The sequence below is a fragment of the Drosophila willistoni genome, chromosome 3R, assembly GCF_018902025.1.
Source record: "Drosophila willistoni isolate 14030-0811.24 chromosome 3R, UCI_dwil_1.1, whole genome shotgun sequence".
Taxonomy (NCBI): domain Eukaryota; kingdom Metazoa; phylum Arthropoda; class Insecta; order Diptera; family Drosophilidae; genus Drosophila; species Drosophila willistoni.
This window is the reverse complement of record NC_061086.1, coordinates 6,781,390-7,069,747: the sequence shown is the minus strand read 5'-3', so window position 1 is coordinate 7,069,747 and position 288,358 is coordinate 6,781,390. Positions and strand designations below refer to the sequence as shown.

Here is a 288,358-nt window from a genome sequence, read left to right as displayed (position 1 = left end):
ATATTTGATATTATTTGTGTGCTAGATTTATATAAATTTTGCAGGCGAACTATTTAAATAGTTTATAGGCTGTATTTGTGTAGTTCTTTTGCATACACATATTTAGGTAAATTGCATAAATTTCATTTTTCATTGCACAAAACTCAAAATGTGGAATGCAAACAGGAGAAATGCAAAGGCAAGGCCAACACATACATGGGAAGCATGTAGGTATACAGAAAAGAAATGAAACCAAAAAGAGCCAACATAAGTCCAGGCCATATGTAAATGTGACAGCCCGCATGGGCGATACAATATATGCATATCGGTGGGAGTATGTAGCGAAGGGGACTCTCGAAAAGGCGATAGGGATGGGGGGAGTTGGGGGCTTCTTATGTGGAGTGTGAAATCAGTGCGTGTTGAGTGAGGGGAGGCTTGGGGATTGAGAATTGTAGTTAAGGCCAAAGTAGGCGACGCTTGCTTGGTTTATGAGCCCATAAACAAAAGCCAGAGAGTACGAGCACGAGGACATTCACTGGGGAGTCCTGTCACAGGACGTTGAGGATGTTCTTCAATTAAATTTCCACATATATTCAACAAGGCAAACTGCACGCATTGAGCAAAATTCATGGCAAACTAGGTTTATTTCAGGTGAAATTCATTTCTAGAACTTAAATTAAATTTATTAACTTCATGGCAAACGAAAGACTAGGCAGGGGACTGAGTCTCAAAATGCATGCATAAGTCAAGAGGTTGCACTAATCAAAAACATAAATTCACATAAAAATATCAAGGAGACAACGATATAGATGCACACATACACATACACACTTAAATAAATGTCCTTGCCGAAAGCTGAAGTTGAAGGTTTATGAGCTGCAGTACAAAAATGGAAATTGTCTTTCAGGTACAGCTTTAGCTCATTGCTGCTGTCGTTGCTTTTGTGGTTGTTTGTTGTTGTTGGTAAAAGCGCAGATAGCTTGGTACTTAGGCCTAGGACAAGTACCAGGACTGCCACTCCTCGGTCTCCGTTAGTGTGTGTGTGTGAGTGTGTATGCGTGTGTGTTTACATATAATAAGGATAACAACACTAAATGGCTGCTTATGCATGCAAGAGCCAGGAGGACACCCACTCGCCCTCACAAAAATTGAGTGCATACTTCGCCCTTCAGACTTCTTCTCCTTCTCTTTCTGGCCAGAAGTGCAGCCAATTTTACTCGTAGACACTAGTACTGAGACTAAGACTGGGACTGGGACAGGGACACTTTAGCCAAGCGCAACGCCACTTTATGGCTCATTTCCTAAGTGGCATGCACTAGTCGATGTTACTTGGTCCTGGAACTAGGCTTCTAAGAGAGGTCTAGGCCAAGGATAAATAGTTATTGCAGGCACCTCACATCAGACTTAACGAGAAAAGCAAGTGGTACTGGAACACAGGATATTAGTGTACCTCGAGGCAAAATCTTAGTTTCTATATCTAGCCATAGCTTTTAATGCGCCTAGTTCTTAAGGGAAAATACGGAAACTAGACATGTTTAAACTGTTTTATAGCCCTCATAACTCGCTGTCAGTCATGTGGTTTGAATATGGAATATGGTTTGAGTTCAATCTTTGCCCTAAACAAACTAGTGTCATATCTTATCTTGTTATCTTACATTTTAAACTGCCTGACAGACCAATTATACACACATGACCCTGTCCCATGTTCATCTCATTGCCACATTTATCGCTATTTAGGATCTGCAATTGTATTTTCTAGTTTTTTTTTTTTGGCAACATTCCGGTTGCATTGGCCATGAAAATGAGGCAAAGTACGGACCGTTTAGTTCGGTCATTGCGTGTGATTCTAAACCATTGCCTGCGGTCTGACATCTAGGAACAACTCTCTGTCTCTCTCTCTCTCTCACTCGGTCTTATTTTGTATGTGCATTGTTGGCTCGTGTCATATGAGACCGTTGCGCAATTGACAGTCAAACGGTCGTTGGGTCGTTGTTTCAATCCGGCTAATAGCCAAACGGCCATAGCAATTGGATTCCCCCCCCTCTACCCACTGGCGACACAAACATTCGTTATAAATTGGCCGTTCTTGTTTCAAACGCAAGCAGCACATTGCGCAATTCAATTGCATTTTTGAATTGGCTGACAATGCTGAGTGATAGCAGGCCAAAAGGAGAGAAAGCACAAGGAGCGAGTATTGAAGGATTGCCATTCTTTAACAACCCTTTAGACCAACATTTTTGGCGCATATTACAAAGCTTAACCGCAACCCAAAATATTTGCGCAAATAGATACTTTAGTATGAATAAAATTGAAATGGTTAAAACGTTTTAACCCATACAACGAATGATTTACTATTAAGTATGGCAAAGTCTCTTTAACTTTACTTTTATTTTATTTTCACATATGCATGTTTAACTTTAACAACAAGCTACAAACATACGTATTCCTTTTTATTTTCATTTGTTTTTTTCTCATATTATTGGTTTGTTCAGGAGTGGACTATGAGTTAAAAAAAACGTCGTGAAAGTTTGAAATAGTTTGTTTAAACTATAAAACTATTAAACATTTTGTTATAAGGTAAATTATTGATTTTTATACACATATATACTAAAAGATGCCTATCTGGATCTTTTATAGATAAACTGTGCTCTAATTAAATTCCGTAAGGTTTGTTTGCATTTTTGTTTTTCTTATTGAGTGTTCTTCTACTCACATACAAAACTTAGGCGTTCAAAGACACTTTTTAGAGACTGTTAGTAATTCATGCCTTAATTCCAGCCCTGATTTTGTTACTGGTTCAATATAAAGCACCTCAAGATTTACTATTAAACCAAACCGCTACCGCAGCGATATTCATCACTATTTCATTATGGCCTTGAGGGGTTTTCAACCATTTTCTTCTTTGCTATTCAGGATGATGCCACAGCCCTTTCCACCATTATGGCCACACCACACTCCCCAAGCCATCGAATATCCATCCGACAAGCAAGTGAACCATGGACTGAATTGGACATTGTTTAAATTGCTGCGGTTCGCGTACGTTGAATATTTTCGTCTCTTTGTTTATTCTGCGCTTTATTTCGATCTCTTTTTACTTCTTTTTGTTGGATTGTTACTGTTGTTGTTGTTGATTTTATTGCTCAACGTTGTACATGGTTGTGGGTCGATTTTTGATACCCATTCTCTTGAACAGGGAAAATCTGACAGAGTGAGAGAGAGGCAGAAAGGATAGTCAGAGGTCAGCAGGAGAGTAAAACTTAATGTAATTGAATTCATTTATGGTTTTGTTTGTCGTTTTTTCCACATTCGCGTTGTTTTCTCTTTTTCTCTCTTTATCGGATAGCTACTTTTTTCACACACAAAAACTGCCAAGAATGTCGGCTGGCTGTTAATAAATATTTCATTCATTTGCCAAGCTCATGCCAAAAAAGGATTCCTTATAGTGGGACGGCCTTTGTTTTGTCCTTTTTTGCCTTTTGTGCTTTAATTAAAAATATGCACAGGCAAGGGCAGATTGTCTACCCCAGGCCATGGTCCAACAAAAACAGCAACAACAATAACAACAACTATAGCAGCAACAAAATATGAAAGCACTCAACTAAATACAAAACTAACATCGATAGTCCTTGCCATGCCTTTTCTTCCTTTTTGTGCCACAAATTCGACTTAGCTAGTCCTTTTTTTTGGTAGGACAGCAAAAAGGATATTGGGTTATTAGTAAATATGCTTTTATATATATGAAAGATTTATGTTGGGGACAAACACACACACACAGACACAGATAGGACGAATGGCCTGCAAGTATGCAACATATTTCATAATAATCGCCTCTAGGCAACAATGAGTGTCAGTGCCACACTTTGGCTACCTGTACGCCCAATGGAGACGGGAAGCATTTTGGCAAAGTTATCCCTTTTAAAAGCTCAAAAGAAAACCCTAAACCTTAGTCCGCTCATGTGGCTAATAAAATAATTGAAATTCTCTAAGCATGAAAAGGCAGTTCACTCATGCTTCCTTTGACTATCCAAATTTCCCGCACCACTCCCTAAACAAATTGCCCAAATGCCCAAAAACTCAAATTCTTCTTCTGCTTGTGTCAATTTTGCGCCAATTTTCTTAAATTTATCATACTTTTTCGCCAAGTATTTTGTTTAAAATCAATTTTAGCTTATAAATTTCTGATGAAATTTAATAGAATTTCTCTTTGTAAACTTTCACTTGCTTTTATTTTGATGTTTTTTCTCTCTGTCTCTCTCTTCTGTTAGTGTAGCTGAGAAAACTTTCTTAGATTTTCAATTTCAATAATCAAATTTGTTTTTGCAATTTTATGCCAAGTTGAGCAGCAACTTGCCATCGCTCTTATACATTTGAATTCTACATGTTTTATTTGCATTGGCATAAGCATGGGCAAGTCCAGAAACGGGAAACTTACCCAGATACACATACATGAGAAAATACAAATCAAACCGCTCGTTTTACTTTTGTGAAAATAGTGCAAATTGGATTTCTGCAAACCAATTTGATTCCCAAAAGATTTTTCTTCATTTGAAAAAAAAAAGAAAAAATTAATATAATAGTTAAATTTCTGAATTTGAATTCATAATTAATCTTAATAAAGCTTGCCTATTCAGATAGTAAACCAAGTTAATCTCAAATGTACAAAGTTGTCAAATGTAACTTTTATGCTTAAATGTTGTGTATATCTGATCTGTGACACAGGAAAAAGAATTGAACAGTTTCTGCTCTATAATTAGTTTGCAAAATTAAATGAATAGTGTGTGCAGAGCACATGTGATTGGCCTCATAGATACATATATGTAGGTAAATATATAAGTGGTCTGCTATATGTATAACATATGCCGACAGCAGGTTATAAAGCACCTGCAATATTCCTTGACCCCCTCTGTAATTTTCCTAGCGCGTCGTAACTCATGTTGGCAGCACTTATCACAGACTCGAGTCGAGTCGAGTCGAGTCGGCTGGCGGCACTTGCACGGCAAATAGAGCGTCATTAATTTAACTAAAATAGTCACGGCATGGCAGTTGCTGTTGTCTTGGCATCTCCTTCTGGTCGTTGCTGTAGCAGCAGTAGTAGCTCAGCTTTCGCTCCAGCTCCTAAATGCAATCATTTTAACCTGTACCTTTTTCTGCTGGTACACGGAACCTTGAAGGGAGTTTGCCAGCTGGTTATAAATGTGCAACAACTATACGGCGACAAGTAAAGAGCATGAAAAATTATACATCAAGTGACAACGACAACGACAACCTAGACGAGGACAACGACGACGAATGTCATTTTACTAGTCGTACTTTCCCATTATAATGAAAAAGAAAAAGGGAAAATGGGGGTGGGGAAAAAAAAGGTCAACTAGTCTTCGATGCCGTTTGCGCAGCATCAATAAATAAATATGACGCAGCGGAAATGTATTTAGTTTTGAAACGGAAATGCCTATGCCTGAATGGATTTGCTTTAGCTTTTTCATAAGTTTATGTATGTATACCAGAGGCGCATCTAGGGTTGAAATATTTGCGGGATGAATTAGGTTAGGTTGAAAAATTGTTCCCGCAACATTCGCTATTCAAATATGGTACAAATTTTATATTATTTATTGATATAATACTGCATTTGGTATATAGATGTACATAAATCTTAAGCCTTCCCAAGTTAAAATTTACCCCTCCTAGAGCCACATTCTGCTACATTTTGGGTTAGCTAAAATAGATAAAAAAGTAATTCGAAACTATGAGCAAGCTGCAAAATGTTTTACTTGGGGAATGCTGATTGCTAAAAAAAATTCAATATCTAATATGTGGAATCTATATCAAACTTGGAAAATTATTTGCTTAGAAATGCAAAGTGAATTTCGTTTCATATTCCAAATCAATGTTACTTAAAGCTTTCTGTTTGTTCAGGTTTTCTTGCTTATACTTTTGTACAAAAAAATCAACCTCAATTTGGCAAATCTCATCAAACTGTTGCCCCACAAAAACAGGAAAAAATTTCAAATTGCAATTTGCCTCTAGCCCATAAAAGTATGCTACATTTAATTTGAACGCCGACTTTTATATGCATGCCCGAACAAGCGACCGTGCGCTTAACCCACAACTAAACATACACACACACGGGCAGACAGACAGAATCAGAAACCGCACATATGTATATACACTCCCACAAATCGTTAGCTAATTTTGTTCGCATTTAAATGGAAAGAAAATAAAAGCGGCATGGGAATCAAACATATGAGAGAAAATTGAATTTATCAACTGCTGACAGAAGGAAAAAGAATATGTAAAGAGCTTTCCACATCGAAACCGTCACAATTTGGCTTTTGTCATAACAATTATGAGTATCATAAGAAATTAATTTCAATTTTCTTGAGAATTTCTTAACAATAACATTTTTGGGGTAAATGTGTAGTTATCATAATAGCAATAACGATAATAATTGTCATAATGCAAAAGGGGCCAGGCAAAGTTAATTTTCCTTTTTCTGGTCATACATAATTTGGCAAGCTGTTTGCGTACTTGCATTATGTAATATATATATATGTAGATATATACACACACATATACATCCACTTCTGATATCGAACAAAATAAACAATAAAATTCAGCCACAAATAAATTATGCCCTTGAGCTGGATGACAACGAAGAAGTCCCAAAAATTGTGACCAAATGCCTGATTCAATGTATGAGCGTGAGTGTGTGTGTGTGCGTGTATTAAACTGATGACAATCAGATACACAAATACAATTACAAATGCTCAAACAGACACACACACACACGCACAACAAAGACATACATATACTCATACGAATAAGCTGGCCAAATAGTGAACAAGAGCCAAAGGCAGAGAGCAAGGACCAAAGCCAGAACAGACAACAAGACTGTGCAAATATTTTAGCAACGACTGAAACAAAGACATATTACTATCACACACACACACACACATACACATACAAATACAGACAGACTTACAGGATACCAATGTCCTGTGTGTGTGCATATATATATATATAAGTATATATGTATATGTATATATGTATCTATCAATATATGTATGTGTGAGTGTGTCCAAATTGAATTTGATTTATTGAAATTTGATATTTTCCGTGATACGAGTGCTGCAAATCAAGCAAACATGAACGAGACACACACAGGAACAATCAACATTGGCAGGCGTAGCAGGGGCGCAAAAGGAGCAGAAGGAGAATTGACAAAGTTGGAGTCAACTGATGGGAATGTAGCATGAGAAGAACTTGGCACACATTTGCCAATTGTCTTTGCTCTCTCTCTCTATCGTTCTCTCTTCAGTCGTTGTGTGTGTGTGTGTATATATGTTAAGAAAATAGTTTGTCTAAACAAAATGCCGGAATAAATTCCCAAACAAAACCAACAAAAAATACTGGGAATTGATGAAAGTTTGTTAGCGTCTGATGGCAAATTTAGAGCATCTGATATAAGTGAACAAATGATATAAGCAAATAATAATTTTTTTATTTTGGAATTTAAATTGACAAGTTTAATTTAAATCGATTTATAAATTGGTCTTTTATTATATCTTTCTTATAATATTTCTCTACTAAAATATAAAGCAAATTGTCTTGCTTACCTTTGAGAAATCGTCGAGGAAATGGCAAATTTAACACAGACAATTCGTACTACATTTCGCACGTACTAGGTGAAGACAAAAGGTTGATGGCCAAATCAAATCAAAGATATTTCTTAGAGAGAGACATAGGGAAAAGTACGAGATTAAGAGAAAGTGTATGGTGTAATGGGCGGGTGACATTAGAGCATTAGAGTCGGGGGTGGGTTAGCAAAAACATGTGACGCCATGCTGTTCAGATTGCACTCAAGCACAGCAGCTACAATATTTATTACTTTTGATTATGTTCAAAGTCAACTTTATCAATTTTACAACAGTTAGCCAATAAACCACAACAACCGACAACAGGAAGTTGTTGTTGCTATTTGCTAATGGTGGTTTGGGTGGTTGCTTCTCCTCTGACATAGTGGAATAGAATGGGCAATAATGGTATTGGCGGTATGAGTGTATAATTTGTGTGTTGTTGTTGCAGTATATAAATTCTAAATGGACAATGAATGTCAAATAAAATAAATTAGAAATGACAATAAATGAGCAAATGCCAGGGGAGAGACAATGTGGTTTTCGAATTCGATTTTAGTTTCAAACATCAATAGATAGACAGAAACCGACTGACTTTAATTGGCTGTAGAAAACTACTACTAGAGCTTTTTCGCCTTAAAGAGAAAGTGACAGAGCTGGGGGAAAATGGTACTGCGGAACAGTTGCCACACGGCAATTGGACAACAAACACAACTGCTGCAACTTTTGCATATTTGTTGCAACGAGTGTCGTAATTTATGCAATGATTTTTTGCTGTTATTGCCCCAGGAGTTAAAACAACACAAAGCACATGAGCGGCAGGCAGGCAACATACCGTAAACTGTGACTACAGTGGCAACAATATGCAAAATCTATACTACAAATAAAATGTGAAATAAACTCCTTGTCTAGATATATATTAGAGACAATTTGACTCTTCGTTGCTTGTTTCCAGACCTAAATATGTATGTGTGGGAATAAAATTTGTTCAGATCATTTATCTACAAGTTGTTGGCTTAATTTTCTTAGTTATGCAGTCACTTTTATACCACAGTCCCCGCAATCAAAATGCATTCAAAATGTTCTGAACACAAACTTTTGTTTTTGCTAGCTCAAAAATTGCGTAGCAAGCCAGCATGATTCCACGCCCAACACCCACACATACACACCCAATCCCACACCTATGCAGCTACAGTCAGAGGGAATAACTGAACTGAATAGCACGTGCAATTCCTGGTGGCTTTTGTCGTTCCAGTTACCAATTTGCTTTCGATAGGTTGACCAGTCTGCTGCTTAGGCTGCTTATTAGACATCACATCTCTGGTACAAATGCTGCCTGCCAATATGCAAAACGCAATATTCAACTGCAGTCTAGCCACCGGTTGGGTGCATCCCTTACCAATGCCTATACCTCTGCCTGCTTTGGCTCTCCTATCAACCATGTCAATGACAATATCAGACTCCTATTTCAGGTCACGCCCACGGCTATCTAGCGATTTGTCTGTTCGTTAACCAATTCATTTGTCAGGACATCTCATGGTAAAAGTTCGAATTGAAGGGGGAGAACACCGATGCGAAGGGCCATGGTCTATAGGGAATTGTTTGGGATGTCGAGCTTATGACACAATTGAAATTGTGTAACAGTTGCAATTGATCAACCAGACTCGGTTATTCCCATTTTTTCATAGGCATTGCAAGAGATGGTTAAAACTGTTGAACAACCCTCTCAATAGCTGATGGACCAAACATTTGAAACATCAAGATGTCAAATTTTCTGCACATACATAAATACAATACTTTGGAAATTTTTTGTTCGATAGTGGAAGCCATACCATAAAAAGAAGCTTATATATCACTTAGATGACCACAAACACCCTATAAATATTGCATTAACTTTAGCAAATTTGGCTTATTTTTTATCAAAATCAATAAAAAATATTTTCTTTATTCTGCATTTTGCAAGTTGCCAAGTTGCTTGCGTAAGCTGAAACTCAAGACACGCCCCATTTGTGCCTTCTTTTAGCCTTGTTGGTCCAGTGGCCCATATGCAATCGTGCGATATTTGGTGGCTTCTTGGTCACTTTATGACTGCATGGGGAGCCATAATTTATGAATGAATTCATGAATGTCGAAGTTTCCTCTTACATAAAACTCAAATCAGCCTTGAGTGAAGGCAAAAAAGAAGAAGGAGCAGAGGCAACGAGCAGAAGATTTGGTCACTTGAACCCAGCCACCCCAAGGACTTGGCAAATTTAGTTTTTGATTATTTCGATGTCCATTAATGGGACGGCAGCAGCTCTCCCTTGAGTGTACTGAGGTGTTGATGGGCATCCTTGCGGTAGATTTTGGTTCATGTTCATTTTGCATAGTTTCATTGCGTGAGCAATCAACTTGAAGAGGTGTGAAATGTGGTAAATTAGTAAAATAAATTACACACACATACAGTGAGACACACAGAGAAACCTACTTATGGACACAAGCAGTTACACATACCTATGTGTATATATGTACATACATATGTATGTGTATATAGATTGGGGTCCAATGCAGCAGCTACTCAGTTTAGGGACCAAGCACCTAATTATGTAGCTTATGTTATTATTAGTTTTGAAATTTGTCCATGTGTGCTTGGAATATTGAGCTATGAATTTTAATGAATTACTAAAATGAATTTCAACCCTCATTCCACCACGCCCTTCTACATTTTGCACGTACAATTAGTTGGGGGTGTACTAAGCCATAATTCAAATGTTTATTCACACATTTTGATATCATTAATGCGCATAATTAGTTTCTTCTGGCATGTGAAACAGAGAGAGAGAAAGAGAGAGCGAGAGGCAGGGAGAGTGAACTATTTGGCACAACAAATATATAATTTTCAGTCAAACCAATTGAATTCGGTAACCAAAAATAAAAATAAATCGAAAAATAGCATCAGTTTCATTCAATTTTGAATTCAATGACTGCCAAACCTCGCTTGAACCGAGCCAAAAAGGAAACCATATTGAACATGCATGCGTCTATAGACGTGTCTCTGTATGTGTGTATGTGTCCACACATGCTTGACTGAGCATGCGAATCAACATTATAACGTTACGTATACGCAATGTGCAACGGTATCTCATTGCATTCCGTTATAGTAAATGGCACGGCAAGTGTGCAACACAATAATTGCGCGCATAGAAATGTTGCAGCAGGCCCCATTCCTGTAACTGGCTTCTTCTTGCAAAACTGGCAGTCAGCTGCACATCCCCATCATCATCATTTTTGCGTGGCCCTTTTGTTTGTTTGCCTTGCCGACTTCTTCGATGAATGTGCACCGATATTTTTGCCAGTAGCAACTGAAATGTATTTATTTAAATTGCTCGGCACGCAAATGTCTTGCAATTTCCACATGGCAAACAGACACATGTTGGCTGCACGTGTATATGCCACCAAGTCGAACCCAAAGACGAAGTCAGTTCAATCATATTGCCGGGTATACACTCACACATGTACACAAATACACATACGTATGTATATACATATTTACTGTGTGCAGAGACAGAAAAATGGCAGCCAGGGCAAAATGCAAATAATTTTCAAGCCAAGCAGTCAGCTAGAAAAAAAAACTAAGAAAAAAAAGAAAACAAGCGCATAAAAATGGAATAAAGACGAAGCGAATAGACTCTAAACGAATTGAAAAGAATATATATTTTTAAGATTCTTTGAATATTTAAAAAAAGAAACTCCAAAATAAATTCTCTTCTCTTTAAATCGTTTTTAAATCAATAAGCTAAAAGTAGGCAATCGATTAAGATTAAAACGTAGACAAGGCTATATGTCATAGGAACTCTTTTGCTTAAAGATTAAGAATAAAATAATCCAGTTCTAAACTCTTCCCCAGCTGATCCCAGTTTGCTACAGTTAATGGACTTGTTCGAATTGTATTTCGAATATCAGACAGTAGTAAGCATTATTGCAAACATCATCGATAACAGAATCGATTACTTGGCCCACAGTTTGAGCAGCATTGGTGTGGTATGAGTTTGTGTGTGGGCCCTCAGGCCAAGCTCTGACATCAATTTTTTTTGCTCTTTTTTTTTTGTTCTGTAATATTTGCAAGACTACGAATTGAATCGAACTTCTGATAGACAAACAGGCGATATGCTGACAAAGGACAATGGACGATGAGTCTGCATAGGACAGTATGAGAGCAGTGCTGAAGGAGGAGAAGGAGGTATGAACATGGACTTGGACGTGGATGTGGACGCAGACGTGTGTAGAACAACTCGTTACTGTCAGCAGCTGCCAATGTAAACACAAGTGGCCAGCCGCAAAAAAATAGAAGAAAATGCCTGGGCAAGAAGTTTTCAACTAAAGTGAAAAGCGCAGCACATCAAAGACAGTTATGGAAGGGGGAGGTCCAAAGAGCGGTAGATAACTGTAAAGAGCAGCTCCTCAAAGTCCTTGGCCGACGATTGGCGATTGGCGCGGAAATCAATTGCTGTTTTGACAGCAACACGGAAATTGGTTTAATGAAGCAAAAATATCTAAAGCCCCAGCTGACAAAGCTAACAAGCCAAAGGATAAGGCTAGCCGGCAGCTAATTAGAGTCCAGCACAGATTCGCTCTGATCAAAAGACTGTTTGATTTATGATGGCAGGCAAAGAAATTAGCAGGCAACGAGGCCAAAGAGAATGAGAGAAGAATAAAAAAAAAAAGAAAATTATGGCAAATGGGATAAAACTTTGTCGTAAATGTGAAAATTATGCGCGGCGAACTAAGAAACTAATTTAAAATGCAGGCGGAAAATTCTAAGAAATAATTTCAGTAGGTAACCGTAAGGTTGTTCCAAAAAGTAATACCAAGAGTCAAAGTAAGAATACCAAAAATCGATATATTCCCAATAATGTGTCTACAAATGATGAGCACTAACCAATTATTTTAAAGTGTGAATGAAATTGGATACATTTTCTTAAGGGTAACCTCATTTCCGGAATGACCACTAAATGACACTGACCAATAAAAATGTGAAGGAAATTGGTCAAAGAAAAAAGGTACTTTACCTACAAGTAGCCATAGACAGAGACGCTGTAAGAAAGATAGAGCCAGAGAGAGTAGGATGGAGAAAGTGGCACCGCCCCAAAAAGTATGTTCATTACTTAAACTAATTACATTTTAAATTAACATTACCGAGCCGGATGAACTGACTGCGGCAGTAAAAGGCTCATAAAGGCAAAAAAAGATTGTGAAAAACAGTAGAGGGTGACGAGCTGGAGGGCCGATGGGTTAGGAGCGACATTAGAGTTGGTGTTGAAGTTCTCATGGTCATATGTATGCTCGGCACGCAGAGCAGAAATGGCCAACGGACGTCACTCAGGCGGCGACAGTCGAAATGTATTGAAGTCATTACGAATATGGCCACAAGACGTGGGTGTAGTCCAACTGCCCTCTCACAACCTCCAACAGACCCGAAGCCACCATCTCAGCCAAGCACCAGCCAGAGGGTAATGACAGAAATTATGTAATAAAAAGTTACAATTTACGATTGCAATTGGTAGAAAGAGAGGGCAAAGGGCGGCAACGTGACCCAGACAAAAGCATAACGGAAGGAGTAGACGGAGGCGGAGTATATACGGAGGAGTTGTGGAATTGGTGGCCAATGCTACAGGTGCGAGAGGTCTCGAAGGATACGAGTAGGTGCCACAGCCAGACAACGTACAATGAACCGTCATAGATAAAAGACATAACAATGATGCCAAGGCAGATGTGCAGAAAAAAAGACCAAGACCGAGGAGACCAGCGCACAAGTACCACAGCCAGGACGAAGCACATTTGCACCTGCCCAGGCAAAATAAGTTATAAAACCTAAGACAAAGCCAAATGGCAAGGAACGCAGTGCACACGGAATAAAAAAGCAAAAAACAAAAAAAAATGTAAAGAAAATTACAAACTGGCAATAAATTCAAAACTAAAACAAGGCTCAGATCCAGACAGACGGCGCTTGAGCCAGAGAATGGAGCTAACCAAGCATATAAGTGGCAGTGGTTTGGGCATATGATAAACACACTTGGACCAGAACCAGACTTGGAGGAGTTTACACCGGTGTTGGCGTTGTCGTTGCCAGACACTAATAAAGGTGTCATTCCAAAGTGTGGCAACAGTGAGAGGGACACAGACAATGGCGACGGGAAGCCCTGGCAAAGGGGGGATGAAACTTTCAATGGGTCTGCAACTGGGTGGATAGGAGGCGAAACGTGATTGCAAATTGTAACCGCCAATGGGCCGTAAATTGAAACGTGACTAAGGCAGATAATAAAATGCATAAAATCAGAATACTGACGGCAATGGCAATGCCATAGCCAATGCCATAGCTGCTAGCGATGGGCCCAAACACGAGTGCAGACACGTGAAATGAGGGCTCCTCATGAGGGTTTGCCTGGTTGTTTTCAGTAGTTTTACCCTCATTCCTTTTTCTACTTTTCCTTTTTTTTTTTTTTGTATTTGTCATTAAACGTTGGTCGATCACACAAAATGCCAGCGAATGAGAATTCTAGCTCAAAGAAAATTGCAAATTTCTCATTTAGAATTTACTCTTTTCATTACTCTCTCTACATTTGAGGTTGATTCAATTTGTATACTGTATGCCAATATCCATAGCTGTTTTGCCTGTAATATGAAGTAAATTTAAAAGTAAGCAATGGCCAATTGGATTAGGATTGCTTTCTTAATGTATCTGCAATAAATTTGGTAAATTTTGATTCTCTAGATTCTTTAAACTCAGACATATTTTGCTGATATCTTTATGTAGTTAGTTTTACTTACCCAATCGAGCATACCTTGAAATAAGGATTCTGTTAATCGAATATTTAATAAACTTAAAGGGTTCCATATTATTTTCTATATAAAATGAAGTGGAAATAAAAATGTTTCTTTGCCCTTTTATTTGTATTTTAAAGCTTGTTAAATGATTATTTTATTTTCGTTGTTCTGCTTTGTTCTGCCACAAATGAGCACAGCGAAGTTTTAATTAATTCCATACCAAAAACAAGCAAAAGCCACAGGCAAACAAGCCAACATATACAAGGCTCAAAAGCACAAGCAATAAGGGAACAAGAGCCAAATAGGGAGACGGTTGAAAATGTCCTAAAATACATATAAAAGCAACTGAATTATTGGCACTCATACACACACACACACACACGTACACGAAAGTCTGTTGAACCTGGTCGAGGTTCTGGCCTGGGCTGTCATTGTCATTGTTGGTTCGTTGCCATGCTAAATATGTCATGTATAAGCGCTGGAAAAAGATAAAAAGAAAGTAGAAACTTTGGAATGCAAAAGGGAAAAAAAGTAAGGGGGATATTGAGAGGATGATTAACTTAAAATGTAAATGCTCAAAACACAAGAAAGCATTTAGTTGTATTTTTCAATCGTTGCAATCGTTGCGATCTTCCATTATTTCAAATGCATTTCGAAAAGTTATGCTAAAATGCGGTTTAGAAATATTAAGCCGGAAACGTAAAATTCTTTACTCATAGAAAAAGAAGAACAACACGTTAAAGTGCAAAAATATAGGAAACGAATAAAGTAAATAAAAATTTAGAGAAAAAGGACGGAAAGCAACAAGGAAAGTTTATAAACATTTTAAGTGCAGCCTGAAAGAAGCGAACAAAAGACATGCCACAATGGTGATGGCAAGGTGAATTGGAAAACCAAACCGAAACAAACCGAACCGTGGCAATGGCAATGGGTGCAATGAAACTGAAATCTCACACAAATAAATGCAATCAAAGGCAAAGAACTGTAACAGGATGCGGGGCTAACAAAGCAAAACGGATGCGGAAATGGCAACTGGCTGCCTCAAGTAGTTTTACGTCTCGAGAGGAAAAAGCTGAAAGTGAAAGCAATTGAAAGGGACTCGAGAGTATGAGGAATGGAGTAGAATTGAAATGAATTCGCATAAAGGTAGATTTTGGCTAATTGAAAATGCCAAAGGTAATTTCTAGCTAACAAAGTGAAATTACTTCTCCGATTTCTCTAAATTATTTGGCAAATATTAGCATAAGTTCTCAATTTTTTGACTTCCTATTTGCACTCTTACACTTTTAATTACTCAAACAGAATCTCAGTGTAGCAAACTACCGATTAGATTTTTCACCCACCTCCTACCCCCCACATATATACACACACTTGGCCATAAACACACTTCACTTGACATTAAGCATACGCCCTGACGGTCTGTTTGGAAAATTTCTCTTGCATTTTACTCTCATGTCACAGTCACTTAACCTTTAAGCAAATCAAATGACGACAGAGTAATTTACTCGAAACCCGGACAAATGTAAGGCGGATGGTTGAAAGTTGCTTCAACAGCTTCCAGGCATAAGAGTGACAAATATTTTGCGCATGTGTTGGGCCTTAGGGTCTCTCTCTTCCCCCACCCTCCGTATTACTCCTTCCTTCTGGCAAAAGTTGAAAATTAAAATTAAATGTTCAAATATTTGCTTTTACGCCACTTTGACTCTGAGTTTGAAGACCCTACCCACCATATTGGGTATGAGAATTTTAAGGGATGGAGGAGGGGTGAAAAGTGTTAAATTGCCGCTTTCAGCAAAATGTCGATTGATACAAACGCACCAAAGGTCGACAGTGATGACTCTCTGTGTATGAGTGTGTTTGTATGTGTGCTGGCACTACTAATGAAAGCCATGAGTGCTCCTCCTTCCACCAATGCTGCTGATATTTTTTTGCCCTTCAACCACTTTACTCGCCATTTAACCGATGATTGGATCACAGCAGGCCCCCCAGCCTAGAGAGTGACTCGAAAAACGGGTGAGGGTCGGCATTGGCGGACAAGAAACGGGCTACAGGGTCTGCCCCTCAGGACGATATGGAATTCATGTGAAATGGCACAGCGGGCAGGCAAAAAAAAAATAAAAATCGGCATAATCTTTGCAATGAAACTTTTAATACTCTATAAAATAACAAGTGCAGTGCTTGAAACATCAACAGCTATTAAAAAGTAATTTAAAACTGATATAAACTTTTAGTCTTAGTTTAAACTGAAATACACAGATATATCTTAAGAGTAATTAGAACTAGCATAACTTATCTTATGTCTTTCAAAGTTATTGTTCTGATGGTTCGGCTATATACTTTCAAATTCCTCCGCTTAAGCATGGATTGATTTCCATTTCACAGCTCTGGAGTACTACCGAATATCGTGTTCCTAAATTGAGTAGATTGTCATAGTTACCATGCAGTTGATTATAGGGTAAAAAATGGCATTGGCAAATGAGTGTAAAAAATGGCCATTAAAATATCCACAGTTGATGTAGCTGAGGCCTATCAGAGGGTAACATATTCAATAGCTTTTCAAAAGTATGCTTAACTACGGTGCCAATAACAACAGCAACAACATCAGCTCTAGTACCAACAGCACAAAAAAAAAGGCAGGCGTCAAAAATGAGTAGGGGCAAAAGGAATAACGCAGAGAAAGAAAATGAAAAAAAAAAATCATGAAAATCATATGAGAGAACCCATCACCCACAAACACAAACATACACACGCAAACATTTGCATGTCAAGACCTTCACTTCCATCATCCTGGGCCCCTTTCTGCGCCAGCCATCCCGTTTGAATTAAAAACGACCATGAATAAATTTTAACAGCGCTTGTGTGTTAAAGTATTTAATGCTTAAAGGCTCAGCGAATCGTCCGGCCGTGCGCCTTAAGCCATGCCACATGTTGAAGCAAGCTGGGTTGCGCACATGTGCCCGATCTCCGCCACTGCCACCATTTTCAGAGCACTTTCGAAAGGAATCTGAATTTGAGTTTGAGAAGTGGATGAAGATGAGTGAGTGAATGAGTGTGGGCACTTGTCACTTCGACAACGCATCGCTAAGGCGTTGTCAACGAACATTTTCTTCTTTTGTCGCCATTCTCTTGGTTTTGGTTCTGGTTTGGGTGACTTGTTTTCTGTTTGCCTTAGTTCTTAGTGATTAAGCACATAATTGGATTTATTTCTGGGCCCTTAACATATGTAACGCTTTTTGTGTGGAAAACTTTCTTATGGGTATTAGAAAATATCTCTATATATATTGGCATAGATACAAAGCGAAGGATGTTTGATAAATTGCTTGAAATGATTACAGTTTTTGTGTGTAGTAAATTTCTTTAAGCTATATGCATTATGATTCTCTCATCATATGTATAAAAAAAGAAAAAGAAAACGCAACTTCAGTTAATCATTTTAATTGAACAAAATTTCTATTCGATATTCAGAGTAATGAAAAAACTAAACGATACCACAACTTATGGTTTTCACGCATATTACTCTTAAAACTCACCATGTAGCCATATTAATATGTAAGTGGATAGCTTTTAAGATGCTGCAATAAGGATTTGTGGTGTTTGAGCGTTAATTGCCTTGCGGTTCACTGTATCCTAAAGCGGATTTGTGATAAACAATGATATACGGTTGAAACTTTTAAATTCATCAATTATCAATGAATTTGTTCAAAAACCTAGACAGATGTAACTAACTATAAACGCTTAACCCTTTTCTCAAAAAAAAAAAAAAGAAAGGAAAAAAATACTGAAGGACATTTGTAAGCTCTTTAAAGGCATTGTCATTTTGGGTATGTCGGTGTGTGGTGTGTTAATGCCCTTTATCCAGTGGTCAGCAGCAGCCAAATACAAAATACAAAAAAAGGGGAGCCTTTGACAGCTGTGAGGCTTAGTCGAGGCTTAAACAAAATGCCTGATTGACTCAATTTTATGTTGGCTCACCCAGATGATGCTGCTGTCGCTAGTGCTAAATGATATGTATATTTACACATTTTATAATTTGCCATGTCAGGGTGCATTATAAATTATTCAATTTAGTTAATACAAAATCAATTCGCATAAACTCAAGTATAAAAAATCATTATATTATCATCGTTATAATAAACTCTGCCTGCCAGACATCTTTCTGATCTGTATGTGTGTGTGTGTGTGTGAGTGGGTGTGTGTGAGTGGGTGTGCAGGATTCTGTGTATTATACAATAAACATCATCATTAAATATAATTGCATGCTACAGTTACACAGTGTGTTAAAAGCGTACCCTGCCATTGTGGTTGTGGTAATTGGGTGGTCATTGAGTGGGTGGTACAAACAAAAAACAAAACCCCAATCGCGTTTGTTATGCAAACGCTCATTAAAATGTTTGCCACGTTACGCATACGCATTGTTGGCCCCACCCAAAAAATTCAATCTACTACCGCATAGCTCTTTATGTCTGTATGTTCTGTTTCACAGTGGCTCCCTCAAATCGGCTTCGTAGAGGCTTTTCGAGTTTCATTTTTCATTATTCTTAACCATGCTGAAATCGATAAAGTGAGGGAAACCCAAAAAACCATAATTTTTGGAAACATTGTTGTACATACGTTTCATTAACGAAGCTTTCAACAATTCATCCAATTATTTTCCATCGTTGCTTTTAATGGAATATTTGTGAAATTATGCAATTTGAGATTTTATTTTGGCAACATTATGTTTAGAGTTATAATCCCAATTCATTGACTTCTCATAGCTTTCATTATTGCCAAAGATTTTATTTTGGACATGAGAAGAACAAACTTGTTTTTGACAAATAAGAAAAATGTTTCTCCATCAAAATTACCTTTCGTCAGCATATAGATACGATTGATTAATGTTTGTTTTTCCTCACAATCTTGGATGACTTAATAAATAAAGTTGCATTCTTATTTCTCTCTTTCGTCTAATTTTGACTTAAACAAACACTGTTTTTGGTTTCAATCTAGATTTTTGCATGCAATTGACTAATTTTATTAATATCATAGAAAAGAAGATTGAACTTCTGCTGATGTTAATTAAAATTTGAACAATGTTATAAATTTAAACACAGTTGTTGAAGCGAAGCCAATCATGCAATTTTGTTTACTCCAATGGCCATTCGTTATCGGTTGCTATAAAATAAAATTGCCTTTTTATCTGTAAATAATTAAAAATTGTTTAGTATTTGCCATCGACAATGAGGTCATTTTGGTAATGTATACGTATATATACGTCATTTAACATGGTCCTAATATTATATTTTCTTTTATTTCTTTCATTTTCATAATAACAATTTGTTGCCTTTTTTACATTACATATTTGGCAGGTCAGGGCCAAGCAAATCACAAAAGTGTTGAGATTTCTTTTTCAGTTGAGTTGAATCGTTATTGTCCTCGCAATCCTGCTATCCTGAATATTTAAAGAATTTCTTAATTGTTAAATATAAGAATTGCAAAGGGCAAAGCTACCCATGCTCATTGTTGTGGGTCACCAATTAATAATTCAACTTGCTGTTGCCCCTCTCCCTCTTGTCTATGTGTGTTTATATATATTTTAGTTTAAAAAACAATTTCCCAACAAACGACAGCCAAGTTTTGACCGAGTTGCCTAGAACAACAAGGCAGCGCATACACACACTCACACACGCACACCACCCAGCATGTGGCAGAAAGTATACGCCAGCAAACCAAAAAAAAAAAAAAAACAAAAAAAAACGATGAAAACCTCCCAACAAAAAAACGAAACAGTAGATGAAGCATAAGCAACAGAACGCAACGCGAAAAGCGAAAAAAACGAGAGAAATAATAAAAAGAAATTGGACAATAAAATACAACAATTTATGGCGTACAGCAATCCTTTTTGGTGGCACTCTTTACGGTTGCATGGTGAAGCAGGGGAGGCACGAAGGCACAGAGGCGCCAAAAGTTGTGGACATGCCGGGCCAAGGCGTAGCACATTGTTTGTGGCGGTTGGAATGGGCGTGGCCATGCTATATCAAATGCCGGACCGTCATTGGAAACTAAACGAAAATGTTTAGTATGATTTCGTTTCACCCCTTTTTTTGCCTAGTCCTTTTTGTTGTTATATTTATTTATTATTGCCAAGGTTTTGGCGCTCAAGAACATTGCTAGCTGGTTTCTTTATGCTCTTTGGTGAAAAAGATTTCAAGTGGAAAGCGATTTTCAAATGACATCAAATGGTAGAAAGTCAAGTGAATATTTGACATTTGTGAGAAGGAAAGAAAATATTTTTATAATTTATATATAGATGTATGTATTGCCGATCGCATTAGAGTCTTTGATTTCGATTTTCAATAACATATCACACACATACTCTGCCCCACTTCCAATGTCTTTTTTTGTTAAAGTCTCTTATTTTAGACTTCGACTTTTCCTTTTTCTCTCTCTATGCTTTTTATGGCTTTTATTAGTTGACGTTGGTAAGTGATGGCTGGCTGGCTGGTAACAAATGTTGAACAAAAGTTGTTGCCGCTGCCAGTTTCATTTCGACTGCCAGCTGAAATGATTTAAGTGTGCCGCACGTTTTCAGAAACACCAACTCGTCCCTCCTAACCACCATTCAGCCAATCCCTCGAGCGGTTTCGTTTGGTCCAAGGACATTTTCTAGCAATGAAAAAACGAACAGAAACTTTATTTCATTTAATTGAAATTTTATGTAAAACATATATTTCGTTTGATGCATAGTTTTTTTTTGGTTTCTGGTACTTCTTGTTGGATGAAAATAAATGAAAAAGTGAAATATTTGCAAATTTTTACGAGCATTTGAGTTATGTGGTTTTTCGGGCTAACTGCTTGACCTTCGCTCCAAAATGAGATAAATTTCATGATTTTTCAATGTTTGAACTTTTAGCCGCAGAGCAGAGCGAACATAAATTACGTGACTTTTATCTCTGTCTCTCTGCAATTCTCTTTGCCTCTCTATCTCTCTGTCCCTATCAACCACCCACTCCCTAGTGGAGGGGAGAAGGGAAAATAAAATGCATTGGAGATAAACAAACTGGAAATCCCTTTTATTTTAACAAATTGACAGGCAAAATCCGAACGCAAAAAAAAAAAAACAGGAAAGTAAAAACAGGATGTGCACAAGCAGCATATATGTCTGTATCCTTATGTATGTTTCTCTGCGTGTGTTGTATGTGTGTATTTGCGTGTACAACGTACATATGTAACTAAGCTGAAGTGTTTGTTGTCGTGTGAGTGAGCCTGTGTCTTTCGAGTGCAATCAGACAAACCTAACACAGACCCAATGAATGAAAGCAAATATTTTAAATGAAAGTGAGAAATTAGGATATCCGTAAAACGTTCAAATAATTACAATATTGCCAAGGAAACTGAAAAAAGGAGAATAAATTTACCAAGAACCCAATTAAATAAAAATGTAAACCATATTCAGAGTTCTAAGAACTGAAAGCCAGGTAAAAAGGTTCTTATTGAAAAGTTAATGTAAATTATACTAACTTTGAGTTAAATATATTTAAAGTGGATAAAGAATAAATAGATCGACCAGTTTATGACCTTATTACTGAATAACTCAGTATGACAAAAAAACACGTTTTTTGTGAGAAAATCTTGTAAATTTTTAGGTATATCTTGAAATCGGAGATTCAACATTCATAATTTTTTTAGAAACATGGTAATAGGTATAAAAATGAAAGCTTCCATTTTATGAATCTTACAATGAAAACTGATCCGATAGTTGTATATTGTAGGTGCTTTCAAAAGGCAATGCCTTAGTCATTTCCAATGTAAACGAAAAAATCTGGTTTGCTCATGTGTCCTTGAAATTAATTCATTTTTTAATTGGTTTCGTAACCTCTGCTGACACTTACTTGCATATCCTTTTTTGGTGGCTCAACTGTATTCAATTTACATACAATTGGTTTGGAATTTTTTGCTGGTATTTATTTGTATTTTTATTTTGTTTTTTTTTTCTTTCTTATTTTCATTTACACATATGAATTAAACTGTTTCCAATTTAAGTTTTATGCACAAAACACTTAATTGAGTTTACGAATTTTCCTTTTTCTGTATTCATAATATCCGTTCACAATTTGCATAGAAATATTTACATGGTATGACACTTTCGTGTCTCAAATTTTTTTAATATCGATTTTTCCTATTTGCGATCCATTGAGATTTATGTGTAATTTATAATTTACGTTTACAGTTTGTATTCCTTTGCTGTTTTATTTTACTTTTCGGTTGTCCATTTATTTATAGCTTTGTGTTTGTCTCAATCTCAATCAACTATTAAATTAGTTTAGTATAGTAATTGTAGTAATAATAGTTGCAATAATAATATACACATAGTTATTTGTAATTTTTAATTTTAGTTTTGATCACATGTGTTGTTGTTTTTTTTTCTTCTGTATTTTCTTTGTTGTTTCGGCTGTATGCCTTGTGTGTGTGTGTGTTTTAAACAAAAAGAGTTAATTATTTATTTAGTTACCTTTTTTTTTTGTTTGTGGTATTATGAACTCCATTTATCGGGACTAAATTAAAAAATATATTCACTATATTTGTATATGTATATATATTTATATATATATATATAGAAATATTTTTTAGTATGTGTAGTTAACTATTTTATATGTATGTATATATGCATATGTATTTCTCAATATTTCCATTGAAATTTTAATTATTTTCTTCTTTTTTTCGGTTTATCTTTTGTTGTTGTGAACTTATGCGCAATTTTGGCGGGTTTGACTTTTGTTTGTTTTTTATATTATGTATATATTTTGTTCATAGTTTTATAATAATCATACTTCCATTTGAATTATTAAAGCCAAAAGAAATAAACCAATGAGATAAACTATGGCCAGTCATGGAATTAATTATTTTTTTTTAACTTGCCTAATTAAATGTTTAATGTTAATGAACTAATTAAATGAACAATTCGTTTTCGCTATTTTTTTTCAAGGTTGGTTTGTTTAATAACCAAATTAAAAAAGCGTTAACTGCTTTAACAATATGGTAATTAAACTTTATTTTTAATTTCCCAAATCACATTGAATTGTGAGTGAAATGATGTGAAGATACATAAGTGGATAATATTTTAATGCAATTTAGTACGTAGGAACGCAATACCCTACATTATTAGACTCAAATCTATTGACTGCAACAAAAAACACTTTCGATATTCGGAAAGGTTTTTATAGAAAGAATGAAATGTTTGGTAAGTTATATATCCATTATAATTTGTTTCTTTTACACATGACCAGTGAATAGTTTAGGGAGAATTGTACTGGACTATTGATGCCGATTACGAGAATATATACTTTATAGTGTCTTTAGTACTTTCTCAAACAAACATAGAGCGTTATCTTGGCCGTCATAAAAATCAATGAGCTTTAAATTTATTTGTAGTGAAGTCGAAAGACCAAAAAATCTCATTTGTTTCATTAATCAACTGTAACATTTTACTATTATGTTATTCTTTATTAACTTTTTCATAGAAAAAATAAATATTTAATGAAATATTTGTAGCTTTTTTTAAGATTTCTGTTGAATAAGTATTCACCATCTAACCTTAATTTTTGTTCTTCTTTGCTATTTGAATAAATTTTTATTTTTCATGGTTTTCTTTTTTTGTTGTGCGCTATTTACTTGATTTGTTTTTTACCTTTGTTGCTTTGAAGTGTCCTTACTTACATCTAAGGATAAAAATAAACATGACAATGATATTTATACAATGTGGATATCTCAGCTATGGTTACAAAGTCTATCTGCATGTGTTAGTGTCTGAGATTGTGATTGTGAGAGATAGAAAGAGAACGAGAGAGAGTGAGAGAGAAGAATGGGCGGATATGGGAGAGAATGGCTGGTTGCCACTTTGTATTTGTTTATGTGCAATGTTCCAGTTGCTCACAAAGTTGCCCCATGGCAGATGCTACGTGAAAACTAAGTCTGAGGCCAACAGACAAACAAACAAATCAAAACAAAAACCGAAAAAAAAATACAAATAAAAAAAGAAAAACTTGCAAATATTGTGAAATAGTTGTAACTTTGTCAATTAACCTACAATGAGTAGACTTTCACTTTAGAACTTTTAAGCCTGGCACATACATACAAGTAGATCGGTATATTTTTTGGATGAATTTTAATGAACTTTACATATAAGGAATTTATCACGTTCTTGGTCCTTGATAGCGACAATAAGATCTGCCCATAATGTCCTCTGGTGAAATTGACTGGTCAATGGGTTGAACACGCAACAGTTCCAGTTGATCGCGCACCTGTAACAATATAGACAAGAAGGAAAACGGAAAAGTTAAAAGCCATTCTTGCATAGCTGCAACACAGGAAATTGCTCCAAATTGTTCAAAATTGATTGCTTTGAGTGAAGTATGAAAATTGCCATATAAGGAAAACTTGTACAAATCCTAAATTGCCAAAGTTTTCATTTTGCTTTCTAGAAAATTGCTTCAAAATGATTGTAATGAAAGTTTTGTGTTATTAGTTTGCCTCTGATGAGATTTATATGCAAATATTAATTATACATTCAAGCTGAAACTTTTCGCGATTCATTTTGATTTAGCTGCTTGGCAAAAAAGTTTGTACCGAGTGATTGCTTGCACGATGAAAATTACAACCTAAATGAAAATCGATGATGATAATGATTCTTTGTGTAATAATAATTCATAGGAAATCACAAAAGACAGGTGGCTGGAATCTTTTTGACTTAAAAAATTTGTCAACATTTACACGTAATGTAAAAACATATTCATCGCGAAATTATAAATATTAAAATGCTATACATAAATATTAATTTTTGTTTAAACTTTCTATAATTTTTGGCGGCCGTTTTAATTAAGAAGATGTTGATAAAGACTAACTAAGCTAATTATACGCCTTTATAGTTGCACGAATGGATTAGCTACGTAATGGACTTTAGCCATTCTGAATATTTGCCTGTTTTTGACCTATAAGTTGTTGGAGAGAGCAAATTTAAAATTAGGAGTTAGTTTGCCTTCATTATTTTTACACCCTTCCATGTGGGCTATTATAAAGGTACACATGTATGTATGTACATATATGAATATTATATGTTTACTTATGTATGTATACATATATATATATGAGAATAATAAAATATTTATGTGGATTTAAGGCATAGCAAAAACATGGCACAACTCAAAGTTTGCAGCTTATTTTTAGAGAAAAAAAGGGGGAAAAAAATGTTGTTTTGCTTTCAACACCAAACACCTTTTGAGTGGGTCCCGAAAGGGAGGAGCCGAAGAAGACGAAGTTCGTGAGGGGACTATTTCCTGGTTTTGCCTTTTGCACATATAACAATCGAAATTACGTCTTTCTTTATAGTGCGCCCTCACCATCGCCCTCTGTGGCAGCAACACAATAAAACGTCAGCTTTTTGGTCTCAGTCATTGCACTTTTATTCCCGCATTTTTTTCTTTCCCTCTCTCTCTCTTTTTGTGTGTCCGCCTCTGCTTTGTACTGTTTGCCTCTTGGCTAGACTCAATCCGGCCTTCACACAAAGACCAAACTGAGCTTTATGGTCACATTTCAGCGAAAGAAATAGTTGAAAGCAAAAATGGAATGTTAAAGAGCTGTGATAGTTTTTCATGCACAACCCCAAGCACAAAGCCAAATCAATTGTAAAGAAGGTCAGTCAACACCCACACAAATCCACATACACACACACACACACACACACAGAGGGGGAGAGTACGCACACTAATACGCATGGGTTTGTGGCAAAAAGATATTTAAATGAATTTGTCTCGCACAAATTGCTGCCATTTGTCCATCGCCAATGCCGACGCCGCCACTTGGGCTATGTGTCGTGCCAAATGCCGTTCTTTGCTCGCATTATATATAAAGGGCTAAAATAAAAGATACATTTACACAAACACAAGAGCCCAAAGAGTGGGAAAATGGTGATTGTGATGACGGGGGAGGAGAAGCAGAGAAAGAGTCGAGTGCCCTGCTTTTGTGTAGATAAAAACTGGCGTCAAGAAAATTATCATGTTCATGGGCCATGGACTGCTGCTGTTGCTCTTGCCTTTGCCTTGCCTTTGCCTTTGCCATAGCCAAAGCCATTGTTGTTGTTTGTTAGTGGAGCTGAAGCTGATGCTATCCCCCACACCCCCAACAACTGGTCCACCCACCAATTTGTGGTCGTTGTTGTTGCTGTTGCCACCCGAAACGCTTTCAAAAAAGGACGGCGCCTTAGTATATTGTGTGTACAAAGTTGTTGTTGGCCTTAGTTGTTCTGACAATCATTTTCATCGCATTGTAATGAAATCAAATGGTAAATTATTGAAAGGCATTGACCAAACTGAACCCACATCGAATAATTTTCAAAATGGGAAGTCGCAAAGTTTTCCAAATTTTTTTTTTGGATCTATTAGGCCCAAAATGTAATCAATGTTTTTTTATTATTTGCTCTTAAATAGAATGACAGTTTTAACAGCAAAGTTAGTGAATATCAATTATAATTATCATTATGGGATGAAAACATTTAAGCTGCTTTTATATTTGTCTTCGTAAAAGTTTGTGTGTTTCTTAAACCGTTTTGAAAACTTTTCATCAAAGCAGTGCAAACTGGGAAGAATTTGTTTTCAAGAACAGTTCTCCGATTTAGCTAGCAATTCATGTCCAGCTTAAAAGGGTATTATATGTACATAAGTATATATGTATATACATTCATACATATGTATGTCTGAGTGTGCTAGTGTACAAGATGGCAATCATTAAAATGGCCTTTTGCCTAATTTCTATGACTGGCTTAATTATCACAGCGACACACACACACATACAAGCCACACAAAACACACAACATAAGTCCCATGGGGTAGACCCCAGTCTTCTTGTGCTTTTTGGAGGTAAACCAAAAAATAAGGACATTTGAGTGTCTAATAATTGAACATTTGACCCTGGCTATGTTGTTATTATTTAATTACATTACGAGCTTTAGATGTAATATATTTGATTTGGAATAATACAAGTTGAACGACCTCTATAGCCACAGAGGGTGCTTGCTTTCAAAGCCTCTTCTCGCTGCGGACTCAATAGAAACAAAAGGCAACATTTTTAATTACGATTTCTTTTTTTCCTTTCCTTCACACAAAAGTATTATAATAAAATGCTTAATGAGCATTATGGTTCAGTAAAGGAAAATACAGAGTACTACAAATATATATACATACACAAGTATATCGTATATTATCTGTTTGCTGAGTGCAAAACGCAATAAAAATTGCGCACAGTTTTAATCAGCCGCCGCCCGAGCAAAAACATTTTTTGCCCCTTCTGATGTGAAAATGCTTATTGTAATCGCACAGTATCTTTTTCTTTTTTCCAGTTTATATATATGACTATATATAGAATAAAGTGAACTAAAACTAATTACAGCACTAGAGAGAAAGGGAGAATATGATTAAAGTTTTTTATGTGTCTGGTTTTCTCTCAGTCAGCGAGCGACAAGCGTTAAATTAAAACAAAAAAAAAAAAAAATTATACCGCATCTCCTTCTCTCGCACTCTGGTTTTTAACTCGTGGGGGTTTTTATAATGAGAAAGATCCATAAAATGTAAGGGGGCCACAAGCCGGCATCCATGTGGATTGGGTAGGAAAAAGGGCATTTGATTTATATTTGTTAAAAATTGCTTTCAAACTGCTGCAAAGCAATTTAGGTTTTATGAATCCAATATGGAATGACCATATTATTGCCATATTGTCCCCCAATTCTTATAATATACACAAAAAAAACACATAAAATCGTACAAGTTTTAGCATGAACATATGAGTAAATTTGTATCTATCTAAATTTGAAATATTATGTAAATACTTAAATCAATTGATCTTTTTTAAATATATGGGAAGCTAACAACTTTTACCCTTTTTGAATTTATTGTATTTTTGAGAACTGAAAATATTACGTTTTGCTTTATCCAGCATTTAATGAAGTAGATTTAAAAAATTTTAAACTACATTGTCGCAGAAAATACTACTTTATTTATATTTAAGCTATATTACCGAAAAATAGCATTACCGTTCATGAATCTAGTATATAAGTCAATTATCATTTTTGTTGTAAAAAGAGATGGTCACTCTATATAAAAAACGATGGCGAAGAAAAACGTGCCTAAAAGAATAAAACAATAAAGCTCTCTAAAAAATATATAATAATAAAAAAAACCACGGCCAATTCCACAACATAAAATTGGTCCTTCGAGCCGGATCATTAACGCGCATAATACAGTCCACAATAGTTAATAAAAATGTGGAGTTGGCCTAAAGTGGTAGAAAAGAAATTGGAGGCGTTGAAGTCGCAAGAATTGCGCGATGTTCATTTCGCCATATATACAAAATTTGTTAGAGATAATTTCGTAAAGCGCGAACTACGAAAATTCAAGGGTTTACCTTACGATTCCAAAAAGAGGCTGGAACACATCGACTGCATCTCGAAAGAGCTGGGCGCAAACGCTTTGCAACGAGTATGCCAATTTGCCGCAAAAAGGGATAGACTGTACCGAGATGGCCTCAAAAATTTATGACGCCATTTCGTACGAAACTTCTGGCAAATCAAGCGGGAACGTCATACAAGCATCAAACGCGAACCAGTCCGAGAACCAGTTTGAAAACATGAACCAGTTGGAAGTATTAAGGGGAATAGAAGCCATCGATGTAGAAAACGTGGAACTTCAAGACGAAATCTCAAAAAAGGAAATATTGATGCTTGGTGTAAAAAGACAGCTAAGCAAAGCCCAAACTGGGGGCGCTTCTGCTGACGTCATCGAAGAGCATGAATATGAAATACAACAGCTGTCATTAGAGGTGAAAGTTCTGAATGCACGCGCGGAAGCTTTGGTGAGCAAAAAACATACTTTGAACACTACTGTAGCACTGATTCGTTCGTCTACCTCCTCCCAAAAATCTGTCATGTCTGATGGAGACCACCCGACAAATGAATCGCTATCGATCTCCAACGGCGACAACAACATACAAAGCACTGTAATCACCATGTTAGCCAGACGAAGCTTAGGCAATAAAAATCTGGAATTTGACGGTTCCTCTCATTTGGCTTGGCGACATTTTAAGACGCAGTTCATAAAATCAGGGAGCGAGTGTCAGTATTCTGGAGAAGAGGATGTATATCGTCTCGATAAGTCACTGAAAGGGGCAGCGCGTAAGAAGGTTGACATTTTGTTAATGTCGGCCAAGGAGCCATCAAAAATTCTAGCCATTTTGGACAACATATACGGAGCTCCAGAAAATGTGGCGTTCGAACTGATGGCAAAAGCACAGGACATAAAATATGTAAAGGAAATTTGAGATTTTCACGAGTTCAACTGCTCTGTTCAAAATATCAATTCAGCGCTGGAGTTTGTACAATGCAAGTTCATCGATACACAAAAGTTGCTTGCAACCCTAATTGAGCGGCTAGATGAAAGTTTTCTTCGAGAATGGGGATCATTTTTAACCGCTCGAAAATTAAGAGCTGCAGAATGTAATTTTGAAATATTTGCTGAATGGACGCAGGAGCAGTCGAGATTGTATCATGATATATGTTTTTATAAGAAGATAATTACAATCAATAACGTAGATAATGAAGCACAAAAGAAGTTCGGATCACAAATTCAATCACAAAAGGTTACACAAACTCGTTCAACCAGCAAGTGTTTTATTTGTGATGAGGACAAGCATTCCCTTGATAAATGTAGTAAATTCAGAAAAGCAGAAGTGAAGAAACGGTGGGATTACGCAAGCACAAGTAACGCCTGCTTCACATGTCTAAAATTTCATAAGGGTCAATGCAATAATCGTGAGCAATGCAAGATCGACAACTGTGAACGATATCATCATCGCTTACTACATAAGGCAAAACAGCCTCATCTACAATCCTTGCCGCAAGCTTTTAGCGGATGCATTCAAGAAGTCCAAGAAGCAGCAATTCTTAAAATGTTACCAGTTATATTACGTGGTCCAACTGGTGAAAAAGAAATTCTGGCTTTTCTCGACGATGGGAGCACAACAACAATGTTGGATATTAATGTAGCACGTGAGGTCGGAATAATTGGGAAACCTGAACCGTATTGCTTTGGATGGACTGAAGGAATCTCTAGATATGATGAAACTTCAGAAATCGCAGATATTGCTATTCCTGGCGATAGCAAAATTCAGAAGCTTCAAAATATACGTCTTATCAAGGATTTGAATTTACCAACTCAACGAATCGATTACGAAGCTATACAGAAAGAATTTCCATATACAAAAATGGCAAAATTGAACTCGATTCGGAATGTTCAGCCTCATCTCCTCATTGGACAACGACATGCAACACTCCTTACAACTCAAACCATACTAAATGTAGATCCAAAGGGTCCGATTATGGCAAAAACCAAGCTCGGATGGGTCATACACGGTCCGATAAAAGCAAAAGTAAGAGAAGAAGACTTTGTATGCTGCCACATCGAGGATGAACATCTGGGCGATATGCTTAAAAACCAATTTAGCATAGAAGGATTTGGTTTCTGTAAACCAGCAACGGACAAAACTAAATCAACAGAAGAAAAATTGGCTATTAGCAAGATATCCTCATCTATAATAAGAGTAAATGGAACTCCCCGATAGTCGCCAAATGGCAGAACAAAGACTAAAATGTTTAGAAAGAAAGCTGAACAGAAACAGCGAACTAGCGCGAGCATACCAAAAGGAAGTGGAGAAGCTACTCAAGAATGGTTATGCAAAAATAGTCACTAATGTCAACTTGGTTAAGTCCCCAAAACTGTGGTTCCTGCCACATTTTGCAGTAATTAATCCCAAGAAACCGGGAAAAGTTCGAGTAGTGTTCGACGCAGCAGCTATTTGTAATGGCACTTTCTTAAACGAAAATCTACTAACTGGGCCGGATTGGCTTTCATCAATCGTAGGCGTGCTAATAAGATTTAGATTAAACACAATAGCCTTTGCTGCAGATATTAAAGAAATGTTCAACCAGGTAAAAATCGCCAAGGAAGATGCAGTCTCACAATGCTTTTTATGGAGAAACATGAATACCCAAATACCACCAACAGTCTACCAGATGACGTCAATGATATTCGGAGCAACCTCCTCACCATTTATAGCACAATTTGTAAAAAACCACAATGCAGCGATACATAAAAATGAGGCACCAGAAGCAGCTCAAGCCATCATTGAAAACCATTACGTCGACGACTATCTGGATTCAAAAGCAACAGTTCGCGAAGCTGTTGAGATAATTCATGCAGTAATTAAAATACACGCAGCGGGACATTTTCAAATTCGAAATTTTATTTGTAACAATCATGATGTCTTACAGGGAGTACCCGAAGATCTACGTGGTCCGTTAACACGGATTCGATTGGGCGAAAAAGGAGACATATCTCAAAAGGTTCTCGCCATGATTTGGGACGCACAAAAAGACATATTTATTTTCTCAACAACTACAATGCACAGCATAAGCGAGGATATACTGAATGGAACAAGGATGCCTACAAAAAGAAAGGTGCTTGCAGCAGTCAACTCAATATATGATCCCTTGGGAATGGTGACTCCAGTAACAATAAAAGGTCGGATCTTGATGCGTAGTATTTGGGAACTTGGCATTGGATGGGATGATGTGATTAAAGGCGACCCTGTCAAAAAGTGGCAAGAGTGGTTAAACGATCTGAAAAGACTACATGATGTTAGTATACCAAGATGTTACTCCCAATATTTATCTATTGCTACGAAAGTCGAACTACACGTTTTTTGCGACGCTAGCAGTAAAGCATACGCTGCAGCAGCATATATTCGAGTAAGTTACAAGGATGCAGAAGCCGCAACAAAATATGACGTCATGCTTATAGCATCTCGGGCTCGAGTTTCACCTTTGAAACATGTTACCATTCCAAAACTTGAAACATTGGCAGCTGTGATGGGACGTAGACTGGCGGAAACTATTGAAAACGAAATGCATCTAAAATTTGATAAAAGGTTTTTCTGGACAGACTCCCTAACAGTGATTTCATGGATAAACAGTAACGAAAGGCTGCAAGTTTTCGTAGCCAACAGAATAAGCGAAATACAGTGAAACCTCGATATAACGAATCTGAGGGGGATCGCAAAATTATTCGTTATATCTATTGATTCGCTATAGGTACTGAAATGTAAAACCTTAGTCCTTTCAAGGGACTTAACAAAAAATTCGTTATATTGGGTTTTTCGTTATAACGAAGTTCGTTATATCGAGGTTTCACTGTATGCGAAAAGTCCAAGAGGGCAGAATGGAACTGGGTTCCAACCATGGAAAACATTGCTGACATCATAACAAGAGATTCGCCAATAAAAGTTGCCACAGACAGATGGCAACAAGGTCCAGCCTTTCTTGGTCTGGATAAAAAGATGCGGCCACAGCCAAAATTAAAGGCACCAACCGAACCAGGGCTTATGATGCTGGTTCACCAAGATGACCACCCATTTAAAATACTGGAAAATAGAATTTCGAAGTTCACAAAACTGGTAAGAGCCACAGCATGGGTCAAAAGATTTATAGAAAATGTGAAAGCGAAACGTTGTAAGATGGAACTCCGTCGGGGCGATATCGTCGTGGAGGAGTATAATTGGTCTCTATCAAAATGGTATCTCCATGTCCAAGCGGAATGCTTTCACAATGACATAATCTATGCTAAGACTGGCAAGATCACAGGGGGTTTACGCCTCACTAAATATTGTCTTTCTATGAGTGAAGATGAAATTCTACGTATAAACAGCCGAATAATACGTGCAGAAGGCGTCGTCGCGACAAGTCCTATTGTGTTGGATGGAGATCAAGTATTCACAAAGTTGATGGTACAACATTTTCACAACGAAGTGCAGCATACCGGAATACAAGTCGTCGTACATAAATTCAAGTCGCAATATTGGATGCCGAAGATGAATACCAAGATCAAAAGAATTATCAACGAATGTATGTGGTGTAGACGACGCAAAGCCAAACCGGTTAAAGCGCAAATGGGTATATTACCCAAGGAGACGTTCTCTACATTTCAAAAACCATTCACATCCGTTGGCATGGATTATTTCGGCCCGTTCTATACGAAAGATGGTCGGGGCTCCAGCGGCAGATACAATAAATGTCTGCGAAAGCGATTTGGCGTTCTCTTTACATGCTTAACATCTAGAGCAATACATGCGGAAATCGCACACTCTTTGACTACAGACTCGTGCATTTTGGCAATCCGTCGCATGATGGCAAGGCGAGGCGAAATTAAAACATTATGGTCCGATAATGGTACTAATCTTAAAGGCGCTTCAAGAGAACTAACAGAAGCTCTAGAGGAAATAGATATACAAGCAGCGCGCGGAGAACTAACACAAAAGGGAATCGAATGGAAATTTATACCAGCAAACTCACCAAATTTTGGAGGTTGCTGGGAAAGGCTAATTGGATGCTTTAAAAGAACATTAGAGGCCGTACTATCCGTCGAAAGTAATCCCACTGACGAAGTGCTGCAAACTCTCTTTTGTGAAGCGGAACATTTGGTAAATAGTCGACCGTATATTCTCGAATCGGATGATCCAGATGACGGCTTAGGATTATGCCCCAATGATATAATCATACAACAAAGTGGATCTATTGAAGCACCATGCAAAATTAACGGATCCAGTGAAAAGAAGACATGGAGGATGACGCAAATGTTAGTGGAAGCATTCTGGAGACGATTCATTAAGGAATATATCCCAAGTTTAGTTAACCGATCGAAATGGGAAAAGAATTGCGACAACCTGAAAGAGGGTGAACTCGTCGTAGTAAAATGCATGACACCAAGAGGTGAATGGCCAATTGGAATAGTACTCAAAACACACCCAGGAGAAGATGGAATTGTGAGAGTAGCAGACATAAAAACAACCAAAAACACTTATCGTCGGCCAGTAAGAAACCTATGCAGATTAGGACTGGAATCCCGCGACATAAAGGATCGTGCTGAAGACTTGGTTCAACACTAGGGGGCGGAAATATGTCGCAGAAAATACTACTTTATTTATATTTAAGCTATATTACCGAAAAATACCATTACCGTTCATGAATCTAGTATATAAGTCAATTATCATTTTTGTTGTAAAAAGAGATGGTCACTCTATATAAAAAACGATGGCGAAGAAAAACGTGCCTAAAAGAATAAAACAATAAAGCTCTCTAAAAAATATATAATAATAAAAAAAACCACGGCCAATTCCACAACATACATTACGGAAGATCTATGAATGGGGTAATATTGTTCACTTTATAATTGTTTGTATTCTGTATGAAAATGAACATTTTCATCTACTATTGTCTCCCTAAAACTTAAACCCATAAATCTAATGAAAACTAGTCTAGGCTATTTCTGCTGCTCTTAAAAAGAAATTCTGGACAAGAAATGGTGATGTGTCAGTAATTCTGTAACTGAGACATATTGTTAATTTGATGTCTGTTAAAGAAAATTCAAGAGTTAATAGTCAATATATGCAGATCCTTTACGGTAAATGAAAACTCTCACTTTCAGTTTGTTGATATTTGAAGTGCTATTCAGCTCTTTAGTAACTATCTGGCATCGTTTACACTGAACTGCAAAACAAATCCACTTTGAAGTCGGGCATATCTCGAATAGTCATTCAAGTACCATTCAATGGAATAAACACTATAGAAAGTAGCTTCGGCTGAATACTCGTTCAGTATTGATTTAAATTGAATGCAGCTTGAGATTGTGAAGGGCAAAAGAAAACAGAAATAGAAACAGAAAACAGTTGAAATCTGGTCAGAGTCATGTGGCAAGTCTCTGAGAAACCTACAGACCAGTCCAAGTCCTGAGCCAAGCCCAAGCTCATGCGGACAGCAAACAAGCTGACCACATCCGCAAACAAACGGCTGCTTGGTTATGCTGCCTGGCTAGTTGTTTGCCTCATGCTCGTGTATAAATATCGGAATAACCATTTGAAAATCCTTTTAAAATTATTTCGCAACTTGCGTCTTTTCGACGCAAAAGCCAAGGAGACTGGCAGTGTCCTGGCAAGTATGTGCAAATTCCATTGCAAAGCCACATTATTCCTTTTATCCTTTGAAAGGAATTCTCGGCAACTGCAATAACAAGCAAGATGGAGAGGATGCAAGCAGCCAAACTGCAAGCTGTATGGCAAACGCGAGTGGGGGGGTTGAATATTTTGAGAACTGCACTGGGACTGGACTGCACTTTAATCCCGAATCCTCGACAGGTATGCGCCTAAAAACACAGAATGCAATGCCAAAAATTTGTGTCAGAAGAAAAACTGTTTAGTTTTTCCTTCTCTTTGAAACAGTGAGATATTTTTTGTTTTGTTTAATTTTCCATTTCTTGTATGTCTGCTCACTTACCGCTTCGACTTCCTTGAACACACGTATTAGGTTCTTGCCAGCTAACTTAGCAATATCCTCCTCCGACCATTTATCAGACTCAAGCAATGTGGCAAAAAGATGAGGATATTTCGAAACATCCTCCAGTCCCTTGGGTACTCTAAAAATAGCAGAAATGAAATACAACAAAAATTGTTGTAGTAGTAGAAGAAAATGTTAAAGCCCAAAAGGCATTATTAAATACGTACAAGTTTACACCGTCATAGCCAGCCCCAATGCCAACATGATCGATGCCAGCGACCTCGCGTATATGGTTGATATGAGCTGTGAATCAAATTTCAAGGATTAATTGAGTTTGCCGAAGGAATTCTCGTTTGATACCCATACACATACCTACAACGTCGCGCAATGTTGCCTGGCCAGAGCAGCTGACAAAATGTGGATAAAATGCCACCATTACCAGACCTCCGTTAATGGCCTGCATGAGAAAGAAAGAGTGGAAATAATGATTAATCGCCTTGGCCTTAATAGACTCTCCACTAGCTTTGAGCACTTACTATACGCTGCAGGACATGATCGGGCACATTGCGCGAACTATTACAAATGGCATGAGCCGAAGAGTGGGAAAAGATAAGAGGCGCCCTTGATGCAGCTAAAGCATCCAGCATTGTGGGCACCGAAACATGGGATAGATCCACAATCATGCCCAAACGATTCATTTCCTTAACCACTAACTGAAGAGAAAAAAATTAAATACAGATGACTTATAGTAATTCAACTAAAACCAATTTAAAGTTAAAAATTGGACTTCTCCATCATATATCAAAATGTCAAATTCAGAAGCAAAGAAGAAATTGATATAAATGTTTCACATTATTTCCTTCTGTTAGCAAATGTTTTTGCTGATAGAAAACTAATTTCTTACCTTGCCAAATGTGGAGAGGCCACCTATGTGTGGATATTTGCCTGGTTCGTCAACTTTGCAGCAGTCCGCCCTGTTTAGACAACGACCAGAAAAAGTTCATACCATAGTCAAAGTGAAAATGCTGGTTCCACTTTCAATTACTTACCAGGGTGTATTGCAGGTGTGTGTAAGTGTTAGATATCTGGCCCCCAACTGATAAAACATGCGTAAAACGCTTAGACTCGTCCCAATGGCATGACCACCCTCCACTCCAATCAGGCTGGCTATTTTGCCAGTCCGGTGTGTTTGCTCTATGCCCGTTGCCGTCGTGACCAGAGCCATGTGATGCGGATAGAGTTGTACGAGGCGACGTATTAAATCGATTTGTTCTAATGTCAGCTGCACCGCATCCAGATGCTGAGATGAGCATGGGGCATATGCCGACCAAAATTGTGCCGACACCATGCCCTCCTTCAGACGCCGCAGATCCGTGTGACTCCAGGCACTTGTCGACCATGGAGCCAATTCGCGTAGGTCGCCACCAAAATGAAAGTCTTTCAGTTGATTCTTGAGAAACTTGCGTATGTTCCATGGTAGATCGTTGTGGCCGTCGATAAGAGGTACCTCCTTGAGAACATTTCTCACCCGCTCCATGCGATAGTCGAAATCGTCGCCGCTGGCTGAGCATTTCAATATGGGCAGTACCAGCGGAAAGTAAATGAAGGTCAAACAATTTAGGCCACAAAGCACGAAGCCCTTTGGCAGCTTCCGCGATTTCATTGCCCCCAAGAGCTAAAAGCAGAGCACAAATGGCGGCGCAGCTTTCACATTGATATAGTTCCTTTTCGTTCGGGCTAAAAAACAGAGTCAACAAAAGAGAAATATAGATATGGCTAAACGGTAAGGAACAAGAGAACGAAGAGCAAAAAGTAAGTGTTAGAAAACGAATCTGTGTGCTATTGCATGTGAGGGCATTGGCGTGATTGAGCCATTGAAAGTTGTTGGGCAAACAAATGCCATAAATATAAACCACCAGCTCCTCCCGTTATCCAACACAAATCTCTCCTCTGGTACTTCCCTCTAAACGGCAAACATGAATAAAAACTTTTCATATTTATTTCAGAGCCAACTTCAAATCGAAATCGTACACAAAATGCATAAAATGCACAATAAAAATGCAAAATTATTTATTGCAATTTTTTTTCTTTCTAGTTCTTCTGGTGGATCACAAAACCCAAAATACGATAAGAAAAATAAAAGTCATCGACTTTCCCCAGCGAGTTCAAAATGAATAGCTGAGCCAGAAAGAGATAGAGAAGGAAAAGTCAGTTTCTTCTTCTTGGGGCGACATAAAGTTTTTTACCCCTGCAACTGCAGGTAGACTTTACCAAAAACAAGGATGAGGAAAGGACATGCTAAATGTTCCAAAACAGAAATTGAAGTGAAAGTACCGCATATATATAAGCTAGCCACAGTTTCTGCGTAAGTGTATGTGTGTGTGTGTGTGTGGGAGGGTGTCACAAAAGTCAAATTAAAGTTTTTTCCAACTTCAAAACGAATGCAAAGAAAAAAAGAAACGAAAACTGAAACTAAACGAAACTACTTTAATAGTTTTCAATGCATAAGTCGGTCTCAAAGTAAAAGTAATGCCAAAACTGAGGCAAAACAAAATGGAAATTATGGCAAAACTACGAATGGGACATCAAAATGTAACTTGGAATACATTTTTAACCCCTCTGAAACAGAAACTGAATGCTATGGAATGTAAAATATATTAATAAAATTATTACAACACGTAAGATAGAAGGTAAATCCATTAAAAATTTGTTTACAATTGAACAACTTTTCTTGTTTTGTGCACTATACAAAGTTCTATATTTTGGAATACGCGAATTTCAAAAGAAGATATTGAACAAAGGAAAAAATGTGTATACCAACTTAAATACAAATTTTAGCGTTACAAATGTAAAGTTTTACCATATTTATGAGTCAGTGGTTGACTTGTCAAATGTTTAATTAATGGACTATTACTGTTAAAGTTTAAGAACTAAAATATAATAATTTCTAATTTTGAAGAATTCTTGATCAATAAAGTTATGAGGTTCTGTGAAAACCTAAAACACACATTGAGCCAAAATATACAACTGCATAAAATAGCTTATTTAAGTTTATGTTAACTACAATTCTTTTCTGTTATATATGTATGTATGTGTTGTTAAATATTTTCCATTGCGATTTTGTATGAATGTTTGTAGCAAGCTTTGCTCAAACTTCATATGCCAACTGTTGTTAGCTCTGACTATATGACCCACAGTGGAATGTGAATTTGTATGTGAATGTGAATAAGAACTGGGATGGATGGACCGAGGGGGCGAGGGGCTGGGATAAGGACGTTGGATGTGGCATGAGGTTGATTTTCATGCTCTGATGCTTGCGAACAAAATGAAAGCATTCTTGCACACTGGAAGTACAAGTTGGACGATATCTTATCTGCTCTGTTTGCTACTGTATTTCTGTTTCTGTTTTACGCAATTTTATACTACACATTTTACTTTTTCATTCTTTGCTTCTTTGGTATTTTTTTTTATTTCAGTTTTTGGGTGCTTGCGTTTGTGTCCTCAATTCGTTTTGTGTCGTAGGGGCAGAGAGAGACAGAGAGAGAGAGAGAGAGAGAGTGAGAGGCTTTTTTTCTCTTCTTTTGCATAATCTTTAAGTTTCTGTGCAAACAAGAAATTATGCAAAAATCAACAAGGACGAGCTGGAGGAAATGACAACATTGACAAGGGCAACGCGCTTCGAATTTGTGACATGCAAAACGTGACACAAACGCAACGCACGAATTATTAATACAGAGAAAGAGACAAGAAAAACAGCAACAGCAGCAATAGAAGAGGCTAAATGAGGCCCTGTTGGGTTAACAACAACATCAACAACAACAGGAGCAGAAACCACAACACGAAAAAGGCAAAAAACAAAAAAAAAACAACCAAATGGGCCAAAAGGATGGCAAACAACAAGCGCCTGTGAAATCGAAAACGTTTGGCGCTTCATTTAACATTTATGGGTAAAGGAAACCTCTCAAAAAGCCGGCAAAAGACAAAAACGAAGAGAATGAACAAACATTGGTTCTTTAATTAATTTAACAAAGCCTCCAATATGGTGACCAGGCCCAGTGTTACCAAAAGCGAAATATTTGGCTGACCCTTAGAATAAATCCATATATTTCAAGGTTGAAGAAAATATTTTTGATCTTGTTGTATGTAACAATATTTAAATAGTTAGATAATTCAAATTAATAGAAAAAAATTAAATCAAATAAATTAATTAATAAAGACTTAAGAAGGCGATGGAATCATTTTTATACCCTGCAGAGGGTATTATAACATTGGTCAGATGTTTGTAACGCACAGAAGGAGTCGCTTCCGACCCCATAAAGTACATATTCTTGATCGGCATGAGAAGCTGAGTCGATATAGCCATGTCCGTCTGTCCGTCCGTGCGTATGCGTTTTACTCAGCCATCTTAAAAGCTATCGGGCTGAAATTTTTCTGTGCTTTTTATTATATGTATGGAGCATTTCAAGTATGAAAATGATCCCGATCGGACCACTATATCATAAAGCTCTAGAAGAAACATTTTCATAAAAATTGGAGTATCCCCATGAAATTTAGTACTATGATAGTATTGGATATAAAACCTCAGATTCCAAAATAAATAGAACACAAGTTACAGTCAATATAAATCGGTTGAATCGATGCCGGCAGCGCTGCTTGCTGCCTACTACATCATCATCAAATCAACCTCGCACATGAACACACAGACGCAACCCTACATGAACTGTATGTGTATGCGTGCCGTGCTTTGCTTAGGCAATAAGGGAAGAAGATGAAAAATTTCAGTCAAAAGAGTAATAATTTGAATGTTTTGTTTGTGTATTGATGAATTGAGTTGCAGGGAAAGAAATTTCAAAATGTAAAAATATTATTGCCAATGACTGCAAGGGTATATAAACTTCTGCATAGCCGAAGTTAGTTTCTTTGATATTTGTTAGTAATTTGAATATTTCCTCAAATAAGAATACATAGCAGAGACAATGTTGAAATTCCCTATTTTCATTATATTTATCGTTTCGTCTCTACTTAAGCGATTGGATATTTATTTTTGATTGTTTTACATCTCTAAGCTTTTTAATCCGTTTGAAACTAGTACTTCTGCATAGAATTTAAGAAAAATATATACATATTTCATATATTAGATAGAAATTTGTTGAGAATATTCCAAATATGTCATTAAACTGTAAGAGGAAGATTAAATTTCGCCCAAACATACGAGAGCAAGTTAATAAATTTTCTTGCTTGCCAACTGGCAAGTGAACAGCAGCTCGCTCACATACAGACACACACACACGCGTCCTCGGAGTGAGGAACAAGAATAACAAAAAATAAAATAAAAGGGAAGGAAGGGACATGAAGCGAAGGAAGAACAGAAATGGGCGCAAGGATAACTGCGTAACGGCGCGTTGCCCCGTTTGAGTGGCATATATGGGCGGTAGCGGACGCGAAAGGAGACAAAGAATGGGAATACGTACATTTATTGCAACATGAAACATTATTTTGCATGGCCTCAAAAATAAGAGACCAACCAAAAGTGGGATGACAAAAGGGCTGGTGGATGGCACAGAAGGAAAATGAAAACCGGATCGCGCGTTGGAAAATTGCAGTACGAAGGAAATGCGACGACGTTCTCGTCGCAGTTGCAACATTCCCATGCAAAGTAGCTTGGAGACGAGGAAAATAAATAAAAATGCTTTTCTTTTCCTACATTAGCGCACCATTTAAGGAAGTCTAAAACCCCTTGCCCCTCAACCGAAACCCTTTCCTCCGTCGTCAATTCCCTGTAATATAGAACACCCCGCTGGGTTTTTCTGTCGAGTTTGTCGTCTTTCATTTCCATTTTCTCCAACTCCAAAAAAAGAGGAAACGTGCCGTAAACTACAGCCAGACAATCAAAATGCATTCATGTGCGCTTACTTTACGTTATTTATAATCAACTCAGCCCCATTCCAGGAGCGTCACGCCCACATGGCCGCATCCTACGCTTTTGCTATTTCTCTCTCTCTTTCCATTCATGTTGCCAGTGAAACATTCATTCAGTGCTAAATTCCATTCAATAGCAAATTGTAGCCAAACAGACACAGAAATTGCCACGCATTGAGTAAAGAGCTTTAGGTTCTGGCTCAGGATCCTTGAGTATGCTATACTTTCGTAAAGAGAGCCTTAAATTATGCCACTCGAAGAGCTTAAAGAATTTTATTTTTTCCAAAGTCATCAGAGTTATGCCACTGCATTCAAGTATAAGCAATTTTGTCAACTTAAATGTACAAATGTTATTACTTTGAAAGAGTCATTATGAATAAGTTTAAAGCTATTAAAGAATCTAACAAAAACATTTTTAAAATGGTTAATTGCCTTCGAAGCTTAGTAAAGTGATGAAATTCTGATAAACTTTATATTCACTCTAGTTCAAGTAATAGATATCTAGCATCAACACAACATTCCCCGTTTCAAAAAGGGATCATTTGTGTATGCGAATAAAATGGGTATATTAGTAGGAAATTTCGCAAATGATGTCTATTCCAATTCTTCCAAGTATTTATCATCTTAAAATCTAATCAATTTGTTTCTCTACCAAAAAAAAAAACCATTTGTTCATTTCCAATTTGGGGACCTATGTAAAAATCATTGGTTCTTATTTTCTTTCTTTTGTTGGGACCAATTTCAATAAAAATGGGAAATCATAATGAAAAAAATTTGAAAGTTTTCATATGGCATAAATTAATTGAATGGAAACCTAACCAAATACACACCCACATACACAAGCACACAAAAAAGGGACACACATGCTGAATAAAATATTCCTTAAATTTTTTTCTTCTTGTTTTCGCTCTCTTTTGCTTTTTACGAAACAAACTCAAACAAAATACATGGATTTATGTTTTTGCTGCTATTGCTATTGTTGCTGTTATTGTTGCTGCTCTTGTTGTTGTTTTGTTGGTCATAAACAAGAGAAAAACCTGAAACACAAAAGTGTAACAAATACAAATACAAACACAAATGCATAAATATATGTATGTATATAACTATATAGTATATAGTATGCTATAATAAGAGACGGGCCGGACGAGAACGAGAGCAACAGCAAGGACGCGGCTAAGGCCTAAAGGCATGCGTGTGCGTAAGTACGGGCCAAAGGGTCATAAGAATGAATTGAAATTATTTTACAACAGAAACATTTTCATTTTTCTGCCATTTTTTGTTTGATTTGTTTTAGGTTTTTTTTTTTTGTATTATTTTTGTTTTTTGCTCTTTCGGTTCTTGTTTTATATACCCATATTTGTGGTATCCATAATTTATGCTCGAATCACAGGAGTTCAAACATTAAAATTTTTCTTTTCGGGAAAATGAAGGAAATTGTTTTTTTTGCCACACAACAACAAGGGAAATGAACTTATTATTTGAAACGGCTTATGTATATAACAACGTAATTTGGATGAAGAAACCTGGCTCCAATCACTTATAACAAAATCTGACAAACAAATCAGCTCTTAAATAATGTACATCCTTATGACATTTTTTTTTCGGTAACTATAGAACTCTTGAGCAAATAAGCAGAGCTCAAATATAGTCAATACTTGCTCAAAATAAAGTCAAGTCTAATAAAATAAACAGCCTTTTTTCAACCAAAGAAAAAATCTTACTTGAAAGCTAAATTCTGATATTATTACATTATTTCATCAATTAATAGACGTAATTGCAACAATTCTCATGAATCAGTTTACAATTTTCTAAGTATCTGAACCTTAAATTGTAGAATCAATTCAAATCTTAAGTGTTTCATTCAAAAAGTAATTGGTAAATCAAACAATCTGCAATATTTTCCTTAAACCTTTCTCCATGCCAACAAAATTAAAGTCAACCAGAATTGCCCAAAGCTTATTCATTGACCAAAGACTTGACCGACACACTCATAAACACTTGGCTCTGGTAAAACAAAAATAAAACCATACCAAAAAACCCAAAAAGCAACAACGTAACAAGCATTTTCAAAAATTCCTTAAAACAAAAGTAGAGCTGGATGGATGCAGAGGAGGGTCGTAGTCTGGGTGTGTGGGCAAAGGGACAGAGAAAGTTCAAAGCAAATTGTTGCGGAAGGCAAAAATCAACATTATCATCAGCAGTCAGGATCAGGATACGCAGACTCATTCCCATTCTCATTTTTGGGCAAATGCAGACTAAAACACACCCACACGTACATACATATACATATACAATGGCATTGTGGCAGGACACACACTGCTCTGTTTGTCGGTGGAGGGTGAATAGAGGCACTGGAGGGACTGGGAGTGGAGTCAGAGGAGTACAATGTCGCCTACTGCATATTAATGAAGTGAGGAAAACAGAGAACGAGGAGCCGAGAAGCAAAAATACTCATCAATTTCTCAATATTACGACTTGCGGCTGTCGAACACAAAAGAAAAAAACAAAAAAAAAAATACAAAAATCTGCATAAAGGAGCCGACATTCACAGTTCTATACATTTTGTCTTTGCTTCTGCTTACCAAAATCGGTTGAAGTATTTAACATTCTTTTGTTCATCAATAAAAACTTTTAATAGTTTGCCCACAATTTAAATACATTTTTCTACACTTTTCTTTTATAATTTCATGCTGTAATTTTCTGCACTTATTCTTATTCACTTAATTCACATAGCTTTGTATTTTCTGTATATTTTTCAATATTATTCCTTTATTTGCACTCAAGCCGCTTACGTATACGTAACGAAATCTTGGTGTGCGTGACAATTGTGAGTGTGTCACGATTCGCTTGAACGCGGAATTTAAGTGTAACGCAACACGTGTGAGAGGGCTATGAGAATCGCTTGGGCCTCTTCTACTTTGGCACACACAACTGAACCGGCCGACGCACGAAATCAAACTGAAACTAAAGCAGTCAGTGGGCCAAACGAGTAACGCGAATTTCGAGCATTATGCACAGTACGAAGGCCAACAAAGCAAAAAACCCGAACGAATCCTTGCGCCGAACAAAGGACTAACTAAGAGTAAATTGTCCTAGGGCTGCTGCGTTAGATAAGCATTGAAACATGAACTATTTTTAGAGATTTGCCTATTGCTACTTAAAACTTAAAGGATGAAATCATAGGAAAATGAAAAATTACAATAAGATTTTCAGTATTTTATCTAAAATAATAAAACAGCTAAAACGCACTTATAAGAGAGAACCAGATATCTCTTTCATTTCAAAATAGTGGGAAATTCTTACAATTCAACATCAGCTGTTTGATGTGTTCGTGTTTGTGTGTGTGTGTGTGTTTGTGTTGGGGTTGAGTCCTTTAACATTGCAGGAGGTCAGGCATGCTGTGAAGTCTTTTAAGACCGCGTGTTGTCGTAGTTGTTGTAGTTTCATTGACCGTTCGTATCTAAAACGGGTCGTTTACTCTCACCTAGCCGTTTAACAATTTGCTGTGTGGAACTAATACAATTTCTTAAAAAAAAGATTTGATTAACAAAAATTATATTGTAAATAAATATTATGTAATTATTTATTTTGTTTAAATATCTTAATAAAGTATATTGGCGGATTTCAATTGGTTTATTTGTTACATAAAGGATACTGAATACAAAGTCACCCATCGACTGCTAGACACCTTTCCTAGGTAATATCTATGTATCCATAATCGTTAAATCATCTTTAGATCAAAATTCAAATTGCCCGATAATAAATTTATAAAAAAACAATATAGATATATTACATATATATAATATAGAAAGTTATTTTAATTTTGTGGATTATATATATACATATACAACAGTAAACTATTCTTTGCTCTATAGGGAACACTAGGCAAATATTATGAAAAATAAATTTACTACTCCAAGTTAATATATGTGATGTAATTGTACAAGCTTTTATAAGTAACAGTCAAATAAATTCAGTTTCAACAATGATCAATTTACATTTGTAAACCCCCATAAAGTCAAAGATTCAAAAAAAGATACCGTAAACAAATATTACATTCTTTAAATACAGATTTATTTTATTCAAGCAATTAATAGAAAAATAAAAATTTTAGTTTATTTTATATTCTTAATTAATTCATAATTCTTAATTTTATTAGTTGCGGTAGACTTAGAACCAATTAACAAATCTTTTAAACAAGAAAAAACTTATATATTTGGTTTAAGAAGTATTTTTCAATATATGTATTCGAAAATTCTATATCAAGTTGATTTCAAATATTCAAAAAGCTTTCCGCCAATTGAAAAAGTTTTCGGTTATAACATTTTTCCACTCGGGGTTCGGGCCACGACTAAAAAGCTTTGAACATCGAGCTTTAAGATACCGCACATTTGTTTTTGGCATTCTTTTTGACACTTTAGGCCCTTTTGTGCAACAAGTTTATCAACACCGAAGACAACACCGGGACTGCAAACGACCTCTAAACAACCTTTTGACGTTTGGTTTCGGCTATCTTGGAATTTCACGTCGACGCCGACGCTCTGAAAAATAAAAGCGTTCTATATATTTTGCTCCAGTGCAGCAGCAGCAGCAGAGCCAGCCAGTAGCCAAACAGCTAAGGAAAATTTGCAAAAACCAAATTATCTAAATTCAGTTTCCAGTTCGGTGAGTGGGTGGACAGCAAAATAATAAGTGATAAAAAAAATCTAAATTGCAATCTCGTAATGCAGTTGTAACAAAACGCAGTGTTAACTATATATTTCTTCTTCATTCAGTTTGGTTTCGTAATCGTTGCTAGAGAAGAAAAACAAAAGTATTACAAAATAGAAAGCTTCAATAGATGGGTGTTTGTGTGTGTGTGTGACTTTCATTAACCACTGGAAATTTTTCAATATATGTATATACGTATATATACATATTTTGTGCGTTTTAAATAAAACAATAATTTATGACTTATTATAGAACTTTTAGTGCTTCCCTTTTCCAATTATCGCCAGAATGTTGTTGACCTCTGCCCCAAAAAAAAAGAGCTGGGCACGTCCATGGGTTGCATTCACTGATAAGGGGGAAACCTCAGGCTATCGTATAACACTTGAGCACTTGAAAGTAGTTTCTACTACCGGCTCAACCGGCTGGTTACCCCTTGCTTATGTCCCATTCCCATGTCTCGGCAGTAATCTGTCGTTTCTCTGCTTATTGGCAAAGTTTCAACTGCAATTTGCGTTTTTTTTTGGTTTTTTTTTATAAATAGTTGAAGAAAATGCTAAATGCCATATATACTTGCATGTAGAAATGTATATATGTAGATACAATATATTGCCGTATGTATTAGTTTTGAGTCTTTTCCGCTTTTCTGTTCACACTTTCGTTTAGTTTTCAATTAGCTACGTCACAGTTTTTAAAAGTTTGTTGACGTTTCTCTTTATCTCGTTCTCGTTCTCGTTTCTCTCTCTCTCTCTTTCTCTTTCTCTCTCTGACTATCTCTCGATTTGATCACCTTACCTGGTGGTATACTGCAGCTTTAGGGGTTGCTTATCATATGGTGAAGCAAACCATTTTCGTTTTTGAAGGTGAATCTTAGGTAGCTACATATTGTATATGTTATATTTTTGTTTTATTGATTATTAAAAAGTAAGAGATTCATTATCAGGTGATAAGAGATTGGCTCAAAAACAACATTCTTCAACTTGAGAGCTCATTAACTTATCCAAAATTTCCATTTTGCGTTAGAGAGAGAGTCATAAATATTCAATGGGGTCATACAAAGAAGGACAAATACCAAGAGCAAATAAGGTATTTCAGGAAACGCAAAAGAATAAATTACCTTCCAGTAAAAACTTCGTTGCGTAATAAACTGCGCTTTAAAGGTTGAAGTGTGCAGTTTTATATATATACATATCTATATAATAATATAAAGTGATACCACTATTACTTCTACATGAATACAGCCTAAAATAACACGCCCTAAAATCGATTTTTTCAATATTTTTCAATGGTTTAAAACGTATTCAATATTAGTAGAAATAATGCAATCAAGTAAAGCATTTAATTGATCCGACTCACATATACTTCTTAACTTTCACCGTTTATCAGCTGTTTTCAAGCATAGCCATCGATACACGTAATTCCTCAGATCCCTCATTGATTTAGTTCTAGAACCTGCTCAAATACACGCGCTTGACGTCAAAAAGCTGCATGAAATTTACATCAGCAGAGTATGAAATTATTAAAAGCGAGTCTCTTTTGACCTATGAGGAGGCCGGACCTAAGACTGGACTTTGATATTGATTTAATTTGAAATGAGGAAAAAAATATTGAATATATTTCATTGGGGGGCTCGTTGCCTAGTTGTTATGTCTAGTTTATAATGAAGGTTAAATTTGGAAATGAAAATGTCACCCCGTCTAACTTGTTTGTATTTTTAAAATGTTTTTTTGTTTTTCTATTTCTTTTTGGTGCGGTTTTATCAGCTTGTATACTTCAGCTCTACATATACAAGCATACATATATGTATGTATGAATACTATATAGAACCGACATGTGTCTATTTTATTTTTATATTTGTCTTTCTTGATAGCAACGCATTTGTTTTTTTCCTATATACGTCGCCTTATTTCGGGAAACATTTCAGTCTTCAATTGGTTGCCGGCCCGTTTAGGTGTGTGTGTGTTATATATACATAAGTGATAGATACTTTACTTTCAGATACCTTAAGTGAAAATTAACACAAACTTATCATAAATTGTGACAAAATTGAACGATTTCTAATGTCTATATTGTTCCAAGGTGTTGCGGGCGTTATCAAGTTCCAGAAATTTGTAGATACATTTCAATGTCAAACAAGTCAAAAAAAGGAGACCCCCCACCAGCATCAGTATTAGTTTTTTTTTCTGGTATCTACGTATATATGTATATATATTTTGCTCTATTTCCTTCCCTTTCTCTCTCTCTCTTTCATTTATCACACGCGCCGCACAAAATTTCAAATGTTTCACAAGATTTCTAATAGCAACATGGCTTGGCAACATGTTGCCTGACCTTGTTCAATGTCATCGACAATAATGAAATCTTTGACACATGCGCTTAACGCACGCCTACAACATATAAAAGTGAAAGTGGCTACGTCACGAGTATGAGGTATATCAGACAGAGTTAGATATATACAGACATACATTTCCACTTCCCCTCCATGTAACCTTTCCATGACGAGTAGGTCTCTGATTACATCAGCCCAGTCTTAGTCTCAGTCATCTTTATGAGTAGACATTCGTGACTTTGTTCAGTTGTTAAAAATTCCCCATCGAGGTTAGTTGGTCGGCGGCAAATTCATTGAGCAACATTGTGATAAGCTTATAGAAATAATAGTGAAATTGGATGAAATAATCCAGAAATAGTGAAATAAATCAAAGTGATTCATATAGTTTTTTCAATTGAACATTATAATCAGTGGTTTTTAATATTAATTCGGTGTTTTGTTTAAATTTGTTTAATGATAAAAGGAAAAAAAAAACATTTTAGCAACATTTTCTGTACGCACACCCAATGTTGCGAGAGCAAATTCATGCTCTCAGTGCGTGTACTCCTCACGCCCTCTCAGCGTGAATGGGCTCTCTCTCCCTCATGGCATCAGCTGTTTGCTACACTAGGCAACAAGAATTAGATTTTGACAAAAATTTTTTTCAAAGATAAGAGCTGAGTTTTCAAGGTTTTTGTTTTCATTTCATACAGAATGCTCAAAGTTTGAATTTGTAATCAATTAAATTTCTACATTGAATTTTTTTCTACAACAAAACACTAGTTTTTTCAAATTTGTCTCTTGTAATAACCAAGGAAGGTTCTTCAAAATTCTTTGTGCTAAACACATTATGATTTCGTTTAGAGTATTTACAAATTCGCAACGCCGTTTAATAACTTGTAATTTTCATTCTGGTTCCTCTTTTCAAAATCAACAACCACAACTTTCACAACAAACAAAACAATTTCTGGCGTCAAAATGCTGCCATCCTCTGCAGAACTACACTCGAATCTCAAACATGACTACCTACTTCAACTACCCCAGCAAGGAGCTGCAGGATGAGCTTAGAGGCATTGCCCAGGCTATTGTCGCCCCCGGCAAGGGTATTCTCGCCGCCGATGAGTCTGTCTCGACCATGGGCAAGCGTCTGCAGGACATTGGTGTGGAGAACACCGAAGACAACCGTCGCGCCTACCGTCAGCTGTTGTTCAGCACTGATCCTAAGATCTCTGAGAACATCTCTGGTGTGATTCTGTTCCACGAGACTCTGTACCAGAAGACCGATGATGGTACCCCCTTCGTTGAGGTGCTGAAGAAGAAGGGCATCATCCCCGGCATCAAGGTCGACAAGGGTGTTGTCCCATTGTTCGGCTCTGAGGATGAGGTTACCACCCAGGGTCTTGATGATTTGGCCGCCCGTTGCGCCCAATACAAGAAGGACGGTTGCGATTTCGCCAAGTGGCGTTGCGTTCTGAAGATCGGCAAGAACACCCCATCATACCAGTCGATCTTGGAGAACGCCAATGTTTTGGCTCGCTATGCTTCCATCTGCCAGTCGCAGCGTATTGTCCCAATTGTGGAGCCAGAGGTCTTGCCCGATGGTGAACACGATCTGGATCGTGCCCAGAAGGTCACCGAGACGGTGCTGGCTGCCGTCTACAAGGCCCTCAGCGACCACCATGTCTACCTGGAGGGTACTCTGCTGAAGCCCAACATGGTCACTGCCGGTCAGTCCGCCAAGAAGAACACACCCGAGGAGATTGCCTTGGCCACCGTTCAGGCTTTGCGTCGCACTGTCCCAGCTGCCGTAACTGGTAAAAAATAAAATATTGATAAATAGCTAATTCCTGCGACTCTTAACCGATTGTTATCCCCTCTACAGGTGTTACCTTCCTGTCTGGCGGTCAGTCCGAGGAGGAGGCCACCGTCAACTTGAGCGCCATCAACAATGTTCCTTTGGGCAAGCCATGGGCTCTGACCTTCTCTTACGGTCGTGCTCTGCAAGCTTCCGTGCTCCGTGCCTGGGGGGGCAAGAAGGAGAACATTGGCGCTGGCCAGTCCGAGCTCCTTAAGCGCGCTAAGGTAAGTTCTCAACTTAAGCTTGGATTGGTTTAAAGGTAGACTAAGTAATATAAGTTCTGGGTGCAAGCATTCGATGGTGATCAAGTAATTACAAGTATTCCAATTATCCTATGTCCCATTTCCATACCTGTTTAATCCCATTTCCCAAAATTTCATTTATTTAACTCATTTTACCTCATCCCAGGCAAATGGAGCAGCCAGTTATGGCTGTTACGAGGCTGGTTCTGTCAAAGGTGCCGCAGCCGCCGATACTTTGCATGTTGATGATCATAAATATTAAACAATTGGCAAACATATTCTAACAATCATGGCATATAAGAAATTATAGTATTTTTATAACAAACGACAACAAAAAAGCTTAACATTAATAATTAATTCATGTCAAAAAGCATTTTAGCATTTGGTTTTGACAAAAATAAGAAAATTCGTCATACCTAATTAGCCTAATTAGGAAAAGAATCCAAATTTGTAGTTAATGTAGCAGGAAATTCAATATAAATTTATAGACCACAAATGAAATTTTGAAACGTACCAATATCAGTTTCATTTATGTACATATCTAGTTTGGTTTGATTTATTTCTTAGAGTTTTCATTGCTATTTCGTTTAATTTGAGACTTTGGCATAAAACTGCATAATGAAATTAGCAAAACATTTTTATTTTCGTTTCAATTATTATAACCTGTATTTTATTGAGAGTATTATACATGAACAGGATTCCATTGTCTGATACTTTTAATATTGTAACTTAACTTAATCTGCATGCTTTTTATTTACATTGCTAGTTTTATTTATTTTAACAAGGCTTCTAATAAATGTATAGAGTTTTCAATGCATTTCTCATATACTATATATATATAAACTATAACATGGTTTAAGGCTTTTATTTATTGTCATACTCATTGAATTTATGCACGTTTGTTATTTATAACTTTTATTCTTTTTGTTAAATAAGCACGCCTGTTTTTTTAATTTAAATTAATCCCAAAAAAACAACTCCCGCTTCCTTTTCTATTTTCCCCCACCACAACCAACCACCAAACACCAAAAACACCAAACAAACCAATCAAATGCAAACACAGGCCAACGGTCTAGCTTGCCAAGGCAAATATGTGGCCGGTTCGATACCCTCGTTTGCAGCGAATGCCAGCCTCTTTGTTGCCCAGCACAAATACTAAACCCAAAGCGCACACCAATGGACAGACAGCGCCCAGCACTTTGCTTTTAATTTTTGATTTATTTATATATATTAGTTTATATCTATACATTCACTTTACATGTTTTTGTAATACATACATTATGTGACATTCCGCAAAAGAAAAAAAGAAAGGAAGAGAAACCAAGACAATTCGTAAACAAAATTGAAATATTTTCATTATTGAGAGAAATAAATTATGTATCTTTATGTAATTTTTAAGTTTTTATGACTTTATTGTGGCTCAACAACTGTAGAGCTTACAGTTTAAAATTCTGTTGCCAAGGTTTTTGATAGAGTTTTAAATCTTTAATTTAATATGGCTGCACTCCGACACTCACACACACACACACACACGCATCGGGATACATCCACTCACACATGTAGTGGACCATCAATTAGGGTCCAACTCTGGCAGCGCCTTTGATGCCTGTTTCAGTGCAATTACATATAATCGAATAAACTTTTCCCTCAAAGAACTTGTAAAATTTAATTTTGCGCAAAAAGTTCTACCACCTTCCCCAATTTCCTCGTCCAGTTTGCTTCCTTTTTTCCATGTGTGTGTGTGTGTGTGTGTGTGTGTGTGTGTGCGTGCTGTGCACGAAAAGTTTTTATTTTGGGGAAATATTGCCGCAGGTAATGTCAGAAAAACGTGTGGGCTAAAAATCTGAGAATCAGTAAGTGAGTTTATGGTTGAGCAATTTATGCAACAAAAAGTTACAAAAGAATGCCTAACAAGTTGGCAAGAGTTTAAAGCTCACACAAAATAAATAATAAAACAAAAATACAGCTTATACATCATAATACCAAATTTTAAATTCATGAACAAGAGTTGTACAAATATGCGGGCGGCTAATGGAAATATTCAACATATTTAATGGACAGCAATCAATAAATCAATTAAATATTTAAAAAGTGGATGTTTTTCATATTTGATAGTTTGATAGTTTACCCACTATGAGATTTAGATTAAAAATTTAAGAGTTTATATATTTTTTATTATTTATCATTCACTCATATACCTCTATATTATGCAATATTCTATTCTCAGGCTAACGGTGATGCTTCCGTGGGCAAATATGTTGCCGGCAGCGCTGGTGCCGGTTCCGGCTCTCTGTTCGTGGCCAACCACGCCTACTAAGAAGTCAACTTGCATCCACAGCAGCAGCTAATAATTATAAATAAAGCAAAATTGTTTTTTGGCAAAAACATAAAAATATGAATAATAATGAAAGAACAATTATGAATTATTATGTTTATTGAGACGCAAATTTACTTTTAGTTATTAAGCACAAATCCTTAAACAAAAACGCAAATGTTGAAATGTTATGCAATTTCTATATTATGATTATTGAATATTATTATTATTATTATGATTATGTAAAGTTTCAATGTTTTCGAGCACAGTCGTAAATCGTTAAATGCAACAACAAAAACAACAAGAACAGCAGCAAGAACATTAAATCTCTTGAGCATTGAGAAGTGCATATGAATTTTCTTACAAACGTTTGTATAAAAAACAAAACAATATTTAATGAAAAACGTTTTCTTCTTTTTTTATAATTATTATTATTACAAATTTATATTTATTATTATAAGTATAAGTGAAAAACAAATGACGCAAATAAACAAACACAATACAGAAACAAATAATTAGAAACTTACTAAACCTGATATACATATACATACATTGATATTGTTGTTATTGCTAAAATGAAAAACCAAAAAAGAAAAACATTTAAAAAGTAAAAACAAAAAAAAAACAAACAAAAGATACACCAACGAGATATCGGTGTGACTGCAAAACTCCACAGTGTTTACGAAACTGTGCGCTGCAATCTGCAGTTTATTATTCTCAATGCAAACACATAACTAATGCCCACATATACAAACTGATTGATACATGTATATTCACAAATACATATTTACAGATACCTAATCCAATACTACTATTAACTTATGTCTTACTCGGCAAACAGAGCAAATTATTTATACATTTCTGCATATCGTTGTTAATTGAAATGAAACATTTAGAGGCAAAAACAATTAGCTATTTATTTATAAGAGAGTTTTTTGATATTCTCATCAAACAAATCAAATCAATAACAATAACAAGCAAGTGACAAACAAAATGTAAGCGGAGACATTACCATTACATTTCAATATTTATTTTCCAAATCCAAATCAGACAACAACTACAATAGCGTCAACCAAGGGGAAACGGTAACCAACAAGTTTCCTTCCAAAATATACAAGAAATAAAACAACAACAAGAAAAATACGGGTGTTGAACGAACATCATTCAATAAAACCAAAAAAAAAGAACCTTAAGAGCAAATATTTGAAAACTGTTGTTTTATTTTGGCAGCTCAAAATTACTGCATATATGCAGGCGTAAGTTACAGTTTGAAAGTAATTGACGATTGAATCATCTTCAGATTAATGGAACACATGGAAAAGTTATTGAATTAACACTGTTACAATAATGTCACCTCCTGACGCTTTTTGCAAGGAATCAATGTAGAATCTTATTTAATACCTATTCTTACCTGGTTGAATACCAATTGTAATGGTTAACCAGTGAATAATTATGGTTAGTAAGTCAATGATAATTATCTGTGTATTTGGTAAGGCAAGTTTTGTTTTTCTCTCCGTTTGTAAATTAATTGTTAATAATATACTCTTTCAGCAAATTATTTTTATTAAGAGACTCCATAAGGTTTTGACTGAATATACCTCATAAAACGCGATTTTTGGTTTTTAACAGTCTTTCAGCTAGTGAGTGATATGAGTATGATCTATCTTTGGTTAAAAAAAAATATGACTCAACTCGCCGTTTTTCATTGCCATTTTTCTAACACTTTGAAATTTCCCTGATCGAATGCTATATTGGTAAAAGCAAATATAGACATTTGATAATAATTCTTGACACATGTCTCCATTTCATAAGATATTTCAGAAATTTTTAGTTTGACTTTGTCGCCATGACATCGCACGCTTCCTCATCAATTTAAAATTTAATTTTAATGAAATATTTGCACTTTACTTCATTGAATTTGCTCACTGTCTGTCGTCGTCATATCGCATTTATTTAAACATTTAGATAAGTAAGATTCATATTGGGTGACTTGATGATGAGAGGGTGAGCAAGTCCCAGCCCTATGACGATATTTGTATTTGTATTGTATTTCATGGCGTGCGCTGACATTTCAGCCAAGCAAGTTCAGGACCACACAATAGCCAAGTGAATAAAGCCCTCAACTTGAACGGGCAGAGGGACAAACAAATGAAGCAGACAAACAAACAATTACAGACAAAAAAAAGTAAAAGGCGAGAAAGAGATTTTTGATTGCATTTTTCTTGGTCTCTTCTTTTTCGGCGTATTTCATGCAATTTTAATTTACAATTTCCTTGCCTGTAAATGCAAATGTAAACAGGGAATACGCTACATGTGCATACATATTTATATACAGAAAACCTATACATACCAACCTAAATAAATAAGTGAGTATATTTGTAATCTGTGCAATGATCTTTTCGAGTTCCCATATGAGTTCTGTCTTTGAACCAAATAAATATTAACAACGAGTCCAAATATGTAGACAATAGCTAGACAATGGGAAAAATCAATTCGATTGAGGGGAATAAATATATAAATTTCACTACACACGAAAAAAAAGGTTTTTCAAAGACCAAGCGATGGCAGTTAAAGCCAAAATTGGTAAACTCCTGAAGTGCGTTCTTCGTTTGAATAACATTTTTGATTTATTAATTTATTTCACTAACTAATTTATTTCACTAACTAGGAATTTAAATTCTATTAGTTATTTTAACAATCTAAAAATCTCAAAAATCACGCAGTTCTTAACTTTTTCAATCGTAGTAAGGTATAAGGCAATTTCTTTCTTTAAATTGTGATCGGTCGGCTAGACTTAGACTAAATACTAAAAGATTAGTCATTACTAATCAGATCAGAATGAACATTAAATTTTGCTCTGTGTATTAATATACTGCATTTTTACGGAAATTGAATATAAATTTATGAGCCATTGTTATATAATTACGTTCGTTGTTGTATAATTTGGCCTGGCCAATGGACAATGAAAAACATTTACAATCAGCATAAAATTTTAAATCACGTACAATTTTACTGATGTTGGAGGTGAGTTCGTCCATCTGTTTAGATCTATATCTGTGGTCTATAAGAATTTTGCACTTTTATATTCTGATATTATTTTTTATAAGAAAAAATGTATATTTTATTGGATTTTTAAAGTGCTTACAACTTGGATACAAATGGCAACAAAGCCATTAAAGCTAAGTAAATAAGTTAAACAACTCTTGCAATTTTGACATAAGAAATTCATACATATTCGAAAGATTTAAATTATCAAACACCAGTAAGCAGTAACAATTTTGAAAAAAGTGTTAAACCTTCTCTGCTAGGAACTGTTTAATATTTGGTCAGCTGACATCAAAGAAGAAAATTGTGTGTGTGTGTGTGTGTGTGTGTGTGGATATTTGGATTTTCGTACTATCACCTCCACACACACTATACACGAGGTATGTATACGTATCCTTTGGCATGAAACATTTCCGTCCTCATAGCCGTTGCCTTTGCTATCTGGTGCTTGCCCTCATCATCATTGTTAGCTCTCTTTGTGATGGTGCCTGGGACAAAGATTGTCCACAAAAGTGGAATTAATTGTATTTGCATAGCATGTAAACACCATCACGTTGCCGGCAGGATCTCTGGCTGCCATTTGCAAACGTTACTAAGCTCGCTGGCTAGCTGGCTGGAGGGCGTGCTGACTGGATGACTGGATGGCTGCACCTTTCGATGTCATTGTATCCTTAGGCTTCCTGCTGGGCGATTCTATTGTGCGGGCGTGTACGTTTTGCCCTGGCACGTTGCTGATTACGCTCAGAATGACGACGTCTACAACGACGACATAAATATCAGCTGCATGTCATGTGGCGTCGTCAAAGAAGAGGAAGTGGAAGTCGAGCCACACAAAATGTTGCGCCATCAACGTGTTGAGGCGGAAATTGACTCGCCGTGAGTTGGAAGATGATGAACGAAGAATGAGCAGCTAGCAATTCGCTTGGCGAAAATCAAGGTGGGGGTTCTCAACTAAGTATATACACTGCAGTTGATTGAGCTTTGCATAATTTAAGCCACATCGCAGCGACTCTGGCTTCCAGCCGATTTCAAGTCATCAGTTAAACGTTTTGGCCAAAACGAATCGATGGAAAATCATTTCAGACTTTTAATCCCATACCTTCTTGGTTGAGAGTTTCTCTGCCTTCCACTTACTCAGTCTTGCTTGCCAGTCACAATCCTCCTTTGATTACTTTTTCAAGGCAATGTTACGTGACGTGGCTTTATCATTAGGACAATTGCATTGTAGCACCAGTGCATTGCCAACTGTAATTGCAAATTGCTTTCAGTCTTCAAACATTTCCCCCTTGTTTTTTGTCTGTCTGTCTATCTCTCAATCCCTCTCATGTGTGTGTTTGCGTGTGTACGAGCAGTTTCTAATTAGCAACAAACGCCACTCGGGGGCCCAATAACCAACCAAAATGCGTGACACCGCCAACGCAGCAAAAATAGCAAAATGAGAATGTGGTTGTTTGACAGCACCAGAAGAACTATTGGATGGACAACTGGGTGGATCCACCCATTATCCAGTATGGCACAAGTATACAAAATGCATCAGACTTAACCTCTAAGCTATACAGTGGTTCAATTTTAACAATTTGCAAATGTGAATACCCTTTTTATACACCGTAGTGTAATCATAAAGGTGACCTGTTCTTTTGGGACTCTTTTTGGGTTTTTAATCGCCTTTAGCACTCTGTAGTACAACAGAGATACATTCTTTGCTATATGGGATTTTATGTATATTGAATTTACCAATAAGTGTTTCTTAAGAAAATCTTATTTTAATTTCCATTAAAAGTATTTTTAACTTAAAGAATCACAGCGAAAAGTCCTGCCCCATTTCGCACATGTGTGTGAGTGCTTGTGTCTGTGCATTTTGGGGAGCCATGTGCGTTGCTTTGGTTGTTAGTAGTTGTCGTTCCCTTGTGTCGTCGCTATGGCGGCCAATGTGAAGGTCGATCGATCCGTTTTTCCTTATTCAACTCTGTTTTTCTCTTTCTGCTTCCATAGAAGACCGATTCTCCTTCTCGTTGCCGCTTGCTGCGGCTGGGCAATTTATGTTCATTGAGTTGATGTTGATTTGTGCGCCGCGGCATGATTTTTTAATGGAATGTAATTTGATTTTTGGGGGAAGAGAAATGAGAAGGAAGTAGAGAAATAGAACAAAAGAGAGAGAGAGAGACAGAGGGAGAGAGAAAAAGCGAGAGGGGACAGAGTTCGGTAAGAATTGCAGACTGGCAGAAAAGCGTGCACTCAATTGCATTGGCTATATGCCAGGCAACAACACCAACAGCAACAGCAACAGCAACAACAATAACAGCCACCACAACCAAACGCCACAAATTATTGGCATGCACTCGCATCAATTACTCGTGCATTGCTTCTGTCTGCCCGGGCGTATGCGTAATGTGTTCAATGCATTTCAAACTGCGACAATTTGAATTTCAAATTATGCGGGCGCTGAATCCAATGCTAATACTTAAAACTTTCCTATCAGAATCAACCAATTTGAACAATATTCAGTTCATTGAACACTGATGACTTTGCCTGTATGGGGATTAGCCAGTGTCAACAAATGTAACCGTTTTTTTCACAGATTCATTTATCTTTAATTTTTTTTGCTCTCATTTTAGTGACCATAATTGACAGAGCAAATGAATCGGTGTATTGTATGTATGTATGTATGTACATAGTAGTTCTCGTGGGAGACCGGTCCCAATTGTGTTTCACATTATGCGATACTCGTGCTGGCACGTAAATGGAGCCGCAAAGGCCGTCCATCCGTCTGTCTTACTGCAGCAGCTGATTGAGATTGGAATGGAAATTGAATTGCAAAACCGAAAACGATGAAACAGAGCGGTGCGGGGTGAATGAACCACCGGTTTGTGTGTGCGCTTCCGAGAAATGCTCTTATTACTTAAGCGCTAAACTAGAGACGACTTTCACTGTGCAATTTCTCCTAGAACTTTCCCAACGCCTTGACATTTGCTTGCCTCTACAATTAAGATGCCTTTGAATTGCAATCTGAGTGTGAATTGCTAAATGTGAATCTGAATCTAAGTATCGCGTGAGTTTTTGCAGCTGTCATGATTGCATAATGCCCGGGAGTTGGCAATGTTGTTGCTGTTGTCGCGACTGCTGCTGCTGCCGCTGTGTTACTTTCAAATTGCGCTCACGTAATTATATACACAAATATTTTCTAATGAGCAATGCAATGAATACCCATTTAATTGAAATCGGGGCGTGTCTTTGAGAAGTGGGTAAATGTGTTAAAAAGGAGAAGGCGGAGCTGATGTAAAAACCTTTTCCCATCTCATAAACGAGTAATGAGATTTTTGCCTTCCTGTAAAGTATGGGAAATCACTTAGTAGAATGTGCAGAATGGAAAGTATTATAATTATAATTTGAATTAAGTTTACATAATATAGAAAGGCAATAATACAAATTCAGCGACAAATTTTTTGGTTTGTTTTATATCAGTAATGGTTTCAGAAGGTCAAGGTCTGCTTCGAAGATTATGCAATCTGACGTTAAAATAGACTATGAATTATTCAGATCTGCGACACAGTTAGGTTAGTCCCGAGTGTAAATAATTTGTTTAATGTAATTTAAAAATGTTCTAAATTCTCTTTGAGAAAAAGCTGATGATCTTAATTCCAAAGTACTCAGTTAGTCCACTAACTATTATAGATTTAAAAGAAGAGTCGTAACTCTATCACTTGTGAAATAAAAACAGACATTAAACAAGGCGTTTAGAAATCGGTATAACACATGAAATACAAATGCGTTTTCCAGCAGAGAGAGAGAAAAAGTTAGAGCTCTTATCTCCTTTAAAAATCAAATACGTCATCAAGAAACAAATAAGTAATAATTTGAAAATACTTTGTTTTTAACACATTTTAAAAATAGACAACATTCGATGATGCCCAAGTCAGCATGCAAAACAAATACGTTGACCTACATGGCGTATACATAATATTTGGGGCATTACATATAAATCAAAAGCCTCAACATCAACATCAGCGAATATGTAAAGCCAAATGAGATTTAATATTAACTCGAATAAGCTGCAGTCAAAAAGGAAGCTACATCATGTCCTTTGTCAGGAAGCTGACAATGTCTATATATATGTAGGTATTACAACTTTTTGGCATAATTATTATGATTATTTTTTAGCAGAAAGAAGCGGAGTAAACGAATGGCAGCTTAAATCCAGTGCGAATTGTTGCTTACTTTTACAATTAAAGTTTTTGCCAATACAGGGCAGACAAAAGCGCTTCCTTCAATTAGATTTTCCATTTCAGATATACATACATATACTCCCAAAGACACAGGAAAAGACCGAGATGGCTATGGAAAGTGTTGAATTTTCCTTGCACATTTTTTGAAACTCTCTATCCCTGCCTCTTTTGCACAGCCTTACTCGGTGACTGTGGGGATTATGCTTTCAGGCACTTGAAATGTGTCTCGCGCTCAGATGATTTTTGAAATTAATTGAAATTGTTTGTTGTTGGGATAAGGCAGACTGAAGCCGGATAAGGCCGTTCAATCTGCAGGCTGACGTCAATTAAATGCGTAGTTTGAAAAGCACTGATGAACAATTTTTGTACGTTTTTTTCGTTTTGTGAAATGGCAGCTTAAATTCTTTTGATGATGAGTTTCTTACTCTCTTTTCCCTTTACAATTTTTGTTTTTTCTTTTTGGGCAAATGAATGCCTGAAATGAGAAGACTCCGACATTGGAAAAGTTTCAAAAAAATAAAACAACAAAAAGTTTGAGCAATTTTACGGATAGTTAGTTGGCTTTTAAAATTACTTGAGAGACCAAAAAGAAAGGAATAGGAAAAAACAAGTTCAAGATTAGGTAAATTGGAAAATTAAACTGAAAGTGCAATAACAATGATAAACTAATCGTAAATTTTGTATGAATGAATGAAAATTTAATTTAAGTTCAACGTTTAAATTATCATCAAGTTCTTTTTAAGTTACCCAATTCTGTCCGTCCGCCTGGATCAACGCAATCTCCTCCTAGACCATTAGAGCTGCAGAGTTGAAATTTTGAATATAGGCTTGTACATATATACTGCAGGGGTTGTGTATCTCGGATTCAGTCGGATCGGACCACTATATTATATAGCTTCCATACAAACGCCAAAGTCAGGAACAGTGACTTTTCTCAATAACTTCGTTATTTTCCGAGCTGTTGTCTTGAAATTTAATATTAGAGAGTTTATTACGCCTACCGTGTTATTACTGTGCTAAATTTGATCAAGATCGGGTAACTATATCATATAGCTACGTTTTTCCACTTTGATGGCTATAGGTAAGGAAAGAGTTACCAAAAAAGTTGCAGGGGTGTACAAACTTTGACGCGGTCGAAGTTAGCCCCGGACCTCTGGTTTATATTTTATTCCATTTTTTTTTTAACTTAATACAACATGACTGGCTCAATGTGGGATGCAAACTGTGATTTATTCAATATTAGATATATACATACATAATAACGTTAGATGATTTCTGTCACCCTCAACATGGTTATCCAGGCATCACGTCAGCATCTGCATTTGCTTTTGTTTCTCTTGCTGTTCCCAGGCTTTTAGCGTCGACATTTCAATTGAAATAAATGCATAGACATTTGCGTAGACATGAAAAGAACTATAAGCATATAGACAGACAGACGCAGACGTACTTTGCCTCGCTGCACTTTATACTTTCCCCCTTTTTTTCAAACCGATTCCCTACCCACCGACCTCAGCACAAATAGTGAGTATACTTAACTCGCCTTCCGTTGCCTCCGACTGAGTAAATCTATGTATAAGTGTATCTGTGTTTGTGTGCGTACGCTAAACACAATTACATAAATAAAATCACTTGCAAAACACGTGAAAATCACCAAGAACTAAAGGCGAGGCATTTCCGCTCGAAAGCGAAAAGTTTTCATTTTAGTTTTCATTGCCATTGTCAATGGACAGTTTTGCAGTCATTGTTCGCATTGCCTTCAAGCCATACATTGAACTTTTGACTCACTAACTCACTGGCCGATTGCCAGTTTATACAACTTTTATTTTTGATTGATGTGCCTTATTTATTTCATTTAATTTCATTATATTGGATTCCATTGCATTTTACATAAAACAATAATAAAATTGCAAGCGCGTTAAGCTCTGACTGCGAAATCAATCAGACGCATAAATTTCATTCCAAGTAAATTCCAAACTGTCGACGTTTAACAAATTCAAACAAGTCTCAAGTATTTGACACAATCGAATACCGTTTCAGAAAAATGGTGAGAAGAGTACTAACTGGAATGGCATCGGAAAGTAAGAGGGGGGGATGTTGCCATTCACTGGCATAGATTTCTCATTTTTCAATCGAACCTTACTGGCATTATTACTTAGCATCTATTGTATTAAGCGGAATGCATTTCCATTTCAATAGAGCTTTATAAATAGAATTTAGCTTTGTGTTAGTGGCACAACAGACGAGACTGCCAATGTCTATAGAATAAAGAACAAGTATCCATTTTATTTATCTATCACCTGCCAACTATCAATATGACTTGATTCTAACGGCTGACTTGGTGTGAGAAGAATCTCATCAAAAAGGAGGGAGTCACTTATACATATTGAATTACAAAAATAAAAAGGATTTGACTTAACCAAAACTGAGAAGGTTACTTGTGTACATTTCTGCCACCCAAGTGAGTATAATATTATAAGACAATCGATATCCATTAGCCTACATCATTCATAGTTTCTTTTATCTCTTACTCTCAGATTTATCACAACCAAACAAAACAAAAAATACAAAAAAGTTTTGTTTAGATATGTTTTCCAATATACAATTGGTTATGCAACAGAATATACTTATAACATCTGGGAAAACTCCGTATTAAATTAAAACGGTAATTTCTAGAATTATCAATTGCCATTTTTACATCTTTCTCCTCCTTCTACTACTGTCATGACTTTTTTTAGCCATGCGGAAATTGTTTCGCGCTGTAAATAAGTTTCAGTTTGTTACCCCAAAAAAAGTTTGCTCTTTAAGTCAATGATTAAATATGAGAAGAAAATTTGGGCCATGCAGGAAGGAAACAGCAAAATGAAGTAAAAACTTTGGCCAAGCAAAACAAACAAAAAAGAAAAAGGGCAACATTAATGGCATTTACAATTCAGTTAGCGGCTAAAGCAATATTAATGTTGGAGAACAAAATGGGCAACTCATTTGTTAATTATACCTGGACATGGCTATAAATACTTTAAAAGTTACTTTTCAAAGTTTTTCTAATGGAAAAATATAAATATTGAATAGTCTTGTGTCTACAAATTCTCTCTTTTGTCTCTTTAGTTCGATCACTTAGCTTCTCTTATAACGCTTTTGTTTTCTCATTCTCTCTTTTAGTCTCTTATACAATATTATGCAATTTTCAATTACTTAGCCAAACCTTTTCGCTTTGGTGACTTGCAAATGAAATTTTTTTTCATTGACGTGACAATTTTGCATTCTTAATATTAATTGCCATTGTCCATTGTGGCCAACTCATGGGTAAAAGTAAAGTGAATTTATTCTATTTTTAATAACCAAATGGCTGATAGGCGTGTACCTGCTCTATCAAGGACACTCACCTAAGGTCAGCCTGAAATGACTTTCATTGCTACTATATTTAATTTATTTTCTCCATTAAGTTTCCACTTTCGGACTGTGTCATTATCTTCAAATAAGTTGGCTGACTCAACTTATTTCCCCTTTTGCCTTCTGTCCGCTCGAATGATCGAAAACAAACTTGTCAATTGATTGACAAAAGCTAGAATCGGCAAATAAACATAGAAACGTAAATAAATACAAGTTAAATAATTAATATTACTGCACAAAGACTCTGGTTATTGGTATTCTTCATCATCAATTTCTGGGAATATACCGTTCACGTCACACCCTTGGGCCAAAATAGTTTACAGTCAATGCAAATTTAACACGTGCTGCACTTATGTAACTTCTTTTTTTATTTTTAAATAAATTGCCAAAGTAAATGTGCAGCTGTTTGTTTTTATGCCAAGAGAATGGCAGAGAGCAAGTTCAGCATGTCCAAGTGGACCTCAAGTGACTCTCAAACTGTCAACCAGTACCAATACCAAATTTGGATGCCGCCCGCAGCTGGTTTAGCTCTGGTTGGGCAAGAGCAGAAAAGCATGACATCAGCCATGTCAGACCAGCAGCCAGGCAAACCAAGTCTGTCATCAGAGTCTCTTGGCTGTAGAGAAAGAAAGCAGTTTATCCATATAATTCACCATTGCGCCCTACACAAGTGAAGCATAAATTCAGTTGGGTTTATTTGTTTCTATTAGCCAAACAAAAGTGGCAAACTTATGCCAAATGAAATGTGAAATGGTATCAAATGAAACTTTCTAAATTAGAATTTATTACAGTCAGTATTATCCAAGTGTAGGAGCGACAATGCCAGAAAAGTTAAAATACTAAATCTGGCAGGGAAAAGTGTACATATGTATGTATATGATAATACAAATTTAAAAGGTAAAAACAAAAACATCCGGGATCAAAGAATCTTTTACTTCTCATTTAAATTTAAAGAAATAAATAAAATAAATAGACTAAAATATAAGACAAAGACAAAAAGCCTTTTATAAGCCTTAATACGATTATATTAAAATGTATTCTCATATTCATATAATATATTTGTATATCTGCAAATAAATGTACTATACAAATACCCTGCATATATATTTTAGGGTATTTTTCATTCTTGTTAACTGAATCTAAGACGAATTCTAAATGACACATTTCTTTGATTTTTATTTTCACTATGCCGCCAGTTTGGCTAATAACCGAAATAAAAACCCATAGCATGGCAAATTTGTCGTGCGGAAACTTACACAAACAAACAAGGCACACTGGCAAAACAAAAGTGAGAAAGAGAGAGTGGAATAAGAAAAAAGAATAAAAACAAACGAAAAATGGTTAAGAAATCAATAAAATTCTAGTGGCATTTGTTGCCAATGCCAAAAGTCAAAAGAACTATAAATGTCATAAATAAATAAATAAAAACCAGTAGCAGTAGGTTGTATGTATGTTAGGGTGGAAAAAAAAACAAATTAAAACTCACAAAAAAACAAAACAAAAAAGAATGTAGTGCAGAATTTATTTGCAATTTCTATGTTCGATTTAGTCCACGAGCGGCAAAATTAAATTTTTTGGCAAGTGCTAAAATTTCAAATGCTTGTGAATGAAATAAATGGCAAATACTGCAAAGAATGAGAACCAAGTTCAAGCTCAAGGCGAAAAGTGACGAGCAGTTTGACAACAATTGCACAATATCAGACAAATGCACAGACAGACTGAGAGAGAGCGAGAGAGACAAAGAGACAGAGAGAGGCGAACAGACAGTCCTAGCGATTGGCAGATTGCAAATCAGTTGCAGGTGTAGGTGTTGTAAAAAAAGAAAACAAATGTCAATTAGCAACTTATTTTAAAACCAATGCGTCGAAAAATAGATATAAGACTCAAACCATACTCATTGCAAATTCAATTCTTTTCAGGCACACATTTATATGTCCATTAGGTAATGTCAAGTCATACTTGCAAGATTCTCTTTTGTCTTTGTTTGAACGTTGCATCTGTGAACCACACACACGTACACACTGCGTATGCGCAATAAATAAAAGCCATGCTAAAAGTAGTGACACCGTCAGATATCAAGATTTAGAGGCCCCACCCAATCCCAGTCTACCCCAAAGACACAGACTTACACTCTGTTCTCTGTCCTGTGTGTGCGAGAATTCGTTTGCTCAACTTTCATAAATTACGCATTCGCCGTGTTGTTTGATCTCCAAACGACGATGATGTTGATGGCGATGATGATGATGAATGGTGGGGCAATTAGCAATTTGTAAGCCTTTTAATGTGAATTAATTTGTCAGTGAGTTACTAATAATGCTTAGTCATGAGGCAACCATTTTTTTTTTTTTTTTTATTATTATTTTACTATATTTCCATGAGAATTGCTCACACTGTTGTAAAAATGGGAAACTAAAAATTGTTGCCAAAAAGATTAGTTAAATGAATTTTTATGTCATGTTAAAAATTATATATAAAGCCATTTAATGATATAGGCACACAAAGACGGATTCAAATGGAAAATTGCAAATGTGAAAAATTAAATTCAAACAAACACAAAATATAAAACTAAAATCCGCCTTGTATGTTACTCATTTATTAAATAATAATTTATATTTATTATTCTTTTGATCTTTTATTCACTTAATTATATTCTCACAAAATCTATGGCAATCTAAACACCTTATAAATATTTTTATATGAGCCCATTGGGTTTTTAATTGCTTTGCAAATCTTCATTTCATTTAATGTTCCACAATTCTTTCATAGGCACTTAAAGAGTTCTTCATGGGCACGCCAAAGTTCCTTAAACTAAAGAGTTCTTGTCGACTAGATTTCGGGTCTGAGTTTGGATGGGTAGCTGGATTTGATTAAATGCCCCCCTGTATTCTATATACATTGGATTTTCATACTAGTATAGCTAGCAATAAAGAGAAATTGCATGCCTGTGTTAATGATTTAATTAGAACTTTTGTATCTCGACAGTTTCAAAAACAAGATCATGTCAAATCGTAGGGGTAAATTTAGTTGACAAATTGGCCAAGTGAGATGGCTATATGGTAGAATCTTTAGTCTGCTTGCTACCGTTTCGCACGGTTGCCCATGAATCTTTCGGTTATTTGGCAATTTTAAAAATAACATACGATTTTTTTTGGTTTTATATTGTAAAATCTGTTTTTGTCTTTATCGTTTTCGGTTTTACTGCTTGGCTGCCTGCTCAGCTCTACATTGTTTAATTTAATTTGTACTTTTTGTTTTTGTCTGTTTTATTTTTGGGGCTGGTCGTTGTGTTGTTTCGGTTGGTTTTTGGTTTTTCTTTTTTGTTCGATTCTTTGCACTTTGTCACTGTTATTTCTGTTCCCTTTGTGGGGGTTGGGGGCGGGGGTACAATGTTCAGTCAATGGAATAAAATCGGCACGCCCAGATAACAAAATTAATTGTGACAAGCAACCAACTTTTCATAGGCAATTATGATCAAGAGTTCAAAGTTCTTGGTGTAAAGCAAATCATCGTTCAGATTCGTTGCTCTTTATTCTTTCTACAGTCGCCGCCAATTTGTCTGGCTTCAAACTGAATATTAAACTTTAACTGGTTATAAGCAAGAAACTTTGCCTTAGGCAAATGTCCGTTTGTTGAATTTTATTTTTAGTAACCACAAAAAGCAACTATGCAAAAACCGATGAATGGCATTATATTTAAATATAAATATTTATGTTTTTCTGGGCGATTTATTTTACTCACAGACGTGCATAAGCATATACACACACACACAGACACACGCAAACATGTTTGCCAATAAACTGAGGGCTGGGCATGTTTCTGGAGAAACAAAAGGTGCAAAATGCTAGATAAATGGAAGATTTCCAACACCTGTTTGGAAAATTTGTTGTATACCCTTTATAAAATTGATACTTAAATCGGGGGCAGCACTTTGTAATGCAAAATAAAGGGACACTATATATTATATATGTATGTATGCATATATTTACATATTTTTTAGCTGACCAATTATGTTACAGCTTTCGGAAAAAAACTTTAATAAAAAGAAATAATGTTTGCCTCATTTCATTTGAAACATTGTTTTATAGAATTCGTGTTCTTGACCTCTGATTATTACCAAGAGCCAAAGCAATAACCTCTTCTATTAAATACCACTGGCAACTAGTCAAACTTGAAATTTAGCATAATACATTTTTCCTTCCTTCAAAAAAATGTTCATAATGTTTGTAGACTGGCGGCGCCTAAATATTATTTCTATTGATTAAATCTTTTTATTTCTCTTACTTAAATCTAAAATTCGCAAGGGTATACAATAGTTGGGTGTTTTTCTTGTTTAGATTTTCTTATTTGTATTGACGACCACTGGAATTCTGAACTCTTTACGAAAACAAATGAAATAAAGAATGTCCAGTCTGTTTATTGGCCTTGTTAAGTGTTAGCTTATAGATAGAATAAAGACAACTATCAGCTGATGGTGCTAATGAGTAGAAAACTCGCCACTTCGGGGCTTAAGTTATTTTCGCAAAACAGATTTACTGCATAAGCAAGTATTGATACCAGATTGCTTTTTATCGGCCATATCAAGTGGAAGCCTTAGTCAGATACAACTATCAGCTAATGGTGTTATAAAACTCATCACTTTGCTTGGCGCAATAAAAGGAAATGAAGAAAAAAAAAATCAAATTAGGTTTTTTTTCGTTTTTGAACCACATTTACATATTCAATGTATGCAAAATCATGTTTTTATTTACCACAAACTACGAGAAGCAAGGCTTTTTGGTCAAAACTATCGACAACTTTGCCATCTTCTTAATCATTCGATATGAAAATGCAAATTGAAATTAAAAACTAAATGAAACCCAAAAACCGGATCAACTAACAAAACACATTCACACAACAAACTCACAGTATAAACTGGGCACGTAAATGTGGAAAAACATTCATTAGCTGGGGGTTCGTATTGTAGGGCCCAGTCGGAACCTATTGAATAGGTTATTTATATCACCCCCAAATGGCACATGTGAAATAAAATAATTTTGGCATTTATTGTGCCCTAGCTGCCGTGAGGGCTCCGCACGCGTCCACGTCCGCATTCGCGTCAATTTTTTTCCCCTATCGCTGTGTTTTTTTCTCGGACTACGCAGCGCTTCATTTGGCATGCCAATCAGCTACCGTTGCCACAGTCAGTACCGCATTTATTGGCAGCTCAATTCCCTACTCACAACAGACCAAGAGCCTGGGAAAGCGGGAAGTCAAATGAAGACCAAAGTGTTGAACAGAAACAGAGCATTTGATGGAAGCGGAAGTTGACTGTTCGCTCTCCGCTTTTGGGAGGCTTTTTGGGGGCTCACGCTTTTTGGCATTCTGCACGACATCAGAGAAACATATGAGATGCGACTCTCTATTGTTCAGAAATGAAGCATTCATACATATATGAAGCACATATGTATTTTTTTTGCTGCAATAATGCATGGCTCGTGTTTGGATCTGATACCTTTTTTGCATTTGTAATGCGATTGTCGGTGCAAAATAAAAGATTGGAGATGAGAGGTGAAGAAACAGATGTGAATATATGTATGTGTGGGAGACAAAACAAGTGAGGAAGTTATTTGTAAGCGGCTTGAATACCATGACACATCAAAAATGCAATAAATAACAATAATTACCAGAAATGAACATTAAATTGACTAAGAAATTTACAATAGGTAAGGTATGAAGATCAACTCGATTTGAACTCTGGTGAAAGATAAGATATTTAAGGCTTCGATTTGTCTGCGTATCCAATATTACCTTTCTTAACATCCCTAAAGATAGTCTATACCATTTAATACTGCTTGACCACCGTTATGAGTAAAAGAAAGTACTTTTCCTTTGACTGTGTCTTTGTAGATAAACATCGCAATCATCTTTTAAATATAGATATAATGCACTTTGAGGCTCTTTTCGTACGTTTAAATGTTTCCATGAATTGACTTAAATATGATTAAGTGCCTAAAGCTTTAAATGTCTATGTATAGATTTGTCATCACAAAATGATATCTTCAAAGCTATTAACGTTAATGTTGTACATTAAAGACTTTGACTTAATTTGCGTTTTGCCCTTTACCCAGTTTTATTTTTTTTTTTTTTTTTTGACTTTGCCGTTTTGCTAAATGAGAATGTTGGTAGTTTTACATAAAGTAAGCGAAACGCAGACGAGATAACATTATTTTAAGCTAAAATCCGCTATGGCCAATTAGATGGCTCTCACGCCAAAGTCGACTACAGTCCAATGTGGTCAAGACCGCTTGCCGCCAGGCACGACAGGGGCAGACCCTCCAGCAAAAGCTGAATGAATATGAAATGGCTATCGTCAAAAGCGCACAGTCATTAACGAAAAGGTGCAAAGTCTAAATGCGGTGGACGTAGTAAGATAGGTAGTTAGCTCAGATGTTTGCTTGTGAGGTCATCAATGCTGCATTTCCAGGTGCTCGTACACTGAACTTTTTAACTGCTATGAAATCATCTCATAAATCTTTTGACTATTCTTAAACAGAGGAGCAAAACAAACTCGAGCTGGTAATTAAAACTTGAAACATTTGTTTAAATTGAAATTTATGTTCTGGTCGCAATTAAATGCTATTTTTTCTGACCAAAAATGAAAACACAAATCTCTGTCTGACGCCCACCTGTTTTGCCAAGATCTGATTGTGAGCCAAGAATAGAAATAAAAGCAAACAAGAAAACACATCTTAAACTAAGAAGCAAAAAATATGTCGCTCAACTCTTTCGACCGGGTCAAAGGTCTTACTCTTGGTCTTGGTCTTTGTGGCTTCTGGATTAAATTGACCCTCATCGGGCCATTGTCGCCGGAAGTTGCTGTCTGCATTTGGAGAAAGAGAGGCGCCTTCTTCCAAATTCTTGCCAATTGTTTAAACTTTCATGCAGAAACAAACAAACAAGCAAATTTAAAAACAACAACACTAACGTTGAGCGATTTAAAAGTGTTGCCAAAATGTATTTGCCTCCCACACGGTTGTGTACACTGAACACAACACAAAATGCTTTGTCATTTTAATGAGGCGATTGCTATCGTTCAACCTAATAAAACATAATAAAAACTGAAACTAATTCGGAACAGTCCAAAATCTCAGCCCACCCCGAAATCGATGTGCTCATGCAGATGCAATCTCCACTGGCTGGAAAACCCACAATCAGCCATTCCATATGAATAATGGAAAAATTTTGAAAGGAAAAAAATTATAACAACAAATGTTTGGTTTCGCTGTGAATACGCTTTTTCATACACATATTAATTCAAAACAAGAAATTTTATTGTTATTATTTATTTTTGTTTTGATTTGGGTTTTTCATCTGGCTCGTTGACCTAGAGGTTAAAACACAGTGGAACAAAAATTGTATGATACCACACAACTTAAACAACATAAAGTTTATTTTCAAGGCATGACTCAGAGCTTAAGAACTGGAAATTTATATGGATAATCTTAAATTAGTTAGTACAACTTTTCCTTTTTTATGTTAAGTCCACTAACTTTAGTAGTCAATCATCGTCATCGTCAATTTCAAATCGTACAATCAACATGTTCATCTATAGACAAATTAGTTAAAAATTACTGACTGTTTTTAGTCATTCCCTAACCACGGTGCATTTTTATAGTTATGATTGCTCAAGTGGTCATGGGTCATTTCAAATCGTTGTCCATACAGGGCACAATCATTTTTCTTTTTTGTTTTGTTGCTATAAGTATTTTCTCATTTTTCACGTTTTGTTTGGCTTTAGGTTTTTTTCAGCTTTCTTTTTGTATAGTATAAACAAAAAAAGCAGCGTCAATTAGAAGCAAACAAAAAAACCAAAAATAATATCCAAAAATCTACCGTTTAACATAAATAAAAGAAACAGACAGCAAAGCGGAAAAACTCCAACGAGGCGTGGTAAAATTGGGCAAATTGAAAAAAATAAATTCATAATTATTTGAAAAAGAATTTTAAGAGGCAAATTCTGTCAGACACATTGACAGCGTTATTCACAATTAGGCATTAATCAAATTGGCGGAAATATCCATCAGTGAGAATGATAGAGAAGCAACAACACATTATTACTCATACGCCACATTTGCCACAGCTTGCCACAGTTCGCAGTGGAAGCAGCAGCAGAACTACCTGAGGTTGAATTGAAGCCGAGCAGCTGAGTGTGGCACGTGTCGTGCGCTTAACCACAAAATGTTGCATGTTTTTACCCAACCACTGCAGCAGTAAATTCAATTGCCGCCACATGACAATGCAATAAAACAACGGCCTCTGGAGTCAAATGTGCAACCACACGCAAACAGCTGACTGAATGGGTAATGGGTCGAGTTTGGGACATGCATTTCGGTTGTCGTTCAGCCTTGACTTTGCGATTCAGGTTTTTTGTTATTTCTTTTTTCTTGTGTTTTTCTTTATTTCATTTACTCGTTCACATTTACGAATTCAATTCAAACGATGTGAAAAACAGTGGAAACCACATCGATTACATTGGCATCGCTGTGGCTTGGTTGTCTCTGGTTGGCGTTTCAATTTGGAATGTGTCATATGTGTTCATTTGTTCATATCCTCGTGTGCGTCGGTGTCACTTTCCAAACAATATCATCCCACTGAGCTGCAGTGTTTGCAATTTGATTGGCATAGAGAAGGGTCAGAAAGTGTGGGACCATGCATAATTGCCGTCGGTTTTCATTTCCGCAAGCCGTTTGTAACATTCTTCACTGGGATCATCATCGCCTTTGTCTTTTAATATGATCGAGTTATCCTTTTACCCTGTTTGGCAAAATATACTTCTACATTACAATTATATAAAATATTCACAATTTTTTTATTAAAAAATAAAAAATGTGTTATCTAAGAAAGTTTTGTCAATAAATTCGCATTTACTCTCTGGCGTAAATCAGATTTTCATCTTCAAAATACCCGAATTTGTGCTGCTTTAGTTTAAGTTTTCGTTAGGAAAGAGTTTTTAGGAAGCAGCTGCTGAAGCTGACGTTGACGACGCTTGGCAGGCGAAAAATTCCATGAAGCATAAAGCAAAAACCCGGCAAAGGGAAAGCCCCAGTTCTATTTTCATTGTGTGAATGCACGAACGAGGCAAAAGGACGATGGGAGAATGCAGAGGCATCTGGTAGCCCTGTGGCTGGCGGTTAACCCTAAGTGTTGTCGTCCCCCCGCATCTCTCTCTTCACGTTCTCTTTGTCTCTGTCACTTTTGCAGAGTAGAAACTTTGTAATTTTCAACAGCACCGAGTGACTTGTTTAGTCTTTTCGCCTTACCACATGTGTTCCACCGAACAGCTGCATGCACTTGCAGCAACATCAAGCTTAAATGGTACAGCTTTAAATGCTTCTAAAGAAAACGACCTACAAGTTCATATAATACAAAGACAGCGAAGATCGAATTTAAGTTGAACCAATTAAAATCCAATCAAAGCAGAAAATATCAAGGCTTTCATTCTCATTTTAACTGACTAGAGAAAAATTTTAAAGTGGAAATAAAGTATTGCATAATTTAAAAAATCCGAACCAATTAATTACCTATGCATATTATGGACCCGCTCGACACTTTGGACCATCAGTTGGATAAGAACTTAAACAAATAATATTAATACGATAATTCCATACTCCATAAAAAGCTCTTTTTGTTTTCCAATTTTAAATGATTATAAAATATTTTTTATTTAACGATAATTAATTACAAGCACAACATGTACTTTGCATGCAAAATGTACTCAAAGTTGTTTCATTTATACATATTTGTTTTTTTAGTCAATTGTTTTGACGTTTTTTTTTTTGTTTACTCGTCAAAGGCATACAACGCTTTAGTGACGAGCTTAATCATTTGTGTGAATTGCCTGATAAAGCGATATTGATCTCGTTTATATGTATAACATGTTTTCTTTTAGGGCCATATTATGTTGTTCTATCTGGTTATTATTATTTTTTTTCTTTTTATTTTTGGTTTAGCTGCTGCTTTTTCACGTAGCTTTGAGCTGGACTAATATTTGCTTAGCTGTGTTCAAGTTTTGAGATCTGCTCACTTTTGTGCAAACAACCAAATCAAACAACAGTTTGAGAGTCACAACATATTGTTAAACCTCTCAGTTCACAGAGCACCCCCTTCACCAACCGCCCCTCCTACACACATACAATAGCAATCGACATTTTCTGTTTGGTGTTTTCTTTTTCCATTTTGCTTCTTTTTTTGTGGTTTCTTCTGGTTGGCCCAGGGCCAAAAAGTGCAGGAAAAGCGCAGTCAACTGTAGGCAATAACCTCAACTGTCAACAAGGGAAAAGGAGAAAGCGAGCAACCAAGAAAAAAAACTGACACCGGGGTAGAGAGGGAGGAGAGAAAGAGCAAAGCATGTTTCAACCTAGCGGCTAAACTGTTATAAATTCAATATTATTTCAAAAGCAACCAAGATTTTGTTTATAAACCCTTTGCCTCTGACCCACTTGGCTGCCACCACCATCGGCTAGCCCCTTTCGTCTCACCGACCTGCTCTGGTTAATAAATATTTGAGCGTATGGGTAAAAATGTATAACCATGCGGAAATAAATTGTTAGTTGTGGTTTGCTTTTAAAAACAGAAATGGCTGACGACACAAGTTGATGGCTAAATTTAACTGAATTCTCTGAACTAATGCACCAACAAAATTTCGCCAGATGGCAATGCAAAAAGGTTGACAGCAACAAATTGCATTCAAATTCAATTTGGGACTTGGTCAAAACAAAGAAAAGCTAACTTTGTACTATTTAATTTTTGTGGCCAATGAATTTTAAATTGGAATAGTTTGACCTTGCACAATATTTCAACAAGTTCAGGAAGTACTTTTAAATTGTTTCCCTCCCCCCCATGCACATACTTATCTCTAAATAGCCTATAATTATTAAATTTAATAACTTTATAGCAATTCGTTCTCAAAAGTTATAAATCATTTAACCAGAAGAACGTTCTTTTTAAAATTCGCTGAAATATTATCTACAGTTCATATTAAACCTCTTTTCGTTTGGTTTACAAGAAATCTATTTATTTATTGGTTATAAATATTATTGGAGTAAACTTCCTTTCCAACATAAATTTCGGCAAAATACCTTTAATTTATTTATTTATTTTTCCAATTCTGTGAATCATTTGGTAAATCTTTACATTAACATTAGTGTTTTTCTTCGAACTTGCCTGCTCCCCTTCAGTACACAGGCCAGTGATTTCTACGAAATCTGATGGATACGTTTTGAATAGTTTATATATAATAGAAGAGCATGCCATGAAATTATTAAAAAAAGCTTTTCAAAGACCACTTTAATTTCATGATGATTTTGTGCCCTGAAAATCAAATAAAATAATAATAATAATTTTATCTAAGCTGAGAGCAGACAGCAATTGATAAACAGATTGGGTAGAAAAAACATTACAAAGTTCTCCCAACAAACAACTTTTTAACTTTTTGTTGGGGTTGGTGCTGGTTGATTTTGTATTTTTGTTGTTTTTTTTTTTTTTTTGCTTTTGCTTGCTCTGCAACAATATTTTGAAACGTGTCATGGAATATTCCGTGAGGGAAATGAAACAAACTCCTGTCTCCAGTCTTTAGTGAGGAGGATGAGTTAAAAGCTGACAAGCAACTAACAAACCACTTCATGCCTCTTGCCTTGGCCTCTGTCTGCACGAGTTCAAATATTGTCAGGCTGATTGGCCCCAACTTTTGCATATACAGTACTAATACACACACATAAATGGAGACATAGGTAGAAAGCTACTATAGAATATACGTATATATGTGGGGATCTGTGCATTGGTTTGCTTCTATTTCAGCTGTGACGTCAGTTGAATAAACATCAGACAGTCGGACGGGAGCTTGAGAACACTGCTGGCCCTGCTACTAGCTGGTTAACAACAACTGTCAACGCGATAAGTAGGTATAAGGCAGGCAGGCAGGCTGCCAGGCTGGCGGCATATTTATGAGGCTATTTGTACGAGAAATCTCTACCATAGTACATACAGAACACATAAAAAGGCAAATCCCTAAGCTGCGTGAGAACGCTAATACTGATGGCCCGGTTGAGGCAAGGCGCAGTGAGAGGCAGTGAGAGTGAAAGATCTTTCCAAAAACTTTGAAATACATTTTTCATAGGTAGTTTAGAGATGAATTTCGAGAAAAACAAAATTGTGGAGTCAGGCTAGTCGGGTAATTGCCATTTGTTTAAGGGCAAATATATTAAATCATGTTGATGGTTTGTTGATAAGCCCAGGCCCAGGAGCTAAAACTGTTATCAGTTGTTCAGTAAGCCATATATTTGCATATTATATAAATATGTACATACATATATACTTTGAAAATGGCCTGACCGACTGAGTTGCCGCCATCCGCAACCCCATCCGCATCCCCTATCCGCATTATCTCAATATCTGCAATTCAATTTTACTCGTGTTTTTCGTGCGAATAACAAAACACTTAACATGAAAACACATATATCGATATATCTGTCTATGTACATACAAGCACATATTGGAATATATATCAGGTTGATTATACATTATATATGGTATTGTGGGTAGTCTTCACTCAAGGGTGCAGCAGAGTCAATGCACTCTTTTGCTCACCTCAAGTTCACTTGCAAATCGATCATTTAGATTTATGATAGATTGCTGATCCAAGCCTCAACTTCCGTGAGGTTCATTGACATGTTTCTGTTTTGAGAGATTTTTACTATTATGATTGGGAAAACTAGGTGCCTCTACGTGTGTGTCAGACTTGTGGTTTAAAAATTGATTTCCTCTTGCCTAATCGACCAATTTGTTTAAAATGACAGCCAGCCAAGAAGGCGATGTCTCGTCCACCCACATTCACATTTTAAGATTCTTCTCTTTTCTTTTCAGATACATATAATAGATTTCAAACAACAAAATATATATGTATATGCATTCAAACGTCGCGTCGGTCAGACAGGTAGACCAACCGTCAAACTGTCCAAATTCGTTTTCAGTATATAAATTTAATTTTATTTCGAAATCTGTGCCAAGCATTCAAATGCTGTTCTAATGACATTTGCCATTCAATTTGCCCGACCTCTCTATCTCAATCATTTGGTTTTCTGTATCTGTTTTAATATTCTTTAAATTTGTATTTAATTATGCAGAAATTTGAAATTAATGTCGTCGTATTTGACACCACGGAAGCAAGTTGACATTTAAGGCAAATGTGAAAAAACAAACAGCAAAAGTCAAACACACTGGAAATAAAATATGAATATAAAATGGATTGTGTTAACTAATAGCGGGTTTATTTTTAGCCAATGAAATTTATAGTATTTCTTTTGTTAACTCATTTATTTATCATATACTTGTGTATTGAAAATACAACAATGAATAAACTCTAATGCATGATAGTTCCAGTTCTTTTCATTTGTGAAACCATTAAAAAATTATTCTTGATTTAAAACCTGCAAATTATTCATTAACTAAGTTACTTGCTCCCATTAAGAATCTATAGACAATAACTGTGCAATTGTTGCATATTTTATAAGTTACATTTTTAATTAAGAATGCATATTTTGCTGTGATCATGTCGGCCTAATAATTAATCGATGTATTGCTATTTTATTCCATGCCTCCAAGGTTCACTTAAAATAGAGAAATAATTCTTTCGAGTTCTTTAAAATAAATGTATATGATTGTGAATTTAAATATTTATTGTCTTCCGTCCAGACCGTCTGTCTGGCCTTCAAAAACTTTGAGATATCGGCAACTATTATACCAAATATAGAAGAGTATATAATATGTGAATGTTGCAAAAAGAAATTGAGTTTTTTACTTTGAAGGTAAGGTATACCAAAGTCGACCCGAAGTCTTGCCTATTTTATTTGTTAATCGATTTGAACAGATGTTTATTAGACAAAAGTACAATCGTTTACAAGGTATCGCCGCACAAAGAATAAATGACATATGGGCTAAAAGTTCTCCATTTTTGCTGATTAAACAGTATGCAATACACCTTTAAATACAGGCCTAGAGCAATAACAAACTTTTTCAGACCTGCTCTAACATACATATAATTCTTAAACTTCGGACATCCGACTCTTGGCTTAGAGTTTTCACCATTTCCACACTCATTTGGCCTTAATCTTTTCCACCGTAAAAAGATCAAACGAAGCCGTGCTCCTGCAGCAGTAACGCTCCTTGGAGTTGGCTACCATTTTAGTCCATGGTACGCACAATTTTCCACAAAACTTTTCCCCATCTCTCACAAAAAGAAAAAAAAACTCCACTTATAAAATATACAAGGCTCAATCAGCCAGTGTGCCAGCGGTGTGTTTGAATTTCCATGTTCATTCGAAAAAAAGACGGGGAAAAAATAACAAGAGTCTCATAAAAATGCAAATTTAATCTCTGATTTTATTTCACATTTTTCTTTTAAAAATATATATGTATGTAGCTATATACGAGAATTTTTTATGTATGCAGATATATTAAATAAAACTGAAAACAAAAAAAAAAAAAAACACAAGAGCAACATGATATACCTACTATACACTTGCATGTGCTTTTTCTGACAATTTCGCATCACAATTGGCAAATATACAAAGTATTCACTTTTTTCTTTGCACTAACGGGCGTTTGCCAAATGTCAGAGGCCTTGCATTCCAGATCTAAACCAAAAAAATAATAAAAAAAAGACCTAAAAAATAATAATAAAATATAAGAGAACAAAAAACGCATTTGAGTATCTATATAAAAACCAGATGTTGGACTGAAACTTGGTTTTCGAGTGAATCATAAAATAAATAAATAAGTGCGACAGTGCATCCGCTAGGTATTTTTCCTCGGTCTAGAGGTATCATTTTTTGTTTGCCCACATTTTTCTGCAGAAATATGTGGCAAACAGTTGGAGAGACAGTCAAAACACAGAGAGAAGATTCCGCAGTGCCGCAAAAGTAAAATATTAGCATGCCTAAAAATATGATCGGTCGGTCGGTCGGTTGGTCGCTTGGACGGGCGGTCGGTTGTTTGGGTTATCGGGTCTCCAGATAGCTAACTTTACTTAACGCCTTTTCTAAGGTGGCAGCGATAAGTGAGTCACTTGAAGTAAATTCTGAGGGTGCCAAACGATTAGTCACGCCTCGTAGAGTGGTCACACAATGTGGTTTAGTAGTGGTGCTGGTGGTGGTGGAGCAACCCTCCAAATATGTTTGGCTTACTTCTACTTAAGTAGCCAAACCCGTTGCCGGGTTTTGCGTGTATGGAGAGCTTGGCACCAATCACCACCAACTCATCAAGTTTCGTCCGCCATATTTGGCTTAGCCCCCCTTCCTCCCACCACTCTCTGGACTTACTCTTTCGCTCCTCTCTCCTCTGGTTGGCCTGTCAATGTGACAATCAAATCCATTATACAATCGACTACTACTCATAGCCATTCTTTTAATTTTGAAGTCAAACACGCGTTTGCCTCTCATAGACAAAATTGAAGAAATATTTATCTTATTGTATATATATTTCTTTTTTTTATGGTAAATGAATCAATTAAGGGAAATGTTCAACTTGTGCTGGCCATTAAATAAAGTAAAGTAGAGTAGAATGAAAGAGTGTGCGTGCTGATGTTCTTAAGAATCTCGTGTCGGTAAAAATGAAAAGAGTTGAAAGACAACCGTTTAGAGAGGCGCACGAAGAGTTCAATTTAATTGATATGTTTACATATCGCGCACATTTTTAATCGGCAACAAGCTAGACACTTAGTTAAAGGAAAATTTCTTAAGAAATTTTACAAAAGTATTTACATAGCAAATGAATGCGTTTTTATATATATGTATATATTGTTTATATAAGTATTATTATATAAGTATGTTTAGATGTCAAAAAAAAACTATTTCGCGAATCTCATCCAACTTACTCATCATCGTCTTGCCCGTGTATATATACATACCTACAAATCCTTTTGATAAATCCTTGAACACATCTCGCTAAACGTATATACATATATACATACATGCAGAAATCTCTTTAGATTTTGGTTAACCGCACAAAACCAGCTTCATAGATACACCTACATACATATACATACATGTGCGAATATCTTTAAATTTAATTCCATTCCCCCCAGGGTAGCAAAATTAAGAAGTCACCAGAATTGAAATGTTCTTTTAAGACACAAATTCTTTTATTTTTGAATAGCTTTTTTTGTGATTTTTTTTTTTTTTTGTAGTTGTTTTTGGTTTGTTTCTCTTTTTTTTTGTATTTGAAGTTAGAAGTTTGTGGGAGTTTTTTTTAGGTTTGTGTGATTTGTAGTTTCTGTATTTGTAATTTGGTGTTTGTTTTTGTTTTTTCTTTCATTAGGCTAATTTGTCACATTGAATTTGTTTGTGTTGTAACATTTAAATGTAATAGTAAAGCGAATGACAAGTTAAATTAATTGAAAAAATATCACTATATATACATATAAATATATATATATAACAGGTAGATATACATAAACTATTAATACATGCTCAAGTTATATATTTAATGCTTAATGCAATTCGATATAACTAATACATAATCTTTCGTTTGTTCTTTTATACCTTTTTTCATTTCTTTCTTTTCTTTTCGTTTTGCTCGACATCACAATAATTGGATTTTCTTTTTGTTTTTTCCTTTTCTTAATTTTATCAGCACACACAATGTACACATCGAGATATATATATATATAGATATAGTATCCAGGTATATATACATACATATATATAATATAGTATATAAAATATAAATTTATTTAGAAATATTTTTTTTTTGTATAAATTCGAGGTTTGTTTTGTGTGTGTGTGTGTGTGTTAGATAGATAAATGATAAGTGACTAAGGGTAGATTCAAGTAGGATGGGAAGTCAACTTAAGTATGAACTATAAAGCTTTTACTGGCCAAGTCTAGAGTCAATTTTCTAGATATATCTTTATAAAATACATCACAAAATCAAATGCCAGGGCCATTAAAGAGACCAACGATTTATAAATTATACATGAGGTTTGACATATAACTGCTCCATATTTTTACCTCTCCAACACCCGAGACAGAGAGTCTCGCTTTCTGTATTTTTTTCCCTCACGCTTTTCGTCTCTTTCTTTTAAATTAAAACTAATGAGGTATTTAACTGCACGCAATGCTTGAAATTCTAATGGACAGATAGAGGAAGAAAATGGAAAAAAAAAAAGAAAAAGCAAATTGACTTTAATGGTTCGTAGAAATAGAAACAGACATTCGCTCCCGTTCATTGAATCTAACTGACAGCAAATCATCATCTAATGGCAATTGCAATTGCATAGACCGAAACAAAAGTTTTCAATATGAAAACTAAGGGTTGCAAAATAGTATAGTTTGAGAAGCACTAGGTGCCGAAATAGAAACTATACTCTATGGTTTTCGATTACCGCTACAACTAATACTTCTACTACTACGACTACTACTAATAGTTACAGATACACTTGCATCTGTCTCTCTATTCATATGCTTTGCACATTTACTTAAATAACTTATGAATGTTTAGCATTTCTTTAGTTTGTTTTTGTTTTTTTTTTCTTTTACATTTTTTTTTTATGTTTACCCAGAATGTTTCATGTGTTTTTTGTTTGTTGTATTTGTTTTGTTTTGTTTTTTTTTTTTGAGTTAAAGCTTTTCGTGTTTAAAATTAAAAATAAATTAGAGTTAGTTAATTTAGTGTTCTGTCTTTAAAATGTATGTATGTATCTCTCTAAATATGTTTCATATGCTTTGTTTTGTTATTAGGTACTCAAATTGGCTTGGTTGGTTCCAGTTGGTTTCAAGTTTACAGTTTTTGATATTTGTTACACTTGTAATTTGACTTATTACTATGTGTAGGTACTTTTTGTTCAGTGATTCTCAAACTTGTAGTTTGACAAGCACTTGCTTTTCCTCTGTTTGTTTTGTATATGTGTGTGTTTTTTTGTTTTTGGCATGAGAAGCTTCTAGGACAGCAATAAGAACTTACTTAATTTTTACAATACTGTTTTTTTTTTTGTTTTATATAGAATTCTTCAGCAAGCTAATTAAAAGAAGCATTTAAACTATGCTCATTCGTTTACTTAGACCTCTGTGGGTAAACCCTGGGCGCAGCTGGACTGCAATTTCTTTGAACCGCGAAAGAACATATCAAAGAGTCCAAGACTACGTTTTGTCGGATACTTGGGTATGCTGCTGGTATCGATGGGTATATGTTCGACTATGGTGATGCCACGTTGAAGTTTTGGACGTGCCGCTCTTACCGGCTGCTGTGGCGGTGGAGACGGTGGTGGCTCGTCTGCCTCACCTGACGATGATTTGACTGTGGCACCAAAATTAATGATGGTGCTGCAGCTACTATTGGGCCTTAGGGTAAGCATCGTATGCACCGGAGCTGGCTGACATTGGCTTACCAGAGAGCTCTGTGGCGTGAGATAGCGACAACTGTTGCTGCTGTACTGCGATAATTTGCTGCTATTCCTTTGCAACTGAGACGCTGCTGTGCCAGTTCCTCCTCCACTGTTGCCATTTGTCTTCACACTGCTGCTGCAATGACGCTGAAGGCTTCCGGACGATTCCAGGCCAAAGAGACGCTTAACGCCGCGACGAACACGCTTGTTGCGGTAGGCAAAGATGAATGGCGAACTGAGATTGGCCAGCAGAATCATGAATATGGCCAATTGGGTTGAGCCACTGAAATTGGCAGCCATTAGGCGGGACTGCAGCAATACTAATAGTCCAAATGGCAGGTAGGAGACCACAAACATAACCACCACCAAAATACTAATACGGGCTGCACGTGATTCCTCGCGGTATTTGAACAATGAACTTGCATTACTCAGGCGATGACGCAGTGAACTCATATAGCTGAGAGCCTTGGGCGAGGCGTGAATGGCGGGAATTTGCAGTTGCTGCTGCTGTTGCTGCTGACGTGGGGAACTAAAATGAGGATGTTGCTGACGTTGGTTTTGATGCTGATTTTGTTGATGCTGCTGCTGTTGATGTTGCTGCTGCTGATGCTGGGCATGTCCCAGCAAATTCGGCGACCCGCATTCCTCGCTCACAGAATTCTCACGCATCTCTGTGAACTTATGCAGATTTGGTGAGCTATGCACTTGCCTAATGCCCTGCAGGCGATTCGTTTCGCGCAAATCCTGCGATGATGTACCCAGCAATGGCAATTGGCGAGCGGAATAATTTCGCTTTATCTCACCGCTGGCTGTCTGCAGTGTTAGCAAAATATTTTGATTGCGATCGGATAGCGAATGTTCGTGCTCTAAGACCGGCGGCATTAGTTGTATTGCATCGGCGGATGCCTCAGAGCCGCCATCATCGGAAATTGTGGGCAATAAAACTTTAGCTGCCGAATCACGACGCAGACAACTTGGCGAGCTGCGCTGTATATTCCGCTGATCAATTTGCATTTGAAGACCACCACCACCACCGCTACCGCCGCCATGCGAACTGGCCGAGGATATGGAATGTCGATGCACACAAAGACTGTTGGAATATTGATTGCCATGTGCTGCCTGATGACTGCCACTGCCACCGCCAGTTAGATTCAGAGCACTCTGCAACAAGGGTGATGAGCCATTTTGACGCATACGCAATCCATTGCCACGGGCCTCACTAAAAATGCGCCAATACATGCCACAGACAAATCCAAATGGTAGCAATATGATTACTATAAAATAGATGCAAGCATAAACGACGCCAAAAATGCTATTCGTGCTCGTGATATTAAAGTAGGTTGCTGCCAAAAGTCTCTGTTTGCTCAGCAAGGAATCAGCCTCAAAATCCAATACACGAAACGCGGAGAGGGCGCCAAATAGTATACCCACAGCCCAGGTTAAAGCGATGAATATCCAAGTTTTCAATCCCGAAATGCGAGTATGATAGCGCAAGGGATCGGTTACAGCACACCAGGTATCACCCACCACCAGAAGCACAGCCAGAGCACCCAAAGCTGCTGTCATATCAATGGACCAGCAACGCAATTCCACAGGGGGCACTAGAATCTCTGGTTCAACAGTCTCACTTAGATTATTATCCTCCTCTTGGGTCTCCATTTCGGTGATGACAATGCCGCCATCGCCATGCTCATCGATGGTCAGCTTGCGGCAAGAGTTGCCTTTGCATTTGAATAATGTTTCAATGGTTTCATTGGCGCTATTGTTCTTCTGCACCAGAATGCCATCTTGTTCGACAATGTGACCATGTCGACGCACTGTGACCTGATGATTACCCGGCTTGGAATATATCTCAATGGTCTCGGTGTCGAGTCCAATTCCCGATGATTCAGCATTTAGAGTCTTAACGCCACTCAGAAAGAGAGTCGGCGCCAAGATGCAGCAACCAATTAGATTGATGGCTAGCAAATTGATGGTAAAACGATTTGCAGTGGTACGTAGACCCGGTGTGATCCAGAAGGCACATAGGGCCAACAAATTGATGAGAAAAGAGATGAGCAGCAGGGCCAATATAAGAAAATCTATGGCCATTTCTTTATAATATTTCTTTCGATAACACGCACATCACTATACAGTTTGAGAGTCTCACATGGGACACATAAAGATTTCACTTCTCTTCTCTTACAACATTTATATCCAATTCTGTGGTTTTATTTTTCTTTTTCTTGTTTTTGGTTTGTTTCTTGCGAACGCTTGCTAATTTACACGTGAAGTTCGTCGTCGTTTGATTTCTTGTTTTTTATTTATTTTGTGGAGTTTGTACAGAGTTTCTCAAAAAAAAATGTATATATGCAGTTTCTTTTTTTTTCCACCGAATGTTTATTTTGTTTTTCAAATTATTTGTTTGGTTTTTTATAGTTTTTGTTTTTTTTATTTTTTAGTTTGTTGTATTTTTCGCGACCCGCTAACAACTCAACGAGCACGATCTTCACAACGAAGCGTTCCAAGCACAACTGTCGTATACGCTGGCCGAGACTCGCCCTCAAATATAAGCGAGAGCAACCAGTTGCTGATGTTGCCGTTGTCGTTGTCGCGGTTTCTGTTGCCGTTGCGAGAGTGCGAGCAATCTGAGCATGGTGAGAGCGCTGAGAGCAATGGAGAGCATTAATAAATGTATCTGAGATTTGTAGTTCCCACGCTCCGACTTTGAATTTTGTTGTTTAATGTTTTTTTTTTTTCTCCTTTCTTATGCTTTGTTGCAAGCAACTTTATGTTGCTTCTTTATCAGAGTTGTTGTTGGTGCTGATGCTGCTGCTGTTGTTACTATTATTGCTGTTGTAGCTGTTGCTTCTGTTGTCCTAGTTCAGTGCAAAAAAAAATTATACAATATTTTTGCTTCACTCTTGCTCCGATTTGATTACATCATAATGTTGCTACTGCTGCTGCCGCTGTTCCAATTTTCCAAGCTTCATTTTCTTTAGTCTGGTTCTCTCTACATGCAATGGCCACGCTCTATTTTTCTTGTGGCCATAAAAATTGCATTTTTATTCCTCGTCCATATAAAATAAACAATTTTCTGTATGTACAGCCAGCTGATGAAATTCACACTGTGTGGTAAAATAAAAAAAAGAAAGATAAGATTTGTTATTGTTGATGTTACTGCTGCTATTTTGATGGTGAAATTAAATACAAATAAATAATGGGAATTCAATCTTTTAGCTGGACCATTACACATGACTCAGTAATTGAATTGGCGGCACGCTTTTTTTTCTGGCTTATCCATAAGCATATAAATATAAATGTATATATTGTCTTATCGGTCTAGCTGATAAGCTGAATTAGCCAATAGCCAGTGGTCTGTCCTAACTATTATTGTAGCTGTACAGATTGCCTTATAACAATCTGCACGCAAAGTTCACATGTAACTCGCTACGCATTTGAAACACGCCCCTTTAAAGTCAGACAGAGAAGATACACTCAGTGGGTAATGAACAGCTGATCAGGCGCTTACAACATGACTAGATATGAGCTCATAGTTATTTGGAAAACTTTGCCAAATTATATGAGCTGTATGACTTTTGACTCGCGACAAGATCAACGCGCGTCGACATCGTCATCGTCGTGATCTCCATTATTCCAATCATCATTTAGAGAGCATTGAACACGCGAGAGGCGTCTGGAGAAAAAAATGAATAAATAAATCAAGAAAAAGTTGTCTTGACTCATTTGTACCCTCACCATACAAAGTATTCAAATTTGTCAAGAAATCCCGCATTTTTCTTATTAATTTTAATATTCCAAAGTACATATAACAATAGTAACCAATTAAGAGAACTGGTTTTTAAGAAAATCTATCTGAAAATTATATCAATTTACTAATGGATAAACATCTTCAATTTTTTACTAAACTTATTTATAAATAATTTATTACTTAGTTATTCTTGAACCTAAGAAAATAGCACTGTAACTAAAACTTGTCTTGGCTAACCTAGTTTTATTTTTGGTAAGAGTATAGACACTTCGGTCGAGTTCTCATTGACCTGCATATACTTCGGTGTTGGCAGTGTAGCTCAATTTGCATGCCCTAGTTAAATGTCTATATATAACAATCGGGTCTATAAATGTAAGATCATTTTTGTATTAAATGTTGCCAAAATATAAATATTTTGCTCTTTAATGCTTTCGATAACAAACAAGTTTAAAATAGGTTCTTAATTTAGCTCCATTAAACGATCGCATATGTCAATATTTAAATAGAGACTAAACTCGTATTTGTTTTAAGAGTATTTGAACAAAGATTTTTGTCTAGGCATTATGATAATAATATATGGCATGACGAGATACTTTGTATACAATGTATGGCAAATTTAAGGGGTGTGACTTTCACTGATTTGCCCGCCCGCTTGTCTACTTTAATATGCAAAGCTGAAGGCAAGCAATCGGATGACAACAAATCTTATCTCGGCGATTGCCTTAAAAATCTAAATCTCAATTGTATTTTTCACATCTTATCAGTTAGTCAGGGTCTAATACAGATATATGTATGTATAAATGTAGTAAATGTATATGTAAACATTGATAGGTTGCACTTGATTAAATATTGTTGGAAATAATTTACGTATTTCAATGAGGAAATCTACACAAGGAAAGGAAAAACTTTGTTACAAGAACGTTCTGTTCCCTTAAAATAAACAATACTTTTTTATTCTGGCAAACGGATATGTATTTATAGTATATATCAACGATATGTTTATCTAACTGGTAGAGCGTGATTTTATTTTTTGTTCTAAACTTTACTCGGAGAATAAGAGAATTCGCTCATTTGCATGAGTTGGCAAAAAAGCAGTTTCGATTCAAGCGAACGCATTCAGATAAACATATGTATCTACATATAGCTTGGGTATGAGTAAACGGAATCTTTGGAACTGGGAGAGAGGAAAAATACCTGACTGAACAAAGTTCAATGAAAGAACATAAATACAACAAAAAAAAAAAAAACAAATGTGAGCTAATGTTATTTTTGTTGTGATTGTTTCTTTTAATTGGCCAACTAGCGAGAGGCTCGTCTGGGAGTCACCAAGCACGTGATCTGGTTTTGAACCATCAATGTAAACAGCATGATGAAAAGTGATTCCCCAAACAGAGCTTAAGACAAAGAAATGACACAACAACAAGAACAACAACAGCAACTACATAGATGGCCAACCAGCCGGTTTTTTACATTGTGACGTCACTTTTTGACGCTCACAAACTCCAAGTGAAATGATCACCAAAAATAAAGTCTTTGTTGCACCCTGAACAGAGTTCAGATTTTACTTGGCACTCACTTGTTGTTGGGCATGGACAAATTAATGCACTTTAAGACTTATAAATCCATAAATAAATTTCATTTAAATGACATTTAACCCATATTTGTTATGCCCACCAAAAACGGGCGTAAGTTCTCCACGAATCCGCCCTCCCAAATATGGTCAGACCCTGACAGTGCCAGAGTGGCATTAATGTATGTATGTATAAAGAATGTGTGCATGTGTATGTCTGAGTGTATAAAAAAATACACGCCTTGATGTCCTTGAGATGGTAATGGTCAGCTTGGCAGACCGATAACACCTTGGTAATGATGATTTTTACATTTTATTTATACGCTTGGAAATGCGGCATATTTATTTTTCCAACCAATTTAATATGCATGGAATTAAATTGTCTTTGGTCCTTAAAACACTTTATATATGTTGCTAGGCCAATTAGCGTTTTATTAGTTATAAATCACGTAAAAATTACTTAAGATAATTATATACGAATTATTTTATTATTCAGTTAAAAGTTAAATAATAATGTTAATTACTTTTAAATTGTTTAAAAAGTTGTCCACTAAAGTGTACGAATAAACTGCAAATGATCCCAAAAAAGATGAATTTTGTAAGTGTATAGAAACTACGCAGCAATACTATAACTTTAATGCCAGTCTGGCCAAAATATGTATGTATGTTGATTGTCATTATCAAAATAATCAATGCGATTCCTATTCAAATAAAATTGTTTAATTGATTTTGTGATATTTACATTTCACACCATTGTCTAAACGCCCATGCATATTTGAACAACCTATTGATATCTATATAGAACACTTTTCCTTTTGTCAATACATACTGCACATGGGCACAAACACACACATACAAACACGTACACTTTGTTTTTTGAAGTTTTAATTGAATTTTGAGCATTTTCCTTCTTGCTCCTATGTCACTTTACCCCTGTTAGAGCTTCTGCGTACTTATTCTGACTTCTTTGTTCTTTAATATTCTATTATTTAGTCGAGTCATCTCATACTGGTTGCAGTCAGATTGAAATTTACTTTACATCTGCATACAATTCGAGGTCGAAGATTACTCAAGCATTTGATGGTTAAGTATCTCCGTTACGTTACGGCATCTGGTTAACTAGTTTCTCAATGCTCAGACTAACTAAAATACATCACTCCCTCAATATCGGATCGAATTAACCACACGCGACTATTTGTTGATTCGATTGTTTAGCATTTGCATATTTAATTTATCTGGCTTTAGTTGTACATATTGGTTTGCAATATTTTTCCACTGTTCAATAGAGGGGAAAAAATGTAAGACAAAAAATAAAAATGGTCAGGAAATACAACGTCACCAGACAGAGAATTGATGACAACCAGACGGCGACGACGACGACAACAACGATGTCGATGAGCATGATGGAGATGATGATGATTTGTTATTGTGCCTGGCTATTGTTGTACTAGAAAGTTAACGAGTTAATGGAAAAGTTTACACTAGAACTAATAAAAACTGGAAATAAAGTGAATGTTTATACACATAAATACCATACACTTTTAGATAAAACCCCATCAATTTTTTTTTATCGCTCTTATCTTTTACATTTTTACTTTAAGATTTTACAATAATACTTTCTTTAAACAATTTAATATTAAATCAGTCTAAATTATTATTTTCTTATTTGTTGGTATCTTTGTTCTAAACGGTTTATTGGTAGACTTTTTCTTTGAGTGTTGGTCAACTGCAGGTGTAAGTTTCCACACTCTCAAACAATAAATTCAATTGTATTCGCACAACCGCAAGAGATGGAAAAACAATCATAAATAAATAAATGTAAATGTAATGTAATATATGGAATTTCATCAATTTTAAAATGTATCACAATATTTCTCATTAAACGAGAAAAAGACGGTATGAAATGCAAACACTGGAACTTCTGGTTAAAGTAGACCACAAACTGGACGCACTTCGATGTCAACCAGACTCTGTTAATAAGTTGTGGCAATATTTGCCTTTTTTTTGCTTTAATGGCTTTGCTTTTTCCTTGGATGCCCATGGATAATATTGCACAAGTGATGGGGATTTTATTCAATTATAAGCGGATAAAAAGGGGGAAGCACCGCACACTGTGGCACACAAAAACATACCAGCATATCAATATAATGGTGAAAAGGAAAAGTTTTTTTTCTGTTGCCCAGAACTAATTAAATTGGATTTATGTTAATGGACAGAGCAAAACCGAGCTTATTTCGTGATTGCCAATCTAGAAATGTTTCTATATATTACAGACAACTGTAATATTGCAATATATTCAGGTAATCTAATCAATACAGCAAAAAGTGTTACACGTAAGCCCTTGAACACACTTATATTTGGTCGATTCGTCACACTAGTGACAGTACGCCCAACTTGGTGGTAGAGAGGTTAGTAGAGGGGTCGCGACTTTAAAGGGGTGTGTCTCGAACTAAAAATCTTTAGGGCTGTCAATTAGCAAATGCTTTGAGCCTTAGAATATTATAAAACCGTCTATTTACTGGTCAGACATACTCAAGTGTGAAATCAATTAACGCCCATTGTAGAGGAAGTTAAATCGTTTTTTTTTGTGTACGAAATGTGCTAGAAAAATATGCCTAATGGCATTATTATTTACCTGATACCCTATATGGACCGAGATTATGAAGAGAGCGACAGCGTAGACTTCTCACCTTAGTTTAATTAATCCAAGCGAAGTTCAATTTTAGTTAGCACAAAATTTTCTAAATATTTGTTGAATGAAATTGAATCAATTTGAAGTTCCTCTTAAAGCCTTGTAGGGTATCCCAATGGTCGGCCACCAAAATTCTATTTCCCTTTGTTTTGCTGATTGTCGTAAAAATATTATTCAAAACAGTCATTAAAAATAAAAAATTAAGGGCGTTAATGAATAATCATGGAAAACGAAAACAAAATGAATCAATATTTTACAATATTTGAAAAACTTTAGTTGATTTAACCTTAGGGTAACTTTAACATTTCATCGAGGTCAACTTATTTTGACCCAGATAAATTCAATACTTGGCAGCATTAATTAATTAACTAATTCTAGTTCCCCAACTCTACTTGCACGACAACGTAATTAGTTACTGAACTTAGTCACAACTGTGAAACTCGAAACTCCACACTGAGTTGCCTCCTCACCTTTTCCTTCAACATTCTCATCTTCTTCCTTAATAACATCTTCGTTATGGTGTTAAAATATTACCAAAGGCATACGACTAGACCACCGTCCATCCACCCATCTATCGATTATTTAATGCAATTGATGATGGATAAGGGTCTTTTGGCATACGATAATTGCATTATATTCTATTACTATAAGGTCTGCCCTTTTCATGCTCTTGCTTTGATTTTATGTAGTAATATTCGAGACTCAAATTAATGCATATACCACGAGTTTTCTATATTGGTTACGAGTTCAATGCACTTGCCTTATGTTTCAGCACCAAGAAATGAGTAAAACAAAAATCAAGTTACAAAAGTATTCCTCGAAATGTTATCGCACAAAGAGCCAAAACAAACAGCAGAAAAAATAGAGGGGGAAATAGAAAGAAAAGGATAGAGTGAAAAGAACCCAGAGACATGTGTCCTGTCTCTCAGGGGGAACTTAATTGAATTGCTCAAAGTTGAATCAAGACCAAGAGCAAACGGCTTGTCAGTTTTGTTTGTCTTATCATGACCCAAATTTTTCTTAGCCAAGGCAAGGTCAATAAACAAAATATAACTAAATGAAAAACTATGCCTAATTTTCACAAAAATTTTTGTTTCTTGCTTGTCTATCCATTTCTATTGACTCTGCCTCTTTTCCTCATTTCCCCAGTGACAGATAGAACGGAAAAATGCATTTATTTTTAGCTGGACAACATGCAAACTGACCTACATCTGCTTTGTCATAATTTATCGAATTTTGTGTTAGAAAATGCTATATCTACCTACAACATTTTTTCTTAAATATTTGTTCGACCTTAGCCTTAGGACCCAGACTCAGTCGTCATTACAATCATGCCTGTCAAAAATTGACAACATTTACACAGAACATAAACAATTTTCATAATGCTGAAATTAAGAAAAGTTATTGAATGATAATTATAAATTCCAATATCACCGATTTGTACCAATTGTATATACATACATAAGGAAACTGTCTACAATACATTAAACTGTCAGAGAGTCCATTTAAAAAACGTCCTTGCATTATGCTACATAGCGGCAATTCACCTTTGCCGCTGTAGATAAAATCCAAAAATTTTCAGCGTGGGCACGTGGCTATGGCCGATGGGTTAATAATATTCACGAAATAAATATGATAGATAAGAAATATTTTACGCTGATTGATGGCTTCTGGAGTGGGGGAAATAATAGATAAGACCTCCTGGTAAGCTTAAGAAAATTCAATCAAATTTCAAAATATTACTTTCAAATTAATCGAATCGATGGAACCTTGAACTGTCGAAAAAAAGCCTTATATTATTTTGAAGTCTCTCAAAATTTGATTTCAAAATCTTTAAATTTAGATGGATTTGATCATGTAAATTGTGTAAATTTACAGAAAATATATCTCTTACTCTCTTCTCGTATCTAACTAAATTATTATGATTTCAGTTTATATACAACTAAAACTTGCGATTTCGTTACTTATCTGCATGCTCTTACTTTACGTTATCTACTCCGTGCTATTTGCTCAGATTTCTACTGACAATGAACGAACGATTTTGGTGTACATGAATGGGAGGTGTGTGTTAGGAGTCTGTGGAAACGATTTGAATTTCGTTTTCTTATCTAATGGCCTGAGTACTGAGTAAACCAATTTCACCATTTATTGCAAAGTCTTTATTATATCACTAAATAGATATTAATCTATACGGGCTTTTGGGTGATTTTCCACCATATAACACAAGGTAAATTAAAAGTATGTGCTCATAACCCACAATTGAACCACAAACCCACAAAAAAATCAGAGTCACCCTGGCTTGTAGCTGAAATGCAACACGCATTCTTTGACTGATACCTGATAAAAGCTGCCCACCCACCCTCAATGTAAGCCCCAAATGTTGACAGTCAAATTACTTTCCAATAGCATTAAATGTCTGCCTCTTTTTTTTCGTCTAGATATTTATGATAAAAATCGAGTCTTCTGCCCTAGACTTATCAGTCAAAGCGATAAGACTGAAAGACAGCAAAGATTATTTAGTTGTAACGGAGCTATGTATATTTTGAACTTTGAACAAATATTTAAAAGTGTTTACTAACTACTCAACATTCTTAGGTGCTACCTGTTGCTATTAGAGGCTTTAAGAACAGGAAAACGGGGACTTTTTTCAAGTTGGTTAGTTGTATGAGAAACCTATGCCCTTCAAATACCCACATATATGTATGTATGTAGGCACTCTAGGCAACCGAATGACCTAGATGTCGAGACATAATCTCTTTGTCTTTATCTTTGCTTATCAACACAATGTGTGGATAACTGTGAATAGGGGTTGCGATTTATAGTCTAGGGTTCTTTGGAGTGTCGCTTATTAATTGAAATTCATAATTGCTGCACTTGAGTAAATCCCCTGAACCGAAAATTTCCAGTAATTAAATGCCATTAACATATACATTTATGTTAAGTTAACCGTGTCGCTTCGTTTTATTGGCCTAAATACAATTGTTAAAGTTAACGCACATGCGGCACGCCACCAACTGGCCCCACTATACCCCCTCCGACCAACAAACCATTCTAGCTCACTTTAAACTGTGGGTCACAGCTGTTGCCAGTTGTGTATCTGACCACAATGGAGGCCTTTTGTGGCAACTTAAACTCGCCTTGTAAAACAGTTTAACAAAAAGTATCTTGTTTTTATTATATCGTTATAATAAACTCGCTATTTGCGTCTGTGTGTGTGCGAGTGCTAGTGTGTATAAGTTGCAGTTCGTTGAGGCTATTTATAAACGAACAAGAAATACAACAACACAATTTAACGAAAATACAACAATTTCAAACCAAAATCAAGGTCTTCAAGTGGCATAAATCTTTCATGGCATCAAGAAAATGTTTAAAATAAAAAAACTTATTTTAATGTGGTTAAACACTTACTCTAACATCTAACAGATTAGGTTTATGGACTTCTTATTTATTTCTTATTCCTTTTTCATTGAAAACATTTCAGTTTTAATATTTCTAGCATTTTAATGATCTATGAGTTGGCAGAAATAAACGTCAGATATGAAAGGCAAATGACATGCAGATTTTAATTATCTGTAATTTGAAGTAGATACATACATGACAATATTTAATGGAAATTTCTAGAATAAAAATGAAACGAAAATTTTGCAATTTCCGTTTGAAAGGTAAAATTCTAGACCATGATAAACGAAACTATATAGTTATAGGTGCTAACTTGCCCATTTTGTAAATGTTGTTGGTGTTGTTTGATTCCACCACAAAATTGCATTCGCAACTTTGTAACTACTTCCAGTAACTTTCAATCAACTCTATCATCATGTCATAAACATAAACCTCGCACTCTTTGGCCAAGTTCATTGCACTGGATTCTAGTGGTCAATTTTGGCTTCGGATTGCTGGCGAAAATAATTACTGCGGTCATAAAATGCAATCGTGTAGAAAATTGCAAGGTTGCAGCAAGCAACAATGAAAACAAAATGGAAAAAATCATAGACGCTTTAGTCATGAGCAATAACACACCGTTTATATTTTATATAGTAGATAGTATTTATTAGATACTCAGACGACGTTTCATAACACCAAACTGTGTGCAAGCGTGGCTCTGGGGCAGACCTTTGACTCTTGACGTAGGTTGTCGTTTAACGATTGAATTCTTTAAGTACCCAATTAGTATCGATCGAAAGTTTATGTAGAGTTAGTCAATTATTGAGCCAATAAATGAATATATTCAAATTACAAACAAATTCATTATTGGTGCACCTACCGGAACTTTATTTTGATCACAAACTAAGAACCGGTTAGCTACATTCGTAGCACACCGTAAGTAGTATGAGGTTAATTTGATTGCTTGATGCAGTGAACTGCACTAAACAGTTGCAGTTTATTAAGGGATCTGGTTTTGTTGCAGTCGCTACATGCCCTACCGCAGATTATATGCATATAAATAAAACCTGTTGTATGGTTTCTATCTAATACTCAGCATGTTTTAAATATTCCAACATTTTTGCAATTAATCTTAGAATAAACAAAAATATGATTCCAACAATATTCAATGCCAAACTCAGAAAGGGCGTTGAAGTTCGTGGCCCTGATTTTAAACAATATTCTAATGTTCCCTTGAACTTAGAATTAGTCTTTAATATCTAAATACATTTCAATTCTAATTAATATAGCAATCAATGTGAAATCAATTTTCATACTCAGAAGATTTACCTAAACACTTCAATACCAAGCAAAACAAATCAATTTTTTTTAGAAGTTGAAATTGTTTTAAATTTTGAGGGATTGTTAGATTCTATTGGATAAGCTAATACACCGCTTTAGTCTAACAAACATCCTTGACTTTAATACAATATTTCTTTTTAGATTTTAGACATGTAAGTTAATTATATTCTGTGCTGTGTTTTGGTTCACCTTGTGTTGCTGCTCCATAAAGCACTTGAAGGATCAATGAAAAATTCAATTTGAATGCGAATAACCAAAAAAAATAATCATCAGTTTTAAATCTATTGGGTGAAATATACCCTTAGATTGGCTCTGTTTACAAAGAACTTTGTACAGTTCTTTGGAACGTGCCAAGCAATCGTACACAGGAATTTATATTTTTAATAAAAATGTAAAAAAAAACATTAAAAAAAAGTTGTGCAATGCAAATGTACAAAATTGAATATCAAATGACTTTTTTATTCCACGAAATTATGGCAAAACAAAAAATACAAGAAGAACAAGTGTTTGCCTTATGAAAAACAAATTAAAAACAATTCAATGATAAAGTTAACACCTTTTAAAGCCGCAGACAACAAAAACAAATTGCTTCGTTTTTTTTTTTTTGCCTTTTTGTAAAACTCGTGTTTTTTTATGCTTAAGTCTCCCCTTCTCGCTCCGGTGTTCCACAGGTCAGTCATTTCAGTCAACTGACACTGGTTCGTGTCCAAAATGCGAGCAAGCGGCCAAAGTAATTTGAAAATCGATATGACATGAAGGGGAAAAACAGGGCCAACTGACGCCGCAAACCAACAAACAAGATCCGCATCCCAATACACTCACAAACACACTCACACATTGAACGAATTTAGTCGTCAATGTGATAGATGAGGTCAACTTTGGACTTTTTTCTTTTCTTTTCTTGGCTACCGCACAAAAGGTAAGTAATTGGCGCACATTTGGCAAACGCCCATACAGCAAATGATTAGAAAGTGGCCTGACCTAGGACCGATAACGTCAGGAAATACTTGGCTGATAGCAAAAACACACACCCATCGCTAATAGAAATGTCTTAAAACGTGAGTAAACTTTTCTTGGCCTCTTTTTTTGTTATTTCTTTTCTGTTGGCAAAAGGCCAGAAAGCGTATTGTATTTGCTCAGTATGAATGAATGAATGAACGAAAATTTTCGTTTGTCTGTGTTCGTGTGTGAATGGAGAAGCAGGAAATCGGTATAGCCGACGCACAGCTTGAGTTAATAAGCAGAAACCACGCGGCGTATGCGTAATTTTTAGTTTTCTTTAGATTAATGCTTAGAGAAACAAGACTTTAGTACCTGCTGTGTTTTTGTCTAGATATATATTTATTTATATAGAATACTACAAACATACCTACAAAAAAGATAGCTTGACTAAAATTAGATATGAGATAGCAAATAAAGTTAAATTTTATGCAATATAATTAACATGTTTTGTCATTATTTAAATAAAAATGCATACATATATATGCTATAATTACCCAATGACCTACTTCTGATAGAAATGCTTTGAACAAATATCGAAAGAAAATGTATGTATGTGTTTAGTTTTTCATTAAGCAAACTTCTATGCTGTGCAAATAAATTTATCATATTTTACTTCTACATATTTAGCCAATATGGAGACTTAGCTTCTTTTGTTTATCGAACAAACACATAACGTCACTTGCCACCCGCTTTTTCGATGAAAGGGGATATTGCTGGCACAGACACAAAGATGGATATAGACATGGACATGGGTATGATTAGCAATTTCAAAAAGTTGACACTTAGCTGACGCATGACTTTGCTGTTGAATCTACATATGTACATACATACAATATTCATTTAGACAGTATTGGCCAATTGTCCCCCATTTGTGTATACACAAAGACGTATTCTCTCCCTTTCTCTCTCTATCTTTGCTTCTATGTATCTCTTCTGTCTTGAAAAGAATATTCAATACAGTTGCTTTGCCTGCATTCAACTGCATTATTGAAGTAGCTACAAAAGCTCTAAGCTGAATGAAATTTTTATAAGTATATACACAAGTAAATGTTCTTATTTTGTTCGTTTTGCCAAAGCTTTGGCAAAGATTTATGACTGCAGCCATTGCCATCAAAATTTATTGGTATGAAAATAAACAATTTGAGCTCTCAAGTAAAAATAATACCAAGAGCTGCTAGCTGAAAGCAAAGAAAGAAGTGTTAAGTAGCTATAACTAAAGCTATATGCGGATATGATGGTTTAATGCTGTACTTGATGTTGTTGGTAGATCCATAGCACATGCTGGCAAACCCAACCTTCCCCCACTCTCCTCAGTTTCATTCAAGTGGCTTTGGTTTTATAGCACCTTATGACGAACATTTGGCTAGGGCATTAATATATCATCATAAACAGTCCAGCTAGAAATATGAGCTGTTTGCAAGTTTGCCATATACATATACGAAATGTGCAAAACGGAGCGCAAAACACAAAATGCAAGAAAATAAACAACAGAAAGCCCTGCAGTCCGACATTTATTATATAGAGATAATGATAATATTACTCACCCAACTCGAATAATTTAATCAATGAAACTTTGATTTAGACAGTCATAAACTGTAATAATATATACCTACATATGTATGTATATATACGTGCTGTACTACGATTAATTGTTCGCGTTTGTATAACAATGATCTCAGCCCTGCAACTTGTACTCATGTTGTACTCGTTAAACAGTTGTGAATTTATTTGCAATAAATATATTTAAACTAAAGTTCATGTATTATCTACCAATATCTTGCAATACTCAAAATGGCCAAAGACTAAAATATTTACAACTAGGGGAATTCTATAAGAAGTATATAGATTTTCAGATATTTTATAAAATACAACGATTAAAAACTGGCGTCTGATTTTATCAATATACTGATAACGCTAATCTAAAAATAAAATGAAATTATAATGCAGAATTCGCCCTTACATCGATTTAAGTATAAATTAATCTACTTATTTACTTATCACTGGGTTTTTGACTTGGATTTCTTTGTAATTTACATAAGTTAAATGTGTATGTTAATAGAAATCCATGTTGACTTGTTAAACATTTTGATTTCTGCAGGTTATTAACGCCTAAGGAATAATTATGAAAGTCAAGTCCACAAAAAAGACTGCCTATCTATAATGAGCCATGTTACACTTATCCACAAGTTCAAAGTATTTAAACCACTTGGCCAAGGTAGTTCCACATGGCAACATCAGCCTGGCGGAAATAAACTACTGTCGACCAATGAAAATCTTGAGACAATGATATACTTGATGTATGCATTGGACATGTCTACACATCTATTATTTATTTATAAAGATACTTATATTTCAAATAGGTCTCCAAAGCAGCCGACACTTTAACTAGAAACTCAACTCAATTCAACTCAACCTAACTTAAGTTAAGCATCTTCCTCCAGATTGGGAGACGGGGACAATAAATAAGCTCAAGTGCTTTGTGCCATCTCAAGGGGCCCGACATGAGAGCGAAATAATAATAGGGAAACAAAAATATATACATATGTGTATATGTGACCATAAATTGAGAGACCCATCAATCAGACGAATATTTATGAGGATCAAGGACCAACGGACTTGATTATTACCTAAGAGTCCTAATCAAAAGTTGCAATTTTGATTGCCTAACAACAATGAATGAAGAACAAAAATGGTTTTATATAACTTTGCCTATAGCCGGCTGAAACGTCTGTCACGAGAATTTCATAAATTTTGACAGCCATAAAAGAAAAATATGTTGGTCAAAAATTCACGATGGATGGCGAGTGGGCGTCTGCATGAAATTTTGCACGTGTCGAGAAAATAACTATTATTTCCGTTGCTCACATAGACAGAGAATTGAATTGAACAAAAAAAAGTCAGAGAGGCAGAAGGACTTCGAGAGCGAGAGGAGAGACTGCAAATTTTGATTGAAATTCGAGAGAAAAAACATTGCCAACTGTTATTTCACGGATGAGTAAGAAAAAAGAAATTTGCTTCTAATGTGTATACCCTTTAATTGTTGTTAGCTCAGCTTAAATGTTCGTGTGAAGTAAGGTGAAATACGGGCAAATAAAGAGATGAATGTTGAACAGTATAGTAGTTTCAATCAATAATCGAATAGATAAATAAATTGTTTTGAATTCAAAATTGTCAAGTACAATAATTGCCAAAAATCACACAGACATAAGGCAATGCATGTACACTCCCCAAATGGCTTGTACTCTTCATTTTTGGGGTACAAATTGATTGCAATTGTTAGCTTACCCTTTTTATTTCCCGTTTGCCTTTGCTTAACTTTGTTCAAAACTACCTTCAGTGACAATAATGTGGCCTTGGAATTGTCGGCATCGGGCAAGCTTTAGTATATGTAAAATGAAAGGAACAACAACAACAATTTAATATGCACAATCGGCTTTAACGTTGATAGCAAAATGGGAATTTTATTTTATTTCCTTGCAAAATGGTTGTTTCAATAAGGTAAGAAAATGCAAAAAAGTAAACCTTCTATAATAGCAATAAATTTTAGTTGACAAAATCAAAGTCTTTAGGCATCTGCCCTCCGGTCGACTCGGCTAATATACACATTTTGTCATTGACAGGTCAAAAGAGGTCCCACAAAAAAGGCTCGAAAGAAAATAAGTTTATAACAATGAAGTCATGGTCAGGGGTCTTGGGACATAAATCAATGAAAATGGGTTCCCAATCTTTTCTACTTTTTCCTTTTTTTTTTGCAACATATACTCCAAAGGGATTTTGGCATCAAGTAGATGTGTTCCCTTTCTTTAGGATGGACAAAAGCTTGTGTGGTTGTGTGGTTTCTTGTTGGGGTTTCTACTATTGACACGAAGACAAGTGATTTCTTTAGCAATTTTCTAAGGTTGAGTAATACTTTTAGGTGGTTAGTAGAAACCACATCAGCATACCATTAACAAATTATATACATTAAGAAAATTGATACATAATGTGTAAGGGAATTTACTGAAGATTCAAATTGTCAAAAAAAAGGCCTTAATTTAGGAGCTCTTTATATTTGGGTAACTAAACCACTTTCTCAGATTATACTATCTTCAAAAATTAATGTAGACAGAAACTGGAATATTTTTAATAAATATTTTGCAACTTATACATTTATTCAGATGATAATAAACACAATGGAAAGTATTCTTTTAACACTTGAAATTAAAGAAGTCTGGAGGCAATTTATTATCTAACTACAACGGTCCTTCAACATTTCGTTACCTTTCTCATAATGAATGAACATTATGACAATGCAGAGACACTGAAAATTGTTAATTGGCACAGACAATGCAAGGCAAATTAATTTTTTGAAAACAACCATACCATGCCAAGAAACTGTCAGTTGGAAGAGTCAAGCCAGAAGCCAATGGCAGCCAGTGGAAATATGTTGAGTTGCCTATTGTAGTGTGTTTATTGAGAGCAAAGTTCAAGGTTTACTGTCACTTGAGAGAGGTCAAGTTATTTTGTCTATGTGTAATTATATAAGGCTAATGATAGATAAGGGTATTGAGATCCCATTTGGTATAGCAAACTGCTTATGTTTGATTGTTTGATTGTCATTTCAACAGTTGGACCGCCCTAGCTCCTCTACGTTGCTTTTAAGTTGTGCGATAAGTTTCTTGACTTTATATTTTGTGAAAATAAACATGAAAATTAAATATTTATAAAAGGCAAATTGTGAAGTGCGCATTTCTTTGAATCGACTCACACCTTATTCAGAATCATATCATGTATTATATATTTCACATCTGAGAGACGATTTCTGAAAAGCAATATTTTGTGAAATTGAAAACATCTCTTGGCCTTTTTACGTTTAGTTTCTTTTTGATTGACTGGCAGACTGAATGAGTGAATGTGTCTGAAATCAATTGAAGCAAAACGCCAAAGACGCAACATCGACAGTCAAAGTTCAAAAGTGCCACTCAACGCAATGGTGTCAGAACCTCAAACTCCTAATTTCTTTCCATCTACAGCTACTGAACCTCTCCTCCTTGGGGATTTGAAGCACTTGCCAAAATATTTTTCAGTGGCTTCGGTGCTTTGTATAAGTGTGTTTCGTGTGTTTGTGTATGTGTTTTGTGCGAAATGAAGATTGACAGCTTAATGTATTTTCGCTTACAACGGCAACAGACAACCGCCAACCACCAAACGTCAGCCACCAAACGCCATCCGCCGGCTTTTTGTTGACTAATTTGCCGTCGGAACGCCATTATTTGAAGCACGCAAATTTCACATTTCTTTGCTTGGCCCTTAAGTGCAACAATTAGCAAATTAAATATCAACTTTTGCATAAGCTTTAACTGAAAACTTTTTGTATCTTCCGACCCCTTTTGAACCTTCCCATTTCGTCACGTTCATTTCTTTTCCATTTCTTTGTCTCTGGCCAACATTGAAAGGCAATTAAAAACTACGTTAACCTCCAGGCAACTTTGGAAAGTTTCCAAAGCATCTTCCTCAATTTGTGGGTCTCCATTTCGTTTTTTCATTATATTTAAATCAAATTGCCAAGCGACAACAGTTGGAGCTTCTGTTTTGAATTTCAATTTTTATTGATTTACGCAATGACCTCATAAATTTCTTAAATAAATCAATTTACGGAATCTCACTTGTATGTATTCTACAATTTTGTACACTTCTTCATTAGGTTTTTAAGCGATCACGCTTCATAAACATGCCGTTTGAGTAGATTTAAAACCGTTAAAGTCACGCCAACTATACTCTATCTGATGTGTTTTTTTTCCAACTTTATAATATTGCAAATTGTGTTCATACGCAAGAGTGATATCATTTATACATAGTATATATCAAAATTCATCAGTTTTATGTTCTTTAATTAACAAATTATTCTCTTGATGAATTAGAGTTAACAAAATTTTTTAGTTAAAAAGCAAAAGCTATAAAACAGTCACAAGATCTGCATTGAACCAGAAACAAAATTATTTTATGGCAAAATGTTGATAACACAAAAACTAGGTGACCAAATATTTTAGGTCAGAAATTTGCATATTTGAAGGGTATGGAACTTTCGAAATTTATATATAAAGATAACTGAACATGGTGTAGGTAGAAGTATTTTCTAGCTAATAACGCAGTAGCTTATAAAATATTATTAGTGGATTAGAATTTTCAAATTTTATTTTTAAATGTCTAAAAAAAAAACATTAGATACGTTAATATTCATTTGTATAAAATGCTGAAAGCCATCTTATATTTGCTAAAAACTTTTTTGACTTTTAAAAGCATGTATAAGCAAATTATTATTAGTTAATCGCTTGCAATTCCAGTAGACTACTTCAACTTCAATTCATCTACATTCATACGTATATCTTTGCGTACTCGATCCCAGCCTCTCTTTCGCCTTAGGTACTTAAAACGCAATCATCTAACAAGAAAAAAAAAAACAAACATAAAACCGTAGATATACAAAAACACACAGGCACACTTACTTGTTGCTCAGCCAGCTAGACCTGATGAAATTTTAAGAGTCAATACACACAAACTCATTCGCCGACCCACGTACACTCGCACATATACAAATACACACATACTTAAAATCACCCACAAAATATACGAAAATTTTAATACAGCAGCAACCGGAGAGAAGCAAAGTTATAAAATGTGTGCGATACAGCTATAAAAAAAAGGCAAAAAGCAAACACAGAGAAGGGGCTAAAAATGTTGGCCTGAAGGTGTTAATGGCCATCTAATAGCCAAACGTGAGCAGTGTCAAATCAAGCAAATAAATGAGGAAAAAAAATAAAAATGAGAGGGGATAAAAGAATAATCAAACAACAACCACAATCGCTCATCGATCACAATACTGAAGATAATGATGATGATGATAATGACTCTGATGCTGCTGCTGATGATGATGATGATAATGATGAGACTAAGTTGGGCACGTGGCTGAAACGAATTTAATACCCGATCAACTGGAGGATGCTGCTTATGAAGGATTAAATTACCAAATGCTAAGCCCTTTGGCATCTTTTTATTTAGGTTAATGTCCTATGGTACTTTAACCTCAATGCAACTGATGTCCTTTTTTCCATATATCTCCATCTCTCTTTTACTCACTGCTGTTTCGCTCACTCTGTCTCTCTCTTTCATTTTCTTTGACTCTTTGGTATGCACTATTTAGGTTAGTCGAACAAAACCATTGAAAATGCCACTTAACGGGCCAGCTCAGACCACAAAAGGGTTACATTATCGATTGCCAATTGAATTATGTGGCCACATCTCATGACGCCTGGTCATGTCGACATTGATTGTATGCCCATGGATATCAATCATACGACACATTGCCCGCCAAAAACCAAAAAATTTACATTGCATTTCTCGTTGATTGATTGCCTGCAGTCAATTTTTAAAAGCATTTTCAAACAAAATGCAATTAATTCATTTTTGTTTTCTTTATTCATTTATTTACTATTATATTTCGTTTTTCCATTTTCATTTTCATTGTATATATATTTATATGCATTCACTCGCAAGTATTCACACAATTTAATATAAAATTTTCTCCTCCTCTTTTTCTGTTTATGCAACATCTCATCAGCGGATGTAGCAGAGAATATCAGGCGATACGCTTTTCGCCTAGTATTATTATTCATATAAAATTATTGTTATTATTGCTGTTTGCCTCTGGCAGTTCAATAAACTTCTCAAAATAAAATTATATATGTATAGGTATAGCTACATGCATTGCATCTCATTCTTGTAGTCGTGTAATTGTGATTGTAAGTGCGCCTGAGCTAGGAAGAAGGGCAAGCAAGTGCATTGGCTTTTTGGGTTGAATTTTGAGTTGAAGGGGGCAAAATAAAATTTTTCTTTTCTTTGCTTGTTGTCTAGGCCAGAAGTAGATATAAGGACATTCAAGTGAGCTCAAGGTGCAGCATGTTGAGTAAATCGGTATGACGGAAAATAATAAAAATAAAAACGAAAACTAGCACAAATCTGGTTTGGTACAATCGAAATTGTAAGTGGATCATCTTGCAGTATAATATTTCTTTCTCCTTTACATATACTTGTCTTTTATATACTTCTATAAATGCATAAGATGTTTCTATCATAAAATATCCCAAGCTTCCTAAGTTAAATATTGTTTGTCATTTAGCAATCAATCAGGTAAATTAATATATTTTTTTTTATTGTGAATAAAATGTAATTTCATTGTTAACTAAAAAAAACCAAACATTATTTCACAATATTTTGATGTTATCCCAGAAGAAAAAATACGTCTGCGTACTTTCGAGTCGATAAAATAATCTGTGATGATTTGTGAGTCGTTGAAACTTTCGCTAGTTGTTAGTCAAAAGCATTTATATTAATAAACCTACAATTAATCTCAGCAAATTTAAGAAAAAAAAATGAGAAAATTAGGGTCTTGAAACGTAAGTAAGGCAGTTGTAATCGAAGACTTTATTAACAAACTTCCAGTTGAAAAATTACACATACAAATGAGTGAAATGTTTTTGAAATCATCCACACACAAAATTTCTCTGACGAAGCAATCAATCAAAACCATTAATTTTTTTTTTTTTTGTACAGTTGCCCACAAGAACTTCTGACATATTTCCATACGTTGGGCTTAATATTCAAGGTGAAATCAGACTGTCGGCTAATGCCCCAATATTTAAATCTGCAGCCACGCGTCAAAGTTTACCTTTGCCATAAAATGCCGCATGAAATTTCGCACAAAATATAATTTAACATGTGATTGCGGGTGCCGGCTGTTGTTGTTGTTATTATTATTGTTGGCATTTTGATATTTGTTGATAATACGTTGTCGATATTAGCTTGATAAATATTCATAAAGGCCAACCAAAAAAAAAAAAAAAACAAGCAGCAGGGCCATAAAGACAATGTTTGCCCAGCAATTTAGCATGGCAACTTTTACGTTAGGATGTATGTATGTACATGTGTCTATTATACATGTATGTATATGTTGCTACACTTTGTACAGCATTTGAATTGTTTGGAGTTGGTGCCAAAAATAAAACATGTCAATTGAATGTATAAACAATAGAAATTTTCATGATTTTGTTATTTCTATATGCGTTATATAAATGTAAAAATACACGCATGCTTGTGTCTACTGGTATTTAGATGAATACTTGAAACATGCTTCTAAATGACATGAAGAAAAGTGTCATATTTTGCTGCACTGTACAAAATGAATGCAGTATATTCTTTGAGGCCACAACAAAAAGGATTCAGCTCTCATCTACAAGTAAAAGATTTTGTGTTTTTTGTTAGTTACTTACAACTTTTTTTCTTACCCGTTTATCAGTCAACATTGTATTGGAGAAAGTACTTTTTACGTTGTATTTGCTTAGTTCGCAGTAATTAGGTATAGTCTTACGAAAAGTTGCTTAATTATTTATTTTTATTTTTAGTTTCTATACCTTTTATATAGAGAAAAATACACATTGTTGCATAGTAAACAAATTTAATTCAATTAAATGCTTCCATATGCTCTGCATGTTGTTTAAGTTTAAAAGAATGTAATATTAAAAGCTTCATTGTTACTTTTTATTTGGTCTTGCTTGCGCCCAATTTGTGCTTTGAAATTATTTATCCACTGCCTTGTTTTGCTGGTTTAAACTATTTCAATATACCAACTTACCGTTCGCATACCGTTTTGTGGCCAGTAGAGTGTTGTCTATTGAACAATTTTCCAAATGATTGATTGACCACAGCATATTAAGCATACGCACTGACGGCTGCCCGCACACACCGAAACGAAACAAATAATGCTGTTAAATTTTAAAGGACTTTTGCTCTGAGCAATCAATTTAATTTTATTGGGTAGAATCTCATTTTCCGTTTTGCATATCTACGACTAAGTGAAGGCTTTTATCGGCAATTTGGCATTTGAATTTGGAATCAAAATCTGTTTGTTCGACACTTTGAAATAAATTACGGGTATGATTTTCTGATGAGATTTTCCTCTCAATGTGGTTATGCGCCATCATTTCATTTCCATTTCCAATTCGAATGGCAAAGGTGACCTGACATTCTGATGACATTTACCCAATTGGTGGTCAGTCCGAACCGGGTATATTCATATTTGATTAGCTTTTCTTCGACAATAGCAGCAGGTTGATGACACGCCCCTCCCACTTCTGCTCATTCCACAAAAGAAAGAGCAGATGTGAGACACATTTTTAATATAACAAACAATTTTCATCGGTCAGACCGATATAAAAAGCCAATCACGTCGTTGCAAAGCAGTCGCCAAAAAGTCACAATAACAATGGAAAGGGCTGACACACAAGAAGCCACAGCAAAAGGAATAGCACAGAGTTTTGCCTTTTTGACCAAGCAGTGAACTGAAACAAAGTTGCCCGTTGATGTTGATGCTGATGACAAATGCCAAAAGCCCTCGAGGTAAACAGGCGGTGGAGAAATGAAGGAAAAGAGCAAAAGAATGGCTAAGAGACAGATACACTGATGTGAACTCGAATGGGATGGTACTGAGAGTGTGGGGGTGCAAAAGAATGCAGCACAATTGGGCATCAATCATGCGCAAAATTGATTAGTTCAACTTTGTGAAATGCGAGGCATTGAGGCGTCTATCCAGAGGCGATATTTGCTTTTCATTTTTCAACTTTTCCATTTTCATTATTATTTTTGCAAACATTTTTGCGCATTTGACACGCTTCATTGTTATTAATGAGACTCAACAACTGATGCAATGAACCATTGAGAATAACCGGAAAAGCGTGTGATGAAAATGCAAGTAAGTTTATGCGGTTTCCTTCTTGCAGAAAATATGTTTCGTGCCAATTAGTTAGTTAAGTTATTTAGATTGACGTCTCAGCTGCCTAATTGCCCCAACTAACGCGTAACGTGAATGTATAGAGTAAGAGCAATCGGAGGATTCGAGTCACTTGACACTGAACACGCACACGCCCATGTCTGGTAGTTTGCAGTTGGCACATTGGCAATTCTAGGAGTAACAGAGGAAACTCATAGACATTTCCGCCACTTTAAAAATGACAATTTTATTTTTGTGCTTGCAGCGCTTTGCGCAACATCTGTGGCATTTCTGTGTGAGTGTGTGCTTGTGTGTATGTGCGGGGCTGCACGGAGAATGGCGCCGCAAGCATCGAGTGGCTCGTTTGTGCCTCGTTATATTTGTTGTAGCGGAAATGCACTTGAAAATGCGCACGAATTTCCGCTTTCTTTTGAATTCTTTTTTTTTATTTTGCCACCTAACGACCAAGTTTGCAGCTCTAACTCTTCAATGAGCGCTCTAAACTCTAGTTTTACCTCTGCTCAGCCAAGATTCGATTAAGGCTCAGTGCGTTGAGTGGCGGAAGGTATGCATTTCCTGTCGCAGTCCTTGAGAGCATAGCAAATGAATGCAATTAGCGTTTACATTTGGCTTTTACCTCACAAAGTGCTGGTAAAACGACAGCTACTTCTCTTCTCATGTTGTTGCTGCGGCTGCTTTAAAGCCTGTCAGTTTATGGTTTCGTTTATAGCCCCGCGAAATGACAGGATGTTTCGCTTGTTGTGTTATTTACAACCCCAACGGTCCCTTCCTCCTTCACCCTTCCAAGTACTATCTGATTTCGCCTGCTGTTGTTATGTGCGTTAAACCAAAACCAACCAGCAAAAAGCAAAAAAAAAAAAAAATAGTACAAAAAACCACACACAAAATATTGCTCACAAAAGTATGCATTAAAGTTTTTATGTATGTCACTCATACGCCATGCTGCATTTTACTAACACGCCACAAATAGGCCAGAAAGAGAGATCGCAAAAGGAGGCAGAGCTAGCAAGGAGTCCTGTCATTCTCAACTCCAGGTTCTTGTTGTTTACCAGAAGCTAGAGCAGCAGCCATAGAAGACGGAAGCAACCGACAGTTTTTACGCCATTTTTTATAATTTATGTCTGCGTCTGTGTGTTCGTGCATGTGTGTGTGTGTGTTTGTGCATGTGTTACTGAAGAGAAAATACTGTTAAAAAAGTGCGAAAATTGCGAAAAGTACGAAAAGTGTTTTGCCAACCACTTGATGGCAAACGCGCATATCACATCCACAGGCACAAAAAAGTTTTTCTTTGTTAATTTAGTGGAAAATGGCATTTTGTTGTGGACATTTAAAATATTTTATTATAAGATGAAAATATAAAACCCGAAAATCTATGAGCCGGAATGTGTAAAAAAAAAGAAAGCTTTTTTAACAACGTCTCGAAAAAATTCATGCCATTTTATTTAACAGATTTTAAGGCTAAATAAATTAACACTTCTCTTTGATTTATTCAAAACGTTGGCTTAACTTTTAACTTTTTAATACATAAAAACTAGGATTAAGATGCAAAGTTTTCTATTAGCTTTTGAAAGTTTTTAATAACTTTTGAAATAATTTTAGACTAAAGTTATTAAACAAATGTTTAGGCATACAGTGTATATAATTAATATATAATTTTAAAGGCGTGGCCAATGGAATTTATACTCTAAGGTAGAGAATACCAAATTAATCCGAATTTACCATCATATAATGTTCTACTCTATACTAAGTTTCTTCCACTAAAACCTATTCTAGGCTTTATCCGTAACTTTAATGAGCCACAGGACAACGTTTTATATTTTTGCAGCAAGTCCATATTATTTTTCCATAATTTGTAAATTTCTAACACTCGTGTCAATGGCAGCCGCTGATTAGTGCAAGAATTGTGAGAATTGTGTGGGTTTCTGTTGTTGACAGTATTTATTTATTTATTTATAAGGCGTTCACATGTGTCCGCCCACCGACCAGCAAACAAACAAGGAATGAGCCGACGCCACACGCAGCTCACGTGTAACTGTTTTCAATTTTCCACGTTTCGTTTAGCGATTCATACACGTGAGATGAGGCTAACACGCATAGCCGTCTCCATGGCGTATACGTTATAAAAACAACTTGGCCCAACAAAAAAAGGTAAAAGAAACTGGGGGAAAAATTAATGTGCATATTTTTATGACGACAACAAAAAAATATATAATAATTTGCATATCAAGTGCCAGTCGCATGAATACGCAAACAAAAGTACACACACACACATACATACATACACCAAAATACAAATGTCTGTCTTTCCACAGGAGAGGTATTTAAAATGTGAAAATTCCTTTTCAAGAGAAAACATTAAGAAAAAAAATTAATATATAACAAATAATGTAACAACTTTTCTTTGATTGTTATATTGTTAACGTATTCAGTTGCAGGAGCTGCAGCCAATGCTGCCCTGTGAAAGCGTTGAAACAGAATGAAGTGCAATGTAATTACATCAAAATTCTAGGAATACATCAAGTAGTAGTCGCTGGCTGTAGCATATCCTATTTATTTTTTATTGTAAGCAAATTAAACTAACCAAATCAAAACAGAAATTTAATTAAAAAAACCCAAAATACATCATTACTACTGAGATATTGATCAAATTATTGTTACTTTTGTTTTTTAACTTCCTTCTGGGCAATTAAATAAATATTAAGTAAATATACTAGAGAGAAATTTAGTATTTTGATTATAAATTTGCAAAAGAGCCCTGGGGAAAAGAAAAACACAAAAAACTATTGTAAAACAACCCAAAATAAAAAATAAATAAGCAAAAAAAGCAAGCAAAAATTCATGGAACAAAAGTCAGAGCAAAACAGTTAAAAACAAAAAAAAAATTGCCCGCAGTCATGCAAAAATTTTATTGGCTTTGTTGTTTCCTGCTACTCTGGCCGAGTTTGAGGCGGCCACTTTTGCCAGTGAACTTTGTTTATTTGGCCCAGAAAATATGAAACAAGAGCAAACACTAATTGTAAGTTGGTTCGACAACAAGATACCCTAGAAAAGATCCAAATAAATGTTGACCTATTAACGTTTGTTCTGCTTTCAAATGAATATGCCCCATTTTTCGCCATTTAGTACGGGGTATCAAGACAACAAATAAGTCAACTTGGTCATAACAAGCTGACAGTCACAGAATCTCTTTTCCTTGTGCTCGTCCTGTCTGGCATTTAAGTTTTTTTGTTGCATAATTTCAAGCGAACAGAGATCTGATGCCATTTGCTTGAAATATTTCATTCCCTTTTATTGTTCTGGTTGAAATGTGCATGACAAGCATTTAATTAAACTAATTTTGAGTAGATGAAAACACAACAACAACAAGAAATTCTAAACAACTAACGAATGTCGTTCAACAATTTTGCAGTCATTGCGGTTGTGTTGTATCTAAATGTTGATGCGACAAAGTTTTGTGTGTTTCCTGTATTTTGTTTTTGCAAATAGTGTTGAGGATATCATATACTAAAAGAAAACTTAAGTCAAAGCTAAAGCAGAAGTAAAATTGACTTCAACTTTATTTGAGAGAAATTTGGTATTATCAAGCAAAAATAAAGAAATATCTAAAAAATAAATAAACTTCTAACTAATGATGAAGCTAAATCTAAAAGAATGGTTATTGGCAATCCTTTAAGATGAACAAGTATGAACAATGGCTAAAATATATTAAATCATTGTAACATTAAATCTGTAAATCTACTCGACTCGACTCGTCTCGACTCATGTTGATATCTGGACAGGCCACTCCCACGAAAAGCTGCTTATTTACTGGTTATCTCCGATAAGTCTCTGGGAGTGTAAGTAACAACAGTATGTTCTTATATTCAACTTAGAAGTTCAATTTCGTTTTATATGCTATGTCTAAGGCCACGAAACACTAACTTAATATTTTGCTAAAAATATATAATAAAGCAGCCACGTGTCAGCACTGTTGTGACCCTATGCATTCACTTGCATTCAGCGGAGAGTAACAGCAAGTAACAACAAAACGAAATGGAAGGGGAGAGCAGCCGGGGCAAACAAAAACAAAAAAGGAAAAACAAAACTGTAGCATACCAAATGGCGCTGTCGCCTAAAACGCAAAAGCATTTTACTGAAGCGACAAAATGTCTGTGTAATGTTGTTAGAGACCAACCCTAAAGCCACTCAATGCCCCACCCAACCCTTTTTCTCCAAGCCCCCTTCACAACCAGCATCAAGCCCACTCTTATGACATACGCAAGAAAAAAAAAGCATAAAAAGAAAGAAAAATATACCCTCAATGTTGCTTTTTGTGACTGTCTCTAGCCGCAGTTGTTGTGGTTGTTGCTGTTGCAGCTTTAGCTTTGTGTTGGGACAAAGGGCGGCATTCGGTCGAGTGTGACAATGGTGCATATTTGTGCATTTTTCAACTGAAGCTTGCATTTCACCTTCGCTAGAGACTAGTTTAAATGCTAAAGCTGATGCCACTTTAAGGACACGCGTATATGTAAATGCCGTTCATTAGCATAGACTTTCAATTTATAATGTCAATTTGGTATAAACAACTTTGACGTGGCTGAATTGCAATCGGGGTTTTGGCCTTGGGTGGGCATAATTGCATTTCATCTGGATTCTGTTGCCATGTCCTGGCCCGAGACAACATCGCCTTGAGCCAGTCAGTGGGTGCACTTAATCAAATTGCTTGCTCGCTGTGTGGCAAATGTCACTGAACCTTGAGAGCGAGTCGACTGAGTGTACGGAAAAGTGTGGCTGCTTGTTGTTGCTGTGCAATTATTTGCCACAGTCGTACAGCAGCAACAACAGCAGCAATAGCAAAATGAAATAAACTTGACGATTGTCAGGACATTCGCCTAAGCAAAAGCACAAAACCATGGACAACATCACGTAGTGAGAACTCGTTGAGGGGTAAGAGCAAAAAACTACAGTTTAGTGCCTGCCATTCAAAATGAAAGCCAAATGTGGTTACAGTACCAGACCAACAACCCCTTTTTTTTTACTAATTGTTATGGACTCGGTAAACCAAAATGGATATACCTATACCGTAGCCATAACAGAATTAAGACAGGATATCTGAGTTCTTTCTGTTGTGTAAACTCTGAACTAAATTAAAGTGCAAAATGATGTTGAACCATTTGGATGCAGTTTCGTTCAGTGTAACAGAAGTTCACCTGCAGAGAAAAAACTAACTTAAATTTACATTTCCTACTGCTGCTGTTGCCACTGTTGTTACTGGAGGAGACCATAAAGTAATTTGTTTAATTCCATTACTGAGCTGTTTCTACGTGCTTCGCATTAAAATGTCAGTCAGCGGCAGTGGATTGACCATGGTTTGGCTGAGTTTTTTGATCAGCACAGCAGGTTTCAGGCATTGAAAATTTACGCCAATTAGACGAAACTTTTCCTCGGATACACAGCATACGAACACTCTGGGGTGTCCCTGTCGAAACCAGACAAACTCCTTAAGTCCCTCTTGCTATCGCATAGTTTTTCCATTCCCATCTCTCTTTCTCTCTCTTTGTCACTTTGGGTGTCTGTATATAAATCAAATATTGTTTATACCCAGAACGTTTATTATCCTGAACAACACCAGGTTTAGTTATAGGTAATGAATTTTTAATGCATTTTCCGACATGCACATAGAATAACAAGAAGCAAAAGGAAGAACTAAATGAAGTAAGAAACTACAGGAAGTGCAGCAGCAGGACCACATGGGGTATCGTGGAAGAAGCAGAAATGACAACAAGAATCGTAGGATTAGCCACAAACAAAAACAAAAAAGAAAAAGAGTTACACTGCCAATTGTTGGTATCATCGTCTAACAAATTGTTAGGGTGTTATGTAAGACTTGTTAGTTAAACAAGTTTTTTCTCTCTGACCCCCTGTCCATGTCCATGCTGAACTGTTGACATACAGACACATAACAAATTGAAGGATTGTGGCGCAATATGTTGAAACATGTCACCAGGTGCGCATTAGATTAGGGATTAAGGGATTTGACAAATAAGCAGCAGCTGGTTAAGTGAAAGGAAAACAACACTAAAGCCTAGAAATACAGGAGTGACCTGAATTTAATGAATTGGCAATCATCATTCTTCAAGTCAATTTTTTGTGACTTTTTCTTTAATTAATCTCTAAATATTAAAATGGATTTATTTTGCATTCTACAATTGTTCAAAAGGTCTATCTCATTTCCGATAAATACTTTGTAGTTATCACTTTTACGGTATAAGTTTGCAATTTAACTGCCTTCTTTTACTATGGTTTCCAGACTATTCATTGTTTTAGTTTTTATTTAGTATTATTCTCTTCTTGGCTACTTTTCGTTATCCTGTTTACCTTCTTAGTTTTCTAAAAATAGATAATAATGTCATTCATTATTATACCGCCAACGTCTTCACTACATTCTCTCTTTTTTATTATATACACTTTTTATTGGTGATGACAATCATAAACTTTCGCGTTTGAGCCATGCATTACTCTCAAATGGCTCTAAGTGGCTGTTCTACTGACCACTTTTAGTTTGTGCAACTTTTATTGTTCATTTCCCCATTCTTTTTTATTTTTAAGTGGCAACTTGGTTAGTTCTACCTGCAGGCCAATTATTTAACTCCACTTTAGTCCAACCATTTGTAGTGCAAATGTACCAACATCGGTACACATATACATCGATAGCCAGCGGATTATATAATGTATAAACATACAAGCATATTAAAGCCCTACCCTGAGTAGTGATCCTTGTTCCTGACCTTCAGTTTGTGTATAATGGTAAAAATGATTACCAACTGACTGATTCGCCGGCTGACTAAGTGACGACTTGGGCGGAGTCGGTACACAGACCTACATACCATTTGTATATGTATGTATGTATGTGTGTGTGTGTGTGTATGTGGGTACTATATTCACCTGGCTCGACTGCATTCCATTCAGTTTTTGACGCCTTTTTCTTGTCCCTCTATCGATTTTCCAGTTAAACCGTCGCCATTTTTAATGGCTTTCATTACTTGGTGCTTGTCTTCAGTGTCTTTTCTTTTATTTTTCCAACTTTTTTCCATTGGTTTCTCAGTGTGTGTGCCTGTGTGTGTTGTTTTTTAATTGTTGACTGCGTGAGTTGATTAAGAGGCGTCAACTTTCATTTATCACATGAACATTTAATGATGATGCGCATAATTTGCCTACGCTTTTTCAATAATGTTGTCACGTACCATGTACGCAGAGATACAAGATGGAGGTAAATGAAAGAAATTAATTTTAACTTAAGGTTTTCCATTGAATGAACCCAACATAAAGGGCACCGACAAACTACAAATCTGACTATGAGCAGAGAAACATAAAGCAAATAGTGAGGTAGTTGTAGTAGTTCATCATTAAATATTTACACTTTCATAAATGTGTGAGTGCATTCGCACAGGCGTTTTAATATTTCATCAACCAACCCACCCGCTGCCCACCCATTCCCATGGCAGTGGCCGTGCCCGTGCCTGTGTCCGTGACTTTGAAGGTGAAAGCCCTATCCGAGCATGCCTTTGCGTAAAGGAAGCCAAAAACTATACAAGCGTGAAAATCGTGCAGCTACATTAAACAGATAAATTTCGGCAATACGTTTTTTTTTTCCTCCCCACATATACACGCCAAAAGAGAAATCCTCTCCACGTGCATTAACGCAAACAAAAAGCATAAAAAAGATACTTCATAATTGTTATAAAGTGACAGACGAACAGACGGACAGACAAAACAGGCCTAAAAGCATCCAAATGAACATGGGTTTGGGTCTTGTTTTTGCCCAAAAACTGACTTAATATAATTGGAATTGCCAGTGAGTTCAACCAGAAATGTTTTGCCAAATGATGAGGGTAATTAGTAGAGAACAAAAACAGAACATTTCCAGAGACAATTGAGACCTCAAGACATTTTGAAGGACATTATTTATTCTTTATATTTTGACTATAAGAGTTCCATAACATAAAGTAAAAACAAATCAGAGTAAGTTTTTATTCCTACATATTTAAATTAAATGTAAGCAACGCTTATTTTTCTGAAAATACTTCCCTTTCGGCAATAATTATAAAATTCACACAACCTTTTGAAAAGTATTATGGATTACCCAACTTTCTTTTCAATTGTAATAGCACAAACAAAACAAGTATGCGAAAAGATTCGAAGCCTATGCAAGCCCATTACCAAGTGTACTTTAAGGGTTATATATTCATTTACTGTCTAAATGATCCGTAACTGAATAATATTAATAACTTAGGCGAGAAACAAACTTATTGCTAAATAAATAAAGAAGTTCTATAACGAAAATCAATATTTGATGAACACTTTTCATTTCAATGTTACTAGTTTTCAGTTTTATTTTGTACGACTTCAAGTCTATTTGAAATACGAGAATGTAGTTTTTTGTTTAGAAATAGTTCAATATATTAAATTGATTATATGGAAGTTGACATTTGACTGAAAATATTGTTGATTTTCGTGAAATTAAAGTAATTGGATCACCTTTAGTGGTTAAATAATAAATCATTTAAACGGGCAGGAAATTGTATAAGCCATAAAACAAGCCACAAGACACATACACACACACACCGCAACACAAGGCAACAAAACACAAAACATGGCATTAATTAAAATGTATACCAAAAACGAACCGCAACTAATACTACACTCAGTTCGTATGTGTATAACACTAATGCAGAATTGTTATCCAGGGGCACTTTGCCAATGAGTCAAATGAGGCGTATACGTAATGTACAATTAAATAAACATTGCGGCAGGCACAAACACAGATAAAAATAAGAAGAAGCACAACAAAAACTATACAGGCCAGCCTTTTCCACATTTTTAATATTATCCTTTTCGTGCGTTGCCCTTAATTGAATGTAATCAAAAACTAAAAAACACAAAAGAAACAATCGCGTTAAATGGCAATATTAGATATCAGGTCGGCGTCAAACTCTCTTTCACTCTCTTTCTGTATGTCTATCTTAGTCTGGCATTTCATCCCGGCATTCCTGTTGATCCTCAATTAAATGACTCACGGCAAAATGGCGCAATAAAATTGCATTGTCCTTATTTTTAGTTCCATGCCGCAGCACGTAATGTTAATGTTTGGTTTGGCTTCGCCTTGACAAGACGCAAACAACCAGACCAGAGGGAGACACAGAAAGTTAAATTAAAATTTCATGGCTCTTCGCCTTTCTCAGCATCCTGCCGCTACCATTGCCGTTTCACCCTTGTCCTCCTCATTCTGACCCTCAACTCTGCCTCACTGACACAATTTTCTCCCTTGACAGTCGCCCTGCTATTGTCTGGCATCTTGGACTTGGCTAATCAAATCAGCAACTGGATTTGGTCTGGAGAATGACACTGGATTTACCTGACTTTGCCAGGCTATTCCACTGAGACGCAAAGTAATAGAAAAACTCAAATAGGTAAAAGAAAATATATTTAAAAGGCAAGAAGGATAGCCAATGTATATTGATATTAATTTTTTTTCACGCCCGTCAACTTTGAAAAAAAAGAAAACCGAAAAATTATCTTTGAATAATATTTACTCACTCATTTCCATAAATAGGATTCGAGAATTTGTGTCTTTAATATTCATCTATTTCTTCTCGTTATTAATTATGCACTTGTTTTTTGTTTTTATTTTTATTTTAAGAATTCATCACGTTTTAATTTATTCATATGATTTTTGTCATTGGAATTTGAGTTCAATTTCAATTTTTGTATTTTTGTCTCGCTTTATATGCAAATCATCCAACAAGTCGGCATCAACTGATTCAAAAAGTTGTGGCCAGTCAAAACTTCAAAAGTGTCGGAAAGCCGAAACCGTTTACCAACCGAATAAATAGAAGCCGAGGATATCGAACGAGGATGTCCAACTCGTTTGTATTCGCACTCGGCTTCGTACTGATGAGCCATTAGCCAGGAGCCTGAGCTTCGGCTTTGCCGTTTGCATCTGCTGTCGTCGGTGTTCGAAGTGAAACTGAAACTGTTTTTTTTTCCATCTGCGGTTCGACTGCCCTCAAAAAGGACTTCCTGCGCAATAGGTTCGAGTTCGCAGCATTGCGTTTTTTGGGTGGTAAACACAACATGAATGCCGTTTCATTGGCAACGGCAACGGCAGCGGCATCGGCAACAGAAAAAGCCATTAAGTTTTTGGCAGCATGACGTAAGGCTTAAAGGCAGCCCCAACGACACTTGTTGGCATGTTGTTGTTGTTGGGCTCTCGTTCAATCAATGAAGATGCAGAAAAAATTTAAACGTGAAAACATTTTGTTTAACCCCCTCAGGGTTCCGTTTTATATGCAATAGTTTTTAAAGGCTCTCAAGGAATTCCAAGGCATTAATAGCAATTTTTTTGCAGATATCGAATATTTCTCAACTCAATTTATGTTTAATATTAGTTAAATTGAATGAAAATATAATAATAAACACCAAAAATAAAACTCAAATTATTAAAATTTCGAGAGTCTTGAGCTGTCTGCTCAAAACCACCCAAAACAAAAATACAGAAAAATTTCTTAAGATATAAAAAAGAAATACAATACGTTCTTTACGATAGTTCTTTTTTGAAAATATATCAGACTTAAACATTTATTTCAATATTAACATCACTCAACAAATTGTCACACAGAGAAAAAAGATTTGGATACAACTTAAACTACTTGTACTTGGAGACTTTTGGTATTCAGAATTTAAATAAAATTAGAAAACAATCGATTTTCGATTATTGAAGAAAAGCATATGCCGTTTTTATTATACAACTAAAAATAAAGAAACTTTCATTTTAGATTTAAATTGAATGCCAAACTAAAGCCTCCTAGAACTTATTTAATATTTAAAGTTTAAATATATAAAAGTCAAACGCATACATAGAAATGTGAAATATTTAATTCACATTGTTTCCATCATTATGACCCCTGCGGCATTTCCTCCCAACTCTATATTTCATTTACACGTGGCGCACCCAAAAAGTGCTAAAGAGACTACCACAACAACAGCGCGTATCCTTTCCATTTCTTTTTGTACCCATTCCACACCCCCTAGACTTTTCTTCAGACATGTCCTTTTGCGACAAGTTGGCAACAAGTTCGATGCGGTTATGCGGAATGGGAAACTTTTTGCCGGTACATGGACTAGCACGTAAAAGTTGCTTGCCATTTGAGGCTAGCCGAATTTCGGTTAGATAACATGGACAAGTTGTTAATTAGAAATGCAGCTTCACCCGAGGTGCCAAACACCCACATACAAGAGATGCAATATCCGATAACAAAGTTCAATGCGGTCATTTGCATATATGTAGCTTCAAAGGTATGAACTGGTCATGTAGAGCAGCATCCATTAGATGGGGACTTTTACATGTATGCTTGAAAAAACAAGTGTTTTTTTTTCTTTTTTTGGGTGAAAGAAATTTCAATCTGTCTTTTTGCGGTCAAGCACCTCCTGGAGATGAAGTAGATGGACAGCACATATCCGATTACACACACACACAGCAGCCAGTCAGGCTTGAGTTCATCACCTTTCAGTAAATTTTCGTTTTCAATTAGCATGGCAACAGGAAATTTAGTTATGGCCATCTAAAAGGGAGCCACGCAAAGGAGAGAACATTAGGAACACCCACTTAGCAGAAGACATATCTCAATTTATGTTCAAGCTAGTTATGGAAATGTAATTCAAGATCAAAGGAAGATCATTACGCTGATGAATGAACTTGGGCAAGAAGATCTGCAGCAACAATCATTGTTCTACCATACCCGGACATCCAGACTTGATGTATTATCTTTGCTTCCGATCTGTCTGGCCTTTTTTGGCTTAGTGATCGGTTTTTGGTTTCCTGAAGAGTCAATTTCACTCAGCTGTATCCGCAAAAAACGAGAGCAACAGATGTCCCCCCAGAGTCCAAGAGTCAGCGTCAGAGACGGGGTACGAGTCTCGAGATCACTCACACGTCTCAAATTACACCAGACACTGGGATGTAAGTGCAGCGTCCCTACAACAAGGATATCAAATGTTGCCGCAAAACAGTTTAAAGCATCAAATTCTCTCATAGATCATAATAGTAAAAGAAAAAAACCCAATTCTTTTCCAAGAAGTCATTTAAATCAGTAAAATGCGGTACTTTTTTCGAATGTGTGTGTGGTTTTTTTTCTCAAAATAATCATATCATACATAGAAGGAAGTTGCTTGTTGTCAATTGAAACAAAGGCAAATATCATTTGTGCTCTGAGTATTAAAAGGTAGACAAATACATTAAACAACCATTTATATGCAGAGAGTTTGATGTATTTAATTAAGTTTTTTAACCCTAGAAAGAGAGAATTAAACAGATTATTGATTCTATAATTTGATGCCTTTCTGGGGTTAATTATGACGCTTTGCTTTTTGGCCGAAATAGGCAAATAGGTAACGTCAGAAGCGGGCCGCGCACGCGCTTTTTAACTCATTTCGCATGCATTCGATGTCATCGCCGATCAGACGCTGTGACAGTGACTCGAACTGGGCGTGCGAATCGCTTGACAACATGTTGGGCATTATGATTTGACTGTTTTTCTATTACATTTGCATTTACATTTTTTGTTTTTTTTGGGCATTTCAATTAGTGGGTGCGCACCATTGATCGAAAGGGGAATCATCCATGGTCTACGTGATCTCTGGAGCATTGGCCCGGAAGAGGAAGACTGGCTTAATCTCTTGGCAGGAAGTGCTCGGCTGCTTGCTTGCCGCCTGTTTGTTTGGCCCCCATAAGTTCAGTGTGCGGTTTGTTGTACTTGAGACCCAAATTACGCAATTCCCAAAATACATACACTGGGGATTTGGATTGTTTTATTTTTAAGCTGATATTGAAAGTACCGCTAGGCGTGGGACAAGTACGCAAAAACTCGCTCGTGATGTCACTGGAGCAGTATGGAATCTGGTTTTGATCTTTTTTTTTGAAATGCCAATGATGATTAACGCAGCAGCAGCTGAACTCAACTGAGAGTGGTTGGGGAAAACGCAAGTGTTAAGTGCATTGAAACGAAATTGGAACCGAAATTGGATACACTCCCACTTTGGCTACACATTCTTGTTGATTATGAATTAAAGAGAGTGTTGATGCTTAAAGTCGTTTAAAATAACTGCATTCTTTTTAAGGATTGATGTCCATTACAATTGTAATTGGCTATGCTTATGTAAATACTTGCATTACTCTTTTTTTTTTTAGAGCAACAATTTAGTTGAACAAAGTGAAGCATAATGAATAGAGTTGATTGTCTGCTGCTGTTGCTGCTGCTGGCTATGAGTCTCAATAAGACGACATTTGGAAAAGTCTATAGACACGATATTCATTCAAAGTTGCTAAAACACCATCGAATTTGGCGTGGAATGTCCTCCAACACAGGCAACAATTATGGCGGTTGGCTACTTTATATTAAGAATAATAATGATGCATCCATCGTTTGTGGAGCTTCATACTATTCCCCCTTATTGGTTATTACATCGGCCAATTGCATACATCCTTATACCTATGATACCAATATGAGTGTTGAGCCCACGGCGAGAAGTAAAAATTCCGAAGACTATTTTTCGCTAATCGATACAATATATTTTCCACCTGGTTTCAAATATTTGGATCAGTATATGGATATTGCCCTGGTTAGGTTGGTTAAACCTATAAAAGGTAAACTTCTCGAGTTCATCTCACTGTGCGACCGCCCATTGCCAGATAATACCAAGCTAATGAGCGTCGGTTGGGGGTTCGATTCGATGGATGTGCAACCCATGAGTCTGGAACCCACTAATAGCTCAGTGATCGTTCAGAACTTAAAGCAATGCTTGGCCACCTACACAAACTCGATCTCTTCCGGGACAATATTCTGTGCCACTCAACCGCCAGATAAGCGAAATTGCCGTTACGATGGCGGATGTCCGGTTGTATATAAGAATAAACTGTGCGGCATTGTGTCCTGGGGACCTCTGTGCAGGGATACACGTTACCCCAGCTTGTATACAAATATAACAATTATGAGATCGTGGATAAAAGATATCGAGGGTAAAGTGTTATCGAGGGAACAGGTTAAAAGAAGGAATTAACAGTCTCTGTCTCTGTCTCTGTCACTCTCCCTCTCTCTCTATCACTGTCTCGCATCTCTCACTCACTTTGTTGAAAGGCATATCGAATTTGTAAAATTGTATTTTAAATAAATTTTATGAAAATATAGTGTCGTTTAGAGGGCCATAGAAGATGGCTGATAAATTATTAAGCTATATTTGCCTAGTGTCACTTTTAACTTGGATGCCTGCTGCTTGGGGCAAAGTGTACAAAAATAACATTACGAAAAAAACACCAAGGTTATTTCGAGTTTGGGGTGGCATGAACTCAAATTCGGGAGACAATTTCGGTGGGTGGCTAGTTGGCATTACGAACGGTCATGATGGTGGCGTATCCTGCGGCGGAGCTTACTATTCGCCCCTTTTGGTAATCACTTCTGCCAATTGTATGCAAAATTTACGCTATAGTCTTGATGAGGCGACTGTTTTTGGTACCGCCATTCATCCATCGGAAACTGTCCTTGCTGAAGTCGACACGGTGTACACTCCGGATGATTTTGTCGTTGATGAAAACCATATGGATATAGCTGTGGTGAGACTTCTAAAGCCCTTACCGGGCAGACTGACCGAGTTCATTAGGCTGTGCAATAATAAAAAAAAAAATGGCGGGGAAATGATGGCCTTCTCCTGGTATTACAGCGATGATCATTCTTATTTACCTTCTGACATCCCCCTAAAGCACTCGGCTTATCTCAAGAATCTCGATGCGTGTGCTAACTATTACAATAATCAATATTATTTGTCCAACACATCTCTTTGTGTAAATTATGCTCGAAATTCAACATTGTGCGGCTATAATCAAGGCTCTCCTCTTGTGTGGAGAAACCAACTATGTGGCGTAGTTTCGCTTGGACCTTGGCCCTGCGAAATCAAAAAACCGGGCATATACACAAATATTGTAAAAGTTAAGGAATTTATTGAAAAAGTAGATCGCCTTGTAACATCTGGCAAGTTGGTATGAGTCTCACATCATATGATAGAAGTTTTCTATGCTTATTTTAAAAGAATCAACTCTGTGCCTGCCATAAAATAAAGTTAGATATCGGGCCCAAAAAATTATATCCAAATCAAAATAATTATTTGCGGTTAAAAATCAATTTACGACAAATTTCTTTAAATAATTAGATACGGCATTGTGTTAATTTTGAAGAATGGCACTCCAATTGTTGGTTCAAGAACGTCATGAACTATCTTCATCTGTTCCTGTGCCTTGTGCTCTGCCTTTCCAGCAGTAGGAGTAGGAACTATCCAAGACACATTACCAGATTGACTCCGAAAAATAAACGCTATTGGAGGAATCGAAACAACTGGAGCAGGGGTGGTTGGCAGGTGCGCATTGTCAGCGCTGATGGAGCTTTCAGTTGTGGGGGCGCCTACATTGCTCCATTATTGGTGGTAACATCTGCCTTTTGTATACAGCCGTTTCGTTATGTTCTGGACCAGGTCAGCGTGGAATCGATAGCGTATACAAATTCGGATTTCGATCAATTTGCCTCAATTGATACAGTCTATACACCTAATGATAGAAATATGACAGCTGGCGATATAGCTTTGGTGCGATTAAAGTCCCCACTTAAGGGTAAGCTAACAGAGTTTATAAGACTTTGCCGTAGAAAGATAAGAGATGACATGAATTTAACCGTCATGGGATATGGTCGAGGTAAATCGGAAATTCAGCCTACTTTCACATTTTCGAATAGATCACTGATAGTTCAAGTGGGCGAGAGATGTCGTCATAAGGGTGAAATGCTTCATAAGTCAACGAATTTTAGTTTCTGTGTGTTCCATCAGGATAAGCAGAATAAGTGCCACTATGATGGGGGTTCGCCCTTAATTTGGGAAAATGAACTCTGCGGCTTAGTTTCATGGGGTCCATGGTGTCAAATGGATTCCTATCCAGACTTTTATATAGATATTTTTAAGGCCAAGAAATATATACAGAAAACAGAAGACGATATATTATGTGGCGAGTTGGCCTAAATGGGGAGTTCAATATGCGTATGTATGACAAATAAACTATGGCGAAATTTAATTCTCTGCTTGAGATTTATATAAGAACCGTTAAATTAATATTTTCAGGCCATTTAGAGCGTGGCGCGAAGATCTTGGGTGATTAGTTTAGAATCAAAATGAATGCCAAATTGTACACTTCGACCAAAGGTCGATTCCTCCTATCTATCTATGGAATCCTCGGTATCGTTCTCGAAGCCGCCCAGGCATCGGAACCTTTTGTATTGGGCAGTGCAAACAATTTGCACATAAAGTCAGCCGTAAGAACTGTGGACACAGAGGGCTACCAGCTGACAGAGGGCACTGCACATGTAGGACCTTGGCTATTGCGCATTTTAGATGGCGAAAGATTCGCCTGCGGTGGTGTCTACTATGCACCATTGTGGGTCATCACATCGGCAAATTGTATGTATTTGTATCGTAGTCGACTAAACCAATTAAGTGTGGAGTATGTCACACCCCGGTCGGGGGAGAGCAAGAATTATGCTTTAATAGACAGCGTCGTGGTGCCCAAAATGTTTCGCCAGTATAGTAATTTTATGGACATAGCCATGGTGAAGCTGCTCAATCCCATTGAGCGTGATGGTGATTTTGCCAAACTGTGCAGCAAACCGCTCCGCGAGCACCCCCAACTGGCTGTTGTGGCCTGCGGCGCTGGTCCGGACGAAGAGTTGCGGACGGAGCAGATTTCCCTGATGAAAAAAATGGAGTGCGAGAATGAGTATGGAAAACTACGGCTCACCGAGACCATAGCATGTGGCCATGAATTCAACCGGCCTCGGGAGTGCATGTTTGAATTTGGTTGCCCTGTCACATCACAGGATAAAGTTTGCGCCATTGTAGCCTATGGACCGGAATGCTCTAAGCCTGGTGCTCCTGGACTATTTACTGACATATATCAGGTTAGGCACTTCATCCTAAATGCCGTCCGAAATAAGCCCCATAGAAAACACAAGATTCGCCGAATTTCACGGCGCTCCAGACGAGTATATTAGATCCTCTATTGAATTGCGAGTAAAACAATTCTGTCAATTTCAAACATTTAGTTTTAATTTAAATTGCGGGAACATTTTTTGAAATTTGTTTCGTTCAGACCTTAGGACTAAACACTCTAATTTGCTTACTCATTTAATGGGTGAGTGCTCCTTAAAACGAGCACTTTATCGATATACTGTTTTTCAAAAATATCGATTATTAAGGGTGCGAGTAAAAGTCCTAAGGGTGCGAGTAATAGTGCTAAGGGTGCGAGTAAAATAAAGGGATTTTTAGAGATATGCAGTAAGTGCAGACACGAACCTTAAATACGTGCTTAGACCAAGTAAGCAAGGACACAATTTGATAAGAAGAAAAACATTACTCACGAACTCGAACATGTTCGCGCGTTTACTCAAATGTTCGAGCGGTTTACTCACGCGTTTTTAAATCGCGTGAGTAAACGCTAGCGTTTTACTCAGCAGTGTTGAAGAAGTTTTTCGCTTAAACCGTTTCAATTCAAAATGTCAAGGTTTAAAGGGTAAATTGTTATAAAATCTCTCAATCAAATGAAAACAATTATAATTTGTTTACTGGGCTTTTCTTGGCGCGCCCGCCACATCAAAATTGTTTCTGTGACCGTGTTAAACACACCGTAGATATATATATAGTGAAATGGCAGAAAACACGAACGGACACTTATTGGTTTGACGATTTATGATAATTTTAAGGGGCAAATCAGACTTAAATAGTATTTTTCGGTAAACTTTGGTATCATATGCAACTTTGCGCAAAAATTTATAATAATATTTCGTTATTAGCATTAGGTCATACTAGATTGATATTAAGCGCTTTAAATTTGTTAAAAATGCCGAAACTTTTATATAAGCAGATTTTTTGCGAAAGTTAATGGTAAAGTATCTATGTAAACACCGCATCATGTCCATTTCCTTCTTATTTTTGTCTGGATGCTCCGATCTGTGAATTGTAACTGACAGGGCCGGCGGCACGCGCTTAGCCCGAGTGGGTAGTGAAAACAAATTATTGCCACATGACTTAGTCTAAATATTTTGCTCAGCTGCTGATCTTAGATAATTTTTGATTCGACACAAAACCGAGAAGATACTTTCATTAGAGCACGTTGATCCAGGAATGGTATTATCAATCGAATGAATCGCACAAATTCCGGAATAAGGTCCATATAACATTTGTTTTCTCTCAAAAAATTAACTATTTCACGAATATTGCTGACCTTCTTTCTTTCGCGCCGTAAAATTTGAAGAAAAAAGTCTCTATCATTTATAAGCTTAGGATCTTTGAAGTCCCCCCGATAAAAGGATACAATTTTTTTGAAATCGTTTGATTGACCTATAGCAAAACTCTCCAGAGAATTAAAAAATCTAGCTGCATCAGTATAATTTTATTCACTCCACTTCCGGTCTTTTGTCAGTTTTAATAGTTAGTGTTTGGGGCCTTAATACATTTAAATATTGTTCGCCCGCGAATCGGACAAACTGACCAATCATTTCTAACATATTACTGTTACATTCTTTAATTGACATGTCCTGATTGATTCCGTTTCTTTATAGAATTTACTTAGTCGCCCAAGTAGCTTCTTTATGTTGTCCACTTCCGATTGATACTTCTCTTGAATCTCCGTTGGCAGCGTATCCTTCACGAACATCCCATCTACTGCAGCTATGTAGGTGGGAGTTGTGTAGGTTGTGCCATAGATGGCATGCAGCGTGTCATCGATGTGGTGGTGAGTTTTGATGCACACGTTTGCAAAGTGCTGGTAGCCCCAAACAATGGGGACTACGCCCTTGTATTCATCGCGAAACTTCATATTCGCGTTGCATCCGTCGCAAACGTACGCTATCAAGTCCCCCGGGCTATAATTCTTTCGGAGGTGGTCCTCAAACTTTCGGGTAATGCCATCGATCAATCCGCTATTGTAGGTGTCATCGTCCCACAACATCTTGACATAGGCGGGTTGCCTCTTCTTCCCATCTATGGATTGGAGCATGACAAAGAGGACAGACGTCCTCGATGCCGCCCCATCCGACTTAGCCCGTTTTGATGACGATAGTTTATCGTCATTGCCACCATCACTGCAGTCCTATAAAATTGTAAGAAATACTACATAAAATATGGGAACCTTTTTTTGCCAGGTCAAAATTGTAAGGCTATTGACAAAATTCATTTAACAAAAATAAACAATTAGAGATACTCCCACAAAATTTTTTCTCAAAGGATAACATTTCAAGAATAGTGTACTAAAATCATAGATCGATCCGAGTAAAACTTACGAAGTTATGGGCAGTTGAACGCAGGTCGCCCGACAGTTTTATAAGGTGCGCAAAATAAGTAATTGGGACACTACATTGCTATCAATACCAACTAAACCGATTAAGATATTAAAATAAAATAAATTTATCTTTAAACTTCTTAAATTTATAAATATATTTCAGCCCATTAAAATGGAAAAAAGTTTAGGGCAAAATTAGAAAAAAATCAAACTAAATATTTTCAAACGAAATAAATAACTAAGATAACTTGTCCCACTTACTTATTCGGCGCCACACCACCTCAAATGAGCGTAACATCAATAGTGACAACGGCAACGGAAATGAAAGGGGTACTAAGATAATCAATCCCAGTCAGGACCCCTTTTTGGATGACTTGTTTGAGGAGACTCGCGTCAAAATCAAAGTCATGCAAAAAGAGGTCCTTACTGAGGTTGATATATCTCAGTATTTAATTCATTTCAATGGCGCAAAAAGGTGGCGATGCGTCGTATGTGGCTCCCAGCACAACAAAAAAGACCGGGTCAAACACCTTGTGACATGTGTGGTGTTTTGTTTACTGGGCCGATACACAGCGACGTATGCGGCCACTTTCGCGGGAAGAGAGCTGTGGACGTACGATGCGTTGGCTACGGACCCGCTGCGCCATTACGAGAGAGAGCAAGAGCGTTAAAAGTTAAAACAAGACGACCTGTTGGTCAAACCAATATAATGCATTTTCAAAATGCATTCGGATACGTTACGAAAGTCCCATTTCTTAAGATAAATGTTCACATAAAAAGCTTAGATGTTTTATAACATGATAACATGTCTTCAAATAATTGGTTTTTTTTTTTGTGTGCTAAAGGACAATCATTAATTATGCTTAGTAGACTTAGTAGTAGGAATTCAGATGTAAAACTGTTGCGAAAAAATAAGTCCACAGTAACGACTTTATATTTGAATGAACTTAAGACCTTACACTTCCGATACAATCGAAGAAATAGGTCATTGTTGTCTTCAATTTAGACTTGGAAGAGTCACAAATCGAGCACGAATGTAAGGATAATCCAGACTTGGTCTCCAAAGATGGGAAAGTTTATTAGCATACAGAACCGACCTCCAAACAACCGAGTTATAGGAATCTATCAATTCAAATCGATAGGTAAATAGACACAAATAAGTTGAAAACATCAGAGGATAATTGCGCTTGCAAAAACCGGGTTTCCCACACAGCCCCACATGAAGGACGTCAGTCTTGAAGATTAAAAAAAACCGATCATAATCATGATACAACAATAAAACAAGAAGGTGTTGACACTTGTGACCAAATGATTGGTATATTCTCCTGCAAACGTGCCGAATGACCTATTTTCATATACATATGTATATATGTAGGTATGCTAGACATACCCGGTATTAGCGGATTTACCATTTATGTAAATATATCAAAGTCTGCATCCGCAGTTGAGACATGTCGATGAGAGTATTTGAAAAACGTGGCATAAAAGCTGTTAAAATTGCTTTTCCTCGATGAGAAAAGAGGCTTCACGCAGAAAACGCGAGCAATAGCGTCAAGAAGACTCAAAATCAACTGCCATTATTAAGCCGAAATCGATCAGCAATGGAGCCTATTATGACCAACCCGAAAATACAATCAATCATCAATCTAATCATCACAAACGCTTCAATTGTGTACTGATTGGGAATAACTAAAACATAATAAACTAAATTTATATACCAATTTTTGTATATTAAATTAAAAAGTATCATTGATGACCCTAAGAAGGAACAAAGGGGGGTTTTTAAACAAGAATGTAGGGTCAAAGTTATACATCAAGTGTTTTTATATTTAGCTTATTTTTCAGCTCCTTTTTTTTAATTTTTAGCTTATTCTAACTTATTTTTTCGATGTTCGAGTTCGCTTCAATTTTATACGGCGAATTTCAATCCGAGCGAATTGAAGAGGTGTAATGGTAAAATGTTGGAGTTGGCATCATCGGTATGATGTTGGCATCAATTGCTCGATGTTCGAGGTGGTTGCAAGGAGTTCGATGTGGTTCGGGCTCGAGCGTTTTACTCACGCGATTTTTCGGGCAAAAATAGTACATTTCGGGCGAATTCGGGCCTTGTGGTTGTTGTTTCATTTGTGAGTCGAGCGAATTCGCGTCGGATTTTTCGTTGTTCTGCACTGAGAGAAAAATATTTTATATTTACAGGTATGTTTTTTTTTATATATTTATATTTACATTATTATAATATATTATTTATATATTTACATTAGAAATACAAAATGAATTAAAACTAACTTAGAACTAATCTACTTACAAATATTATTAATAATAGAAAAAATAAATTAAAACATTAGTTTTAATAATTACAAATTTTTAAAACTAATCTACTATTTACAATCTAGGCCAATTGCCACCTCGTTCACCAAAAAGTGCACTATGCCCACCTCGGCACACAGCTCCTTCTTCATGAAGGGCATCTGGCTGACCATATGCCTCCGACTTGGGGACCTTAAACAGCGCAACATCCCGTTCTGGTGGGACTACGGAGAGTATGTCTGTAAAAGATACCAGCCAGTCCCTCACAGACGGAAGCCCTTCGAGAAAGAGACCGTAGAAAACACGCTTTTTGAAGTTTACTACCAATATTTCATTCCAAGCATTGGAACAGGCTTCTGCGTAAAGGACTGGCTGTACGTCGTCAGGATGAGCCCGCAGGAGTTGGTAAACTTTATGCGTGGCTTTAAATAGCACCCGTTTCTCACAGCGTATAAAGTGAGGCGAATTCTCGCTAATAGGGGGTGTTTGTTTTTTCTGTTAGCGGCGAATTTTTTTGTTATTGTTTATTGTTGTTTTTGTTTTTAAGGTAAGCGGTTGTGCGGTCGGACGGCGGTTGAAAATTAATTTTTAAAAGGCATAAACATTAACAAAAAATTAATAATCGAGCGTGAAATTTGTGCAATAAATAGAGAGAAAAAAAGCGGAAAAAAATTTTAAAAAAATCAATGTGGCCGAAATGGCGCGTCTCCTTCGCCATTAAAAAATATTACAGAAAAAAATATCCGCATGACAAAAATTTATTACAGTTAATCAGAGTTATAATTATTTGCCACGCATGTGAAATAAGCGAGAAATCAATTAGTTATTAATTATTTGCATGGTATTTTTGCCTTGTCCTTTCGCCTTGTCTGTGGTCGTTTTGTTTTCTCTGTGTGCGTGAATGTGTGTGTATGTGACAAGCGGTGCGCCGCGTGTCCATGTGTGTGTGTGTGTGTTGCGTGTGTGTACGCGTTGTTATTTTTCATTTTCTTTCGTGTTATTTTTTTCTGTTTGCCTGTACAGTAAATATTGGCATTGAAGCAACAGCGACTCTTGACCAGCATTTTCTTGCAGAAACCAAAAACAAAAAAACGTGCTAAAAACAAGAAGAAGAAGGTGGAAACGGAGGAGAAGAAAAACATGAAAACTAAGCAACTTTCAAGCCTCCCATGACCAAGCTATTTTTTGTTGTTCCTCTTGTGTGTGTGTCTGTAGCTCTTGCTGTCTGTGTGTGTGTAAATTCCAAGCCCAAACGCCGCTTTGCACAGTGGCACCAAAAAAAAATTAACAATATACAAAAGAATTTCAATGGCCCGGCTTTAAATGTGTGTGTGTATGCGTGAGAATGTATTTGTGTGTGTGTTTGTTGGGTGTGTCGCTGTTCTCGGCTGCGTTAATAATAATTTTCCTCTTTTTTTTTAAGTTTTTCTACTCAAGTGGAGCTCGAGCTCGTTTCGTCTTTTACAAATTCTCTCATTCTAAGCCTATTCGTAAGCAGCGGCCAAGTTGTCATTGTTGTTGTTGGCAGCAGCAGCAGAAGCAACAAATGCGTCGCGTTGCCAACTACGTGATGAAATGTACATATAAACGTTTCCCCGCATCACCGCATCATGGTCGTACACCAAAGTAAAAAAAGGAAAAAGGGATCAACAATCGGGCAATTTATTCTTAGAGTTGTAATCGATTTCAGTACATGAACAAGATTTCAATATTTAAATTGTTATTCATCAAAAGATTCTATTTTCAAGTGTGCATATTGTTGATAGGCGTTTGAGTACTTTTGACCTAACAATGAATCAGATTGAGTTCAGGTAATGAATCATAAATCAGTCCCTGTGAATCAAACAGTGTGTGTGGTTATAATAATAAAATAAAATTAAAATAAATTATTCTGTACAATAATACCGATTCATCAAGCCTAAGAGAGAATTTAAATCTGTGTTTGCAAAGAGGTTCTTACCATTCCTTACAAATGTATGTACTAAGTCCCCAAAATTGTGAACCAACATGGCGCCTACGTCTCTGTGGCCATCCCCTTCCGGTCCCTTCAAACATTACTCCGCTAATCAGGAAAACGCCAAACAGAGAACACACAAGTGCCAATTAGAATTTATTATTATTCATTATTTTCTCTTATTACAATTTCATTTTCTTCTTTGCCCTCGAACTTCTGTTCTTGCTTTGCTTTCTTTGCATTGTTTCATTTTGCTTGGCAGGTGATTAACAAATAAAAAAATGAAAAAAAATTTAATTCAAATTGCAGGCAAAATGTGGGCCGACAAAAGTTAAAAGTGCAAAAACAAGTGTATGCAAAAAGCAAAAATAACAACAACCATAACGACAACAACAAGTGTATGTGTGTGTCTCTCTATCTGCCACATGCGGCAAATAGTTTTTAGTGTCTGTGTGTTGTTGTAAATTTAAAAAATAAAGTAACCAACAACAACAAATAACAACCAAATCTCTAAACGACCTCGACCAAATCGAAGCTGAAGAAGAAGAAAAACAACCAAGCAATCATCATTCTTCTTCATCATCATTATCATCATGTTCAAGTGCATTCCAATCTTTAAAGGCTGCAATCGGCAGGTGGAATTTGTGGACAAACGTCACTGTTCCCTGCCCCAAGTGCCTGAGGAGATATTACGCTATTCGCGTACCCTCGAGGAGCTCTTTTTGGATGCAAATCATATACGCGATTTGCCAAAGGTTAGTAACATTAATAAACGAAACAAACCGGACATTAAATACCCTTCCATTGACTGTGATTACCTACATTAACTTTTCAATTTATATTTCGGTTGTAACCGAACTTTGCCTTTTAAAATTATTCAAGTCAGATAGTGTAGCTAATGCGACCATATCAAAGTGTATTTACTACAACAAAATAATATCTAAAAATATTCCAAGGCTTGTGCGTGGTGTGTTGGTATGGTATGGTGTGTGTGTATGTTGGCGGGGGTGATTTGAAAATGTCATAGGTCAAACTGTGCCCAGAGAAAAGACCGAAATTTGAGAGTAAGAGTAACTAGCGCCAAAATGTAAGGAATTTTCCCTCTGGCAAATGAATAAAGCATAGGCGTTAATTGAAATTGAGAGTTACTAATAATATTAATGTACCGTGAGCTAAAAAAAATGTACAATTTATTCTCTTTTTTTGTTATTATTGTTATTTATTTTTTGTTGTTTCTTAGAATCATTGGAAAATGGAGACAAAATCAGACAATCAATAATTTTCCCAGAAATTTAAGACACAAACAAACTATTGTTTAGCTTTTATTAATAGCAACAACTGTTATTGTTATGGCAATTTTTACCTTGCCATCAGTTACGTTTCTAATGTAGATTATTTTGATAATCTGTAAAGATAAGAAAACTACGTGATTCTATGCTCTCCCTTACTCTCAAGACTAATCAACTGTATACAAATTAAAGATTAATTTAATTTAAATACACATACATAATTATTGCCCACTCCAACACACGTAAATACATATTTTTAATCCGTTGGGTTTTATTTTCTAGATCGTTAAGTTTTCATAACTTAAGTAAATTGCTTTTTCTTGGACTCATCTATTTACTGCAGTTACCCTCAAGAGAATCGTTTCACAACTCCTTTGGGTTTGTTAGGGGATGGGGAAGGGCCCGTGCAAGGGGCGGTTTTGCATTCCAATGGACGCTGACCCGTTCATATTTTCTCTAAACCGTTGCATGGCGCGCCATAACCAAGACAATAATTATAACAAAAGACGCCATCGAGAAGACGAGCTAGCCGGCTGACCAGGCGACTAGTCCGAGCGGAAGTCTTTAATTAATGCAAGATAAAGTATAAAAGAAGCAACCAGCAGCAGCCGCAGCCGCAGCACCAACTTTGCCTGTTTGTGCCATGAATGCATAATTCAATCCATAATTACGCAACTTGCAGCTTAAAGAACATCAAAAGCAACCCGCCACACACAAACACCGAGAGACAATTGGGTCACATAACTTAACTAATTAACAGCAAAAAACAAATTGAAAAGACATCTTTAAACAATTGTTAAGATTTATGAGAAAGAAGTGACCGAAAATAATATCAGATGTTAACAATCTAGTCGAAAAGTCGTGGAAGTAATGCAAACTTGTTACATACATATAAGGTATATATTATACAAGACGAAACTGGAATAGGGGCGAAAATTAAATCGTTGACATAGCAACAAGTGTGTGTTTGGGTCTGGTTAGTTAGTTAGTTGGTTGGTTGGGGTAATTTGTTGATTGCATTAACGTTTTCTTGCCATGGAAATGAAAATATGTTGTTTCTTTTACATCGTTCGTCTTCTTGTCATAAGCTTGTGCGGTTTTCATTAGATTTCCCTTTTTCGCGGTTAACCGCACTCACTAATCAGAACTGCTAATGCAAATGCATTTTCCTTTTTAACATCAATAAAAGCAAGGCGAGTTTTATTAGAGCAATGTACCACAATGTTCCATGGACAACAACATGTTGCTTGCAGCAGCAGCAACAGCAGTAGCAACCTCATTGACAACAACAACAACGTATAAGAGCAACAACAATGGACAAGCCATAATGATGATGTTCCCCACATTGAGTTTAACTTTGGAGTTCGTTTGAATTCCAAAACGAGACTAAACGACTGACAGCATCGGATGTGATTGTTGTTGTTGTTGTTGCTGCTGCTGTAGCTTTTGGTCTGGGTCTGGTTTGGTCTGGTCGTCAACCCTTTTAGACTGCTGCGAGAGAGAGAGAGAGGCGGCACACAATTTCCGCGTTGTCACAGCAACACAATAACCATCAACGGCCAGTTATGTACCGTACCCTACCTACCTACATACCTTCCTACCTTTTTTTCTATCTACAAACTGAACTCAGTTTCAATTGAATCGCTCTTAACTCGTTCAGCAATCTGCTGCTTCTGCCCCTATTCTTGTTTGTGTTTGCCCTGACAATTGAAATATTTTTGCCTCAAAGTTCTAGAAATGAACTTCTATACAAAAAAAAAACACACAAATAGAGAGATAGACAAGTGATAGGTATGAAAATGTACAAAAAGAAACGGAAAGCAAAATCAAGATTATGCTGAATTAGATCTAATAGAAAAAAATCACATTATAAGCTTATTTCCACTTGATTTTTCTTGGAAATCTTAAAAAGAAACTTAATGGGAATATAATGCAAATCAAAGAAAACCAGAGGGCCGGGGCTAACTTCGACCGCGTCAAAGTTTGTATACCCTTGCAACATTTTTGGTAACTTTTTCCTTACCTATAGCCATCAAAGTGGAAAAACGCTTAAGCTAAAAGGGCTAATGTGTCCGAAAGAACGGCCTACAATCTTAGCATAGGAAATAACGAAGATATTGATCAAAGTCACTGTTTTCCATCGATCGTTCCTATGGGAGCTATATGATATAGTTACCCGATCTTTATCAAATTTGGCACAGTCATTAACAGATATATTAAACTAACAAATGTTTAATTTAAAAGCAATCGCGTCAAAAGTAACGAAATTATTGACCAAAGTCACAGTTTTCGAAAGATAGTTCCTATGGGAGCTATATGATATAGTCACCCGATCTTGATCAAATTTGGCATAGTCGTTTATATGTGTAATTAACTCACCAATATTAAATCTCACGACAATAGTTCAGAAAATAACGAAGTTATTAAGAAAAGTCACTGTTCGTGACTTTGTGGTTTGTATGGGAGCTATATGATATAGTGGTCCGATCCGGCTGAATCCGAGATATACAACGCCTGCAGTATATACAAGTCTACATGCAAAATTTCAACTCTGTAGCTCTTACAGTCTAGGAGGAGTTCGCGTTGATCCAGACGGACGGACGGACGGACGGACATGGCTATTTGAACTCGTCTCGTCGTGCTGATCAAGAATATATATACTTTATATGGTCGGAGATGCCTCCTTCTATGCGTTGCACACTTTTGACCAAAATTAATATACCCTTTTTGCAAGGGTATAATAAGGGATTTGTGTAAAAAACTACCTTTAACCAGAGGGCCGGGGCTAACTTCGACCGCGTCAAAGTTTGTATACCCTTGCAATTTTTTTGGTAACTCTTTCCTTGCCTATAGCCATTAAAGTGGAAAAACGTTTTATCTAAAAAAGCTGTTTCCGAAAGAACGGCCTACAATCTTAGCATAGCAAATAACGACGATATTGATCAAAGTCCCTGTTTTCCACCGATCGTTCCTATGGGAGCTATATGATATAGTTACCCGATCTTTATCAAATTCGGCACAGACATTAATAGATATATAAAACTAACAAATATTTAATTTGAAAGCAATCACTTTAAAAATAACGAAGTTATTGACAAAAGTCACTGTTTTCGACCGATCGTTCCTATGGGAGCTATATGATATAGTCACCCGATCTTGATCAAATTTGGCATAGTCGTTTATATATGTAACTAACTCACCAATATTAAATTTCACGACAATAGCTCGGAAAATAACGAAGTTATTATGAAAAGTCACTGTTCGTGACTTTGCCATTTGTATGGGAGCTATATGATATAGTGATCCGATCCGGCTGAATCCGAGATATACAACGCCTGCAGTATATACAAGCCTACATGCAAAATTTCAGCTCTGTAGCTCTTACGGTCTACGAGGAGTTTGCGTTGATCCAGACGGACGGACAGACGGACAGACGGACGGACGGACGGACGGACGGACGGAGGGACGGACATGGCTATATGAACTCGTCTCGTCATGCTGATCAAGAATATATATACTTTATATGGTCGTAGATGCTTCCTTCTATGCGTTGCACACTTCTGACCAAAATTAATATACCCTTTTTGCAAGGGTATAAAAATCGAATTACACTAAGTTAAATAATTAAAAGCAGTTGGCTATTGAAATCTTATACAGTTTGCTAAATTGTTTTCACCCATAGATTCATGTTCAGAATAGAGCGCCTCGTAAGCCAAGGAATCGTAATCTTTACGATTCTTTTGGAAAAGTTTTGGAAAAGCAGAAAATTTGACCATAATTAAATACTGATATTGATATGAAACTGGTTAATATTAATCGCTGGTTCTTAAGCAACAATTCACTTCTGTGTGTCTTTTGTTTTCTTGTATTAATTTTGCATTTTACATTTTTGATACGAACTGAAAGTGAATAAAACAGAGCATATTTAAGTGGTAGAACCTACCTCAAGAGCACATTTTGTGGAATTTTGTTTCTTTTTTTTCGGTACGTTTTCTACTGAAGCAAGAAATTGACTTCTTTCCACTCTCACACACACACACACACACACACACACACACACAAATGTATTGGACAACATCAACCGACCAAATAACCACCGCCTCATTCATACACTGGTAGCCCATTCATTTGGGCCAATTAGTCACGCTCTTCGCAGTAAGATAAGATAGCAAGGAGGTAATCACCTTATCGCCTGGCATTGCCTTTGGGCCCCTGCTGAGGAGGAGCTGCTTCTCCTCCTCCATCTCCTCCAGCACTCACTTTCGTCTTGACTTTCGCAATTCGAAACGTTGCGTTGCGCTGTTTATTATTATTGCAGGTGCCTTTTAGGTGTCGGGTATTGAAGGTGGGGAGGGGGCGTCTGACTATTGAACACAAAACCAAAAACCCAAAAAAAAAAACAATAACAACAGCAACAAAATTAAAACCAAATAAAGCAATGGCAATGACATCATTTAGCAGCTATGAAAAAAAATAAAAACTAACAACAACCAAAGAATCTCAAAATGGCGGCACCTAAACACAAGTTAGTTGAACTAAGCTCCACTACATACATAATCTAACTAAAGCTAGTAGTTGCTTCGATTTAAAACTTTTCGGTTCGTCGGCTGGTCATATATCTTGTGGTTTATGTCGTCGTCTCTTAAAAAAAGAAGAAAAAACAAACTCTAAATGTTATTTACTTGAAACAATTTCAATTTGTCACACACAGCCAAACAGAGCGAGGCAGCAAACACATATACATATATATTTTATACTATATACATATCTGTATCTGCTGTAGATATTTCCACTCTGCTCTGCTCTGCTCTCGTCTACTTTGTGGCTTGTTTATATTCTATTCGATATGGGGAGACCATTCAAAACCGGTTCTCCTCTTCTAGCCTATAAATAAATGTTCCCCAGTTAATTGTTTATACTGGCATTTACATTCACATTAACAGGCAACAACAACAAAAAAGAGGAGAACTTGATAAATTGTTGTTGTTTTTGAGTTGCAAGTGCAATATTTATTGATTACGAAGTACAGTTGCATAGATAAAATATAAATAAATTAATAATGAATAAAATAGATTTATTAAGTCGTTGGAGTAATTTTAATGAATTTATTTGTTAATAAAAACAGATATATTTTTTTGAACTTAAAACCGATTTCGTTACGTAACATGCAAAAAATGAAAAACCATTTGGTCCCCCCAAAGGATCAATTAGACTTGCAATGTTTTGGCAGATTCATTACTATTGCCTAAACTAAAACATTTTAAAATGTAATCTGAAGTGCATCTTATTGCGAAAAGAGACATTGGCATTCTCTATATTGTTTGTATCTGAAAGATACTAAATTTTGCTTGCAGTTGAATAATAAACGCCGTTGTCATGTAGCATTTTTTTTTTGTTTGTTTGTTGTTATTTATCTCTGTTATCCGGTGGCTGCATCTTCGCTGCAAGAAGCGAGCTATAAAGAAAGTTGTTAACATGACAAATGCACAAAAAAAAAACACACACACCAACAACAACAACCAAGAACAAACAAACAAACAGCCAAAGCCATTTGCAATGAGATTTGCAGACGGAGAGGGAGCAGGATCTGCAGACAGATGCGTCGTGTTTGTGTGCGTCGATAGAAAAATGAAGATGTACAGATTTGAACAGGCGCTCAGATGTGCAGAGTAAGCTGCAGTCTCCTCTTTGCCATTGCCTTTGCTTTGCTTTGGTTTGGTTGGTTAAGAAGATGAGAATGGATGCCACTCGAAACTGCATAAGCTTGTTTGTGTTCCGTGGAAATACTGCAACAGCCGCTGTTTTTTTTTTTTCTTAATATGTAGATACATACAATACACGTGAGTGTATGCTGCTGCTGCTGCTGCTGCTAAAGCTCATCCGGTTCGTCTCCTTCTCCACATAATTGCCACTGCTTGTTCTAGCTCAGCTGGTCGGTCGCTCGCCAAGGAGATGGAGGTGATGCGACGCGATGCGTTCAACCAGATACACGTATCTAGAACTCGTTTTTTCGTCGGTCGCCTGTGCCTTGGTTTTGCTGGGCTCCCAGTCATTTGCCACATGCACACACAAGTCAGAGATATGGAGAGTGAGTGCGACGACAATAAGATACATTTTAGACTGTACTACTACTACTACTTGGACCGCCTGTTTGTTGCTGATTACACTTGCAGATACTGCGATACAACAACAAAAATTGCTCGAAATTAACGAAGCGCACTGCATGAGTTGCTCTTTTTTTATTTACATACATGTCACGGTTCAGTGCAGACACCTACACAAACACACACGCACACATACTGAGACTGCATTGTAGCGGATATACAAATGTATCTTGGCCTTGCATCACTTTCCTTTTGGTCTATTTCAATCTATTAACTATGCTTTTAGCCAAGGCAAATTGGTTGAAAATTGCCTTTTTACCAAGTTAATTGAATTGTTTTCTTACTTGTGTTGGTGCACTTTTCCTATTTTCCTGGCATGGCTTTATCCCCAGCATGCTGGTTAAATGAATTAAAATTTCAATTTTCACTAAAATCAACTTAAAAAGACGAACAACGACCAACATTCTAATAAAAAGTGAACATGAACTTGATTTATTTAAAAAATTAACAATATTAACAAAAGATGGTATAAGAACATAATAACGATATTGAATAATAAACGTCAGAATAGATATATGTATATAGTACTTGTGTATTAATATGCAATTCTTACATTTCATTTATATTTTCTTCAATAAAGATATTTAATTTTGAGTAATTTGATCGAAATCACAAACACAAAATCGTAAAAAAATTAAGAATCAAATAAAGAATAAGTATTATATATAAATGATTGAAATCATCCATTAGATAATTTGGCTATTTATTTCGTCAATAATATTTCACTATTGCTTTAAAAAGCCACTGCAAAACTGAATTTCCCACTATCCATATCGCCATCGCCATGGAAATATCTATTTCCATTCTAGGTAAATAGCTTAATTTAATAACAAGCTTCTTTCGATATGTATCTGAGAGATGCAGATTCTCTCCGTAAGTGTGTGCGTGAGTATATGTATCTAAAGGCCTGCATCTGTTGCCCTTCTCTGGCATGGCACACACAAAGTCACAAACTCACACACACATACACACAGAGGCATACAAAATTTCCATATAAACTCAATGCCAATACGTTGGCCGGGCTAAAAGCATTCAAGCTAGTTGACTGTCGTCTATCTGGCACTTGCTGTGCGCCTGCTTCAACTAGATACAATAGTAAAAGTGTGCTGACAGACTGAGCGAGTGCCTGTCGCGTGAGTGAGTGAGCGAGCTAGTGAGTGAGTTGGGTCTAGCTTGAGTCCATGTGTGTGTGTGTGTGTGTGTGTGAGAACTCGAGTGCCAGACAAACGGGTAGTGTGTAGTAGTACTCTCTACGTACAAAATGTGCAATGTGCCGGCCGGCCGGTAATTTATGGTCACGGCAAAGAAGAGAGAGAGAGAGAGAGAGAGGAAGACTGTGAGGCTAGGGAAAGATACAATAAACTGAAACCTCAGTCATGATGCCCTCCTTCGCCTCCTGCTCCGTAATGCCGCGTGGGTTGGTTTGCTTTCTAGTGTGGCTTTTGGGAGGATATTGGGGAGGAGGGGGCAAAAAGTTTACAATTTTTGCATTCGTTTTTATTGTCGTCATGCCTTGTCCTGTTTATACCATACACCCATAGGGTGAAATGGTATATTAAAGTCGCCAAAATGTATGTAACAGGCAGAAGGAAACATCTCCGACCCCACAAAGTATATATATTCTTGATCAGGATCAACAACCGAGTCGATCTAGCCATGTCCGTCCGTCTGTCCGTCCGTCTGTCCGTCCGTCTGTCCGTCCGTCCGTCTGTCCGTCCGTCCGTCTGTCCGTATGAACACCTAGATCTCGGAGACTGTAAGAGCTAGAGCCACCAAATTTGGTATGTAGACTCGTGTAGTATGTAGAGTGATCAAGTTTATTTCAAATTTTTGCCACGCGTTTTTCCGCCCCCGCAATTTAAAAAAAGCGTTTATCTCAAAAACTATTCCAGCTAGAGACACCATATTTGGTATGTATATTCGCTTAGTAAATGCACACATTATGTATGTATAAAAATTTTTCCACGCCCTTCTCCGCCCCCGTAATTTGAAAAACTTGATTATCTCCCGAATTTTTTTACCTTATGCAATCAAATTTGGCACACTTAAATTTAATACTAATATCTAGCAAAATACCAAATTTGATCAAAATCGGACAAAAAACAGTCGAGTTATGCATATAAACGTTTTTCCATAAGGCCGGATTTGGCCGTTGGCTGGTGGGGGCGCTAGGGTGCTCGTATGATTGAGTGAGCGAGATACTAAGATATGCTTGTAAAAAGCATGTGAAAATGCATTTGTTTAATAAAGTTGAAATGTTTGCTTTACTGGTGTATGGTATACCTAAGTCGGCGAGACGACTTACTTACTTCATTTTTCTTTTGTTTTGTCCACGGCCATTGGCCAGTGCAGTCAGCCCGCCCGCCCCTTTAGCTTCTGTTCGGTCTTATCGTATGCAAGTTACGTATATTTCTTCTCTTTGTTGTTATTGTCTTTTTTGGTTATGTTGTTGTCGTCTTCCTGCATGTTGCTTTTGCTTTATGCTTTTGTCATCTGACAGTTGCAACTTTTTGTTTGACGCATGATTGCTGAAAGGCCGTTTCGTTTTTTTCTTGTTCTCTTTTGCGTTTTTTAAAAATAGCAAAACGAAAATCTGGCACTGTGGCAAGGTAGCAAAAAGGCATAGGAAATAAGGTAAACTAAAGTGAAACTGCAAGTCAAAAAAAAAACAGAAATGGAAGTTCTTTGGCTCAACCAAAAAAAAAAAACTATTCTATTTGAATACAAGAGTATTATTTATACACTTGGAGAAACGTCTTTAATTTCAATTTATTGAGTATGTTTTAACAGTTGGTCAGAAGCTATGGAAAGAAACTAAAAGAAAATACCCTTCAATCCATTTAAAACAGAGTTTTCTGAAATTTTTTAAAATTAGAGAACGTCATGTATATATTTTATTTTATAGTGTAAGGTCATATGGCCTGAGATACTGTGTCAGGTTTGCTCCTCCTATTATTATCAGCAAAAGCAGTTCACTTGGTTGTTGTTTCACAAAAACACTCAACACTTCACATTTGACACACAAAGCACAAACAAAGAGATACCATGTATATTTAAGTTGTTCATTTTGTTGGCTTTCATGTCTCAGTGTTGAGGTGTGTGTGTGTGTGTGTGTGTGTGTGCCAAGAACTCTCTTTCTTAACTGGGTCAACAACTTCATCGAGTCACGGCCCTAAGCAGAGTCGGCCAAAAAAGTATTTCAATTGTCAAACAAAAGAAAAAAGAATTTAATAAACTTTACGACTACAACTACGAATTATTTTCATTATTATTATTATGGCAACTGTATTTCTGATGGGAGGGCCCAACAACAATAAACGCTATAAAAATGGCCAACGCCAACGTCGTCTCTTAACCTTGAGGTCTATGACTCAGTGAGCCAGCTCAACTCAGTTCAGTTCAGATCAGCTTTCTTTTTGGCAGATGAGTTTACTCCAAATTGTGGTAAGGTCAGTTAGCAAGTAAACCCTTCACTTTGGAAAGTACCAAAATAATTTATTTCAAATCGAACGAGTAGAGAGAGAAATAAATCGTGATTTTCATAAATGAATTGAACGCGACATCACTGTCGTCTAGGGAGAAAAAGTCATAGTCAGAGCCGCAGCACAGTCTAAAAGCAAATTCTAAGACTTTTGACCGGACGAGAGGACCCAATGGAGAGACAGACAGACGGCAGGTCACGGCGTTTACAAATGACAAACTTGCCGCAATTTATGACCACGGAAGGAGGCTGGAAAAACCGAAGCTAAAAGCCAAGATGAATTAACGTTTGTCTTGCAGTTGACAGAGAAAGGCTTTTGTGTCGTGCCTGAAACCACAGTTTACCAAGACTTGAAGCAATTTATTTATTTGTGTGTTTTGTGTCTCTTTTTTCTTGCAGAATTTCTTCAGATTGCAGCGTCTGAGAAAACTGGGCCTGAGTGACAATGAAATTGGACGTCTGCCGCCGGATATACAAAATTTTGAGAATCTTGTCGAGCTCGATGTTTCACGCAATGGTAAGTAGTAGAAAATGCTCCAATGTATCATCATGCAACATGTGTCCATTAGATAGCAGCACGTGCTGCATTCTCTTTGCCATTTATTTCATTTAAATTGACAAGTGTGAGTGGCTATCATGTGATCCATCATCTAACGTGGACAGTCCCACGCCAGTTGATGGACATATAAAAATTGCATATATGTATATGTTTATAATTACATTCGGCGGTTTTTGTGGGTTTTAGTCAGAAATGGGACGCGCTATGTAGAGCTTTCTACTGGATGGGAAATCAAAGGCAATATACATAAATCAAGTGGACGAAGCTTGTAAAGCAAATAAACATTCAGTTCTCATGTAAATGAGTTTCATTTCTTTTGCACGACATTTTTGTGGGCTAAATTAAGTGAATTAAACTCTCAAGTTTCGATTTGCAAGTCATTTTCGTGCACACTTAAACAAGTCTTTAAATCACTAAGCAATGAGATGTTTAAAACATAAGACAGAGTAACTGAGAAAACTTTAAGATAAGCTTTAAACGAAGTGTGCTGAAAAACTAAGCACACTAGCAGATCGTATATTAAGTTTGGCATCTGTCGTTGGTAGAATATTAGTAGGACTTTCCAAGCACTTTAGTATGTTTTCCTAAGCTTGGCTGTTTACTTATAAATATAAATATATTGAATAAACGAAATAAATTGACCCACAGCTTTGCCTCAAGCAACTAAATAATAATACAAATTTCAATAACTTTTGCTAAACACGCCTTTTGTTTTATATGTTTTCATGTTGTCCACATAGAAACAAAAACATATCTGAGTTTTCTGCTCAAGCAAGCATAAATCCGTAAACAATAAACTTCAATTGGAGTCAAGTGCAGCGACGTCATGTGACACGCATGTAGTACTATATATGTAAGCATATGTATATCAGATATATATAATCATTATATATGTACATATATGCAGATACAAGTTAAACAAATATCATCCCTGCCAACTGAATGGTCGTTTATGCATTCATTCAATCGCTTAGTTACCCCTGAAATTCGTCATCGAATGAACAAACGAAATTTTACGTATTTGATGACGTTGAAGCGGCTTCCCATTTCCGTTGCCATTTTTTGTCTGAGTTTCCATTTTCATTGAGCATAAAGTAAAAGCAGAAACAGAAGCATATTGCATTACCAGTTAATCGAGTTGTTGTCTGCACTCATTACCCAAATTTTGTAGACTGTCTTGCTGTTTGCTGATTATGCAGCAGTTTTGCAGTTTCCTTTTTGCCATTTATATTTATGACCTACTAAAATGACCACAAATCCAAACACAAGCGCCTTAAAGTCAAACAGAGTGAATGGATATGGAATTTGAGCTTGCATTTGCCTGGGTGAAAGGACGCCCACAAACATAGAAAGAGAGAGAGAGAGTGTAAGATAGAAGTGAGAGGTAGGTGAAGGTAAGGTACGGACTAATAGCAATATAACCAGATAAATTCCAGTATATAATATACCGACTAAGTGGTAAAATAAATAGATTTTAAATCATTTGTGCGCGTCTAAAGTCCCTTAATTAGGTTCATATAATTAGCTGTATCTTTTATGTGCATACATACAACTTTTCCTACGTATGCATCTACTCGCTATTCAATTGCATTAATGTGCTAGCTAAGCAGCTTATGCCACTACTCTACTCTGGAGGGAGTACATTGCGGAGAAAGACTTTCACATTCAATTGCCCATGGTTATGTCTCTATACCCAAATGCATATATTTCTCTGCTCTTATGGCCTTAGCCCTTGGCCTGGCGAGGTTTGAGAGGCTTTTACTGTTGCTGTGGCTGACTGCAGCTGGTTTGCATTTGTGGTTTTCTTTGGCACACCTTTTTTGCTTTATAATTTACCACCTTCATATTTTCATTGGCAACAAAAAAAAACTGCAACAAAAAATTTTCATTTCCCAACTGTGGGTGGATTATTTTTCCTTCTAGTTGCTTAAATTAACAAGCAAGTTGCGGCAGCAGTCGACACACAGCTGCAGTTGTGCAAGTGCAATGACAAAACAGAATCAAGAAAGCCAAATTCATGGTAGCTTTTAACATACCCTTTCCTAATTGTTGCCGATCTAACTAACATTGGCCAAATATTCCTGACAACATTGTTGATAAATAATTTTATTGTTTTTTTTTTAACTACAAAGTTGTGTAATGTATTTTGTAGACTGAGCTAAGATTTGTACATTATATTTCCCAAGTCTGTGATTTCGAGTGCGTTTCAATTAAAGACAAGTACTATTCTATATTAAGATCAAATACAACTGTCGATTATAGAAAACTACAAACTTAAAACTAAGAAATTTCTAATTTCTCTTTAAGATGGCAAACTCCTTGGCAAATTAAAAACATGACTTTTAGAAAGGGTAAAGGGTAGAAATATTACATACATATATAGAGCCATAGCAGCGTGCACTTGACAATAGAATTGGACGACAATTTCGTATTGTTGTTGCTGGCATTTTGTATGCAAGTTGTGCGCGACGGCCACAATAACAATTCTATTGAAAACATGCATTTTTATGGCTATGCCAGATGTGTGTGTGTTCGTGTGTGTTGACCTGCTTACAAAAAAACCTGAGCTCCATTTGGGTGAGGGTATTTCTCACAAGCTGCTAATTGTTAGTTTTATTTGCGCGTTGCGTCTTCTATTTACCACATTAGAACTGCATTCCACGCTGTGTTTATATATGGCAGACTTTAAGGTTGTCGTGTTTTGTTTATGAAATACATAACAAATTGCAAATTTGTTTATATTTTTTGCGCTCTCTGTTGTATTTAAAGCTGATAAGTTCGTAAAGAGACAGAGAGCACAAAAGTGACAAATGAGTAAGAGAAGAAATCAGTGGGACAGAAATATATATTTATTTACTGTGAATTCAGTTTAGAGCGTTGTGTGGATAGCATGTGTTTGTGGTTAGCATTGAAATGTAATGCAATTGCTAATGAAAGTGTCCATTTTACCGCCCCGCCCGCGCTTTTCATTCTGCGAACAGAACTGTAAACTTTGAAATGTTTTCACAGCACTCGATTATCATTGAATGTTTATCTTATAATCTATACAAAGTTAATCAAACAAAAATAGAACTAGCGCATTCTAAATAAAGTAATAGACTGTGAAAAATCTTTTAATATATTTCCATTTCAATATGATATATATTGCCAAAAGGGTATATCAATTTTCCTAAGAGGTTCTTCCACAACATAAACACTTTGTTTAGTTATACTTACACAGAGCGAAGTATATATTATTCAAGCGATAACTTAAAAGTTAACATCATTTTACAAGCCAAGTACATATATCTTATTACCAGAATGCCAACTACTAATAAATGTCATAAAAAATATTGTAAAAACGAGTCTGAGCTAAATTTTGATATTTTTTAGAAAATGTATTAATAGAACTGGCAATACATGTACAAATTTCTAGTAAAATTAAAAAACTTCTTCAAGAAACTACTAAGCTTCTTTTCAGAGGTTTGCTCGCATTTTGTTATAATTTTAACCTTTAATCATAGAAATGCACTGCTTGCTAGCATAAGCCATTGTTATTGATACCCTGCAATTAGTGATTGTTTGCCATCCAACAGTAGATCTCTTTCAATAGTTGACACAAATCTCCAATTAAGTGACATTTGAAAAGTCATGACCAACATGGTAAATGTATGTCATCTTTTCCTACTACTCGTCTTTTTATTCATTTTTCCAATGCTTTTTGTTTAAGTTGCAGTTCAAGACTTCATCGTTTCTCGCTATCATCATCATCATCATCATCATCATCTGGGTCAAAGTTAAACTGTGCAACAGCTCTCGACTATTGCCACAGTACGCGGGGCGCCTCTTTCTAAGTGTTGTGCTCATTCAGTTATTGTTTTTGTTGTTCTTGTTGTCATTCTCGGCCGTTTCTTTAGATTTTGTTTGCTGTGGCACTAAGACACTGCCAAAGTGGGATTCCAAGTGCAACCGGCACACTAAGCCGATGGCAACCCTCATCTCATCGTCGCCGTTGTCGTCGCATCAAAAGTACTTAGAGACCGGCATAAAACAAAAATAAAAAAAAATAAATAGGAAATAATATAACAAAAAATAGAAAGAAAGCTATGAGATACCTAAAGAGTCTAAAAGCCAATGGAATCTCAGCTTGACTATTAGTGGCCATGACTTTCTAAGAAGCTTTTCAAAGTGATGAGAACCATTTCAACAACAACACGAACGAAAAAAAGCACAAACTACGAACAAATGCAAACAAATTGTTTAATTAATTGCATTAACAAAAACTAAATCAAAATGTCCAAAATGTCAGACAATAAGAAAAAGAAAAAAAGAAACGAAATTTGAAAATCAGAAAATTGAAAAATCATTTCTTTTCTTCTGTTTAACAATTTTTCAAATGCCCTAAAGCAATCGATTGACGTCACTCCCCGCGATGGTCGGGGTGAGGGGAAGAGTCGTGCGGCATGTGGAGGTGGGGCAATTAAAAACTACTCGGCCCGCCAACAGAAACAGATACAGAAACAAAGAAAAATTCTCCATGTACAACAAATCAAAAGCCAAATTCGACATGGCAACACAAACACACACAGACACCGAAACAACCATGCAACAAAAACTACAAAAGCAACAAGTAACGAAATCGGTAAAAATATTGATGTTCAGGGAAAATAAATTTCTTGTTAGGCTCACAAAAAGAAAATCAAAAAGAAAGAAAAATATTCCAACTATAAAGTAAATAACGTCGACTTTAGTTTACACTATTCATAAAAAAGATATATCAGCCGTCGTCTCCCTTCTCCTCCTGTTTGATTCGAGATTGTGTTGAGGGCTTCCAATTCTGTTTCATCTACGCTTTGTCCTCAGTTGTTTCAAAAAATAAAGTCCTTTGTTCAAAACAAATGTGATTAGTTAGCGGTCGATGTAAAAGTAAACCACATGGCGCAGGTGTATCCAGCTCGGCAATGGATTTTGATTAAATGAAGAAAAAATCGCGAAAATTGATTGGCAGGCAGACTCAAAGTGGGCTAGAATCATATTTGTTTCAAGACATTTGGGACTAACTTTAGGTTTAGACTGACAAAGGTTTAAAATGTCAATTGCAGATCGATGTGTATTAAATGCGCTTTTTCAACAGATGCGGCCACTTTGCGTGCCTTATTACTAATGACTTTATGGACACTTTTTACGTTGTTTTCCTTCTCTTCCCTCTTATTGGACGTTTTGTGGTTTTTCTGCACTTTTCCACGTTATTTTTAAATTTTACTAAAAGCATCATAAATTTTCCATATGCATAGAATTTTCATACATTTTCCATGGCATCTCTACTTCCGTTTCCTTTGTGGTTATGCATAGAAAACACGAAAAAGCGTAGTGAAGAAAAATATGTTATCAGCCATACAGATTGCCAACCTGATTGGATTGCGTTCGCTAGGACACAAAGGAAAAAACACGAATTTCAAAATTGTTGCAGCCGAAAGGGATGCTTAGTATAGGTAAACAAAGTTTGAATTCTGTTTAAATTTAATTGTATCTTAAATAATATTAAACCAAGCTAAGTGCTAAGGTTAGAAGTCTTCAAATAACCGGTTAATTAGCTCTTTAATATGAAATCCAAAGCTTTCCATCAATTCCGGTTTTCATTTGGTGTAAATTAAATTTACATAATTTTTTTTTGGTTAATCACTTCTAATAAGACTTTAACACACCTGTTGCTGGCACATAATTAGCCATAACAGCAACATTATTACATCTGTGAATCTAAAAACCATTTTGCTTAGCCAGACTGATGGCGGGCCTGACTTGGCTCACTGCATTCAGTCAACAATCGTTGCAGCGAGCAAACATAATAAGAGAGCCAAAGAGGGAGTGAGCGGTGATAAAAATTGCAGGTGGCTGGAAGTTGGAGTAGTTGTCGCTGGTGATGGAAAACCATTTCCTAGTTGCCGCTTAGGGACTTTGAATGGATGATTTCAACAATGCAGACAATGACGACTTCACTTTTTGATGCTTGCAATAAGCGAAATGGCAACGTGCCATAAAACGTGCTCATAACGGATGCCCTTCCGTCCTACTCTCAGTTTGTGTAAGGATTAAAACCCATAACCTACTACTGCCAGTTGCAAATTGTAAAGATGATTGCAGGTGGAGGGAGGGAAGAGAGAAGCAAAGGTGGCGGCATCAAATTGAAAAGCCTTGGAGATGAACTATGTGAAATATGCATACATATACTCGACATCATCTTCATTAAGAGCAGCAGTAGCTCTCATATTGAGGGATGTGTCCTCAATACAATCCCTTGCATCACTTGCATATCGTTTTGGTTTGCCTTGATATCTCTGACAAATCATTTCATTTTTCATAGCCAACAATTGGTGTGTTTGTGTGTAGGTGGGTGGAGGATGGAGATGGGGGCTCTTAAAATTGTTGCTCGTTCAATGACATTGAAAAGAATTTCATACATGCGCTCCTTCCTCCCATTACTTTATCCAGTGTCGTTGTCTTCGTCGTCGTTGTTATCGTCATTGGCGACTACTGACGTTCTGCTTAAGATTCTGTTTTTGGCACATCATTGCTCTGTTTCCCTGCGTGCGATCTTGTCTGGCTTGTCTCATTTTCATAATTTATAAGCATTATAAAAAGTCCATACCAACAACAAAAAAAGGCCTGCCAGATTATTATTATTATTGTTCCTGGTTCTAAATTTAGATCCACGCAACGTTTTAAATTTTATTTTTGTATAATTAAAATTTAAGACTTTTGTGGAAAATGTTATAATATTTCGCAGATACTTTGTCACTTATGTGTAATTAAACAAATTACCCGACAATTCCTTCTTACTGTTACCCCTGCATTTCCTCTAATTTCCGCCTTAACTTAATGAGTTTTCCAAAATACTGTTACCTAGTTCTTCACAGAACTTCCTCCAAAGGTGTCCATCCGCCTGAATGTTTCTCTGTGTGTGAGTGTGTGTAAGTGTGTAAAAGGTCAATGAATTGTGTGTCACCGTCACTAATTTAATGACCGCCAACTGTGCCGCACAGCTGAGCATCATTTTGGGACTCTTAGATATACAACATACAAACATACATTTACTCGTATACAGACCTCCTCCTCTATGTATTTATATAGAGATGTTTCCATCTGATGTAGAGCAAGAGCAGCATGATGCTATAATACAATAACAACGCCCATATGTTTTCAATTGCTTGACTGTGTGTGTGTGTGTCTTTGCGCCTTGCTGCGTCCATTTGTCTGTCGTTGATGGATCGGGCGAATGTTGTGCCTGTTGTTTTTGTTGCTAGGCCATGGCCCTCAAGCTTACGTCAGTTGCTCAGTTTGCAACTGTTTGGCCAATATTCTTTCCTGCTTTCTTTCTATAGTTTGCTTTGCTGTGCTCTGCTCTGGGACTATCAAAAACACAATGCTTTAATTTAATATTTTCATTTATTCAATTGCAAAACTTTCGTTCAAGGCTGCAACTAGCAACGAGTAGGTATTTTAGTTGTAATATACATACATCAAAAGCCCATGGCAATTTAAAGGTCATCAAGAACAGAAAATATATTGTTATAAATATCCTACAATGCAATTTAATTAAATAGATGCAGGCAAAATGTTTTATCGTTACCATACCACACAAATGCACAACAGTTGGATTGTGAAAGGGATAACTTTTGCCACCAACAACACTTGTAATTAAAATAACCAAAGGTGCACTGACAGAAACTCAATAAGTAAACAATTGTAAATGTTTGTTAATTGAACAATTTATACTTAACTTATGCAGATTAGAAAGATGCTATGTAAATATTGTTTAACTACCTTAGAAGCAAAGATTACAATACTTTAAAGCAAAAGGCGTTTTGGTCAAAAGCTAAACGAAGGTCTGGAAAATACAGAAATCAATCAAATTTACAACAAAGTACCATGTAAAGAATCTGGTATAAATAAAAGATTTTAGCATTAGAATAGTTAAAGCTCTAATTTTGTTTACTGTAATTTGATAATTTTAGGTAAATTTTCTCTCTCAGTGTTGGGTTGTGTGAGTAACTGAAATGAGTTTGTAACTTGGCGCCTGGTAGAAACAATTGCCATATCGTTGGTCTCCATGTCTGGTTACATCCGTTAACAATCCGGGTTGGAATGCAACTTCGAACATGTCCTGTTATTTTACCTGTCTGACACCGCGCATCATATCAATGGTAGTTTTTGCTTTACGAAGAGTTTCCCCATTTACCCATTCCCATAATATTGATGTGTAGTGCCAGTGGAGAACATACAAGCATCTGTTTGGCGATTGTGATGACCCCCACAGTAGCAAGGACTGCCTGCTAGACGCTCAATCATGTTGCGTGTGGGTAGGGTGCGATTGTGTGAGTGTGTGTGTGAGCCTTGTAACTAGGTCAATTTAAACGTTGTTGTAAAGGATTGCCACCCACCTGCCATATTGCTACTGCTGTTGCTATTTTGGCCTTTTGTGCACGACTCGTGTAAAAGCTTTTGTGGGTGTGTTACCAAAGAGACCACAAAACGCACACACAACTCTTTATATATATACATATTCGTTTGTACATATCTGTGTGTGTGTGTCTACGTTCTTTTTTCCGTTCTTTTGCCTGCGCAATTCCTTCCACTAGAATGGGAAATTTATTTGATCAACAAGTTTCGTTTGTCATTTTACGCTTCGTCTCGCTCTATCAGACCAGCCCCAACGGGCAACAATAATAACAAAAACGACCATGGAATGTGTTGTAAAGCGTTGACCACGTTAGCTTTACCAGAAAATGCCTGAAAAGAGGTTTAAACGTGAGAGTAATACGGAATGCACCTCAATTAAAGGATAAAGTAAAACGAATACATTTTACGACTAAATTGTAATCCGCCAAATATATGTATGTATAGAAAGATAACCGAATTGAGCTTGAAACGATTAAGATTTAGTTTATATTTGGAAAATATACAAAAGAATTACTAAATCGAGACAATTCCATAACCTTTCAACAAAGTGTCAGACACTTTTCAAAAATTTGTTTAATGAAAATTGAAATTAATTTTTAAAATCTAGATTTTATAGATTTGTAAATATTTGAAAATGGGATTTTCACGCCTTAAATCTGATCATATGCAAAAATCTCTCAATGCCATTAAATATTAATAGCTTCTTCATTAATATGTTTATTAATGTTTTCGAACTTTGGCGTAAAACATGCGTAAGCATTGAAGCGTGAAGGGCGACGATAGCACATGTGTGTGTGTGTGTGCGTCTGTCTATGTGTTTGTGTGTATAAACTCGGAATCGATTGAGCACCATATTTATCCATATGTTGATGTTTCCTCTTCATTATTATTTTTTTTTTATTCCAGATATACCCGACATTCCCGATGACATCAAGCACTTGCAGAGCCTGCAGGTGGCCGATTTCAGTTCGAATCCCATACCCAAATTGCCTTCGGGCTTCTCGCAGTTAAAAAATCTAACAGTTTTGGGCTTAAACGATATGTCACTTACCACATTACCCGCCGATTTTGGCAGTCTCACGCAATTGGAATCGCTGGAGCTGCGTGAGAATCTATTAAAGCATTTGCCAGAGACAATAAGTCAGCTAACGAAACTGAAACGTTTGGATTTGGGTGATAATGAAATTGAAGACTTGCCACCGTATCTGGGCTATTTGCCGGGACTGCATGAACTTTGGCTGGATCACAATCAATTGCAGCGTCTACCACCCGAATTGGGTTTGTTGACTAAACTGACCTACCTCGATGTGTCCGAGAATCGGCTGGAAGAGCTGCCCAATGAGATCAGTGGTCTGGTCAGTCTAACCGATTTGGATTTGGCACAGAATCTTCTCGAAACACTGCCTGATGGCATAGCCAAACTGAGCCGTCTTACCATTCTGAAACTCGATCAAAATCGTTTGCAACGCCTAAACGATACACTGGGAAGGTAAGTAATTTAAAAAGACAAGAATCAACCATTTCATACATTTTAATTTCCAATTTAGTTGCGAAAACATGCAGGAGCTTATATTAACGGAGAATTTCCTATCCGAACTGCCTGCCTCCATAGGACGCATGACCAAGTTAAGCAATCTGAATGTCGACCGCAATGCACTAGAGTATTTACCACTGGAAATTGGCCAGTGCGCCAATTTAGGTGTGCTCAGTCTGAGGGACAACAAGCTGAAAAAGCTGCCGCCAGAGCTGGGCAATTGCACTGTGCTTCATGTACTGGATGTGAGCGGCAATCAGTTGCTCTATTTGCCCTACTCACTGGTCAATTTGCAATTGAAGGCAGTGTGGCTATCGGAAAATCAATCACAGCCGTTGCTGACCTTCCAACCGGACACGGACGCTGAGACAGGCGAGCAGGTTTTATCCTGTTATCTGCTGCCCCAGCAGGAATATCAGCCCATTGCACCGGGTGAGTAAATGGCAAAACGGGTAATTCTATTACCCAAGGCAAATCGTTGGTGGCTGGTGCTTAAGCCCGAGGGTTTGCAGCTGTCTGTTCAATTGCCCTCCCCCGCTCCCCCACCAATCGCATTCTTGGTTTTGTCACGTCAACAGAAAAACCCAGCCCTGGCACAGATATGCGCACACTCTTATCTGCAACTTTATCGTTGAGCAATATCTAGAATCTATGCTGGCATTTCTATAAATGATAAGATAAACCGTGAGTCGACACTTGCTAGCAAACGGGTAAATGGGCAAATGAGCAAACATTGCAAACAATCGTGCTTTTATCATGTAAAAGAAAAAGTCTCCGAAATTCAAAAGCTATGACTACCTCACATTTTTCCGTTTTTGTAACTAAAAATTGAATTAAATTTTGATTTATCTTTATAATTCCGACCAAAGCACCAAGAACTTAAAACACACATTTTGTATTTATATATCTATATGGCCTTTTCTTCTTCTACTCCATTATATTATATATTATTTCTCTGCTATTTTTTTGCCATGCACACACTCTTCTGCTCCATAAAAAAACCTCACTATTTATGTGTTACATCATTCTACACCAAAAACCCCAAATAAAAACAAAAAGATTATCCACCCATGACGCTTTATAGATCAAGCGAAAAATTCGATTCAACGGAATTCTTCAATTATCAACAGAAAGGTTTGCAATACAACTACCGATCGTATTAAAGCCCCCCAAAAACTAGCTCATCTAACTATAATAATAAAACAAATACTTTCATAGCATGTCTCGCCGCTTTTTAAGAAAAGAATACATTTGCATGCCTGCCTGCCTTTATGTACGAGTACCATAAATATATCTATTTGTATATAACAACAAACTTTAATTTAGATGAACGCATCTTGGTATTCAAACTGAGAAACCAGTTTTCTTTGCTATCCAAACTGACGTCATATATCTGAACATATTAACAAGTTGTATAATCGTTTTGGGTCGATCCGGGCGTTGGCTCAAACACCCAGTTCGTTTCAGTTCAGTTTACTACTCTTTCCCTCTCAATTCAAACACACATACACGTACACACTTTTGAGTGTGTGTGCGTATGAGTATTTGATTATGCTATGCTTTTTATTCACTGTTTATATTCGGAAAATATTTGCCCTCTATGCGGGCTTCCCATTAAAGAGCCCATTTGATTCTAAATGCCACCTCCTCTACCTCTTCAGCCATTTAAATCCTGATTTTTGTTTTTGATTGCGCATTTCAAGCTGTCAGATCAAAGTTGTTTCAAGTTCTTCGCACAGACATTTTGTTTGTTAGCAGATACACGATCTCTAACCAATCCATATCCATTCATTGTAAGTGTGCCAATTGACAATATGACGTCATGGCGTATAATGAATGTAGGGCAAACTACAAAAGATGATTGCATGCCCGACGATCGGGTATGATTATTACCTTAAGATGACGCCTATATTTCTACATTCTTCTCCATAATATAATTAATCACATTTTCTGATAACCTTTTGATTAATGGCCCCTGTCAGATTTATTTTGCCTTGGTTATGCTGAATTAGAGAGCCAGTCATATTAAAAGCCGTCAGGAATTAAACGAGGAACTATTTGCATACCCTTCAAAAAACCAAAAAAAAAAGAAAGTTTATTTATGTTGGCACAAAATTGACATATATTATTGGCACTTAATTATTAGACAAACTTACACTTTTCTTTAATATAACTAAGAGTTGTACATTATATTACTGGAGATGTTAGATTATGTCATCTTTTTTAAATTTTGGCTTAGTTTATTTCCCATAAAACAGGTTCTTTTGTTATTATTAGACTTCATTGAAGAACAGATTTTTAAGAACAAAAATTGTAAATATGATAGGAAAAGCAACCTCATTTTATAGCTTACGTATCTTGGCATTAAAACAAATTTAATAAAATCTTAAATATAGTAAAGTTGCAAATATTCGATATATGTTAGTTTATAGCTAGTTTTATAATTTTCATCTCCTTTATCAGTGTATATATATCTGAAACTGACTTAAAAAAAGGTTCTGGATTATTGGATAGACGTTTGTGGAAATCTTCACTGTAACTAACTGATTTATATGAGTGATTGTGAGTTTGTTTGTGGTTTGTTGTCTGTTGTGATTGTTTTCAGTTCTCTTCTCATTAGATTGCCATTCAATATTTGTATTCTGTAACTGTTTTTATTTTTTTTGTTTTTGCTGCCAAAACCAGTTTTTATAGATAGATAGCTTTGTTTTGGTTTTAGTTTTCTGTTTTCTATACTTTTGGGCCTATAAATAGATAATAACATCATGTCAGAAATAAATATGTATACAAATGTGTTTGCTTTATTCGTTTCGTCGCCGTGGATCAATGACGAAATGTATGTCTAACGCATATTTCATTTAATTTATACATCTATGTGAACTTTTTCAAGATCGTTTTGATGGCTTTTATTGTTTTTTTCCGTATAGATAGAGAAGATGTTCAGATACCGAATGAACATGTTATGTCCGATAGTTTTGTAAGTGACTGGTGCGCCCCAAGTCACCTAAACTGCGTTAAAATTATCCAATTAAAGTCTTGGCGGTCAAGTAGTAAACGTTGTCATCGGCATTGCCGCCGCCTTTAATATTACATATTATATGGCGAGAATTATGGCTATTACAACATGCTTTGCCCTATACCCTCTCTTATTGTTTATATTTACATAAATCTTCATATTCATAAATTAAGTAAAGACAGTACTTGGCACTCCCCGTTGCGTGTAATTTCGTAAATTTCTTTCGTTTGTCTATATTAAAATCGGTAATTCGATTGAAAGTACGAGGGCGGTGGTAAAAGTTTTAAGGTGGCGAATATTAATATTTACTATTGACAAATGTAAATAAATTGTATGATAAATTCGTGTCTTTTCATCCACATTTATCTTGGGAATCATTTAAGATATATAATAAGAAAATGGCAAATTAAGTACCTTGTATTTCGATTTTTCTAAAAGTTCCAAATCTTAATTTATACTGACTTTCATTAGAGGTCATTGAATGCTGGCAGCAGCCTTAAATGTTGGTGTAGAACTTTTTAATTAGCCCTCGAAAAGATGTAACTGACAGTGGAATTGGATGCATCTACTTAAGCCAAGCACAACACTTCCGTCATAAACAACAATTTGCATTTGTTTATTGCCTGTTATTGAAGTAAATCCATCCAGCCAGTCAGTCGGTCCAGCACTTGGTTGAATGGATGGGTGGGTGGTTCGGTTGGGTAAATGTCTGGAGCGTTGCTTGCGATTGCTGCGTAGATTGAATTTTTTTTTTGGATAGAGGAGGCAAAATGAGGCTGGGGGCCAACGTCAGCCACCCAACATTGATTGCCCACATGTTGCAACTTTTATATTGTTTACATGCGCCGCGGTGTGAAAATTTATGGCGCACACTTCTCATAAGCGCTTGATGGATTAGAGAGTAGCGAGATCCACCACCAAATGTTGTATGTGGTTGTGTGTGTGTTTATGTGTATTGTATCTTTAATACCAAGTGTGCACGAGAGGTTGAAATGTTTACGCCTGGCGCCAAAAATAGTTGCTGGCGATATGTTGGTTTTTAATAGCCATATTATTTATTGATTTTGCAAAACCAAAAAGGTAGACCATTAAGAGCTTTCATCATAAATGTTTGTATATAATAAATAATGCTTCATATATATATACATATGTACCTATACATATTTGTATCATCATATGTATGTATCTGCATGAACCTGCAGTTAACCTGTCATTATTCTAGCTATTAACTAAAATCTAATCACTTGAGCCTTCAAAATAATATACTTACCATTATTGATTTATTATTTATATTATTTTCTGATTTGCCACAGCACGCGATTCTGATTCTGATTATGAAGAACATAATAGCCGCGAAAATGCGCGAACGGTCACATTCCCTGACGTTCCCAACCAGGAGAAGAATACGCAATTTGTGCGCCAAAATACACCGCATCCCAAGGATCTAAAGGCAAAGGCTCAAAAATTGAAAGTGGAGCGCAGTCGTCATGAGGAGAATGCCAATTTGGTAGCACTGCCAGAGGAGGAGGTAAGTAATAGCATAGAGAAGGAGCAGAAGGAGGTATTAATAAGCATATTCCAAATCTCATTTACTTTACTATAAATTTATAGAACGGCATTAAGCTAGCCGAGACACCAACCGAGGCGCGCCCTGTGGCTAACAATCATCAGCAGGCGAAAGCCGTGACAGTCACCGCGCCGGTACCTCAGCCAGTACAACAACCAGTTGTTGGTGTAAATGCCAAACAGGCAGCTAATACAACAACCACAGTAACAGCTCCACCAGCTAATGCACAGGGTGGTGTTCCTCAAGTGGTGCAAAACACCGCTAACACTGTTGCTGCTATTGCTGCTCCTGTTGCTTCCGATGTGGCCGATGGTGATGAACAAGATGATGAATTTGTAAGTAGAGAAACACTTTTAACCAATTGTACCCAAAAATAACCACTTCTGTTTTTGCAGGAATCCGATCGACGGGTTGGCTTTCAAGTGGAGGGTGAGGACGATGATTTCTACAAACGACCACCAAAACTACACAGACGGTAGGTGTAAATCAATTAACTCAAATCGCAAAATAATTTTTTTATATCATTTATCGAAACTCTTGCAGTGATACTCCACATCACCTAAAGAAGGAGCGCGTACAGCATTTAACTGACAAACAGGCAAATGAAATATTAGCTAATGCTTTGGCCTCGCAAAAGCGCAATGATGCCATCACGGCCACGCCGCAGCATTCGCTGGGTAAAGTGCAGTCGCCCATCGAGGAAAATGCCGATGCTGAGCAATTAGAACAGGAACAGGAACAACAACATCAGCAGCAACAACAACATCTATTTGATGCATCTCTCTCACCGATACCAGCAATAACAACTACAACGACAGACGCAGAAGGAGAGGGGGCAGAAGCAACGACCGACCAGGGTGAGTGCGATGAAAACTACATTTCCATAACTTTAAGCGCCCTCAATGCAAGTGTAAAGCTATAGAAAATCAATAGTCCAGTCAATATTCAAACAGTGGGCAAGTTCTATTATATTTGGCGCTACAAAATATACAGAAACAGTTACTCGTGAAGTTGTACAGAATAAGATTACAGAATGAGTACAAAATGAAAAAACATAAAAGTGTATAATCTATCCTTATTTGTTGCAAATATATTTCCATTAAATTTATAATTGTATTCCAAAAAAGTGTATACAACTTTCAGTAGACTCGTACTTAACACCCATGCAATACTATAAACATTTGGGTCATATTTTTTGGTATGAATCATTTTTATTTTGCTTGTTATTGCCATTGGCCTATTCATGAGTTGTACTTCCTATATCGTAAACCAAACTTGGAATTAATTACATACAAATAAGAAAACATATGGCAGTTATTAAAAGCGCGTTACAACACAGATACAACAAGTGTATCGTGCAATCTTTCTGTTGTTGTTGTTTAGGCCTATTTCGAAGCACACGCAACAGGTAAACATTGACCAAAAAAAAAATGTTTTGGCCCATAAATAAACTCGGCACGTAGTAGCTACAATGGTGAGTTTGCTTATCACTTTGGCTCTATCGTTGTGTACATACATATATATTTTCTGAATTGCAAAAGTTGATAAAACACACAAAAAAGGGCTCAATGCTTGCTCATTGCGAACTTCACTCGAAAGAGAAATAGTGAACAAGTAAATTAAAAGCATGCATTTAAAAAAAGAGAGTGAGAAAATAAAAAGCCGTGTTGAAACACTGTCTCATTATGGCTAATGTTACCTGAGAGTCTGATAGAGAGAGAGAGAGAGTGAGAGGCAAGTAAAATGATTAGAAAGATACAAAGAGAGTCAGTGTAAGAGGGAGAATGAGATTGTGAGAGTCAACCGCGCGCTGGTGAGTGCAATTAACCGTCCCGTCTGGGGGTCTTGGGTCTGGGCGTTTTGCCCACTTGTCGCCCGCTTTAGTCATTTTTCAGTTACGCTTGCGTTTTGTCAACATCGCGAGAGCGCGCAACGTTTCTTCGCATCAACTACGTCTGCTACTTACCTCAACAATATCAACATCATCATCATCATAACCTGCATCATCATTATCATTTGAGTGGCCGTCGTCGTCGTCTACTGGCTAACTTTTATTTTCATTTTATTATTATTGCTGTTGTTTACCTGCGAACTGAAACTGAAAGAGAGACAGAGACGTGTACAGAAAGTAATGAGCAATAACAATAGACCCAAGCTGCCATAACAATACATTTAAAACTTTGCAACAACAACAGTCTCTTTCGGTTAATAGATCTGTTTTTTTCTCACCTTCTTAACAAAAATCAGAAACACCGTTAAATACTTTCGGTAGAGAGTGTGAAATGGCTATGAGCCTACGTGTGTATTTAGTTGGTTGTCTGTTTTCCTGTGCATTCTTTTATTTTTATCGATTTTTTTTATATATATACATATATATATATATATATGTATCTTTTCTCCTCATAATTCGCTTATATTGATAAGGGCAGTCGTCTGGAAAGTTTCTTCACATGTTGTGAAAAACTCCCAAGTACTCTCGGTTTCAGTATAGAAAAGATGGCGGGGTGGGCCGAAAACAAGGCCAAATTCAAGCTCGTCATGGGAGCTGAAGCCAGAGCTGCCAAAAGAATTCTTCAAGGTTAAACCGAGGCTCATCAGTAGATGCAGTTTGCTTATTTGCATTTTGGTCGGCAATGCCCCAAAAAATGAGCTGCTTGAAAGTAAATTTTCGTCTTATTTATATAGCACACACAAGTAGTAGAAGCAGCCGGGTCTCTCGGCCTCTTACTCTCCTTCTCTCTCGCTCTTACTTCAGCTGAGCTGAGCTCTCTTCTGAATATTTGTGCTTGACAAACAAGAAAAGTACTCAAATGTGGCTCCTTGTGTGTGTGTGTAAGAGAGTGAGTGTGTGAATATCCGGTTTTCCGGCATTTCTTTGGTTCGATTTTCTTTTCTTTTTTTCGGTTAGATATACTGCAAACGCTTTGGCAATACAATCAACATTTGCACAATTCCTTTTGCATTCCTTTTGGCAAACAATATGCAACATTTGCTGCACATATCCTGTAACGTCGTCGTTGTTTGTCCTTCTTAAAGTTCTCACCCAGTTTGTATGTGTGTGAGTGTGTGGCTGCTTCAAAGAGTCCAATAAATAAACCGATGATAAGCTCAAGGCAATGAATGCTGTATGAATGCTGTTGCCATTCATTATTTATGTATTGTTGTACTTCAGTATTCTTGATTACACCGAGATTCTTATTGAATTTACCACCCACGTAGCTCCACCCACCACCCATCATGAAATGTGCGTGTATTCTTTCGAAGTTTTCCGTGTGTGTGTGTGTGTGTGTTAGTTTATTATAACAAACTATTATTATTTATTATGGTTTTTGTTATTTTTTGTTAGGTTCTCCCTGTTGAGTAAAGAACAATTTAAACTATTTGCAATGTTGTTTCATCAGGCAAACACCCCAACTAAGTACACACACACTTTTCGTTTGGCCCATTTTAGACCTTGGAATGCCTTTTCGCAGTTGCATGTTAAGTTTATCATTTCAATGTTTCGTTTTACACCAAAGTTTCCCCCGATTTCAAGTTCTTCCTCTCTGCTTAGTTATTTGACATTTTCCGCGTGGAAACTAACGCAACGAAAATGCAATAAATGCCAGCTGCTATCAGAAAAAGAGACAGACAGGGAAAGAGAGAAGAAGACGGAAAATAGTGGCTTGTGTAAGTGCAATAAAAGTGGCCAGGTCAAGTAATTTTGCATTTGCAATATTGCCGTCATCCTTAGCCTCAACCAACTCTTTATGCCACTGACACCATTAGCTACTCCAGTTTGTTGTCAATTAATGTCAAGGCAATGATGTCATCCATCTAACAAAGTTCCCATACTTATGCTTCACGTTTTGATAAGAACACAACAAAATTACGCATACGACAGGTGGACCAAGGTCATTAACTAACGCTGTCCCTTTGAGTAACTTGCCCAACCAAAATGAGTAGAATACTCGAATATATCTATATTGTGTATATTGCTATATATACACATGTCGCAATGATTCAGTTTTTCCAATCTCTATTCTGTTACCTGCTTATCGACCATTTGTGTTTGTTTTAGACTACGCGTCAGCAGCATATATTTCGTTGTGTTTTTGTTTTGGCCCTATCAGTTTGGCTTTAGGCATTCCAAAATACAGATAAGATACGAAACCGAACCAATTCTTTTTTTCTCTCTTCCATTCTTTGCTTCGTAAATGTGTAGTTTGCGTGGCCCTTCCCCCTTTTGGCGTTTTGATTGTAACATGTCATCATTCTGCCTTTTTTTTTCGCCGAAATAAAAAACTTTATTCATTAATTTCGCTTGCCATATTTAAACGGTCGTTTTTCGCTGATGGTGTTGTGGCTTAACACTTGCAATTTGTCAACCGCACACATTCGTTTGCCCCCGCCCTTCTCTTCCTCTTGGACAAAACTCACCTGCCCTTGGACCAATTAATCACTGGGATAGCCTTTCGGTTGGCCGCCCAGTAATGGTCTTACATATTTATTATATGGACATTTTTTTCATGACCCCTCACGTGCGGATGTTGATCAATGGCTTAAAGCCGATTTAAGATTCAATTAAGCTAGCTTGATCTTTTGCTATTGAACAATGTCAATGTAATTAAAAGTGATTCAATGTATCTATAGCTATCGCAGGGGTCATTGACCAATAGAAGACAGAAGACGACGTTGTGGAAAATCTCAATTTCAATATTTAAAAATTTGCATAAACGAAGTAACAAACACTCACACACACCCACACACCACACACACTCACACACCACGCACACACACAAATACATATAGTAGAGGCGGAGACATTCTGTTCCTTTACTTGTCACAAAGTCAGTCTATATGTCTGGAAATCGTCACATAACAACATGGGATAAAATCTAGACATTGGCCAAAAAGGGTGTGGTGCTGAGAAGTTGAGGTCTGCTTGAGGGCAAGCTTTGTGAAATATGAGTTTTGCCTGCTTTTGGCATGTGCCATACAAACATACATATCTATCCGACTGTCTCTCTTCGTGTTCCTTTCTGTCTGTCTACTAATTTCTGTGGGCCAGCGTTGACACTCTGGTCTGGTCGGAGGTCATTTACATATAAATAACCAAAAAGGCGAACGAATAGTAACGAACAACAACAAAATAGGAACCTAAGTTCCATTGGCATTGATTTGGCATAAGGATTCGATGGATACAAATGCTAATGCGTTCGGGGAATTATCATCACAAAATTTTTGTTATGCTCTTCCTGTTTGTTCTGGTTCGCGTTCATATTTAATGTGAATGTATATAATACACCTACATACACATATACAAGTTTATTCTGACGGCAGTTGAATTTTACTTATTTTATGAGTTTTCCACTCTCATAACCGTCTACAGTGTATTTAAATTTTCGCTTACACCCTGTAAGGATTTGGGTATACTACTTTTCAGTAGATCCGTAAATTACGATGCCGTGTCTAATCAAAGGTGCAAGAGATTTAATTACCTTTAAGTAACGTTGGTAGATAACCGACTCATTATGTTTGCATCTGGTATAGGGTATAATGAAGTCTTTGCTTCCGTTTAACATCAAAGTTTTTATTTGTTGCGGGAATGTTTTATATTTACGTCATTTATTTTTTACGCACTTCATTGAGAGAGTGTGCCTGTGCCGCCCCTGCTTTTTAAGTAATATGCTGTCGTAAAAATCTTTAAATGGCTGCTTAAGTGGGTGGCAACGAGACCATATGTAAAAGTGCGAGAGAGAGCCAGTTAAACCTTGGGTATTTATTCGATTATAATTCTCGTTGGCTCAATTTTTTACATTTATCTCATGCATTTCGTCATTGTTGTTTGCCTACTTTTCAGATGACTGTGGATGCAGGGCTACTTATCCGTACACATGTCCCAAACATAACACGTGTTCTCCTTTATATTTGTCTTTACCAACCCATCGCAGGTTCCAATAAACGACCAATGAAAATATGTTTCTTTTTATGACTTTCTTTTGTTGTCGGTTGTCGTTGTTGTTGTTGTTTTACTTTGACCCATACGACTGGGCGAAAATGAAAAGATTTTTCATAGCTTTTCTCCGTCTCTCTCTCTCTCTCTGGGTGTGTGTGTGTGTCTTTGGTTGGTGCTTCATCAGAAATTGAGAAAAATATTTTGGCATTTTATTGCATTATTATTTATAAGAATGATGCTTTCTTTTACGATTTACAAAATGAAATGTTTCCAAAAGTTGCTCACTTTAAAGTGATGAATATTTTATCAGAAACCTAGAGAGAAATATGAAGAGAGAGAGATGGATTCAATAAATGAATATGAAATGAATGGCGCAGACAACAGCAGACACTGATTAAGATTCGCTTCGATTAACACTTGCCGGCATACAATTACAAACTTGAGACTCGACACCACTCTCACTCACTCTCTGACTCACTCTATCTCTATCTCTTGACTATCGTTAAAGCCAGCATAATTATTGTTGTTGCTTTTTGGCCTGGCCAAGTGCCGCTGAAATTTTATTGAGTGCAAATCAGCAAGTTGGCGTACCGAGGCAACACCTCTAAGGTACAGAAGACAGCAGGTTTCTCTGGGAATTTTTCTCCTTTGCTTTCCTGCCTAGCAGCGACTGAAGGCCTTCATCCTGTTTATTTATTTAATTATTATTCAAAGTTGTTTAAGGTCATTTGGTTGGGTCGTTGGCTTAATGTCTGCTCTAGCTTAAAGAATTTTGCTTTGTTTTATTTTTTTTTCTGTTTTGTTATTTTCTTTGTTATATTCTTGTGTATACACGGTTCAATGGCTTTTGGCCAGGACACGAAGCAGCTGTGTCCCCTCCACGAAAATAATTTGCCTAATTTATGTAGAGCATAAATTACCAACTTTATTTGACCGAGGATGGAGAAATAGATGAGATAAGGCTATTTGAAAATTGCATTAAATCGAAGCCAGTTTGAAATTGATATTGATGTGATTTTTCATTCGACTGCACAGAGTAGTGTATGGACTTATATTATAGTACAGGGTGCTGTTGTTGTTGTGTTTAAAACCTTTCGTTTCCTCGCCCCTTCGTTGCATGCATGCATCGATTGGGCTTTGCTCGTTGGTTCGCCTGCAGCACATGTAAAAAGTTTCGTCTACATATTAAAATGTGCAGCCAAATAAAAAATCACTTTAGCTCTAGTTTCAATTTTTGACAGGGTGTTCCACATACATACAGATAGATGCTTAGAAGCAACATGTTCAATCACTAAAAAAGTGCAATCAGTTAAAATAAATCGGCCAAAAACTATATAATGTTTAATGTCAAAATTAAAGTCAAAGAGGGCAACAATACATTGCCGAGAAATGGTCAAAGGAGCAATGGAAATGGCTCGATGGGCTACAACTACTCCGGGGCGGGCAGTGGACGTAATAGTCCTGCCATGAGTAGCCTGCGTAGCTCCCTAGCCTCATCAAATCGTAGTCCAGCAGGATCGTTACGTCGCAAAGACAAACGCGTACGAATTGTGACTAGCTATGAACCGCTGGAAAGGGATTACGATCGCCAGAGACAGCATTTTGGTAACCACTTGCATTGCAGGATTAGTTGAAATTTCTGAAATTCAAGCAACTGTATTAAATTAAATTTTTACTTTGCAGATAACTTGGATGGCGTGACAGAACTACGACAAGAGCAATATGAAATTCATATAGAGCGAACAGCAGCTGGCCTTGGACTTAGCATAGCCGGCGGCAAGGGCTCTACTCCTTTTAAAGGCGATGATGATGGCATTTTCATATCGCGTGTCACCGAGGGCGGCCCCGCCGATCTGGCTGGCCTTAAGGTCGGCGACAAAGTTATCAAGGTCAATGGAATTGTTGTTGTCGATGCGGATCATTATCAAGCCGTGCAAGTGCTGAAAGCATGCGGCGCTGTGCTTGTGCTTGTGGTACAGCGTGAAGTCACTCGCCTCATTGGCCATCCGGTGTTCAGTGAGGATGGCAGTGTTTCACAGATATCCGTGGAAACTCGTCCATTGGTTGCCGAAGTGAGTCAGCCGCTGGCGGCCACACATGAACGATATATACCAGCTCCCATCGAGATTGTGCCACAACAACAACATGTGCCAGTGCAGCACCAACAGCAGGCTGTTGCTACTCATAGCTATTCAGGAAATGTTTTTGCCACACCCACCAGTGCAACAGAACAGCCGACAGCCGTTTCAACAAATGGTTTATTAAATGGCAAGGTGGGTGATAAATTCTTCTTTAAGGGTAATTCGAAACTGAAATTGGTTTTAAGAGAGCCTATAACAAAACTAAATGAAATTATTGTCTGATTTCATCTTTTGATGTACTCTTCCCACATTTATTAATCAAAATTATCACCACTTCATTATTTAAATTAACTTTGCTCAATTTGTGTGTACTTGTGCTCGATTTTCGTCTGATTGAATCATGTTGTTTTTGCGGTTTTCTCAGGATGCTCCGTTGAGTTTCATTCAATTGCACACGACGTTGATACGTGATCAAATTGGTCAAGGATTGGGCTTTAGCATTGCCGGCGGCAAAGGCTCCCCCCCTTTCAAGGATGATTGCGATGGCATTTTCATATCGCGCATTACCGAGGGAGGATTGGCACATCGCGATGGCAAAATCATGGTTGGCGACCGTGTCATGGCGGTAAGTCGCATATGCTAATGGCATTTCATTGTACACTACAATTTGTATACTCATCGATTTCCATTCTCCTCCACCCAATCAACAACCCCTACACAACACCGCAGATTAACGGCAACGACATGACAGAGGCTCATCACGACGCTGCCGTTGCATGTCTCACCGAACCGCAGCGTTTCGTTCGTCTAGTGCTGCAACGAGAATATCGCGGCCCATTGGAGCCACCAATGAGTCCTCGCAGTCCGGCTGTGCTCAACTCATTGAGCCCTTCTGGCTATTTGGCCAATCGACCAGGTTGGAATGGCAAGCGTTATGCTTCAGTGGAGCGGACTCTTAATTTATTTTCCACTCTCTCTCTCTCTCTCTCTCTCTTTTTTGTAGCCAACTTTAAGCGTTCTGCGGGCGATGTTAGTGGAGCAGCAATTGCTGAGCAGCCCTACAAATACAACACCTTGGCCACCACCAATCCGGCAACTGTTGCCTACACAGCCACAGCCCCTGGCACAGCCAACAACAGTAACACATTGCCCAGCAACAAGACAAATGGCTTTGCTGCTGCTGCAGCTGCAATAGATAAGTCTACGGGGCAACCAGTGCCGGCTCCACGTCGCACCAACTCAGTGCCTCAGGGAGAAGGTGACGCACCCAATGGCGCTGCCTCCACAACCTCTAGTGGAGACTCTGGCGAGGCTCAGGTAAGGACCCTCCTATCAGCTTTATCATGTCACTAATGTAGAATCTGTAGACTTTAACATAAGTTTTGTGTGTCTAGTTCTTTGCACGTCATTTTAATGTTGCCCATTCGACGATATAAATATACATATATCATAATCAGACTTAGGCTTATGTCAATTGTTAAGAATTTGTGCTACAATTAATTCACACTAAGGTAAGTTGTCCCAAAAGCAATTCAGTGCGCAAGTTCTTGACAAAAAAAACTTCTACCACGCAAATTGTTGATGATATTTTTTGCGAAAATTAAAAAGCATTAGCATAAACACACTTTTTCTTACCCAAAAAAAAAAAAAAAAACAATACCAAAATCAAAATTCTAAGTATCTTTCTCTAATTGTGCTAATACATAACTGCCAGAAATTTATCAATTACAACATGCTATATATTCTATACCTTTATACAAAAACTCATAACATTAGATTATAGAATATTTTATGTATATTGAATTTGTTTGTGTTTGTTTTGCATGTGCCCTGTGCGCGTTTGTCCTTTTGTCCTTATTTCTTCCATTCGACATATTCACCATTCAAAAACAAAAATAATTGTGTGTCCTATTTGTCGCAGCTGCTGGCTTCTACGCACTCACTAAAGAGCCATTCATATTCAATTGGCCAAAAGAAAACAAAAAAAAAAACAAATTGTGTATAACGCTAGACATAAATGTAGTGTTAGGCAGTAACTCGTTTAGTTTATGATTAGCCGCCCCTCGCCCCGCCCCTACACAAAAATCACTTTACCTTTAACCTCTGCAAAAATTAAAATCAAAACCAAAATGTAAAACGAAATTTACAAAATCCAAACATATTTTTGTTTCTTTTTCTCCGTACCCCACAAAAAAAAAAAAAAAAAAACAAATTGTTTCTTACAAAAACCAAAAACCGTAAAAACAAAAAAATCAAATTCCAACTGAATTTTCCGACAAAAAAACTTTGCTTAAAACCAACCAATGCCACGTTAAACCACCCAATCAACCAAAACGAACCCAACCGATTCATCAACTATGGCAGCCATCCTCACTGCGCCCGTTGACCAGCGATGATTTTCAGGCGATGATACCAGCCCACTTCCTTAGCGGCGGCAGTCAGCATCAGGTGCATGTGGCCCGACCCAATGAGGTGGGCGTCAGCGCTGTCACGGTGAATGTGAATAAGCCGCAGCCCGATTTACCCATGTTCCCAGCAGCGCCCACAGAGCTGGGACGTGTCACCGAGACGATCACCAAATCGACCTTTACGGAGACAGTAATGACGCGCATCACAGACAATCAGCTAGCGGAGCCATTGATCAGTGAGGTGACTATCACAACATCACGCTTACACTAAAAAAAAAAAAAAAAACAAAAATAAAAGAATATACCAAATAATACATTTCATAATGATGTAAATGAAACTAAAGTAAATTAGTGGCGTTGTGTGAAGCAGTCCTAAGTAACAACGATCCTGTTCCTCATCGAAGGATATTAAATTCACAAAAACACACTCAACCACACGCACACAAAAATACACACACACACACACACTTGCACATTCCATCATCTGCACATGAATCAAAATCGTAATTTTCTAAAACAATTTTTTTTTTCGTTTTTACTCTCACGCTCTCTTTATCTCTTTTAAATTGGCAATTCCATTTTGCTCTTGAGTTAAAATTTGTTTTCTTGTTTTCTCAATTAAATTAAGAATCTATTTTGTATATGTAAATAAATATGTGTGCGTATTTTGCGAACAATTTGATTGAACTACTATTGGCCCTGGCACAAAAGACGCTTCAACATGGCCAAGCACACACACACACAGACACCCATACACCTTACCCAGAAATCATTCCTAGGTTGAATATCCGTCGCCGTTTGAAGTGTGCTAATGGCTAAATTACTCATTGAGTGTGTTTCTGATGCTGCCGAAGCATTATGCAAAACATGCACATCGTCAGTAGCTTGTATGTTGACCTGAACTAATTGATGATGGATGTGGCTAATTGTTATGGTTGTGGACTTGGCCGTATAGCATAAGGATCTATCTTACCATCTAATGCGCACTAATTTCATAATGTAGACAATATAGAGTACAAATCTGATGCATAATTGATTAATCTTCTAAATCTTTTCTACTAACAATCTACCAATCTAATTGTAACTACTACTATAATTTGGGCTTCCTTTGACTTTACTTGCTTATATTATAAAATAAAATGAAAAGATTTTGTGTAATTTTTAGTCCAAACTGAGTTGTTCTTAATGCCATTCCGTTCGAAGTTTAGCAACCAAATGTTTCTCATACATGAAGTGAATGTAGTTGAATTAAACCTTTTAGTTAAAGGTTTGCTCTATTTTTTTTTGCCATATTGCTGCATAATAGATAAATTGCTTTCAAATGACAGTTTATTGTTCTTGTAAAGAATTAGAGTCTTCAATTTTCTAGAATATGCTCTTAGGTATTCAAGCACTTTTCCACTTGAGCCTTTCAATGTTTTTCTACTCCTTGGTCTAAATCTCATTCAAGGATAAGCAAAGCGTTCTGATGTTGTCACATAGTCAAGACAAGTGTCAACTCTAAATCCAACTCAAAAAAGGAGAGAAAAAGGCAAAAGAAATCTTTCAACCACTGCAATTGCCAAAATGCTGCCGCTTCCCAACACACCTCACACTCCTCCACCTCATCAAAGACTGTGTATCTCACTCTCTTCTTGCCTTTGCCACTTACCATATAAATATATAATTCAGCCAACTAGAGATACTCTATGCATACATGTGTGAATAATATATAATGCCGAAACACTCAGAGAGTTTCTCTTATCCGAGTGGAGCCAAAAAAGCATTTATTTTCATATAACAAAATAACACGCCCACTAATGCAGTTCTACAGACACACACACACACACACACACAGAGACTTGTTCGAATGTCTGCAAGAAACTTTTGAATATTTTCATTTGTTTTCTTTAGTTTACTGTGTGCGAGTAAACACTTCATTTTGTCGTCTGCTAAAGGCAAAAGAAAAGTTGCACTTGAATTGTAAATATTTAAAAACACAAAAAAAATTTAATTGTTTTTAATTTCTTGAGTTATTTATTTATCAAGACAGTTTAAAAAGTTACATCGAAATGTTTTTTGTTCGTTTGTTTTGTTGTTCGCAACAAAATGAAATGAAAATTGATAAAAGTTGTGTCACAGTTTTTGCATTTGACAATTTAAATGAAATATTTCTAATGAATATATAACTTGAAATTATTATCATTTGACATTTTAATATTGTGATGCTTTCTTTCTGTGTGTGTCTGTGTGTTTGTGTGTGTGTATGTTAAACCACATAACTGAGTTGCTGCTCTTTTTGATTGAAATATAAAAGCCGCCTCTTTCCTCCTCAGTTTCCAGATTTTCTTTTATGTGTGCGATTTAATATACAAGATTTAAACAGAATATGCTTACATTATTTATTCATTTTGTTGCTTTCCTTTAAGTGGAAGTATTCATAATTGCATGGTTATGGTAAATGGTGAATGGAGAATGGTATTTTGGTTTTATTTTGCCTGTTTGCCTTTGTCTTTTGTTTTATGTTTGTCACCCATCAAGGAAATGAATGTGTTTGTGTATTATACGAGTAGTGGTAGTAGCATGTCTCGTCCGGCTGTGTGTTGGCAAAGAAATTAGTTCATGTAAATATCACCAACAATTTTGCACACTGTCTCTCTCTTTCTCTCATACATTCATACAACACATAAATCACATGCATATATACATCCATACGCACATTTTATACCACAGAAATCGTAGTAGGATTTACTAGAGTTAGTCTTTGCTTAGTTCTACACATAAACCATGTTTCTTAAAATGTAATGCCACCTAATGTAATATTCCATTGTGTCTATTATGTAGGAGGTGGTCTTACCCAAAAATCAAGGTTCTCTTGGATTCAGCATCATTGGCGGCACTGATCATTCCTGTGTGCCCTTTGGCACTCGTGAGCCTGGAATTTTCATTTCACATGTAAGTAGAATACAAAGTACAATTAACTAAATGCGGTTGCAAGAGTCAATGATAAACTAGACCAAACACAAATAGAAAAAAAAATGGGTAGAAAACTAAGCAAAAAGAAAACTTTTCAAATTAAAACACTTGAGCAACTTGCAAATGTAAATGAGCTGCACAAAATTTATACAAAATGCACTCGCTCGGACAACGACAATGACGATGGCTTCATTATAAGCAATTAACTCAACCACAGCGTGTGGTGCGGGTGGTAGTTGAGTTGCGATGGGTGGGCTTTTGAAACTTTCAAGTTTATAAGCTTTTCATTTAGTAATTCATTTTCCCCATTTCTCGTTTTTTCTTGTTCTTTGTGTTCTTCTCCACAGATTGTGCCCGGCGGAATTGCTTCGAAATGCGGTAAATTGCGCATGGGAGATCGTATTTTGAAAGTCAATGAGGCAGATGTATCCAAAGCCACACACCAAGATGCTGTTATGGAGCTATTGAAGCCCGGCGATGAGATCAAGCTGACCATACAGCATGATCCTTTACCTCCAGGTTTTCAGGTAAGTTCATTTGTAACATTTGGTTTGCCTTTAATATCTGTAAATTGTAAATATGAACTTGTATATTTGCTTTGAGTCCTATCACCTATCTATTACTTCTCATTTCCTGTATATTCTCTATAAATGCAATGCAATGAAAAATAAAAATAAATAAAATACGAAAACAATTCGATACGCAAAGCACCTAGAAGTAGTTTATATAGACACAGAGGTAAGCTTGAAATGAAACAGAAAGTCCTTGCTAAATAATTAAAAAACTTTCATCCTCCTTTTTGCTTCCCATTATTATCTGTGCATTGTTGTACCAACCTTTCCTACTTACCTACTGCCATTGCATTTATTTATAATTTCCAAGCACTTGAGTAAATCCGTTGCTAATTTCTATGCCCTTTTGTCTTGCTGCTGTTTGTTTCTCTTCTTCTTGCTTCTGTCGGTGCTACGCTTTGGAAATCTCAGGAAGTTCTACTTGCGAAGGCCGAAGGCGAACGACTGGGCATGCACATTAAGGGCGGCCTAAATGGACAGCGTGGTAATCCTGCAGATCCCTCCGACGAGGGTGTTTTCGTGTCCAAAATTAACTCGGTTGGTGCGGCCCGTCGCGATGGAAGGCTTAAGGTAATGTCTCCCACACTCACACAGTCCGTCCCCCCATGTCGTCTGGCTAAAACTCTGGCTGAAACTTTTGGGAGCGGCAAAGCTCAGGTGAAAATTAACCTACAACTTTTTCTTTTTTCTTTTGTGTCCCTGTCGCTGCCTCCATCTTTGTCTCTGTATAGGTGGGCATGCGTCTGCTTGAGGTTAATGGACACTCCCTGCTGGGGGCCTCGCATCAGGATGCGGTCAATGTTTTGCGCAACGCAGGCAATGAGATACAATTGGTTGTGTGCAAGGGCTACGACAAATCCAATTTAATTCATTCCATTGGCCAGGGAGGCGGCATGAGCACCGGCTTTAATTCGTCTGCATCCTGTAGCGGTGGCAGTCGTCAAGGTACGTTTGTAATCCTTTAAGACAAACAAACAAAGTCCGTTCACATGGTATTGATTGGGACCCGGCCTTTGTGTTTTTCTTCTGCCCATAGGTTCTCGCGCTTCGGAAACGGGTTCGGAGTTAAGTCAAAGTCAGAGCGTTTCTAGCTTGGATCATGACGAAGAGGAACGTCTGCGACAAGTGAGTTCAAGAGAAACTTAAGATAATTGGAATACATTCTAAATGGTTCATTTTGTTTTTTGGTCAGGACTTTGATGTATTCGCAGCTCAAAAAACAGATGCTACCACACCAGAACCAACTAGCCAATCCGGCTTGGCTGTTGCTGCTGCCTTGGTGCATGGAACACCATCTCCCACACCCACACCGACACCAATCACACCAACACCGCCAGTAGAAGTACCACCACCAGCCTCCGATTCCTCACCAGTTGCCCAGACCGTGGCGCTCATTCATGCAGAGCAGGCACATCAACAACAGCAACAGCAGCAGACGCAATTGGCTCCGTTGGGTCAAGAGAAGAGTACCCAGGAGAAGGTTAGTATTTAATGACCTTGTGCGTTCGTTTGGCCAATTTTTCAGTCGTTTACCTACCAATCAATACAATTTTCTGAATTAGGTGCTGGAAATTGTACGCGCCGCAGACGCCTTCACTGCCGTTCCACCGAAATCGCCATCAGAGCATCACGAGCAAGATAAAATACAGAAGACAACGACGGTTGTCATATCGAAGCATACACTCGATACAAATCCCACAACGCCGACAACGCCATCGGCCCTGCCGTCAATTGGAGTTGCCGAGTCAGCGACCGCTGCTGCTTCTGCAGCTGCCACTGCCAATGTCCCTACTGCTGCTGCTGCTCCGTCACCAACTCCTGCGGCAGCATCAGCATCTGGGCCAGCCACTGTCCCAGTAGTAGTGGCTGTGGAAACTCAAACCCAAGAAGCAACAGAACAACAACAAGAACTGCAGGTATGTACTTCAACCTGGACGCACGTCTTGTGTTAACTTTTATATCTTGTGTACGTCTCGCTCTGTGTATGTGTGTGTGTCTCTCTCAATCTCTCTAACACTGATTCTCTGTCCTTTTGTTTTTATGCCAGTCTGTGTGTGTGTTTGTGTGTCTGGTTTTTTGATTTTTGCCATGTAACTTTTAACATAAACCCAACCCGACAGTCGCTACCAACCCAACAAACAAACAACCAACCAACCAATCCACCCACAACCACATTTCCTTCTCACACCACACAAATTTTCGTTACTTATACCTTATGCTTGTTTTGTTCTGTAACCTCACTAATGTCTGTTTCTGATATGCGTGTCTGTCTTTATATGTATGTATGATTGTATCAGCGTATACGTGTACGTACCGTTGGTGCGTGTGTGTGTGTTTATTTTATAATACAATTCATATGCGCCACCATTTAATACACTTACTTACCCAAAACGGAAAGTTACCTCACTCCCTTTCCATTCTCCTCAGAGAATTCGCACAGTACGCAGAGTTCGTTTGCTTGCGCCCACGATTTTGATATGTGACTCCAATTGAATATTCAATTTTTAAAAGCTAAAGGTTAGAAACATTTAAAGCATACGTAAACAATGGAAACAAACTGATTCTATAAAAAGAAATTTTTTTTCTTGAAGTTTTTTCTACCTTTGCTGTCTAAAATGTCATAGTTGAAGGTGATGTTTCATATTATATTCAGGGAAAACAATTAAGATAAAAAGATTTGTATTACATTGGCGGAACAGTTGCTAAGCAATAGTTTCAAGCAAATAAATTATTGTAAAGCATTTTCCAGTTAATTTTAAGGGTTAAGCTTGAGTAGTAACCCTTTGAAATTTAACCATAATGCAGTCATAGATAGCATATCTACTCAGACTTTATATAATTGAGCAGTTCTAAATTTTTATAAATGGAGTCATTGTAGATACCAAATTATTTCCATAAATAAGTCAGTTGACCACAATGTTGTATTTAAAAGTATTTTAATTTTAGATCACTAGCAATTCAATACAATACTTTTATCAATGAAATTTTCCATCAAATGAAGTCACAAGTCAAAAGTCTCTTCCTAACATATTTCATCTTCGTTATTGACAACTGACAGTATACAATTACATCATTTGCTCATATTCGTACTTCAATAGCATCTCAATACAGTCTAGACACTCTATCGTACATACATATCTCTGCATTTAAGTGAATTCATTCTTCTAATTGTTTAAAGAATTTTGGTTAGCAGCTTTAAAAAAAGAAAACAAAAGAAACCCTGATTTTGTTTTGGTTGCATTTTCAATTTGAAATATTTTCTTGCCTACATTTTGGGGCACCTGAGCGGTGACCAAGTATATTGCATGCTATGTGTGTGTTTTGGTTTTCTTTTGTTTTAAAGCTTAAACCGGGCAGCAGAACATCACAGAAAGTGGATGTGGTGGGCTGGATGGCGAATTGCCCACATTTATTGATATGGCAGTAGACGATTTATTATTTATTAGCATATTGGCTGAGCAGGTTGCTTCTGCTACGTTGCTTGATCATTGTTGCTCTTATTGTTATTCTTACTGTTGTTCTTACCTTTGTTGTTGTTGCTGTTGTTCTTGTTGCCTTATTTATGCTACTTTTATATTGTATTCATTTCTGTTTGAGTCTTTCTTGTGTTACTTTTTGCGTACCTCTGCCAACCTAACAGGCTCTGTGGGTTGAGGGCGTGGGCGGCATTGTTATGATTATTGTTGTTGTAGTCGTTGTAGAATGGGGGTCTGAACTGTTGCTGCTTATTTTAAAGGCATGCCGCATTTGAATTTGCATTGAAAGAAAACAGGGGAGAGCAGCATAAAAAAATATAATATATATAATAATATATATACAGATATACAATACCTACCTACTACTATATAGATGGCACGTATAATAAATGTAAATGTAAATAATTCAAAAACGAAAAAAAAACTGCAGAAAGAAATTTCCATTAAAATGTCTCTCTCTTATCTTCTTCTCGTCCTTCTTCTTTATTGCTCTCAATAATGGGCGCGCCGTTCGCTGCTTTTCAACATATTGTTTCTCTTTTTCTTATTTTTTTTATTATTATTTTACTCTTGTACTTATTATTCGTTCCTTTTTCAATCTCAACTGGCATTTGGCTTTGTTTCGTTTTTACTCCTCCTTTTTTTTTGGTTTCGTTGTTGTTTGGAATTGAATTGATTTCATTGCAGCGCATTGCTTAACAAGCGGATATTTATCACTATAAGACTGAATATTTAGTTTAAAATGCCAATTGAAAAAAATAAACAAAATGAAAAACAGATGGCAACAACTACTTACAAAAATTATACTTATGTATACATACATGTATATGTGAATATTCCCATAAAAGTATCCATACAGTCACTATGAGGAAACTAATTGAGCGTGTGTTCAAAAAAAGGATGAAAGCAGTTACTACTAAAAATACATGCATATAAAACAAAAAAAAAAAAAAAAAACAAAACAAAACAAACAACAACCTAGGACACAGCAGTAGAAACTATGTATATGCCACGTATTGTATATATAGTTGTCTAAGTTCTTAGTTGATCTACAATTGTACCCAACAAAGTCCAACTTGAAAACTAAATGAAAATAACTAAACACATACTCACACAGTCAGACACTTTGATACAGAAAATGGTTTCAATATCACTTATCCTCACTAGCTCAGTTCACTTACGCAGTCTGTAAAAGAGAAATTTGCACGCAAATCACTTGAACAAAATCCCTGTTATACTAGTTGAAAGAGAGTCGTAAGTTTTGTCTACAATGAAATGTAAATGTAAAATCTAGCCGTTTTTACGGCACATTTACATATTCAAAATATATATATATATATAGGGGGAGTCCTTCGATGTTTATATGTACCCTACGGAAACGCTACTTCCTACTATCTACATGCATAAACTCACAGAAAACCAACACACATACAGACACCTTCATGCCCATACACATATACAAAAACTCTATTATTATTACTATATGTGTAACCCAGAAATTTGTGTGGCAAGCACACAAAAGGTCCAAGAACAAAAAAAAATGTGCAACTAAATAATAATACTCAAGAAAGAGAATGGAAGTATTGTCAAAATGCCAAAGAAACCTGACAAATTGTTGTTATAACCCTATATGAATATAAAGTTTTTGTTAAATTATTTATTAAATCTGTGAAGATACATTTCAACCTAAAAAAAAAACTTCGACATTTGTTTGGAATGTATACTATGAAACCAATTTGTTTGCCATTTTGTTTAAATCGTTTTGTCACTTTTTTTCTGTTGTTACTTTTTCTAACTTTAAGGCTAGGTAAATGGAATTATGAAGAGTGCATTTTCAATGTCAATAAATCTTAATGTATTTGTCGTACAAAAAAAAAAAACAAAAATAAAAAAAGCTTAACTATTTGCAGTTCTTGGGGAAAAATTTGTCAAAAGGGACTCATGTCAAGGCTAGTTTATTTTATTAATTAGTTATTTTCTTTGCGTTGTCTTGCCAGTTGCCAGTTCTTGTCTCTTGTTCCTTGTCTGTTGTCTCTGTCTCCATTTAATTGTGCGTTCGTTGACTGTGCGGAGAGTTAAAGAGAGAGCTCATCAAGTTCATCAACAAGAATATTGGCAAACATAAAACAAAAAAAAAACACATCAGCGTGAACTCAGCGTATCATCAAGCAAAAATCCCATACGTAACTCACTGGTAATTGGCTAATGGAGTACAGATTGTGCGAGAATGCTTCGAGAAGCTCACCAAAACAGCAACAAAAATCTGTATCGTTCGAGCACCATCACCCAATCATCGCTCATTCCAAAAATGAAAAAATAAAAACACTCTACTCATACGTACACCCATTCAAACATCTGCAATAAAATTTATATATATATATATAAATACATCAGTAATCCATCAACACCCACAATTAATAATATCGCACATTGCAAATTTGTGTTCAATGCTTATGTGTGAAAATACAAAACACAAAAACCAAAAAAACTGATGCACCAGTAAAACAACAATAAAAATTTTAACTAAAAATCTATTTAAACCCCCAAAAACAAAAAAAAAACCCAACAATATATTCGAAATTCAATAGCAGCGTGGAACACAGACGCCAGACCGTGGGGTACGCTATTCCTATCAGCAAATGCTGGAGAATCAGGAAGAGGAGAGCAGAAGCCAAGCAAAGGCGGCTATCCCATCGAAGGCCAAAAAGGCAGAGCCTGTGTATATTATAGATGACGACGACGATGATGATGATGCAAATGATGGAGGACACATGGACGACATCGATGCCATCGACGAGGAGGATGAAGACGAAATAGAGAGTTCGCCTCCCGTTGATCTGCAATCGCCGCCTTCCTATGCCGATACAGATTCCGATTACTTGGATAGGCGACGAGGCCGCTATACCAGTGACTCCGAGAGTGATTGTCGTCCCTATAAGCCATCCCGTTCGGGTCGCAGTACCCCAGAATATGCCGGTGGACATCGGAAATCTGTGAGCTTCGACCTAAGTGGCGATGAACGCTCCAAATCGGACTACGAACGTTCACGTTCCCGCACTCCTGACGGTCATGGCCGTGCCTATGACTCAGAACAGGAGAGTCGAACAGGAACACGTAACCGTATGCCGAGAAAGGGTATTTTAAGGTCAACCAGTCCTAGCTCTTCAGCCAGTTCCACCCTAGAGCGTCGTCCCGAGAAGCTGACTCCGATTGTGCCCACTGTGGCCCGTATTAGGGAGGTGGAATCACCACAACTACAACGAGTATCCCGAGCTACCTCACCAGATCGTCCAGGAGAACTCGAACGTGAGAATCCCTTCCGATATGCAACTCCCGAGGATGATGAGTACACGCAAATAGCCAGAGCCATTAATAAGTCACCCCGCTCGCCACGCTCGCCTCGTGATCAGTACTTCTTTGGTTCCTCACGCTCCAATGAAGATCTCCTCGAGCAATCGCTATCCAGTGGTCGCAGTACCCCCAATACTGTGATATCAAAGTCTACAGAGAATCTACTCGGACCAGATGCACGACCAAAGGTGCCGCCCAAACCGCTGCTGAAGAAGGCTGATCTTGTGCGAAACGTAGCTTTGGAGACATTCCAAGCCAGCGACGTCGGCAAGGGTGACTTTGCGGTATTCGAACATGATGCCACGACCAACACAATCCATCAGGTGGAAGCGAAGCTGCCAGTGCGTGTCGCCGCCAAGCCAGGGCGTCCAAGAGAAAGTCCTCCGCCACCTCCAGTGAATTATGCCACCTTGCCCAAATCCCCAATTTCAACGACTCCGTCAATTGTCGAAGAATCACTGTATATGGAGGCTTTGCCGCCGCCACCTCAACGAAGGCCTCACGATTTTGTGCACGAAAACTCGCCTGACAACATTCTGGTGACTCCTCAAGAGCATCGTGAGTTTCTTCTGCGGGAGAACGAGCTGAGGAACCAGCTGCGGGCCCCCTTTGAACCTGCTCCGCCCATTCCGATTGCGGGCAACACTAGCTATGCGGTAACAAATCCATTTCTAGACAGTTCTGACACTGACATTGACAACCTGCCATTGCCTCCCCCGCCCACACCACCTGCCCAACACTCACGTCATTTGCATGAGCCGCTACTAACCGCTGTCACCACTAACGCATCAACGTCTTCTCCATCTTCTTCCAATGTCTCTGCCACTGCCACTACCACTACCTCTGCCAACCGCTTGATGGATATGCCACCGCAACTACAGCAGCTGCTGGTCGCTGGGTCGCCCACACAAATTTTTCCCACGGCCCAAATACTGCCCGTGCAGTATGCCAGTCTTCCGCAACCACAGCAACCCAATACGCTCACCCTGAGCCAGCCTCAGACACCACCACCTCCTCCACCCCCATCTACATTACACCCGAGTATCTCTGGTGCACAGTCCGCTCCCATATTCAATCTTGTCCTGCTGCCCAGCGACCCAACGACCAGACAGTTGTCGTCTTCATCATCGTCGCCAGCCGCTGGCTCGGCGGTGTTTTATCTCCAATCGTCAGGTTCGCCATCTGCACAACTATCGGTGAGTGAAACGAGTGGAAAGTCTAAGCGTATCGTTGCTCCATCACTGAAAACAACAACAGCCAAAGCCACCAGTCCCATAGTTGCTTCCGTCTCCGCCTCTTCACCATCCCCATCCTATGCCGCCATGCAATTTCCAACATTCTCGGAAATTGTGGTCAGCCCCGACTCAAATAGCAATTACCAAAACATGACCACGACCCGAGTTGCCATATCGAATTCCTCTCTAGCCACAGGCAGCTCCTTTTCCATAGATTCCTCCTCGACGTCGTCGCTGTTGCTAGCCAAGGCCACCGCAGCGGGTCCCATTGTGGCGTCTTCCGCCTCGTCCTCGGCTTACTATGAGACAGCCGAGGAAATCTATTCGACCATCGAGGAGGAGGCTATATACAGTAATACCTCGTTCTTTGATTCGCGTCGGAGCAGTGATACTTCGCTATCGCGTCGCGCATCCACATCCCCCACACCGCCGCCACTCCCGCCCAAACGACCCGTAAAGCCAAACAAACTGCGCACGGCCCCCGCACCACCGGTGGCCCAAAAACCAACCCATGGTCTACGTGGCTTGGCCAGTTTCAAGCTACGCTCACAATCCCAGCCACAATTGGAAGTAGCAACAACACCGACATCACGCTATGCCACTTTGCCCCACACCCCAACAACTCCCACCGGCAAGGAGACAACTGTGTAGATAAAAGTTCTATTCCATTCTACTCCATCCTCTCCTGTTGCATTTTCAATTGGGTCAAGTTGAGGAAGCCTCTAATTGTCCTACCTCAGCCGGGGAGGGTCTTGCTACCTTCCAGGCCATACATTTTAATTAAATTCTAACACCTTTTGCTATCAATTAAATGGCTTCCACGACCACTCCAATTCCTCTACCGCCTTACTTTTCTGTCTACTCCGCATCGTCCATTTGCGAGCAATTTTCAATATTTTCGTTTGCAGTGGATGGCCATTTAAATTGATTGATTGGCTTGGGCGGTGACCATCATTGGCTGCACCTACTTCCACCTCCACCCTGCTAATTAGATGCAACTTTTTGTTGACTTTGCACCACATTGCAGCTGAAATTGAGCAGCAACATCAGCAGCAGCAACAGTGGCAGTAAGCCAGCGGACCAAGTTTAGCTATTCCTTCCACAACAACCACCCACCAATACTTTGCCATTTTCACTCCTCACCTTCATGTCTGGGGCAGGTTTAATTTGACGCTGATTGAAACTGTTGGGGCACAGACCTGCACCTCGATACTGGCCAATTCTCTTTCGAAAACGAACACAAGGACGACAACGAGTAAACTAAGTAGAGCGAAGAAACTAAGAGAAAAGATACAAAATACATACACATATACAGTTTACACACTTACACACACAAATGAATTCACATAGTCAAATGAATACAAATTTAACATTTATGTACAAATTGTAAGTTGATTTTAATAATAATTTATAAAGCGACAATTACCACATTTAAAAATTTCAATGGCATACTTTAAGGCACCCAATAAAAGTTTATTCTGCATTTTCGATTCCGTTTTTGGCAACTCTTTCATTTTGTTTTGTCCCCTCCGCTTTACCAACTCAACTAAATGTTAAAAATGATATGAGATAAGATAAGGATTTCAGAACAGATATCGTATGACCTTGACATACATAACGCAAACGGAACTAGTTCATTATCTCTCGTGCCTGAAGCAGTTCTGTTAGCATCGAGGCTCAACACTGCACTGATTTGTCAGTTTATTTTGCCCTATTATATAGCAGCTCTTCTCGCTCTTTTTTATTTTTTGCTTTCTTCTAATCTTATCTTTGAAAACACTCTTAATTATAGGCGATAAGGGCTTTGTTATCGTGGCAAATGTTGTCTCACTATCGAATATTCCACCCACAATCAACTGCACCGACTACCTTTCGCCACTCACACTTTCATTGGGAATTGGCAATACCACTAAACTATCTGAATTATTCAATGGCTTATTAGCTTTTAATGCCCTGTCCAGGGCTGCATTTCCTGTTCCCTGTTCTCCCCTGACTGCTGCCTTGGCGCACTCTCAACACTTTCATGGCTCAATAAATTTCTATTAGTTTGACTGCTGAGTAGTGCAAAAGGCAAACGAAGCGTTATAGATATACTAGATGGAGTCCTAGAGAAAGAAATAGAATGAAAGAGAAAGAAAGCGGCGCTGCAGGGTGACTTGTGTGTTGCTGCTTCGTATTGACTTTAATTGAAAATCGAAAAATCCGATACGAAATTAATTTCTTTGCTAAAAATACAACCAAGCTTCTCTCTCTCTCCTTCTGCGTGTGTGTGTGTGTGTCTGGTCGTGTATGGGCGTCTTGCCGCTTGCCCTTGCCACTGTTGGATGCTATCCTTTGGTGAATCCTAGCTAGCTATCTAGATGCCTGACTGGCTGTCTCCCTGTCTTCATGTCTGTCGTTTATTTATGAGCCTGGGTCTTTTTGCCTCTGTCTCTGTCTCGTATAAGGTTGCAATTTGTGCAGTTTAACGCTGGCTTTTGCTCTTGCCCTTGCCTTTGCTTTTGCCCGGTTTCCATTTAATGACTTTGTCCTAGTCGTCGTCATCGTGGTCGTGGTCGTCGCAAGCACTAACTATCCCAGAGTACGCCCCCATTGGCTTTATCTGCTGTTGCTGCTGCTGGTCCTAGTGCTGCGTCTCGTGTTGCCTAAAACCGAAAGGAATTGCATGAAAGCATAAAACGGACAGTACATGACTTTGGGTGATAAATGGCCTGGTTCATTCCTAACCCTCACAGCTGTAATTTGTGCCCTATATTGTATACCACCAACATCCACTCATCTACCACCTCTCGCAGTAAATTATATGATGGCCCACGGGCACAAAAACAAAGCTCGGTCTTTCTCTCTGCTTGGTCACTTTATGATTGAAAGTCCACCGGCTGGTCGACTGACTGACTCTGGAGAGGGGGAAAAATAAAAAATATACAAAAAAAATAACCTAAACAACAACCACCCATGACTGTTGCCATCCATCTGCTTTTTAATAAACTTGTGTAGTGCCATCAATTTTCTTTATGGTCATTTGGATTTTTTAAGCTTTGACTTTTCCCCAAGTTGTTCCCAGTCATTTAATTGAAAATATGGCAGCCGCCATTGTGTGGCACTTTGGTCTAACTTCTCTCTCATTCTTTCAAACTTTCCTTTTTAACTGTTTATCGATTTTTATACATGCCTATTGACCAATGCAATTTTTTCGTTTTTTAGCCATTGGAAAGCGAAGCAATTCCAAATACACCAGCAGGAAAAAAAGTGCCTAAATCTGTGTCGGATAAAAAACGCTTCTTTGAATCCGCCATGGAGGATCAACACAAGCCCACACAAAAGACAGGTAAGTCGGCTTTTCTCCTATTGACCATAGTACAATGTACTGTTATTTACGGGTACATGTAAAAATACTAATCTAAGAATGGACAAAATCTTTTGAGTATAAGCAGCAAACCAGTTAAAGAAAACGTCAATTTATTTTATTTTTAAATATAAAAAATTAATATTTAAATGTAGCTCATTGTCTGTTAGTTAATGTTGCCTTATTAAATTAATACTTAAACAATATAGCTCATTTCATCTTTGAGTAAAATCAATTGTTTTAGAAGTTCAAATATTACAAATGAATACATTCTAAATTCGAAAGCATTACATGGTTAAAGTGCAAGTAAGAATTAAATAACTAGGTAAATAACATTCAAATCGAATCTTTAATTGAAATGGATATAGGTAAGCACTACTAATAAAAAACGAATAATTTCTCTATAGCTACAATCAAGAGAAACATAAACTTGCAAGAGCCAGATATACAATTGCCACTTGACTGGACCTCAGTTGGCCTTGTTCCTTTTCTTTTGTTACTGCAAGCACTTACTTCGGTTTCAGGCATCTTATGGTAAGCTCTGCTTTGCATAACAAAGGGCACATAGAATGTAGTCGAAACTATATCTATGTATGCATTTGACAAGCCAACAAGAAAAGAAAGACCATATAAAAACAGTCAGACATTAACATCAGGGAAACTATACAGACAGACGTCAAGTTTAAGTTTCGTGAGCAACAGATCGCTATTTACTTAATTTCCTAATTTATTTCCAAGGCTTTTGGGTGGCAAAAATATAGGGTTAGGGATAGAAATTGTTTCTCTCTCTTGAATTACATTTCATTTATTTTTTTCTCGCTCGTTTCTCTGACTACTCTCGGGCTTGCTTGTTGCTACAGAGAAAGTTTTCTCATTCCTGTCAAAGGATGAAGTCGAAAAGTTGAGACAAGAAGAGGAGAGGAAAATTGCAACATTGCGTCGTGATAAGAAATCTAGATTATTGGATGCTGCCAATGACAACATTGACAAGGACAAAGATGGCCGGCATCCCGATAAGCAGTATGATAATAGTGCTGGCAACAGCAGCGGCGAGGACAACGAGAATGACAGTGAAGATGATAGCTACCAGGCGGAGGCGACCACTGGCCTCGGAGATGCCGTTGACAATGTGGTATTGGCACAATTTGGAGATGATGCGGAGGACATTAGGTGAGTGAATTCCCCTTCACAAATTTATGTGTTTGCGCTTCTTTTCATATTCGTTCCCTCGTATTATTATTATATACATCAAGTAAGAAATGCAGACACGTTTACATATCACCTTTCAATTATGCAATTATGTTAACCAACCACACACATACATACACACATACACATAAAAAATTATTAGACCCGGTGTTTGTGCATTTGCTTTATACATACATAAAATAATCTCTATATTTCTCGTCTGAAGTTCTTTTTAAGTTTTATTGGTAAAGTTTCTGCAGATGCCTTTTGGTTTGGTTTGGTTTGGTTCTCTGGTGCCGGTGCAAAGCGCTTCAATTCACCTTGCTTTTAAGTTAGATTACCTCACTGACTCACACACACACATTCTCCTCACACACTCTCACCATAACTCACATACACTTTTCTTACACGCCAGTCAACTGACGGAGGAATTACTCATCATCATTGAAACGTAGTTTGTTATTAAATAGATATATAGCTAAGCGGCCTTTTATAGTAAGTACATGCCCTGCAGAAGCTTATGCTCTTTCTCTTCCCTACAACATACCATATATATATATACCTATATATACATATACAGATATCTAATATACGTTCATACGATTATAAGTGAGTAAGCCCTAAGCTGTTTTAAGTTTTATGTAGCACTTAAGCGTTGTCTGGACTCGTGGATCTCAGGCAAACAGCGCCTTCCAGCCTTTTGCTTTCTTTTTCATATATACATACATATATTTTTGTTTTCAACTTTGTTTTTTTTTTTTTCGTTTTTCGTTGCTTGTTGTTAAGTATGAGAAGGAGCTAAAACATGTTATGACTCTGTTTAGTAGAAATCTTTTTAATATGAAGTAAAAACCCAGATAGAATTTCTTATCTATAAATTTAAGCAGTAGCGTCTGCAGGTATAATAAACATTTTTAAGGGGAGTTGTGGTCGTGTCGGAGAATAAATGGAAGGAGGAGACGGAAGAAGATTTACCCCCCATAAAGTCAGCTTGCTAACCAATTTTTTATGCAATATTCTAAATACCACAACAAGCAGCTAAAATCGTTAAAAATAGAAAAATGGAAATCAATCCCTCCCATCTATCTAGGATACGCCGCTGCATTGGGAGAATTTAAAATTTAAGCAATTCCGCGCTTCGTTACTTAACGCTTGCCAGGCCAAGATGGGGCAAGCATTGCGTATACGCATCGTGGTCTCATTGCCTATGGGCTGCGTTGAGTGTACGTACGTATGAATGTACATACATTCTCTCACTGGTGGGCGGTGAATAAAGACTATGGCGCACTTGAATTCCCTGTGGCACAATGCCAGCTGTTTTTACAATTGAATAACTTCATTTCGAGCATTCCGCAAATTGCGTTTGCTCATTCTCAAGGGGAGGCGTTTGAGGGTCCATTTCCCCTCTTCACTGCCCTCTTCCCACTCATAAACACGCGCACACGTAAACATCACACCGATGAGAGAATTTATGATTTGATGTTAAGTATGCATTGCAGAACTCCACATTTCGAAATGCCAAACCACTAGACTAGCTAGCCAGCCTAATCATACCTATTCCGCAAAATGGATGCGTTTTTAATGTCCAACAGCTAACTGTTGGCAATCTAATTAATTAGCCATTCTCAAACAGTGCCTTGCCGGTTGTCCCTGTATGTGCAACACGTAATCCCAAAGCGTTGCTCATTGCTGCTGATCCTGCTGTTTGTTTTGTCATGACAAAAAAGGGAAAGTAAAACGAAACCCAACAAAGAAGCGCGAATGTCTGACAGATTCTGCCAGGTAGTTGCTCTCTTATCTGGCAGCATTCATACAAACCGGCAACCATGTGTCGACTGCTTTTGGTTAGTTGCAGGTGCCACAACCCAACCATACCTGATTCTAGGGGGTTGACTCTAACAACATTATATAATGAGCAACAACAAAGAAATTTAATACAATAACGCCCCAAGTTGTTTTTTGTGGTTGCCACAAAAGGATGGCACCAACAGAAAAAAGAGAAAGAAAAAACCCATAGCAAATAACAAGTCAAATGTGTTAACACTCCACCGCACAATATATACCCTGTAGACGAAGTTAGGTAATCTTCTACTAAGAATCAGTTTAATTAGGTTTGAGTTCAAGTGAAGTGAATTATTAAATAAAGATTTTTCATATTTCAAATTCTATCTCTTGCCATGGATAATTTTAATTCTGTTTAGTCTGCTCTAAACTATCATTAATCTCAACAATGTTAGGGTACACAAATGAGCAATAAGGATGGCATAAAGATGGCAATTCCAACAACAAAGGCAACATCAGTTGGCCACATATCAAATAGCACACACAACTGTCTCTTTTTGTTTGTTTGTCTGAATGGCTGGCTGCCAGCCTGCTTGGTAGGTAGCTTAGTGTTGTCGAGTGTGTTTCCTAATTTAACGATGTCTGCATGAAATGCCTGTGTAAATATTGTTTAGCCAAGATAATTCCTTTTTGAAGCATTTATGTACATTTCATTAGACTGACCTTGAAAGGATAAAAAACAAAACTCTTTTGGCATGTCATTAACTTGGGGAGGAATTCGGCAAAGTGTGTGAGTAGAAGGTAAAGGATTGCCAAACTTCACCTGCGAAAACATTAAATTTACTCACTTTTTGTGTTACGGCATGGTGACATAATTCCCTGTTTTAATCTCCAGTTTATAAGACGAAATGATGTTTCTTTAATAATGCATGACTTCATGCCTCTCCGGCCCTAGCGATTAGAATCTTGTTATTATTATACATGGCCAACAAATGATGTAAATAATACGTCTCCAGCAACAACTCCAGCTTCAGCTAAAAACCTTCTCTTCCTTCCCTCCTCTCTGCGCCCAAATCATCCACATAGTAGACTACTATTACAACCTTGAAGCCAAATTGGCGCAGCTGACAAAAAACTTGGTAACGACTCCCCAGATAGCTCGATGGCTGAAACAGCTTTACATAAAATAAATTTAAATGTGTGTTATTATGTTGCCGTTCGTTTAGCCTTGGCATTCATAACTAAGAAGGGTGGGGGGAAAAAAAAACATGATGTTAATAACCTTGTAATAAATTTCTAGCAAGAATTTCTACTTTTTTTTCATTTTGGGTTTTCTCAAAACTCTCCTCCTCCCCCGTTCGATAAATATTGTTTCTTGTTTTAAGTTTGCGCATATATTTACGTTGACGCGTTCAGTTGATGCTGAATAGAAGAATTCATAGCAAATTAGCCGGCAAAAAGCAATGTTCTTCAAAACTATTTGTATTTATATTCAAATTAAACTCGTCGAAATCTATAAAAATTGTGAAGCACAAAGGCTGCCCAGTAGATAGATCCGTGTTTATGAATTTTTTTGCGACATCAAATTGGCTTCCGTGGCGACGACAGAAAAAACTAACTGATCGTTGTTCTCCCCAGATGAAGATGAAGATGATGGCGACGGCGTCGGCGTCGGCGGCGGATGGCGGCAACGCAATCGAATTCTTAGTCGTGCATTAATCGGCTAATTTATTGTTTGATAATTTATGTACTATTATTAGTTAGTTTGGTTTTAAAACTGCGGATGACTCCCTCGCTCTCGCTTTCAATTGGTTTCTTTTTTTTTTCGTTGTTGTCCATTTCGTCGGTTTTATCTTCTTTGGTCAGCATCCGCAGCAGCAGCAGCAGTTGACCCTGAAAAATGTCGAAGAGACAGAGACAATTGGTCAGTTTTTAGTTTTGGTTTACATTTTTATGTATGTATTTTTTGTTGCTGTTGTTTTTTTTTCCTTTTCCTATGCATATGAAAATATTTATGTTTTGTTGATTGCGCATAAATTAATTTATATTTTATAGCGTTGGCGCTACGTTCAGCTGAGCTGAGCTCTGCTCAACTTCCACAAATGGACCGCGTCTCGTATGCAAATCAAAGCATTTTGTTGTCTCTCTTCTTGTCTTCGTATTCGTTTCGTTTCGTTTGGTTTGTTTTTTCTTCCTCTGATATAAAAGCATAATTTGACCTTAAGCTAAAAATGAGGGCGTTAATGACGCTTTTTGTTTTCTTATTTTATTTTATTAAATTTTTTTCTATTTTTATTTTTTGTTTTCCAGTTTTGCATTTTGCTTTGTTTTGTTTGTTGCTTTTGGGCGCATAAATATTAATTACAATTTAGAAAAACCGAGCACCAAAAACCAAACCAAAAATGGGGAAAGAAAACCATATTAAAGAAAAAAGGAAAAACCTGAGAGTCGAAAAAAACTCCGGCTATGCCGTTCCTAAATACTCTTGCAAACATTGCATTTTGGTCAATTGTTGTTAACAAAAAAGACAAAAAAGAAAAGGATTCTGTTATCTATTCTCTTAACTGAATAAATAAAGAAATTTTGCGTTGAAAGGATTTAAATTTGATTGGGAACATATAGAAATGATATTAATAATTGTATTAGTTCACTGTCCGATTTTGGAATAATTAATGTAAATTATATAATATTATGTCCGCTGTGTTTTAGAGAAAGAAATAACAATTGTGTTTGAACCCAATTCATCTTCAAGTTATTCGATATATATCGATGATAGCCGTTATTATACTTTAGCAAAAATGTCTATCATCTTGGCCAAAATGCATATGCTCAATTCGAAATTTGCAGGGCTATATACATAAATAACCGAAAAAGGAAGAAAAGATACAACAATATTGTATTTTATTATTATTATTTACGCAACCAAGGGGAATACAATATTTTAATTGTTTGCTTCTTTTTGTTATTCTTTTTGTTGCCGTTTGTTAAATTCTGTTTCTGCTCTTTACACTCACTTATTACAGGAATCCACTTGAAGAAATTGAAGCAGTATTTAGAAACTAAAACCCACTACTGTAATGCGAATGTGACACACCTTCTATTGACTAAGTTGCGATATTTGAAAACTGATTAACAAACAAAAACAAAAAAAGCTATATCTACTTTAACTATCACTATATAAATAAGTTATCTATTTCAACATGAGACTCTGACTATAAGTTAGCTATTAAGCACTAACAATTTAAATACTCTACAAACGAAACAAAAAAAAAAAAAAAAAAAAAGAAATCTGCATTTGTCACCAACACACTTTAGACGGCACTTGATGAAACCTAGTGTTAAGGTCCTTTTTACCCTCCACTGTGGCGTCCCTTCTTTCTTTCTGTTACTTTTATGCATTTTATTAGCCTAATTATACCTCTCTCTCTCTTTCCCTTTTTTCCAAATTGCCCAACTTTGCAACCGACAACAACAACAACTGATAGTGACTCGGTGTTGTCTGTACAGTCAGCACTTGAGATTTTTGAGTACACCTCCTGCACACTTACACACCTGCAACGTTTTTAAAATGCACACGCATACATATCCAGACAAACCACTAAACAGCTCACCCATCCATAGATACACACATACACACACAGACACAGATGCATAGATAGTTTATATACTTTACATAGCATACAGTTTGGGGGCAAAAGTGTATGTTGCCGGGCGGTGTTTCGTTGCCTGCATAATTTATATGCATTTTGCATTTTTGAAATGTTTGTTATTAAAAATAATGATTTTTAGAGCAGGACAAAAAGACTCATTAGTTTTCTGTGTTCTTTTCGTGTTCCCATTAGTTCATCTATACGCCCTCTTTCTTTGCCTATTTTGTCGCCTTTCCTCCTATTCAATCTGTGCGGGTTTGAAGCTCTGCTGTTATACATACATATACATAGAATATATATAGAGAGACAGTAACGATGAGTAAAAAAAAACCGATTACTCTCTTAGTCGGTGCACAGACTGTAAGATACCCTATACCTTTTGGGGCATTTGTCAACCCTTTCTGTAACTAATCAGATGTTTATTTCAATAATCTCTACTTACGTTACTAAGTCAGATAATATTGTGACAATAATGTGCTACACTTTTCGTACATATAAACAGACTGATCTGATTGTTGCTTATAAAACGTATATTGAATTAACTGACTATGAGCTACCCTTTTTTGGCCCAGGTACACGGTATATATGAATGGAAAACAGAAATAGTGAAAGGCATTATTAATTAGTTGTATATTTTTGTCATTATTGTCGATAGTCATCAATCAAGGGCCATTTATTTATTGTACTTTCTTTAAGTAGTTTTTACTATTGATGTTCATAATTATAGGATGGATGGTTATTCAGCTTTTCAAGTTCAGTAAAACCACAGACTTTAAATAGGTGTTAACCTAGAACGTTAAGTTTATTTTCTGTAAATGGAAATGAATATATATTCGTATATGTGTTTTGTTGTCAATGTATTTAACAATTTATATATATATATATATTTTATAAATAGTTTTAATATTACTTATTCGCATCCAGATAATTATCTATATATACATAATAAATTTACCTACTTACCATGGTTACGGGCTCATTGACATAATTATCACCAACATAATTTATTTTCTCACATGTGCCATACTTATTCTCTACACATATTGATATTTATATACATATATATATTTTTGTTATAAAAAAAAAAATACAATCACATTCTATAAATAAATGGTAAAAGCATCAACTTTGTTGCATAAATGCTTAATTTAACCTACTTTTAAGTGTTTTTTCGGTTGTGGTTTTAAACATGTTCATTTTCTTCTCTCTCTCTCTCTCATTCATTCAACTATTTAGCAACTTAAATTATGCAATTATTTCTGACGGTCAGGGGGGAAGAAATATTTTATATAGAGAAAACTTTCTGTTCAATTCGAATAAGTTTCTGTCTTATAGTACTCTGTAGTCGTCGTTGCAAAAGCATAAATCTGTCAATTGGAAAAGTTACATAAATGCGTTTAAATACTTTAACTACGCGCAGGCTTCATTCCGGGTCGTTGGCAATTGCAACCTTCTTGGGTGCCAGATTGAGTGCCAGTGTGCAAAGTTCATTTAAAAAGTCGAAAGGACAAATGAATGAATAAAACGAGTCAGGCAAATGCCACAAGAGCAAAGCAAAAAAGAGGAAACGAAGCAAAAAGTGAGAAACAGAATGTTCTAAGTGCAATCCACTGGGTCAATTCTGGGCGTATTTTGCCTGCTCTTCTTCCTGTCTTTTGGTTATCTTTTTTTTTTTTCTTGTGTTCCTAGGTGAACTTTCGCTCCCTGGCCAAGAAGCCAAATGCCGTCGACTACGTTGTAGACGACGACGAGATGAGCAAATTGAAAAACATAAATCACTCAAGCAGAAGTTGTTGCCACGACTTTAGCTTTATGCGAATAATTTCGAATTAAACTTGAATTGAAAGTGTGTGGCAATTTGTGTGGCAAACAAAAGCCAGTTGGGTGTAAAAAAAAAAATTAAAAAAGAAAAAGCAAAGCGAATAAAAGAGAAAGAAAGGCCACAGGCCACAAAGTTCGTCACGGTTGAAGCTTCCAGCTTCCAGTAGAAGAAAATAGTTCTGGGATGCCGTTTACTTTTAAAATTAATTTTGCATATATACAGTTATATAGTGCTAGATGGGGGTTTTGTGCAAGTTTTACGACTTTGCCGACATGCAGCTCCTTTTTCTCCAGATTGCACTCCGACATGACTCGTCTTTGCTCCGACTCCGACTCCGACTCCAACTACGACTATGACGATGACTCGACGTCCAACTCAACTCAGTCTGGGAATGCGTTTCTCTGAGCTTTGCCCGTCTGCCTTAACACGCTAATCTCCAGCTGCCATGTTATTGCACTTGTTGGCAAAGTTTCTCAAAAAGTGATTTTGTCAGGGACTGGGGAATTTGCTTGGGTTCACAGTGTTTGAAAAGTTTGCAGTATGTTTCTTGGTTTTTAATTACAACAAATTCGACTTGTTATGCCAAAGTTTGTGTTGCGCATGAAAATGACGATGAGTACAAGGATGAAGAAAGGAAATGAGTAACAAAGGAAGATGTAACCCAAAGCGCACGTATGTGACTAAAACGAAATTAACTTCATTGTGTTTGTAACTGCTAACCGCATATCCCCTCATCCCAGTCTCATGCATATTTTGTTTGACGAACAATTTCGCCTTCATTTTTTGGTTTACTCTTTCTTTTGTTTTATTTTTTATAACAATTGTGTGTGTTTTTCTTTGCACAATTCAAACACGAAAACCAAAAAAATAAAATAATCTCAAAAAATATGACAGAACCGCACAAAGTCAGGCGCAGACAACGCATTCGTCCTCGTCCATGCCCAGCAAAATACCCAGGCAGCAGCAGGTTCTGAAAGCTGCCATAAACACGCCAGCAAATGAACCGCCCAAGCCCTCATTGCTGCCCAAGCCAAAGGTCAAAGTTGTCATACCACCCGCGCTGCAGCAACGTATGAAGCAGCAGCAGCAGCAACAGGAGGAGCAGCCTCAGGAGGAGGCTACCATACCAGAGGAGGAGCCGGAAGGGCCTTCTACACCCACAATTGGTGGCAGTCGCATACCCGTGCGTACATTAAAGGCTCATCGTCGCGCCCAGGCAGCGGCGGCTCGTGAAGCGGGCATCACTTTGGAAGAGTATCTAAAGCGAGAAGGGGAAGTGGAACAACAGCAGCAACAACACAGCGGCAAGAGCCGTTCCATGATTAAGTAAGTTTGAAGCGTGACGACCAGCAGAAACAACAATAACAAGAGCCAGAGAAATATATGTGGGTGACATGCGTGCAGGTCCAAATATGTCCAGAAAGTTCAGAGGTCATGCTAAATGATTGTTAGAAGGTGTTATAGTAGTAGGTCGAAATATACGCCCACACAAGCCACCAACACACTGACACATCACACACACACAGATAAAAGAAACACTTAAAACTATTGCACCCACCCACAACACACACACTTTTCGCGTGTGTGTGTGGAAAATATACAAATGGAATTTCTATATCTACTATAGCTATATATCTATCAATTTGGAACACCTTCAGCAAACTCAACTATGTATTAGTTAGCCGGTGTCTGTGTTTTTTGTCTCACTCTCTGTCTCACTTCTTGTAAATATACAATTCAATTAGATACTCTTTATCTGTAATTACTTTTTGTTTTTAGCTATTTGTTTTAGCTCTTGGAATTGTCTTCAGTATTCAGTTGGAGTTTCTATTCTTCCATATATGTTATTTCTATTTGTTCTAATTGAATTTTAATTTTATTTATGCAGTGCTGAGAAACGAGCCTCATGGCGAGCAGCCCGGCTACGTTCTTTGGAACAGGGAGCCGTTGAGGCTCAGGATGTTATCAAAAATATGCGTAAAGTTACCGAAGATCTAATCACGCACGAGTCAAAAGCCAGCGAGGTAAGCCAAACACTAATAAACCTAAATTCTATGCCTGGAGGAATGCCTGAGAAAACGACATCATGAAATCTTCTTATATAGTTCGCTTTACTAACTGCAACAAAATACTAAAAAAAAAAAAAAAAAACCCAGCAACCAAATGAGATGCAAAAGTTGTGCTAATCCATGGATCCAAATGTAACTAATATTAAAAATATTATTAGCTTAAATCAAAAGTTAGAGTACGACAAACTACCAAACACTGCCTTTCTGCCTTAGCCCCAATCTCCTTCTCTGCCTCTGCTTACCTTATTGATCTTATTTGTTTCTTTCCACTCTTAATTAGCATCAGGCAAAAATAGTGTTTCCGAAAATTGCCATAAAGTCAAGCGATGGCCCGGTTATTGTACGCGAACGCGAGAAAATACTCGATGAGAAAATTGTGCGACGCACCGAGGAGGTAGCCTGTCCCATTACAGGTCTACCTCAATTACGCACTGTCGAATACATTGAGAAAATCATCGAAACAGAGGTTAGAACTAAAGCAAAATTTTTGTAAAATATTCCAAAAAACAAATCAAAATAATCTATACAAATTTGTATTATCAATTGGCACCACAAAAAAAAATGCGTTTCGCAGATTTTTATTTAGCAATTGCAAAAGCGTTTTTAGTTACACATTTTGTTCGGTTATTATTCGCTGTCCTCTACACCCAAACCAAACCAGTCACCACTTCTTCACCCCACCGTGTGTACAGTAAGCGTTTCTCATCAACATTCAAAATTATTTAGAAATGTTCTGTAGTGTAGTAACTCTGGTTGCACCTATTAAAGATTTTCAACCCATTATAAAGCACTCATTATAGCTCGCACACAAAACCTCGCCTACACACCCACACACACACACACACTTTTGATTTTTATTGAATTTCGGGTACGACAGAGTCTGAGTCTTAATTATTTTATAGAGCTCATGATCTAGTCTACGGTCTAAACGGGTAAGGGAAAGTTTAGAGACATTGAAAAGTATCTTTACATCTTGTAACTGCCTAAGACACTTCAATGTGTTGTAGTCTGTCGTGCCTTATCCTGTCGTTTGCTCTTTGCTGTTGAGAAAAACAAATTTTAATATCTACACAGAAGCTAGAAGCTGAATGTATGTGGCTCAGGGTTGGCCCGGGGATTTTGTTGACATTTCGCCTTGTGCTCGTGCCCACCGCTCTAAAGTGCAGCGCATAAAAAGGACAATAAGCTACTTTTGTAAGCCACCACCTACGCGAAAAGGTTTTTACATCCAACACGAACCGGAACAAAAAGGGACAGAGGTGAGAGAGGTGCGTGGACCAGCATCAGCAGTAGCACTACCACGAACAGAAATCATTTTCAGTTATTGTTGTCTTTTGAGTGTCGCGGTTTTAATACCCGGACCGAACCAAACCAAAGCAAACCCGGCATACTTGAGGCAATAACCCTCAAAGAGTTTCATTGTCTGTTCTTTGGTTTCCTCCTCGCTCTTTTTGCGGGGGTTCTTGTTGGCTGTTGATGCTCTTCTGTTGTTGATGTTGTTGTCACGTGTCCATAAACCAGCTTGGAGCTCCAAAAGACGACCGACCGTCAATTTTACGCTACGCTACTAAGGCTTGTTTCTGGATACAATTTTCTTGGTGTTTGTTTTGTTTATTTTTTTTAAGTATGCAAACGCATTATAATGACGCGCTTTCGGTGCTTTTTTTATTGCCAAGTCCATTAAAATTAAAGCAAAACTTTTGTTTTCATGAGCCAGAATCATTTTTAATGACTTTGAAATAAATAAAAATAACAAACAACATGCTGCCAAAAAGCATTTGATGTCTATTGTTTGGTTTCTCAGGCACGTGTTTCGTTTACCCATTCAATTTGTGTCAAACGGAAGACAAAATGATGCACATAAACAACAAGCTTCTCGAATCACAGCAAACAGCAGCTACAAAAAACCACAAGCCATCAACCAAAAAGAAGTGATTGTCAACTACTCCGCCGACAGGGTCTCCCCTGGTGATCAAGATTCGACCCAAAAATGCAACAGCAAATGAATACAGAACGGCAGGAAGCCTTTGCTTTAACATCTGTTGGCGACAGCCCACTCCGGGCTTATCTGTCCTCTATTCAAAGCTCAGTAAGACTTTTCCTTTTTTGGCAAAGAAAATGCAGGCAATTTTGTCTGGCAGCGAACAATCTTTTGTCTCTTCCTCATATCAACAACAAGCCACTGTGATTAAGATTTTTGCTCTCCACAACAAGTCGGTTTTAAATTGAAAGGCCTAGAAAAGGGAACAAATATGTTGTTAAACTTTCTGATGCATTGTCCAGTGAGCAAAATTAAATATATATTTATTTATAGATGGCTTCAGCGGGTGTAAAAAAGCACTTTGATTAAGTACAGAATAGGTATCTAGGATCTTATCAAAACTATTGTTAGTTTTTTCGGTCTAGCAATCGCACAACTTCTAATCAATACTCGGTGTTGGTTTCATTCTTAACAAGATGAATTAAACTTAATTAGTCCCCATTACAACTAACCATTAACCGTTTCACTTATTGCCATTTGCAGTGTTTTAGAGTTTCTAATGCACCTAGCAAAACTCAACTCACATTTCATTCATTAAGGCTTATGAATTCACCTGGGAAAATGTACATTTACCATTTCTCGCCGTATAAATTAGCTGTAAGCTCTTTGATGGGTTTAGCATAGTAAATATTGGCATGCTTCTGGTTGTGGATCTCACTATCTGTATACTTCCCTATTGCTTTTTGTTTGGTTTGTTTTCGTATTGTTGCTATTTCATTAGTATTTAGTACGCTGACAAATATATATACTTGAAGAGAGAGAAAGAAAATGCAAAACGTATTCGCATTGTGCCCCCCTAAATTTAGGTTGAGACCTGCAAGGAACGCATCATTTCCCTGGAACTGCAAGTGCCCGAATTGGAAGATGCAGCATTGGACGACACTCAACCACCACCAGAGCTCGATGCAGACGATGATTTCGACGATGCGGAAGACTACGAAGATGATGATGATGACGACGATGAGGAGGAGGAGGAGGAGGAAGAAGACACCGCTTCCATTGTGACAGTGCAGGCCAATAGCGAGAAATTGTTTCTACGTCACGATGGGGATACTTATGGTCCCTCTTCCATTGAAAGTGTCTCGTCGGGCAAGGTTCGCATCAAGCCAACTCCGTTGGCACTGCGTCAGACATTGGCCAAAGAGACAACCATTGTGGAGGTTCTGAATCCAGTGATAGGCGGTGATGGCAGTGCCCGTACCATTCAAGTGAGCGGAGCTCCATTTGACGAAGACGAACTGGAGCAGGGCGCCGTGTCCTTGCTGCGCAGTGAAACTTTTGTGCTGCCCCCCGGCGGCTTCACTGGCAAGACAGAGCTCTCATTAAACGCAAAAATGAAAACTGTGCTCGAGGAGCTCTTAGAGAACGAGCGCGTCAAATTGAATTTGCAAAAGAGTCTCGAGGAAGAAGAAGACCAGGACGACGAGGAGGGCGAAAGTGCCTATGGCGATGCAAGGGATGACGACGAGAGCGCCTATGGTGATGCCATTGACGATGTTGTTGACTTTGGTATTGCAGCGGTCACAACTCAAAAGACTAACGAACACGATGATGCTAAGAACGGCAATCAGCAGCTGCTCGAGGAGCTGATAAAGGACAGCAACCGCAATACGATTATTGCTAAATTGGCAGGCCAATTGTCCAACAAAGATGACGACGATGATGATGATGACGAGGAGGACGATGACGACGACGAAGATGAAAGCAGTGACTCTTCAGACGATGACAGCGATGACTCAGATGTGGAGGACAACGGCGAGGACCAACTGAATGTAACCTACGTGCAGGGCGCGCAGGTAATCGAGAATCTCAATACAGTGACCACCACCGGAGGCAGTAAATTGCAAAAGTCTCAGACATACAACACAATGAAGGAAGCTTCAGAAAAGGAGGATCAACAAGTGACCCAAGTGGACCAGACATTGGATCAATGTGGTGGCGGCCCTGGGGATGGCACATTGGCTCAACTGCAGGCAGAGCAGCGTGCCCTGGCCGAGATCTCAAAGCAGTTGCGTAAATCTGTCGATGATTTGTTGAATGCCGATGACGGAACTGTGGTCGAAACGCAACGAACTTACACATTGCCCGCCGCCAGCGACAGTGCAGCCGTTGTCACCGTGACCGAGGTGGTAAAGAAGCAAAAGAAAAGTCGACGACCAGTCGATTCCTCCGAGTCTGGTGAGGCATTGTTCAATCGTCTCCTGAGTGCTGGCGAGTCGGAACGTCAGATATTCGACCAACAGCAGGGTGATACTATCACAACGACCACAACAACCACAGAGTCCTTGGCTGGACCAGCTGGCACTGCTGTTTCTGCTGGCACTGTGGTTGGAGCAGAGCCCAGTGGCACAAGTGTGGTGACCACAACTACACGTACGGTATCCAATATTGTGACTAGCGGCATTCCGAGGCCAGAGACCAGTCAGAAAGCAGCCAATCGTAATAACAGCAACGCTAGCAACAACAACAATCGCAACAAAAATAAACGTAAAAATAAAAAGAAATAGAACGAGCAATATGAAAAATTACGTATACGCCACATAGTCGGTATGTGATTTATACAAATACTCTAACGCACACACACCTACCCAGAGAGACAGCCAGGCAGTCAGAGAGCAGCACATACATATACACATAAAAATACACACACACACACACACACATGTATGTAGATATATGAGGATACCGATATAAATAGTCACATATCAGCGTTGAAAATAAAGAGCAATGTTTTAATGTGCCGTTCTACATTATTTACCAACTATTTGTATGTACCATAAAAGAAATATATATAAATATATATATACACCCATATATATACATGCATACATATATGTTGCATATCTTAATGATATTTTAATTAATTGTGCAAATAATAACATTGTCGTTGCATTTAAAAACTCATTTGTGACTAATCATAAAAATGCAGCTGCAAGAGCAACCAGCCAGCAATAACAGCAACAAAACATCTGAAACATTAGCAGCAATTTCATTGCTAAAGCTTTTTTTAAAACCAGTATATCATCGAATGTCGCCCAACAACAACAACAAACAACCACAAATAACAATAAACAACAACTACAACAAATACGAATTATTGTGGCAGCAGGCAATTAAAAAATAGAAGAAAAACACCAAACTCATTGAAACAAAAATCTTATTTAATTGAATTAAATAATTTCACTTTGTTTGCATTTAACTTTCATTTGGTAAAATAGCTGCAGGTTGTTTTTTCTTTTATCATTATGATTTAATTTTTTATTTTTTTTTTTTTTTATTTGTCATACATTTTTTTTAAAGTTTTCGCAAATTAAAATGACATTTTTTATGCTTTTAGCACAAAAACTAAACCTGGGCGTGGCCAATGAGCCAAAGTATTTACGATGATCCTACAAAACCATAAGCATTCCGACTGTCCGACTACTAAGCGGGCTTAATCTTTATTATTTCTACATAAAACTAAATCTAGATATATATATACATAAATAGCTGATGAATCAGTTGATAGTCTAAATACCGCACAATTCAGTTTCTAATATACAAACGTTTTGATAAATGTAAAAATCAATCTATCAAATACTTTATATGTAATATGTATTAGATTTATAGAATGAGCGAAAAACGAAAACGAAACATTTTTTGGAAATGTAATAAAATGAAAATGTGTATGAATTTGTATTTTTAAAACTGTTGATTTTTATTTATTTACAATGCGGTTGCGGGTAAGGGAGGCGTCTTCTATTGAATAGACTGGTAAGTTCTATTAAACTTTAGTTCAACATTCAACTCGCAAATGCAGTCAAAAAAATAATGTTAAAGACATTGATAACAAACAAAATGGTATCTCAACACTTTATTGAATATGTACCAAGGCGGAAGAAGTTGCCATTTTCCCTATCCACCGCTCTGTCATCTCCTCCACTCAATGTGAAAACCAGATATAGAGAACTCTCAACAAAATGTCTTCCGACATCGTTGTAGAAGCCATAGATGCAGTGTACCCAGTGTTATATATACATATATAACCATAGATAGATAGATAGGTAGACACCTGCCAGAGAGTTGCGTGCCCGGGGCGGGGGCGTGGCTCTCTGCTAATGTGAAAATCGTTACTACACACCTGTCAAAACTGACAATGAAGCATGGAAGAAGTTTTGAACGGAAACGTTTGCCATGTCGAGGCAACAGCCTCCGTCTCCCATTGCAACTAGATACAAACATACATACATAGATAGGAAAGGTAAGTAAGAGAGTGAGTGAGGGGGTGGTTGGTTGATTCCCCTTTCTATTTGCTGTTTGCTACAGTGTGCATAATTCGATTTCGAAATGTGCAACACATGTGATAGTTGCCTTTGGTGCTTGCGTTTGCATTTTAAATATTTAATGACGTTACCAATTGAATTAGAGACGGGGGTGGAAAGTTTCGTTTCGTTTCGTTTCGCAGTTCTTGTTGCATGTGTCAAGTGCAATGTTTCTGTGCAATGGGCAGCTGCAACGGCAACGGCAAGTGCAACTACAACTTGTGCTGAGCAAGACAAATGAATACGGTTGGGATGGGATTGGTGTTGGGGTTTGAAAGACCGATCTCTGGTAAGAACAGATTTGCATTTACGCAACACTTCATATGGTGAAACAACAGGATGATGCTAAGCTTCCGAATGACGCTAATGCAACCCGGACTCACCAATATGCGCTGTGCATTAATCAAAATCACATTTTTGTTGATGACGACAACACCAACAGCAGCTACTTGTGTATGTAGCCAAGAAGGGGAGGAAGAGATCAAGGGCGCTGCTCTTTAAACTTAAAAACAGTTTGTCATATTTTCATACACTCCACTGAGCTGATAATGCAACTGATGTTGTAGTGGAGTTAGAGTAGGAGGAGCAGGCAAGGCGGGGTCATGGACTCATGACAGTGCCGTGCTGTGTAGTTAGGTTGTTGTCTAGGGCCAAAAATTCAGCCAATTGTCGTCCTCTGTCACATTTAATAGGATTATGCTTGGTTAAACACAAATATCCTTGGACACACTCACACACACACACACAAAGAGCACTCAGCACAGGGTGAAATTCTGCGCGGGGGGGTGTCACATAAATTTACAGCATTTGCTGCTTGAAATTTTTGCACATTACACGCATAAATCCTACAAAGATGTGCTTCTGGTGCTGGTAGTCGTCGAAGCTTTTGAAAAATGTCCAGTGTTTGTTTGCTCACACGCAGACACCCTTAGACTTGCACACACACACACACACACACACACACACACACACAAACACACACACATATATGTTGTTGGAACAATCTAGCATTCACATATGGCCAGGTGAAAGAAGTCCTTCTCCCGACTCCTATAGTCCTTGGGCGCGTGCTTGCCATGCTGTTTGCCATCGCCAGTTGCTGAGTTATCTGGCAAATAATGGAACGTGCTGTGCAGATGATGCGTTTTCATAAATTTTAAATAAGCATATACCATCTGGTAGGTATCCAAAGACTACACACTAAAGTCCCTGGTAACTCGTGGCAACGTAACGACATTGTGCTTCTGCATAATACGCCGTTTTATTTCAAAGTTTGGCTTAAGTTTACGGTCAACTTATCGTCAGTTGACTTGCATTCATTTAGCAGCACCAGGAAGGCAAATGTCATTTTGATTCCATTTTCAAGCTGACCACATTTAGAATTTAATAAATAAATGCCGTTTGAATGGCTTGCCAAATGTATTGCAAATCCACATGAAAACCCTAAGTGAATGACTTAAGAGTCATTTACTAAGGTTAAGTATAGACACTCTTTCTTTTTTTCAAATGAGGACAATAAGGACAATGAGCCAGCATTTTGCAGCTGGGCTTTGTCTGAAGCATAGAAATGCATTCCTTTGGCTGGCGTCCCCCCGCTCACACTCAAGTATACTTGAATCCTTGCCATTGTTTTGGTATTTTTGTTGCTGTCGCCTGTTGCTACTTTTAACACCGCGCCACACCGTTCCTTGGACTTGATACTTGCTCAGGACGCATGCGTTGGAAGGCAAACGCAAACTGTTGCAGTTGGCAGAACAAAACATTGCCCCTGCTTGGGCCATTTTATCCGCTGGCTTATCCACCAAAAAGGCGGCTGCCTTTGAGTGTGCTATGTGGCCGAATCCCCGAAGGGCCCACAATACTTTTCGTCGTATTGCCTGCTGGAAGCCTATATACGTATGTACGGATACTGGAGCATTTGTTGTTACGATGCCTGGAATGCGGTGCGTTGTCGTTTTTTGTTCTGGCGAGGCTTCTTTTATTTGCCTTTTGCGGGGGAGACCCCTACTAAAAGTATGCCTTTCCTTCTGGCCGCCGCTGCTTTGCAATTGCAATTTTCAAGGATAAGCTTGAAGCAGATTTATGCGAAAGGCTCAGTACGTGCAGAATTTATTAATGTTGGCCTGGAGCAGCAGCAGCAGCAGCAGACAACTAGTATAACTACAACTAGCACCTACTTTAACTCCCTTGGGCGGGCACCTTCATTAACTGGCACTAGACAGACGCATTCTTTTTTTGCTGGGTTTATATAAGGTGCCTTTGCTGGCATATTGAAGTCTGCACATCAATAATGAGCTAAGAGTTTCATCCGGGTGTTTATTTTTCGTTTTGAATTACGAGATCTGACCCAATGCAAAATGAAATTCCACTAGACCAGAACTTTCTGTTGTTGTTTCTATCCCATGTAGTAGTTTTACCAACTTGCCCCCTTTCCCAAATACCAGCATTAGTTAGGTGAGACAGCCTTAGTTAGTGTCGATTCGTTCGCTTTGCGTGAATCTGAACAACAATCACGTATTCGCATTAACAAACTTCGGTGCTTAAAGTGCAGTCGAAAGGCAAACACCACCACCACCTTCACCACTAGCAGCAGAAGCAGAAGTAGCAGCCACAAAAGTCCCGCGACGAAGCGTTTGCCAGTTGTTCCTTCTTGCCCCATAAAAGTTTATCTGTGTTTGTGCAGCTCGCTGCGACAGGCCCAGGCAGTTAGTTAGGGGATTGTGGACTCTGTTTCTGGCCTTGGTAATTGTAATGAGGCGTCGAGAACCAGAATAGAACAATGCGGAATTTATAATAAAGCATTTTTGACCAGCTTTGACCATGGCTAAAAATATCATATGATATGCATTATTTAATACACCAATGGACAGCTTTCTATTAAAAGACATTCCCCATTGGCCAGCAAGTGCCAGAAATGTCACTCTCAAAACTATTCTTACCCATTTCCAATGGCGTTTAAATTATTCACCATTAAAGTACTTCAATAACACATTTTCCCTCAGCTTAACTCGCGTTAATTAATTTTCATATATGCATGTATGTAAAATGCTCATTGTGTCCATATGTATGCATGTGTTGGTAAAACCCACAGCAGCCGCACTTAAGTTGCATTCCCAGTCGTATCCTTGCATCCACTGGCATTCTGTCCCCGTGTCTGGCACTTCATCAAGTGGCGCGGGGAAAAAATAAAGCCAGAGGAATCTGATTAAATTTGATGGCTTGAAAAGCAGAGAGCCAGCCATTCCGCAGCTCAATTTGCATACATTTTGATTGTGATTGTCGCGGGGACAGCACTGATTTAAATAAGGCACAGGCCTACCAACCAACAGACGACTATCATGAAGTATGGCTCAGCATCGACGCGAGTGGATCCTTGTTATTTCTGTTGCTGTTGCATGTGGCAAATGCAACGTGGCCAGCTCATTAATAAACACGGCACTCCACTGCCACACGATATCAAAGAGGCAACAACAACAAAAACCGAGCTCTGATGATAAACCTGCGGTTATCTAGCCAGTTTCGTAATCATCTGGATTTTGCCTATTTAATGTGGCCCATATGCCATTAAACAATTTTGAAAATTGCACAATTTTTTCTTTACATTTTAATTAAGCTTTTAAACTTGCTTATCTGGATTTAAGTTATGCATCCACTGCGAATACAGGCAAAATGAAATAATTAAAAATTTTCCATGTTATTGTAGTTATTTTGTAAGAATTCTTTACAGCAGCTTCATGATCCTTGAAAATCATCAATTTGTTATTGCAAACATTTTGAATTTTAATGGAAAGTCCAAATAATTTCTTTTTTCTCAAATATTTGTGACACAGATACAAAATTTATGTGAAAGTAGTTAAAGAAATTGAAATTGCTTAATAAATCTATATTCTTTATATATTGTTTAAACTTAATAATTTTATAAACTTAAAGAATTTTTTTTTTACAAAATATGTTTTTTTTTTACAGATGTATGTATATATCTAGAAATCATCGGTTGCATTTCAACGACAAACAACCGGACTTTTCATAACTAGATTATTGAAAAGGAACTGCGGTTAGATAGAAATCAAGTACTGAATTCCAGTTGTGAACTAATTCAGTTGACGAAAGCAGGGAGTTTGTATGATGAGTTTCCAGCTATAGTTGAACATTCATTCTCATTCTTATAGTTAGTGCCGATTGAAGTTATATATATAATTTGATTGAGTAAAAGTCTTAAATGTAATTTAAATTGTATATGAATGAATGCTTAATTTTAAAAGCTGTCACAAGTGCCGAAACCGTTTGCGTTTTGCATCTTGAAATTTTCAAAAGCCATTGAGTTTATGGTAAGTTATATTCTGGCTTGTATTAGTTTGCAATCTATATATTTGATCTACATATTTCTGACATAAAATTTATCTTCAACACTTTTGAGGCTAAGCAAAACAAAAAGAATTATTTTGTATATAGGAATAACTTGGAATTTCCAACCTATTAGAATCAGAAAATGTCAGTGGCTTGCACAAGAACAAATAATCTGGGTTAACAGATACTTCGCCTCGGAACAAGGATGTTCTCCTGCTGTGTTCATTTCTCATCAGCTCAGCGGCAGCTTTGTGGTCTCTTTCGATTTCGATGACAAAGCCGCCCACACAGCATAGTTCGCTTTGCTGCTGTCTGCTTCAGTCTCAGCAGCAGCAGCCAGCAACAACTTAACTGCACTCGCCATTAGTTTGTTATCAACGCTCGATTGCTGTGGAAAATTGAAAAATATTGTCGTAGCGCGTTGTTCTCAAAGCGGATTGAGCACATCGCGGTGGCAGCAGGAAGCATCTAGAAAGCAGCAGATGGTAGTCCCAGCGCCTTCTGATGCTTCATCTCCTTCCTCCCTGGGCAATGATGGATTGTGCTGAAAGTGTCTTAAGCTCACACGCGCGCTCAGTCTTCAAATAAAAGTTTGCCAAATGTCGCCTATGCAGGCAGCAAAGACAAGCTCTATGCCATGACCCATCCTATTTTCTTAGGTCCTCGTTTCTTTTTTTTTTTTTTTGTCGCTCTTCTTATTTTTGTGTGTCATGAAAAGTTTGCCTTTGATTTTGCATGAAGCAATTCTTCGCCATTCTCCAATCTCCATTCGCCTTAAAAAACTATTTGGGTAAGCTGTGCGGGCTGCTGGGGCAGATAAAGGCATACGCAATGTTGTCGTGCTTAAGTGCACTAGCCTTACACTTAAGTTTAGCTGAAGCAAAATAAATCATCGTGATGGAGTGAACGTTGTCCCCTTAAAATATTAAAGTGTATAATCAACGAACGCAGTAGTTGTTGGAAAATTGGAAAATTATTGAACATTACGAGTAATTGGCTGGAAATCTGTTTAGCTAAATAAAACTTGATACAATTATGATTGTCATTTCGTTGTTTGTGGAGTTTATAATTAAATTCAATTAGATTGCCTTTCAGCATAAATAAATTTAGTTTTTATCTAAATGAAAAAGCATTATCAAATAGAGATACCAAATACAATTTCATACTTGTTGCACCTCCCAAATGGATGCATTACCAACTGAACATACATACATGCAATTTAATTCATTTGTCAACGAGTCGTGTTCGACTCCGGGCCGTGCTGTGGCACGCTAATATGGTCAATGCCAACTGTTGCCAATTGCTGGCAGTCCGGCGTACAAGTTCGGGCAGCCGTTCAATTGCAGGATGCAGGCCGAATGACTCTATAAATGTATCTCTGTCTCCCCCATTTCCTTCCCAATCCCATAAAAGTCAAGCGCTGGCAATGTTCCAAATGCGACCAAAGATGGCGGCAGAGTGTGGCAAACGGCAACGGAAACGGAAGCGCGCAAAAAATTACGACTGCAAAACGGCAATGGAGATGGCAGTGGCAATGGCAATGGCTCTAAGGACGACTAGGACGACGACGACAACGACGGCGACAACTAAGTGGCAAAACATGAACCAAAACTTTGCCCGTTTGTGTGGCCGACAAGTTGAAACTAATGACAATTTTGTTGTAATTAGTTGCGGCTTTTGCCGTAAAGCAGGCAAATGCGACGAGGCAACAAATAAGTTGTCAGCGAACTTAAGTTAAGCCATTTTCATAGTTTTCGTCGCTAACGTTTGTGGTAGCAAATCTTTTGGGTTATTTTTTTTTCTTTAGCCTCAACTCAAATTTGTCGAAAATGAGATTCATTTGTTTTGCCTCGTCAAGATTGTGTGGGCACTGAGCTCCCCCATATACATATGTATGTATGTATGTATTCCACACTTAAAACTAAGCACCCGTGTTGCGTGGGCATTCCAATTACTGAGAGAAGGCAACACATTTTACATATGCAACGGGATAAAGGCCACTGCTTGCCAGATATTTCATACCTTAGGCTAACTCTTGCCTTTTAATTATTTCAAATTGCAGCTGCTGTTGACGTGTCCGGTTAACACACACACACACACGTACACACAGACACACACAAAGCTAAAATATGAAATTTTTCCTTCAAAACCACAAAATATGCAACAGCAGCGTTTGCTGGGCCTGGGGCTGAGAAAATAAAATTACGTTTCATAAATTTCTGGCAATTAGTCGAAAACTTGCCATCTACAAATGAGAAGCATCTGCATTCAAACAGCTTAAAGTCACTGAATACGTTCTTTATTATAGCAATAAAAAACAAAACCTCTTAGAACCAAATACTAATAACATTTTCATATTCATTACATTCAGCGTAGTTCTAATTATAAGTTATTCAGTAAGTTACTCGAAAATACAACAATTTCATAAACTTGAACAGAACCTATATGCCCTATTATGATCTATAAAAATTGTGAAACACCATCAACAAACAGGTAAATAAAGCTTATCGTAACTCCATGTCAATTTCGCTTCTTCTTTTTTTCATAACTGTTATTCAAAAATAACACTCGTAATGTATTTTTAAGCCAAACACAAAACAACAAAACTCACAATCTGCAGAAATAAACAGTAAACACATAGTGAATATGTATAGTTTTGATTATGGCATTGTATTTTTTTGGGTATTTGTTTAATGTTTGACTACAAAAAATTGGCTATTTATGTATGATGTTTGCTATAAAGTATTTCAACTATTTTCCTGTTTTCGTAAGCTTTAGAAAAGTCAATTTTAACTATTGATTTATTTACTGCATAAGCAACAAATATGTTTGTGTTGATAACTTGAAATTGGCTTGTAACTTGTACGCTTTTGAGGCACTTGTAATCTGCATTTTTAGCCACTTAACACGCATGTGGCCCTGTTTATTAAACGACCTTTGTAAATGCTTGTAATAATAAATAATGGTAAAGAGCAGTTTAAATTTAAAATTCTTAAAATTTTCAGTAGAAAATGTATTTAATTTAATACACTTTGTGAGTTATCGAAATGCTGGATTGAATGTGCGGGTTGCCAATCACATGTGTGTGCCCCATCAGTTGGGGACATCTGTGTGTACTTCAACTTCCGATTTCATTTACTTTGGCACAAACAGTGACCAGCTCACAGTTCAATTGGCTTGACAGACTCCATCTTTCTCTCTCTCTCTCTCTCTCTTTCTCTGTGGCTTTTGTCAAAGACAACTGGAACTGAAGTTGCTGAAGAACTGTCAATATACTCTTGTAAAGACAAACATCTTCGACAAAGAGATTTGAAATTGCCAAAAACCAAACATATTCATGAACTACGATTTTGGTCGCACAAGTTGCTTCTAATCAAAATTTAATTGTGTTTTTTTTTCTGTTGTTATTGTTGGCTCTTTTGACTTTTATGCACACACACACACACACACACCACATCTGGCAAAAATACCAGCACCGCACATTTTAATGGGAATTTGCATATAGCCACTATGCGGGGCGAAACGTGTTGTTGGTAGGTTTGGACAAGTGTACGGTGTGCAGGCTGTTGACCAAAAAAAAACTCCCACTGGTCGCACATTGCGTGCTGACTGTATACTCGGATCATTTGCATATCATAAAAATTCATTTTGTAGCAATTTTTGTTTACTTTTTAAATTGAGCAACCGCAAAGTTTTACATTGCATTATAAACAGTAACTGGAACTGAATCTCGAATTGGTCATTGCCATTTCTCTTCAACATTCCCATTCTTCATTGACCGTTCACATTCGCATTCGCATTGGCTTTTCGTACAATATTTTTAAAAGCACTTTCCTTCGATTTGCCTGCTTTTGCTCTTGCTCGGCCAATCCCTGCCACTGCACAGTATTCCTGCGGGCAGTGTTGTCTTGCAATGTGCTCCGTTGTCCATGTCTGCATATAAATTACGCCAACTTGTAGTTGTAATTTCTCTCCACGTCTCAGTTTGTCTTGCTTCTGCTCCTTCGGCCCGGCACGCACATAAAATACATCAATGTGTCTGTAACTCGAGTTGAGTTGAGACAACTTGGCCAGTGTCCTCTTTGCCACCGTCGTCTTTTTTGCCGTTAGCCCGGCCGGTCGTAGTTCGACTCCACTTTCAGTTTTGATTTAGTGCCACTTATGACAACTTCTTTCACAGTTGATGCTTTACGGTTTTTATTTTCTTCACTAACCAAAACTTAAAGGCATCTCAACCTTAAATTTTTACAACTGTTGAAACTGAAGACCTGATGGTTAGCAAAATTCTTTGTTCGTTTGAAACTCAAGTCCTTCAATTTGCCATGATCGAATCGAATAGTTAAAGATTGATTTTAAACGCAACAGAAGAAAAGCACACAAAAGATTTTAAACTAAACTTATAAATAATCAAATAATAAAGTTTATTGGTCATAAAAATTGATTGTGTGTCAGCTATATTTTTCGACTAAATGTATTTATAGTTCCAGGTCAATAAAATAGCATTTTTCCGGTTTCGCTTGTATTTTATCTATGCAATTTCATGTGGCATTCATATACATATCTTACAAGTGATGGACTTAACAACTTTTAGACACAAGATCTCCTCTAGTCTTAACTTAAGAAGTCACTTACATATTATATAATCTGGCACAATCAAAGTTGTAATTCCCAGCCTGTGACAAACTTGAGTCTTATTGTGTATATGTAGGTACTTACATATTTTCTTTTCTGTTTTTTGTTTCTTTTTTTTCGCTTTCGTTTTTCAACTTGAAGAGACGAAACGAGTCACGTAGGGAGGGCTGCGCTTTAAGTTTAAGTGGCCATTCCACAAAATAGCGCAGCGTAAAACAAATTTCTTTTATGTACTCGCAAATTGCTAGTCAAAGTTTTCATATAAATAAATATAAAAGAAGAAGAAGAAGAAAAAACGCTTTCAAGCGAACAAAACGAAAAACAGTCGCCAAATATAAAAATATAAAATGCCATCCCGGCGACTTGTAACAAGTGTCAATTGAGAGGGGGCCTAGGAGGGAGGAGGTGCCAGGGACACACTACAAGCATAAAATGTCTTGCCTCACACACACACACACACACACACACAAATCCACGAAAAAGAGAAAGAAAAAAATGTTTCTTTAAAAACTTGAGCAAGGCGTGGCAAACGCGTAGGAAGGCGTGCTTAGAAGCATACTTATTGTTGTTATTGTTGTGGACCGCTTAACGGCAATTGAATGCCTCGACTAAGTGGGCTATAGCTATGGCCATGGCAATGGATGGTAGTCAATGTGTATGCGAAGCGAAGCGAATTTTTTTTCATTCCTTTGCAATTTGCAATAACCAAAGCATGGCCATAAAAATATAGTTGGCTTGAGCCCAAAACACAACAAATACAAAAGCTCTTAGTTGGTCGAGAGAGACTGTGTGTGCATGTGTCTGTGTGTGTGTGTGTGTGTGTGTACCAGAAAGAGAAGCAACACAATGAGTTTTTGATTACTTTGAAATTTCTTATTTGCCTTTCAGCCAAAAAAAAGGAAAGAAACCAAAAATTTCGCGCCCTGTTACTGTGCAAATATTGATAAGCGTCGAGAGTTTATGCTGCTGCTGCTGCTGCTCGATTTTTGTTGCTATTGTTGGTGCTATATAGCCATATTGCCTATTCTTTCATACTTTCACACTTGGCGTTGATAGCGGCTTAGAGGAGATGAGAGTAAGTGTGCTTTCCTTTTTATTTGTTTTACAATCAGAGACAGTGAAGTGACATTTGGCGGTTTGTTTGCTCTCCAGAGTTTAATTTTGGCCACATTTGGTGGGGGGAGCGGCATGGAGGGTACTAGAAAAGCTCATTAGCCAGAGTTTGAGTTACAACTCATGATAACAATGGGGAATACAGCAGGTTTAGGTAATCAACAAATTGTCTAACAGATTACCAAATGTTGCCCTGAAAAGTAGGCAACAAAAAGTGTAATTACCTTCACTATTAAATTATAGTCATACGTTTAATAATAGCTTTTAGTTTAATTAATATAACTGTAATAACGTTTACTCTGCTAATAGAAGACTCTATAAGCTTCTTGCTGTAGTTGCTAAACCTTGATTAAGTTCAAGGATATCCTTTAAAGAAACCGTTGATGGTTTTGTGTTATGAAATAAATTTGAAACGTGACTCGCGACAAAACATCTGGGTCCATGGTTTTGAGGCTTATTGATAGGGCAAAAAGTATCTAGCGGCAAACAATTCCGCTTCAGGTCAGGATATGCATGTCAGCGACTTTGGTAAGACTAAAGGGAAAGGGAGACCGAAGGGCGGAGCGTGGCAGCCATTGACAGGGATGTCACCTGCTCACGTACACAAAATATTAGCCGTGTGGTGGAAAAACCTTTTGACGTTTGCCAAAAACTTGATAACCATTGCTAATAATTTATGAAATTTCCAATAATATGCCTATGCCTAAGCCCATGCTTTCCTTTTATTTGCTGTTTGACCAACTTCATAAATTATCAAGGCTTAGCTGTTTCCCACTTTCCTGCCACCCCTCAACTTATCCATAGTCCAGTTTGACTTGGACGGAATACAAACACGTGCTGGTTTTTCTTTCTTTTTTTGCTGCTGATTGATTAAACCACACCAACATGAGTACGAGGAACATCAAACGCGAGAGAACGTTCTAGGAATTGTTATTAGATCGTTTTTGCTAGTTTTTCCTCCCATTTCTTGACTCATGCACACCTCGAAACGGCTGCTTATCAAATGGCTGGCGGGAGACGTTACTGATGCTGATGATGAAGTTGATGCTGATGCTGATGCTGATGTGACGTGGAAGGCACACGTGCTAAAGCCACTTTTAACATAACAACATGCTAGCACTTAATATGGTCCCGGTTCCGGTGCCCTTCCTTACCGCCAAAAAAAATAACTGAAGCTCCCTCTACGACCGTATGAACGAATGTTCTCTTGAAGTCAGACGTGACAAGTGCCCGCAATGGGTGCGATATTCAGCTTTATCCTTACCTCGACCCATTGTCATGTGCAACGCATAAAATGTCGTTCTGATGGCTCTTGTAGACAGTGTATGTATGTATATAGTTGGGAGCAACATAGGCAAGGAGGACTTACTAAAAATCAAATTCCCAACGAGCTGTCAAAATTACTTGAAAAAACATTACTTAATACAAGCAAATTTAACTAATGTCAATAAATAAACATAGTAAGCATTTAAAACTGTTGCAACGCTTCTGCCAAAACTGAAATGGGAATTTATTTACTTTACAAATTTTCCATGAATTCTGTAGTCTCAATCAACAGACAGAAAGAAAGCGAGAGTTCGAGAGAAAGGGAAAACATGTGCAACGGTTGTAGAGAGAGCGAGAGAGGGCGAGAGAAAGAGAAAACACATAATTTAGAATAATAGAATAAAATAGAATAGACTAAATGTGAGCATTTGAAACATTCATTTGGAATGTTCCGTTCATTCAATTACTCGGCAGGTTGCAACATCAATTCCATAAAATTTATATAAATTTTCAAATGTCTTGATTACGAGGCTCTCCCTCTCTAAAGAGCCGGCCTAACCACTGGCCTACAGACGAAGACATATGTATGTATGTATTCTTGAGTTGTGTATTAATTAGAAATGCAAATCACCATGGTGACATGTTCAAGTTCAAGTTGGCCATCAATTTCGTTCGTTGCGGGTGATGAGCTCTATGAGGAAAAGGCCAACAAACCAGGTGATAGTCAAAATCCAACCAGTTTATTAACCCGTTTCAAGTCAGAGGCCAACGTCTTAGGTCTCAGTTGGTTGTCCGGTCAACTGGTTTATATAGAGCTTAGCATAGTGCAAATTATGCCATGCTGTTTAATTGTTACTGCGTTTTCCATTCGCTCCCCCTCTATCTCTCTCTTACTCTGCATCTGTGTTTGTCACTCTCTTTCTCTCTTTATGGCTTTCATTACGCATACGCAACGTGTAACAAATTTATGTTATTCAACGAGACGCGAATAAAGACTCTACTCTGTTTTATTTTCTAATTACACCAAAGAGTAGGCCTGCATACATACATAGATATTCTCACATAGATGTATGTATATATCTGTATGTATTTTGTAATTAGAGCTCTGTATGTGTTTATATTAAAAGCCTTCTACAGTCGCTGCTTAATAAATTAAACGACAATTTGCACAAGCCAAACTCGCTGAATGGCTAGAACGGCTGGCTGGCTGGCTGTTTGTCTGTCTGTCTTCTGGGCCGTTGTTGATGCTCGTAAAGTGCTACTCTTAGCCTACTATCCTTATCCTTAACAGTCTGAAAAAGCATCGACATAGACAAGCAGGACAAGAACATTATAGTGGCATTATGCTAAGGCTTGCTTGCAATTAAAATAAAAAGCAATCCTCGAGTGTTGACTACAATATGCACTATACTATACGACACCATACTATGGCATAATATGCTAAGCTTACAGTAAGCTCACCGTACTCATGAATACTCGAAAATAATTTATTACCTACTTGCTGAGGTAGCAAGACACGCGATAAGTAAAAAAACTTATGTGCTTGAGTTTAATTTTTTTTTTTTATATTTTTTTACACCCTTCCCTTGAAGAATTTCCGTTTGGATTACTTAAACATTCGAGTTGTGGTTTTGTTTTTTTACGGATTTCTTTCCCAATTTCTTTGCCAGACCTATTGACCTGTTGTTAAATATTTTACAATCTAGTGGCTGATTGAGTGTTTGACTAATTCCCTCAGTGCTTTGAGATTTGCATCCGCTTGAGAGACCAAGTTGTATTTATTTTTTATGTTCATGGGTTATTTAATTGTTAGATTTAGTTGCAGAATGATTAATATCCTGTTTATTAATGGTGAAATTTTTTCACATAGCATCATAAACTTCTACTAATTTCAATACCCCTTTTTTTAAAGATTTTTTGCTGCTCTTTTTAATGAATAATAATATAATTATCTAAAAAGTATGCTTTCATGCATTTGACAGGTGGAGCAGAAGCAAACGCTTTGGTCGTTAACACAATTAGCCATATAAATTGATTTTACTGGGATAAATTTGATTTATTTATTTATTTATTTCAACGCTGCCGACAAGTTATTAAAATTCGATTTTTTAAAATATTTGATTCTATTTTGTTTCATTTTCTAGTTGTGTTTTTTTTTTTTGCCTCACAATAATTGCCATAATTTATATGCATATCAAATTTAATAAATTTGCATACATTTTGCCAGCAAATTTTACGGCTTTTGCTGAGCTTTTTTGTTAAACATTTATTTTGGCTGCGGCATGCGGAAATATTTTTTGTTAGAATAACAAAAAGCAGACACAGCTCGTAAAAAGTTCTTAAAAGTCAGCCGAACAAACATTTCTTGCAAAAAGAAAGGAAAGAACCAAGCAAGCAAAGAAACAAACTAGTTGAACCGGCCAGATATTTGCAAATTTTTTAGATAATACCCATGATTTAAGGAATTCACTAATGCTCCAATTTATGATGAGGCGACAGTTGACAAGAAAACAAAAGGAATTCTTTTCTTCTCTTGAACATGAAAGCGGCTCCGCCCGGTTCATCAATTCCATTGTATGGAATGGTTTAATTCTTAATGAAATCTACAATTTGGCATCTTGAGAGTTGCCACGTTGAGTTTGGGGCAACTTGCATTGGTCGTGATGCTGGAATTGGTGGGGTTCAATAAGCGGGATGGGGTGGGAAAAAAAAACATGACAGATTTTTTAAGTAGATCGATTGACCCGTCCCGTCCCATCGTCAACCCCATTGGGCATTTGCATAAAATTGTAAAAGTTGACTCCAAATGGCTCGCCTGATCCGCATTTCGTTTATTTATTGATGCGACAACGTTGTTCGACCACTTTTTCGTTTGGTTTAGTTTGGTTTTATATTTTATCAATTGTGAGGATTGCGGAGGGCCACTCCGCTATTTGGTGGTTTTTCTTCTCCTCTACCGACTTTTATGTCGCTGCTGCGTGCATCTTTTATGTGCGTGTGGCGTTTTTGAAGGGACCTTGAAATTGTAGCTGGTTTGTTTTATGATGTTTACATTTGTTTAGTTTGCATATGACATTGCCACCAGCGACAGGGCAGAGGCTGGTCCAGCAACAGTTGTGTGTGACTGTATGTGTGTGTGTGTGTGTGTGTGTGTGTGTGTGTGCGTGTGTTTGGGTGGGGCCCATAAACAAAAACAAGACAAATTGTTATTTTTGTTTGTTTTCTCAATTTTTTCTCTTTTTTATGTTGTCTTCTTTTTGGTCTTAATTAGATTCTGTAGGGGCATGGGCGTGGGCTCTACTTGAAGAAAATTGTTGTATCAAACTTTGTTTTAGTTAAAGATGTTTTCTTGATATCATTATTAACCATCCTATGTGCGACTCCATCAGTTGATTTAGTTAGTCATGCTCTATACTTAACCATGATATCAATCAATATGATGTTAGTCATAACTATGATTCCCATTTCTTACTATTGATTTGCAAATCGTTTCATCTATCTTAAATATGGATCTTGGATATTTTTTTGCCAAAATCATTTAATTATGCAAATCAAATCAATTTTGAATAATTCCGCTGGCATTTTATTCTCATATCGTCAATCTATAACATGGCACAAAAAAAAAAAAAAATATATATATATACAAAAAGCAAAAACAATAATTTTTATGATATCAATAAAGCATGATGAAAAACGTGATAATCGCTGATCAGATTAAATGGCCGCCTGGCGCCAGCTGATTACCAACATCGGTCGTATAGCTTCAGGTGTTGAACAGTAAACAAAAAAAACTTCAAGGTCGCAACGGTTGTTAACTTTATGGCTTCTATTTTGGCAGGTTAGATGGATGGATGGATGCTTGGGCTGGATGAATGAATGGTTAGGCGAAAAAAAAAAATGGTTGGCGAAAATAGATTTCAGAGTATTTTTATTTTATGGCCATCACTCGCATTCCATCAAAATGTATCTTTTACAGTATTTTTAATCGTCTCCCTACCCCTCACAATAGGAAAAAAAAAACCAAAACCTTCGTCAACGAATTTTAATTCAGAAAAAAATAAAAAACACAGAGACAAGAGAAACACTAAACTGGACTCCATAATCGTTTGGGAATTCCCAGTTAGAAATATGCGGTTAGACAAACTAAAAAGTGTAGAAAAACCGAGTCGGTCTCATATCGAACTTGTTTGAGATGAACCGCCAAATGTTTTAGCATAAACAAAATATGAAGAAAATCATTTCTTTTATTGAAAACATGACCATTTATAGTGAGTTTTGCCAAACAAGTTTTCATGATCTTTTTGCTGTTTGCTAGAGTAGAGCCTGCTTTTGAATGATACTTATGCTGAGGCTGATGTTGATGTGGCTGGTGTTCGAGCTGCTGGTCTATCGAATTACGAGGTGACCATCAATGGTTGACTCTTGGGCTAGGGCTGAGGCTAAGGAATTTGCATAATGCCGACAGCAGCATTTGCAAGAATAGGGCGACAAGATGGCAATGCGTTTCATCCAATACGTTCACGAAGATGCTGGCAAATACGATGACGACGAGATGCTAACGTCGACGGAGACTAGACCATTGTTTTATCGCCTTGGCGAGTCACTTGAAGGTGGATAACATTTTTTTGGTATTTCTTTTTTTTTCTCGAAGAGACAAAAGCAGCAAAAGAAGTTGCTGCAAAATGCCTCGAACTGTCAGCTGCTGCGAAACCAGCAACAACAACAACGACAGAGCATCAGCCTCGGTGGCCACATTGGCTCTGCACGAAACTTGACCGCAGTTTGATGACACAGTTTGTTGGTTTTTGTATAAATATTGGACCCTTTAGTGATGCAAACGTCAGATACTACTGAATAGTCGAAGTCAAAGAACTAAAATTGGATTCAAAATGCGTGCATTCATTGTAAGTACAAGGATTAAGCAGAAAGGATGGAACTGGAACTTACCCTCAAATCTTCCGTATAGGTTATGTGTTTAGTGGCCGTTGCCTGCGCCGATAAGCTGGGCTATAACTACCAGCCTGTGGGTCACTCCAGCTCAGGATTGTCTTTCGCTCCTGGTAGCGGCGGAAGCATTGGAGGTGGAAGCATCGGCGGTGGCAGCATCGGCGGACTGGGAGGTCTGTCTGGTGGCAGCATTGGAGGCGGATCCCTTGGCGGTGGCTCCATTGGCGGCGGCTCTATTGGTGGCGGCTCTATTGGAGGTGGTTCCATTGGAGGCGGTTCCCTTGGAGGCGGCAGCCTTGGCGGTCTCGGTGGTATTTCCGGTGGAGATCTAAGTGCTCCAGTCGAATACAGCGCCCCTGCCCCATCTGCTGAATTGGAAAAGGAATTCTTTACTTTCACCGCCAACGAACAGGACTTTGATGAGCCACAGGCTTTGGAGCGCGTGTCCAGCTCATTGAACAAGGCTCTCCGTGTTGTCTTCATCAAGGGACCCGAGAACCGTGGCTTGGAGAACGCTGCTCTGGCTTTGGCCAAACAGGCTGCCCAACAGGAGACCGCCATCTATGTCCTCAACAAGCAGGCCGATATTGGAGATTTGGCCAGCAAATTGAATGCCATCCGCAGCAACAACAACAACAAGCCCGAGGTTCACTTTGTCAAGTACCGCACTCCTGAGGATGCTGCCAACGCACAGAAGGCCATCCAATCTCAATACGACTCTCTGGGTGGATCTTCTCAGGCTCACAATGGTGGTGTTGCTCCAGTTCTCAACTTTGCCTCACAGGCTGCTCCTCGCCCAGTCAGCGCCAAGTCGCCCGACAACTCCTACCTGCCCACCTCTATCTTCCGTCGTGTTTAATCGGTTTCTTTAATACTCATCAATCGATTCGAATCACCCATGGACGCATGACTGAAATTAAATCCTAGTTATTTGTTGACTAATGCTTAAATAAATTCAATTCTTACATTTTAAATTTATCATTTTATTTGTACACATCAAAGTGTAAACTAATATTCATTATTTTGAAACTCTAATATTCAAGTTTTTAGGTTTTAAAAAGAAACCAGAGGGCCGGGGCTAACTTCGACCGCGTCAAAGTTTGTGTACCCTTGCAACATTTTTAACTCTTTTCTTACCTATAGCCATCAAAGTGGAAAAACGTTTTATCTAAAAAGTCGAATGTTTGCGAAAGAACAGCTTACAATCTTAGCATAGGAAATAACAAAGTTATTAATCAAAGTCACTGTTTTCCGCCGATCGTTCCTATGGTAGCTATATGATGTAGCCACTCGATGTTTATCAAATTCGGCACAGTCATTAACAGATATATTAAACAAACAAATATTTAATTTGAAAGCAAACGCGTTAAAAGTAACCAAGTTATTGACAAAAGTCACTGTTTTCGAAAGATTGTTCCTATGGGAGCTATAAGATATAGTCACGCGATCTCGATCAATTTTTGCAGAGTCGCCTATTAGTATAATAAACTCATCAATATTAAATTTCACGACAATAGCTCAGAAAATAACGAAGTTATTGAGAAAAGTCACTGTTCGTGATTTAGAGAACCCAAGGGTTTGAGTATACCTACATATCCCATCGAATGTTATTCTAATTTATTATCTGAAATTATTCATGTTAACTAGGGATCGATAATAATTGAGGAACATCAGACATTTTCATTTATGGAAAATACTTTGTTTTTAAGGCAAATCATTGGAGCAATAAACAATATTTAAACAACAACAACGAACATAAACAGTTAGCAATTCGTGGTTGTAAATTCAAAACTCCTTCGATTTTTAGAAGCAGACATACAAAAACAAATAATCAAGCTCTTCACTCTATTACTTAATAGTTCAAAACTTTTCTCGGTTTGAAACAACTATTGAAATAATGATACAAAATAACAACTTTTTGAAAAATATTTCAGTACCATAACTTTAAGACTATTTAATAACATATACTAAAACTTTTGCTCACCAATTATTTCTGCATAACAACTAGTTCCATTAGAAACATATGAAATCATTGCAATATACTCCATTTGATTGGAATTTAATCAAATGGTTTCACAGACATGCATGACAAATATATGCATATTAAAATCGGAATCCATAGATTTTAAACACGGTTCGTTTACCCCATAAATATAAAAATTGAAATTATTATAATTAACAAAGTCTTTTTATTTCAATTCGTAAACAGTTCAAGGGATAACAAACATTTAGATCGATTTATATATTGGTGGCATATTTCTAACGGCGATGACGCAGACGACGAATAATCGAAGCTGGCAGGTAATCGCTGTTGGGCACCTGCGGTTGACCGGCGCGCACTGGTGCTGGGCCACGGGAGGCGAAATTGAGGGCATTGGCCACGCCACCATTAATGTTCTGACTGGTGCCGCCGAGGTTGTCGTATTGCGACTGGATGGCCTTCTGGGCGTTGACAGCATCCTCGGGCGTGCGGTATTTGACAAAGTGAACTTCAGGCTTGCTATTGGCATTCTGTCGCACGGCATTAAACTTGTTGGCCAGTTCATTGATGTCAGTTTGCTTATGGAGAACATAAATAGCAGTTTGCTGCTCGGCTGCCTGTTTCGCCAAAGCGAGGACTGCATTCTCATAGCCACGGTTCTCCGGCGACTTGATGAATATGACACGCACGCTCTTCTTGACAGCGGCAGCAATCTTACGCTGGGCTTCTGGATCATCGAAATCATCCTCGTTGGCGTAGAAGGTGTAGAATTCTTTCTGCACTTCAGCTTGTGGAGCTGCATTATAGCTGACTGGTGCACCCAATCCACTTACCCGTCCGCCACCACCACCACCACTGATAACACCACCCGTGCTAGTACTACCCTGTTGGTAATTATAGCCCAGGCGACCAGCACTGACGGCTGCCACCAAACATAAAACAATTAAAGCGCGCATCCTGCTGTTGGTTCTGTCCGTGAAACGATTCTATTAGAATGACAACAAGTTGCTCATTAGCAATGCTTTTATACCGCCAACGCGATGGCTGCTAAAATTAGACCAGTCTATCTGGTCGAATTAAACTGTCGCACTTCACTTCCAGCTAGCTATTGCTCGGCACGGAAGACCAGCGGCCAGCGAATAGCGAACACCGCTCACCGATCACCGATATCCGATGCCGAATAGCGAATGGCTATTGGTCCGTTGGCCATCGGGCTGTTGGAATGCTACTAATCTGTTAACATAATTTCGCTCTTAACACATTTAACACATTGTTTTGAGCAGCAGCATCTTCAATAGAGCCGCCGCATTGATCGCGGACTTTGCTTTCCGAGCAGTGATTGGTTAGCCGTGATTCACCCATAATTGGCTTATAATTTATGCATAAAAAGCATAGCTTAACTCAAGCAACCCGATTTGGCTGACTGACTTTTTTGTTATATTTTGAATATGTATGTATGAATACAGAATCGCTTATTTGTTAATGATTTCAACAAAAAAGTGATCGTCAGCTTAATAAAATTAATGATTAGATTTTTGTTTTTACGACTAATCAGGTTTTGATTGAACATAAATCTTCTGTTTTCTGTCTTGGGTTGCACTTGAGATTCCTTTCTAATTGTACGTGACACACGGCCCGCCGTCCTATCCATGAAAATCAGGTCATTTAACGGAATTCCGGCAACCTTCATCAGTCATCGATAGCCAATTAGTTAAGTTAACTAACTGGAAGTCGAAGATTAATGCCTCTAGACACATCTAGTGGGTGTATCTAATCGTGTAGACAATTTATATACTTTTACGGGAATTCATTCATTCATGAAAATTCATTTGCTAATCATATCGGAAACTGATCTAAAGACTTTTAAGTTTCAACGACAAATTGAGAAAGAGACTGCGTGTTAATCCAAATTCACTAAACAAATGATTGTACCTTTGTTTGAGGGACATTGTTTATGGCAGCAAACAAGGTGAAGGTGAATGCAATAAATAAAAACCTCAAAACAAATCTTCTCAACCAGAGATGCCCCATAAACACTACTCACAATCTCCAACCTTTATGCCCAATGAGTCAGTTAACTTTGATTGAATTTTCTTTTAAAATTTAAAAATATCAATTTAATTGGTGTAATTATTCATTAGTCAACAACAATATGCAATTCATCGATCAACAATCAACATAACTTAATCTCAATTCTAGATGCCAGTTTAGAAACGCAGACGACGGAAGATCGAGGTGGGCAAGTAAGAGTTATCGGGAGTCTGAGCGGTAGGCTGACGCACAGCACCTTGAGAGGCAAAGTTCAGGGCAGCGGCAACACCACCATCATGAGCCTGAGAAGATCCACCCAGAGAGTCGTATTGAGATTGGATGGCCTTCTGTGCGTTGGCAGCATCTTCAGGAGTGCGGTACTTGACAAAGTGAACCTCGGGCTTGTTGTTATTGTTGCTACGGATGGCATTCAATTTGCTGGCCAAATCTCCAATATCAGCCTGCTTGTTGAGGACATAGATGGCGGTCTCCTGTTGGGCAGCCTGTTTAGCCAAAGCCAGAGCAGCGTTCTCCAAGCCACGGTTCTCGGGTCCCTTGATGAAGACAACGCGCAGACCCTTGTTCACAGAGCCGGCAACGCGTTCCAAAGCCTGGGGCTCATCAAAGTCCTGTTCGTTGGCGGTGTAAGTAAAAAATTCCTTTTCCAATTCAGCAGCTGGGGCAGGGGCGCTGTATTCGACTGGAGCACCTAGATCTCCACCGGAAATACCACCGAGACCGCCAAGGCTGCCGCCTCCAAGGGAACCGCCTCCAATGGAACCGCCGCCAATGGATCCACCGCCAAGAGATCCTCCTCCAATGCTGCCACCGCCGAGGCCACCACCAATGCTACCACCGGACAGACCTTCTAGTCCACCGATGCTGCCACCTCCAATGCTGCCGCCGCTGCCGCCGCTGCCAGGAGCGAAAGACAGTCCTGAACTGGAGTGACCCACAGGCTGGTAGTTGTATCCCAATTTATCGGCGCAGGCAACTGCCACCAGGCACATAACCTATAGAATGGAGAGTGTAAGATTAGGACAACTGGCCATCCTTTTTGCTCCTTGATTCTTCCCATCGAATGGGACACTTACTATGAATGCACGCATATTGATTTTTTAAGCTGCTTGTTCTTTGGTTCTTTCGATTCGAGGTATGAATTACTTCTGTCTTCTGCTTGGGGCGATCTTTATTATTTATACAAATCCATCTTCGAGGCTGATAAAAACAAAACTGACGCCGCGACGCGGTCGCTTGCATAGAAATCGCTTTGATGCCACTGTGTTTTGCCGCCTACAAAACTTTTAGCCTCTTCGGTTTTATGGTCAATGTGGAATTTTTGTTGGCTTTCAATGGGCAACCGCTGCGACTTCGATGGCTGATTGTTTTAGGTTATTCAAATATTCGAGTTTGTTATTCAATAATTTTACAAGAATTAATATTAAATTATAAAATTAATATGTCGTGAGCACATTGAAATGAGTTGATATGCATAACATGCAGATGGGTCATAATTATGTATTATATATAATAAATATCATTCGGAAATTCTTCGGCAAGGCTATTCCGCTTGTTTTATGTAGGACATTGGCATATATGTCGACCCTAATCGTTTGAACATTTGGTAAGACCAGACAATGTCGACAGATCTCTTTGGACTTGATTTATCGACATGACATAAATACTATAATTGGGGGGTACATTAAAATAAATATTATAATATTTCTTTGATTATGAAATAAAATATAACATAAGATTAACGAAAATAATTGCATGCGACTGACTTGAACCTAATAACGTTTACATATCCTTGCACTTAAACCATTTAAATCAGCTTAATTGAATCAATTAAATATACAAAAATTATTGCAAATTCAAACTTTGTTTATATTTGATTATTTTGTATTATTTTTTAAAATTTGAGTTGTTTTTTGAATTAATGAACTCGTGCAGTTGTTATTTTGTAATTACATTCATAATGTCGAACATTCATTGTTTTTATTTTAAAGATCTTGCATCTGTTTATTAGAGAGTAGTTAAATAAACAGAAATAAAGTATTTTGTAAAGTAAATTTATTTGGACTTAATTGGTGTTGGTTTGCATGAATGACATTTTCTGCTTTATTCTCCAACTTTTTCCCTTGAATCCCCTCATGATGACTATCTGTATTAAATATCCGATTAGATTCAAATTAATTAGATAACTATTTCAATCTGTAGCATAAAATTATGACGACATACAGCATTCGCCTTGTAAACAAAATATTATGGAAACCTTTCAGAATATACAGAATAATCTTATCCATGTTGTAAGGGCAAATTACGCGACCGTCAGAGAATAGTATTAAGCCATCAATAATTCTTAAAACAAAATATTCATGAGGAACAGGTTAAAAACGAAAACACACAAAGGGCTTTTAGTTTATCATGAACTTAGCTAAAAGTATGAGTAGTAAGTCACCACACAAATTAGGTTTTCATTAATTTAATTTTTTACTTTTTATTTTAGGAAAATTTAATAACAATTATTTAACAATCAGTTGAACATGTAACAATTTCTCAATAGTTATTCAAAGTCCTGACACTCATTACAAACGACGACGGAAGATCGAGGTGGGCAAGTAAGAGTTATCGGGAGTCTGAGCGGTAGGCTGACGCACAGCACCTTGAGAAGCAAAGTTCAAGGCAGAGGCGACACCACCATCATGGGCCTGAGAAGATCCACCCAGAGAGTCGTATTGAGATTGGATGGCCTTCTGTGCGTTGGCAGCATCCTCAGGAGTGCGGTACTTGACAAAGTGAACCTCGGGCTTGTTGTTGTTGTTGCTGCGGATGGCATTCAATTTGCTGGCCAAATCTCCAATATCGGCCTGCTTGTTGAGGACATATATGGCGGTCTCCTGTTGGGCAGCCTGTTTGGCCAAAGCCAGAGCAGCGTTCTCCAAGCCACGGTTCTCGGGTCCCTTGATGAAGACAACACGGAGAGCCTTGTTCAATGCGCTGGATACGCGCTCCAAAGCCTGGGGCTCATCAAAGTCCTGTTCGTTAGCGGTGAAAGTGAAGAATTCCTTTTCCAATTCAGCAGTTGGGGCAGGGGCGCTGTATTCGACTGGAGCACTTAGATCTCCACCGGAAATACCACCGAGACCGCCAAGGCTGCCGGCGCCAAGGGAACCGCCTCCAAGGGAACCGCCGCCAATGGATCCACCGCCAAGGGATCCTCCTCCAATGCTGCCACCGCCGAGGCCACCACCAATGCTACCACCGGACAGACCTTCTAGTCCACCGATGCTACCACCTCCAATGCTGCCGCCGCTGCCAGGAGCGAAAGACAATCCTGAGCTGGAGTGACCCACAGGCTGGTAGTTGTATCCCAATTTATCGGCGCAGGCAACTGCCACCAGGCATATAACCTATGCGATTGCAAAAAGTGTAATCCGTTAGCTTGTCCTTTTTGGCGAACTCAAAAGTTTTACGTTTACTTACAATAAAGGCGCGCATCTTGAATTCTGCTGAAGAGGTTCTCTTGGCTTTGAGTACGTCGTGTTTCTGCCTATCTCAGCCGCGACGGTTATTATTTATACAAATCTGTCTTCGAGGCTGTCAGCGCAGCTTCTCGATGAAGACAAAGCGTTGACGGCGCTAAACGTTTTTTTCCGCCTACAAAGTAGGCAGCATTCGGCTTTTGTGTCGGGGCTCCGATGCTGGCATTTCAGCTTTGCATAAATGTTATTATAAGGAAAAGTGATAAAAATCGAAAAACATGAGCATAAAAATGCAATAACAATCGCAAACAATGCGGCCAGAAACATTGAAAATGGAGCTCGTAGTCGAAATTACACAAGATCAGATTGATATTTTGGTTATAATTCGTTTTGTCGTTTTTATTGGCGATCGAATAAATTTTTAAGATACAAACAATGGTCAGTCCACCAGTAATGGCGAAAAATTGGCAACAGGTAGCGATAGTTTCTTAACGAATGCGCAGGCGACGCAGGATGTTGGCGGGCAGGTAAGAGTTGCTAACAGCTCCTGGAGGAGAGTAGTTGCTGCCGCGATGAACGGGTGCCACTGGAGCTTGAGATGCGAAGTTGATGGCATTGGCAACGCCACCGTTGATGTTCTGGCTGGTGCCGCCCAAGTTGTCATATTGACCCTGGATGGCGCGCTGAGCGTTGGCAGCATCCTCAGGAGTGCGGTACTTGACGAAGTGCACCTCGGGCTTGTTGTTGGCATTGTTGCGGACGGCATTCAGCTTGTTGGCCAAATCTCCAATGTCGGTCTGTTTGTTCAGGACATAGATGGCGGTCTTCTGCTCGGCAGCCTGTTTGGCCAGAGCCAAAGCAGCGTTCTCCAAGCCACGGTTCTCGGGTCCCTTGATGAACACAACACGTAGTCCCTTGCTCACAGATCCGGCAATCTTCTGATCGGCCAATGGATCATCGAATTGACTCTCGTCGGCTTCAAATGTGTAGAATTCCTTGTTCAACTCGGCGGATGGAGCGTAAGAGCTGCCAACGTTGCTGGCTTCTCCTTGGTAGGAGGGTCCATCGTAGGCCACACTGGGAATAGAGTTGGAAGCTGAACCGCTTAGAATTCCAGCTCCGTAGTTGTATTGAGCGCATGCGGCGCCAACTAGGCAGAGAGCGATAAGGAAACGCATTGTGAACTAAGAAGTTTTGGTGTGAATGCTGAAAAGGCGAAGGCCAAGACTGAATCCTGAGACTGCGTGGCCCACCTTTTATACATCGCAAGCCTACTTAGAACGGCTTTAGAACAATAGCCGAAATCGATTCCCAACTAGTTTTTTATGCAAAGTGTTGCGCTTATGAAATAATTATGCAAAACTATCCAAATCTGTCCAGTTGCGGCACACATCAACCCCAAAAACCTCAAGTGCAGACGGGAACCGCCGGGGACCGGTTCCCATATTAAGTTCGCTTTCAGTTCAGTCGGTGGCGTTAAACGATTTCGGAATTTGGTTTTTTCTTTTTTATTTTATTTTGTTGTGGGAAATTACTGCAGCACTATGAAACTGGTTTATGGAAAAAGTAAAAAGAACACGCCATAAATGCTCGCTTGATCATAAAAGTCAGACCGAAATTGGTCCACAACAGGAGTTCCGCCTACGTGATAACAAAACATAATTCTATTTATAAAGTTTGGTGTATTTTTTCTTTTTTTTTCTTTTTAGTTCTTGAATAAAAAGCAGAATTCAAAATTAGATGTGACCAAACAAAGATATTCAGTTTAAAGTGCAGAGTTGAAAATGAACTTTGCCGGAAGAACATTTCGTATATTCAGCTAGGTCAATGGACTGATTTTATGGCACAATAATTCGCAAAACTGGTTGGACTCCCACCCATTTAAAATTTTCGTTATTTTATCTTAAATGTGTACTGTTAATTGACTTAGGATGTGAGGCTTTAGCCAAAGATTGCAATTTATTATATTAAATAGTTATAAAAAAGATATAATTATATTATACAGATACGATATCTGTATCGTATTCATTGCCATTTGGTGTAAATAAATTTTAAAACTAAAATGACATTTATTAGATTTTTATAGAGACTTGCAATTTATTAACTTTAACCTAAATTTGTCTCAGATACTAAATACTTTTTCGGTGCCTTTGAATAGGTTTTTTCCAAAATATCGAGCTAAAATTAAATATTTTGATTATTTGAGAGCTTAGGGTGGACTCCATTAATCAGTTAACCTTGAAATTTCTCACCAATGTTTAATATTATTCTCATAAAAAATAATCAAAAAACTATATATTTTTGGGTAGATGAAATTTTTGCAAAATTCTATTTTATTCCATTGAGTATGAGGCAAATCATTTGTAATCTCGTAATTTTGTACTTTCAAAGAATTGTAGTTACTATTTTACAAATCTGTGTTGAGATTTAGATTTCGTTTAATTTATTTGTATTAATTAATTGTATTAATTTAAAAAAGTATATTCAAATATTTGAGCCCCAGTAGCCACAGCTATAAGGTCTTAGATGCAACAAATACCAATAAATTTTACTTTAGACCAAAGAATTTATGTCAATTATTTGTATAAAGTACAGAAGTTACTTTTTAACTGTTACGTTTTGATAAAATTGTTTCACAGAAGATTCCATGGCTGATTACTTTAGATAGGAAGAGAAAAGTTGATGATAACAACAAAATTCAGTACAAAAACCTTTGCAGTTTTAAATTTGTGCATGAGTTGTGTATTTGAAGCGGTATGGCGGCAATTTTTTATGCGGTGAGTATTAAAATATTTAAATAAAATGCAGCAGTTTTTCACATTTTTGACTGACTGTTTCACAATAATTTTAAGGCCGTTTACTGCCAAAGCGATTTTTTTTTAAGAAGTTTAGAAAAAACCTTTCTGGTCGGCGTTTTTGGTAAAACCAGAAACCTCTGGCTATTTGAATACAACAAGGAAACATTATCTTCTAAGCCCACAAGATTTTGCAAGTAGCAATCTTGCTATATAACACCTTATTTATATACATACGTATAAATACAGATATGTAAAACAAATTATTTGTGAATCTCGATTTATTTAATTAAACAACATGAAAACTAATTAACAACAAATACAGGTTTTCCAATCAACAACTTAATAACGGAAACGGCGGAAAATGTTGGCAGGCAAGTAGCTGGGACCAGGAGCGCTAGCTTCGTGGCTAAGCTGGGCTGGAGCTGGTTGAGAAGCAAAGTTCAAGGAGCTGGCCACACCACCATCGTGGTTGGATGAGCGTCCACCCAATTGATCGTATTGCGATTGAATAGCATTCTGTGCATTGGCAGCATCCTCAGGAGTGCGGTACTTGACGAAGTGAACCTCGGGTTTGTTGTTGTTGTTGTTACGGATGGCATTCAATTTGCCTGCCAAATCTCCAATATCGGCCTGCTTGTTGAGGACATAGATGGCGGTCTCCTGTTGGGCAGCCTGTTTGGCCAAAGCCAAAGCGGCATCCTCCAAGCCACGGTTCTCGGGTCCCTTGATGAAGACAACACGCAGAGCCTTGTTAAGAGCGCTCGAAACCTTCTCAGAGGCAGCTGGATCGTAGAAATCACCCTCGTCAGCTGTGTAAGTGAAGAATTCCTTCTCTAGTTCGGGTTGGGCAGCAGCATAGTTGGGAGCATCGGCGGATGGAGCGGCAACTTGGCCACCAAAGTCAGAAATGGGGCCTCCAAAAGAACCGCCAGACGAGGCAGGTCCCGCAGAGAAGGAAGGTCCCGCAGCGAAGGAAGGTCCCGCAGCGAAGGCAGGTGCATCATTACTGGCCGCTGCACCGGGTTGGAAGGAAAGTCCCGAACCGGAATGGGACACTGGCTGATAGTTGTAGCCCAGCTTGTCGGCGCTGGCCAAAGCTACGATGCAAAGGACGATAAAGGCACGCATTGTGATTTGATGATTGGATGATTTGTTACTGCCTTATTCCGCAGCAGTCTTCACTTTTATAAGTGCAAGATTCAGTTCTTCGAATTGGCCAAATTCGGGCAGCGCTAAGCGTTAGACAAAAGATGGCCAATGCATTATGGAAATATTTGAAATTTAATATATTTGAATTTGCTTTAAAAATGCATAAATAATATGCTTAAAATCGCGCAGTTTCGTTTCTTTATTATATTTTTATGATTTGTCACGCTGCTCTTGGCAAGACTGCAAATTTTTGCATACTTTTATTGATAAACGAATGCAAATGAGTTTGGGTGAGTTCAGTTTGTAGTTTAATGGCTTTTGGTTTTTATCACTGGGAACTGATTGGTTAGAATGCTGTTAAACTCCGATTTGCTAAACTAGTGGCGCCAAGTAATTTATTAAATACCCAATTATCAAATTATCTCATTTGCCGATGACTCGTCGGAGCAGTTCAAGGGTCAATTAGCGATCGTCAGTATTTGCCATCGGACATTATTTGATGTTGGTGCTGGTGTCTATTTTTATCGATGATGGGGCGGCGGTCACTTCCGGCGCCGCGGCGTCGAGCGACTGCGGAAGGCCGCGTCCACCCGCAACATTTGCATAAAGCAATACAAAAAGCCAATACGACAAAACAAAGCCGTTCAAAAAAAGGCAATAATAATTTCGCGAATCGTTAAAATATTTATTTTTTCTCTTTCTTTGGCAGCAAAAATTTGACTAGGCGCGCCTCATTTGCATGTGAAACGGCTTTTCGAGCGTTTTGTTTGCATTTCGAGCAATTTTGGGCGACACTTCTCATCCCGATCATAGTGTTTGCTGGCCAATGGAAATTGCCTTAAATTGGGTTTACGATGCTTGTTGAATCTAGCCAGGCCATAAGCAGATTTTTATTATGGTTAGATTTTTATTGATTTTGAACGATTTGTCAAAAATGGAAATTTCAATTTCATCAAGGTTATGCCAACTAACCACAAAAAAAAGAAACAAAATCGCGCGAAAAAGAATAACGCAAAATTATGGCTAAATGCAGCATATTTAATTCAAAATGGTAATACACATGGTCGACATAGACCAGAACTAGATTGCAATAGACCAATGATTCTCTGTAATTTGCATAACGATATATGCTCCACATTGATTTCTGCATCTGCATAAAAGACACAGAGTCATTCGATATCACCATCACATTGTCCATCCGCCCCACTCAATCAACATGCTTCGATTCTCCGCCTTATTGTGCTTCAGCATTGTGGCTTTGGCCAGCGCCGACAAGCTGGGCTACAACTATCAGCCAGTGTCCCATTCCGGTTCGGGACTTTCCTTCCAACCCGGTGCAGCGGCCAGTAATGATGCACCTGCCTTCGCTGCGGGACCTTCCTTCGCTGCGGGACCTTCCTTCTCTGCGGGACCTGCCTCGTCTGGCGGTTCTTTTGGAGGCCCCATTTCTGACTTTGGTGGCCAAGTTGCCGCTCCATCCGCCGATGCTCCCAACTATGCTGCTGCCCAACCCGAACTAGAGAAGGAATTCTTCACTTACACAGCTGACGAGGGTGATTTCTACGATCCAGCTGCCTCTGAGAAGGTTTCGAGCGCTCTTAACAAGGCTCTGCGTGTTGTCTTCATCAAGGGACCCGAGAACCGTGGCTTGGAGGATGCCGCTTTGGCTTTGGCCAAACAGGCTGCCCAACAGGAGACCGCCATCTATGTCCTCAACAAGCAGGCCGATATTGGAGATTTGGCAGGCAAATTGAATGCCATCCGTAACAACAACAACAACAAACCCGAGGTTCACTTCGTCAAGTACCGCACTCCTGAGGATGCTGCCAATGCACAGAATGCTATTCAATCGCAATACGATCAATTGGGTGGACGCTCATCCAACCACGATGGTGGTGTGGCCAGCTCCTTGAACTTTGCTTCAAGTGCTCCAGTCCCAGTTGCTGCCCCTGCTCCCGCTGAGGCCCGCATTGCTCCATCCATTGCTCTGCCAGAGGCCACGGCACCCATCTCTTCGTACGTTCCCCCTGCCGCGCCCGGCAGCACCTATCTGCCCGCCAACATTCTGCGTCGTCTGCGCTTCTAAGCTAAGATACGACATTCCTTTGTTATTGTTTTGTTAATGCTTTGAGAATAAATTTGATAGTTAAATTTAAATTTCTACATAGTTTGCGGATCTGGTCAACGAAAATTCCTAGGCACATAATATTTTTTTTGGCGTCATGAAAATGATTTGAATTCCATTTTTTTCCTCTGATTGTTTTTTGGTTTCTTTTCTTTTGGTTTGTTTGTTTGTTTTTCGTTTTCATCCAATAACGGGTTCAACGGGTTGAATTATGAGGCCGCCCATTGAGCTGGTTATGAAAATTGCAAATTAGCCAATCTATAACATACGGCTGACAGCACATTGTCGGGCATTTTGTACAACATTTGGCTTATCGGCTACTACTTGGAGTGCGTCCCACGCCTTCCAAAGAAGACCAAATTGATTTCGTTTCGATTTGACAAATTGCATGTGGCGACAATTCACAATGCCCAAATCCGAAGTGGTGAGCAATTTAAAATGATTACGCTTGACTATTAGTTCCAAAATAGATAGATAGAGCCTTATTTTCAATATTCCAAGTTTGCAATTAGCATAACAAAATGAGTTAACAAAAGAACTTGGCTACCGCGCAGACAAACAATTTGGATCTGGGTATGGGCATGGCACTCGTTAACTCTTTGACTACAATATCCAGCGACTGCGCTGTCGGCGTCGTTAATTTGCATAAAAATTTTAGTCGGTTACACAAAGCTGCAAGTTCATCAAATTTCAATCAACGCCGTCGCCGTCGTCGACGTCGATTATTGCTGCGGTCAAACCAAATGCGGCAGCGTCAAGAAGGAAAAGAAAAACACGTTAGACCCTAGCCGAGCAGAGGCAATAACCACAACAACAACAACAACAGCAGAAACAGCAATGCGAACCTTATCTTGATCTCGAGCATGACAGTCGTACGCTTGTTCTGATTGACATCCCATGTATGTATATAAATGGCACGCCACGGCTTCGAAATATCATTCTGAGATCAGAGCTTCAAGTAGAACCTTCCTGAAAACAACAGAAAAAACCTAAAAACTATTTCGAAATGCGCGCCTTCATCGTGATGTGCTTTGTGACCATGGCTTGCGCCGACAAGCTGGGCTATAACTACAAGCCAGTTGGACACTCCAGCTCAGGACTGTCGTTCGCTCCTGGCAGCTCCTTGGGAGGCAGCAACTTTGGCAGCCTGGGCGGCGGATCAGGTTTGGATGGTGGTTTTGGCAGCTCTGGTCTTGGAGGCTCTGGTCTTGGCAGCTCTGGTCTTGGCAGCTCTGGTCTTGGAGGCTCCGGTTTTGGCAGCTCTGGTCTTGGAGGCTCTGGTCTTGGAGGCTCTGGTCTTGGCAGCTCTGGTCTTGATGGCCCTGGATTTGGCGCCGCTGGTTCCAGCCTGGGCGGTGGTTTCCAAGCTCCCGTGTCATATGAGGCTCCTGCCCCAGCTGCTGAATTGGAAAAGGAATTCTTTACCTTCACCGCCAACGAAGAGGACTTCGATGAGCCCCAGGCTTTGGAACGTGCTTCCAGCTCTGTGAACAAGGGTCTGCGCGTTGTCTTCATCAAGGGACCCGAGAACCGTGGCTTGGAGAACGCTGCTTTGGCTTTGGCCAAACAGGCTGCCCAACAGGAGACCGCCATCTATGTCCTTAACAAGCAGGCTGATATTGGCGATTTGGCCAGCAAATTGAATGCCATCCGTAGCAACAGCAACAACAAGCCCGAGGTTCATTTCGTCAAGTACCGCACTCCTGAGGATGCTGCCAATGCCCAGAAGGCCATCCAGTCGCAATACGACAACCTCGGCGGTACCAGCCAGTCCCACAACGGAGGTGTTGCCAATGCCCTGAACTTCGCATCGGCTTCTCAGATCCGTCAGCCAAATGCTCACATTCCTGACAACTCTTACTTGCCATCGTCGGTGCTCCGTCGCCTGCGTTATCGTTTCTAAGCTGGAGATTCCATTGCTCTATGCTAAATTGTTGAGTCTTGTGTTATCTATTACTACTTTTGTCGAATGTCTCAAAATAAAATTCTAAATTAAAAACAAAAACAATAAGAGTGAGTGTTTTACCTGCATTTGTTGAAGAGCTTTAATGAAGCTGTTAGTGCTCAAACAACAACAACAACAACAACAAAACAACAACAGCAGCAACAATAACGTGACATCTCTCAGTGATGTGATGTTCAAGCTAGCATCGATTGAAAGATTGCAGCTTTTAGTGTTTATTGCAGGCCATAAAAATTCCACAAGAAACACAAGTGGAAATCAATAAAAATTTACATTTTTTTAGTGTACGCAAAACAATCGACGAAAATTTTTTATCATAATTAAAATGTTAATCTGCGTGAAGTAAAAGGTTAGACAAACTATTAGCGGGTAAATTTATGGCAACTGCAAGACGGAACTGACCGAAGGCGGCAGCGACTGCGGCAGAGGCAGACGCAGAGGCAGTGGCATCTCAGCTCCATACATTATGTATGAGTGATAAGAGAGCGACCGGATGAATGGCCAATAATAAAACCGCCTAAAGTGGACAGCATCGACAGCTCTGTTCAAGAGCACCCACTACGGCCGATTTGCATAAACAGAAGAGCTGGCGCTGGCGTAGAGTTTATTAGAAAAAATCATAAAAATTATGCAAAAATCAATAAAACCCAAGACAAATACAGAGGGGGCAGATGGCGCCGGGTAAGCGAACGAGGGATTAGCAAATGGTCAAAAACCTACAGCAAAAAAATAAACCCCACTAACAAAGAGTAATGAAGTTGCGAATTGGAATTGGAAAACTTGGCCAAATGACCGATGAAAACAAAATCACAAATAAATCGCAATGCTTCGAAATGTGGTGCAAAAGCCACTAAGATAAATGACATTTGCAATAGCTTCGAATTCGCATAAAAGCGTGGGTGTCGCTGATATCGACAGACTTGACATTTGTCCAGCAACTAGAGTGGAGTTAGCCATCTAAACCAAAAAAAAAAAAAAATGCGTTGCCTTATTGTAAGTATTCCCAGGAATCATTGCCAGCCGAATCAAACTTCTCTAACTCTCTTTTTTTTTAACTGTTTCAGGCCCTTTGCTTCATTACGGTTGCCAGCGCTGCTAGCCTGGGTTACAATTACCAACCATCGGAGATTGCCAGCTCTGGTGTTTCATACAACCAAGGACTCGGGGCTGCCACCCAGGAGCAGGCTTCTTATTCGGCCCCTGCCGAAAGTGCCGGTCAGCCCATCAGTGAACCTTTCATTGGAGCTCCCCAGGCTGCACAATCGGCCGAAGTTCCCAACTATGCCCCACAGACCGAGTTGCAAAAGGAGTTCTTCACCTACACAGCTGACGAGAATGATTTTAATGAGCCGGCTGCTTCTAATCAAGTGTCCAGCTCTCTAAACAAGGCTCTGCGTGTGATCTTCATCAAGGGACCCGAACACAGTGGACTGGAGAATGCTGCTCTGGCTTTGGCCAAACAGGCTGGCCAACAGGAGACCGCCATCTATGTGCTCAACAAGCAGGCTGATATCAGTGATCTCGCTGGCAAATTGAATGCCATTCGCAACAACAACAACAACAAGCCCGAAGTTCATTTCGTCAAATACCGCACTCCACAGGATGCTGCCAACGCCCAGCAGCAGATTCAATCGCAATACGATCAATTGGGTGGCCGTTCATCGTACCAGAATGGTGGAGTTGCACCCATTCTCAACTTTGCCTCCCAGGCCCCTGCTCTTCCAGTCGCTGCCCCCAGCTCACCTGGTAGCTCATATTTGCCAGCTTCTGTGCTGCGTAGTCGCCTGTAAAACCAAAAAAAGAGCCACTATAGTCTAGACTGACCCGTTTCTGATTCCTAACCATACATATTGTTCATATTGTTGATATTACTATTTAGTTTGTGAAATAAAATATTACTTAATATTTTCAAATTTATAAAAATTTGTGAAGAAATTTGGCAAGTTTGGCTTTGGCTTTTGGCATTGAGCTATTTACCTTTTAAGGAATCATTGTGCCCATTTGATTTGCTCGCTTTCGTTTATAAAATGCTGTAAAATGTTGACCGAGCTTGACACATCAGTGTGAATCTTCATTGTGGTTATATCATGCTGCGAATTGTGGTAAGTTGGAAGCTACACAAACTTGGTTTTAACTTGGTTTTAATGGATTATCTTAGCTTTTTATGCTGCTAGCCAGCAGGTGTTCGGCAAAATTGGGCTATCAATATCAACAGAACACGGCTGGACTTACTAGCTATGATACACCTCCATATGGCTATGATACGGCGTATACTCCGTTGCCGGCCACTCAATCGGCTGATCAGTACAACGAACATGCCGATTTCCATAAACATTTCTATGCCTTTGAGGCGCCCTACGACTCCATTGAGGAGGCAGAACTAATTGAACAAAAGATAGCAGCCATTTCACAAAAGAATTTGCAGGTGGTGTTCATCAAGGCGCCTGAGAACAAAGTGGTTGAGGGAGCCCTTCATGCCCTGGCCAAACAGAATAGCGAAGATAAAACCGCCATTTACGTGCTAAACAAACAAACGGATGCAAATGAATTGGCAAGCAAACTCAGTGCCCTGCAGACTCAGCGTAAACACAAACCTCAAGTTCATTTCGTTAAATACAGGACGGATGCGGAAGCCGCTCAGGCCCAGCAGCAAATTCAGGCGCAGTACGATGGAGCGCCATCTGCGCGTCCAGTTGCAGAGCAGGCCACATCTTTGGGTTACTATCCGGAACAGCAGCCGCAACCGGATCAGGGCTATTATCCCGATGCACCTTCGCCGCAGTCTGCCTACTTGCCGCCCTTACCCAGCTATGCATCATTTCCACAGGGTTACAATGCAGCTGCCCAGGGTCTGGTTGATTTGCCACCATTACCAGAACCACAGCAGGACAACTTGGATGCACGGACGGCCAAGTCAAGTCGCATTGATTTTCGTGTCAATGAAAGAAACCGACCAGGCAGCCGCATGATCTTCCCCACTGAGTCACAACCGAGAGTTTATCTTCCACCTGCAACTGTCTCCAATCAGTATCTACCGCCAAATAATGGCATCAAACGGCGAAGACGTGCCTATTTCTGATTTAGACATTAAGCATATAAATAAATACATAGTTCTTTAAGATCGATCATGCCATAAACCTCCATAGATCTAGTCCCTGTCCCTGTAGACATCTATGTAGTTGTAACTGCGAATAAAAAATATAAAAATGTATACATATATATCAATGAATAGACATTTAGTGTTTCGTTTTGTTTGGCAAGATCATTTCGGTGGCGAGTTGTAAATTTTGTTAAGCGGCTTATCAGATTCAAGACAGAGCAATGACGGAGTTTGCTTATTAACAAAACTAAAAACAAGAGAAACAAAAGGGGGAAAAACAACAAAAACACACAATCAAAATGACGTGTAAATTAACAAATCAGCAGCAATAAAATGTTGACTATAAAAGCGGCCTCAAGTGAAAGTAGTTAAGATTGCGGAGGCGGAGGCTGACAATGCGGCTAAAACTGAAACTGAAACAGAGACCGAATCAGAGACCGAATCAGAGGTGCCAGCTTAGCCGGAGGCACAAGTGGCACTTGGAGTCACAACAAATGGCTTTGTCTATGACAACGGACAACAATGGGGCACCAATCGCATATGAAAATATTTTTTAACTAATTCAAATTGGGAGCTCATTTGTAAATTTTATGCGAATTAAATTCAAGTTCAAGCCAATCTCGGGTCAAATTCACAAAACTCACATCTTCACAAACACACATACGCACACACACATTCAACTCCATGTCCATTGGCTTTTGTGTGAAATTTGCATTTCCAAATTGAACGACATTAACATGGATAATCGGAGCATTCAGACACAAAAACCAGAGCACAGTAAAGGTTTGCAAAAATCTTTTATAAGTCCATAAAAAACCACACACACACTCAAGCAAAAAAAAAAAAAAATGCCCAGAAAAAATACAAATAGAGAAAAACAGAAGAAAAAAAAATGCCATACATAACGCAGCCGAGAAGTCAGCTTACTTTCGAATGGCTTGTTGTTTGTATCTGTCGTATATAAGGATGGTTTTGTTGCTGTGACTAGATTATAAACGAGCTGCTCTTCAAGCGTTAAAAAACAGCCGCTGCAGGCCACCACCAAAACGAAGTAGACGAAGTATCCATTGATCCATCCAAGCATGCGCGCCTTGATGGTAAGTGTGAAGAAAAGGAAAAGCTAAGCCATGGATTACAATTTATCTTTATTCCTTCCTTCGACAGTGTCTCTGTCTTTTCATTGGCACCATTGATGCCCTGGATAATGCCTACTTGCCAGCCAGCCAGATCTATGCCCCACAAAGACCCGTTGCCACGGAATATTTCACGTATACAGCACCACCGGAAGATGGGGATACTGGGGCTCCTCTCCACCAGGCAGCTCGACAACTGGCCAAAGCTCTATCACCCGCCCAGCAAGTTGTGTTCATACGAACACCGGAAACTAATCTCTACACGTTGACAGCAAAACAACTAGCCTCACGCAATGCCTTGGATATCTTTGTATTGCAACGGCAAACGGATGCATCGGCGCTTTCCCAACAGCAAGCTGCCATTGAGCAACAATTACGGCAAAAGCCGAGCGTTCACTTTGTAAAATATCGCACCCCAGCCGATGTAAGTCGAGCATTGGCCACTCTGAGGGGAGGCTATGACCAGTTGCCGGGCAAGAGCATCAGTCACGCCATCGAAAGTGCCGATGTCTTTGAGCTAAACCCACCACCACCAACTAGACCGCCATTGGATCGTGTCATATTCAAGATCCTGCCCAAAGACGGCTCCGAGTATGAGACACACGAAGAAGCCAATGAACTAGAGACCGCTAAGGTACAGGCCCTCTTTAGGGAGTATCTGCCGCCCAGACAACGTCGTTAGGTCCGCTCTATCACTCAAATGGGACTTGTGCCAAAGACTGTTTAAGTTTAAATTAAAAATAATATATACTTAATCTCAGAAATAATTGAATAGAAGTTTTGAAATTTTTGAAACCCTTGTTGTTGTATCTAATTTGAATTGTGTACGAACACAATTGTAGAAGAAGTAAGCTGCTATTTATCTATACCCGGGCTATTATGAATAATTAATTACACGTTACCCAAACCATAACATTTTACTTCTGAGTTCTCTGTGCAAGCCCATGCTTAACTGCAAAGTATCTCATGGATAATCATTAAGGTGTTGCTAGCAGCCGAAGAAATTTTACCAACACTCTACGACTCCAAGGCTCAGATACCATGCAAATCATTTCTTAAGCAAAATGTCGCTGTCAACGTTGTCGCTTGGCAAACTTTTTAATGAGCTGCGCGTAGAGTTTTCCCGCCGCTCGTTCACCCACATGAGACATCCCTAAGTTTATCCCATTCGGCCAACCATCCACCCAGCCACCCATTTACAAACATCGCCCCCTTCTTTTGCGTTAAGTTTCTCGACAGGCGGTGCTTTAAGAATGTTTCAACTAAATTACGCCGTACCGTAGATGCCAAGAACGAGTGCTCATTCCATGAAGTTGACATCATTTCGCTTTGCAAATTGTTTTAGTGTCAAAGGTCAAACACACACAAACACACACGCACACGTTTGCCATATGACACGCTGAAGTGCAGCCGTAAAAAAGGCTCCCGCCACTGCAAATCTGTTGAGCAAGTTTTAGTTTAAGCATTTTTGAGCAATATGAGAACCTGGGCGGGCAAACCTGGTCGCTGTCGCTCGTTAGCGGTGCCTGCCAAAAAAAACAAAAACAAAAAAAATAACGAAAACCAACAGAGGAGAGAAAACTTTGCCAGTCACGTCAAAGCTGCCGGTTTCGCATTCCATTTTCGCCCAGCTCAAGTCCTGGCGCCTCTTCAGAAGTCTGCCAGGAGCAGGAGCACGGTTGCTTTAATTCGAGCCCGGCGGACTCATGACTTGCTGCAATTTTGGCACAGGTGTGTCCAAGGTTCAAGCGAATTCCATCCAGCAGCTGCCAAGTTTGCGTGTTTTTCAATCTTTTCCATTTTTTTCCTTTTGTATTCTCTAGATTTTTGCAAACTCGTTGCCGGTTTGGATTGCCATTTCCAAATTAGGCACATTTTGGTTGCTTTTTCTTTTGTTAAAGTAGGCCGAAAGGAGAGTAAAGATGATGATGAAGTCGAAGCTAAATATTCGAATGTTCATAGACAATTTATAACAAGTTTCAAAAGTAGATCCACATACATGGAATACTGGAATAATGATAAAATAAAGCAAAAATGCATGATTTACTAAAATCATTTCACAAAACTCGAATTGGTAAATTAAATTCTTTTCCGAATATCCAGCGTTTAAGAACTTTCTTCATCTTAATATCTAAAAGTCAGTGTGTGGTTATGTACCTTAAATTATGCAATAATCTTTGAGGCAATGAGATACAATTATAAATTCTGACAGTGCTTATCATCTCACAGACCACACAAACGTTGCAAACTTTGATTACATAAACAACAACGAAATTTGGAGCCAGCCCACAAGTGCACATAATCTTTGAGAATCTTAAAGATAAATTCATTTGCCATCCTAATTTATTTTGTAGTGGGCGTCGGCTTCGGCTGTGGCATCGGCGGCTGGCGAAAAAGTTTAAATTAGTTAAGGAACTTCATTAACTGGACCGTCGATGAAAAGATTGACGTTCAGATGAAAGCGAAGTTGTGGAAAATTATGAAAATTATAATTACTGTCTTAAAGCGAAGTCAGTCAGATGGCGACTGGCCAACACTGGCCAAGATTATTATCACCGCAAATTCGGTAGCTGTTGAAACCCAGTGGCAGGCCAACTGCCGCCACCACCGCCGCCTCTGCCCCAAAAGTTGTTTGTGGCTTTGGTTGGCCTGGCCAAGATGAATTTTGGGGTTTTTTATGACCTGTCGCAGACAACACAAATCAATTAGGGTATGGGGCAGAAGCAGCAGCAACAACAACAACAACAATAACAACAACAACAGACTATGCATATTTATAAATGTCGTAAAGTGCATTTAAATCAAAAAAGAAGAAGGCAAGACAAACGGCCAGTTTACGGATGCTTGTGGATGGATAGGCCTAATCTTGTTTATTTTAAATGCGTTGTGAGGCCTTTTAATGAGTGTGGAATGGCATAGAAATCAAATCAATATCGCATACGCTGACAAGGTCAAATGATCAGCTATCGCTTGGTCTATGAGAGTGTGGGGGTGGGGGTTGGGTTAGACTCTGCTGTGCCCGACCGCGCTGCGTCTGGCTGCATTAACTGCGCCTATAAAAGAGCTTTGTGGATTAACTTTCAGCACTAGTTCCATTTGTTAGCTCCAGTCGTGCGTTCGTTTGAGACAATCGCTATTAAATAACCAAAAATGCGCGTTTTCATTGTAAGTCACAGAAAGGGCTTCAAAGATTTTGCGGTTTCTAATCACATCCAAATCTAATTCCCATGTAGTTACTTTGCCTTTTTGCCGCCGCCTGCAGTGCCGACAAGTTGGGCTACAACTATCAGCCCGTGGCCCATGCTGACGCTGGCCTGTCATTTGTTCCTGGCAGTGGCCTGGTTCCTGCCGAAATTCCCCAGGTCGTGCAAAGTGGCGAAGCTGTGCTTTCTCAGCCCATAGAGGCTCCTTCTGTTGTTGCCACTTCTCCCATTGTTCCCCAGGCTGCCCCACTTGTGGAGGAATTCCAAAAGGAATTCTACAGCTATGCTGCTCCCGAGGAACAATTCAATGATGGAGTCAATAACCAGGAAATTGCCAATTCGCTGAAGAAGAATCTGCGTATTGTCTTCATTCGTACGCCGGAGAATCAAGGTTTTGAGCGTGCCGCTCTTCAATTGGCCAAGCAGTCTGCCCAGCAGGAAACGGCTATTTATGTGCTCAGCAAGCAGGCGGATGTGGCCAACTTGGCCAAACAGCTCAACGCCCTTAAGTCCACATCCAGCAACAAGCCTGAGGTGCACTTTGTTAAGTACCGCACACCCGAAGATGCCGTCAATGCCCAGTTGGCAATCCAGAACCAGTACAACCAATTGCCAGGTGTATCTCGCATCTCCAACGAGGGCCGCGCTCCTGTTATCAACTTTGCTTCTCCTGCTGCTGCCCCAGCTGTGGCTTCTGTCGGTGCTGTGGCCTCGCCCAGCTCTGAATATTTACCAGCGAATGTTGTTGCTGGCCAGGATTATCTGCCACCCGCACTGCGTCGCTTTCGACTAAAGTAAATGTTGACTGATGTTCTCGGTAATGTTTCCTAAATGATCACACACACACACCCACACAGAGATTAATCCAGCACTTCGATCCCTCATCACGTTATTCGTAAATAGCATCTATATATACATACATAGAAAAATAAACATTTGTTAGCTCAAAAATGTTCGCATCTGCATGAAAACTCATTTACAGAAGCGCTTACAGACCGAACTAATTGGAAGTATCTTTGTAAAGGATTCTCCAATTTGCCCCGTGCAGACCAGGCCCAGGCTCGGCACGATTTCGTGGTGATTTGTTTTGCAAAAGGCAAAGCCCAGCCCGTAACACACAATGCGTTGTCCTTTCACATATAATCCTCGAAATAATAGCCAGGATAAAACGGTTGGCGTTTCATAAAGCCCAGCAACAAGTTGAGCCATCCCCACATACGCACACACATAACCGGGAGAGGATTCGTTCCAGGTTCCACTTGGATACATACATATTTACAGAATGGGGATTTTAGACCATCCGCCATTCGTAATTGGAGTTATTAGAATCGAAATGAAGCAGTCTGGTTGTAGTCTCAATTTCTCATTCGTGCCCATGCCAGCTCGGGTTATCGTTTCGAGCCTGCGGTCTGTTTAAGTGCCAATGTCCTGTTGCAGGTGGGTCCCTGCTTCTGGTTGGTTCTTCTCTACTAATGTGTTCTGCCAGCTGACACTGATTGTGAGGCTGTTCGTTTGTGTCTCTCTTGATGTGTGTGTATGTGTGGGGTGAGTGTGAGTGTGTGGCTTGATGGCTTCCTGCTTCCGTGGTAGGCAAACTCATCATGTGAAATGCCGCATCCATTGCCACCCTTTGCCCTAACTCTTACATCATCAGACCAGCAACAATATCCATGAACTATGCAGAGGATTTGGTACGTTGTTGAGTGGAGTCCTTAAATTTCACTTAGATGTAACATAAGCCCGATATAAACGCAACTCAACGGTGCATGTATTCATGGCCATGATGGCAGTTGTTTAGTTAGCCCTGTTTGGGGTAAAAGTGGGTTTGTGTGTGTGTGTGTGTGTGAGTGTATGTATGGATGGGTGGGGTTAAATGTGCAGGAATCACACGCTTATCAGCAGTCGACTGCAAACTAAATCCGTTGCTTGCTCTCTTTCTTTTCTACCTTTTTCTTATTCTTTCACTTTTTTTTTGTCAAGTACAGTAACGAATCGCTAAAGCGTAACGACAACGACAATATGGCTGGTGGCTGTTAGCAAGGAGAGTGAGGAATGGGGAATGGTAGGTAATTTACCCTACCATAAACGACGTTTGCTTGTCTGCCATTTACCGTCTGACTGGGCCCAGACTGCTTCTCCATCCTACTGCTGCCTGTAATTAAGGTGATATGCAGCAGTCAGTCGACCAAATCGACGACCAAGTGCGTGCTCTATCCTTGTACAACTGTGCGTATGTGTTGGATGGGCGGCTGAGTTTGTGTGTGTGTGTGGGCGGAGCTCTGTGTGCTGTTAATGAGCAACCTGCTGTGCGCGGAAAATAAATTATTAAAACGTTATTCACCTCGCCCAGCTCAAATGTTGTTAGTGTAAAGCTTCTTTTGACACCAATGGAAAATGTTTAGCACAACTTTTCGAAAATTTAAATGAAACGACACTACAATACCTATTAGAGAGACCTTCAAACTGCGTGGCATTATGGAATTAAATGTTTTTTTGTGTTAGACATTTTGAAAGATGAAGGTTTGAATAAAACGATAAGTAAACTAAACTTAATAAACAATAAGTTTTTGATTTTATAATGCAATTGAAACAAGAATTTGAACTATAATGTTGAGCAATTTTAATTTTGTTCTATTCGATGAAATATTCCATAACATTATTTCTCTAACACTTAACACAATTTTAAATAGGTTAACGCCAACCTGAGGGGCGTCACATGTGTGGGTGTGGCATAAAATTTCAAGGCTACTCGAGTTAACTGAAAAAGACTTGCAAATTGCGTACCCGAGAAAGATACGAAAGTATAGTATGCTTTTGGGCTGCGCAAATGAGTTTTTACCTACATCACAGTAATATTTCTCCGCTTCAAAAAAAGACAAAAAAAAAACAAAATAGGGAGTTGGTTGGTAGGTTGGCAGGAAAACCATTTACAAATCTCTCAGATTAGAGAAGTGCAAACTAAACGAAACTAGGCGGGGCGTCTGCGTTGCAGCTACGACATTCAATCAGAACAGCTGACAGCTGCGGTGAGCCAACGGCATCGCGTATACACACACAGCAATTGGGCTAACAGAGCAAATACCACAAAGAAAAAACGAGAAAAACAAAAAAAATTGCATTCCGATTTAATTTGTAGGGTAAAACTTTTGGCATTGTTTGTACAAGCGTCTCCCCTCGCCTGCAGCACACTTGTGTTTCTTTGGCCGTTCGGCTAACCAATATTTCTTTTCAATTTTCTGCCAACGCTCGCGTTCGGTACCCAAAAGTTTTGTTGTAAAACTAAATATTTTGACATTTGTCCGCATGGTAGCAGCAACTTTGTATATGTATGCAGCGGAATGGTGGGGCGGGAGGGTAACAATTCAGTTATGTGGGTGGGTGCAAATTGAAATGTGCTCGAGACATTTTGTAGCGGTTATTGTTTTTGTTTTTTTCTTTTCTGCCATCTCCGGTGAGTTTCTTTACCTTTCAGTTGCACATACAGCGCCAAAAAAGTTGCAGGCACTACTAGTTCGCTTTTGTTAATTTGAAAACCGCACCACTCAGATCCATCCCCACACAAACAAACATACACACGTATACCCAACACGCACACACACATAAACCAATAACCCCCGCAATGCATTTGCAGTTGGCAGTTGTACGCCATGTTGCCGGTGTCAAAAAGTTTTACTACTCCCTGTTGGTGCTGGTGGTACTGGTATGTGCATAGTTTTTGGAATTTGTTGCAAAAAGTGTTTATTGGTTGCCTTGCCAGAGTGTGCATCAGAGTTGGGCCACTCTATGAAAATTAAGTTATTTGCGTTTTGCTGCTGGAGCAATGGGAACAACAAACAGACCAGCCCGCGGCTCACAGTGTATGCAAACACAAGGCAGACGCTTGACTGGCTGTCAAAACTTCGGCACACATGCTGAGAGTTTTGGCTCATTAACTGTGGCTATGCCACTTCTGAAATCTCCCTTGCCTGACTGGTTGCATATTAATTAGTCGACTTTTAGGCGCTACCATGTATAATTAAGCAGCAAACGAGCCTCTTAACAAACCACATCCTGTTTCATTTTCTTTCCCTCACCCAATTGCCAGAGTTTTGCTTACTCCTGGCCATGGGCAAGGCTCATTAGCAGCAGCTGTCTGGTCTGTTGTTTATTTAATATTTATACCTTAATCAAGACGCTCAACTGACTAACCATCGCCACTAACCCTTCATTCTTCTTGTCTGTCAGATTACGAAATTGAGAAATCTGTTGATTTGTCAATATTCATAGTATAGGTCCAGGCGTTAATTGCTCATTTCCATGCCAACTTGTTGTTGTTGTTGTCGCCGTCTCGTCACCCATCATCAGTCACCAAAATTTTGCAATCGATAGAACACATCTGTGACCAACACAATCATCGTAGCAGCCATTTACATGTTCTGCCTTGTCCCCTTTGTGTATTTGTACATGGCTTTGATTCTGTAATGAGGCAAACCGTCAGTCAGCCTCAACCTTTTGAATGTGCCTAACAACATTCTGTTGCACCTTCACAGACAGCAATCACATTTCAGTTAGGGGAAAGACTCAAGAATGAAGAAGGAAAAAGAAAATAGTGGGTTATTTTCTGTCTTGGGCTTTGTTCGTGTCCCTGGGCAAGGATCTGCTGCTTCTTTTTGGGCCGGATGTGTTTTACGGCTCTGATACCCTTGATTTGCCATTTATTTCGTAGTTTATCCTTTCGTTGATTATTGCACAACATTCGGCTCTCAACGGTCGTCGTCGTCGCCATTGCCATTGTCCATGTTCCTTGTGGGCCCCCTTTGGTAATTTGTCCCGACTTTTGACCTTATGTATGTGAGTGTGTGTGTCCTTACGTTATTTAGCTTTATTCATGTTGCTGCTCCTTCAATTTCCCTGCACATTTAAAAGGATTAAAAGGATATTCGTCAAACTGAAAGTTACGCAAGTTTGTTTAACGCATTTGTGTGCTCCTTGCCCACAAAATCCTATCTTCTTTTCACGCCCCCTTACCATCCACCCACTCCCACTTCCTAAACGACCCCGCATTGCCCCTGTAAGTGTTTTTGTTTTGTGGTTGCCACTTCGTTCTGTTTTTTCACATTTGCCATTTTTTGTTCTTGAGTTTTGGACCTTTTCACTGGTTCTTTGTTTGTTTGTTTATTTGTTTGTTCGTTTGCCCTGCTTTAAGAGGCGCGCCTCTTAACGGCTTCGGCTTGTGTTGGAGTGTGTGTGTGTGTGTGTGTAGAAGTGTGTATGAGGAGCCTTTAAATAAAAACGCCTCTGGCATTTTGTTTTTAACATTTATTTTGTAATGTTTAGTTCTTTTTATTTCGATTTTTCTTTTTCTTATTTTTTGTTTTCTTCTTTACCACAAATATTCGTATTTCGGTTTGCATGTATTATGTTTGTATGTATATTATATATATCTTTATATATATATATTTATGTATGTATATTGTTGTATATCATCCTTCGTTTGTCGTCAACTGGCCAAGCAGCTTGCGCCCTAATTAGAGCTGAGATTTAATTATGCATTTTGTATTTTACATTTTGTCTGTTTTTTTTTTGTTTTGGTTTTTGTTTCTCTGTTTGTCTGTTGTAATTAAATATGTATTAAATACTTAATTTATAATTTCAATACACACACACACTCAATTATTACACACTTAAGGTTTTATATCTTTGCATAGGTTGAAATTTTTACATTTTTTTCGCTTGGTATATCTGTATCTATAAATAAAGTTGACTTTTGTCGTGTGAATGTTTGTGTGTGTGTGTGGGTTTCATATTTGGTTTATTTTCCCAATTTTGCCATTTATTCATTTTAGCTTTAATAATTAATACTATTTATCTAGATTTTTGTTCTTATTTTTTTTCTTTTCGTTCTTAAAATACAACATTTTGTACAATACAAATAAAGGTTATCAAATGGGCAAACGAATATTCGAATATCTTTATATGAATGAAACGATTGAAATAAATATAAACATTTTAAAGCCATTTGTAGTGTTTGATGTTGTGTTTGAAAAATTATGTTTAATGTGTGTGTGTTTGTTTGTTTGATAATTGTAAATATAAATATAATATTTTTACACATCTCATTTATCTATGTATATATAATTGCCTCATACTTTCTTCCTTTCCTTTTGTTTAAAGTGTATATATATATATGTTTCTGTTTTGTATAATTTGCCATTTTTGTATAATGTTTAATATGCAATGATATGTGTGTGACTGGAAGATTTTGAGTGTGACTGAAAAATATGCATAGTTTTAGGTACAAGGGAGGTATCTTTGCCTTCCCTTCGCCAAATCCCACTTAAAAAAAAACTAACCCTTTAATCTCATTCAAAATGTTTTGCATCTTGTGTGTGTGGTGTATTTATTTGTTGGTCGTGTGATCTGATCCGTCTAGACCATCCACCTGCCTTTGGTGGCACTTTTTTTTTTGGTTTTCTAATCGCAAAATGTTGTTTTTTGTATGAATTACGTGTGTTATATGTATGTGTGTGTTGTCACATTGTTTCACAATTTGATTTGTGATTTCTGCATACACATACATACATACATATGTACATCTATGTAGATGCATTTGGAAAAAGCGTTAGCAATTAATTTGAATAATTGGTGTAAATATATTATGTTAATTGTTTTAATTGCCGTGGCGTGTCGCTCTCTTATACTTGATTTTGTGTATGTGTTTTTTTTTTGGTTTTTTGGAATTTTGCCGCTGCGCTCTTTGGATAACATTTTACAACATTTATGATATGTTTTGCGAATTGCTGTGACACTTATGTAATGCACTGTTATTTTTGTGTAAATACATGTACACGTACTTTATGTATTTTGCATTTGTAATCAATGCAATTACTAATAATAATAATAATGCTGATACATTTGCATATAGGTTAGACAGCGTAAACTAAATGGTATGTAAATATTTATGTATGTATGTCATATGAAGTACGATAGTTTCACATTCAAGCAGTTTAATTCGAGTGACAACGACGACGACGACAATGAGATTTACAACAATTTGTACACCAATGAGTTAGAACGAGACAGAAGTGAGACACAGACAGAGATAGTGTTTGGCTTTAAATCTTCATAAATGTATATGCAAGTGAGAGGATGAAAAATGCTATAGTTTCATACATTTTTCCTTTTGTATTGGTGGGAAACATTCACAAGTGATTCGAATAACATATAAATACACAATATATACATATACGTCTGTATAGATACATAGATATAAAGACTTATATCAAAAGAAAAGTTAATAAACCTAAAGAGACAATAGTAAATCATATTGAGAACCTGTTTGTAAGTGTGGCTCGTGGGCCAGAGTTTACCTATTTATTGTAAGGTTGCAAATGTTATTGAGGAATATGTTCTAATAAACACTTTTGTAATCTCGACGATCCCGCCAATAAATAGTCAATTGTTTTAGATTTATGTACGTAAATCGAACCTAAAGATAGACAATAAAAAATAATTGATTGAGTCCTTAAAAGTGTTAAAGCACTATTATTATTTAGTATATTGTTTTCAATTCATTTAATCGGCTCTTTTTCTTTTTCATAATCATGTTTGTTTTGTTTTTGAAATTGTTTTTGTATACCAAGTACAATTTAATCTTATTAAATTTTAATTGTTTTAGCTGTTTTGTTTTTGTTTCTTTTTTTATTTGTTTTATGCATACACATGTACCTAGTTAGTATAATGTATAATTTATAAATGTAATTCATTTATTTTTTTCTTTCAGTTAATAATAGACAGCGTAGCATAGGAAGACGTCAATACCTGCATAAGACATTTTAGCCATATTTCATTTATGTATATATATACATAAATATATATACATATATATGTAATATAAACTTCATTTAATGTTAAGTTTGTTTTATTCACTTTTCTGTTAATACAAAAAAACAATATTTGTTCAGTTAAGCATTCTTTGTTATTTTGCTAGATTTACAAACATTCCGTTGAATCAATGCTTCGAACAACCATTAAAAATTGTATTCTATTTTTGGTTATGGTTTGTTTTTTTGTATGTAATATTTTTTTCAAACTTTAGGAAAATGTTTGCCGACTTAATAATAAGATTTATTGATTTATATATGTTAATTTGTTACTTGTTTTTTGTTTGCTACTGTTGCCATCGAGTTAAGGTTAAAAATAGAAGCCTCAGAGCTTATTAGACACATTATTTTTATATTTACTAGATTGCTAATTGCTTTACACATATTTACTTTGCTTTTTTGTTTTTTTTTTTTTTTTTGATAATTCATTCTATTTTGGTTGCTTTACATAGTTACAATGTACCTAAACATACAATGTATAAATTGTATGTGTTGCCTGATTTAAAATTGATTACTTTTAGCAATAGACACAGAAAGCACGTTTTGAAAACGAAAACCGAAACAAGTAAAAAAAAAACGTTCATCTAAATTTACACAAAATTATCATGCAATTAGTTAATAGCCATGAATTTGTATATATGTTTGTATGTATGTATGTATGTAATTGTGTGTATCTGTTATTTGATTGTGTGGCGAGAAAGAGGAAACAATAAATAGCTATGCTAAATATTATCCTAGCTACACTCTAAGGACAATCCACTAGGCTTGCCTTTTGCAACTATGTAACCATTTACAAACACAACGCAAAACGAATGCGGCCAAAACGAGTAGGAAAGTAAATACATGTAGGTTAGGTATATATGTATGTATGTATGTATGTATGTATATGGTAACAGACTCGCAGCGTTTCTGGCTAATATTTTTCAGAGAAGAGGGGACCCGCCAAGACCCCCAAGGGCAGGCCATTGGAAACCAGCTTGGCATTGGAGTCGACCCTTTTCCCTTTTTTGTTGTTGTCCGCTTGTGTTAAGGTCCTGACGCAAGTTTCTGGTTTTTGGTTTTTAGTATTTGCTTTTTTTTTTTTTTGGTTTCGTTTCGTTTTGCTTTGTTTCCTCGAAATGTTTTCAACACTGATTGTATTTGTAAGCTTCTTGGTTTAACTGTCTAATTATTTTACATTTAAACGTTTAATTATCTCCCTTTCCCCCCTGGTTCCATTAACGTATTTAACCTTTTCTTTGTGTTTTTTGGTTTCATTTTTGTTTTTGTTGCTAGCGCTTAAATTCAATTTGCCTTAATCTTAACCCTTAGTTGCCACTTGTTTTATTTATTTGCTCTTTTCGACTAGACGAAGCGCTACAACATTATAATAAAAAATAAGTTACTCCATTCAATTTTATACTTTTTGTTCTGGTTTTACTTTTGTTTTCTTTTGGTATTTTGCAATATTTTCTCTTGCATTTTAGGTACAATTGGCCAAAGCATCGTGTAAAATAAAAACCCCTTCCAAAAAGGAAAACAAAAACTTTGCCTAATTTTTGCTGCTGGCAGCATTTGCACAAAACTTTGTTGACAAGGCCAAAAACCAAGAAAGAAAAAAACTACACATACAAGAGGCATAAGCCCGGTTGCATTCTTGACTAACCTTGAAAAAAGAACTTTGTTTTTTTTTTGTTGTCCTTAGTTGGTTTGCTGGGCAATTCCTTAGTTAGTTGGCTTCCCTCAGTTGCTCAGTCAGTGGGCGCTTCTTTCAAAAACTTATGTTCAATTAGCTATACAAAAATTCATTTACGCTACAAAAAATGTCGGTTGCACTGAATGGAAACGTTTCTTTTCATGTTCTCTCCTTGTCTCTGTTTCGCATTTGACTGCAACTTAATTACAAACATTCCTCTTTGGCCTGGCAGAAACATCAGCGGTGGCTTAGTCTTGGCCATCGTATGGGATGCTGCAAGTCAATTCAAATAGCCAGCCCGAAGGGCATGGGAACAAAATGTGTGGGGTTTATTTTTTATCTTTTTTTTTTTCCTTTTTTGCTATTTATTTTATCCTTTGTTGCTGTTGATGCTCCTGGTGCGTTTTTGAGCTGAGCTAATTCCACTGCTGGAATCAGCTCATGTCGTCGGGTTAAATTAAAAATTGGGTAACAATCTATGAAGCAAACAAAGCAACCTGTTTGTTGTTGTTGCTGCTTCTGATGTTGCTGCTCCTGATGCTGCTTTTATTGATGAGATGTGGGCGCCCTTTTTGTTTTTGTTTAACTATACCTTCTTGTATGTCGGTGGTTTGCTTTCCTCCGGTTAGTTGATGCACATCATTGTTCACCTTTTAGTAGCATAGCGGCAATAGAACCAGCACCAGCAACTGCGCCAGGGACCATAGATAAGTGAATACGGCACCACGTGCACTCCAGCCAGCCGATGTCTCGTTTCCATGGCCATTGCCATTGCCCAGAGCTGCCATACCAATGCTGGGCGGCGCCGTCGACGTGGAGGACGTCATCTGTCGCTCAACCTCAACTGCAAAACGCAGAAAACAAAACAAAGAACAAAAATAAATAGAAGTTTACGATGTCAAGGTAGCCTGACAAAATTAATTGAACTAACTAAAAAGCCATTAGGGTCGAAAATAAATCAAGTTGACAATCTCAGCGCTAAATAACAGAAAAATCAATTTTTCCCCGGTAAAACGGTCAAATAAAGAACCTAAACAATCTTGCCAGGATCTTAACTACAATTTTATTACTAATGCAAACGAGGGTAATCATCCGAATCAAATGGCAATATTATAAAGAATTAATTTCAATTTCTATTAAATTCCGAGAAATCGTATACTTTTTCCCCTTTCGAATGATTGGAAATTTTACACTACTTGTGATTATTTAAAACTCAGTTTATCTTGTCACTCTTAATTTAAAAGGTGTAAAAAGAAAGTTAGCAGAGACAATGTAAGTCTAATTTAGCTAATTAGCTTGTCTTGTAATCATATTCAATTGTTTTTCATTGCCAACACTTTAACTAAAATCTTAATCTGATTTGGCTGTAAAGTTCCATTTTTGTGAAAGAAGAATGATTTAAGTGTCTATAAATATGTTTTCCACACTTAGCTGTGGAACTAGCTTATTGCCTGAAATGGGGCACTAAACCACAACCGCAGACCCTGGCTATTACTATGCCTCGACCGTTGAAAACTTTTGGCATAAATAAGCGGGGACAAAAGTGATGGCAGCCTTTAGGGCAGCATGAGAAACAATTACAGTGTCTTGAGCACACTTCGACTTGTGAAGTGGCCAAAAACAAATGACGCACTTTACGCAGCATAAATAACACGCATACGCCCGGTTGCTCCGGTCCAAGTGACAGTCGGCAGTTGGCAAAAAGAGAAACTGAGAAACAGGTCGCCGCCGGCTAACGACCATTCTGAATCATGGGGTCGGGTAATGTGTAAATTATTTCATACAATTTAAGACAATTTACAACACTGGCTCACAGCAACAACACCAACAATAACAACGACAACGACTCAAGAACTCTTGGAGAATGGTAGACTATGCTATAGAATGGAAAAGGAGTCCATGGAGTGGGTGACTCAAGTGTTAACAACCGGGCTTGTAGACAAACACTGCCAACAAATATATATATATATACATATATGTATATGGGTATCTATGTATGTGTGTGAAGGTATAAATTAACCTTTGTTTGTTTATGGGGAGGAAAACGAGAATTAAACGTAGGCAAACGCCATAGACGTGACGCGCCCAGTTCTAAAGCCAAAAACTCAAATATGAATTGCGGCAACATTTTCAAAACTGCCAAACAAGGACAACAGAAAAGACATTGGCTTGAATTTCGTTTATGAAATTCCCATGGCATGGCTCTCTCACTCTCACTCTCTCTCTCTCTATCTCTCTCTCTCTCTCCTTCTCTTTGGCCACATGTGAGGGAGCCTGCTAACGGTATTATCATGCTAATTTATTTTTTCTTGGGAAAATTCGTCCGAGATTCCTTACTGACATTTCATAATTCTGCAGCGAATCACCGTGCCACGTTTTTGATGAGCTCACTGCTCGCTATTTTATGAAGCGTAGAGGCAAAACAAATATTATGCTTGCATAGCATTACACGAAGCGCAAAACAAATATGAATACATATACATGTACATGTATGTGTATATCGTATCCCGATATACAATTATGCATATCACGCATACGAAGCGTTGTGCCGCCCGACAGATACACATGACAAACTCACACTCACCTTTCACCGAATAAGTTTTGTAGTCAGCGTACTGCTCTCCCTGTCCCACGGTGGCAGGTATCGTTGAGAGGCAGGTGATCTCCATGCGCCCATTGCTGCCCACATGCTGCTCCGTTAGCTCCACATTTAGCTGACTAATACTAAACATGCCCTTCTCCTGTTGGGCAGCCGTAACGGCTGCTGCAGCTGCTGCCACGCCACTGCCACCGCCCGGATGTGATAGCGGACGCTGATAGCCAGCGGCCAACTGATTCATGGGCCCAGCATTTGATGGTATGCCCAATTCCTTGTTCAAGTTGGGAGCCTGTGGTCCAAACCCGCCACTATTCAGTGTGCTGCGTATAATGCCCAGGGCATTCTCGTTTATATGACGACGATATTTGCGATTTGTGTTCCTGCAACAGAGAGACCAATAAGTTAAGGATCGACTATAAGCATCGAAGAGTTTGTGTAATTTGCACACAAATAAAATCGTAAATATTTGCATTTTATGATTGATGTGCGTCAAACAATAGCGAGTCGTTCTCAATGCCGAGCACGCACAAATGTCATACCAAACCACCCAACCAGGCGGAGTAAATTTCCAGTCAACTGTTAAATGCCTCAATAGGAAATTCATCTAATCTTGTGCTGAATTATCGGATTTAAGGCGTAAATGAATGACTTGTGCATTTCTCTGACAAATTAAATTGCATATTCCACGCAGACTTGTTCACTTAATTGGTCTAATTCTTTGATGAAATAACTGCACCAATAAATTTCTAGAAACGTAAATGCTTCTAAATACATGTATTTCAATTAAAGTTTTATTTCCATCTTTTTATAATGGCTTTTCAGTATAACTGGCTGATTAGTTTGCATTATTCAAATGCCTGTTTGCCGCCTGCTATCGCCTACCCCCGTCGCACAATTGCCGTCTGCTTCTCTCTCACACATTGTAAGTCTAATTAGCCTTTACGACTTTGTTTCATATTTGATAAGAAACCTGAGCGGCATATAAATGAAGGCGCTTGGATTTGGTGTGAGTATGAAACTGTGGGTTCCCTCCATAATTACCTGAGCCCCGAACGGTGAGAGCCTGTAACCGACGATGTGTGTGACGACATGTTGCTTTATTACAAATGCAAAATGACAGCGAAATTACCTGAATACATACGCACACCCTCCACATACACACACACGCACACTCACAGAGAAAGAGAGATAGAGAGAGAGAAAAACACACATACTACCATGGCAAGTGCGTGCCGAGACACTTGAGCAAATAATGTCAAGACCATAAACTTTAATGCATCGTATGTGCTGGCAAACCAATTGTCAGCTGTGTGTTAGTTTATAGCCCCAAGCCCCAATTTATGGCCCATGAACGAGCTGAATGTGCAGGTTTATTAAATTTTGTGGCAAATTTACTTTCGAAAATGGATGCCAGACCAGGCTGAAATTTCCTTCCATCTCATTTAAACAATTATTTCATTTGCATGGCAGTTGCAACTGGCAGACTAACTGACTGACTGACAATCAGACAGACCTAGAGTCGGTCAGGGCTTATGCAAATTGCAAATAGGACAAGCCTTTAGAAATTTACTAAAAAATTATATTTAAATATTGTATTATTTAAGCAGAGAGAGTGAGAAAGTAAGCGAGAGAAAGAGTGAGAGTGAAGGACAAGCAGTCACAATAAGGTGTCAGCAAAAATTTCTAGGTTTTCTATAAGTAAGCTTTCTTCTTCCTTTCCTAATCTATGTGGTTCTCTCTTTGTGTGTGTGTTTAACTTAAACGTGCTTCCGTTGTGTACTGAGCATAAGAAATAAGGAAAATGTTGTGGAAAATATTATGCAAATTGTAGTAAAGTTCTATAACGAAACCTAAATACGCTGCAAAATGACTATGAAAAGTAATCACATCACACAATTTGTATTCTTCGTTCATTGATTTTGATTGCCAAAAGATTGCATGCAAAAGAACTCAAAATTCTTGTTAGGGTATATGTACGCACAAAAAGCAAACAATTGGGCCACATTGCCATTAGGCTTTAGGCAGCAGGCAACATGGGAGGAAAACTTAAGCAACAGCAAACAACAAAGGAAACCAGTAACAGCAACAGTAACAGTCGACAGCCAACGGCAGCTCCAAGTAAGCCAGTTCAAGCCAAAAAGAGTGAGAGAGGGACCGAGAACAAAATTGTGAGGGCAAACAAATGCAAGGGAAAACTCAAAGCAAATGCACATCATCCGTATAAGCCTTCGACAGCTTGACTTTGGCTTCACGGCAACGGCAACAACAACAACATCAACAAGAACGTCGACGACGACGAAGAAGATGACGACGATGCCAGTAATAGCAACAGCAACAGGAAAAGGAACAGCTGGAGCAGCTTCAGCATCATCAACGTGGCTGTTGTTACTGTTCCTGCAGTTGTTGTCTTAATAAAATTCCTTATGCAGCGCACTTTTCACAGGAAAAGCAAAAACCGGTTGCAGCCGCAGTAAGGACACCAACAACACCCTCCCAAGGACTGCAGCAACAGAAGCATCAGCAACAGCAGCAGTATGATAAGTCCCCGTGGCAGGAAGCTCAACTTCAAAACATAACAAAGTTTTCAAGCAATTCAAATCAGACAGGAAATGCCATTTCGAGTCTTTGAAATATACGTAGACTCAGAGTTATGAAATGGCATTTAAAATTCGTTTTGAAGCCATAAATTTCTTAACTTGCCACTGACATGCGAAAGGCAACGGTCATGCCATAGGCGATAATTTGAGAAATACGCTTAATTAATTGATAAGTCATGTAGTTTACTTCCCATTCGTTCCCGTTGTTCTAATCTGGCAATATTTATGTGTCTCTAGGCCACAGAAACCGCAACCTAATTTAGTTTTCCAACGCAATCAAACGAGCTAAAGGCGTTGAGCGTAACGCAACAAAAACCTTTTAGCAATTTATGATAGAGAAAATGCCAGAACCCACACACACACATACACACACAGAAATATAATATACATATACAGTCAGTGTCAGAGACAGAAACACAGAGAAAGAGAGAAAGAGACTGAGAGAGAACCACAGCCCAAAAGATTTCCAATACAGGACTTCTACTTTCGCCACACTAGTTTCACCCACTCAGCAGAAACAAGCAAAGCAACTTAAGTGGCGCAAAGGCTACGTGCAAATGCCATGAATTTCTTATAGTATAAAAAGAGGTCTTGAAATCGGAAACCGGAACTTGGGCAAACCGCAACGTGGCAATAACAAAAAAAAGGAACAAAAAACACAACACCAAACAGCAAACAACAAGCAGCATAAGCAGTAGCAACAGTAGCAAACCGAACAGATTACCAGTTAAACTTTTTGCTACGTTAACTTTGTAATGCCCAAAACTGTTGGCCAAAATCAAAGCTTAGTTAGAAATTGAAAGGCAAGTGCTAGATGATGGTGGTGGGACCAGTAAAAGCGAGCGGATAAGCGAGGGCAAGAGGATTGCCAAGGGTATAACATGCAAATTTTCGTTGTCATGTAATTGGCCGGCAGTTGGCTAATTTTGTATTAACTATTCAGGAGTGTAAAATGTTTCGTCATTGCCATCGATGCCAAGTAGCTGGGCAAGTAATGGTGACCCATGTAACAAGTGTCTAACTTAGGGCTGGAATGCGCGCGCGCATAAAAGTATGCCATGGTATTACTTTCAAACTGGGTTAGCCTGACGGCGAGGACAACAGCTGAAGCAGGAGTAGCAACAATAACAAAAGGCAGCGGCAGCAACTGCCACGCATGTGAAATTATAACTGACAGCGAAGGTTCTTTTGTGTCGTCTCTCGCTCTTCGTGGCATGCGGTTCATTGAATAATTTATTCACTATAAAGTGGCATCCCTACTTCTACTACCCTTTTTTTCGCCAAGGAAACAAGCAGACAGGTAGAGGCAGTCAAATAGACCGACAGACAGACGTACATACATACACACAACTTGGAGCGCATTGTGATAGCTGACATCTTACACACACACACACACCATTCACGTTGCCCTTCCCCAACAATTACAAGAGACTAGTAAAATATGCTTGCAATTGCTTGTGAAATTGTTTCAAAATTGTCTTACTTAAGTTAGAAAAATTGAGAGCTAGAATTTAAAGCTTTTACACAAAATGTGTCATTCATTAGACAGACCTCAGCGCAATAAACACCAAATTGTTAGCTTATGTAAATGGATTGGTATCTAGAATCTTCGATTTAATTTATGACCATGACTTTCCTTTCGTCTGTAATCAATAATTGTCTGCTTTCATTGTAGAACTCAGGTGTCTGCACTGACACTTGATCGCCGAAGGCGTACACCTGGATAATTCTCCATAATTGCACATTTATTGCCAATCATAAAATTGCATGTGCACTTCATTTACTGTGTGGCAAATGCATTTCGATTCGATTGTTAACGCCACAAGCAATCGATAATGCTGTTTGAATGGTGCCAAAATGTGCAATTAATTGCTGCATATATACATACACAGTGTGCAACAGTTTGAGAGTCATTGTTTAATAATTTGACGGCTCCGTAAAGTATGCTTTGTTTTTTCCATTATTATTTACGTTTGATATGAATTAGGCAATAAATGCATGAAATCGAGAGGCTTCCCCGCCCCTTAACCATAAAAACTCACACAAACAATAAATGTTTTCATAAATATGAAACCCTTAACAAGAAAATGCCGCAAGCGGCGCTAGTTAATTTGCATAAATACATTTTTTTTGTTTGTATCTATTTCATATGCATATTTACGAAATGGCAATTTCAACTCTAAAGCGGGGGCAGACAATGGCCATACATATATATCTGAAGATACAGTGAATAACAATTGGCCAGACAATCCCTAGCTGTTTTTACTGTTGTCTAGCATAACGAGTTTTCACTGTTCGTTGACTGTAATGCTAAATATGCTAATCTGCCAATTGACAGAGTAAAAAATTTATATGCATGAATTAATTTTTAATTTGCCAGTCATTCTCAGAACTGTGTTGACATTGTAATTGATATGATTATTGTTGTTGTTGTACTCAAGCTAATGTTTGCAATTAATTAACTACGCGAATTCAGTGTTTTTTTTAGTGTTTTTTTTTTTTTGGTTTTTGGCCATTGCTCCATATTGGCGTTAATAATTTGTGGCCTATGAGCATAGGCAGCTCCCGTATAACTCATTCGTATTTGCATTTCGATTTCGTTTTCATTCATTGAGCCAAATTCGCAATAGGTTTTTGTTTCTTATGATTTATGCAAACTAATTCGATGGCGTATCCGCCAGTTGATCAGTTTTGCGTCACTTGCAACGGTTTGGCAGCGATTTGATATGGATTATCGGGTCATGTTACAACGGCATTGGTTGGTTACGCATCTACACTTTATGAGATTGAGTATAAAAACGCCTAAGTATGGCAACTGCCGGCACAGAAACCACTCGCACCTCAAGGCGCGCTCAAGCGAAATTGAAGAAGAGACCAACGGAAGTTATTAAAAAGCAATCAAAATGCGTGGATTTATTGTAAGAGGAATTACTTTCACCCACTTACAGATGAGAGTAATGCAAAAGTCAATTTTATTTCATTTACAGATTCTGGCCGTATTGGCGGTAGCACGCGCTGATGTCGGTGGCTATAGTTATGGATCTGGGATAAGTGGTTCATTAAATGCAGGTTCCAGTTCGGGTTCCTCTCTTGGCTCTGGAGGAAACTTGCTCGGCGGTGGTTCCATCTCAAGTGGTGGCAGTTCATCATTGGGCTATAATACCAATAGCCAGCAGCAGAGCTATGCCCCCCTTAATACGGAATTTAATAAGGAGTTTTTTACCTATTCGGCTCCCGAAGCTGATTTTGAAGACAACAAAAGTGTCAGTGACTTGGCCGCCTCCTTGAAAAAGAATCTGCGTGTTGTCTTTATTCGTTCACCCGAAAATAAGGGCTTGGAGAACGCTGCTTTAGCTCTTGCCAAGCAGGCTGCCGAACAACAGACGGCCATCTATGTGCTTACCAAGCAAGGTGATCTCTCAAGCCTGGCCAATCAGTTACAGAACCTGAACCATGTGAGTGCCAGCAAGCCAGAGGTGCATTTCGTCAAGTACCGCACACCGGAAGATGCTCTCAATGCCCAGCGAACCATTCAACAGGAATACGAACGTCTAGGTGGCTCTTCAGCATCCCACAATGGGGGCATTGCTCCCGTGTTAGACTTTGCCACGAAGGCAGTGTCACAGCAGCCCCAGCTGCATTTGCAGCTCGATGAACGCAGAGCCAGCTCCTCCAGCTCCACTTCCTCAGGCAGCGTGACAAATATTGCCGCAGAGCTGGAGGCGCCAAACAGCTATATTCCACCTGCTGCCACGTCTCCAGGTGCCACCTACTTGCCTGTGAACAAGGTCAAATGAACGGACCCCTTCAACCTTGAGTTTAGAAATTAGCCAAATTGTGTTGCATAGTCTACAAAACTAGCTGCTACTACCACTACTACCTCGTATGTTATAAAATATAAATTTAATTTTAATGCTTGCTTCTTGTTCTCGTTGAGATTAATGTGGCACGGCATTTCAAAGTCTTGTTGCAACCTCTGCTCAAGAACTGCTAGCTTTTACTCCTACCTTAATTCAATTCCCACTCTCTCTCTCTCGGCCATCTCACAACCTGTAATTAAAGCTAAAAGCGCAGTGGTATTGGCATCGCGACCACGTTTAAGAATTGCCGTAAATTTAAGTGACTGACGGTGAACCCCGTACAATTAGTGCCTCGGATTATGGCACATCGATGTCGACAGCCACCGTTGACCCGCCCCTCCGCCACAAGCGCCCATCCCACCAAAAAGGATTGCCGGCGCACACGCGATTTGTGGCAGTGGCAGAAAGGCAGCAGGGCAGCTAATTACAGCCACACTACCAGCCAATTTCTTTCTGCCGGTCACCAGTCCGACATATAATGGCCGCCCTTTTGAGGGTCAAGTCGTTGGCAATTTTGTCGTACGAACAAGGCGAAATGAAATAAGAGAGAACCATACTGAAAATTAAATGAAAATTACAACTTGCATTTAAGGGAGTGGCCAGAAATTCGGACAGTCCGCAAAATCATTAATGGAAACAAAACCAAATGGAATGGAATCCTTTGTTTTCTATAATTTAAGAAAAATTTTGGTAATTCTAGTGCAAACACCTCGTGCCTTGCCCCTACTTGTTACAGAATACAAGAGAGAGAGAGAGAGAGAGAGAGAGAGTTTGTTAAACTCAGTGCCAGGCAGAATTTAACTTGCCATTATCTTGACTTTACGGATTGTTCTTCGTGTCTGGGCCACCTGTTTGTACTAAGGCACAAAGCAAATTTTCTATAGCAAACTAGAAAGCCAGAATAAAAGGCTGGCAGTGGGCAGCCAACCTGAAATAGAATAGCCCCTTGATGTAGACTACTAACCCGTTACAGAGGAGACCAGCAACATACGAATATGTATGTGTATGTACCTGTATACATTTTGGCTTTGAATTGCCACAAAAGGCCTTACGTGTTGCACAAACATAAATTGTGCAACAACGTGTAAACTACTTTTTGACTGTATAAAACGCTCCATTCCCATATCCTGCCAGCTTGCCTCTAGCTAGCCTCACCTTACCATACAGCTCCCCACTTGCTACAGAGCAAGTGTTCATTCAGCGTTACGTGCTATGCCTTTTACAACCAAGCCACCTCTACATCTGTTGCTATTGTTGTTGCTGTTGCTGCTGCTGCTGCTGCCGTTGCTCTTGTTGTTTTATGACTGCAACCCCTTTGTTCTCTGTTGCACAGTTAAAGTCATTTTTCGGGGGTCTGAGGTAGAAAGATATGCAAAATACAAATTGTAGCTGTTTGCTTAATGAGATGGCAAAATGGTTAGCATTATAATGCTTTAGTTAATACATGCTCTATCTCACTCTTGACGTAATGGTGTCGTTAAGCATGTTAAGCGGTTAATTACAACTTTGATAGTCAATGTAGATGACACACGTGGCGTATACTCAATATTTCATCTTGAGCATATATAAATCTTACAAGGTCGCTAAGGTCCTGACTTTGGCATTGTAGGTATTTGCATAAAATAGCATGAATATTTCGCCAAAGTCACACAAACACACACGAAAAACCCACATACACATTATGGTAGAAAACACACGTGTGTATGCCTGTGTATGTGTGTGTGTGGGCAGTATGTGTATATCGTATAAACTTAATAAACAGCGCAGTTTATGCCATGCCTGGCCAAGCAAGCAACATAGAGAGAAATTTATGCACATTGCCATGCACATAAATGTGGCACGTTACTGGTTCTGTTTATTGTTGTTGCTGTTTTTGTTATTGTTGCCTGTGCACTCCTTTTTAGCTAGTGCCAGACAGTTGCATAAGCATACTCACACACACACACATTAAACACAGACCTATGTATGTACATATATAATGTATGCATGGCTCGCTTATCGCATATTTTTATGGCTAGAGGTGTTTCAAGTTTTTTAGTACTGGGTATAGGGTATTAAAATCACGGCTATGTGAGTATGTAGCTATAAAAAGTTTTTTACCTAACCACCAGACGATTCCCTAATCGTAATCAGAATATCTTGCTTGAACTCAAAATGTCACTTTCAGCTTGATTAATATTTCTTGCTTCTTGTATAATTCAATTTTAACGCAATTGTCATGCCAAAAAGACATTGTATCCTTTGGGAAACAATTATTCATTCATTCAGCGCCTTTCATTTATGTCATGGGTGTGGTAATTATCTAATCTAAGGGGAAATCCGTTTAGATATATGTCTATTATTGCTTAAGAAAGTGCGATTTTTTAGTTAACAGCAATAACAAATTGGGAATCTATTAAACAATTTATATAAGTAATCATTTAATAAATGTGAATATCTTTTCATTTTTGTAAATATATAAATTCAAAGATTTGTTGGTCCTGTAAATCATCTAATTAACGTCTTTGTAGTGTTTGTTTTTATTACATTTAATCCAGAATATAATTTTCAAATCACAAACTTTAAGTTAACTTTTTACTTGCATATAAGGGTTCGGAAATATGTATATTTTTCTTATAAACACAATCAACTCAGCAACAAAACTAAACACAATAGTCATTTCAAAATCTAGTTCAGTTCTACATAAATTAGAAAGTAAAACATACGGCAAAAAAAAAAAAAAACAAATACTCTGCTTTGACAGAAGTGTTAGCTTTGCACTAACAAGATGCAGCCAAACATGAAAAAGTTTTTGATATGGCTAACAACATTATGGTATGTTAACTTTTACTGTACGTACTTACAAATAGAGTTCAGATAGCATAATAAATATAGCCTCTTCCTACACCCATGACTTTGTGTAAGCATATACATATGCAGACTTTGCAACTCCAACTTTTGCATATAAAGTATTACAAATTACTAGTAAGTTGCCGCTGGCAGTTGCCAGTTGGCAGCCTTTTGAAATGCAGCAAATTATTTAGTTTACCGTGTGCTTTCTTAACTGCCTGATGGAGAATTTACAATTAGTAAATGTAATTAGCACACGTTTTGTAAAAGGGGAAATGGCATGGGTATAAATAATGGCAAAATTAAACAAGTTGCTTTTTAACCTCTCTGTCTTTATTAATTTGAGCAAAGTTTGGTAAAACTGAAAATAGTAAAACCAACAATAGAGAGGTCAGCGAAAATACATTTGCATTTGAACTTATTTAAATGACATTTTTCCAAGGGTCATGACATTTGAAAACAAAAAAATGATTTTAGATTTCAAGTGGCTTTTCGTGTATCGCCATTAGCCACTTGAACTTGCATTTCAAATAGTTGTGACCATTCAGAAGTAGCAAATGTGTTTTGGTACATGTTTTCGGATGTTTGCTTTTAGTCAATCTGTAAATATATTCACTTTATTTATATATTTACCACGATGCGGTTAAAGGAATGCCAGCCACGTGGCGTATGTGTGATGCCCCGCACGGCCACACAACTTCAAAGGGCAGCTGCTACTTCGCAGAACTTCGAAACGTCTTGTAGCTTTCATTATGCCCAACACCACGCCCACTCCACACCAACATATACACACACACACATTCTCATTCATGGCCCACTCCATACACAAGCTCTTGGCATTCAAACTTGGCTCCAAAAAGTTGGTATATTGGAAAAGTTTCTCTGCTTGATTTTTAATATCACAGGTAAGCGTAAATAATTTATTGCATTCATTTACGTTTCACTTCCAATCGCGCCACATAAAGATTTCTGAAACTGAATGTATGTGAAAGTGTGTGGTATGGTGGATGGTGGATGGGGGGTGGTGGTAAAAATTATTTATGCGTTATTCTCGCACCACGTCAGCCCGTAAACTCGAACAATGTGCCAACAACCATTCGGGTCTGTCCCTTTTCATTTTTGTTGTACTCACCTTGCCTAGCACCAGGCAAATCCTTTTAGACCTTAGATAAGAAAACTTTAATAAACACGCCACACACGCAACCAGGGAAAATTGATAAGAATATGAAAAGTTTTTCTCTCATTCTCTGGCCACTGAGTAAACCAAGAGTCCCGCTCAACTTTTTACATTGCATATATTTTTGGTGGGAGGTTTTGTCGGGCTTAACTGAGGATACAGGGATGAGATGGACCCTGACTGACTTTGCTAAAAGTTGCACCAATTTAATTTGTATAGCCCATAAATATCTAGTTGAAGCGCGAGTTCAGCATATACTCGTTTGATTAATGTTACCCGACAGCAGCTGGGCAGCTTGTTTAATGATGCTGCAGGTGCGGGGCTTACCTGTGCTTCTTCATTTCCATTTGCTGTTGCTTTTTTATTTCCATTTTCTTCTTGTTAAGGTCGTAGTTGCGCTGATGTATCTCATGTATTTCACCCACATCGTGGTAGTTGGTGAGCGAGCTGAATGGATTATTGTAAATACTGCCACCATGATGGCTGCCATGTCCGTCGTGGTGATGCGGCGTAAAGTGCGACAAATCATCTGCAGTGCCCAGAAGAGTAAGAAAGGGGAAGAAAAAAAATAAAAAGAAATTGTAAAAGGCTTCTGCAATCACACTAATTAATGTACATTTTGGTCCCAACTTCATGTCTAAGTCAAACAGATTATATAATTAGGTGCTGGTCATCTTCTTTTGTCCAACTACAATCTGTTAAAATTTGCCACAAAAACTTTGAAGTTGCAAACACAAAGTGCTAAAAATTTGTGAAATCATTAGGTAGAAATACCCATCAGAAGAAGAGACTCTTTAACAGTTAAGTGAGACTGGCTCGAGGTATCCTTAAATTATTATCAACTGATAAGATATCACGTATCCTTACTAATTTTCAAGTCAAGGCTATTTGATTCTTACTAGACATTCTTGATTATAGCATGAGTTTTCTCAAGTTATTAGCTGTTTGGGCCAGCAAACATTTACCTCCTTGAACTTTTTTTCCATTTTGTGGCTACGTACATAAGTACTTATTAGCCATGGCAATGTTGCCCACCCATTCGGTTTACTTTTTCCAGGGGCTTTCTGGTTTTTTTCTTCTTTTTTTTTTGTACTCACCACCACGTGCTCCGGCTGGCCAACGTAGGCTTTTGTCATAGCGGTCCATAAAGTGGGGGACGTGATATTGCGGCTGATACTGATTGTAGTACGGCTGTTGATAGTACTGCGGCTGCAGCTGACTCAGCTGATTTGTCTGCTGTTGCTGCTGTGTACGACGCTGATGCTTGCCATTGAACGAATACACATGATGGGTGCGCACGTATTTCTCCTCCACCTGTCCAGTTTTGTGAAGAGAATGGGAGTAGGTGTGGGATTTGATGAGATGAGGATAAGAGAAGCGTTGAGTAACAATTACAATAAGCTTTAGCACAAAAGTCACTTCAATGTCAAACTCTGACAGAGGGCACAGAGCTCAAAATTAAATATGAACGATGGCACAGCGGGTGAAATCGCCATCGCCATCTTTCACCCGCTCATCCACACACATACACACCCCCCACACACACACACACACATACAAATATGGATGCATTGCCTGGTCGGTTGCTTTGGCCAGTGGGCAACCGCCCTGGGGGCGCGTTTATGAATAAATTTCATTTTAGACTTCTCCCATATTCCACAAGCCACTGGCAGACATAATAAATTTATTTTAAATTTCATTTCCTTTTTTGTATGTTTTTTTTTTCTGTAGCATCACTGAGGAAAGAATAATGGAATGGGATAAAAGGGACACTGACAGCTGCTGCCTTTGGCCTGGTCCTGGGTAATTAAAATGAAAGCTGCTCTGACCGCTCATGTAGGCCATAATTATAAAATGGCTTAAACCAATGTTAATCTTAATGCACCAGGCACATCCCCTGGCAGTAATTCTGGCAGTGTCAGTGGCAATGACATTATCCCGCTGGTCAGCAACCAGTTGCCACAATCCCTTCCATATGTACATATGTGTGTCCTCATACCACAGAATTGTGGGTGCAATAATATTTGATTGCAAATTTAGCACAGATTACGGCAAAGCACTCGACCAAACATTTATATAATTAAATTACAAAATCGAATCGATTCGATCGAATACGCACCTTTTTCCCATTGATTAGCCACGTGATATGCGGCGCGGGTCGTCCTCGCGTTGTGTTGCACAAAGCAAACAATTTTTCGCCGACCGCGAATGGGGTACGTTTACGGAATTTAATGGTGGGCGGACCCGTTTGTGGCACTGCAAAGGATAGGACACGGACACACACCATAATTAGAGGGGGCGAAATATTGTAATTGTTGTGATAATTGTTACGTACAGAAAACGCTCATTAGCTCATCGGCGCTGGCCTTGGTAAAAATGGGCGTATCCGTTGAGACTTCACAATAGAATTGGCCGGACAAATCGAATTGTACATCCTTCAGTGTCACCTGCTGCTCGTTGGAGTTCTCCCACTGTTCCAAAAACAAAAAACGAAGCAACAAGGAATTTAAGTTTATTAGTACAAATTGATGATTACACAAATATTCAATCTCTCTCAGTGTGATTATGCTGTCAAAGTAAATTGGTGTATTCTTTCTCTACGGATATTTGGTTACTTACATCAATCTCAGCCCCCTCAATGGTGGAATTACGAAATGGCGGATTGCGTCCATTTATAAACTCAAAAAATTTCCCCTTGTCAACCTTCAGCCATGTGACCTGCAAAAAGCAAACAAGAAGAGATATTGAACAATATTAAATAACATTCCACAAATCAGACAGCCGTATGAAATAATGTCGGCCGTTTCCACTTCTGTTTCTGACAGTGATTGAATATATGTACCATCAATACCAGCTGTGGCCCATCGAATACTATGTCAATGTACAGACATTGCCCAATGCTGAAAGTTATTCATTCAATTGTATACTAAATACATATGATATAAGTGCTTTAAAGTTGTATTCCATTAAAAGAGAAACCCATTTGCATTGCACTTACAATTTAACTTTTAGCAACAAGTTGCAATAAACAAAACATTCTTGCGCGTTAAACTGGGTAAAAACTGTTAATAATTAAAATGTTTATCAAGAGAGCGATAGTGAAAGGAGGCAAGGTAGATGAACTTTCAAATACGCCTTGACAACTTTATTAAGAAGCAAATTGGGAGAAATGTACCCTTAATGTGATGTCGTTAATCAATTTGAAAGTTCGCTTTAAATTCTGTTAATTTGTTAGGATATTCACACTTCGACTTGGTCATAAGTCTCGCCTTCTTTGCAAATGCCACTAGCGGAATAGGGAATGTTGTTGCTCTTGTAATTAAAAACAAAATTTTGCCAACGCAACTTACATGGCCACAAAAAGTTGTAACTACGCTTCCTCTTCCTGCAAAAAATAAAAAAGAAAAACAAATGGGAACAGGGACAGGAGGAGGCGCCTTGTCGGTTTTATGGCAATGAAAACGAAAAACCGACAACAACAATGACAAATATGAATAATGAAAATGGAAATTAATTTCCATGCGCAAGTTTTTGCACACAAACAAAAGTTACAACTAGCTGACTGAATGGATGGAACGGCAAGGGTTGGTGGGGGTATCTAGGCGAATAAAGAAATAAATGTTTGGGTGGCTGGATTCCGGATGTCGACTGTTTTTAATTACACACAACATTTATTTATGATGCGAATGAACTTTAATTTATAATAATAGCCTTAACACGACAACAAGTTCGTTCGTAATTTTGTGTAAGTAATAAAGTAATTTATTTCGATTTTCCGACTTGGTTATTGTCCTGGTTAACCTTGCACATGTCTCAGCTAAAAAGGACATGGGGGTAGACTTTATTTGATTGACACGCTTCAAAATAAATTGCATTGATTGCATGTAGCTTAATAATATTAATAAACCTTTTTGGTTTGTTTGTTGAGAGCGGTGCGGGGACTTACATATGTGTAATTTGTACTACAAATGTCGCCATTACGCGACCCGCGTTTCCCATGGGTGTATGTGTGTGTGTGATGTGGTCCAATCGATAAGGTACACGCAGCAACAATAAAGTAAATACGGCTACACACTGAATGACCAGTCCTTAGAGCTAGCTGTCAGACACGCATCAATTTTGATCAGGCACTTTCAAGTATTTCCCCCGTTGCGCCAGCAAGTCAAGGTAGCGCCACTCTAATACTCCACAATAATAATCATCATAATAATAATAATAATGCCAATGTATCTCAAAGTAATGAAAAAAGCGAGACATTCTAAATATTTGTTTTTCACATTCCTTTCATTTGCCTCGGTTTCCCCCTTCAGGACCTCACACCCACACACACCCCCTATGATGGCTTTTTACTGTGTTTGCTTTGGCGTGTCGAAACGAGAAAGTGACTTTTGTTGCTTTCTTTTGTTTCATACCCTGTATCCAGCCCAAATAATTGGGTTTCCCCATGTTTTATGGTATTTTTTTGTGGAGGACATACATCCAACTAAACAAGAACTATTCACTTTTGTAAACTATATTTAGGTAAATTAAAAAGTATATATGCATGCCTCACAGTATTCTTACGAAATTTATAAGCTTAGGGTAACTTGAAAGTCGTCATCTCATTTCATAGTATGAAATTTGCGCCCTTTTATTTATTAGTCCACCCATGTTATGCTGTTGCTTTTATTTTCGTATAAAAAAATAATGCTAAAAACTGACGGCAAATCAAAAGGTCATTATTGTGCACTGACCGGTCTGCTGTCGACCATAATTAGTTTATTTAATTTATATATATTTTTGTTTTTTTTTTCATGCCGTCGGCCTTTTGTAAGTCCCTACACCAACAAAAAAAAAAAACAAAAAATGGTGTTTTTACATGTGTACCAAAGTAAGCCCTGATCCCATTTCATTTGTTTTCGCATTCGCATTTGCGTTTTAATTGCCCTTTTTAGTGCCACTTCCACACAATTTGCCATGGTTCGTGTAACAATTCGAATGGCATCGGTCCGAGTACCGTACTCACTTATATATTTAGTTAATTATACTAATTAGCTATAGCAGTAGCCACCAACTCGACCATCTGGCCACATGGTGAAAAAAATTAGACGGCAACAGGCAGCAGAGAGTCCACCGTAACCTGCCTCCACCCTCTTTTGTCTCTGACTTTCTGCGGCTTGTTGGCTAATTGTGGACATGTTCTTATTTGTGCGACTCAACCGCGCATTAAATTTGTTAGTCTGACACTTTGGCAGCAATCCGAATAATGCCACCAGGTGAATTCGCACGAATTTGCATGCAAATCAGACAGAGAAAGCTAACTTTAAGTTGAGCTGAGTCACGGACATGGCAAATGTGATGCAAGTGTGCGAAAATAAATCGAAGTCAGAACGAAAAAATTTACGAACCAAAAAAAAGAGATGGAAAAAAGCACCACTAAATGTTCTGATTTGACTTAAACGTTTAACTATTTTTTTCCAATTTAACAGTAGGCTTTTGAAATAGTAAACATAAGTTGCTTGAAAATTTTTAGCCAACAACGTGAAATATTTTGTTTCAAATTGCATTCCTTTTTTCATATCAACCTAGTACCAGCGAATAAGATAATAATTCTATTTCAAACGACTAAATAAATCACAAATGAGTTTAAATTAGGCAAATTTATATTCTCCTCATTTTATTTACCGATAAAAGGCATAATTTATAGAAACTGAGAATATTCAACCATTTATCTCACCTCAAATGTGTGTCACAATATTTTGTGGTTTTGTTTATTCAAACATAAACCTGACAATTTTAGGTGAAATTAAATTTTTCTTTTTCCGTTTCACTTTATTTTTTAGTTTAGTTTCATGAACCATCTTGACTCTCTATTATACAATGAGCAACATAAAAACGAATCAATATTATATTAGCTTTCCTCTTGACATTTTTGTGTGCCATAAAATTTTGTACGCTTTTTTTATGGCACTTGGAGAGCGAACAAAACGTCAATCTAGATGCCAATGACTGTGGCCTTGAATGGTCCGAATGCCCCCCGGTAGTTTCAAGTGCTCGTTGCCACAAAGTTCACAACTAAACTCTCAGGTCAGGTCAGGTGGCGGCTAGCTCCAGTCCGGTCACTGGGGCAACAGAACCAAACAGTTCATTTGCCATAAATCTCAAAAGCGGAGCCGAGCATTGATTTGGCTTATGTGCGTGCGTTTGCGTGCCTGTTGATGTTTCGTGACACTAATAGGCAAGTCTGAAGTGAAATTAATTGTCGAGTCTGGGGTGAAAGCGAGAAAACGAAACCAAAACTGAAACCAAAACTAAAACCAAAGAAGAAAAAAAAAGAAGAAAACTCGAATCGAAATGACGGAAGTGGGCAAGTTTATGACCTGGAATGCGCTGAAGAGGCGGCACGGCCGAGAAGCTCAATTTAAGTGTGCAACTTTTTCATAGTGCTGCAATTGTCCACAATTCTCTTCTGGCGGCCTTTGACTACCACAAAGTTGTGGCAGTGGCACAGCCACGAAACTTGCACGAAAATTGTGCTGCCTTGGGTGCCTTGCGATTGAGTTTCGTTTGTCGTCACAGGTCCGCAAACTTTTGGCCCATGCAAAGAAAACTCTCGGACAAGCCCAAAAGGCAAAACTTTCTTTGTATGCCAATTTTTTTTATTTTTCAATTTAAAGTTTGTAATGCGCTTTCCATTTTGAAAATATGTATGTCGCTCATGGTTAGCTTAATTGACCCACTGCTTACCTTAAAGAGTATTTCCGGTTGCACGTTGTGTCTGCACTTAAATGTGGCGCTTGATCCCCGTTCCACATATCGGGGCACTACCAATTGTACTTCCAGATCCGATTGTCCATCTGTAGACAGAGCAAATAAGAAGAATGAAAATTACAATTAAAGTTAAAGCAAACAAAATATATTATTAAATATTATGAAAAAGGCATAAGGACAATCAACATCGATATCGATTACAGGTTAATTGAATACCGATTAAATAGATTGCGTTCGCAGCAACAAAAGGAAACAAAAATGTTAACAACACAGACATTTTAAAGTGCAGCATTGTGTACAGCCAGCAGGTGTCCTTCGAAAGGACCATAAGGGGTGCCTGGTGACCTGCCAGATTACACGACATACTCTGACCTCGAGTTCCGGGGCTCAATAAATCTTAATTTGTTTGCCAAAGTGCACATGAGAAATTTTTCGCCTGCATTCCAGTCGCACGATGAACACGGCACTGGACCAGGCCACCCCAGCCCCAGCCGAATTGGGTCCGTGTACGGTGCATGGTGTGGAGCCTGTCAAATATTTTCACAGAGTGTGCGGAGAGGTGTTCATTTTTTACCTCGGACAGGGTAACATGCTCATCCCAAGTACACTAAATTGAGCCTTAAAGATGAAATATTTATATTTGTTCACACTTCACACGAAGAGGCATACACATACACGGACAGGCAGGCAGGCTCACAGAGAAGGGGCACCCACATAACTGTCCTGTCACACGCTTCGTATACGTTATGTCAGCGGGTGACCCGTAATGCAGTTGATGACATTTAGTATGTTTTCTGTGTAAATAACTTGTTCACATTTTGCCCATAATTCTGGTCAACCAAAATGTGTGCATACTTTTTGGAAAATAGAAATCGAGTCTGTAAAATCCATCGGAAATGATGTAATTCAGTTTATAAATTTTTCTAAATTCTTCCACAGTCATTGGAAATCGATGGAAACCAAATTTCTAATGCCCAACCAGCACTTCCGTCATTCGCAATCATAATTAAGACATGAAGTGAAAAAAAGAGGCAAACACATTGCCCCACTTTCTGTGTGGTGGAGGTCTCGGATACCGAAGGCCGGAGGTCTCGGCCTATCCAATGGCGCCAATTTAATTTTCCATTTATTCACACCACGCGTCTATCGTCAGTCACGCAAAATGTCAACGACTGAGTAAGTAAAAAACGTGTCTGACAGCGCGAAAAATATGGAAATAAACGGAATGAAGCGATACATAACGAAACGAGAAGAACAAAACCAAATGAAATGAAGCGTGTCAAGTGTGTGTTTGTGTGTGTGTGTGTGTGTGTGAGTGGCGATGAGTGCGCAGGAGAGAGATGTGGAGTGGTCTATAGGTCTGCCTGTTTGGCAACTTGTTGCCATACATGGCATGAACATGGCAAACCTTCATTGGTTTGGTGTCGTAACCCCGCAGCATGACGTATGTATGTATGTTTGTAAGTATGTACGTGTTCAGGACGCACGCTAACGAGCCGAAATTCACGAAAATTCAATCATAGCCCAGTCTGCTTGGCCAGAACTCGACAGGCCGCAACCGCAGGCCAAAAGAAGCAGAAACAGCCGTAGACAATATCTGCCACACACTGACTGGGCCAAAGGGCCTGACACCTCATGCCAGAAGGCTGGAGATGATTCGAGATCCAGCTGACTTTTATCTGCTGCTGCCTCCATCATCTGCTGGCTTTATAATCATGTCGAATTTTTGGCATTAACGTCATTTTTTAGCCCTTGGCAGATGGCCAATATTGTATGTATGTATGTATGTATCATCACCAACCATGAGAATAACAATAAATAAAGAAAGAAAAAAAACGGAAAGTTTGAGTAACGAGCCCGCTGACAAGATTCCCAGCAACCGCAATTATGTTTTAGTTTCCAAAAGTGAGGGCAGGCGAACCATGGTAAAACCAAAAGCCACTAAAAATATTCATTACTGATCCTGGCCGAGGTCCTGACCCTGGCAAAAAGGAAAAGTGTGCAACAAGCTTAAACTCTCTTTGTGTTCCCCAACTGCCTACTGGATGGATGGATGCCTGGATGACTGGCTGGATGGATGGATTGTTGGCAAAAACGAGCTCCCTTTGACAGGAACAACGTATTGTTGTACGTGTTGTACTTTTTTACAAGCGGAAATTGATGATTTTCCACGCGCGGAGCGACAATAAAGCGTGCATCATGTCAGAAAAACGCAAATAATCAATCAATCAACATTAATCAACGCTCAGCAGAGGCAGGACGCGGCAAGCCTCAAGACAGTCTAAATGGGCAACTGTTGCAACTGTTGACTAAATGGGCGTGGTCCCATAATGCCTGTGAATTGACTTCAACAACTCGATTACTCTATAGCATTGGCATTGCTATTGGCATTGGGATTGAATGTTTTTGTGCTTCCGAGGCAATTGAAACTTACGAATCAATTGTTGTCGTTAAAGGCAATTGAGAATAATTTAATATTTTCGTCTATCGAAATGAACGTGAAAATAACAGATATCTGTCAAGTGGCATATTTTTCAAAATAAATAAGCAAACAATCCTTATCAACAAGTTTAAGGTTCTTATTGAAACACTTAGTACACAAATAATTTTAAAAAAGACTTTAAACATTTTTATTAAAAATATCCATTGCTTGATATTCCTCAAAGAATTTTACGTTTATAATGTAAAACATTTTCAAAGAACTGTGATTTTTTCTGAAATATAGAGAATAACACCTGATCAGTGGAGACCACACAAATCCAAAATAAATAATTATCGTATTTTCAGAGTACGATAATCTACCTTTAAAATTTTGACGCTTTAGCAACTCTGATTCCAAGCTCAGGAAATGCTTCCTTCTGTTTAAATATCAAATTTATTCTTGCTTGTTAGTTTAGTCTTTTGATGTTAGAAAGCTAACGCAATTAACTTAAAGGAGTCTTTTTACGTAATTTTTAGACATTTCGTTTAAGAAACTCAAATGTAAATATTAAATTTGGCAATCATAAGCTTGTTCGTAAATATATTTGTACACATTCGGCAAAGGTTAAACCGGTAACCGCAGAATAGACCACTCCTTGTAAACCGATATTCATATACAAAAATGAATTGATTAATGACTTAAAGTTGGATCAGAGTAGCTTATTAATAATTTGGTTATGGACAGTTTAGGACCAGCAACTGTACTAATGATTGATTGGATGTGGTCCCCATACCATCATGTGTACTGAAAGGCACATGTACAAACACCAACGGCAACACCTTTTAGGTCCGACAACTGTTTATCTATCGGCTGGCCACTAATTGCACCACAATACAAACAACAAGAGCACAAAAGCATAAACAGCATTTGCCGGGCAATTGTATTCATATTTTCAATTGATTACTAAATCAATATTTGCACTTCGCCGGCTGCTCTGGGGAATACAACGAAAAGGAATGTGTCGGCCAAGTAGTAATGGGACTCAACACGCCGATTGCAGTGACAACACTGAACGCAATTATACTTAGTGACTACCATACAAAAGTATGTATCTCTAGGGCAGAGTCTCTCTCCTATGTTTCGGCGTATGTGTGTGTGTGTCTCTGTGTGTTTGCCTGCTTGTCCAACTGTCAGTCAGTCAGTCTGTTTAACTCTGGCCGACAGTAGAACGACACTACTGCTCGAATCATTATGCTTGATTGGCAGGCAACCGAATGCGTCGAGCACATTCCATAGAGTTCATTAAACACAGGGCAACTCAGTCAGTTGACTGGGCTGATGGTCTATCGTCCTCTAACCAATATATATTGGAAAACTGATTTCCTGTTTCTCATTATGGCATTGTTCTTGACTGAAGTTTGTTGTCGAATAACTTGTCTTTCTTGACGTCGATAATTTTCATCATCCTTTGCCATTTTCTAATTGATTTGTGGCCATGTGGCTTTTTCAATTTCGATTTCTGCTTGAATGAGACCAGAAATGACAGCTTACCAGTGCCGATCACATTACAACAATACAAACTCCAACAAATGTAAAATTGACCACAAAGCCAAACATTTTACTAGGCATACATATACACAAAAGAAAATTGAGAACCCAAAGGCAGAAAACAAAAGAGGCAAAAAAACAAATTCCGATGGGCTTTGAAAAGGATAACGTTTCGTACAGTAAATTTAGACCCTGGCAGACAGGTCCACCACGTCGAGGGCATAAAGTAATTTTATAGAACAAATCACTGGCATTAGCGGATATAAATCCCCGTTTATCCTTGCCAGTGTATGCGCGCGTGAAATTTAAATATGTAGCAGACAAACAAAACAGGCCGACACACAGACAGACAGATAGCCAGCCAGCCAGGCAGGCAGCCGGGCTGGCAACATTTGGGGCGCGGTGCCAAGAAAAATGGCCAGGACATGGCCTCAACATGTTTTTAGGGGGAGTAAACTTAAAGATAACAAAGTATAAGCAAGTTAACCAACTAAACAAAACTTGAAATATTTGGGGAAATGTGGATACATTGGTTGCTTGGTATCTTTTATGTATATGTACATATGTACATATATGTTGCATTAAACTAATTACTGAACAAAATAGATTTATTTAAAACTTCTTCTTTCTTTCACATTTTACTGAAACATGACGTTAAATGGAATTGAAACTCCCAAAACGAAATATACTTTAATTCACACTTTTATATTTTAGTCACAATTTTTAAATTAAATCAGAGCCGAATGCTGCTTGAATGAAACCCAAATCAAAGGAAAATAACCAACGTGAATGTCTTTCGCTGACTCACACAAACACACACACATATATTTTCACAGTCATGTTCATGGTCCATGAACAAAAAATAAAAAAAAGAAAGTAGCCAATGTAATGGCCAAAACAAAATATGAAAGAAAATTACGGGGCAAGCCAGAACCAGAACGAGAGCCAAAGCGCCACAGGAAGCCAACTTCCTGGTTGAAAATTTTATCTGGACAGCAGCCCTGCCAACAACAACTACAACACACACACACACACACACAAAATAAAAGAAAAAATCCGTTTATATATAAGAAAATGGCTTCAAGGACACCTCATGCTAGAGCTTCTTCTGGCGGCTGCACACAACTACAACTACAACCAGCCCCGGCACAGGCACGTAAAGTACATACAACACGCCCAGCGCCCATTTACAAGGCCATGGAGCAAACACATGTAGGCCATGAATCTCATAACGAGTGTTAGACATGCGCCACGGAACAAATTCTTGGTATATTTGACTGTGTGTGTGTGTGTGTGTGTGTGTGTGTGTGTGTGTGGGCTAGTATGAGGTGCGCCCGACTGGACGACTGGCAGACGGGGTGGCCAACAGTTACCGCTCCAGTGAGCGCGACCTGGACCTGCCTCGTAAAGATGCAGACCATTAAAGAAATGAAAAGCAAACGCTGCCAACAACAGCAACGATGACTATGTATGACGATGACGACGATAACGACGACCCAGCCAAGTTTGACGGTAAACACATAAAAATGCCTAAATTACTTTTAAGCGAAATTATGTTTTATTAATGAGTTGGCCGGCAAAAACATCAAATTAGAAGGAACGCCAAACCATTTTGGTTTCAGTTTCAATAGCGTTTCGTTTATTTGGTCAACAGCCGATGCGGCGTATACGCAATTAAATTTGTATTTTTCCTACATTGTGAATTTATGGACGTGCCACAACACTCACCATGTGGGAAATGCTCATTTCCGGCCTTCGTTGCACCATTTATTTATCAGCCACACAAATGTTCCACAATCAGTTTGGCAAACGCATTTAAATCATTCAGAACGACAGCTGACAAAACATTTGCAAACCAAAATATAAAAAGCAAAACAAAACGATACACACAAAAACGAATATGGAAAACTGAAATTCAAATTGCAATTGCGGAAAATCAGTTAAACCAGTTTTGCTGCCTCTCAAAAAAACGTAAAAACAACAAAAATGAAATCGAAATTTAAAGTGAACAAGTTTTCATTTTGGCCTGTGGTTGAAGAATTCAAAACATTTCTACCCCAAACAGTCTGCTGGACAATTAATAATTGCCACGCGCGCCTATACGTCGACTGACAACCAACATGAGGTTGAGCCAGGGTAACAATTTCATGACGTACATATACGTAATTTCGTAACGAATTTGTGCTCTCCTAATCTCTAATCTACACAAGCATTAAGCCGGTGACATAAACATAGGACCAAAAGACCTCTTCCGACACCCCTGACTGCCTGTAGCCGTACCTGGAGCATTTTTTTCCGGGTCCGCCGATGGTATTGCCATTTATGTATGTTTGGCCAACTGCCGAATGAGTTTCTCTTTGCCAAAAGGGGGTATATTAGTTTCAAGTTCGCCTATAGACAACCAATACCACAGTATTATATTATGGAATTGAAATATAGACAACATTGATTCGAGAATTCATTACAATTTTCTATTCTAGTAGATTATCAAAAAATATAATTTTTACTTTAATCTATATGACAAATTAGTTGCTTAAATGAAAATATTTCTACTATTTTTGAAGAGCATTTGCAAAGTCCACATTTCTCTTATTTTTTGTTGGCTTCTCATTTTGATCAAAAAAGAAGAAAAAAACACAAAATGGTTGGGCCTCCTACAGTTTTTGTTGACACTCGGCCGCACCTGATGTCCATTCCATTTTTGCCAAACGACAACTTGTTTTGACATTGTCTGTGGCAAACGCAACAAGGACGAAAAAATCAGAACGCTTTTCTTCGTTGACCCAGCTGAAAATGCGCATTAGTGTGTTGAGTGTTCAACACTGAAATGACGCAGTTAAGGAATACGCACTACACATACATGCATACAAATATGTATATCTATATTGTGAAATTTCTCTGAAACAAAAAAAGAAAACTGTGCAAACTTCTGCCCCAAGTAGTTTTCAAAACAAAGAGATGCGAACAAAAGTTCACTCACAATCAATGCGAGAAACTGGTCTCTGTGTTTGCATTCAAATTCCAATTCAACTTCCAATTGCCGGCTAGCCGGAGGCGCCATTAAAAAATCAACGCCCAGAACCCAGAGGCGAACGGGCAGGCAAAGTGCCTTCATTATGCGACTGCCTTGTGTCGATCTAGTGCCAAGGGCTGGCATATTTTTATTCTTATCCAACTTGAATATACATTTAGACATACCGATATATACATACATATTTACTTGGCTATCTATGTGTGTGTGTTTGTGTGTGTATGTAGGCAGAAAAGGCGTAACAATCAGCTTGGGGCATCATAAAAATCTATATGTAAACGTGGCTTTTGTTTGGACTGCATGATTTCTGGCGATTGTAATCAATAATTTACGCATTTTCATTTTGGGGCCTCTTCCCAGTCCCTTTGTCGTTTGGCCCGACCACTTGGCAAACGAAAAGTCTGGGGGCAAAGCATTAGCATTGGGGCCGGCAATTACCAAGACTAAGAAGTGCCAGCCATTCAAGTGTGTCCCTGTCTAACTGTGTGTGGGTGTGTGTGGATTTTCGTTTTCCTTTTTGTTGTCTTTTTGTTGTTTCATTTTTGGTTTGGCCTATTCCCAAAAGCCTTTTTCTCAACTCGACGCTGCATAAACTTATTTTACGTTTAGTTTGAAAATGGGGAAAAATTGTGAAATTTTTGTTTTCCAGCCACGTTTTGGCAATGTTTGGTTCTTAAAGTTCTTTCGATGTTAATTTGCACATCTTTGTTTCTTTGGGGTACATATTTATTATTTATTTATATATTTAATTTTTGCTTTCTATAATGTTTTTCTGCTGCACATGCCTCATGCATTTACTTTATTATATGCTTTTTTTTCTTTCCCCCTCTCTCTCTCTCTCTCTCTCTCTCGGTTCTCTGGCTCTTATCCTAAATCCCATTATAACAAAGCTTCCGCAATTTAGTTGCTGTTGTTGTTGCCCTATTATTTAGCTGGTAATTCCTTAAGGATTGTGTTTGCTTGAGTGAGCATGTGGCTGCCAATTGACGCATATTTGGCTTTGTGCTTTGGCGCCTTCAACAATTTTTATCTTTTACTTTGCTCTTTTATATTGTGTATATATATATGTATACCTATATAATATAGAATTATTGAGCCAAGCTGTGATTGCGAACTCTTGAGCAATCTTGTGCCATGAAGTGTAACAGCAGCTTGAGGAATAATAAGCAGCTTAGTCGCGTTCGGGTGTTGGCTTTGAATTTGAAATGCGAAGAATCAGCAAGATGTAAACATGCATATGTAGCTATTTGTATGTGTGTATGTGTATGTATGTACTTGAGTTTAATTAGAGCCAAGCGCAAATGCGGCAATTAATAAGGCACCAAAGCGAGCCAAAGTCACAGCTCATACACCAACACACACTCAAGGAGCAAACATAAGCACTCTACATTAATAATATTAATTTAATTTAACGCACGAAATATTTTATTCATATGCTAGCAAATAAAAAACCCAAAAAGAAAACTCATAATTGTACACTCTTCATCATTGACTCCTGGTGCTACTCATTAGCTTGAATTCCACTGAGTGGGTTGAGTCCATTGAATCAGTCACCTGCCGCATACATATTAACTGCAACATGAGCCACAAAATCATTATAACAGTCAACACAGGCCAAAACAGTTGGATAAATAATTACCTTCTTACATGTATCCATACAAACACACGAAATACACACACATACACATCATTAACTAACTACAACAAACGTTGTCTGTTCATGAAGAGTCAAGCAATTAATTAGGCAGCTCTCCCACTCACTCCCAGTCCTTTGTAGTCTTTATCTCTTTCTCGTTTAATGCAAAATCTCACCCAACTGAAACGGAACGGCGCATATGGTAAATATGCACAGCTTTGTCTCGTAGAATAAATTGATCGGATTATTGTAGCAACAGTCGAAGCCTGAGGGCATTCAGTTGCAAGTACGTACATATGTATGTGTATGTAAGGATATATTCACAAATCACCATCTGAATGTGTTGTTTATTGCATTTAGCGTGTTAGCAAATATTCTGTTCTTAGCGCTGAAATGTAGGCTATGAATTTTGAAATGTCCATTTAGTATACGGAAAACTAAACTTTCCTTCAACACATCGTTTGCTACGTGACTATAATTATTTCAAATAGATTAGAAATCCGATCGGTATTAGCAACACTTATCGTAGATGTCTAGACGTTTTTCTGCTATTTAGTTGCGTTTTAAATAATGCATTATATTTGCTTATAACTTGTGCATTCTTCGAATAGGATTATAGACTTAATTCATAAGTCCTTAATTAAGCTTTTAAAACTTTGAATTCTTAAGTTGACCTAAGCTTTTTGCTTCAAAAATGTTGCAACTTAAAATGCTTAAGTGCAATTATCTGCATTTTTGATATTTTCGTTAAAATTTCTCCAACCGATTGTAGTTTGCGGTTTGCAGGGTAAATCAACTAATAGTCATAATTATTATTGTTGTTATAAAGTTACTATGCAGATATTACGTTCATTATTTAGTCACAAAGTAAATAATAGTAAAAAAATACTCTCAAAACTTATAAGTGCTGCTGTTAGAGAACTTTTGTTATTTATTTATTTATGTCACTATAGCGGCACAAAATATAATTTCACTTCTGTTGTTAGTTTGCCATTAATTTCAACTTCATCGGCTGGGCACATTATCCTTTTGCCATTTAGCTGCACAACCTATGTGTTGTTGTTGCTGTTGTTTTTGTCCTTATACGATTTGTCACACAATTCGGCCGACTCACTCAATTTGCAGTAATCACACTTTATTTGGCTCATTTCGGTGTGTTCATAAAAAAGAGGAGAACGCCGAAACAGAAGTTTTGGTCCCCAATTCAGACATTGTTTGGTGTCGGCGTCTGTGTCCTCCTTTCTCAGTCTTTCTCTTTTAGAAGCAGATGTGCTTACTTATTGTTTCTTGTGCGTTTGTATGCGTGCCTAGATTTTAGCTAGTGTTTTATTGCCTACTTTAGGCGGCCGCCCCTTCTACTGACTTTCGCCCGGCTTTAACAATACTTTCAAGTGAGCACACATACACACACACCCCAACAAACAACCAGGACAACGAGGACGAGGACTACTACGACAACGAGTGCAAAAACAAAACATTTGCCTTTCATTTGCGTCCCCTTTGCATAATAAAAATGTGTAGTTTACTTTTACTCTCCACCGCCCGCGACCAACTCAGTCGGCCAACTTTGCTAGCCCTTTTTTCCAGCATTTGCTGTCGTTATTGTTTGTTTGTTTGTCTGCCTTCTTGTTATATCTCTCCGCGTGTGTGGGCGGTAGGGAGAGGTGCTTGAGTGCGGTAGGAGTGCCTTGTATGTGTGACATTTCCGCCTCTGTTTAATTTTCCATTCAGCATACCCTTTCGCCAGAGACTTTCTCATTCACTTTCGTTTAGGTTCTCTGTATTTCGTTTTTTTTTTTTTTTTTGACAAGATTTTATGTGTCGTTTCTCTATATTCTTTCTTTTTTCTTTATTTTGAATTCACTTACAAGCCGAGGGCTTAATAAAGTTTTTAGTGCCTAGACATGTTTTTGGTTTTACTCACACAGAGACGCTGCTTTTTTTTTTTAATTAATTTTGCCTACTGCCAACGAAATATATTGTTGTGTGTTCGTGTGTGTGTGAGGCAGTATCTGTGTTGAGGTAATAAAAGGAAATGCAAATGCCGGCTGAGCTTCTGCCTAAAAATTTTTGTTAACTTTGGCAGCGATTAAATTGTTATGACTGCCTTAAAATCACTTCAAATATACTTGAATTCTTTGCTGATTGTTCTGGGGGAAGCTAAAAAGTTGAAATATGATAACCAAGAATTAATTAATTTGCTGATTGCCATTCTCAAATGAATATATACTTATAGTATAATAGCAAAGCAGGCTTAGTGTGGAATACGCAAATAAATCTTCAACTCACAAACTGAATGAATTATTTTTTTCACCCAATTTAAGCAAAATAACACAAAATCCCGACAAATGTCATATTAGAGTTACTTTTACACATAACAAATATAAAACAAATGTGCAAAAAAAATATAAGTTTCTTAACACTTGTCTAAAGTATCCCTTATTCTTATTTGCCTTCTTAATGTTAAATATTATTAAAATTAGAAAAACTTTTAAAGCAATATTATATTTGAGCAAATCAGAAATCCATATTGTTAAGTATATATGTATATTTTAAAGACATTTAGTAAACATTTAAGTAGAGAAGAAATTAAATATTAGAATTATGGTAGTTTTCAGATTTGACTTAACCTTCAATCCACTTAAACTCTTAATGACTTGCCAAATCTCGGACAAATGAAACTTTTATGCATATTTGTAACTGTGGACTCTGCGATTTGTTTTATATTCATTTTGTTGTCTTTGTTTTATTGTATTTGCTTGACCATGGGACCCGCTTATGGCTTAAGCTTAGTCGGATTTTGTGGGACCAGAAATTTATGCGCCATCAATTTAGCCTTTGAACCTGAATTTTGGACTTGGTCTTGGACTTGGTAGACTGGTGGACTGGTGCTTCCGCCTAAATCCCTGCAAAAACCTCAGAAAACTTGCCTTTTCTAACCAAACTCCAGAGCTGGCATCATTCATTCTGCCGGAATTGCCGGCAGCGTTTGACTTTAAAATGGTTTCGACCTTTGTCAAAAGTTTTGAGGCCAGAAACTTTTTGTGGCAAAAATCAAACTGTGGATAATAATGAATGCGGCGAAAATGTGTTGTTGTGGACTAATACCTCGACTCTCTAGCTATGTACGTCCATGGACTATGGACCTCATCTCTGGTATGTGAGCCTGAATAATTAACGCTTCAGTGCGCAGCATTCCAGCCGGATGCTGTTTGTCATTTGTAGAGGGTCAATTTACATTTCGATTTTGCTGGCAATTTTCTCACATTTGCTTTTACTTCTCCGTTTTTTTGGTTTTCTTTTTGGTTGAAATAGGAAATCGTGTTAGCATTTTGCTGACCCATTGCCTGCCCCTTGCCAATTTATGGGTTTTTCTTTCGAGAGAAATTATTATTTCAGGCTTTGAGCAAGAGTTGGGATCATTTGCAAAATGGCTGTTTTGTAATGCCAACGCATTTTGTGATTTGGGTTAGCTGAGATTTATGCTGCAGTTACCCGCACACTCCTTGATTAAGGCTCATTAAAACCCAAACCAGTGAAAGAACTTCAAAGAGCGGCTAAAGTTGGCTCCCAAACAGAAAAACCAATAAAACACAAATATCGCCAGATATTTTTTCTCCGGCACAAAAAAAGGACCAAGCGGTTCAGTGTCAACAAAGGGACGGTGCGCGCGAAAGCCACAATAAAAATGACTCTTAATAAACTCATAAATTTAGTGAAAAATGAAAAATCGATTTCCCTTTCATTTTTTCATTTTCGTTATTGTTATAACAAAAGTGTCACAGCAAACGCAAACCAAGTCAAGTTGTGGCAAAGCACAAGACTAAGGCAAATCTAAATACACTTAAGAAAATTGTTTAACCAAAGTTGAGATGGCTTTTAACTTAATTGTTGTAAATTAAGTGGTTTTAAGTTAACATAAATATAGTTTAACGAAATATATTGATACATACGCTATCTAAATATGAGCCCTAACGCTTTAAATCATTATATTATTCCTTTTATTGGCCTGCAATTCATTTGGCAGCTATTGCTTATCTATATGCGGATACAAGAATAACTGAGCGATTTAAGGTATTATTTTGAATACCAATTTACAAATTTTATAGAGAAATGATATAACCATGAGTAACACGATTCAGTTTGAGTTGTTTTTGTATCAAATACTCTTAAAAATTTTTCTTGATTTTTATGTAAAAGGAATGTTTCTCGTTTAAGTGAAGATTTCTTCCATAAGTGCTGCAGACACCAAAACTATTTTTTCTGGGTGTACTTTTTGGGTTTTTCTAAAGAAATTTCCCTATTTTCTTTTACAATTTTTTCGTTTTTCCTTTCTTTTTTTTTTTGAAGGGCAGCGCCTTAAATCCCTTTTGATAAAGTGCTTTCTTTCTCTTGCCACTCAAACGCCCAGCAACAGACAGAAGCGTTGAGCTGACTGGCAACTTCGTGGTGCTCTGCTTTAAGTGTCGCATTATGGCCATTTTCAGTGAAGCCTCGATAGCTTTGCAATAGTCCGATTTAGTGGCGGTGGCAAGGAGGGATTTGGCATTACGAGGCAAACAGATTTATTCATATTCTGTCATGCGTAATTATTTGCTGACATTTTAATAGTTTTTGCCCCCAAGTCGTTTTTGGAATTTCACAGTTAACGGAAATTTGATTCCTTCTATTTTTTTTTTTTTTTACTTTATTTTTTATTTGTCTAAATACTTCTTAGTGCTGTGTCAGCTTCATAAATATTTGAAGAGCCCGCACTTAGGCATAATTGTTTTGTTTTTTTCCGCTCTAACTTTTTTCATTCATATAGATGTTGGTGTTATTGTTGCTTCTGGAGTTGTTGTTCTTATTGTTGTTGTTGATGTTACTGTTGGTGTTGTTGTTGGTGCGGGTGCGCCTGCCCTAGGGCAGCTGGCATCTGTCACACACATACGAGACCGTTTTTAATGGGCTCCTGTTTAACGACATTGCCTGGGTACATCATAAATAATACAAATAATAGGAATCGCATATAAATGTATATACGGATGTACCTATACCTATATTTATATATCTACATACATATGTATATAGATTGAGCGAAAGAGGGAGAGATGTATTCTACATATATAAAATTCGTTTTCCATGTTTGGCGGCTGTCGCTGTGGCAATTTGTCGTGTGAGCAACTTTTTGATAGGCCGCACCATTCGTTTGCCGCTTACCTACCGATAAACCTGATATGCCTTTCCTTTCTTTACCACCCACCAACCAACCCACTCCAACACACACACACACACACCACCCACTTGCTCCAACACCGTAAAGTCCTTGTCCTCGTCCTTGGAAAAAGACGTTGAGGCGACGCCACCTCTGGGCTTTTAAGTTTGACGCTCGTTTATAGACTTTGCACACTTTGCATTTACTTTACGGCGCCGCTGATGCGGCTGATAATAAGACCACGAGGCGTATGCGCAATACCAGCAGCATAGTAAGAGAGAAAAACAACGGTAAGAATGAAACAGACGAGAAAAAAAAAGAATCAAAAGAAGAGAAAAAGTTGTACAAAGTTTTTACAGCCCGCTACACACACGCCTCATTGTCGGAGGCCGAATTCTTTGAGACCCGTTCTCATACCAGCTTTGTTTCCGCTTTCCAATTTCTCTGGGCATCGGCATGGGCAAAGATCCGGGCATTGTTATTGTTTTTGTTGTTTTTTTCTCTCTCTCGCTCCCTCTGTTTTTCGAAGCTTGTTTTATAACTTTTTGATTGTCTTTGCGCCAAATTTGTGCAAAATTGTTCAAGTCTGATGCCAAATGTTTTTTACCTGCGGCTTTGGCTTGCTCGAGCAAATTGTGTAGCATACATTACAGAGCAGCAGCAGCGACTTTCAACTGCGCTTGACTCCCATGTATAATATTTACCTTAATCTGATTTCAACCGCTCAAGTTAACTTCGACAGCAGGCTGCCGGTAGAAACTTCGCCCATGGCCTCAACAGTATCAGCAACAATTTATAGACTGTTCACAATATTTATATTTTATATCGGTTTAAAGGGTATTTTTTGAACTTTGCCTATAAGTTTTGCCGAGCCATTTGGAGTCCAAACCTACTGTCTTAACTGGCTTCTTTGCGAACAGCCCAAATCGAAGAAACATTCAAATATTATCGAATTGTCTTGGGACAATTTAAGTTGAAACTTTTTTTATCATTTGATAAACTATCCATTCCGTAGTTCCCATCAAAATGTGTATACCCAAAAAGTTTTTTGGTTAAGTATAAAGGTCCATTAAAGTGCAATGGCGAAATGTGTGTTGTCGGTACGTAAAAAAAACTTTCATTAGGTATGCAAGAAGCGTCTTTTCTACACACACACACACACACAGCAGGCACACACGCAGACACACACACACACACATGTCTAAATCACAACAAGTGAGGGGAAGACATGTGACAGTGGTAGGGTCTGTCGGTGGTAGCATTACTTTGTCAAAGTCGTCATATGGCAGTCAGTAAGTCAGTCAACGAGTCAGTTAGTCAGCTGCAGGCTGCAGGCAACGTCTATCTCCACCTCATTCTCTCGCTCTCTCTCTCTCTCTCTCTCACTCTTTATTCATTTGACTGAGACTGTCTTTTCCTCTGGCCTGTGTATGCTTGTGTGCACACACATCTCTGGTTTACCCAGTGGCAGCGGCAGTGGCAGCGGCAGTGGCAACTCTGTCCTGCCTGCCTTGCCTTTACATTGAGGTTGCACAAAATACACAGACGCACACATATATCCACACTTGAAACGCTCAGAATTATTACATTTGTATGGACATGTGGCCACATTAAGCATACAACGCGAAGGCCAGACCTGGCCCAAAGCGGTTGCCGACATTGTCGTCTTCGTCATAACCGTCACCGTCACCGTCCCTGTTGCTGTCGCTGTCGATTTAGTTGCTGTTGTTGTTGTCGTTATCGTTGAAGTGGCTCTTAGCCTGCGGCATTGGGCCTGGAATAATATTTGTGAAAATGTAAATTTCATGATGCAGTTTGCATGTTTAGTTAGCCAAATTGATTTACTTATGTTTTGCTTTCATTCCAAAATTAAATTCACCATTAAATGAAGAGCAAACTAAACAATAGAAAGGAATTACGACAAATGCAGATATCTACTTATAAATGTGTAGATACATATATATATATCCCTTTATATGCCAGTCACGTATGCCTTTTGTTGCTTCCGTAAATAAATACTCGACAGTTTTGAGAACTCAATTAAGTTGTTCCCCCAAGAACGAAGTTGAGTGCCTAATGAACACCCATCCAGATAAATAATTCAATCAGCACAATTTCAGTGCAAAGCAAAAGAGCGAGGAGCAAAAATAAAAATAAAATAAACAACACAAAAATCAATAATAATCGCATCAAATGTATTAGGGCAGTTTCGATTACACTTTTCTTCAAGCTGATAATGTGTGCTTACATGTGTTTGTGTGTATGGCTGTATGTTGTGTGTGCGAGAGAGTAAAAAAAAAGGAGCGTAAGAAAACTTTCACTTCCATCAAGAGTCTCCATAAAGATTCATTTCGTTTAATGACTTGAAATTGATTTTACTGTGGCATCGGCGCATTTTATATGACGCTCGACCGTCTTATATCCCATCCAAAAGACCATATAAGAAGACACAGCGATAGAGACAGAGCAAAGAGCAAGGGGGTTAAAATTGCAAAAACGTGCTCTGCGACAGCATCAGATCCTTGTTTTTCTTAGCCCCTGCTCCGTCATCAGCTTCAGTAACAGCTTCTCTTTCTTCTTCTCCTCCTCCTCCCACTGGTCTCACTCCTTAGCGTATTAATTTTTCAGCGATTACGTTGCCACTGACAACGTGTAATAGATACAGGCAAAACGTATAACAAGCATCCAAGAAGGAAGGTAATGGCGATGTGGAGGCTTTTACGAGCTGCTCATTGAGTTTTTGATTAACTTTCAACCAAAATGAAGCTGTAATGAAATTTAATTTTGTGGCATACTTTTCCTCTGTCGCTTATTGGTTCGTTAATCAAATCAAATTGCCACAAGCATTTTGCCTTAACTCAAACGAAATTGCCATTAGCAATGACATTTGCATTTCATTTGCCATGCAAAAGGCAATCAAATATATCTCGAAATCGATTTTAATTGCCATTGCATGCCAATGCTGCAATGTGTAAATGTTTGCTAAGCTAACAATTTTACAATTTCACAATTTATGAAAATTAAAAACTTGCACACAACTTGTTAAATGCTTCTGACCACACCGAGACCCACCGGGGCCAGACCAACTTAAGGAGACTTTATACGAGAATGTTTATGGAGTAAATAATCGAAGCGTGCACAATGAATTATTCATGAGTCTTATGGAAAAAAACAACAGCACAAAAAAATTAAACCGAAAAAGGAAACTCTTACAGAAGTCGCACAGGTGCTGCTGCCGCTGACCGTGTGCGTGACATTCAGATGTTTCCCTTGGTCCTGTTGTTCTTGTTGTTGTTGTTCTTGTGGTGATTGTTGGAGGTTTTTTTAACTCAATCAACAAGGAGTGCAAAAAACCAAGTGGGCGGCCATCAGCTGACATGCCTGTGCACCATTTGCAATTAGCCGACAGGCTTTTCTTTATTCATTTTTTTTTTGTGCCTTTGCTTTTTCACTTATGCATATTTGTCGTTAAATGTCAAAAAACTGCGCAAAAAACAGGGTACGATAATTTGTTAAAACAAAAAGGAGAAACGTCATCGAGTTCGTGTTGGTCAAAACTGGCATATCCTGGTTCAATTTCCTTTAAAAATGGAAATAGGACTTATTATTTATTCAACCATGCCATCGAAATCGATTTAAAATAATTTTGGAGGTACTGAAATTGATATATTTGCTTGAGCTTTTAATTCGTTTCCTTTCCCTTACAAATACGGGAACTTTAAAATGTTTTGAAAATTAAGCCAATTTATTTTTAAACATGGGTTTTAAAAATGAAAAGCATCAAAAAATATACAAAAGTTTTAAAGAAAATCAATACTGAAACCATTTTTAATAAATGCTTGAAACTCTTTGCTTAAGCCAAACCATAGAAATATATATATATGATTCTGGTAAATATTCAATTTTTAAGCAATTTATCAATATATCATATAATCTTTCTGCAATATGTGCTTATTTCCCAACCATTTAAAACTGTCAATATTTTCTGATTTACTGTTTGGATGGCTATTTCTTGTGAAGTGAAACCATTTGCAAGGCAGTTCAAGGAAATCAATTTACGTATAAATAGATTTATGTGCTGCACACACACACACACACACACGCGCAGTAGAAAAAAAAGACCAGCAGATAAAAGGCAACAGAAGCAATTTCACAGAAATAAACTGCACATATTTTTTGGATTGGAAAATGTACTTACTTGTTGGCTTAGTTCCTAGTAATCCTAAGAATAAAACGATTATCCAATAGCTATGCATATTGCAATTGTGGAAAGGGTCTCAATATAAAATGCAATTCTCAATTGAATTCCTTTGCAATCAGTTTGGCGATTATCCTAACAAGTTGATGCACTAGGAAAAATCGGTGGCTCGTGTCGCTATGACAACTGTCTTGGCACCAATTTCTCATATAATACTCGCCACGAATTAGAGCACAAAAATAATGTAATCGACTTAGTTACATTTTAAATCGACAGCAACGATAAGACGCGCGCAGCTCTCGAAACGAATTAATTTTATTCACGCGCAATCGCAGCCGAAAAGCATATGATGTGGCCAGCAGATGTCCTACCAGCTTATTGCCTTTATCTCAGCATTGGCTATTAACACTCACACGCACGCACAAAACTTTCACTTTCACACAACAGCACTACACACTACAGAGATGGAGAATTGGCTTGGGAATATTGGGATTGACTCTCTAAGAACCCAGAAGATACTGGCTGGACCGGAACTGATTGCGCGCACTTGTTGTGCTCGTCGCAAGCGTTTATCCTAGACTGAAGTGGCAAAGGACCAACGCACAGTCTGCCTGGAATATCGACAACCCAAAAAGGATACACCCACACTTTCACCATCGCATCGCACGCATAGGGCATTGTGGGAGGCGAAACAATCCAGTTCCAGCCAACTGCACGAAGTTCCCAACGACTGTACACACGAGCAAAATCCAGAGCAAGAAAGCTTTCCATTTGAAGCTTTTGCTCTCTGTTATCCGGCCAGTTGTTGCGCTACCGCAACAGTTTTTGACCTTATCCAGTCTGTCGCCGATTCCAATGAAGCAACAGGCGGTTAGATGGCCCAACCGTTGCCATTTCCATACTCTTTTGGCCAGCCAAAGTGGCCACTTTAAATGCATTAAGTGTGTCCCGACCTGGCTCATGCAATAAAAATTATCCTATTTCTCTTTTTTTGTTGTGATTAATTTTTGATAGTCCACTCCAGCTGCATTCATTAGCTGCTTAATTATTTTACGCAAGTCATCTCACCAGGACATCGACATCAGCCTGAATGTATCAAGCTCATATTGAATATAGTTGCGGTTGTGGTTAATTAAGCGGTTTACCAGTTGCGGTCACAATAAGCTTAACAAAGACTCATGTACTCAGGACTCGCGAAATTTGAGCAACAGGAATGTGAATTACATACACACGTTGTTTTTGTCTACGATTCGCATTAACAGACAAAATGAATTATCGCATTATGGCATTCCATTTCAACCCGAAGTTATAAATAGAATTCAAACACTGAATAAAACGTATAAATATTTTCATCATTTTCGTTTGTAAGTGCATCTAAGAAGAAAAATAAGTCCTTAACATTTGTGGTTCAATATTCCTTGAATAGTCTTCTTCCTCTTTTTATACCCTTGCAAAAAGGGTATATTAATTTTGGTCAAAAGTGTGCAACGCATAGAAGGAAGCATTTCCGACCATATAAAGTATATATATTCTTGATCAGCACGACGAGTCGAGTTCAAATCGCCATGTCCGTCCGTCCGTCCGTCCGTCCGTCTGGATCAACGCAAACTCCTCCTAGACCGAAAGAGCTACAGAGCTGAAATTTTGTAGGGTTGTATATACAGTTATACGTTGTATATCTCGGATTCAGCCGGATCGGATCACTATATCATATAGCTCCCATACAAATGGCAAAGTCACGAACAGTGACTTTTCTTAATAACTTCGTTATTTTCTGAGCTATTGTCATGAAATTTAATATTGGTGAGTTAATTATACATATAAACGATTGTGCCAAATTTGGTCAAGATCGGGTGACTATATCATATAGCTCCCATAGGAACGATCTTTCGAAAACAGTGACTTTTGTCAATAACTTCGTTACTTTTGACGCGATTGCTTTCAAATTAAACATTTGATAGTTTATTATATCTGTTAATGACTGTGCCGAATTTGATAAAGATCGGGTTACTATATCATATAGCTCCCATAGGAACGATCGGTGGAAAACCGTGACTTTGATCAATATCTTAGTTTTTTCCTATGCTAAGATTGTAGGCCGTTCTTTCGCAAACATTAGCCTTTTTAGCTTGAACGTTTTTCCACTTTGATGGCTAAAGGTAAGGAAAGAGTTACCATAAAAGTTGCAAGGGTATACAAACTTTGACGCGGTCGAAGTTAGCCCCGGCCCTCTGGTTTTTAATAAATAGTATAAAGCTAAGCTTAAGTATTTAAAAATCAAACACTATATGTAAATGTAACTAAAGAGAATGGATGATCCAGTTGATAATTATAAAATATGTTCTTAACATGATTTCACAATAAACCTCAAAATATTAGACACACATCTTTGATAACGACGATAAAGAATTGAAAATTGTTAAAGTGTTTGAAAGTTACAATCGATCTGTAGTTATCAGACCAAGTTGTTAGATCTTTTTGGTTTAATTCCTGGTACTTTATTTCATTTAGAAAAGCAGTTGGACTGTAATTATAAATTTATATTTTTCAATTTACATTTAAGGTTGCCTTAATGGACTTTTAAGCTTCACTTGAGTTTCAGTTTTGTTAAAACGAAAGCCCTTTTTATTCTATGAGGGTAGCCCATACCTTAAAACTCTAATTTTCTTGCTCTGCGACAGGCCATTACTCATGCCTGCTAATATGCCTGATGACAGGCAGTCCTCAGAGCAAGGAAATATGTACACTTAGCTTTCTTCGATTTCGGTGACAAGTTAATTGTGTTTCTCAAACTCTGAAAATGAGCGTTGACATTTTTAGGATATTATTTAGTCATTGACTTGGCTGAAAATAAATCGTAAGGAAAAAGTTTTTGTCATTGCATTTAAAGTTCGAAAGAAGAATGAAAGAGAATCAAAAAGGAACTATGCTAATTAACCATTTAATTTGCTCACACACACACACATATACACATCACTGCTGTCAT

General features: G+C 37.8%; 21 protein-coding genes across 42 annotated transcripts; 13 read left to right on the top strand and 8 right to left on the bottom strand.

Annotated features, from left to right (window-relative positions):
* Positions 1-24,541: 24,541 nt before the first annotated feature.
* LOC6651282 (dipeptidase 1) lies at positions 24,542-44,672 on the bottom strand. 2 transcript variants are annotated; one of them, XM_002073097.4, is made up of 8 exons: positions 44,319-44,672; positions 36,867-37,554; positions 36,722-36,791; positions 36,354-36,530; positions 36,190-36,274; positions 36,045-36,120; positions 35,818-35,956; positions 24,542-24,694 (listed from the first exon to the last, which is right to left on the bottom strand). In XM_002073097.4, exons 2-8 carry the CDS (start codon positions 37,478-37,480, stop codon positions 24,587-24,589), a joined length of 1,269 nt encoding a protein of 422 aa, XP_002073133.2. In that variant the 5' UTR covers positions 37,481-37,554; positions 44,319-44,672; the 3' UTR covers positions 24,542-24,586. The 2 variants fall into 2 exon arrangements, with proteins under 2 accessions (XP_002073133.2, XP_046866440.1); XM_047010484.1 differs by lacking the exon at positions 44,319-44,672 and having other exon boundaries at positions 36,867-37,566.
* Positions 44,673-46,256: 1,584 nt separating this feature from the next.
* LOC6651281 (fructose-bisphosphate aldolase) lies at positions 46,257-53,673 on the top strand. Of its 3 annotated transcripts, none has more exons than XM_047010478.1 (4): positions 46,257-46,401; positions 49,749-50,565; positions 50,634-50,833; positions 51,018-51,208. In XM_047010478.1, the coding sequence occupies exons 2-4, from the start codon at positions 49,770-49,772 to the stop codon at positions 51,111-51,113; spliced, it is 1,092 nt and encodes a 363-aa protein (XP_046866434.1). In that variant the 5' UTR covers positions 46,257-46,401; positions 49,749-49,769; the 3' UTR covers positions 51,114-51,208. The 3 variants fall into 3 exon arrangements, with proteins under 3 accessions (XP_046866434.1, XP_002073132.2, XP_015032311.1); XM_002073096.4 differs by lacking the exon at positions 51,018-51,208 and adding an exon at positions 53,079-53,673 and having other exon boundaries at positions 46,259-46,401; XM_015176825.2 differs by lacking the exon at positions 51,018-51,208 and adding an exon at positions 51,915-52,242 and having other exon boundaries at positions 46,259-46,401.
* A 27,793-nt stretch (positions 53,674-81,466) lies between these two features.
* Positions 81,467-84,568, bottom strand: LOC6650185. Its single transcript, XM_002073095.4, has one exon. It carries the CDS (start codon positions 84,327-84,329, stop codon positions 81,912-81,914), a length of 2,418 nt encoding a protein of 805 aa, XP_002073131.1. The 5' UTR covers positions 84,330-84,568; the 3' UTR covers positions 81,467-81,911.
* Positions 84,569-120,045: 35,477 nt separating this feature from the next.
* Positions 120,046-121,067, top strand: LOC26528859 (seminase). The gene has a single exon (XM_015176949.3). The coding sequence runs from the start codon at positions 120,055-120,057 to the stop codon at positions 120,889-120,891; it is 837 nt and encodes a 278-aa protein (XP_015032435.3). The 5' UTR covers positions 120,046-120,054; the 3' UTR covers positions 120,892-121,067.
* A 1,024-nt stretch (positions 121,068-122,091) lies between these two features.
* On the top strand, positions 122,092-123,958 carry LOC26529955 (seminase). The gene is made up of 2 exons (XM_015177001.3): positions 122,092-122,907; positions 122,989-123,958. Exon 1 carries the CDS (start codon positions 122,092-122,094, stop codon positions 122,887-122,889), a length of 798 nt encoding a protein of 265 aa, XP_015032487.1. The 3' UTR covers positions 122,890-122,907; positions 122,989-123,958.
* On the top strand, positions 123,039-123,914 carry LOC6650184 (seminase). Its single transcript, XM_002073094.3, has one exon. It carries the CDS (start codon positions 123,039-123,041, stop codon positions 123,912-123,914), a length of 876 nt encoding a protein of 291 aa, XP_002073130.1.
* A 6,876-nt stretch (positions 123,959-130,834) lies between the features above and the next one.
* Positions 130,835-198,063, top strand: LOC6650182 (protein lap4). Of its 18 annotated transcripts, XM_047010447.1 has the most exons (30): positions 130,835-131,215; positions 141,794-141,911; positions 151,296-151,878; positions 151,937-152,355; positions 152,983-153,057; positions 156,253-156,467; positions 156,551-156,841; positions 156,902-156,981; positions 157,050-157,363; positions 164,128-164,717; positions 164,950-165,150; positions 165,255-165,441; positions 165,529-165,842; positions 166,890-167,174; positions 169,757-169,867; positions 170,236-170,415; positions 170,597-170,626; positions 170,872-171,030; positions 171,192-171,405; positions 171,497-171,585; positions 171,653-171,940; positions 172,023-172,376; positions 176,525-177,943; positions 178,169-178,483; positions 181,727-181,850; positions 182,729-183,038; positions 191,205-191,636; positions 192,199-192,334; positions 192,660-192,845; positions 195,227-197,644. In XM_047010447.1, exons 1-30 carry the CDS (start codon positions 131,054-131,056, stop codon positions 196,925-196,927), a joined length of 9,882 nt encoding a protein of 3,293 aa, XP_046866403.1. In that variant the 5' UTR covers positions 130,835-131,053; the 3' UTR covers positions 196,928-197,644. The 18 variants fall into 18 exon arrangements, with proteins under 18 accessions (XP_046866403.1, XP_023036376.1, XP_023036369.1 ...); XM_023180608.2 differs by lacking the exon at positions 178,169-178,483; XM_023180601.2 differs by having other exon boundaries at positions 176,525-178,483.
* A 16,881-nt stretch (positions 198,064-214,944) lies between these two features.
* Positions 214,945-215,885, top strand: LOC6650180 (putative mediator of RNA polymerase II transcription subunit 17). Its single transcript, XM_002073090.4, has 2 exons — positions 214,945-214,983; positions 215,046-215,885. Exons 1-2 carry the CDS (start codon positions 214,969-214,971, stop codon positions 215,883-215,885), a joined length of 855 nt encoding a protein of 284 aa, XP_002073126.1. The 5' UTR covers positions 214,945-214,968.
* Positions 215,886-217,285: 1,400 nt separating this feature from the next.
* LOC6650179 lies at positions 217,286-217,963 on the bottom strand. Its single transcript, XM_002073089.1, has one exon. It carries the CDS (start codon positions 217,961-217,963, stop codon positions 217,286-217,288), a length of 678 nt encoding a protein of 225 aa, XP_002073125.1.
* Positions 217,964-219,214: 1,251 nt separating this feature from the next.
* On the bottom strand, positions 219,215-220,147 carry LOC6650178 (glycine, alanine and asparagine-rich protein). Its single transcript, XM_002073088.1, has 2 exons — positions 220,133-220,147; positions 219,215-220,051 (listed from the first exon to the last, which is right to left on the bottom strand). The coding sequence occupies exons 1-2, from the start codon at positions 220,145-220,147 to the stop codon at positions 219,215-219,217; spliced, it is 852 nt and encodes a 283-aa protein (XP_002073124.1).
* Positions 220,148-221,507: 1,360 nt separating this feature from the next.
* On the bottom strand, positions 221,508-222,539 carry LOC6650502 (keratin, type II cytoskeletal 3-like). Its single transcript, XM_023180351.2, has 2 exons — positions 222,525-222,539; positions 221,508-222,451 (listed from the first exon to the last, which is right to left on the bottom strand). The coding sequence occupies exons 1-2, from the start codon at positions 222,537-222,539 to the stop codon at positions 221,627-221,629; spliced, it is 840 nt and encodes a 279-aa protein (XP_023036119.1). The 3' UTR covers positions 221,508-221,626.
* Positions 222,540-223,011: 472 nt separating this feature from the next.
* LOC111519426 lies at positions 223,012-223,701 on the bottom strand. Its single transcript, XM_023180352.1, has one exon. The coding sequence runs from the start codon at positions 223,699-223,701 to the stop codon at positions 223,012-223,014; it is 690 nt and encodes a 229-aa protein (XP_023036120.1).
* Positions 223,702-225,660: 1,959 nt separating this feature from the next.
* LOC111519471 lies at positions 225,661-226,449 on the bottom strand. Of its 2 annotated transcripts, XM_023180523.1 has the most exons (2): positions 226,248-226,449; positions 225,661-226,208 (listed from the first exon to the last, which is right to left on the bottom strand). In XM_023180523.1, the coding sequence occupies exons 1-2, from the start codon at positions 226,447-226,449 to the stop codon at positions 225,661-225,663; spliced, it is 750 nt and encodes a 249-aa protein (XP_023036291.1). The 2 variants fall into 2 exon arrangements, with proteins under 2 accessions (XP_023036291.1, XP_023036290.1); XM_023180522.1 differs by having other exon boundaries at positions 225,661-226,449.
* Positions 226,450-227,686: 1,237 nt separating this feature from the next.
* On the top strand, positions 227,687-228,556 carry LOC6650499. The gene has a single exon (XM_002073084.1). The coding sequence runs from the start codon at positions 227,687-227,689 to the stop codon at positions 228,554-228,556; it is 870 nt and encodes a 289-aa protein (XP_002073120.1).
* Positions 228,557-229,601: 1,045 nt separating this feature from the next.
* Positions 229,602-230,498, top strand: LOC6650498 (glycine, alanine and asparagine-rich protein). Its single transcript, XM_002073083.3, has one exon. The coding sequence runs from the start codon at positions 229,602-229,604 to the stop codon at positions 230,496-230,498; it is 897 nt and encodes a 298-aa protein (XP_002073119.1).
* Positions 230,499-231,536: 1,038 nt separating this feature from the next.
* On the top strand, positions 231,537-232,348 carry LOC6650497. Its single transcript, XM_002073082.1, has 2 exons — positions 231,537-231,551; positions 231,623-232,348. The coding sequence occupies exons 1-2, from the start codon at positions 231,537-231,539 to the stop codon at positions 232,346-232,348; spliced, it is 741 nt and encodes a 246-aa protein (XP_002073118.1).
* Positions 232,349-232,585: 237 nt separating this feature from the next.
* On the top strand, positions 232,586-233,637 carry LOC6650496. Its single transcript, XM_023180670.1, has 3 exons — positions 232,586-232,590; positions 232,621-232,657; positions 232,717-233,637. The coding sequence occupies exons 1-3, from the start codon at positions 232,586-232,588 to the stop codon at positions 233,635-233,637; spliced, it is 963 nt and encodes a 320-aa protein (XP_023036438.1).
* Positions 233,638-234,740: 1,103 nt separating this feature from the next.
* Positions 234,741-235,473, top strand: LOC26529085. The gene is made up of 2 exons (XM_015176955.1): positions 234,741-234,755; positions 234,823-235,473. The coding sequence occupies exons 1-2, from the start codon at positions 234,741-234,743 to the stop codon at positions 235,471-235,473; spliced, it is 666 nt and encodes a 221-aa protein (XP_015032441.1).
* Positions 235,474-237,886: 2,413 nt separating this feature from the next.
* Positions 237,887-238,945, top strand: LOC26530268. Its single transcript, XM_015177016.3, has 2 exons — positions 237,887-237,956; positions 238,025-238,945. The coding sequence occupies exons 1-2, from the start codon at positions 237,942-237,944 to the stop codon at positions 238,790-238,792; spliced, it is 783 nt and encodes a 260-aa protein (XP_015032502.1). The 5' UTR covers positions 237,887-237,941; the 3' UTR covers positions 238,793-238,945.
* Positions 238,946-247,281: 8,336 nt separating this feature from the next.
* Positions 247,282-285,929, bottom strand: LOC6651469. The gene is made up of 9 exons (XM_023180298.2): positions 285,373-285,929; positions 267,320-267,429; positions 263,213-263,311; positions 262,929-263,064; positions 262,713-262,849; positions 261,691-261,907; positions 260,921-261,122; positions 250,116-250,510; positions 247,282-248,375 (listed from the first exon to the last, which is right to left on the bottom strand). The coding sequence occupies exons 1-9, from the start codon at positions 285,428-285,430 to the stop codon at positions 248,185-248,187; spliced, it is 1,545 nt and encodes a 514-aa protein (XP_023036066.1). The 5' UTR covers positions 285,431-285,929; the 3' UTR covers positions 247,282-248,184.
* Positions 255,520-256,640, top strand: LOC6650493. Its single transcript, XM_002073078.2, has 2 exons — positions 255,520-255,645; positions 255,715-256,640. Exons 1-2 carry the CDS (start codon positions 255,631-255,633, stop codon positions 256,522-256,524), a joined length of 825 nt encoding a protein of 274 aa, XP_002073114.1. The 5' UTR covers positions 255,520-255,630; the 3' UTR covers positions 256,525-256,640.
* Positions 285,930-288,358: the final 2,429 nt, after the last annotated feature.

What these genes read in the sequence shown, in the direction of transcription:
- LOC6650182 (XM_023180601.2), top strand. Translation starts at nt 131,054, where the DNA reads ATGTTCAAGTGCATTCCAATCTTTAAAGGCTGCAATCGGCAGGTGGAA. An exon ending in TTGGCGACCGTGTCATGGCG is followed by an intron (nt 165,151 to 165,254) that starts GTAAGTCGCATA and finishes ACAACACCGCAG; the next exon opens with ATTAACGGCAACGACATGAC. An exon ending in GAGACTCTGGCGAGGCTCAG is followed by an intron (nt 165,843 to 166,889) that starts GTAAGGACCCTC and finishes CAACTATGGCAG; the next exon opens with CCATCCTCACTGCGCCCGTT.
- LOC26529955 (XM_015177001.3), top strand. Translation starts at nt 122,092, where the DNA reads ATGAACTATCTTCATCTGTTCCTGTGCCTTGTGCTCTGCCTTTCCAGC.
- LOC6651281 (XM_015176825.2), top strand. Translation starts at nt 49,770, where the DNA reads ATGACTACCTACTTCAACTACCCCAGCAAGGAGCTGCAGGATGAGCTT. An exon ending in TGTCCCAGCTGCCGTAACTG is followed by an intron (nt 50,566 to 50,633) that starts GTAAAAAATAAA and finishes TCCCCTCTACAG; the next exon opens with GTGTTACCTTCCTGTCTGGC. An exon ending in AGCTCCTTAAGCGCGCTAAG is followed by an intron (nt 50,834 to 51,914) that starts GTAAGTTCTCAA and finishes ATGCAAACACAG; the next exon opens with GCCAACGGTCTAGCTTGCCA.
- LOC6651469 (XM_023180298.2), bottom strand. Translation starts at nt 285,430, where the DNA reads ATGCATAGCTATTGGATAATCGTTTTATTCTTAGGATTACTAGGAACT. An exon ending in ATGGAAATGAAGAAGCACAG is followed by an intron (nt 250,511 to 260,920) that starts GTAAGCCCCGCA and finishes TCTCTGTTGCAG; the next exon opens with GAACACAAATCGCAAATATC. An exon ending in CAAAACTTATTCGGTGAAAG is followed by an intron (nt 248,376 to 250,115) that starts GTGAGTGTGAGT and finishes TGCGTTTTGCAG; the next exon opens with TTGAGGTTGAGCGACAGATG.
- LOC6650496 (XM_023180670.1), top strand. An exon ending in GTTATATCATGCTGCGAATT is followed by an intron (nt 232,658 to 232,716) that starts GTGGTAAGTTGG and finishes GGATTATCTTAG; the next exon opens with CTTTTTATGCTGCTAGCCAG.
- LOC6650185 (XM_002073095.4), bottom strand. Translation starts at nt 84,329, where the DNA reads ATGGCCATAGATTTTCTTATATTGGCCCTGCTGCTCATCTCTTTTCTC.
- LOC6650184 (XM_002073094.3), top strand. Translation starts at nt 123,039, where the DNA reads ATGAATGCCAAATTGTACACTTCGACCAAAGGTCGATTCCTCCTATCT.
- LOC6651282 (XM_002073097.4), bottom strand. Translation starts at nt 37,480, where the DNA reads ATGAAATCGCGGAAGCTGCCAAAGGGCTTCGTGCTTTGTGGCCTAAAT. An exon ending in GCCTCTCCACATTTGGCAAG is followed by an intron (nt 36,531 to 36,721) that starts GTAAGAAATTAG and finishes TTTTCTCTTCAG; the next exon opens with TTAGTGGTTAAGGAAATGAA. An exon ending in GGCTATGACGGTGTAAACTT is followed by an intron (nt 35,957 to 36,044) that starts GTACGTATTTAA and finishes TGCTATTTTTAG; the next exon opens with AGTACCCAAGGGACTGGAGG.
- LOC26528859 (XM_015176949.3), top strand. Translation starts at nt 120,055, where the DNA reads ATGAATAGAGTTGATTGTCTGCTGCTGTTGCTGCTGCTGGCTATGAGT.
- LOC111519471 (XM_023180522.1), bottom strand. Translation starts at nt 226,449, where the DNA reads ATGCGTGCCTTTATCGTCCTTTGCATCGTAGCTTTGGCCAGCGCCGAC.
- LOC6650499 (XM_002073084.1), top strand. Translation starts at nt 227,687, where the DNA reads ATGCTTCGATTCTCCGCCTTATTGTGCTTCAGCATTGTGGCTTTGGCC.
- LOC111519426 (XM_023180352.1), bottom strand. Translation starts at nt 223,701, where the DNA reads ATGCGTTTCCTTATCGCTCTCTGCCTAGTTGGCGCCGCATGCGCTCAA.
- LOC6650179 (XM_002073089.1), bottom strand. Translation starts at nt 217,963, where the DNA reads ATGCGCGCTTTAATTGTTTTATGTTTGGTGGCAGCCGTCAGTGCTGGT.
- LOC6650498 (XM_002073083.3), top strand. Translation starts at nt 229,602, where the DNA reads ATGCGCGCCTTCATCGTGATGTGCTTTGTGACCATGGCTTGCGCCGAC.